This window comes from Lynx rufus, unplaced genomic scaffold, assembly GCF_022079265.1.
Source record: "Lynx rufus isolate CCGP_SWC_20201006 ecotype Redwood Valley unplaced genomic scaffold, mLynRuf1.p SCAF_8, whole genome shotgun sequence".
NCBI lineage: Eukaryota > Metazoa > Chordata > Mammalia > Carnivora > Felidae > Lynx > Lynx rufus.
Genome location: NW_025814896.1, coordinates 50,107,059 through 50,335,598, shown reverse-complemented (window position 1 = coordinate 50,335,598; position 228,540 = coordinate 50,107,059). Strand labels below are relative to the sequence as shown.

The following is a 228,540-nucleotide window of genomic DNA, read 5'->3' as shown; positions in this document are numbered from 1 at the left end:
CCCATCCTAAATAATGTAAATTGTTTAAAGCAATACATCATCTGAAATCTGCATCTCCCTCTACATCCGGAAAAATTAATACATATCATTATAGATACCATTTTTTAAAAACTTGTATGACTAAGACAAAAAAGGGAAAGCAGATATATAATATTAGGAATGACCATATGTACAGAAAAGTAAAACATTTCAATATACTTCAAAATACAGGTTAAAATTGATTTGGAAAAATACAATTAACTAAAATTTACTCAAGAAGAAGTCAACACTTTGACCAAAAATTAAAGAAAATTTAAAAATTTATCAAAGGTCAACATTTCTCCCCCAAAGATTCATACCCAAATTGTTCTGTAAGTATTAAAGCTATTTTTAAGGTTACAATTCTGTTTTTAAAAGACAAAGGAGGGGCGCCTGTGTGGCACAGTCGGTTAAGCGTCCGACTTCAGCCAGGTCACGATCTCGTGGTCCGTGAGTTTGAGCCCTGCGTCAGGCTCTGTCTGGGCTGATGGCTCGGAGCCTGGAGCCTGTTTCCGATTCTGTGTCTCCCTCTCTCTCTGCCCCTCCCCCGTTCATGCTCTGTCTCTCTCTGTCCCAAAAATAAATAAAAACGTTGGAAAAAAAAAAAAAAAAAGACAAAGGAATGAGCATCAACTCATTTGAGACACCAGAACACTAACACCAAATCTGGCTGTGGTGGCCACCCTGTACTCCTGTCTTTGTGGGGTTCACAGTGCCTTCACTCATCTGGGCTGACTGGTGGGCTGTGATGGAAGTGGGACTCGTTCAGTACCAAGCCTAGCCTCTCAGAAAAATAGCAGCACCCACTTCCAATGTCTTAACTATGCATGCAGAACCCAAGTAAGATCTGTAGAATGCCCCAGCTGAGCCCCATCAACCCACAGAATCATGAGAGCTAATAAAATGTTGTGGCATAAAGACACCATATGTTGAGTGGCTTGTTTCATAGGGACAGATAATTAACACCACTGACAACGCACATATAGACACATGCACACGTACACATTCCCCTCGTCCAAAGCACTGTAAACCAACATTACTCACAGTTGGGAAATTCCCCAACAAATGAAGAGCAAATGAAATCTCTCAGTTAGCTGATAACCTGAGTAGTGAACACACCATGGCCAAGAAGAATGTAGCCCAGGGAATGCAAAGTAGTTCAACAAAAAAAATTCTACATTTCATTTTTTTAAGTAATCTATGTGCCCAATGTGGGGCTTGAACTCATGCCTCCAAGGTCAATAATCACATACTCTACCAACTGAGCCACCTAGTGCCGGAACAAAATTCTATTTATGTAATTCATAACACAAGAAACCATATGATCATTACTCAAGTTCCAAAACCATACTTAGAAAAATCATATATTAATTACCATTGTTTTATTTTTTAAATTTATTTTTACTTTTTAATTTACATCCAAGTTAGTTAGCATATAGTGCAGTAATTTCAGGAGAAGAATCCAGTGATTCATCCCCTAAGTATAACATCCAGTGCTCATCCCACAAGTGTCTTCCTCAATGCCCATTGTGCATTTATCCATCCCCCCACCCACAACCCCTCCAGCAATCCTCTGTTCTCTGTATTTAAGAATCTCTTATGTTTTGTCCCCCTCCCTGTTTTTATATTATTTTTGCTTCCCTTCCCTTATGTTCATCTGTTTTGTATCTTAAATTCCACATATGAGTAAGGTCATTTGATATTTGTCTTTCTCTGACTAATTTCACTTAGCATAATACCCTCTAGTTCCATCCACATTGTTGCAAAGGGCAAGATTTCATTCTTTTTCATTGCCGAGTAATACTCCATTGTGTGTGTGTGTGTGTATATATATACTCCATATATATACATACATATATATATACTCCATATATATACATACATATATATATATGTGTGTGTGTGTATGTATATATATATATATATATATACATACACATACACACACACCACATCTTTATCCATTTATCCATCGATGGGCATTTGGGTTCTTTCTATACTTTGACTATTGTCAATAGCACCGCAATAAACATTGGAGTGCATGTGTCCCTTAAACAGCACACAGTGCAGTTATGGGTTGTAGGCTGGTTCTGTTTTTAATTTTTTGAGGAACCTCCATGCTGTTTTCCAGAGTAGCTGCACCAGTTTGCATTCCCAACAGGAGTTTAAAGAGATCTTCTCTCTCCACATCCTCGCCAACATCTGTTGTTGCCTGAGTTGTTAATTTTAACCATTCTGACTGGTTTGAGGTGGTATCTCATTGTGGTTTTGATTTGAATTTCCCTGATGATGATGTTGAGCATTTTTTCATGTGTCTGTTGACCATCTGGATGTCTTCTTTGGAGAAGTGTCTATTCATGTCTTCTGCCCATTTCTTCACTGGATTATTTGTTTTTGGGGTGTTGAGTTTGGTAAGTCTTTATAGATTCTGGATACTAACCTTTTATCTGATATGTTGCAAATATCTTCTCCCATTCCATCGGTTGTCTTTTAGTTTTGCTGATTGTTTCCTTTGCTGTGCAGAAACTTTTATTTTGATGAAGTCCCAAAAATTCATTTTTGCTTTTGTTCCCTTGCCTCTGGAGACTTGTTGAGTAAGAAGTTGCTGCGGCCAAGGTCAAAGAGGTTTTTTGTCTGCTTTCTCCTCGAGGATTTTGATGGCTTCCTGTTTACATTTAGGTCTTTCATCCATTTTGAGGTTATTTTTGTGTATGATGTAAGAAAGTGGTCCATGTTCATTCTTCTACATTTTGCTGTCCAGTTTTTGCAAGACTATTTTCTGTCTGAAGAGACGGTCTTTATTCCATTGGATATTCTTTCCTCCTTTGTCAAAGATTAGTTTGCCATATGTTTGTGGGTCAATTTCTGGGTTCTCTATTCTGTTCCATTGATCTGAGTGTCTGTTTTTGTGCCGATACCATACTGTCTTAATGATTACAGCTTTGTAATACATCTTGAAGTCTGGGATAGTGATGCCTCCAGCTTTGGTTTTCTTTTTCAGGATTGCTTTGGCTATTTGGGGTCTTTTCTAATATACAAAGTTTAGGATTGTTTGTTCTAGCTCTATGAGAAATGCTGGTGTTATTTTGATAGGGATTGAATTAAATAGGTAGATTGCTTTGGGTAGTATCAACATTTTAACAATATTTGTTCTTCCAATCCAGGAACATGGACTATTTTCCCCTTTTTTGGTGGGTGTCTTCTTCAATTCCGTAAGCTTTCTATAGTTTTCAGTGTATAGTTTTTCACCTCTTTGGTTAGATTTATTCCTAGGTATTTTATGGTTTTTGGTGCAGTTGTAAATGGGATCAATTCCTTGAATTCTCTTTCTGTTGCTTCATTATTATGTATAGTAATGCAACCGGTTTCTGTGCATTGATTTTATATCCTGCGACTTTGCTGAATTCATGGATCAGTTCTAGCAGTTTTTTGGTAGAATCTTTTGGGTTTTTCATATAGAGTATCATGTCGTCTGCAAAGAGTGAAAGTTTGACTTCTCCTTTCCAATTTCGATGCCTCTTATTCCTTTGTGTTCTCTGATTGCTGAAGCTAAGACTTCCAATTCTATGTTGAAAAACAGTGGTGAGAGTGGACATTTCTGTCGTCTTCCTGACCTTAGGGGGAAAGCTCTCAGTTTTTCCCTGTTGAAGATGATATAAGCAGTATATGGCTTTTATGAATTTGAGGTATTATCCTTCTATCCCTACTTTCTTGAGGGTTTTTATCTAGAAAGGATGCTGTATTTTGTCTAATGCTTTCTCTGCATCTATTAAGAGGATCACGTGGTTTTTGTCCTTTTATTGTGATGTATCACATTGATTGATTTGCAGATATTGAACCAGCCTTGCATCCCAGGTATAAATCCCACTTGATTGTGATGAATATTTCTTTTAATCTATTGTTGGATCTGGTTGGCTAGTATCTTATTGAGAATATTTTGCATCCATGTTCATCAGGGAAATTGTCCTGTAGAACTCCTTTTTAGTGGGGTCTTTGTCTGGTTTTAGAATCAAGGTAATGCTGGCCTCGTAGAATGAGTTTGGAAGTTTTCCTTCCATTTCTATTTTTATGAACAGCTTAAAAAAAATAGGTGTTAACTCTTCTTTAAATGTTTGGTAGAATTCCCCTGGAAAGCCATCTGGCCCTGGACTCTTTTTTATTGGGAAATTTTTGATTACTAATTCCATTTTTTTACTGGTTATGGGCCTGTTCAAATTTTCTATTTCTTCCTGTTTCATTTTTGGTAGTTTATATATTTCTAGGAATTTGTCCATTTCTTCCAGATTGCCCAATTTGTTGGCATATAGTTGCTCATAATATTCTCTTATTATTGTTTTTATTTCTGCTGTGTTGGTTGTGATCTCTCCTCTTTCATTCTTGATTTTGTTAATTCTTTCAAAGCACCAGCTCCTGGCTTCATTGATCTGTTCTACTGTTTTTTGGGTTGTTTTTATTTTCGTTTTTGATAGCATTGATTTCTGCTCTAATCTTTATTATTTCCCGTCTTCTTCTCACTTTAGGTTTTATTTGCTGTTCTGTCAATGTCTGTAAGGTGTAAGGTTAGATTGTGTATATGAGACCTTTCTTCCTTATTTAGGAAGGCCTAGATTGCTATATATTTCCCTCTTATGACCACCTTTGCTGAATTCCAGAGGTTTTGGGCTGTGGTGTTATTTTCATTGGCTTCCATATACTTTTTAACTTCTTCTTTAACTTCTTGGTTAACCATTCATTCTTGAGTAGGATGTTCGTTAGTCTCCAAGTATTTGTTGTCTTTCCACATTTTTTCTTGTGGTTGATTTCGAGTTTCATAGCGTTGTAGTCTGAAAATATGCACTGTGTGATCTCGATCTTTTTATACTTACTTAGGGCTGATTTGTGTCCCAGTATATGGTCTATTCTGGAGAACGTTCCATGTGCACTGGAGAAAAATGTATATTCTGCTGCTTTAGGATGAAATGTTCTGAATATATCTGTTAAGTCCATCTGGTCCAGTGTGTCATTCAAAGCCATCGTTTCCTTGTTGATTTTTTGCTTAGGTGATCTGTCCAGTGCTGTAGGTGGGGTATTGAAGTTCCCCACCATTATGGTATTATTATCAATGAGTTTCTTTGTGATTAATCGATTTATATATTTGGGTGCTTCCACGTTGAAGGCATAAATGTTTACAATTGTTAGATCTTCTTGGTGGATAGACTGCTTAATTATGACATAGTGCCCTTCTTCATCTCTTGTTAGAGTCTTTTAAAATCTAGATTGTCTGATATAAGTATGGCTACTCTGGCTTTCTTTTGGAAAGAAAGCATGATAGATGGTTCTCCATCCCCTTTCTTTACAATCTGAAAGTTGTCTTTAGGTCTAAAGTGGGTCTCTTGTAAACAGCATATAGATGGATCTTGTTTTCTTATCCATTCTGTTACCCTATATCTTTTGATTGGAGTGTTTAGTCCATTGACAGAATGAGTACTGGAAGATATGAACCTATTGCCATTCTGTTGCCTATAGAGCTAGAGTTTCTGATGGTGTTCTCTGGTCCTTTCTAGTCTTTGTTGCTTTTGATCTTTTTGTTTTGTTTTATCTTTTCTCCCCAAATTTCTTGCAGGGCTGGTTTAGTGGTTATGAACTAAAGGAAGTTTTTATCTGGGAAACTCCTTATCACTCCTTTTGTTTTGAATGACAGTCTTGCTGAATAAAGAATCTTTGCGTATTTTTCTGATTCAGCACATTGAATATATCCTGCCACTTTCTAGCAAGTTTCTGTGAATAGGTCTGCTGTGAACCTGTCTTCCCTTATAGGTTAAGGACTTTTTTTCCCTTGCTGCTTTCATGATTCTTTCCTTGTCTGTGTGTTTTGTGAATTTGACTATGATATGCCTTGGTGATGGTCAGTTTTTGCGGAATCTACTGGGTCTTCTCTGTGTTTCCTGGATTTTTATTTCTGCATCTTTCCCCAGGTTAGGAAATTTTTCTGCTATGATTTGCTCACACAAACCTTCTACCCCTTTTCCTCTCTCTTCATCTTCTGGGACTCCTATGATTTGGATGTTATTCCTTTTTAATGAGTCACTGAGTTCTCTAATTCTTATATCATGCTCTTTTGCCTTAGTTTCCCTCTTTTTTTTTCTGCTTCATTATTTATTGTCCATAAGTTTGTCTTTTATATGGCTGATTTGGTGCTCTGGTTCATCCATCCTTGCCTCTGTGGCATCCATTAATGATTGTGTCTCAGTTGTTGCATTTTTAATTTCATCCTGACTAGATTTTACTTCTTTTGTCTCTGCAGAAAGGGATTCTATGGTTTTTTCAGCCACATCTAATATTCTTGTTATTTTAAATTCTGGTTCAGACATCTTGTTTATATCTGTGTTAAGTTCCTGGCTGTCATTTCCTCCTGATCTTTCTTTTGGAGTGAATTCCTTTTTTTTTTTTTTTTTTTTTTGCCATTTTGCAGGAAGGAAAAGAATTAATAAAATAAATAATTAAATTTAAAAAATTAAAAACACAAAAAATCAAATAAAGGAAGCTAGATCCTAGGTGTGTTTTTGTCTGGTTTTTGAAAGAGGCTTGATAGGCTAGACAAGAAAGAATAAGAAAAGGAAAAGTTAAAAAAGAAAAAGTTTTAAAATATTTTTAAAATTTCTACAATAAAATGGAATAAGATGGAATGAAGAAAGTAAAATAGACTAAAAAATTTTACAAAAAATAATAAAAAAATATAGTAGAAAAAATTAAAAATCTTTTTTTATAAAAACAGAAAATAAAAATAATTTTTTCCTCTTTCTGTGTCCAAGAATAAGAAAAGAAAAAAAATGAATAGATGAACCATCGAACAGAATGAAAGACTTTCCCCTAGAAGTCAAACTGTGAAGCACTTTATAAGTCTGTACACTAAGCAAGAAGAGAGACGTGTGGTCATTCTCTAGGGCTTGATTGATGCAGTTTGATGGGATTTTGTGTAATGGCACTGTTCTCCTGTAGGTGGTGCTGCTTAGCTTACTGTGGTGGATCAGTGTGGCCTGCGTATGCATGTATGCCATGTGCGGGAGAGGTGAAAATGGCATCATCCAGCCTCCCAGTCTCTAGCATCAGAACTCTGTGCTCTCGCCAATTGGCAATTAAGCACCCCTTCTTTGTCTTCAGCTTCTTTCTACTCCCTCCTTCTACACTGTCGGTGACCAAGCCATCAGCCTGCCAAATGTCACTTCCCTCCTGTTAGGGTCAGGCGTAAGGCAGGGTAAAGATAGGAGTCAGAGGCTAAAAAATTTTAGCAAAGGCTTTATTTGGGAACTAAGGTCTTGGGTGAGGTTCCGTGACTCAGGGAGAGAGAGAGAGAGAGAGGTCAGGGAAGTTGCACCCAGGTGTGGTGGGGTGGGGTTTTTAAGCTGCAGCAGTTCCGGGTTTAGGTCCAGGTGGGCCTTTTTCGTGTCAGGTCGTGCTGTGTCTCGGTGATTGGTTGACCTTCAATTCATTCTGGCACGCTACTAGGGGCTTTTCATTGGTTTGCACTGGCAAGATGGCCGTCCCCTCTACTGTGGTTCCAAGGACATCCTAACACCTCCCGAATTTCATCTCACGTGGGGCTGTGTTTCCAAACCCCTTACTTCTGAGCACCCTGCAGCTTGAACCCACTCTGACCCCCTGGGGGAGGGCCTCGAGCAATGGCCAGATGCTGGCCTGTTCTCTGAGCATGCTCATGCAACCGCGCCTCTGCAGAGGCCCTGAGACTGCGGCCAGGTGCCAGCCAGCCCCAGAGAATTTTTGTGTAATTGTGTAGCAGCAGTTTAGGGACTATGGTAAATCACAACACACATCTGGCACCAGGCTTCATGGCACCCTAGCGTTGTGGTAGGGTCCCCTCCCTAAGGAGAGGGGAGAAAAAGGAGAGAAAACTTCAAGGTAACCTGGCTATGTGCCTCCGTGACATCCCTCTTGACTTTGTAAACGGAGACTAATCAGACTGCATGTTTATCTGTGTTACCATATATGGGAGACAAATAAATAGAAAATGTGTAAAAAACTATGCCATGTGAGGTTCAGTGCTCAGTTCTTTGGGTACAAAACCAACTGAGCGGTGCTGGCACGAATAAAGTTGCTTCCTGGAAATCAAAAAGCCTCAGTGTCACGACTCTGTGGGAGAATCCTGCTACGGCATCTTAGTTTCAACACCAGCAAACATGGCTGTAATCTGGGGTCCGCTGGGCCCTTTGCTTGTGGGGAGGCCACACAGCCTCTACCAAATGTCCTCTCTGCAGGGGAACTACTTCCCCTCCGTGTGGCCCTAGGACCCTTCAGACCTCACTGCTCCTGGAGATTTGCCCTTCCCATCAGAGCACCGCCAGGTATCCAGGTATCGAGCTGCAGAGCTCTGTATAAACCCTCTCCTTTCTCCTTTTCCTTTTCTTCAGTTCCTTGCAGGTGTTCCCACTCTTTCTCCTAGTCGCCAGCTGCTTTTGCGGGGAGTGCTTTTCCTGTACTCTTCCCTGTCTCTGCCCTCGGCAAAAACAGCTCCCCACCCTCCGTGGCTTCTCTCTCCCCCAGTTCATCTGTGCCGTGTACTTGCCGAGTTCTGTGGCTCAAGTTATGCAGATTGTTGCATTAGTCCTCAGATCAATTTCTCTAGGTGTGCAAAATGGTTTGGTGCTGATCTAGCTGCATTTCAGGGATGAAAGACGCAGAGAATTTCCATGCTGCTCTGCCATCTTCCCCACTGTTTTTTTATTTAAAACAATTTTTTAATGTTTTTTTATTTTTAAGAGAGAGAGCATGAGTGGGGGAGGAGCAAAGAGAGAGAGAGAGAGAGAGACAGGATCCGAAGCAGGCTCCAGGCTCCAAGCTGTCAGCACAGAGCCCAATGTGGGGCTCGAACTCACAAACCATGAGATCATGACCTGAGCTGAAATTGGCACTCAACCGACTGAGCCACCCAGGCGCCCCAACCATTGTTTTATTTTTAATTACAACATTGAATTTATTTTGAGACTTCAAGTTGCACTGAGAGAGGCCACAGGTTTTGGTATTTTTCCTCAAGTATGGAATAGAAAAGTTGAGAAAGAAGACTGGCATCCAACCAAGTCAGGAAAAAGATAAGCTGCCACTTGTTGCTAGCAGTGGTCATTTTTCTGGAAGTTCTGGACAATATCAATATGAAAAAATGAGTTTATATAAATACTAGGATGTGGCCAAGTCATCATAATTTGCAGCTTTTTACATGTTTCAGCTGCAGCCAGTTAGGAAATATAATAAAGACTCCACTCACATTAGGACTAAATTGACAATAACTAGGAAACCATTTAGAAAGAAATGGGATTGGACTTTGTGTGAGATGAGTTAGCAGTGAGCACATTGGTGGCAGTGTCTGCTAGGGAAGGGGGAACAGACTTTCATTTCCTACATTGTTTAACTTATTTTCCCTAGCTGCATGTATATTACCTGCATAAGAAAATACATGTTTATGGGAATGCAAGCTGGTGCAGCCACTCTGGAAAACAGTACAGAGGTTCCTCAAAAAACTAAAAATAGAACTACCCTATGACCCAGCAATTGCACTACTAGGTATTTATCCAAGGGATATAGGTGTGCTGTTTCCAAGCAACACATGCACCCCCATGTTTATAGCAGCACTATGAACAATAGCCAAAGTATGGAAAGAGCCCAAATGTCCATAGATGGATGAATGGATAAAGAAGATGTGGCATATATATATATATACAATGGAGTATTACTCGGCGATCAAAAAGAATGAAATCTTACCATTTGCAACTATGTGGATGGAACTGGAGGGTATTATGCTAAGTGAAATTAGTCAGAGAAAGACAAATATCATATGACTTCACTCATATGAGGACTTTAAGAGAAAACAGATGAACATAAGGGAAGGGAAACAAAACTAATATAAAAACAGGGAGGGGGACAAAACAGAAGAGTCTCATGAATATGGAGAACAGAGGGTTACTGGAGGGGGTGTGGGAGGGGGAAATGGGCTAAATGGGTAAGGGTACTAAGGAATATACTGAAATCATTGGTGCACTATATGCTAACTAATTTGGATGTAAATTTAAAAAAAAGATTTAATTATTTAAAAAAAAAACATGTTTAAAAATCTAACCACAATTCTAAATAGAAAGGTAGTCAATATAAATCAATAAAGCCCCCAAATTCCAAATTTCCAACTAGTATACATTCATTTCAAGTAAATAATATACTTATTATTTTATTTGGGAAATTAAATACAAAAATACATCATATAGTTTAAGTTCGGGAATACTGCTGGGCTGGCAACACAGCAATGTGCTCCACAGACATGCATCCTCACAGCAGACCCGTGTGGACTGCAGGGCTCACCTGGCTGTATGCTTCCATGTGCTCTGGGAGTAGAATACAAGGGAGTGGCTACAGACCCACAGTTAAAATGGCAACATCATCCACCCCACTCACTAGGGAATTTTTCCTTATTGTTTATCCATAGAGATTTAGGTGAAAATCTGATCCGGCTACAAAAATTATGGGTTGAAATTCTTTTGATAATGAAAATAATCTGCAAAGGACAGCCTATGGACCTAAGTAGGTCTACTATGAAAATATACAAGTTCACATCCCAAGTAAAGTCTTTCTATAACTAGGTTTCTTGAATATAATTTTGGACAGAAACATTTCCCATGTAAAAATGAAACTGCACATACAGCATATGCCAGGTGCTGGGGTTATCTGGACTTTCAAATTTGAATGCCTCTTTCAGATTACTGGGCTGCTCGTGCAGGGGCCGGGTGGAGAAAGGCCACAGACTACCAGATAGGAGCACTCTGTGCCTCTCCAGCCACTACTGTTCACATTTCATCAAAAAACAGAAGGTGCCCTCCGCTTCATGTGACTTTTTAGTCAGTGTGAATCTGGGTATGGGGGAACTTGCACAAAGTTCCTCTTCTAGCCCCAGTTTCTATTTCCCTCTTCCAAGTGGTGATACTGGTAGCCACCTCACAAATTCACAAGCAGACAAGAGCCAGACCAGGCATTGCTATTGGAAATGGGCAAAATCCACTGTGTCCTTCCTTTCTGCCTTCCCAAATAGCCAGATGATACATATTATTGTCATTAAACATTACATATACTGAGAATTTTGATAGACCATCAGCTCCACCTGCCCAGGTTGATTTGGAAACACATATCCCAGAAATCCAGCTTGGGGCCTACACAATGCACATCACCACAAACAACATAAGATGCAGAGACCTACTTTCTCCCTATACAGCAAGAGATTATTTAAAAGAAATTCAGGAGCACCAGGGTGGCTCGGTTAAGTGTCTGCAGCTCAGGTCATGATCTCGCAGTCCATGAGTTTGAGCCCCACATCAAGCTCTGTTGTCAGCTCAGAGCCTGGAGCCTGCTTCAGATTCTGTGTCTCCCTCTCTCTGCCCCTCCCCTGCTCACACCCTCTCTCTCTCTCAAAAATAAACATTAAAAAAAATAGAAATTAAAATGGCGGTGGGGTGGCTGGGGGCAGGGCAGGGGCAAGTGTGACTTTTCGGCCTCCTTGTCCTCCAGGGGCCCCCTGGACTTCATGCAGGTACCAGCACCATAAAGATGTAGACTTCAGAGCAGGTCTTTGACTACCCATGGGAAACTGTTAAAACAGCTGCAGTGCAGAAATAACCCAAAACCTATGAACCCAAGCATGGTTGCAACTGATGTACTGGACAGACAGATCCCCCTGGAAAGCTGCACAGCCGTAGACTTCTCAGTACAGAGGGGACTGCCTTCCATTGTGAAATCTCTTATTGGTGCAGCAAGAACTAAAACATGTGCAGAGGAGATCCTGGGAAGATGGCGGTGTAGGAGGATTCTGGGCTCACCGCGCGTCCTGCTGATCACTTAGATTCCACCTACACCTGCCTAAATAACCCAGAAAACCGCCAGAAGACTAGCAGAATGGAGTCTCCGGAGCCAAGTGCAGACGAGAGGCCCAGGAAAGAGGGTAGGAGGAGCGGCGAGGCGGTGCGCGCTCCACGGACTGGTGGGAGGGAGCCGGGGGGGGGGGGGGGGGGAGGGGCGGCCCGCCTGCCAAGCAGAGCCCCCGAGTCTGGCTTGCAAAAGCGGAGGGGCCGGAGTGTGTTCTGACAGCAAGTGGGACTTGACATCTGGAAGGTTATAAGCTAACAGCTCTGCTAGGAGAACGGGAGGGCTGGAGGACAACGGGAAGGAGAGTTGAGCCCCGGATGACAGAGCTCAGCTTGGCGGGGAACAAAGGCGCTTGCCAGCTCCATCTCCCTCGACCATCCCCCGGCCAAAATCCCAAAGGGAACCAGTTCCTGCCAGGGAACTTGCTTGCACCGCACAAACACCAAACGCTGTGCTTCTACAGATCCATCCCTCCGGCAGGTCTGACTCCCTCCCGGTGCTGCAGGGCCCCTCCCGAAGCGGATCTCCGAAGGAAAAGCGAGCTGAACCTGCCCCTCCCGCCCCTGTGCACCTTGCCGATCCACCCCAGCTAATATGCCAGATCCCCAGCACCACAAGCCTGGCAGTGTGCAAGTAGCCCAGATGGGCCACGCCACCCCACAGTGAATCCCACCCCTAGGAGAGGGGAAGAGAAGGCACACACCAGTCTGTGGCCCCAGTGGTGGGCTGGGGGCAGACATCAGGTCTGACTGCGGTCCTGCCCACCAATGCACGTTATTCAAGACAGCACAGGGGAAGTGCCCCGCAGCCCCGCACCACTCCAGGGACTATCCAAAATGACGAAACGAAAGAATTCCCCTCAGAAAAACGTCCAGGAAATAACAACAGCTAATGAACTGATCAAAAATGATTTAAACAATATAACAGAAAGTGAATTAGGATAATAGTCATAAAATTAATCGCTGGGCTTGAAAACAGTATAAAGGACAGCAGAGAATCTCTTGCTACAGAGATCAAGGGACTAAGGAACAGCCAGGAGGAGCTAAAAAATGCTATCAATGAGCTGCAAAATAAAATGGAGACAACTACGGCTCGGACTGAAGAGGCAGGGGAGAGAATAGGTGAACTGGAAGATACAATTATGGAAAAAGAAGAAGCTGAGAAAAAGAGATAAAAAAGAATCCAGGAGTATGAGGGGAAAATTAGAGAACTAAGTGATGCACTAAAGAGAAATAATATACGCATAATTGGTATTCCAGAGGAGGAAGAGAGAGGGAAAGGTGCTGAAGGTGTACTTGAAGAAATAATAGCTGAGAACTTCCCTGAACGGGGGAAGGAAAAAGGCATTGAAATCCAAGAGGCACAGAGAACTCCCTTCAGACGTAACTTGAATCGATCTTCTGCACGACATATCATAGTGGAACTGACAAAATACAAGGATAAAGAGAGAATTCTGAAAGCAGCTAAACGTGCTCTAACATATAAAGGGAGACCTATAAGACTCGTGACTGATCTCTCTTCTGAAACTTGGCAGGCCAGAAAGGAAAGGCAGGAGATCTTCAATATGATGAACAGAAAAAATATGCAGCCAAGAATCCTTTCTCCAGCAAGTCTGTCAGAATAGAAGGAGAGATAAAGGTCTTCCCAAACAAACACTGAAGGAATTCATCACCACTAAACCAGCCCTACAAGAGATCCTAAGGGGGATCCTGTGAGACAAAGTACCAGAGACATCGCTACAAGCATGAAACCTACAGATATCACAATGACTCTAAACCCATATCTTTCTATAATAACACCGAATGTAAATGGACTAAATGCGCCAACCAAAAGACATAGGGTATCAGAATGGATAAAAAAAACAAGACCCATCTATTTGCTGTCTACAAGAGACTCATTTTAGACCTGAGGACACCTTCAGATTGAGAGTGAGGGGATGGAGAACTATTTATCATGCCACTGGAAGTCAAAAGAAACCTGGAGTAGCCCTACTTACATCAGACAAACTAGACTTTAAATTAAAGGCTGTAACAAGAGATGAAGAAGGGCATTATATAATAATCACAGGATCTATCCATCAGGAAGAGCTAACAATTATAAATGTCTATGCGCCGAATACAGGAGCCCCCAAATATATAAAACAATTACTCACAAACATAAGCAACCTTATTGATAAGAATGTGGTAATTGCAGGGGACTTTAACACTCCACTTACAGAAATGGATAGATCATCTAGACACACAGTCAATAAAGAAACAAGGGCCCTGAATGATACATTGGGCCACATGGACTTGACAGATATATTTAGAACTCTGCATCCCAAAGCAACAGAATATACTTTCTTCTCGAGTGCACATGGAACATTCTCCAAGATAGATCACATACTGGGTCACAAAACCACCCTTCATAAGTATACAAGAATTGAGATCACACCATGCATACTTTCAGACCACAATGCTATGAAGCTTGAAATCAACCACAGGAAAAGTCTGGAAAACCTCCAAAAGCATGGAGGTTAAAGAACACCCTACTAACGAATGAATGGGTCAACCAGGCAATTAGAGAAGAAATTAAAAAATATATGGAAACAAATGAAAAGGAAAATACAACAATCCAAACGCTTTGGGATGCAGCGAAGGCAGTCCTGAGAGGAAAATCCAGGCCTATCTCAAGAAACAAGAAAAATCCCAAATACAAAATCTAACAGCACACCTAAAGGAAATAGAAGCAGAACAGCAAAGACAGCCTAAACCCAGCAGAAGAAGAGAAATAATAAAGATCAGAGCAGAAATAAGCAATATAGAATCTAAAAAACTGTAGAGCAGATCAATGAAACCAAGAGTTGGTTTTTTGAAAAAATAAACAAAATTGAGAAACCTCTTGCCAGGATTCTCAAAAAGAAAAGGGAGATGACCCAAATAGATAAAATCATGAATGAAAATGGAATTATTACAACCAATCCCTCAGAGATACAAACAATTATCAGGGAATACTATGAAAAATTATATGCCAACAGACTGGACAACCTGGAAGAAATGGACAAATTCCTGAACACCCACACGCTTCCAAAACTCAATCAGGAGGAAATAGAAACCTTGAACAGACCCATAACCAGCGAAGAAATTGAATCAGTCATCAAAAATCTCCCAACAAATAAGAGTCCAGGACCAGATGGCTTCCCAGGGGAGTTCTACCAGATGTTTAAAGCAGAAATAATACCTATCCTTCTCAAGCTATTCCAAAAAATAGAAAGGGAAGGAAAACTTCCTGACTCGTTCTATGAAGCAAGTATTACTTACTTCCTAAACCAGACAGAGACCCAGTAAAAAAGAGAACTACAGGCCAATATCCCTGATGAATATGGATGCAAAATTCTCAATCAGATACTAGCAAATCGAATTCAACAGCATATAAAAAGAATTATTCACCATGATCAAGTGGGATTCATTCCTGGGCTGCAGGGCTGGTTCAACATTCGCAAATCAATCAACGTAATACATCACATTAATAAAAGAAGAGATAAGAGCCATGTGATCCTGTCAATCGATGCAGAAAAGGCCTTTGACAAAATTCAGCAACCTTTCTTAATAAAAACCCTTGAGAAAGTCAGGATAGAAGGAACATACTTAAAGATCATAAAAGCCATTTATGAGAAGCCCACAACTAACATCATCCTCAGTGGGGAAAAACTGAGAGCTTTTCCCCTGAGATCAGGAACACGACAGGGATGTCCACTCTCACCGCTGTTGTTTAACATAGTGTTGGAAGTTCTAGCATCAGCAATCAGACAACAAAAGGAAATCAAAGGCATCAAAATTGGCAAAGATGAAGTTAAGCTTTCACTTTTTGCAGATGACATGATATTATACATGGAAAACCCGATAGATTCCACCAAAAGTCTGCTAGAACTGATACATGAATTTAGCAAAGTTGCAGGATACAAAATCAATGTACAGAAATCAGTTGCCTTCTTATACACTAATAATGAAGCAACAGAAAGACTAATAAAGAAACTGATCCCATTCACAATTGCACCAAGAAGCATAATATACCTAGGAATAAATCTAACCAAAGATGTAAAAGATCCGTATGCTGAAAACTATAGAAAGCTTATGAAGGAAATTGAAGAAGATATAAAGAAATGGAAAAACATTCCGTGCTCATGGACTGGAAGAATATTGTCAAAATGTCAATACTACCCAAAGCTATCTACACATTCAATGCAGTCCCAATCAAAATTGCACCAGCATTCTTCTCGAAACTAGAACAAGCAATCCTAAATTCATATGGAACCACAAAAGGCCCCGAATAGCCAAAGTAATTTTGAAGAAGAAGACCAAAGCAGGAGGCATCACAATCCCAGACTTTAGCCTCTACTACAAAGCTGTCATCATCAAGACAGCATGGTATTGGCACAAAAACAGACACATAGACCAATGGAATAGAATAGAAACCCCAGAATTAGACCCACACAAGTATGGCCAACTAATCTTTGACAAAGCAGGAAAGAATATCCAATGGAAAAAAGATAGTCTCTTTAACAAATGGTGCTGGGAGAACTGGACAGCAACATGCAGAAGATTGAAACTAGACCACTTTCTCACACCATTCACAAAAATAAACTCAAAATGGATAAAGGACCTGAATGTGAGACAGGAAACCATCAAAATCCTAGAGGAGAAAGCAGGAAAAGACCTCTGTGACCTCAGCCGTAGCAATTTCTTACTTGACACATACCCAAAGGCAAGGGAATTAAAAGCAAAGATGAACTACTGCGACCTATGAAGATAAAAAGCTTCTGCACAGCAAAGGAAACAATCAACAAAACTAAAAGGCAACCCACAGAATGGGAAAAGATTTTTGCAAATGACATATTGGACAAAGGGCTAGTATCCAAAATCTATAAAGAGCTCACCAAACTCCACACCCGAAAAACAAATAACCCAGTGAAGAAATGGGCAGAAAACATGAATAGACACTTCTCTAAAGAAGACATCCAGATGGCCAACAGGCACATGAAAAGATGCTCAACGTCGCTCCTCATCAGGGAAATACAAATCAAAACCACACTCAGATATCACCTCACACCAGTCAGAGTGGCCAAAATGAAAAAATCAGGAGACTATAAATGCTGGAGAGGAGGTGGAGAAATGGGACCCCTCTTGCACTGTTGGTGGGAATGCAAATTGGTGCAGCCAATTTGGAATGCAAATTGGTGCAGCCACTCTGGAAAACAGTGTGGAGGTTCCTCAGAAAATTAAAAATAGACCTACCCTATGACCCAGCAATAGCACTGCTAGGAATTTACCCAGGGATACAGGAGTACTGATGCATAGGGGCTCTTCTACCCCAATGTTTATAGCAGCACTCTCAACAATAGCCAAATTATGGAAAGAGCCTAAATGTCCATCAACTGATGAATGGATAAAGACATTGTGGTTTATATACACAGTGGAATACTACGTGGCAATGAGAAAGAATGAAATCTGGCCCTTTGTAGCAACATGGATGGAACTGGAGAGTGTTCTGCTAAGTGAAATAAGCCATACAGAGAAAGACAGATACCATATGGTTTCACTCTTATGTGGATCCTGAGAAACTTAACAGAAACCCATGGGGGAGGGGAAGGAAAAAAAAAAAAAAAGAGGTTAGAGTGGAAGAGAGCCAAAGCATAAGAGACTCTTAAAAACTGAGAACAAACTGAGGGTTGATGGGGGGTGGGAGGGAGGGGAGGGTGGGTGATGGGTATTGAGGAGGGCACCTGTTGGGATGAGCACTGGGTGTTGTATGGAAACCAATTTGACAATAAACTTCATATACTGGAATAAAAATAACATGCGCAAGAACATGCGCAAGAACATTCTGTAGTGGATCCTACAGAGAAAACAAAGGGATTTTAATCTATTAATGTTTTATTTACAAATATGGCTTCAGTAGGTGAGCCTTCTATACAAACCACATCCTCAGGACCCAGATAAAACTGTTTTGACTGAAGAAGCCACAGTCACCATGAAAGGAATCAGTCTCAGCAGTTACCTTGAACGACTGATGACAAGTGTGGGATCTTCAAATGCTAATAAGGGCCAAGAAGCAATGGAATGGGAATACATAAATTCAATGCTGAGATTGAAGAATTGGCAGGTTTGGCGAGAGGGAGAATAGGGACACCAATGGTGGCAGCATTTGTAGGGAAATGACAAGGAAAGTTGGTATGTGACACCTGCTCACCCAGGTCTCTGCAAGCTGGTATATATTTGTTATTTAAAAAATAAAACTATATTTTAGGCAGAGTTTTTTTAAATAAGTTGAAGAAAAGTTATATGAATTTTGATCAAAACAAAGAGGTGCAGGGTTTCTAAACCAAAGGGATCATCTGAAAGTAGTATTGTTTGAAATGACCATCTAATTTTGAGGATTCCAGTATTCATGTAAAAATTTAACACATTTTGAAAAGGACTTAAAAATCATATTGGCATTATTAAATCTCCTTTAGAATTTGCAAGCTTTTCATGCACTGGAACTCTGGCTTTAGACCAACCCCAGAACAAAGCAGAGCCACCTAAATACATATAATTACCCGACTGTGGTAAATACACGTCATGTGCTTGCATGAGGAAATGCTCTTGATTATTTTCATTTCATTCATTCACTCATCCATTCATTCATTCATAATGTTCATTTATTTTTGAGAGAGAGAGAGAGAGAGAGAGAGAGAACATGAGCAGAGAATGGGGAGAGAGATTGGGAGACAGTATCCAAAGCAGGCTCTACACTGACAGCAGAGAGCTCAATGTGGGGCTCAAACTCACGAACATGAGACCATAAGGTCATGAGATCATGACCTGAGCCGAAGTCAGACACTTATTTTTTTTAAGTTTTATTTTTATTTAAATAATCTCTTCACCCAACATGGGGCTCAAACTCATGACACCTGAAATCAAGAGTTGCATGCTCTTCCAACTGAGCTAGTCAGGTGCTCCTGAAGGAATGCTCTTTAAAAGGAGAAGTTGGGGCGCCTGGGTGGCTCAGTCGGTTAAGTGTCCGACTTCAGCTCACGTCATGATCTCACAGTCTGTGAGTTTGAGCCCCGTGTCGGGCTCTGTGCTGACAGCTCAGAGCCTGGAGCCTGCTGTGGATTCTGTGTCTCCCTCTCTCTCTGCCCCTCCCCTGCTCATTCTCTGTCTCAAAAATAAATAAAAAACATAAAAAAATAAATAAAAAATAAAAAAAATAAAAGGAGAAGTTGCATAGTTTTAAAAGACATATTAATTTGTATAAAATAACTTGCTCTGCTATAGACCACCATTAAAAACCACAGTGTTTTCTTTTGGTACTTAAATGACATTTTTGGAGTAAAAATTATCACTAGAGTAATACATGACTCCAACAACAACAAAAAAGGATTTTATTGTATTAAAGAGAATACTGTATTAATTTGCCAAAGTTTTGTAACTTAGGAAAGGTATTACTACCTTCCTTGGATTTGTACTTTATGTTTTATGACTTAGTATACTATACTGTGGGCAACATCAGAGATGTTCATTAATGAAAATAATCATTACTATTGGGGGAAAAACTAAGAAATTCAAATACTTTCATTACTTTTGCATTACATTTCATTTTCATTACTTTCATTAAAAAATTGTTAAAAAACACACTTTAATAACTACAGGAATGTTAGGATTATAGATACAGCTTATTACAAAGAGGAAGAAGAATCCGGTACAAAAGGATACTCCTCAACCAGATATTCCTGTTTATCTTCAAGAATGTCTGTAACTTTTAAAACCAAACAGGGGAAGGTGGAGAAGGACATGTAGAACTTTCCGTGGCTTGGCTCTTCCTCACACCATGGGGAAAAGCCTGGCAGCACCTCAGCCCAACGTCAGGACAGCACATGCTCCAGAATGCCCTGTCTGACCAGCTGCTCACACTTCCACCTAGGTAAGAAGTGCTGAGAGGAATCGGGGTGTGGGGGCGGGGGGGGGGAGAGGAGAGAAAAGAAACGATTGGAAAAGAACTTAAAATTACATTCTGCATCATTAAAAAGCAGCAATTTGATTACATATTTTTCAAACAGCTAAGTAGTTAAAAGTTAAACAAGTATATTTGCTACTTTCATCAACTGAAAATTGATGCCACTTAGAACCACACTGAATTCTGATTTTTATAAACAAATTCATAGTTTGCTTAAGTTCAATTTAACTGAAGAATTCTGCATTCCAGTATGAATTTTGCTTAGTGTTTGCATTTTGGGATTTATGCACAGAAAATCCAGGGGTGAGATTCTGTGGCAGTGGATTACAAATGTGACAGTTCATTAATAAGACCAGGGAAAGGAGCATCTTCCCCATTAAGCTTTCTCTAGTATTGAGTCAGAACATTTATTCTTCTAGTAACAATAGTGGCAACTTTCCTCCTATATTGTACAAGGATTAAAAGTATCTGTAACCGGGGCGCCTGGGTGGCGCAGTCGGTTGGGCGTCCGACTTCAGCCAGGTCACGATCTCGCGGTCCGTGAGTTCGAGCCCCGCGTCGGGCTCTGGGCTGATGGCTCAGAGCCTGGAGCCTGTTTCCGAGTCTGTGTCTCCCTCTCTCTCTGACCCTCCCCCGTTCATGCTCTGTCTCTCTCTGTCCCAAAAATAAATAAACGTTGAAAAAAAAAATTTTTTTAATAAAAAAAAAAAAAATAAAAGTATCTGTAACCTACAACATGGGTGCTGTTCACACACTGCTTGTGACACTGGTATCCAGCTAATGCTTGCCCTCTGTGTCCTCCTAAGAAACCACTCTCCTTCTGAGGCAGAAAGGAGCCTTCCTGTCTGACTCCCTCAAAGCACAGAGACTTAAAACGAAATGTTTACTGAAGTCTGGGCTGAGGAGGTGCAAGAAGCAAGGCAGGAAAACTTTCCAAGCTCCAAAGCTTTGGCAGGTGACCAAAGAAACCTCAAAGAAAAGACAGACATACTTGGGTAAAAACTACAAATGCTACGTCAGAAAAGTATGAGCAAATACTCTTAGAAAGTAACTGCAAGGGCACCTGGGTGTCTGACTCTGGATTTCAGCTCAGGTCATGATCTCACAGTTTACGGGATCAAGCCCCACTCTGAACTGACAGCATGAGCCTGCTTGGGATCCTCTCTCTCTGCCCCTCCACTGCTCACAAGCATGTATGTGTGCCCTCTCTCTCAAAATAAAGAAATAAAAAAGTAACTGCAGCAGGAGAAACTGTCAAAATTATTCCAGGATGCGCAATGTAGCTCAGTGGCCCTGTGCACCTCACCAGTTCACAGGCCCATTCATTATGAGGCCTGTGACTAAACAAATCCCTCCTGACCAGCCAGGAAGACTCATGGGCTAAAGACACACTGCTGTCTAAACTGTTAAATGAGGTTTTAAAATGCCTTGAGAACATAAAATGTAAAAAAAGGGGGGGAAAAATTGAGTTGTTTGTTTAAGTTATTCTAATGCCTACTTAAAAGGGGGAGGAGGTTCTGATTTCTGAACAAACAGAAAATGCTTGCCATATACACAAGTATAAAGAAATGTATGCTGGGGCGCCTGAATGGCTCAGTCAGTTGAGTGTCTGACTTGATTCCGACTCAGGTCATGATCTCAGGGTGGTGAGATCTAGCCCAGAGTTGGGCTCTGTGCTGAGTGTGGAGCCTGTTTAATATTCTCTCATTCTCCCTCTCCTCCTTTCCCGAGTGCACTCTCTGTCCAAAAAAAAAAAAAAAAAAAAAAAGTATGGCAAAAAAATGTTTCCCCTATTAATAAATGATCTACACCAGGTTCTACAGAAAACTGTAGAAAACTGGTTTTAGATGTGGTCAGACATTTTAAAAATCCCTTTAATATCAATTATACTAGATAAATAATAGTAGGTAAAAAAACATATACAACTGTTTTCCATTTTTATGCCTGAGGGTAGGGCAATACTGAGAGACAAGTCAAAACCATCTCAATGGAAAGGCTTCTGCATGGTCCACACAGAGAGTGACAATTGTTTAGTGGGGAGCAGGAAGAGGGATTCAGCTGGTTTCCAACTGCCCGAGGCCCACCTGGGCACTCCAGTGAAAAATCACCGTCTCAGCACACTAGGTGGGGAGATCAGCCACAGAGCTTGAGAAAGAAATTCAAACACAGGACGGTGCTGGAGATGCAGTTTTCTCCTGTCTTGCTTTATGAGGATAGCTTTGCTCTTGTGAATCAGAGCTTCCTGCTGGGTCCTACAGAAGGACAGATTTTTATGAGAGCATTTCTTTAGCATCTGCTTTCTATTCATTATTATCCTACTTCGAAGAGGATACTTGGGAAGGAAATTTTTGCCTTACCAACCAAAGATTTTAGGGTCCCCTGAAAATGTGTCTTTAAAATGTTAAAACTTTGGGGCGCCTGGGTGGCTCAGTCGGTTGAAAGTCCAACTTCGGCTCAGGTCATGATCTCACAAATCATGAGTTCGAGCCGCACATCGGGCTCTGTGCTGACAGCTCAGAGCCTGGAGCCTGCTTTGGATTCTGTGTCTCACTCTCTCTGCCCCTCCCCTGCTCATGCTCTGTCTCTCTCTCTCTCTCTCTCTCTCTCTCAAAAATAATTAAACATTAAAAAAATTTTTTTTATTTTTTAGGAAATAAAAGATCCAAGAGTACTATTAAATAATTCACCCTAAGGGAACCACATAACCTCAGCATTACTTTGCTCCAGGGCATAAACAAGACATCAATGACTTAAGGGCTTTAGATACTAATTGGCTGAAAACAAAATGGGAAGGAAAGAAAGAGTGGTTTTTATTAGGTCATTTTTTGTCCTACACTAATGTGACTACAAACAATTAAGACAGGATAAAAATAAATCTAGCTAATGTGAATGTATATGAAGCAAAAATTCATCTAATGTGAACTTGATGATTTCTAAGAAAACAATATATTGAGATTCACAATTTCAGTCTTTCTCTATTAAACTATTAGGTTTATATGTTAAATACTTAGAAATTTTTGATCCGTATACTCTTTGCTTGTTAAAGAACTAGGATTTAAAGGGTGATGTACAAGATGAAAGTGAGTGCTTACCACCTTTTTAATAAATTCAAAGAAAGTAGCTAAATCCAACAATTTAACAGGCCCTTAACTAGAACAAGCCCGCTTACCCAGAATAAGGCCCATTGTGATAATTTCCCAGGAATATGCTTAGTGTTATACACGCGATAATATAATAAATTAACTTTTTCTTAGTAATATGCAACATTTGCTTCAAGTCTTTATATTCAGAAAACGGCCAAAACAGGGTATCTTATACTAAGCATAATGCTTATGATACAAATGATCATCACAAGGTAACATTTATTTTGCTACTGATTCTAACATTTCCATCACTGAACACTCTTATAAGATTTAAAGTATCTCAAGATGAGAAGTACCTGGCTATTTTTTTTTAATAGGACTGAAGTACCATCATCAACTTCAAATTCTCCATAGTCTTTTAGACACCGCACCTGAAAAGAAAAACTGATGTTTTATCGAAATTATTTTTAACATGTAGTAACCATAAAGTCACTTTCTGTTTGTTTCTTCTCTGTGTACATGGGCCTAGCATTCCATACTGTGGTCCTCTAGAGATGCCAAATGTCCTGTTTGAATGGGGAGGAAGAAGAATGGCAGATCTCCAAATGCATGTGTATGTCTGTGCTGCCACCAAGAAAACCCAGGGAGCTGCAGAGGGAAGACAACATCATGTATTGTGTTCCCTCTGCAAATCCTGAAAAATCAAAGTATGTATCTACAAAGAAAAGAAAATGTTTTAGATGGACTCCAACTTGCCTCTTATAGGTTCTTCCAAAAATATAACAATATCTGAGAATAGGACATAGGTAAGTCTCCAAAATGTTTTAAAGAGATTCTTCCAATCTCCTTCAATATGCAGATTCTTTCCCAGGAATAGGTAGAAGTACACCATGAAAGAACAGATGCAGAATCACATCCTAAGTATCAGGAGAGACTCTTGGTCAGAAGGTGGGAGGGTAAAGAAGCCTTTTGAAAACCATGTGTGCAACTGCCAAGATCACCAACTGACTCCAATTCTCAGTGTTGCAACAGGACACCAGGACCAGTTTTCCTCTCCCATGAGCACTCAGGACTGGAGTTTGTGCTCCTGAGTTCTCACATTGCTATGAATGAAGCCAACCCTAGCAGCAAGTTCCAGTCTTCTACTTTTCCAGCATAATTTCATGCCCTGATTCCTCTGGAATCTTACCATGACTCCCAAAGGTATTTTACTTAGTTCAAGAAATACTATTTAAGAAAAATCCCTACCACCACTACCACCTTTTTGCTTCTTTAGACTTTTATTATGGAAAATCTCGAACATATTCAAAAGTAAAAATACTAATACAATGAAACTCCATCAACTGGCATCAACAATTATCAAGATGTGGCCAAACTTATTCCCTCACCTACTTCTGGATTATTTTGAAGCAAATCCTGGATACCATTTCATCTATAAATATTTTAGTATCTATTTCTACAAAATAAGATTGTTTTTATTTGTGTATTTATAATTTGTTAGAGGTTTATTAATTTTATCTTGTTCACAAAGAATTAGCTTTTGGTTTCACTGCAAAATTTTTCACTTTTTATTTTAATTCCAGTTAGTTAACATACAGTGTTGTATTAGTTTCAGGTATAAGATTCTTTTTAAAAAGCATAATCTCAATACTGTTATCACATCTTATTAATTTTTTAAGAAAATGTTTATTTATTTTGAGAGAATGAAAAGCTCAGACACACATGTGCATGCATGCAAGTGGGGGAGGGGCAGAGAGAGAGGGAGAGAGAGAATTCTAAGCAGGATCCACCCCACAAAGAGTGAGATCATGACCTCAGCCAAGATCAAAGAGTCAGATGGTTAACGAACTGATCCACCTAGGTGCTCATTAATAATTTTCATCTCATGAACTACCCAGTTAGTACCCAAATTTCCCCATTTGTCTCATGAATTTTTTTAAAGCTGCCATGTTCAAATCAGAATCCAACAAAAGCTACACATTACATGTTTCTAACAAGTCTCCATATCTTTTAATCTATAGTTACTCCCCTTTTCCTTCCTTCCCTTGGCAATTTATTTGTTAAAGTAACTGGGTAGTTTGTTTAGTAGTTTCCCAAAAGCTAGATTTTGTTGTGGATCTTTGTGGGGTCACTTAACATGTTCCTCTATCCCTGAATTTCCTCTAAACTGGAAGTTAGGTCTAGAGGCTGGATCAGATCAGGTTTGATTTTTCTGGCAAATGATGTTATTAAGCTCTTCTTCTAAGACCTCATGAAGCACAAAACATCTGGTTGTTCCTTTCTGGATGTTAGGATTGATCAGCAGGTGTAGGTATTACCTGTATTCATCCATATTCATCATTATCATCTCTACTAACTTCCACCTACCAGTTTTAGAAGCTATTTGCCTCCACACATTAAGGCTACAAAATGGCATTAATGTAGTTCTTTTATTTCTGCTGCATTTATTAGCCAGAATTCTTCCATGAAGAAGAAATTCCCCAGGGCACCTGGCTGACTCAGTCAGTAGAGCATGCAACTCTTGATCTTGGGGTTGTAAGTTTGAGCTCCATGTTAGGTGCAGAGATTATTTTTTTAATTTTTTCAATTTATAAATGTTTATTTTTGAGAGAGAGACAGCATGAGCAGGGGAGGGGCAGAGAGAGAGGGAAACACAGAATCCGAAGCAGACTCCAGGCTCTGAGCTGTAAGCTCAGAGACCAACGCGGGGCTCGAACTCACAAACCATGAGATCATGATCTGAGCTGAAGTTGGACACTTAACCAACTGAGCCACCCAGGCACTCCGGGTGTAGAGATTACTTAAAAAATAAACAGAAAGAAAGAAAGGAAAGAAAGGAAAGAAAGGAAGGAAAGGAAGGAAAGGAAAGAAAGAAAAAGAAAGCAAGCAAGGAAGGAAGAAAGAAAAAGAAAAGAAAAGGAAAAGAAAAAAAAAAGAAAGAAAAGGAAGAAAAGAATTTCCCTTGTAAACAATTTGGCTATTTGGCTACCTTGAGACAGAACTCAGGGTACAGTAAAGGCTGATAGAGATGGTTGATCCCATTCTTTTATTTAGCACTTTTCTTTTTTTCTTTTTTAATATTTACTTATTTTTGAAAGAAAGAAACAGAGAACGAGGGGCAGAGAGAGAGGGAGACACAGAATCTGAAGCAGGCTCCAGGCTCCGAGTTGTCAGCATAGAGCCCGATGTGGGGCTCAAACCCACAAACAGAGAGATCATGACTTTAGCCAAAGTCAGATGCTTAACCAACTGAGCCACCCAGATGCCCCTATTTACCACTTTTCAAAATGACTTGCACCCCTCATATTCTCTAAGGGGAACCAAAAAGATTTTATTTTTTTTAACTGTTGTTATTGTTATTTGATACCATTATGCATTCATGCTTCTCACATAACTGATGTGATGCAATTCACTGAAGTTAATCATTTTGAGGCTCAGATTATTCCTTCTTTGTCCAATGAGAGATCCTTCAAATCAGCTCCCATGGTTTTAGCACTCCCCTTGCAGTCCTTGATACACTCTGCTTTCTACAAAGACAAGGAATTCCATATGCAGCTTGTGCTTTTACTTAAGACCCTGGAATCAGCCTTTCCCACCTTCCTCCCCCTTGCCCCCACCACCATTAAATCTGGTTTCCTTTATGGCATTTGGACTCCAGAATTTGGATGTTCACGGCACTGGGTTGGTTGTTGTCCTTAGGTCTTTCCAGTGAACTAAGAAACATTTTTTTAAAAAGAGACATAATTCCCTATGAGTCCATGCTGATATTTTGAACTGCAGTTTGGGAATACAAAATTTTCACTTAATTTTTTCATTTTAATATTTGAATCTATTTTTTCTTATTTTGAAAATCTTCTCTTTGACCTCAGCTGCAGCAATTTCTTGCTTGACACGTCACCGAAGTCAAGGGTAATAAAGCAAAATGAACTACTGGGATCACATCAAGATAAAAAGCTTCTGAACTGCAAAGGAAACAATCAACAAAACTAAAAGACAATCAACAGAATGGGAGAAGGTATTTGCAAATGACATATTGGATAAAGGGTTATTATCCAAAATCTATAAACAACTTAACCAAACTCAACACGTGAAAAACAAATGATCCAGTGAAGAAATGGGCAGAAGACATGAATAGACACTTTTCCAAAGAAGATATCCAGATGGCTAACAGACACATGAAAAGATGCTCAACATCACCCATTATCAGGGAAATACAAATCAAAACCACAGAGATACCACCTCACACCGGTCAGAGTGGCTAAAATTAACAACTCAGGAAACAACAGATGCTGGTGAGGATGTGGAGAAACGGGAACCCTCTTGCACTGTTGGTGGGAATGCAAACTGGTGCAGCCACTCTGGAAAACAGTCTGGAGGTTCCTCAAAAAATTTAAAATAGAACTACACCATGACCCAGCAATAGCACTACTAGGAATTTATCCAAAGGATACAGGAGTGCTGATCCATAGGGGCACATGTACCCCAATGTTTACAGCAGTGCTGTCAACAATAGTCAAATTATGGAAAGAGCCCAAATATCTATCAATTGATGAATGGATAAAGAAGATGTGGTTTATATATATAATGGACTACTACTTGACAATGAGAAAGAATGAAATCCTGCCATCTGCAACAATGTGAATGGAACTAGAGGGTACTATGCTAAGTGAAATAAGTCAGTCAGAGAAAGACGGATACCATATGTTTTCACTCACATGTGGAACTTGAGAAACTTACCAGAAGACTATGGGAGCAGGGAAGGGGGAAAAATAGTTTCAGAGAGGGAGGCAAACCATAAGAGATTCTTAAATACAGAGAACAAACTGAGAGTTGAGGGAGGGGGTGGGGGAGAGGGGAAAATGGGTGATGGGCATTGAGGAGGCCATGAGTTGGGACGAGCACTGGGTGTTGTATGTAAGTGATGAATAATGGGAATCTACCCCCAAAACCAAGAGCATACTACGTACACTGTATGTTAGTTAACTTGACAATAAATTACATTAAACATCAAATCAAATCAAATCAAATCAAATCAGAAAAGAAAAGAAAAAAGGAAAAAGAAAATCTTGGCTACTGGTGACATTACTTTTTTGCTTGATTTGTCAATATATAAAATGTTTCAAAAGAACAGTAATGACATTACTAACAATATGATTACTATACTAAAAACAGTTTAAAATTTCTTTGCAATTCTTTTCATTTTTTAAAAAAAATTTAAAAAATTTTTATTTTAGAGAGAGAGAGAGAGAGAACGAGCAGGGGAGGGGCAGAGAGAGGAGACACAGGATTCAAAGCAGATTCTAGGCTCTGAGCTGTCAGCACAGAGCCTGATGTGGGGCTCGAACCCACGAACCACGAGATCATGACCTGAGCTGAAGTTGGACACTTAACCGACTGAGCCACCCAGGCACCCCCATTTTTTAAATAATGTTAAAAAAATTTTTTTTTAAATGTTCTTTTCATCTTTTTTTAAGTTATTTATTTTTGAGAGAGAAAATGCACATGCACTCACATGTGCCATGCAGCAAAGGGGCAGAGAGAGAGGGAGACAGAGAATCAGAAGCAGGCTCTGTGCTATCAGTACAGAACCCAATGCAGAGCTCAAACTTGTGTACTGTGAGATCATGACCTGAGCCAAAGTCCAAAACTTAACTGACTGAGCCACCCAGGCACCCCTGTAATTCTTTTCATCCTCAGAACACATCCATTGGGGGCGTGGGTGCCTAGGTGACTGAGTCAATTGGTTAAGCGTTTGACTCTTGATTCTGGCTCAGGTCATGATCTCATGGTTTATGAGATAGAGCCCTGCATCGGGTTCTGTGCTGGCAACATGGAGCCTGCTTAAGACTCTCTCTCAAAATAAATAAATAAGCTTAAAAAAAAAAAAAACTAAAACAATTCCTCTTTGACTAATCTACCAACTTGAAACACAGGTTCATTTGTTTTGTTCTGCTTTCAAAATCTGTAGGTTGGTTTTCTACTTTCATTTTTTAATATGTAAAATATATACATGTTTCCAAAGTTAACACTGTGAAAACAGGTATGTTCAGAAAATTTTCAAAAAAAGAAAAGAAAAGAAAAGACAATTTCCACTATTCTATCCTATTCCCGCCATCCCCCTACAGGTAACATTTTTGGTTTGGATGTATGTTTCCTTTCTGTTTCAAGTTAAGTTAATAAACATTCATACATACCCCTCATTTTAGATAAAAGTCAGCACAATTTATTCATTAAAGAAAAACCCATTTTAAAAGGTATTCTTACTTCTATATATAGGCTTTTCGGAGGTTTCATATCTTGTGTGATGTCCAAACCTCCATCTCCTCCCAGTGACCTCATATAAGTAGCAAGGGACTTTTTATAATGATTAAACCACTCCATCTGCAAACACAGAGATGATCATTTGACAAAATTAGAAGAAAGAAACTTGCAAAAACTGTATACTCATCCTTTTATAAATAGCACATTTCCCCACATGGATCATTACTGACCATTCATTCATTTAAACTACAAGTATTGCTTGCTGTGAACCAGGCCCTGTTCTGGGTATTTAGGATGGATCATTTACCAAGTGAACAAAAATCTCCATTCTCACAGAATTTATATGCCAGCATACTTAAACACAGACCAGAAGCAGAACCATGAAAAATATACCATTTCAGAATTATGATCTCTCCAAATTGTATTGATGGTTTTTCTGAAAACCATAAAACCCTGCTGACAAAAACACCCAAGTATTTATCACTGATGAGTGGATAAGGTATGTATATCTGTACAATGGATTATTATTTAGCCACACATCAGAATAGAGTTCTGATAATGTCAGTAACATAGATAATCTTAAAAACATGCTAACTGAAAGGCACAAAAGGCCACATATTACATAATTCCACCTATATGAAAAACCCATAGTAGGCAAATCTATAAAGAGAGAAAGTAGATTAGTAATCTCCAGGGGCTGGGAAGAGAGGAGAAAACATGAAATAACTGATAATGGATACACAGTTTCTTTTGGGGGTGATGAAAATGTCTTGGAATAAGGTGTTGGTAGTAGATGCACAACTCTGAATATACCAAAAAACACTGAATTGTATACTTTAAAAGAGTAAATTTTATGCATGTAAATTTTGCCTTAGTAAATCTGTTAATTTTTTTCATTGTTGAAACATATTACAGACCTAAATATATGGAGGGATTACCACATTCACAATTCAGTATTATAATATCAACTCATCTATGTATTCAATTCAATCTCAATCAAAATCTCATTTAAGGGGGATTCTGGGAAGATGGCGGCGTAGGAGGACGCTGGGCTCACCGCGCGTCCTGCTGATCACTTAGATTCCACCTACACCTGCCTAAATAACCCAGAAAACCGCCAGAGGATTAGCAGAACAGAGTCACCAGACCCAAGTGCAGACGAGAGGCCCACGGAAGAGGGTAGGAAGGGCGGCGAGGCGGTGCGCGCTCCACGGACTGGCGGGAGGGAGCCGGGCGGAGGGGCGGCTCGCCAGCCAAGCAGAGCCCCCGAGTCCGGCTTGCAAAAGCGGAGGGGCCTGACGGACTGTGTTCCGACAGCAAGCGCGACTTAGCGTCTGGGAGGTCATAAGTTAACAGCTCTGCCCGGAAAGCGGGAAGGCTGGAGGACAAAGGGAGGGTGAGCTGCGGAGCCCCCGGACGACAGAGCTCAGTTTGGCGGGGAACAAAGGCGCTCGCCAGCGCCATCTCCCCCGCCCATCCCCCAGCCCAAATCCCAAAGGGAACCGGTTCCGGCCAGGGAAATTGCTCGCTCCGCGCAAACACCCAACTCTGTGCTTCTGCGGAGCCAAACCTCCGGCAGCGGATCTGACTCCCTCCGGCTGCCACAGGGCCCCTCCTGAAGTGGATCACCTAAGGAGAAGCGAGCTAAGCCTGCCCCCCCTGCCGCCGTGCACCTTGCCTACCCACCCCAGCTAATACGCCAGATCCCCAGCACCACAAGCCTGGCAGTGTGCAAGTAACCCAGACAGGCCACGCCACCCCACAGTGAATCCCGCCCCTAGGAGAGGGGAAGAGAAGGCACACACCAGTCTGACTGTGGCCCCAGCGGTGGGCTGGGGGCAGACATCAGGTCGGACTGCGGCCCCACCCACCAACTCCAGTTATACACCACAGCACAGGGGAAGTGCCCTGCAGGCCCTCACCACACCAGGGACTATCCAAAATGACCAAGCGGAAGAATTCCCCTCAGAAGAATCTCCAGGAAATAACAACAGCTAATGAGCTGATCAAAAAGGATTTAAATAATATAACAGAAAGTGAATTTAGAATAATAGTCATAAAATTAATCGCTGGGCTGGAAAACAGCATACAGGACAGCAGAGAATCTCTTGCTACAGAGATCAAGGGACTAAGGAACAGTCACGAGGAGCTGAAAAACGCTTTAAATGAAATGCAAAACAAAATGCAAACCACCACGACTCGGATAGAAGAGGCAGAGGAGAGAATAGGTGAACTAGAAGATAAAGTTATGGAAAAAGAGGAAGCTGAGAAAAAGAGAGATAAAAAAATCCAGGAGTATGAGGGGAAAATTAGAGAACTAAGTGATACACTAAAAAGAAATAATATACGCATAATTGGTATCCCAGAGGAGGAAGAGAGAGGGAAAGGTGCTGAAGGGGTACTTGAAGAAATAATAGCTGAGAACTTCCCTGAACTGGGGAAGGAAAAAGGCATTGAAATCCAAGAGGCACAGAGAACTCCCTTCAGACGTAACTTGAATCGATCTTCTGCACGACATATCATAGTGAAACTGGCAAAATACAAGGATAAAGAGAAAATTCTGAAAGCAGCAAGGGGTAAACGTGCCCTCACATATAAAGGGAGACCTATAAGACTCGTGACTGATCTCTCTTTTGAAACTTGGCAGGCCAGAAAGAATTGGCACGAGATTTTCAGGGTGCTAGACAGTAAAAATATGCAGCCGAGAATCCTTTATCCAGCAAGTCTGTCATTTAGAATAGAAGGAGATGGGGCGCCTGGGTGGCGCAGTCGGTTAAGCGTCCGACTTCAGCCAGGTCACGATCTCGCGGTCCGTGAGTTCGAGCCCCGCGTTGGGCTCTGGGCTGATGGCTCAGAGCCTGGAGCCTGTTTCCGATTCTGTGTCTCCCTCTCTCTCTGCTCCTCCCCCGTTCATGCTCTGTCTCTCTCTGTCCCAAAAATAAATAAACGTTGAAAAAAAAAAATTTTAGACTAGAAGGAGAGATAAAGATCTTCCCAAACAAACAAAAACTGAAGGAATTTGTCACCACTAAACCAGCCCTACAAGAGATCCTAAGGGGGACCCTGTGAGACAAAGTACCAGAGACATCACTACAAGCATAAAACATACAGACATCACAATGATTCTAAACCCGTATCTTTCTATAATAACACTGAATGTAAATGGATTAAATGCGCCAACCAAAAGACATAGGGTATCAGAATGGATAAAAAAACAAGACCCATCTATTTGCTGTCTACAAGAGACTCATTTTAGACCTGAGGACACCTTTAGATTCAGAGTGAGGGGATGGAGAACTATTTATCATGCTACTGGAAGCCAGAAGAAAGCTGGAGTAGCCATACTTATATCAGACAAACTAGACTTTAAATTAAAGGCTGTAACAAGAGATGAAGAAGGACATTATATAATAGTTACAGGGTCTATCCATCAGGAAGAGCTAACAATTATAAATGTCTATGCGCCGAATACCGGAGCCCCCAAATATATAAAACAATTACTCATAAACAGAAGCAACCTTATTGATAACAATGTGGTAATTGCTGGGGACTTTAACACCCCACTTACAGAAATGGATAGATCATCTAGACACACGGTCAATAAAGAAACAAGGGCCCTGAATGAGACACTGGATCAGATGGACTTGACAGATATATTTAGAACTCTGCATCCCAAAGCAACAGAATATACTTTCTTCTCGAGTGCACATGGAACATTCTCCAAGATAGATCATATACTGGGTCACAAAACAGCCCTTCATAAGTTTACAAGAATTGAAATCATACCATGCATACTTTCAGACCACAATGCTATGAAGCTTGAAATCAACCACAGGAAAAAGTCTGGAAAACCTCCAAAAGCATGGAGGTTAAAGAACACCCTACTAACGAACGAATGGGTCAACCAGGCAATTAGAGAAGAAATCAAAAAATATATGGAAACAAACGAAAATGAAAATACAACAATCCAAACGCTTTGGGACGCAGCGAAGGCAGTCCTGAGAGGAAAATACATTGCAATCCAGGCCTATCTCAAGAAACAAGAAAAATCCCAAATACAAAATCTAACAGCACACCTAAAGGAAATAGAAGCAGAACAGCAAAGGCAGCCTAAACCCAGCAGAAGAAGAGAAATAATAAAGATCAGAGCAGAAATAAACAATATAGAATCTAAAAAAACTGTAGAGCAGATCAACGAAACCAAGAGTTGGTTTTTTGAAAAAATAAACAAAATTGACAAACCGCTAGCCAGGCTTCTCAAAAAGAAAAGGGAGATGACCCAAATAGATAAAATCATGAATGAAAATGGAATTATTACAACCAATCCCTCAGAGATACAAACAATTATCAGGGAATACTATGAAAAATTATATGCCAACAAATTGGACAACCTGGAAGAAATGGACAAATTCCTGAACACCCACACTCTTCCAAAACTCAATCAGGAGGAAATAGAAAGCTTGAACAGACCCATAACCAGCGAAGAAATTGAATCGGTTATCAAAAATCTCCCAACAAATAAGAGTCCAGGACCAGATGGCTTCCCAGGGGAGTTCTACCAGACGTTTAAAGCAGAGATAATACCTATCCTTCTCAAGCTATTCCAAGAAATAGAAAGGGAAGGAAAACTTCCAGACTCGTTCTATGAAGCCAGTATTACTTTGATTCCTAAACCAGACAGAGACCCAGTAAAAAAAGAGAACTACAGGCCAATATCCCTGATGAATATGGATGCAAAAATTCTCAATAAGATACTAGCAAATCGAATTCAACAGCATATAAAAAGAATTATTCACCATGATCAAGTGGGATTCATTCCTGGGATGCAGGGCTGGTTCAACATTCGCAAATCAATCAACGTGATACATCACATTAACAAAAAAAAAGAGAAGAACCATATGATCCTGTCAATCGATGCAGAAAAGGCCTTTGACAAAATCCAGCACCCTTTCTTAATAAAAACCCTTGAGAAAGTCGGGATAGAAGGAACATACTTAAAGATCATAAAAGGCATTTATGAAAAGCCCACAGCTAACATCATCCTCAACGGGGAAAAACTGAGAGCTTTTTCCCTGAGATCAGGAACACGACAGGGATGCCCACTCTCACCGTTGTTGTTTAACATAGTGCTGGAAGTGCTAGCATCAGCAATCAGACAACAAAAGGAAATCAAAGGCATCCAAATTGGCAAAGATGAAGTCAAGCTTTCGCTTTTTGCAGATGACATGATATTATACATGGAAAATCCGATAGACTCCACCAAAAGTCTGCTAGAACTGATACATGAATTCAGCAAAGTTGCAGGATACAAAATCAATGTACAGAAATCAGTTGCATTCTTATACACTAACAATGAAGCAACAGAAAGACAAATAAAGAAACTGATCCCATTCACAATTGCACCAAGAAGCATAAAATACCTAGGAATAAATCTAACCAAAGATGTAAAGGATCTGTATACTGAAAACTATAGAAAGCTTATGAAGGTAATTGAAGAAGATTTAAAGAAATGGAAAGACATTCCCTGCTCATGGATTGGAAAAATAAATATTGTCAAAATGTCAATACTACCCAAAGCTATCTACACATTCAATGCAATCCCAATCAAAATTGCACCAGCATTCTTCTCGAAACTAGAACAAGCAATTCTAAAATTCATATGGAACCACAAAAGGCCCCGAATAGCCAAAGGAATTTTGAAGAAGAAGACCAAAGCAGGAGGCATCACAATCCCAGACTTTAGCCTCTACTACAAAGCTGTCATCATCAAGACAGCATGGTATTGGCACAAAAACAGACACACAGACCAATGGAATAGAATAGAAACCCCAGAACTAGACCCACAAACGTATGGCCAACTCATCTTTGACAAAGCAGGAAAGAACATCCAATGGAAAAAAGACAGCCTCTTTAACAAATGGTGCTGGGAGAACTGGACAGCAACATGCAGAAGGTTGAAACTAGACCACTTTCTCACACCATTTACAAAAATAAACTCAAAATGGATAAAGGACCTAAATGTGAGCCAGGAAACCATCAAAACCTTAGAGGAGAAAGCAGGAAAAGACCTCTCTGACCTCAGCCGTAGCAATCTCTTACTCGACACATCCCCAAAGGCAAGGGAATTAAAAGCAAAAGTGAATTACTGGGACCTTATGAAGATAAAAAGCTTCTGCACAGCAAAGGAAACAACCAACAAAACTAAAAGGCAACCAACGGAATGGGAAAAGATATTTGCAAATGACCTATCGGACAAAGGGCTAGTATCTAAAATCTATAAAGAGCTCACCAAACTCCACACCCGAAAAACAAATAACCCAGTGAAGAAATGGGCAGAAAACATGAATAGACACTTCTCTAAAGAAGACATCCAGATGGCCAACAGACACATGAAAAGATGTTCAGCGTCGCTCCTCATCAGGAAAATACAAATCAAAACCACACTCAGATATCACCTCACGCCAGTCAGAGTGGCCAAAATGAACAAATCAGGAGACTATAGATGCTGGAGAGGATGTTGAGAAACGGGAACCCTCTTGCCCTGTTGGTGGGAATGCAAATTGGTGCAGCCGCTCTGGAAAGCAGTGTGGAGGTTCCTCAGAAAATTAAAAATAGACCTACCCTATGACCCAGCAATAGCACTGCTAGGAATTTACCCAAGGGATACAGGAGTACTGATGCATAGGGGCACTTGTACCCCAATGTTCATAGCAGCACTCTCAACAATAGCCAAATTATGGAAAGAGCCTAAATGTCCATCAACTGATGAATGGATAAAGAAATTGTGGTATATATACACAATGGAATACTACGTGGCAATGAGAAAAAATGAAATATGGCCTTTTGTAGCAACGTGGATGGAACTGGAGAGTGTGATGCTAAGTGAAATAAGCCATACAGAGAAAGACAGATACCATATGGTTTCACTCTTATGTGGATCCTGACAAACTTAACAGAAGTCCATGGGGGAGGGGAAGGAGAAAAAAACATTAGAGAGGGAGAGCGCCAAAGCATAAGAGACTGTAAAAAACTGAGAACAAACTGAGGGTTGATGGGGGGTGGGAGGGAGGGGAGGGTGGGTGATGGGTATTGAGGAGGGGATGAGCACTGGGTGTTGTATGGAAACCAATTTGTCAATAAATTTCATATAAAAAAAAAAATCTCATTTAAAAAAAAAAATAGAACCTGACAAATTGAGTCTAAAATTTACATGGAAATTCAAAGGGCCCAAAACAGTTGAGACAATTGAAAAAGAAGAACAAGATGGGTATGCTTGCTGAAGACTTATAAAGGTACAATACAGAACTGGCATAAGGACAAATAAATTAAAAGAACACAAGGGAAAGTCTCCTATCCTAAATCCCCAGATATACTGATACTCAATTCATGAAAAAAAGTGGTACCATGCACAGAGCAATGGGGAAAGGAGATCCTCCTTTCCAATTAAATGGTGCTGAATCATCTCAATATCCATATCCAAAATGCAAGCTGACTTTTAACATTATATACAAAAACCAATGCCACTACTGCAGATGTCCTTGTGAAAGGTAAAACAACATAGCTCTTAAGAAACTACACAGAAAAACACCTTCATAACCCTCATTAGAAAGTGTGTGTGTATGTATGTGTGTACACATGCGTGCAACCTCAGGTTCAATAATGCACCTGAATGACTCACAAAGCTCTAGAAAGCACTACACTTACAATCACAATTTTACCATAGCGAGAGGGATAATTATCAGAACCAGCCAAAGGAAGACACACAGAGTGAGGTCTGGGAGGGTACTAGAGGGGCCAAGGGCAGGTCACCCCAAAATGGGCCACTTTGGCATGAAGACTATTTTGAGTTAAAAAGTAGATTCAGGGGTGCCTGGGTGGCTCAGTAGGTTAAGCGTCCAGACTTCAGCTCAGGTCATGATCTCACAGTTCGTGAGTTTAAGCCCGGTGTCGAGCTCTGTACTGACAGCTCAGAGCCTGGAGCCTGTTTCAGGTTTGGTTTCCCTTTCTCTTTGCTCCTCCCCTGTTCATGCTACGTCTCTCTCTCAAAAATAAACATTAAAATTTTTTTTCAAAAAAATAAATAAATAAACCAGTATATTCAGGAAAAGCTCTTTACCTCCCCTACAACTGCCTTAAAAATATTTAGATAGAGGACCTGCTCTAGGAAGAGAGCTACCACCATAGACAACTATATTATGCTATGAACAAGGTATGGTAGACAAGGAAGAACCTAGCAAGGACAGTTTGATGCAAGTCCTCTCTTTGTTTCATTGTTTCTGTGGGCCCAACAAAGATCTGTTTACCAAATATCTGCTCTTTTTCATTCTTCCTAAGGATTACTTACATTCTTTCCCTTTGAAGTCCTAAACCCCTAACTCTTAGGGTGCCTGGTTGGCTCAGCCAGTAGAGCATGTGTCTGTTGATCTGAGTCTTGAGTTCAAGACCCACGCTGGGTATAGACCTTACTTTAAGAAAAAACAAAAACAAAACATGTATACCTCATTTTGCCTCACTATCTTTGGAATTTCCATGTCTGTGTGGATTCCCAGTATGTATGAAGTTAAATTTGATTTTTCTCCTGTGTTAAATTCGACTCTTAGTCTGGCTAGGACCTTGAAAAGAACAGGACATTCTTATTCCCTGACAGTAAGCAAACATGAAGCTCTAGGGTCCTCTCCCTATAGAATCATGACACATCATACTCTTGGCACAATGATGTGTAACAGTACACACAAAGCACTATCGACCAGGGAGGCTCACACAAGCTTTGGTGTCCAGAATTTTTACTGGGGTTTCATCACACACGCACCATTGCTTGAATCACTATCCATGTGACTGAGCGCCATCTCTAACTCCCCTCTCCTCTCTGGAAGTTAGACTGACATTAAGAGATTCAAAGTCTCAAACCAAAGAAGATAGCAGGAACCCCTGAATTTATAGCCATTTAGTCACAAGGGAGGGTGGCCCTGGGAACACCCAAAACCTGTGGCAGGTGTCTGCAGAGGGCAGTCTTAGCCTGTCAAGTTCAGTCTAACTCTACATAGTTAGTGTCAGAAGCTACTGCAAACCTGCTACAGGTAAGTACTACCATCCTCATTTTGTAAATGAGGGAATTCAGGCATAGAGAGAACTCAAGTAACTTGCCCAAGATTAGATAGTGACAAGGACAATGTCTGAACCTAGGTTTACTTGACTCTAGTCCTGTGTCCTTAAATACTGGGCTAGTTTTGTGCCTTAGTGACTGGACAAATGAAGAGTACTCATGTTGACTAGGAAAGGGCATGCGCACATGCACACATACACACTCATCTAAATAATAATGCCAGTTTTTAATCCTACTGATGCATCACTAATAAGTAATATAATGGGACCCTTTACTTTGTCAATAACAGAGGTTTCCACATAGCATTTAGAATTACTCCTAAATTCTTATCACAGTATATACCAAATAAATACAAGCCAAAAATTGCTGAAAACAGATGTTAAACACAAAGAGAAATACTGTAAATACTTTCACAGGACAATGCCAGAACCAGCATTTTCCAGATCAGAAACGTGAACAACAGTGCTAACTTACTTCTTCAGCAGACATGTGAAACCGTAAAGCATTTGGCAAGACGCTGCCATACTCCCACCTGAGTGCTCTGATCCGAAGCAGTCGATCATACCTAGGACAAGAAGAAGGTATGAGACCACATAACTATAAGAAGACACCTTTGGGACAACAGGGATACACAAATATGGACAGGACAGGTGTGGTGAAGGCTTCTTCATTTCTCAATGTTTGAGAACAGTACAGTGGTCATGTGAAAAAAGATCCAAAAAGGACCTTATTTCTTAGAGATGCATACTAAAATATTCAGTAGTAAAAGGCCATGATGTTCTAGATTAATTTAGCACAGACAAATAAAACAAGATGAAGCAAATATGGCAAAATGTTAAAAATTGTTAAACTTAGATGATGGCTCCCTGGAGGTGGGGGAGGTTCATAATATTTTTCATAATATTCTAGTTTTATGAAAACTGCATTTTTCATGATTAAAAAAATAATAATGGAAAAAAGATAAGTATTTAGAATGCTTGCCCAGGAAAAACAAATGTAAGAATTTCCGTTATCCATTCAAAATGGTTAATTAGGAAACCACGTGCAAAATCCTCCATTGTTTCCTGCCACTCCAAGCAAAAACTGAGAAGCTTACAGGTATGCTACAGTACAGCGTCGATTTCTTAACAAGGAACAGTGTCGGAATTTGATGGTTGGTATCAAATCACTTTGTCCACCTGATTTCACTTCATTCCTGGGAAGAACATTTAAAGAAAAGAACATTAAAAAAGAAAAAGAAGAAGAAAAGAATGAATATGTATATTTTAGCTAAGTAAAATTTTCAAAGCCAACTGACAAAGGACTTCCATGTTTGTTTTTGCCCATTTACATAATCAGCAGTTAATGTAACCAAATAGTACCTGCCACCACATCAGAGCTTTTATTATGTTAAAAGATAAAAAAGCCAAAAGCTAACTAATTTACTTAAGATCACGCTATCAGCATTTCATTTAACCATTTGGTATTTTGCATTTTTGCATACTGATTAATCTCAATTGTTTTCAAAAGACATAGTGTTAACTCACCTTTTGGAATTCCTTTATCATGCTAGTATAAGAGACAAACCTAACATCATGGTTTAAGATTATGGTCTTTTATCATGTTTTTATTTTAAAAGGAACTACTCTTCCAAATCCTTGGAATAAAGTGAGCTAAAACGGAGTCAAAATGGTCCTTCTTCACTCATCCCACAAATATTTATTGATCTTCAACTACATGCATGTCCTATACTGCAGTGTTCTTCACACAGAGAGGGAAAAACTTTGGTTTTACCCTATAAAATGTACATCTCCTTAGATATTAGCCAAGTATCACATTTAAAAACCAGATTAATTAATGGGCACAGAGTTTCAGTATTACAGGATGAAGGGTTATGAGGATGGATGGTGCAGATAGCTGTGTAACATTATGCACATATTTAATACTACGGAACTATGCACTAAAATGATTAAGATGACAAATTTATGTTATTTGTATTTTACCGTAAAAAAATAGGAAAAAAAACAAAAATAAAAACAAAACAAGAGGGAAGTATATAATAAACTAAGAGGGAAGTATGTAGCAATCCAGACCTTCCTAAAGAAGGAAAAAAATGCCTCATACACAACCTAACCTCACACCTAAAGGAGATGGAAAAAGAACAACAAATAAAACCCAAAACTAGCAGAAGAGAAATAATAAAGATTAGAGCAGAAATCAATGATATCAAAATAAAAAAGCCAGTAGAACAGATCAATGAAACCAGCAGCTGGTTCTTTGAAAGAATTAACAAAATTGATAAACCCATAGCTAGATTTATTAAAAAGAAAAAGGATTCAAGTAAATCATGAATGAAAGAAGAGAGATGACAACCAACACTGCAGAAATACAATCATTAATAAGAGAATATTATGAACAATTATATGCCAACGAATTGGGCAATCTGGAAAAAACGGGTAAATTCCTAGAAACATATAAACTACCAAAACTGAAAACAGGAAGAAATAGAAAATTTGAACAGACCCATACCCAGTAAAGAAACTGAATCCAACAAACAAGAGTCCAGGGCCGGATGGCTTTCCAGGGGAATTCTACCAAACATTTAATGAAGAGTTAACACCTATTCTCTTGAAACTGTTCCAAAAAATAGAAATGGAAGGAAAACTTCCAAATTCATTCTATGAAGCCAGCATTACACTGATTCCAAAACCAGACAAAGACTCCATTAAAAAGGAGAACTACTGACCAATTTCCCTGATGAACATGGATGCAAAAATTCTCAACAAGATACTAGCAAACTGAATCCAACAATACATTAAAATAATTATTCACCACAATCAAGTGGGGTTTATTCCTGGGGTGCAGGACTGGTTCAAGATCCCCAAAATAATCAACATGGTACAGTACATTAATAAAAGAAAGGATAAGAACCACATGATTCTCTCAATAGGTACAGAAAAAGCATTTCACAAAATACAGCATCGTTCCTTGATAGAAAACCCTCACAAAACCCTCTGTAGGGACAAAGGGATCATGCCTCAAGTTCATAACGGCCATATACAAAAGACCCACAGCTAACATCATTCTCAACGGGGAAAAACAGAGCTTTCCTCCTAAGGTCAGGAACATGACAGGGATGTACACTCTCACCACTGTTGTTCAACAAAGTGTTGGAAGGCCTAGCCTCAGCAATCAGACAACACAAAGAAGAAGTCAAACTTTCAGTCTTCACAGATGACATGATACTGTACGTGGAAAACCTGAAAGACTCCACCAAAAAACTGCTAGAACTGATACACGAATTCAGCAAAGTCTTAGGATATAAAATTAACGTACGAAAATCAGTTGCATTTCTATACACCAATAATGAAGCAGCAGAAAGAGAAATCAAGGAATCAATCTCATTTACAATTGCCCCCAAAACCATAAAATACCTAGGAATAAACCTAACCAAAGAGGTAAAAGATCTGTACACTGAAAATTATAGACAGCTTATGAAAGAAACTGAAGAAGACATAAAGAAATGGAAAAACATTCCATGCTCATGGTTTGGAAGAACAAATATTGTTAAAATGTCAATACTACCCAAAGCAATTTGCATATTCAATGCAATCTCTATCAAAACAACACCAGCATTCTTCACAGAGCTAGTACAAACAATCCTAAAATTTGTATGGAACCAGAAGAGACTTCAAATAGCCAAAGTAATGTTGAAAAAGAAAACCAAAGCTGGACGTTTCACAATTCCGGACGTCAAGCTGTATTACAAAGGTGTAATCATCAAGACAGCATGGCACTGGCACAAAAACAGACACTCGGATCAATGGAATAGAATAGAGAACCCAGAGATGGACCCACAAATGTATGGCTAACTAATCTTCAACAAAGCAGGAAAGACTATCCAGTGGAAAAAAGACAGTCTCTTCAGCAAATGGTGTTGGGAAAACTGGACAGTGACATGCACACAAATGAAGTGGACCACTTTCTTACATCATACACAACAATAAACTCAAAATGATGAAAGATCTAAATGTAAGATAGGAAACCATCAAAATCCTAGAGGAAAAAACAGGCAACAATCTCTTTGACCTTGGGAGCAGGAACTTCTTACTAGACATGTCTCTGGAGACAAGGGAAACAAAAGCAAAAATGACCTATCGGGACCTCATCAAGATGAAAATCTTCTGCACAGCAAAGTAAATAATTAACAAAACTAAAAGGTAACTGACAGAATGGGAGAAGATATTTGCAAATGACATATCAGATAAACGGTTAGTACCCAAAATGTATAAAGAACATATCAAACTAGGGGCGCCTGGGTGGCTCAGTCAGTGAAGCATCTGACTCTCAGTTTCAGCTCAGGTCATGATCTTATGTTTTGTGAGTCGAGCCCTGCATCGGGCTCCAAGCTGACAGTGAGGAGCCTGCTTGGGATTCTCTCTCTCCCTCTCTCTGCCCCTCCCTTGCTCACTCTGTCTCTCTCAAAATGAATAAACATAAAAAAAATTTTTTTTTAATTAAAGAAAAAAATAAAGAACATATCAAATTCAACACCCAAAAAACAAATAACCCAGTGAAGAAATGGGCAGAAGACACAAATAGACACTTTTCCAAAGAAGACATCCAGATGGCAAACAGACACCTGAAAAGATGCTCAGCATCATTCATCATCAGGGAAATGAAAATCAAAACCACAATGAGGTGCCACCTCACACCTGTCAGAATGGCTAAAATGAACAATCAGGAAACAACAGATGCTGGTGAGGATGCAGAGAAATAGGAACACTTTTGCACTGCTGGTGGGAATGCAAACAGGTACAGCCATTCTGGATAACAGCAGGGAGGTTCCTTAAAAAAATTAAAAATAGAACTACCCTACAACCCCACAATTGCACAATTGTATTTAAAAGGGAACATCAACAAGGTTTATAGCAGCACTATCTACAATAGCCAAATTATGGAAAGAACCCAAATGTCTACTGACTGATGAATGTATAAAGAAGACATGGTGTATATATACACAATGGAATATTTCTCAGCAATCAAAAGGAATGAAGTCTTGCCACTTGCAACATTGTGGATGGAACTGGAGTGTATTATGCTAAGTGAAAAAAGTCAGTCAGAGAAAGATAAAAATCATATGATTTCACTCAAATGTGGAATTTTTTTTTTTTAATTTTTTTTTTCAACGTTTATTTATTTTTGGGACAGAGAGAGACAGAGCATGAACGGGGGAGGGTCAGAGAGAGAGGGAGACACAGAATCGGAAACAGGCTCCAGGCTCTGAGCCATCAGCCCAGAGTCTGACGCGGGGCTCGAACTCCCGGACCGCGAGATCGTGACCTGTCTGAAGTCGGACGCTTAACCGACTGCGCCACCCAGGCGCCCCTCAAATGTGGAATTTAAGAAACAAAACAGATGAAAATACAGGAAGGGAAGGAAAACTAAGATAAAAAGAGAGAGGGAGGCAAACCATAAGAGACTCTTAAATACAGAGAACAAACTGAGGGTTGCTGAAGGGGTGCTGGGTGGGGAATGGGCTAAATGGGTGAAGGGCATTAAGGAGGGCACTTGTTGGGATGACCACTGGGTTTTATATGCAAGTGATGAACCACTAAATTCTACTCCTGAAACCATTAAAAAATAATAAAAAACAAAAACCTAATTAAAAAATAAAATAAAATATCAATCTCATCAAAACTTACACATCAGACTGGTTTTGTTCATACAAAGCTTTCATCTCTTCCAGAACTTGCCTGAGTCCATCCTCCTAGAACATATAAAATGGCGTTAATACACATCCATTAATTCCTCTACCAAGTCTATAGCAATATTTCATCTACCCTATGTTTATCTTTGATTTATACTAAATATTATCAAAAAGCAGTAATCCTTCATACCTCTAGGATTGGCTCTAACAAATGTCAGTGAGGATGAGGAGAAATTGGAACCCTCAAGCACTGCAGATAGGAATGTAAAGTGGTAGAGCCCTATGGAAAACAATATGATTGTTCCTCAAAAAGTTATTTATTTATTTTTTTGTGAGAGACAGGGTGCAAGAGCAAGGGACAGAAAGAGGGAGAGAGACAGAGAATCCTCCAAGGGTCAAAGACACAGAGAGACGTGGGGCTCACCCAGTGAGGGGCTCATGTTCATTCAAAGCAGGGCTTGAGCTCACCTGATGCTGGGCTTGAACTCATGAACTGTGAGATCATGACCTGAGCAGAAGTCAGATGCTTAACTGAGTCACCCAGGCACCCTCCTCAAAACATTTAACATATAATTACCATATTATCCAACAAGTATTCAAGAGAACTGAAAACGTATGTTCATTCAAAACCTTGTACATAAATGTTCAGAACAGCACTTCTTTTTTTTTTTTTTTTTTTTTTTTGGAGAGAGCATGCACATGCACAAGCAGGGAAGGGGCAGAGGGAGAGGGAGAGAGAGAATCTTAAGCAGTCTCCACGCTCAGCACGGAGCCTGACACAGAGCTTGATCTCACAACTGTGAGATCATGACCTGAGTCAAAATTAAGAGTCAGATGCTTAACTGACTGAGCCACCCAGGTGCCCCCAGAGCAGCATTATTTATGGCAGCTACAAAATGGAAACACCCGAATATCCATTAACTTGATGATATGCCAAATATGGTATATTCACTCAATGGAATGTTATTTGGCCATCAAAAGGAATGACAGGGAATCCAGACCAAAAAAACCAGTGGTTGACTAAAGCTGCTACAAAAGCTACAGGTAGTAGGTGGTAGGTAGCTACAAAAGGGAAAAGGGAACCCTGAGGATGACAGAAATTTTGACTGTAGCACTGGTTACATGGATATATATACTAGTAAAAGTAAAAAATGTGCTAAATTTGTACTTTGTTGTATACAAATTACACTTTGATAAAACTAATGACAAAAAAACAACAGTCTTACAAAGCAATAAGGTATGATAAAAGTATGTAAATAACTTTTTAAAAAATTTTTTATTTGATGTTTATTTTTGAAGGAGAGAGGCAGAGCATGAGTGGGGGAAGTGCAGAGAGAGAGGGAAACAATCTGAAGCAGGCTGCAGGCTCTGAGCTGTCAGCACAGAGCCCGACGTGGGGCTCGAACCCACAAACTGTGAGATCGTGACCTGAGCTGAAGTTGGATGCTTAACCGACTGAGCCACCCAGGCGCCCCTAAATAACTTTTTATTTATAAAAATATTTAATATAAATAATATAGAAATATTTACAGAATATTCCTTTTATCAGCAAATAATATTTTCAGGAATACCTGAAAACTCCTGTATAATCAATAGATCTGCAGGTATACAGAAGACAAGTGTGAAATAATTTTGTGAAAATACACACATGCTTTCAGATTTAGATTTTTTAATCTTATAGTGAAAACTGCACTATTTTGTGTTCCCACCTCAGGCTGGAAGTCCAAGATAATTTGCCTAAAAACTCACTTAAATTATTACCCGTTCTGCATATAGAAAGTGGACAATCATTTCAATTTGCTGAACACAGTACCTAACACTGAGAGACAATGAACAAGGAAGAGTCCTTGCTCTAAACTGAGTGACTATCATCTTCCTGGAAGGAATGATTCTTGAAGGGTCGAGTGGGGTCATGGGTCTATGGCCTGCAAATCACTCAGGTGGATTGGACTGTCCCTGCTTGGCTGTATCAAAGACTGACCAGCTTCCAGGCTGCTGAGTCACCTGGCTAGCAGGTGAGTTTGTCAGTGGAAGGTGCACATGGAACAAAAACTGCAAAAGGTGCTCTGCCAAACTAAGACCTAGAAAAAGGAGGGATCTGGGATGCCTGGGTGGCTCAGTCGGTTAAGCATCCAACTTCAGCTCAGGTCATGATCTCAGAGTTCGTGAGTTTGAGCCCCAAATCAGGTTCTCTGCTGTCAGCACAGAGCCTGCTTTGGAGCTTCTGTCTCCCTCTCTCACTGCCCCTCCCCTGCTCATATTATCTTTCTTTCTTTCTTTCTTTTTCTTTCTTTCTTTCTTTCTTTCTTTCTTTCTTTCTTTCTTTCTCTCTCTCTCTCTCTCTCTCTCTCTCTCTCTCTCTCTCTCTCAAAAATAAATAAAAAAAATAAGAAAAAGGAAGGATCTTACAACTTCTAAGTTCCACCCCTGGGCCCTCCAAAAGTGGTCAAGCAACACTTAACTTAAAATTTGAGTGAAACAGAGCTGGACTAAGGGTTTGGTTGGCTAGCTCCTGTTGGACAAGTCTCTGCCTCTTTGGGTTTGTTTCCTCTTACGGTAGATGACCTTCAAAATGCCTGGTTGTCCAACTGCAGTCATATTTAAAAGTCTGAACCCCTCGGCATTCCAGCATCTCTGCTGAACCTCCCACCATTGTCTCCTAACTTTTTAAATGAGTTTAAACAGTCCTGAAAGAACAACAAACTGAAATCTAGGAAATCTGTGTTCAAGGTGAGGCTCTGCATTCAATATGCTCCAAGTTCAGACAAATCCCTTAACTTGATCTATAATTTCTCTTGGCTCAGTCTCATCTGCAAAATGACCCAACTGTCCAACCACGTGCTCTTTAATGTTCAAAACAAAACTCGCCTTTCCCCAAACACTCTTCCTCCTGAAATCTGATACAGTCCCTGAGAGAGAATTTCCCTGAGACTCCCTCTCATTCATTACCCACCCCCATCCTAACAGTTACAAGTCCTGTTTGCCTTGTCTCTGAAACTCAGACACTGATTTCCAGGCCCAGCAACCAAACACAGTCTGGATCATACACAGCTCTCACCTGGTCTATTATAACCACCCATAACCATCTCATTGACTCTGTTCTTTCTTGTCTCCAACTCATTCCCCCATAGTGCTGCCATCATTATCCTCAAAACATAAAAAACTGCCCTATCACTCTCCTGTCTAAAATCCTTTACCAGTTTCCAAATGCCTTGTGCATGACCACTGAACTCTCTTAGGCCTAGAACCCACCTTCCTAGCCTCTGCACACACCCTGTCAGTCACCCCTACCTATGTGACCATGTCTCTGCACTGCTGTATCCTTTGGCTGCCATGCCTATCTTCCTTCTCAGAGTGGTCCCCTCATCCTTCCATGTGTGGCTCAAATGCCTGCTCCTCTACCCCAGACCACACCAACATTGATTGCTCCTTATGCTCCTCTCTGGTGTCATCACACTGCATTCTGTTACTCCTTTTTGTGCCCCTCTCCCAGCAGAACATGCCCTGGCTCCAAATAGCGGCTGCTCTATGAGAAGGGAAGCAGTCAAGTATAAAATTTAGAGTGCAGGTCTTGAGCCAGACTGTTAGGGTTTAAATCCTAGCTTTACTTCTTATTAGCTATGGGCAAAAAAATGCCCCTAAGCGTCTGTGTATATGGCTGGAAAAAATGGTTTAAATCTCAGAGTTCTTACGAGAACAAGATTAACGTAGGCCACGTGCTTATCACCCTGTTGTCGGTAGTAACAAAAATATGAATGATTGTTATAGTAGCAGCGGTAGAAAGAAAATAAATAGCAAACATTGACTTCACTGCTGTGTGTCAGGCATTGTTCAGAGAACTTGACATATACCAACTTGCAGAGCCCTCACTACGGGAAGAGTTGACTACTATTATTACCAACTTTCCCGTTTTTGTAGAGGAAACTGGCAGCACAGACGGCATGAGTAACTGCCCCAGTCACATGATGGAGTCAGAATCCCAGTCTGGCTCTACAGGACTAGCTTCTGCCAGAGTGCTCAACAAATGCTAGATTGTTATCAGGAAACCGAGAAACGCTTGATCAAACACAGGAACAAGAAATAAAGCCATACATGAAAAAACACTGAAGGACATACACTCATGAGGAAATTCACCAAATCGCTGGGGGACATAAACATGAATGCACTCTTTTTCCTGCTATATTTTGTCTTTCCGTGTTCCAAAATTTTTGTTCCCGACTCGAGCTGAGAAAGCACACCCTCAGGTGATATGCAGGTTAGAATCTCTGGGAGCCAGATCCTCTTACAGTCCTCCCACGAGCCCCAGGCCCGCCCCAAGGCCGCCCCCAGCGCTTCCGAGACCCCGCCCCTTCAGCACGACCTGCCCGGTGAAACTCCGTCCTCCCTTACGTTGAAGGCTGGCAGCTGCCCTTCTGGCGCGCGGTGCAGCTCGCGGACCAGCTCCATGGCCTTTTCGCAGAACATGTCGGACGCGCCCCGGCCCTGCAGCTTCCTAAACCGACCGCTCTCACGCCAAACAGTCGCTGGGTTCACGGCCCCCTCTCTAAGGTACTATGGTTCGCAGTCCCACAGCCGCAGATACTCGCCTCCGCCTCCGCTTTGGCGCCAAACACACCCAGCCAATAATAACACGCTCCTGGGCCTCGCGGCTTATGGCGGCTGTGAAGGGACATTTGCCTCTACTGCGCAGCCGCACAACAGATGGGGAAGCGGTGCCTCCTTCTCTAGGGAAACCCCCGCAGCTGGGGGAGCGTAGTGGCCCTGGGTTCCAGCCTGTAGGCTGAGCAGAGACTTTCGAGTTCCCAAGCGCCACTCGCGAGATGTGCACATCTTTGTTCTTCCTTTTTCCATTTGATTCATTTTTGTTTAGGTTCAAAAGGGGTTGCACTTTGAGGTTGAGAAAAAACTCAGAAACTTGTGCATTAATGTTCAGACGCAGCATTTTAGTTTTGCAGTGTGCTTTTTTTGTTCGATAGAAGAGGAAAAGCAAGTTTTATTGGGTATCTCCTGTGTGGTATGGGCTGTGACATATTTCATTTAATTCTCACGATTAACCTGAGGTGGCTTTTAAGACTCTTGGTACTGATTAGAAAACAAGTTAGATAACCTTTTTTTTTTTTTTTTTTTAAAGTAAGCTCCACACCCAAGGTGGGGCTTGAGTTTATGACCCCGAGATCAAGAGTCACATGCTCTACCCACTGAGCCCGCCAGGAGACCCAAGATAGATAACTTGCTCAAGGTCACACAACGTCTAATGTGACAGAGTTTGTATTTAAGCTTTTGACTCTACAGTACCACTTTTGATTTTAAAGCAGTCCTCTAAAAACATTTGTAAAATAGCTGTATTCATGAAATCTACAAAAAGGGAAAATACTAGACTAACATGAATTCAGACAGCCATAATCTTACCTACATGATTATGGACATTTTCATAACTATAGAATCAAAAATGGAAATTACTGCTATAGAAACAATTTGTTTTGTTTGGCTACTTTTTAAAAAGGCAATATTACTTGGATTCATGCTAGTTAACCCTAGAAACTTTGTTCCTCTTTTGCAAATATAGATACAGTAGATATGTGATCTGAACAATGAGCATGGGAATGGCCTACAAAGTCTTTGAATCTTTGAGTGACATTTCCTTTTCAGCTCTACTGTAAGGAATAATTTAGCTAATTTTTTTTTTTAATTAAATACACAGAACTATAGTGGATTGTGCTACAGGATTCTATTCCAAAAGTCGCCAGCATCCACAACCTTCCTTTGTCACAAACCTTTTTTTTAAATATGTTTTATTTTTATTTATTTTTATTTTTGAAACAGAGAGAGAGCATGAGCAGGGGAGGGGCAGAGAGAGAGGGGGGCACAGAATCTGAAGCAGCACAGAGCCCAATGTGGGGCTCGAACCCACAGACTGTGAGATCATGACCTGAGCTGAAGTCGTTTGCTCAACTGACTGAGCCACCCAGGCACCCCTAAACCTTTTTTTTTTTTTTAAACAAATGGTGTTTATTAAATAGCATTTTTTTTTTCAGTTGATTTGTTTTGGGAGAGAGAGAGAGTGAGCATGAGCAGGGGAGGGGCAGAGAGAGAGGAAAAGAGAGAGAATCCTAAACAGGCACCACACATTGGTGTGGAACCTGATGTGGGGCTCAAACTCACAAACTCTGAGATCATGACCTGAGCTGAAACCAAGAGTAGGATGCCCAACCAACTGAGCCACCACCCAGGTGCCCCTGACATAAACCCTTTTATTTCAGATCCTTACTTCCTTACCTGTACAGTAGGGACAATAGTATACACTTCTGAGGGGTTGCAGTAATTCATTACTCCTTCAGCAAATGTTTACGAAGTACCTACTACATACTGGGTATTGTTCTAGACATTGGACATAAAACAGTGAATACAGTCCTTGCGCTCACAGTCTATGTTCCAGTATGGGAAAATAGCAATTCACAGATACAGTTATACGGATAATAAATATATTTGTGAGAAGTGCAAAGAAGAATAAACCAGGGAAGGTAGAGTGATGATGAGGGCCTGAAGGTTCTGAGATAGTGTTCAAAGGCGGCACAGACCTGCAGCAGAGAGGGAATAAGCTGTGTGGAGATGGGGCCATAGGATGGGCAGAGAATTATGGGCAGCAGAAATGCAAGTGCAAAGGCCACAACGAGGAGGGTGGGTGGCTCACACACATGCCACCCACACCCCTCCTTGGGGCCTGTGCATCAGCAAGGAGTCAGTGACACTGGAGTAAAGTAAGGGAGGGAGACACTGGTGATTGAGATCAGAGTGAGGGCTGGAGGCCATGTCAGGTAGGACCCCAAAGGCCCTTTCATAAGCTTTCTGTTTTATTTTCAGTGAGATGGGGAACCATATAGGTATTTTGAGCAAACAAGTGACCTAGGTCTTTAAAAAGACCTTTCTGACAGCTGACTTAAGTAGACAAGTGGGTAAAGGTGGAGGCAGAGGACCACTTATGGTGAGAAGTGGTTGGATCCTGGATAGACTTTACTTTTTTAAGTTTATTTATTTATTTTGAGAGAGAGAGAAAGAAAGAGTGAGTAGGGGAGGGGCAGAGATAGAGGGAGAGAATCCCAAGCAGGCTCCACACGCTGTCAGTGCAGAGCCTGACTTGGGGCTTGATCTCACAAACTGTGCTATCATGACCTGAGCTGACATCAAAGGTGGCTGACTGACCACTTGGGGTGCCTGGGTGGCTCAGTCTGGCTCTTGGTTTCAGCTCAGGTCATGATCTCACCATTTCATGAGTTCAAGCCCCACATCGGGCTCCAAACTGACAACACAGAGCCTGCTTGGGATTTTCTATCTCCCTCTCTCTCTCTCCTCCTCCTCCACTTGTGCTGTCTCTGTCTCTCTCAAAATAAACAAATAAACTTAAAAAAAAAAAAAAAAGTAGCTAACTGAGCTGACCAGGTGGCCTGGATCCTGGATGGATTTTGAAAGGAGAGCTGATAAGGCTTTGTGATAGACACCATGGCATAGGAAGGGAGAATTAGGGTGATCTCAGAGTTTTGGCCTAAGGAAATGCAAGTATAAGGTTGCCATTCCTGAGGTAAGGAAGGTTACACAAAGAGTTGGGGGCTGGAAGAGTTGGGAACTCAGCTTTGAACATAATAACTTTAGATGCTAATAGTATATCAGAGTGGACAAGTAGACCATTAGAGGGGCCTGGGGTTTAAGGAAGAGGTGTGGACTAGAGATACAAATGTGGGTGTCACCAGTGTAGTCTTTAAAGACTTTTAGATACTACTCAGAAAGCCAATGTGGTATATTGGGGAGCAAGAATTTCCTGTCCCCTTCTAGGTCCTTCTAGCTGTACTAAGAATCAAATTGATATGAGACAGATTAACAGGAGAATATTTAGTTTCCTATATACAGGAAATCCACATTGACACGGAAACCTGAAAGACACACAAAATAAGGTATATTTATTATCCTGAACTAAAGAGAAGCAGCCAGGGGTCTGGGAGTTAGAACGGAACGAATACAAGTCACAGGGCAATAAGAAGAGCAGATGTTTGGTAATTTAGATGTCTGCTTTGCCATATAGATGGGTCATTCAGATAAAGTTTATCTCTGGTAATAACCATTATTCTGGGAAAGACTCCCAATTTAGATTCTTCTATTTAGTTAAGGGAGGGCCAAAACATTTAAATCCATAGGTCTTGATTGCCTTTAGTTCAAAATAATCTTCAAGCCAAAGTGGCCCATTTGGGGGAAGCCTGCCTTTGGCCCCTAGAGGACCAAGAGTTGAGGACTATATGAGCAAGTCCTAAATGCCAGCAAGACTCAATACCCCTCACATTTCTCTCTTCTCAACAGCCCTACCTTCCTTGCTTTTTTGTTTTTCTATTAAAAAGGATTTTGTGAGTGATGGGGTCAAATTTTTTTTTAACTTCAGTTTCTAGATTCCCAGTCTCCGGTATGTGCTAGTTTAACACTTCAAAGAATTCATCATTTAAGTTCTAGGAGAGTATTTGGAGATATCCACACAAATATGAATGCTGGTTGTGATATATTTTGCAATACAATGAAATTCTATTGTAATTTAGAAGTACCATTACAAAGCTAATATAAGAAGCTACTCAATTCCTTTTTTTAAATGTCTTTTTTTTTTTTATTTCTAAGCAAGAGAGCACATGTGGGGGAGGGGCAGGAAGAGAGAGAATGACAGAGGATCGAAAGCAAGCTCTGTGCTGATACTAGTGGGCCTGAAGTGGGGTTCAAACTCAGGAACTGTGAGCTCATCGGATCATGGCCTGAGCTGAAGTCAGATGCTCAATCAGCTGAGCCACCCAGCCACCCCAAGAGCTACTGAATTTCTTTTTTTTTTAAATTTTTTTTTCAACGTTTTTTATTTATTTTTGGGACAGAGAGAGACAGAGCATGAACGGGGGAGGGGCAGAGAGAGAGGGAGACACAGAATCGGAAACAGGCTCCAGGCTCCGAGCCATCAGCCCAGAGCCCGACGCGGGGCTCGAACTCACGGACCGCGAGATCGTGACCTGGCTGATGTCGGACGCTTAACCGACTGCGCCACCCAGGCGCCCCTGAATTTCTAAAGGCATTTCTAATTGATCTTAAATGATCAGTTGCCAATAGTTTTCTACTGACACAAATGTTGAAATTACACAAGTTCACTTTGTAATAAATAAGCAAATCTCACGGCGCCTGGGTGGCTCAGTTGGTTAGCCAACCAACCTGGGCTCAGTTCATGATCTCATGGTTCATGGGTTGGAGCCCGCATTGGGCTCTGTGCTGACAGCTCAGAGCCTGGACCATGCTTCAGATTCTCTGTCTCCCTCTCTCTCTCTCTGCCTCTCCCTGCTCATGCTCTGTCTTTCTCTGTCTCAAAAATAAACATTAAAAACAAAAAGAAAAAGAAAGTAAGCAAATCTCTAGGTGGTAGATCGTTTGTAAGAAATAATGCCATATTAAAGAATGCCAAAAGTGTAAAACCAAATTTGTGAAACTACTCTTTTCTTTGTAAGATGAGTTGAATTAGTTCTTAACTTGGGTTCCAGAAGTGTAAATTTATCTTTGAAACTTATTTCTTCCATCAGCTACTTTTTTTGTTTTAAAGTTTTTATTTTTAAGTAATCTCTACACCCAATTTGGGGCTTGAACCAACAACCCCAAGATGGAGAGTCTTATGCTCCACCGACTGAGCAACCCAGGTGCCTCTCCATCCACTATTTCTAACTGCTTTACAAAAATCTAAAATCAAATACAGGTTTTTAAGAAGTTGTTTAAGTAGATCAGTTTTCCTATGTTCAGCCCAAATCTTAACAGTTAAATTATCTATACACTTGTGTTAAAAAAAAAAAGTACCTGAAAGTATATTTTTAAAAGTCTTGTGGGAAAAGTTATAAATCATGAAAATGGTGATTTGTTACCTTTTGCTTTTGGTTCTTATAAAACCGTTATAAGAACATTTCTGATGGGTTCATTCAGATTGGGTTTCCAGCATTAGAGGAAAATCACAAAGCCTGGGGCGGGAGGGGAAGGAGCCAGCTTTCCGCTGCGGCTCTGGATCACTGGGTGCTCCGATTCAGTCCCGCGTTGTCTCACGTTCGGGTCATCGATCTGGGGCAGGACCCGGTGCGTTTGCACACGGCGCCGAGCACGAGGCAAAACCGGCCCTCCCACTCTCCGGGACCGAACCCAGACCCCACCACAACAAAATCGACCGCTTGGCCCTGCCGAGACCATGACGCCCCGCACGGCTTCGCCTGCCCTTCTCCAAGATGGCTGCAGGTCCGCGCCGGGAACACTGGGCCCACTACCCGAGGAACTAGGGACGGGGCGGAGTGGGGGGCGGGGTCGGCAGGAGCCCGGCGTTGATTGGCTGGCGCCGCCGACCTGGTCCCAGGCGCCGGGCCGTACAGTCGGGCGCCGCGGCCTGGGGCTGGGATGCTAGTGGCTGTGGGCTCCCTGCTGCAGCGGCTCCTGTGAGCGGCGGCGACTGAGGCGCAGGCGGGCAGTGAGGCCAGTGGACGCCGTCGGCGGCCGGCCGTGTCGGCCGCGGGATGAGGAAGCGGACCGAGCCCGTCGCCTTGGAGCATGAGCGCTGCGCCGCCTCGGGCTCGTCCTCTTCTGGCTCGGCCGCCGCGGCGCTGGACGCCGACTGCCGCCTGAAGCAGAACCTGCGCCTGGCGGGCAAGGCGCCGGCGGAGCCGCGCTGCGCCGCAGACGCGGGCATGAAGCGGGCCCTGGGCAGGTGAGGCGCAGCACAGGGGCGGAGTCCCGGTACCTGGCCGGCACGTAGCCCCTAATGCCCCCGCCCCTCCATAAGTTTCTTGTCTGTGGGAACGCTCCACACCTACCCCCCCCCCCCTCCGGTGTCCTCTTCCGATCCTCCTCTATCCCTTTCCCTCGCCTAGCCGCCCGCAAGTGCGGCCCTCGGGCATCCTTTCCTCAGGTACCTGCCTGCGGGAGCGCCCCCGACTACCCTCTTTACCCCCCTGGTGTCCTCTTCTCGCGCTCCGCGGAGCTCAGTCCCGCGTCCGTACCCTTCCCAGGTGAGCTAGTGGGACACCGTCAGCTACGGGCTGGAGCACCGTCTCTCCCAGGGACTGGGGGCTGCGGGCAGCCACGACCCCTTGTGGGAGAGTAGCGGAGGGGTCGGAAGCGTCCCTGGTGAGGCCCCTGGACGCTCGGCACGTACGAGGTGGGACGCTGAAGGGAAGGCTCCAGACCCAGAGAGCGGTGGGATCCTTCCCCATGGATTTCCTGCAGTGAACTCAAAACCGAGGGCCCCTCTTGCTGGACTGGTGTATGTAGAAGCTACCGTTCCCCGGTTTCTCACTTTGGTATTTTCTCGGGTAACTAGTTGTCAGAAGTGGCATTCTCTACTCAGCTGCTGGACGACCTTTGGGGGAAGGTTAAATGGTCTGCTGTGTCTGAGGGCCGGGAAGGATACACCGCATCCTCAGCTGTTGGAAGGAAACCTGTCTTGGGTTGTGCAGATGGCTCGTGGTGCTTGAAATTTGTCTACGCGAGTTGTCTCCTTGGGAATCTCCGTAGAGTCCGGAAGTCTTTTGGTTATTTGCATTCTCCCTCTGAGTAGGAGATGAATGCATCCAGGTAAAGCTGATTTCAAAATTAAGATAGTGTATTTCACAGGGAAAAGTCTCTCCCCATATGCTGGCTTCTTAATTATCTGGCTGTTCATAGAACGTATCATTGATGGCAGTTTTGACAGCTGGATGTTTCATGGTTTCGAACAAGTTAGTATGTAATGTTTAAGGTGTTGTAGAGTAATTTCTTTTGGGGTCAGCTGGAATGCCCTTAAATGGCATTGGCCACTTCAGTGTCAAATATTTATCCAAATAGTCCCTAAAAATAATCAATTTTGTTGCTTAAAAATCCTGAAATTGAAAATATGAATATTTGGATAAATAAAAATATAAATATTTGGATGAATAGAAATATTTAATCTAAAAGGACACCTCGGCATTTCAACTTTATTGCTTAAAAGGTCATGAAATTAAACTATAGTCTCCTCTAAGTTAGTAGTACAAATTTTTGCCAGAAGGGCAGGGACTGGCAGTATTTTTGTTTTTGTGTAAAATTATCTAGTAACTGGTCAATATCTTTTGTGAAACTAATTTATTTTTTGTGGAAAGGTTTATCTGCATTAAAAACTCCTGAATAGCTTTAATGTACTTTTGTTAACAGGTTTAGCATAATGCCTAGATAAGTAGGGGAATTCTTCCTTTGAAAAAATCAAATTGTTATGCCCAATAATGTTTGGGGAAATAATGCTGGCCTTGCACCTTCCTTGAAAGATGTACTGTATTCAAAGGATATGATTATTTTTATTTTTGTATTTGCTTGGAATGCTCTCCTGGACATTCTGCTTTGTTTTCTCTTTCACCAAAGTCTCTACTCAACTGCCATGTCCTCAGAGAGGCCCTCCCAGACCAGCCCATCCAAAACAGACTTCATGCCACTCCCAACACCCTTATTTTGTTTACTTTTTTCATCACACTTATCCCTGTCTTGACCTTGTAATTGCCTTTATACTTAAGTTGCTTTATTGGTTGTCTCCTCCCATATAAGAATAGAAGCCTTATGAGAGCAGGGGCATTGGGCATTGTTTCCTCCACCTTTCTGTCTCCAGTGCATGGCCATAGTAGGTGGCTGAAAATACTTGTTGAATTAGAATCTGTAAATTCCTAAGAAGTGGAATTGCTGGGCCAAGGAGTGTGTGTCTATAACTTTGAAAGGTGAGGCCAAAGTGCCCTCCAGTGTATTGATGAGTACTTCCTCCAGCAGTGTCAGTTGTCTGCCCTTCCCCTTAATAATGAATGTTACCAGATATTTTGATCTTTTTCTATTTGGCTGATGAAAATGACATCTGATTTGTAGCTTTAATTAGCATTTCTTAATTGTTAGGTAGCAATTTTTGTGTGTTTTCATAAGCCTATTGTATACTTTTGGGTATACAATATCTGCATATTTTGCCACACTAGTTATTTTCATTATCTGCATTTTGTTGGGGTTTTTTGTGCACATTTTCAAATATACAGAAGTAGGGAAGACAATACAAAGAACCTCCATGTATCCATGACTTCTTAAACAGTTTGCCATGTTTTGCCAATCTTGAATTGTCTCTTTTCCCTCCATTTTTTGGGGGGGGTGGGGTGGGGAACTAGAATATTTTTAAAAATGATTTCATCCATAAATACTTTACAATATAGCTTGAACAAATAAGGACTTTTTGAAATATGCATACCCAAAATGCTATATTTATCAAAATCAACAATTTATTGCCTGTTACTAATTTAATCTGATACCCAGTCTACATATGCATATCCCTAGTTACTTCAGAAACAGCTTTTTAAATTTGGTTTGTTTCAAAATCCTGTACATTTTGGGGCACCTGGGTGGCTCAGTCAGTTAAGCATCCAACTTCAGCTCAGGTCATGATCTCATGGTTTGTGAGTTCTAGACCCGTGTCAGGCTCTGTCCTGACAGCTCAGAGCCTGGAGCCTGCTTCAAATTCTGTGTCTCCCTCTCTTTCTGCCCCTCCCCTACTTGCGCGCTCTCTCTCTCTCTCTCTCTCTCTCAAAAATAAATAAACATTAAAAAATTAAAATCCTGTACATTTATTATGTTTATTCCTAGTTACTTGATCTTTTTCTTTATTGAGAATATTGAAATTTTTGTTATTGATCCTTTCTTACATATTACATATTTTTATTATTGTACTTATTAATTTTGTAAGCAGCAACTTATGTAATCATATTGTTTCTAGTAGATTTTGCAGTTCTCTTGGATTTTCCAGGTATAATATCATATCAGTTACAAATAAGAATTTTGTCCCTTGGTTTGTACTTTTTATGTCCCTTACATCTCTTTCTTTGATTGCATTGTATTTCCAGAACAAGATTAAACACTAGGACTGATACTGGGTATCCTTGTCTTGTTCCTTACTTTACTGAGACTGCTTTGTGTTTTTGCCACACTAGTTATTTACTAAGCGTGTGTTGCTGCTGTTTGGTTTTTTAATCAAAAATGGTTGTTGAATTTTATCAAATGCCATTTTAGCATCTGTGAAATTATGTAGATATTCTCTCTTGACCTGTTAATATGAATTAGAGTAACAGATTTTGTATTATTGAATCATTATATTATTGAATCATCAGTGAAAATTCTGTTAATGTGTAGCTAGGGCCTCTTAATGTTTTACTTAGCAATTTTAAATCATCATTCATTATTTGAGAGACTAGTCTGTAATATTTTATTTTAGAGAGGGAGAGAGAGAGCATATGAGCCAGGGAGAGGCACAGAGGGAGAGAGAGAGAGAGAGAGAGAGAGGGAAAGAGTGTATCTTAAGCAGCCTCAATGTTCAGCTCAGAGCCCCACATGGGGCTTGATCCCATGACCTTGGGATCATGACCTGAGCCAAAATCAAGAGTCGGAAACCCAACCAACTGAACCACCCAGGTGTCCCTGTAATTTATTATTTTTTTTTTCAACGTTTATTTATTTTTGGGACAGAGAGAGACAGAGCATGAACGGGGGAGGGGCAGAGAGAGAGGGAGACACAGAATCGGAAACAGGCTCCAGGCTCTGAGCCATCAGCCCAGAGCCCGACGCGGGGCTCGAACTCACGGACCGCGAGATCGTGACCTGGCTGAAGTCGGACGCTTAACCGACTGCGCCACCCAGGCGCCCCTGTAATTTATTTTTTAATGCAATCTTTATCAAGTTGTTTTAGTGCTTTATATAGCTTTATTAAAACCTTTCTCTTTCTTAGGGCACCTGGGTGGCTTAGTCAGTTAAGCGTCCGACTTTGGCTCAGGTCTTGATTTTGTGATCTGTGAGTTCAAACCCTGTGTTGGGCTCTGTGCTGACAGCTCAGAGCCTGAAGCCTGCTTTGAATTCTGTGTCTCCCTTTCTCTGTCTCTGTCTCTCTCTGCCCCTCCCCCGTTCTCACTCTCTCATAAATAAGCATTAAAAAAAAAAATCTTTCTCTGCTTCAGCCAGTTTAAATACTTTTGAAATGATTTGTTTCTTTAAATTTTTGTGGAATTCCCCTGTAAAACTAAACCTGGTGCTTTTTTAGATTTGCTATTTCTTTCTGGGTTTAGTTTTGGTGATTATACATTGATAGAAAATCATCTGTTTTATCCAGTTTTTTCCTCTGTATCTGGGGCTGTTACCCCTGTCTTGTTCCCTAATTTGTTTGCTTTTTTCCTTTTTTTCCCCTTGATTAAAAGTAGGTAATAGTATATCTAATACACAGACATGCATTGAAGTAGAAATTTTTTTTTTCCTAAAGAAAATATATATGTTTTTAGTTAGTTCTGGGAGAATAGGATGCTGCTGAGGGTTCTGGAGAAGTAGAGAAAACATCTTCTGTCTGAAAGTGGTTACTGCACCCTCTCCTGTTGCCACTGCCCCTGGCAGGAATGTGGCCCTAGGTTGGCCAGATCATCCAGTCTCTCCAGAAGAGTAGCTGGGTGTGTGTGTGTATACACCCATGTGTGTGTACGTGTGTGTACACTCAGACTTTGTAAACATTGGCAACTAATTCAGGTAAAAACAACTTTGGAGTAAAATAATTTTGAGAGAGAGCATGCAGGTGAACAAGGGAGGGGCAGAGAGAGAGGAAGAGAGAGAATCCCAAGCAGGTTCCACACACTGTCAGCACAGAGCCTGACGTGGGGCTTGATCTCACAAATGGTGAGATCATGACCTGAGCCAAAATCAAGAGTCACTTAACTGACTGAGCCACCTAGGTGCCCTGGACGGGTTGTATTTAAAGGTAAATGCTTATCTAACATACACATTGACATGCACTCCCTGGGAGGAGGGACTAGATATTAGTTTTATACAATATCTGGTAATTTTTAGAAAATGAGGAATTTTTAGGTCTTCCCTGTTCTTTTCAGTAACCTAGGTCTTCTTGGGACTATGCCTTGAAGGCGTAAGTACTCTAATTTGTACCCTGGGAAGGTGGTAATGAGATGTATGGGTCTGTGTGTTTTAGTGAACTTGTCTTTATTCTTCTACTCCCAGCTCATAGGTGGATCTGCCAGTGACTGAGATCAGTGGGCTGCACAGGAGGTTTCATAGCCTGTGATCCTTGCATGTAAATACAGGGGAACTGAGGCATCACCCATGGTTTCTCCTTGACCCAAAGGAAGGAACTTCATCTAGCTGCTAATGGCTTCACTATAATCCAGGAAGGCCGTGGCTGAGGTTAAGGATGGTCTCCTTTAACATCAGTCTTCCTGAACTCACCCTAGAAGCTTCACTTTGTCCTTTCTTTATATACTAAGAAGGTGAGAATGTATTCTGGGGTAGTTTTTGTAGTTAAAGTCTGCTTTTTTCCATCCTCCTTCTCCTTCCACTCCCCCAGAATACAGTCTATGCCTGGACAATGATAAGCAAGGAGGCAGGCTTTGTTTATGGCACCTCACCTGGAGCCCCCAGCTGGGTCCATCTCTTCCCAGTTGTTTTACCTTATCAAGGCCACACTCCAGTCCTGGACCCAGGACCCTGGGACCTGGTGCTTCTCTCATATCTCCTTTGGTGAGATTTCATGCCCTATATCTCTCCTTGCTTTTCAGTTCCTTTTTAGCCAATGTTTACTCTCCCTTCTCAAGGGAGAGTGTCTTGTATAGTAACTACGCAGACACTGTTCATATATGGAAGATATTTTTGAGTAGATTAAAAGGTCTTAAAGACATTATCATGGAGGTGGCCTTGGAAAGAGGCATAAAAGATGGGTCATCTTGTCAGGGTTATGCTGACGGCAGTGGAGACAGGCTGCCTTTCCAGGCTCGTGATCCTCCTCCTCCTCCCACATGGGCACTTTTCTTTCCAAAATGAAGACTACAGGAAAAATTTTTACTGTAATATGATCTTGAAAACTGACAGATTAAGTCCGCGCTCTTCTCCCAGAGATGATGCCACAGAACTTGGATGTTGGTGGTTTCGTGCTTTGCCAGAGGGCTCTTTCAGCACTGGTAGTGGGTAAATCATTTGTTTTGTCCTAAACAGAAGGCTAGGATGGGGAGGATCAGTTAGGGCAGTGGATGCCGACACAGGTAAAAATGGTAGCAGGAAGCTTTGACTGAGATGACCATTTAGCCGAAAGACCCATTATTTGGGTTTGGTCCTCATTATAGCATCATTTGATGTTTTAGAGGAAAGCTTGCATGGATAACAGACCCGAGTGAGTGTCTTCAGGTTCTGTGACTTGGGGAGAGTTGCTCAACTTTCTGAGTTTGTTTCTTCCTCTGTGATGTGGGGATAGAAATTTCTTCCCTATAGGATTGGGGTGAAGTTTGGGTGTATGAAAGAGCTGGGTGCGAGATGAGTGCTCAATCAGTGGCACCTTCTACTTTGGTTGTCCAATGGTTATTACTAATACTAGTAGTTGGGCGTACTGAGAAAGCTCTGTTAACTTAGAGGAAAGGAATTGATCCTTTCTCTTCTCTGCCCACAAATGATTACAATATGTCTTCTCAACCAGTCATCGTGCCTATACTTTTTAAAAAAAAATTTTTTTTTAATGTTTATTCATTTTTGAGAGAGACAGAGACAGAATGCGAGTGGGTTAGGGGCAGAGAGAGAGAGAGACACAGAATCTAAAGCAGGCTCCAGGCTCTGAGCTGTCAGCACAGAGCCCGATGCGGGGCTTGAACCCACGAACCGAGATCATGACCTGAGCCGAAGTCAGACACTCAACCGACTGAGCCACCCAGGCACCCCCATCGTGCCTATACTTATCATCGTGATCAGTAATCATATCTGTGGGTATTAGAACATTTATAACAGTACTCTTTGGCTATTAAACACTTTTTTCACCAGTTCACTTTGCAGAGTTTGAGTACCTTTTAGGTACAATAACTCTTCTAAGTCCTGAGGCTGCAGCAGTGGATATGGGTCACATCTTGTGGACTTTATATTCCCATGGGGGAGGTAGATAACAAACGAGTAAGGGCATGCTGCATCAGGTGCTTGGGGCGCTGAGGAGAAAAGTAGGCTGGTAAGGAGCGCCTGTGGTGCGTGCATGGTTTAGGTGGCAGGAGGCCTTTCCAATAGGGGACGATCGAATGGAAGCCACTGGTTTCTTTAGAGTGGAGAAATGCCTTGATGTGATGTATGTCATTACCATGTCATACTGACTGCTGTGACAAGGACAGACTGGAGGGCCAGAGGGAGCAGGAGGACCAGTTAGGAGTCATCCAGGCAACAGATGATGGGGACTTGGGCTGGCAGTAGCTGTGGAGGGGAGTAGTGCTGCATTCTGGGTCTGTTTTGAAGGAGATGTCAAAAGATTTGTGGGTGGATTAGCATGAGAGAGTGAGGATGTTCAGAAGTGCTTCACCAGTTTTTTCTTGAGCAGCCAGAGGCAAGGAGCTGCCATGTGCTGAGATGGGGCAGCTACGGGAAGAGCAAATGCTTTGGGGGGTGATGAGTTTGGTTTGGGGCATATTGCGGTGTCTCTTCTTGCAGATGCAGTAGGTTGGAGGAGCTGGAGTTTGGGGCAGTTAGGCTGACTTCTGACCATTAGCCTGCAGAAGGTATTTAGAGTCATGACAGAGGTTGGGTTCCAGGTCCTGGGTGATTAGGGGTTGGGGAGGAGAGGAGACCTGGAAGGAGCAAGGGAATGGATTGGGAGGAGGGCTAGGAGGAAGGGGTCAAGGGAGCTGTGTGAGGAAGCCTATTGCAGAGAAAGCATGATCTGCTGTTGGATTTGGTGATGTAGAGATGAGTGGTTGACAAGGATGAGTAATTGGAATGGTGGGGTAAGAGTCTGACAGTGGCTCAAGGGAGAGGTGGAGGGAAGAAATGCAGAAAGCTTTTTAAAGGAGTTGTACAATAAAAGGGAACAAAGATGAGGGGGATAGCTGGGGTGGGAGGAGACTCCTCACCAGTGCTGTTAGAGCTCGTTGCTGTGCTTAGTGGGATGGTCCAGTAGGTATAGACTGGCCATGTGGATGCTGGTGGTATGGTGTCTCTGGGATCCAGCACCCCAAGGCTAAGTGGAGGGTCCCCAGACAGGAAGGCAGGTCAAGGGTGCTGCAAAGGTACAGGGAGGTGGTTAGATTTGCAGGGGTAGTGTTGGAAGTTGTCTTCTGCATGCTTCTGCTTTCTCTGTGAAATAAGAGCAAGGTTGTCCATTGAGGGGAGATGGGGTAGAAGCACTGAAGAAGGTCTTTCTTTTCACTTCTCCACCAGGACAGTCCTATTCTTTATTCTCAATCTAATCAGACTGTTCTGGCATATTTGCTAAACATTAATGTGAACAATCATGCTACCTAGCAGGGACTCTTCTTTCTGATATGCAGTGTTTCAAAAATGGCTCCCATGAGAAGTCATTTTAGCTGTGAGCTGCATGTCAGAAAAGCCACACATGTTTCTGTACAGTCGAGTGCTACCTGGCTCCAGGGGGCATGAGTGGGAGGGCACTGCCTCCACAAAGGTCCTGCACACATCCTGGTTACAGCTGGGTTTGAGGTGGAGGTGGGAAAAGGAGCAACATGAAGTGAGGTCAAGATAGAGTAATTATGTGGGACTCAGGCAGAATCCTTACCTCTCAGGTTTTGCCAGTACACAAATAACTGTTTCTAAATAGAATTTATCTTGAGATGGTATTTGTGGACTTGAGTAGTATTAATATCTATATTCTATCACCAGGTATGGAAGTGTCCTAAAAAGTAAAAAGAGCAGGGTAGATGGGTGTCAACGTGAGAAGTTTCAGAAGAGTAAGACTTTTCATTTTGCAAAGATGAAGGCAGAGGAGTGTCACTGAAGGAATATAAGCAGATCTCAGGAATGCTAGACTTTGGGGTCTGTTCTTGAATCTTGAAAGAAGTTGCCCTGAGCTTTAGGATGAGAAAAGAAAGTTCAAATTGTTTTCAGTTCTTATCAAACTTGTGGAATCTCCTTGCGAGTTTTAGATATATTGACTGAACTATTCACAGTGGGAGGAGAAGAATGTTCAGGGTTGAAGCAGGTCATTTTGATGCAGTAGTAGTTGCAGTGGTTTAGGTCCCTGAGAGGCATATGGCTTTTAACTGTTATCTTCTTCTAGCATATGTACAACAGAGACTTCCCACCCTTTCATCTTTCATCCTTGACTTGTGCCATTCCTGTTCCTGTTGCTTCTACCTGAAAATGGCCATGTCACTGGTGGGTGCCCGTAGGTTATTTTATTCACACAGTTACACAGTTATCATGCTTCAATTATTGGTCAGATGCATGCTAGGCACTGAGAACATAAAGATGGAAGGAAACAGTACCTTTTCTCAGGGAGTTCATTGTCAGTTTTTACTCGTGACAGCCATCAGCTCTTACACTCAAATATTTTAATGATGTCTTCAGTAAAGACAAAATGCAGGCATGTCTGGAGATGCCTGATCTCACTTTTGTCCTTTGTTGTTCTGATGTTTTTTTGTGCCAATTTATCTTCAGAGAATCTCATCTTTTAGGCTCTCGTTTCATTGACAGGATGTAATGCATCTTGTCAATGCATTCCTGGCTTACCAAGGTTTCTGTAGATATAAGAAAAGAAATTCTCACAGTTTGGGGACACACCACACTTCGACAAGGCACATCATGGCAGAAACTATGGGATGGAAAATAAAAAGACTGGACATTTGATATTTGGCTTAGGGTTCCAGCAGGAAGGGACTGTTAGACCGGTGTCAGCCAGCTAGGAGCCTGCCAGTACTTCCCCAGGGCCTCAAGAGAGAGCACGAGGGAGATTGTGCAGGGACCAAGGCAGGGATCTCCAGGTGTGAGGTTACCACAGGGGATAGTGATCACCATGGTGAAAGGCAACCCCCAAGGAACCCACTCTCTCTCCCCCTTTGTTCCTTCCATTTAAACTTTTATCTCATTACAAAAGTAATAAATATTTCTTTTCTTTTTTAAAGATTTTATTTATTTATTTTGTGAGAGAGAGAGAGCACATGTAAGCAGGGAGATGGGCAGAGAGAGGGAGAGAGAGAATCCCAAGCAGGCTCCATGCTGTCAGCACTGAGCCCAATGAAGGATTCGATCCCACCAACCATAAGATGATGACCTGAACCAAAATAAAGAGTTGGACACTTAACCAGCTGAGCCACCCAGGAGTCCCCAAAATAGTAAAGCTTTCTTTTTTAAATTTTTTTTTTCCAACGTTTTTATTTATTTTTGGGACAGAGAGAGACAGAGCATGAACGGGGGAGGGGCAGAGAGAGAGGGAGACACAGAATCGGAAACAGGCTCCAGGCTCCGAGCCGTCAGCCCAGAGCCTGACGCGGGGCTCGAACTCACGGACCACGAGATCGTGACCTGGCTGAAGTCGGACGCTTAACCGACTGTGCCACCCAGGCGCCCCAGTAAAGCTTTCTTAATAAAAATTTAAAACAGAGAAAATGAGAAAATAGAATTTCCTTGGATAATTACTGTTAACAATGTGGCATATATTGAGAATATTGCTTGAATGTTTGTTCTTTTGTTCATCTCACAAATACTTGTTGAGACCTACTGTGTGCTAGAGGATGTGGTTAAAATGTTCCACAAGAACCAGGCAGGTCCCAGCCTTTATGGAGCTTACATTCTTGTGAAGGAGAAAGATAACCAAAAAAGGTAGTGCTTAACTGTACAGTAAAATTTCAAGGGGTGCAAAGTAGTATAAAGAAAAAAAAATAAGGCAGTGTTAAACACAAGACAAGTTGCCCAAAATGGAGTCACTTATGCTAAGCCCTCTATCACCAAACCAAGACCAAACTTGATTACAGCTTCAGCTCCCCCAGAAACGGAATCTTAAGCCACTCTATCAGGAATCACCTGATCAGCACTAGCAAGGTAATCTGCCTGACAGATCCCTGCTATCCCCTAAAGGAAAGTGACCAGGCAGAAACCAACCTGCTTTTTTGCCCAGTGTAACCTTCTTCTTGCTCACTTCTGCCTGTAAAAGCCTTTCATTGTGCACGGCTCCTCTACACTTCTTTCCATCTGCTGGATTAAATGCTGCCTGACTCATGAATCATTGTATAAAGCCAATAAGATCTTTAAAATTCACTCAGTTGATTTTTTTTTTTTTAACAGTAGGTAATGCAGTTGTGTGTAAAGCACTTGAAAACAAGCTGTACTATAGTGTAAAACATTTTTGTCTCTGGCAGGAGAATAAGGCCTTTTCACAGCAGGACAACTCTGCCAACATCCTCATGATTTTTTGTTTTCTTCTCTGGGAACAAAGAGACATTTATGGATTGCACTTGTGTATTTTATTAAGGCCTTAAAGTTTTCAAACCTGTTGAGTGAAATTACCCCCAATACTGACTGCGTTCAAATAAGATTTTGAAGATTATTCTTCAGGTTTCCACTTGTGAACTGAGGAGAATTTAATCCAACTATTAGTCTTGGGGAATGAATTTTGGCTTTACTTTTTTGTTCATTCTGAGAGATATAAAGAGATAATACATATGTTATATATGTTCTATATTACACGTATATTTTATATACAGTTGACCCTTTAACAATGTGGGAGTTAGGGGTATGCACCCCCATGCAGTCAAAAATCTGTGTATAACTTTTGACTTCCCCAAAACTTAACTACTAATAGACTACTGTTTACCAGAAGCCTGACCTATAGACAATTAACACATATTATGTATATTATATACTCTTTGTATGTTGTATACTCTATTCTTATATAAAGTAAGCTAGAGAAAAAATGTTATTAAGAAAAACATAAGAGAAAAGGTAGCTGGGGTGGCTATATTAATATCAGTATATTTCAGAGCAAAGAATATTTTCAGAGATAAAGCAGATCATTTCTTAATGACAAAAGGATCAATTAATCAAGAAGACAACTTTAGGGGTGTCTGGATGCTTAGTCGGTTAAATGTCTAACTTGATTTCAGCTTAGGTCAGGATCTCATGGTTCGTGAGTTTGAGCCCTGCATGGGGCTCTGTGTTGATGTCGTGGAGCCTGCTTGGGATTCTCTCTCTCTGCCCCTTCCTCCCCACCCCAAAATAAATAAGCTTTTTTTAAAAAAAGGGCATGACAACTTTGAATGTTTGTATATGTAATTGACAGAGCTTCAAAATGTGTAAAGCGGAAAGAGAACTCAGGAAAATAGACACATTCATTATTATAGTCAGAGATAGAAGTAGAAGGCAGAAAGTCAGCAAGAGTGAAGTAAATTTGAACAACACTGTCAACTTAACCTGATTGTCTAACAATGGCAGATGTGTGTTCTCCTTAAGAGAAGATCCATAGATCATATTCTAGGCTATAAAACAAGTCCCAATAGCTTTAAAAGAATTTAAATCATGCAAAGTCTGTTTTTTTACCATAAGAAATTAACATTAGAAATCAGTTAAAAAAAAAAAGATGTCTGGAAACATTTGAGAGCTGAAGAACACACTTTTTTTTTTAATGTTTATTTTTGAGAGAGAGACAGAGTATAAGCAGGGGAGGCGCAGAGAGAGGGAGACACAGAATCCAAAGCAGGTTCCAGGCTCCAAGCTGTCAGCAGAGCCCAACGTGGGGCTGGAGCTCACAGACCACAAGATCATGATCTGAGCCGAAGTCAGATGCTTAACCAACTGAGCCACCCAGGTGTCCCTGAATAACACACTTTTGAATAAACCAGAAGTCAAAGACGAAATTAAAAAGTGGTCCAAACTGAATGAAAATAAAGACATGTGTATGCTTCTAAAGCATCTTGGGAGAATTTATGACACTAAAGGCCTATAGGAAGGAAGAAATGTCTTCAATGACTTCAGTTTCCATATTCAGAAACTGAAAAACAAAATGTACAAATTAAACCCAAAGTAGAAAAGAAAAAAATGCATATAATAAAAATCAAAGCAGAAAGCAAAGAAATAGAAAACAAAAATATTAATCTTAATAGTAGGTTTAATCTGTAATAGGCAAAAACTGGAAACAATCCAAATGTCTATCAGCAGGTATGTGTGAAAATGAGTTGTGTAGTCCTACAGTGGAATATTAGGAATCAAAAGAAATGGGGTGCTTGGGTGGCTTAATTGGCTGAGTGTCTGGCTCTTAATTTTTTGGCTTAGGTCATGATGATCCCAGAGTCATGGGATCAAGCCCCACATCGGGCTCTGTGCTGAGCCTGGAGCCTGCTTAAGATTTTCTGTCTCTCTGTCTCTCTCTGCCCCTCTCCCCTGCTTGCACTCTCTCTCTTTCTCTTAAAAAAATTTTTTTTAACTAAAAAAAAAAAAAAAAGAATGAACTTGGAGCACAGAGGGTATTTAGGGCTGTGAAATGACTGCATTACACTACAATGGTAGATACACATCATTATACATTTGTCCAGATTCTTAGAATGTACAACACCAAGAGTGAACCCTAAAGTGAATGGATTCTGGATGATGTGTTAATATTGCTTCATCAGTTGTAACAAATGTACCTCTCTCTGTGCTGGGTGTTGATGTAGGGTAAGCTGTGTATGTGTGGCGGGCAGAGGTATATGGTAAATCTCTGTACCTTCTCAGTTTTGCTGTCAACCTAAAACTGCTCTAAAAAATAAGTTTTTTTTAAAGGGAGATACAGGCAACAGTGAATGAACAAATTAATCTCAAAATAATTATGCCAAGTGAAAGAAGCCAGACAATAGAAATTCTATATATATGAAACTATTCTGTAGTTGCAGACAGCAGATCTGTGATTGGGGTGTGAAGTGGGGACCAGAGACGAGCAGGAGGGAAAAATTAAAAGGGGCAAGATGAACTTGAGGTGATGGGTATGTTCACTATCATGATTGTGGTGGTGGTTTCAAAAGTGTTTACATGTGTTAAAACTGATATAATTATATCCTTTAAATATGTGCAGTTCATGTCAATTGTATCTCAGAGCTGTTCCAAAAACAAAACAGATGTTATAGAGCTTTTACGTGAGCATTTTGAAAAAAAAATTTTTTCCCTCAGCTTTCATTCTTACCTGTGTTCTTGCCACCACCCAGAACTTCTGTGGGCTTTGCTGCCACCATGGTGTCTTTGGGATTCAGAGCATAGTCAGGTGATCTGAAACCCCAAGGAGAAAACCCAGGGAAGCTGAGGATCAAATTTTTATTCTAAAATTTTTCTGGGTATCTTCTCAGTGAGGATTTGGTTGAATAGGAAGACTGGGTCGCACTTAGAGGCCAAGGACCTGAGCTCCATCCCCAGCTGAGGCCTTACTTTGAGCAAGCTATTTACTAGCTATGAGCTTAGTTTCCAGATCTCTATACTGGGAATATTATCTGTCTTGCCTACTTCACTAAGCTGTACTGACATTGCAACAAGATCCTATCAGTGTTATACAAGAATAAAGTGGCATAATGCTTTTCTTTCTCTGCCTACTCACCCTGTCTACTTTTTCTGTTAATTTAAAAGAAGTTCACAGGAGACACCTACTTTACACTTTAATTTGTTTTCCCAGTGTTCATGCTTTGAGATGTTAAACTACCTATATTGCTAATACATGTTCAGTCCTTGTATTTTTGCTTTGCAATGCCACAGGTTTCAGAACTTTCTTGGATAACTTTTTTACTATGAAAATAGGTTTGGAAAGCAGGTAGTTTCTTGTTCTAGTTAGTAAAGAGTGCTTAGTTCTTATAAACAGTTCTAGAGCTAGAAAACAATGCTTCCTGAGTGAACAGCTAAATGAAAAGGGAGCTATGCTAATTTCCCAAATGAGACAGGCTTTTGGAAATATTTTTTATTGTGGAAAATATATGTAACACAATTCACCATTTTAACCTTTTGTGAGCGTGCAATTCTGTGGCATTAAACAAATTCACAAGTTGTGTAGTCATCACTAGAACCTTTACATCTTCACGAACCTAAACTCTGTACCCATTATTAAACACTAACTCCCCAGTCCCTGATGACAGCTGTCAAACCTTCTCTGAATTTGACTACTCTACGTTCCTCATAGAAATGAAATCCTAGAATATTTGTCCTTTTGTGTCTGGCTTATTTCACTTAGCATAATGTCTTCAAGGTTCATCCATGCTGTGACATATGTCACGATTTCCTTTTTAAGGCTCAGTAATACTCCATTGTATGTACGTACCCATTTTCTTTATCCATTCATTGAGATGGTTTTATTTTTATTAGAGATGAGGGAAAAAATATATATATAACTTTCTATGCTTGCACTGTTGATAAGGTAGAAAAGCAGTGTATTAAAATATCAAAAAAGAAAGGAAGAAAAGCAGTGTACTGATTTTTGTCAGTATATACTTTCATACCATTTGTGCATTAGCTCTTATGCCATCAAAAATCCAGGACCTGGGGCACCTGACTGGCTCAGTTGGTAGAGGTATGACTCCTTTTTTTTTTTTTTTTTTTAATGTTTATTTATTTTTGAGAGAGAGAGCAGGAGGGGCAGAGAGAGAGGCAGACACAGAATTCGAAGCAGGCTCCAGCCTCTGAGCTGTCAGGACACAGCCCGATGCAGGGCTTGAACCCACCAACTGAGAGACCATGACATGAGCCGAGGTCTGACGCTTAACCGACAGAGCTACCCAGGCACCCCTGGAGCATGTGACTCTTGATCTCAGGCTCAGGAGTTCGAGTTTCATGTTGGGCATAGAGATTATTTAAAAACAAAATCTTAAAAAAGAAAGAAAGAAAAAGGAAGGAAGGAAGGAAGGAAGAAAGGAAGGAAGGAAGGAAAGAAAAGAAAGAGAAAGAAAAAGAAAGAAAGAAACAAAAGAGAAAGAAAGAAAGAAAGAAAGAAAGAAAGAAAGAAAGAAAGAAAGAAAAAAAAAATAAATCCAGGACATATGCTGTCCTGACCTGGGCCAGGAAGAACAAAATCCCATATAAGATGCTAAGAAGTTGTCATTATACTGGCCTCATTTGGGAGATGAGGCCAGAAGGTTTTATAACCGCTACTACTTCCATAAATGAAAAAGAGGATACAGCAATAAGGGCCCTGAAATGGGATCCAGGGATTTCTGGGACCAGTTTTGTCCTGAAGCCAGGTCCTTCTTAGGTACGAAAATAGACAAGAAACAGGACCATAGCTGCTAAGAGGAAGGCAGGGAAGATGGGAGAAGCTAGCCCATGCCATCTGCTGCCATCTGAGGAGCAGGAGTCCCAAATACTGACTTGGGGTCCAAGGCATTTTTGGACTAAATTTTTGCTATGTAGAAGGGAAATGAAACAATAAGTACAGTGTAGAGAATATCTCATAAAGGTAAATTTATATAGTGTTTGAATTCTGAGATAGTGTCCTTTCTATCTTTTTTGGTGTTAAAATGTTCTCATCAGATTAGCTAGTTTTTGAAATCCTTACTTGGTAAAGTTAAGAACTTGACAACACTATGTCAAGTCTTCATTTTGCAGAAAATTTCACTAGCTCATGACCTACAAAAATCTAGGAACCAGTACTTTTTGGTGGGGGGCGGGTGGGAAATGGGGAGAGAGAAGGGTTGGCTGGGAGGAACCATTTCTGGAGATGAATTGAGTCTGCTGTTGACTCCAGGTCGTAACTGTGCTTATGAAGGCTGGTCATAGTGAGATCTCATGCGTGGCTGCCATTTAGGTGCAGTGGGCAAGTACCAGTCTACCTGCTTAAATGCCAGTGTTGACCCAGGGAGCCTTTGTTGTAGGAGCCGAGGCTACCGCCTGGTCTTGGTCCCCAGCCCCTCGACAGTTGGAAGGCTGTGTTTGTGGAACTTTTAAAGCAGCAGTCTTCCTAATTGAGCCCACATCTCTTGTGTCCCAGACTCCCCTGTCTTTCAAAAACAGTGTCTGGTGAGTTGGTGTTTACTGGTGATGAGTGCAAGGAAGGTGAAGGAGAGTGTAGAGGCAGAAAAATCACAAAGAAGTGAAGACAAGGAAAGGGGAAGAGTCAATAAAAGTAGGCACAGGAAGAATTAGTAAAAATAACATTCAGTACTTTGTACCATATACCATTCTCTTGAGTACTTTACAAGTATTAACTTAGGAAATGTTCACAACTTCTTTATGAGGTAGGCGCTGTTAACCCAGCTGAGGAAACTGAAGCACACATAGTCTGTAGCTTGCCCATGGTCACATAGCCATGGCAGGTGGAGCTGGGCCCAGGGCCTGTGCTCTAACCACTGTGCCTCCTGACTGTGTTGGGGCCGTCTTTCATACACATACTGAATATTAGAAAAGGGAACTATCATGGGTTGAAAATACTGGGCAGGTGTCATGGAAGGGAAATGGTGCTTTAACCAGGATGTTGCTTTCCTTCTCTGACCACTTTAGTGACCAAGGTGCAGTGCTAAGGGGTGGGCTTCACTTGGGTTGATGGCCTCCTTTGGGACCTTCTCGGTAGCTTAGCACCTCCCACCTAGTCAGTTTTGGTGTGGCTGGTAGCATCTGGGTACCTGCTGCAGATGCTGTGGGGAAACCAAAGCTCCAAGGAAAGCATTGCATGAAGCTAACTGTGTCAGTGCCTTCTGGCTCTCTGTTGAATGATTTTGAATCATGGGGATCTTTAAGTCATAAACATGAGGGACCACGAACATTAAAGGGTGAATCTGTCCAGGGTACCTGTAGCCAATTTAAGTAGCAATTTCTGTGTTATCAATGTATACTGTTTTAATAAAATAAAGAATCTGGAGGCTCAGGCTTCTTGGATAGGAAAATTAAAAGTGTTGGGGGAGGGCAGGTTCACTTAAATCTAAAAATAGTCCTGTGTTAAAAAGTTTACTTTTTAAAAGGCAAATTAATAAGCAAATTTTAAAGACAAAATTTTCCTTTGTGAAGTTGTAAAGTGGTTTACTTTATTTTGTAAGTGCTGTGCATGCACACGTAGCTATTTCACCCTGTGGGCACATATCTACTGCTCCCTGAGTTTCCAGTTTGGGATCTTGCCCATTTGAAGTGACCTATGGTCTGAAGGGAGTGATGTGTGACTCTTCAGGGTAGAAGCATTTTACAGCAGGTTTGGGGTTCTCCATGCCCTCTTTCCTAAAGCCATTTGTGGAGATGGTGACATTACAGAGTGATGGAGCCTCCTGAAAAGTTCCTGAGTGACAAGGATCGGTGGAAGCCCCTGCTAACCTGTGCTGGACACATAGCCAAAGCAAGAAATATACTGTATCTGTGTGCTGCTGGGTTTGGTGGTGGTTTGTTATTGCAACACAGCGTAGTCTGCTCTTGCTAATATAATTGTTATTATATAAAAGAAATATATGTACAATTTTTAAAAATACCAAATATCTGCAGTGAGTTCTCTGTGCCCTACCTCTTCTTCCCTGACATGAACAGTTCCTCATAAGATGATAAGCCCTCCCATCCCTACCATGTCACTGTCTAGATACCCATTCTTTGTTCTTAACAACTGTATGTCATCCCAGTGTACAGGTGCCCCTTCCACTATTATGGAGATAGAAAAGCAGTATACTGGGGCGCCTGGGTGGCGCAGTCGGTTAAGCGTCCGACTTCAGCCAGGTCACGATCTCGCGGTCCGGGAGTTCGAGCCCCGCGTCAGGCTCTGGGCTGATGGCTTGGAGCCTGGAGCCTGTTTCCGATTCTGTGTCTCCCTCTCTCTCTGCCCCTCCCCCGTTCATGCTCTGTCTCTCTCTGTCCCAAAAATAAATAAAAAAAAGTTGAAAAAAAAAAAAATTAAAAAAAAAAAAAAAAAAAAAGAAAAGCAGTATACTGTGAACCGTAGCTTTCATACATACAAAACAGCAATTGGTTGTGAAATACAATGGAAGAGAAGACAAAAAAAAAAAAATCATCAACCAAAAAATAATCCTGTAAGGATGCTTAGAAAAAAATATGCAAAATCTGTAAGAGGAAGACTTTTAAAAATTCCCAAAGCTCACAAAAGTAGGCTTGAACAAATGTAAGGACATATGTGTTCTTGAATAGGAAAGCCTAATCTCCCTAAGTTAGATTATTCATTTAACAAGATTTCAAATTAAAATACCAGCCTGTTTCTCTTGGGTTCTACACAAGCTGATTCTGAAGTTCAATGTAAGAGTGCCAGCAGCCCTCTGGAGAAGGGAGCTTGGTGTGTAGAGACTGGTCCATGCTGCAGTGCTCTGTTTTAGCAGTGTGGCAGTAACTTTGAGTAGCAAGCCAATGAGACAGGACAGAAATTCCAGAAATAGTCTCAAATACACTTGGGAATTTAGGGTAAAGGTGGGATCATACATGAATGGAGTCAAGATTGGTTTAGATTTTTAATAAAGGTTTGGGAGACAAGTGGTAGCCATTTGGGATAAAATAAATCTGGATCCACATCTTAGACCATATATCAGAACCAAGGTTCAAAAGGATTAAATGTAAAAATGAAACCAAGAAGTACTAGAAGAAAAAATGAGTGAAATTCTTACAGTCTTGAGGAGGTCTCTCTAACTAGAACCCAAAGTTGAAATTCCATTGAAAGGTTTTACTTATTTATATTTTTAAAAAGATATTTTAAGTAATCTCTGCATGATATACCTAATGACAAAAGACAAGGAATTTATTTGCAACTAATACAGATGAGCTAATTTCCCTAATAGACAAAGAGTTTCAATGAATTGAAAAACATCAAAACCTATGGGAAAAAGTGCAAAGGGCATATTATAATTCATAGAGAAAAAAATTCCCATACCCTTCAGTATGTGAAAGGGTGCTCAACCACACTCATTCATAATTAGGAAAATCAAATTAAAACTACACCAAGATGCAGGGGCGCCTGGGTGGCTCAGTCAGTTAAGCATCCAACTTTGGCTCAGGTCATGATCTCAGAGCTCTTGAGTTCAAGCCCTGCATCAGGCTCCATGCTGACAGCTCAGAGCCTGGAGCCTGCTTCAGATTCTGTGTTTCCCTCTCTCTCTGCCTTCCCCCCCCTTGCACTCTTTCTGTCTCTCAAAAATAAATAAACATTAAAAAAAAATCCCACACCAAAATGTCATTTCTCACCTATCAGAGTGGCAAACATACATCTTCATCAACCACTTTGTTAGTGAGGCTTTGAGGAAGGCAAGGGATTTGTGAGAGTAGTCTCTTACAGATGCATTTACTCTTTGCTCTAAACATTTCCATCCTAGGACCATCCTTTGTGCACTTGCACATAAGAAATGATATGTGCACAGAATGGTTCATAGTGGCATTGGTAGCTGGAAACCACCTGAATGTTTATCAGTAGGAGACTGGGTTAATAACCTGTGCTGTATCAACCTTTTGCAACACTGTGGAGTTGCACAAAAGCTATAAGTTGATATGGAGAAATTGCCTGGATATGTTGTTGAGAGAGAAAAATCAAGGAAAAAAATAGTTTGCAATGTGTAGTATGCCACCTTTTGTATGAAAAAAGCGGAGGGGAGGGCGGAATGAGAACATTTGCATAAGGAAATACTGAAAGGATGAATAAGTAGCTAATAGGAATTACTGTCTAGGCACATGGTCGGGGCAGGATGTATGGACACAAGTTGTCAGTGAAACTTTATATTGTTTTATTTTTTTAATGACTTAAACATATGACCTCCAAAAGGATTATTGGTGAGCTGAAAGTAAAAATGAGCACGCAGAATATAATCTTGTATTAGTTAGGATGGCATTAGCTACTTTACCAAATCAGTAGGACAGCCAGATGCCCATCGCTTGACTCACCTTACACTGGTGAGTTCTGCTCATGTAGCCTCATCTCCTCCCCAGGTGGGCTGGGAATATAGTCCCAACTGGGTAGCCACCTCCCACCATCAACTCTACCCTACGGGAGGGTTAGTGCAAATTTTTGGTGCTCTGCCAGCTATCTACATCAAAGACCCTAACTTTATAAGATATAGTAAATATGGAATTGAGCTTGTACAGACATTAGTACATTGATAGTGGCTTGTTTAGGATTATGTGATATGAAGTGATTTTTATTCTCTTCAATACCTTTTGGGCAATTTGCAAATTTTCTACATTTATCTGTTATCAGGAAGGGCATAAAGCTATGAAAAAGTAATTTCTATTGAATATTGCAAGTATATTCCCTTTCCCTTTCACAGAACGTGTTGCCGAGAGGACATCTGTGTAGTCTTCCTGACATACTGGGAGGATTGAGTCCATGCAGTCAGCCCTTTGGAGTGGGATTGTTCAGTCAGAGAGCAGGTCCCACTGTCATCAGGGAAGTGTTTGCTCACTTACCACTTTGATATAGTCCACATTCTTATTCTTTGCAAATAACATAGGCGAAGGTGGAATTTCATTGTTTAATTTGCATCTCTACATATCATCTTAATGCTACTTGTTTTGATAACAGGAAATACCTCATAATAGCTCTGCAGCCCTTTACATCTGAAGATGTAGATAAATTTATCTGAAGATAAATTTCCAGAATAGTGCCTCATTGTAAGTTTTTGTTGTTTCAAATAAAAAAGGAAGGAGAATGATTTTTGGAGCATTTTCTGTGGAGTCTCACGATGGCCTTGACTGGGTGGCATGGTCCTAGGGCATTCGGTCTGCTCTTGTTACCTGGCCTGTGAGGTTCAGCAGCAGGAGGCTTGCCCACCAGAGCATAGAGGTTCTCAAGTGGAAGGAAATGCTTGTGTTGTTTCTTCTAAAGCTGCTCTTTATACCTTCATATTCCAGTTGTTTTATTGACAAGTTCGCCATCTACTGTACTTAAAATTAAATCTTGATCAAAGACAGCAATCTCATCAACCAGCATTATAATGAAAAGTAAAATGTTAATCAGTGTTTTATTTACTGCCTGGCATACAGATGTTTGATAAGTATTTGGTAAATGAGTGGAAATTCAATTGAAGAAAAAGACTTTTCATCTGCTGTCACCTCTACTCTAAAATATTATTGTGACCGTTGTAGATATTGTGGGAAGATAAAAAGTTAAATGATAAACTTGTAAGGAAGAGCTAAAATTATCATTGCCTGCTTGCAGATAATAACTACCCATCTGGAAAACTCCAATAAAAATCAACTACAAACTTCTCAGAAGTAATGGACCTCAGCAAGATTTTCAAATGCAAAATACATACATACATACATACATACATACACACACATACATACACATACACCAATTAATAGCTTTTTTATATGTTAGTAACTATGGGAAAATGTAACTATATTATAGTAGCAACAAAAAATATACAGTATCTAAGGATAAGCATAAGAAGTATGCAAAATGTTTATCAAAATTATTCAACTTTAATGAAAGCTTAACATAATACTTGTTTAAGTTAGCAATATGTATTTTGTTTTTAGATGAGAAGCTACAATATTGAACAGATGTTTCTTTCCCAGATAGATTTAATATAGTTCTCCCCAGATTAGTCTGCCTCAGTTGACCTTTAGGGAAGGATACAAGGCCATGGCAGGATACAAGGCCATGAGTGAGTCTTGGGAACATAGGGCTTCCATGGTTGCAAACAGCAAGCTGTGGTGTAGATTTGGCAGAAGGACAGTTAGAGGTGTGAGGCTGCCCTACATTTTTTGCTCCTGAGCACACAATGGCCCATCTTCAGCTTCTCTCTGGGAGCTGAGCAAGAAGGCTGGGGACTCTCAATGTGCTTTTCTAAACTTTCACGTATTTCTTCCCTTTTTAGAATACCTGGCCCTCTGCAGTCCAGAAACCTGTGTACTTTTTGCAGAGAATGAACCTTTAGCCTTTTGGTGGGATAAGATAGTAGCCCCACTCTGATTAGTGAAGTGGCAGTCATAGAGGGGTTTTTCAAATTGTCCTTCTGATTGGGGTCCCAGCCTGAGGCCCTTCCACACATACCTAGAGCCATTGGCTCACATGTCTTATGTCCCTGAGTTCTGCCTTTGGACATTCCTGGAGGTGTCTGCAGAATTCCCAGGTGTCCTGCTTTCCAGCTTCTAAAATGATGTCTCTCCTCTCATTCTTTGCCCCTAGGGTTTTATGCTTTTTACAAACTGTATTGTCATTTTATTGGGGGTTTGGGAGGGAACAGTTAAATCTGCCATCTTTAGCCATTTAATATGTGTTCGAGGTGGCATTTTAGATGGAGAGAAATTATCGGGTGACTATTTAGGATATAAACTCAGAACCCTACCTCTCACCATGTGCCAAAGATACATCCCACATGGATTAAATGTGGAAGATCAAGAACTTGGTTTTGGACATGCTAATTTAAGTGGTCTGTGAGACTTGCAAACAGAGATACTGAAGAGACCACTCAGTCCTTCAGGCTCCATGTTGTTGGTCTTACCTGAGGGTCCTCTGGCAGGGCAAGGAATATTGGTCAGGGCAGACCAGGTCATGCAGCAGAACCCTTGGCTCTCTTGTGTGTTTCTCACTCCCACTGGGAGTCTAGTATAGGCTCTGCTCACTGAGGTCACTCAGGGAGCCAGGCTGGTAGGGCCTTCCTCCCCTCCTCCATTTTGCCGGTGGCTGCTATTTCTAAAGTGTCTTCTGCTCATGTTTCTTTAGCCAAACTGAGTCACTTGACTGCCTCTAACTTTAAAGGGGGTGGGGACATGCCATCCTACCCTGGATGCAGTAGGCGGAGAACTGGAGATAACTGGTGAGCAGCACTGGTGGCTGCCAGTAATTCTGCAGAAGAACTCAGGGGCCCTGCTGTCTTTAGTAAATAATAGTGGAGAAGCACCAGACATGCATAGCAGAGAAGACCTTCCCTTGGCTTAGGGCATGCCCCAGGGCACTCAGGCAGAATATCTCAAGGAAGGTCCTTTGACTCAGTAAAAGGTTCAAATATCCTCAGGCCCACGGGCTGCAGGAGAAGCCAGGAGGCTCCGACTGCAGGCTGTCGGGGCTGGATGGAGACCACCCCTGAGGAGGCTGCGAGACCTATGCCTGGTTGTCGCCTAGTTTCCCTTCTGATGCTGCACATAGCATTGCTAGAGTCATTTCTGGGCCATCAAACTACTGCTTTTAAGGACGGGTGTAGTTGAAGAGTAATTGTAATTTAAGATACCAGAACAAGAAATTAGAACTCAGGTGAGTGGTTTGACCAAGGAAGGGGACCCTGTTGGTGAGGGCTGGACAACTCTCTCCCAGCCCCCACAGAGGCCCTCCCCATTCAGCTTAACCATGCCTGTTCCATCCATGAGACATTTCACGTTCTTCATTTGCTCTGCACACGACCTTATAGGTAGATTCCATTACAGTTAAGGAAACTGAGGCTCCAAGTCCGTTTGCCCAGGGGTCCGGGCTGTGAGGAATGATAGACCAGCTCAGCCCTGCTTTGGTGCAGTGCCCACCTCAGAGGGAAACACACCCTAGGGCTCCCAACTGCCTGCGGGGGCTGTTTTGCTTAATTAGGGCCCCCCCCCCGGGTCTTTGCTCAGTCCATTCCCTCCCCTGGTAGAGGAATCAGGGCAGGTTGTAAGATGAAAAGCCAGTCGCTATCGAATGGGAAGTCAGAGGGGAAGCAGCCACCACTCCTGTACCACCCAACTCAGCAGGGCCTGCCCGATTCTCATGCTGTTTCCTGTAGTTGCGGCCCTTCTGTGGAGTGTATGTCCTTCATCTGTGGTGCATCTGAGGGATGCTCATGGAATGGCCTATGTAGGTGGAGTTGGTCCCCTGGTTGGTGCATAAAGGCTTCTGGTCCTGATGGTGGGGAGGTGAGCAGGTCTGGGACAGCAGGGCCTGGCTGAGATCGTGTCCCCAGAAAAGTGAGGGAGACCATATTCCTCACAGTTTTAAACCCTTGGGTGTCAAAGCAGTGCATGGTAAAACCACTGTCTGGAAGCACACAGGCATGACTTGAATAGACAGCCTTTCAAGCACTGGGCATTAATTGATACGTGGCATCTTGAAGGGAGTGTGAGGGTGTGTGCAAGCCTCCCCGTGGAGGGCCTGTGGGACGTGCCAACCTCAGCAGTTTCGGGGCCAGGAGCAGAGAGGAACCAGCAGGAGGAGTTACTGTGGGGACCTGACCTTGGGGGTCATTTTCCCTTTCCGTTTTGCAGATGCTGTTTGACTGAAAGGTTCTGTATAACACCCTTAAGTTATACTTTCCGTTTTCAGCTCTCAAGAGCAGGAACTGCCTTTACATAAACACTTTCATTCACCCAAGATTTCCTCAATAAAGATCATCTGTGGGGCTCGCTCAGTTCCTCGATTTGGCTCTGTTCTCTGAGGAGGGGGACTCTCTTTATCCACAGTCAGTGCTTCATATTATTACCCTTGTTTCACAGCTCAAAGTGGGAAAAAAGAACACCACCTCCTTAAAGCATAAATGACAGTTTTATTTGGTGGCATGCAATCAGAGATCTTTTTAAAAATAATGTCTTTTGGGGCACTTGGGTGGCTCAGTTGGTTGAGCGTCCAACTCTTGATTTTGACTCAGGTCATGATCTCACAGTTCATGAGTTTGAGCCCCATGTCAGTTCTGCGCTGAGGGTGCAGAGCCTGCTTGGGATCCTCTCTCTTCCTCTCTCTCTGTCCCTCCCCCACTTGCATGCTGTCTCTCTCTCTCTCTCTCTCTATGTCTCTCTCAAAGATAAATAAATAAACTTAAAAAAATAATAATGCCTTCTGAATTTGCTCAAGGAAAATGTTTTGCTTTTTTAGCAGGAAATGGTAAAAATAAAAATGAAAGCATTTTAACTTCATCTAACAGGTAGCTTTCTTAGCTTGGGTTCAGAAATAGCATTTCTCCTTAAGCATGATGAACTCTGCCTTGTTTATTTTTCTGTATTGTCCTTTAAATTGGGGACAGGGATCTGTGTTTTAACATCTTCATTATTTAAAATCTTCCAGTTTACTTGTGAGAGGTGATAGCAGAGAATAAAAGTGAACCTCTGCTAGTCCTGACAAAGCATAAACCAGGCTCACTTCCTAACACCAGTTCAGAATATCCAGCTGTAGCTGCAGAGAGGATGTGATAACATTTATTTAGTGGGGGGGGGGGGGGGGGGAAGGCTTTTGGGAATGACTGTATCATTATTTTTCCTGTCTGCTGTTCCAAGTACAAAGTCTCAGACAGTTCAAACCTCTTAGAAAAAAATGTCTCCTTTGTTCAAAGCAGTTTAATTGTGTTTGCCTATCTCTTTAGAAGGCCCAGAAGGAGAAGAAAAGGATAGGAAAGAGAAAGCAAAGTCAGATAAGAAAAGGGACAGGCATGTGATTGGGGCAGGTTTCTAATTCTCAGCTGCTGGAGAGTATGAACATTGTCAGCCTAAAAAAGCGAAAAGGATGGGTAAAAGGCATGCAGACCAGACAAGTTCTTAACAACCTTAATGATTTTTTTTTCTGACAATACAGTCGTGTCTTGCATAGGATTTTGTGGACTTAATACTTTGGCTCACAGGACTTCTGTGGTATTGCCATGTTCCCCTGGCTGCTTGGGATCCTGTGTATCTGTGTGAATGGTGTGACCCAGCAGTGCCCTTATCTTGGACATCAGGAAAGTCAGGCTGTGTTCAGTTCTGCATAGACAATGTGTCTGGTACACAAGCCACAGTTTTTCATCTGTAATGTGTGACTTTTATATATGGCATTTCAGCCCAGAAGGCATGAGGCTTGGCAGTTAATGCTGAAAGGCAGAATGCTTAAAAATTCTGAGCTGTAAAATGTGAATAAACTTCACTGGAAGAACACATTCTGGTGCCAGAGCTGAGGTCAGTTGGGAGGTCCTGCTGCTGTGTACAGTGTGAGTCAGTAGGTGCAATGCAGCCTCCTTCCTGCTTCAGGCTCTCCCCACACCCTCCTGCCTGCTCCTCTCCTTCTGAGACCTGTGCCTTCCACAGCTGTGAATTGGCACCACAGATAGGAACGTTCTTTTGGGCCAAGTTCTGGTTGTTGGGTTTTGCTTACTGCCAAGTGCTATGTCCTACTTCATTAAACTTATTTGATTTATTGGAGCCAGAAACTCCTATCCTTTTTGTTTATCTGCCTATGGTTTAAGTCTTGAAATAAGAACGTTCAGGTTCTATCATTAGAGATTAAAGGATTCATTTTGCCACTCCAGGATGACTTCTCTTGTCCCTCAATTCTCCATCCCTCCCAGGTTTATATAGAGACTGGGGAAAAGGAGTCAGGTGTCCTCAGCACCCTTACTGGACTCCTCCTAATGCTGGGGAAAGAGAAAATTGGAGGTTCGGATGGTGGCACATTAACGATTACCACAGTCATTCTTTGATAGAGTACTTTGATAGAGTACTGATTGAGCACAAACCATGGTCACCAGTTTGACTCCACAGAGGTAGATGGAGAGACCCTGCAGGTGAAGTGGATTGTGAATCCTGAGGTCTGCAGGGATCACTGGCTGGGCAGGCTGGCCGTGGTCTCTAGACCCAGGCCAAATTTGATTTCTCTACCCCTCTGGCACCTGTTTGTTTCCTCAACCTTCATGAGATCACAGTTATTCTCCAGCAGGAGATCTGGGTCTGGTTTCCAGGAACAGAAATGAATGTCCCCAGTTCTGCTCAGAAGTGAACCCAACAGCCACCCTGCCTGCAGAGAGGATGAATGGGATGCTTTGGGTTTTTTCCCCCTGACTCTATTTGCACATTTCTGAATGTGCATGAAGTTATCATATTCTCAAGCATGTGTTGTGAGGTGGTTATCTTTTTTTTTTTAATCGTAGTTGACACAGTGTTACATTAGTTTCAGATGTACTTGTGATTGCACACAACTTCTATAGGTTATGCTCTGCTCACCAGAAGTTACCATATAACACCATTACAATACTATATTCCTTGTGCCCTTTTATTCCCATGATTTACTCATTCCAGAACTGGAAACCTGTACCTCCCACTTCCACCCCCTGCCAGCTATGTTTGTTCTCCATATTTAGGAGTCTGTTTCTGCTTTTGTTTGTTCATTTGTTTGTTTTTTAGATTCCACATGCACATGAAGGCATATGATATGTCTTTCCTTGTCTGACTTATTTCACTTAGCATGATACTGAGAGGGTTATTTTTTACAATTAGAGAGTAAGGTTGCATATTCTGCTTATAAATATGCCTTATGTAAATTTCTACTTTGAGTTCCTTATCATTTACAGGTAGTTCTTCAAAATTTGGGAGTTAAATTTTATGTATTTAGGTATTGATTGATTGATTGAACTTTTGTTTTGAGAGAGAGAGAGAGAGAGAGAGAGAGAGAGAGAGTGTGAGTGATTGGGGGAGGGGCAGAGAGAGAGGGAGAGAGAATCTCAAGCAGGCTCCGTGCTGTCAGTGCAGAGCCTGATGTGGGGCTCAAACTCTCGAGACCATGAGATCATGACCTGAGCTGAAACTAAGAGTTAGACACGTAACCAACTGAGCCACCCAGGTGCCCCAGGAGTTAAGTTTAAAAGTGTATTAACCATGGCATCTGCTTGCCAGAAAGAAAATGAGCCTTGCTTTCAGCTCTGCAATTTGGGGAAAACATTAAAAACATGTGATATTTCTGAATTATTTTGATTATTGTATTTGTATTACTTGGTGAGAGATTTGTTTTTTTTTTTTTTTTGTGGTTATGGCACATGTTTCAATGTTTATTTCTAGTTAAAAAAACACTTAAAATTATATAAGTATGAATTATTAATAAGAGTATATTGGTGGTTATTGGTTTATTTATACAGTTGGTATATTATTATTGTTTTTATTTTTTTAAATGTTTTATTTATCTTTTATTTTTTTTTAATATATGAAATTTATTGTCAAATTGGTTTCCATACAACACCCAGTGCTCATCCCAAAAGGTGCCCTCCTCAATACCCATCACCCACCCTCCCCTCCCTCCCACCCCCCTATCAACCCTCAGTTTGTTCTCAGTTTTTAAGAGTCTCTTATGCTTTGGCTCTCTCCCACTCTAACCTCTTTTTTTTTTTTCCTTCCCCTCCCCCATGGGTTTCTGTTAAGTTTCTCAGGATCCACATAAGAGTGAAACCATATGGTATCTGTCTTTCTCTGTATGGCTTATTTCACTTAGCATCACACTCTCCAGTTCCATCCACGTTGCTACAAAAGGCCATATTTCATTTTTTCTCATTGCCACGTAGTATTCCATTGTGTATATAAACCACAATTTCTTTTTTTTTTCTATTTTATTTTATTTATTTTTTTTATATATATATGAAATTTATTGACAAATTGGTTTCCATACAACACCCAGTGCTCATCCCAAAAGGTGCCCTCCTCAATACCCATCACCCACCCTCCCCTCCCTCCCACCCCCCATCAACCCTCAGTTCTCAGTTTTTTTTTTTTAATTTTTTTTCAACGTTTGTTTATTTTTTGGGGGGACAGAGAGAGACAAAGCATGAACAAGGGAGGGGCAGAGAGAGAGGGAGACACAGAATCGGAAACAGGCTCCAGGCTCTGAGCCATCAGCCCAGAGCCTGATGCGGGGCTCGAACTCACGGACTGCGAGATCGTGACCTGGCTGAAGTCGGACGCTTAACCGACTGCGCCACCCAGGCGCCCCTGTTCTCAGTTTTTAAGAGTCTCTTATGCTTTGGCTCTCTCCCACTCTAACCTCTTTTTTTTTTTTTTTCCTTCCCCTCTCCCATGGGTTCCTGTTAAGTTTCTCAGGATCCACATAAGAGTGAAACCATATGGTATCTGTCTTTCTCTGTATGGCTTATTTCACTTAGCATCACACTCTCCAGTTCCATCCACGTTGCTACAAAAGGCCATATTTCATTTTTTCTCATTGCCACGTAGTATTCCATTGTGTATATAAACCACAATTTCTTTATCCATTCATCAGTTGATGGACATTTAGGCTCTTTCCATAATTTGGCTATTGTTGAGAGTGCTGCTATGAACATTGGGGTACAAGTGCCCCTATGCATCAGTACTCCTGTATCCCTTGGATAAATTCCTAGCAGTGCTATTGCTGGGTCATAGGGTAGGTCTATTTTTAATTTTCTGAGGAACCTCCACACTGCTTTCCAGAGCGGCTGCACCAATTTGCATTCCCACCAACAGTGCAAGAGGGTTCCCGTTTCTCCACATCCTCTCCAGCATCTATAGTCTCCTGATTTGTTCATTTTGGCCACTCTGACTGGCGTGAGGTGATACCTGAGTGTGGTTTTGATTTGTATTTCCCTGATAAGGAGCGACGCTGAACATCTTTTCATGTGCCTGTTGGCCATCTGGATGTCTTCTTTTTTTTTTTTTTTTTTTTTTAATTTTTTTTTTTCAACGTTTATTTATTTTTGGGACAGAGAGAGACAGAGCATGAACGGGGGAGGGGCAGAGAGAGAGGGAGACACAGAATCGGAAACAGGCTCCAGGCTTTGAGCCATCAGCCCAGAGCCCGACGCGGGGCTCGAACTCACGGACCGCGAGATCGTGACCTGGCTGAAGTCGGACGCCCAACCGACTGCGCCACCCAGGCGCCCCTGGATGTCTTCTTTAGAGAAGTGTCTATTCATATTTTCTGCCCATTTCTTCACTGGGTTATTTGTTTTTCGAGTGTGGAGTTTGGTGAGCTCTTTATAGATTTTGGATACTAGCCCTTTGTCCAATATGTCATTTGCAAATATCTTTTCCCATTCCATTGGTTGCCTTTTAGTTTTGTTGGTTGTTTCCTTTGCTGTGCAGAAGCTTTTTATCTTCATAAGGTCCCAGTAATTCACTTTTGCTTTTAATTCCCTTGCCTTTGGGGATGTGTCGAGTAAGAGATTGCTACGGCTGAGGTCACAGAGGTCTTTTCCTGCTTTCTCCTCTAGGGTTTTGATGGTTTCCGGTCTCACATTCAGGTCCTTTATCCATTTTGAGTTTATTTTTGTGAATGGTGTGAGAAAGTGGTCTAGTTTCAACCTTCTGCATGTTGCTGTCCAGTTCTCCCAGCACCATTTGTTAAAGAGACTGTCTTTTTTCCATTGGATGTTCTTTCCTGGTTTGTCAAAGATGAGTTGGCCATACGTTTGTGGGTCTAGTTCTGGGGTTTCTATTCTATTCCATTGGTCTATGTGTCTGTTTTTGTGCCAGTGTTTTGTTTTGTTTTTGAGAGAGAGAGAATGTGTGTGTGAGCAGGAGAAGGGAACAAGGTGGAGAGAGAGAGAATCTTAAGCAGGTTCCATGCTCAGTGTGGAGCCCTACACTGGGCTCTATCTTACCACCTTGAGATCATGACCTGGGCTGAAATCAAGAGTCAGAGGCTTAACCAACGGAGCCGTCCAGGTGCCCCTGATTTACTTTTTAAACCAGCTCATTTTATCTATAAAATCTTTCGATTTGTTTTGTATATTTGGATAATAGAAAACCACAGTGTCATAGAGCTGCTAATTTAAAATTAACAATTTTGGAGGTTTCAATTAAAATTAATTTTAATATTGAGAAGCCTTTTTCATATATATGTACAATTAATAAATACCTTTTTGAGAAAACTATATTCTGAGCTTGAGAGATACAGGTAGACTTTTTTTTCCAGAGTTTAAAGCAACTGTCTGTAATAGATTAAGATTACATACTTTTTTTTTTTTTTTAATTTACATCCTAGTTAGCAGATAGTGCAACAATGATTTCAGGAGTAGATTCCTTAATGTCCCTTACCCATTTAGCCCATCCCCCCTTCCACAACCCCTACAGTAACCCTATGTTTGTTCTCCATATTTAAGAGTCTCTTACGTTTTGTCCCCCTCGTTGTTTTTATATTATTTTTGCTTCCCTTCTTTTATGTTCATCTGTTTTGATACAGGTAGCCTCTTAATCATCAGTCCCTTCATTTAGCCTACCTATTTAATAAACAAATATGGTTATTTACTGTATTCGATATTGTCAGTAGTTTTTAAAAAGAAAGTAGAAGTCGTAGTATACAGCCTAATGGCCAGATCACATTCGAGACTGATAAAAGTAGAATTTCTGAGGCAGGCACTGGTATTTTTTTAGATTAAGTTTGTTTTAAGATTTTATTTTTAAATGATCTCTAAAACCCAATGTGGGGCTCGAACTTACAACCTTGAGATCAAAAGTTGCATGCTCTATTGACTGAGCCAGCCAGGTGCCCCTTAAATGAAGTTTTTAATTTTAATTCCAGTATACTTAACATACTCTGTTATATTAGTTTTCAAGTGTACAATATAGTGATTCAAAAGTTCTATACATTACTCAGTGCTCATCATGACAAGTGTAATGTTTAATCCCCATCACCTATTTCACCCATCCCCCCACCCACATCCCCTCTGGTAACCATCAATTTGTTCTCTATAGTTAAGAGTCTGTTTCTTGGTTTGCCTTTATCTCTCTCGTTTTCTTCCTTTGCTGTTTTATTTCTTAAATTCCACATATGCGTGAAATCATATGGTATTTGTCTTTCTCTGACTTATCTCACTTAGTATTATAATCTTTAGCTCCATTCATCTCGTTGCAAATGGAAAGATTTCATTCTTTTTTAAAAAAATGTTTATTTATGGCACAAAAGCAGACACTCAGATCAATGGAACAGAATAGAGAATGAACCCAGAAATGGACCCACAAATGTATGGCCAACTAATCTTTGACAAAACAAGAAAGAATATCTAATGGAATAAAGACAGTTTCTTCAGCAAATGGTGCTGGGAAAACTGGACAGCAACATGCAGAAAAATTAACCTGGACCACTTTCTTACATCATACACAAAAATAAACTCAAGATAATGAAAGACCTAAATGTAAGACAGGAAGCCATCAAAACCCTAGAGGAGAAAGCAGGCAAAAACTCTTTGACCTCGGCTGCAGCAACTTCTTATTCAACATGTCTCCAGAGGCAAGGGAAACAAAAGCAAAAATGAACTATTGGGACCTCATCAAAATGAAAAGCTTCTGCACAGTGAAGGAAACAATCAGCAAAACTAAAAGGCAACCAACGGAATAGGAGAAGATATTTGCAAATGACATATCAGATAAAGGGTTAGTATCCAAAATCTATAAAGAACTTATCAAACTCAACACCCCAAAAAGAAATAATCCAGTGAAGAAATGGGCAAAAGACATGAATAGACACTGTTCTAAAGAAGACATCCAGATGGCCAACCGACACATAAAAAAATGCTCAACATCACTCATCATCAGGAAAATACAAATCAAAACCACAATGAGATACCACCTCACACCTGTCAGAATGGCTAACATGAACAACTCAGGCAACAACAGATGTTGACGAGGATGCAGAGAAAGAGGATCTCTTTTGCACTGCTGAGGGGAATGCAAGCTGGTGCAGCCACTCTAGAATACCGTATGGAGGTTCCTCAAAATTAAAAATAGAACTACCCTACAACCCAGCAATTGCACTTGGATAGGTGTCTATCCAAGGGATACAGGTATACTGTTTCAAAGGGGCACATTCACCCCAATGTTTATAGCCGCGCTATCGACAATAGCCAAAGTATGGAAAGAGCCCAGATATCCATTGACGGATGAAGATGTGGTATATATACATACACACACACACACAATGGAGTATTACTTGGCAATCAAAAAGAATGAAATCTTGCCATTTGCAACTACATGGATGGAACTAGAGGGTATTATGCTAAGTGAAATTAGGCAGTCAGAGAAAGACAAATATCACATGACTTCACTCATATGAGGACTTTATGCCACAGAACAGATGAACACAAGGGAAGGGAAGCAAAAATAATATAGAAACAGGGAGGGGGCAAAACATAAGAGACTCATAAATATAGAGAACAAACAGGGTTACTGGAGGGGTTGTGGGAGGGCGGATGGGATAAATGGGTAAGGGGCGTTAAGGAATCTACTCTTGAAATCATTGTTGCACTATATGCTAACTAACTTGGATGTAAATTAAAAAAATTTTTTTTATTTACAGTAGAACTATTAAAACTAAGATACAAACCTGTTAGCCTTAAGAGTGTTCCTCACACATGATTAAATTTTAAAGTTTAAAAAAAGTATTTTAGGGCCTTTTAACTCCATTAAGTTTCATCTGTAATGTGCTTTTTTTACTTGTTGACGATGAGCAACAAGATTGTATGTTTAATATAACAACATAATGAAAGCTTTGGGGCATGTCTTAAGATTAAAAATGTTAAAGGTCAGTGTATTGTAAGGAAAATAGAATCATAAAGGAATCATCTACTTCAAAAAAATGTTTATTTATTTTGAGAGAGAGGAGAGAGAGAGAGAGAGATAGGCAGAGAGATAGGGAGAGAGAGAGAATCCCAAGCAGGCTCTGTGCTGTCAGTGCAGAGCTCAATGTGGGGCTCAATCTCACAAACCATGAGATCATGACCTGAACTGAAATCAAGAGTCTGATGTTTAACCAGCTGAGCCACCCAAGTGCCCCTCATTCTTTTTTATGGCTGAATATTCCATTGTGTATAATACTACATCTTTATCCATTCATCTGCTGTTGGACATTTGGGCTGCTTTCATAATTTGGCTATTGTAAATAGTGCTGCGGTAAACATGGGTATGCATATATCTCTTTGAATTGTTTCTGTATTTTGGGGGGATAAATACCCCATAGTGTGATTGCTGGATCATAAGGTAGTTCTATTTTAACTTATTGAGGAAGCTTCATACTGTTTTCTACAGTGGTTACACCAGTTTTCATTTCCACTAACAGTGCAAGAGGATTCCTTTTTCTCCACATCTTCACCAATACTTGTTATTTCTTGTGGTATTGATTTTAGCCATTCTGACAGGTGTAAGGTGATAGCTCATTGTGGTTTTGATTTGCATTTCCCTGATGATGAGTGTTGCTGAGCATTTTTTCATGTGTCAGTTGGCCATCTGGATGTCTTCTTTAGAACAGTGTCTATTCATGTCTTTTGCCCATTTCTTCACTGGGTTATTTGTTTTTGGGGTGTTGAGTTGTATCAGCTCTTTATACATTTTGAATACTAATCCTTTATTGGATATGTCATTTGCAAATATCTTCTCTTACTCACTGGGTTGCCTTTTAGTTTTCTTGATTGTTTCCTTCACTGTGCAGGAACTTTTTATTTGATGTAGTCCCAATAGTTTATTTTGCTTATATTTCTTGCCTCAGGAGACATACGCAGAAAAATGTTGCTAAATGTTGAGGGTTTTTACCATCAATGGATGTTGTACTTTGTCAGATGCTTTTTCTGCATCTATTAATATGATCATATGGTTTTTATCCTTTCTCACATTGATGTGATGTATCATGTTGATTGATTTGTGAATATTGAATCACCTGTGTCCCTGGGAGTAAAACTCACTTGGTTGTGGTGAAAGATTTTTAATATATTGCTGGATTTGATTTACTAGTATTTTGTTGAGGAGTTTTGCATCTATGTTCATCAAAGATATTGGTCTGCAGTTCCCTTTTTTTATGGTGTCTTTATCTAGTCTTGTTATCAGGGTAATGTTGGCCTTATAGAATGAATTTGGAAGTTTTCCTTTCTCTTCTATTTTTTGGAATAGTTTGAGAGGAATAGATATTAACTCTTCTTTAAATGTTTGGTAGAAGTCCCTTGTGAAGCCATTTGGTCCTCGACTTTCATTCGTTGGGAGTTTTTTGATTACTGACTCAATTTTATTTTAATTGGTCTGTATGATAATTGGTCTGTTCAGTTTTCTCTTTTTTCCTGCTTCAGTTTTCATAGGTATATGTTTCTAGGAATTTATCCATTTCTTCTCGGCAGTCCAATTTGTTGACATATAATTTTTCATAATCTCCTATAATTGTATTTTTGTGGTGTTGGTTGTTATTTCTCCTCTTTCCTCTTTCACTTGTGATTTTGTTTGAGCTCTATCTCTCTCTCTCTTTATTGAGTCTGGCTAATTTTATCCATCTTGTTGATGTTTTCAAAGAACCAGCTCCTGGTTTCATTGATCTATCTGTTCTTTGGGTTTTCTTTAATTTTTACATCATTTATTTCTGCTCTAATTTTTATTATTCCCTTCCTTCTGCTGGTTTTGGGTTTTGTTTGTTTTTTCTTTTTCTAGCTCCTCTAGGTATAAGTTTAGGTTGTTTATTTGAGATTTTTCTTGCTTATTGAGGTAGACATGTATTGCTTTAACTTCTGACTTGGAACCGCTTTTGCTGCATCTCAAAGGTTTGGGATCATTGTGTTTTCATTTTCATTTGCTTCCATGTAATTTTTTATTTCTTCTGTGATTTCTTGGTTTACCCATTCATTGTTGAGTAGCATGTCATTTACCCTCCATGTATTTGTGGTCTTTCCAGATTTTTTTCTTCTGGTTGATTTCTATTTTCATAGTGTTTTGGTCAGAAAATATGCGTGGTAGGAGTTCGATCTTTTTTAATTTGTTGAGACTTGTTTTGTGAACTAATATGTGGTCTATTCTAGAGAATGTTCCATGTACACTTGAAAAGAATGTGTATTCTGCTGTTTTAGGATGGAACATTTTGAATATGTTTGTTAAATCTATCTGGTTTGGTGTGTCATCCAAAGCCACTGTTTCCTTGTTGGTTTTCTGTTTGGATGATCTGTCCATTGATGTAAGTTGGGTGTTCAAGTCCCCTACTATTATTGTATTATTCTTGATTAGTTCCTTTGTGTTTGTTAGAACTGTTTTATGTATTTGGGTGCTTCATGTGGGGTACACAAATATTAACAATTGTTATATTTTCTTGTCGGATTGTCCCCTTTATTACTATATAGTGTCTTCTTTGTCTCTTGTTACAGTCTTCGTTTTACCTCTATTTTGTCCAAAGTAAGTATTGTTACCATGGCTTTCTTTTGACATCCATTTGTATGATAGGTGTTTCTTCATCACCTCACTTTCAATTTCCAGGTGTCTTTCATTCTGAAATGAGCCTCTTTTAGGCAGCATATAGATGTGTCTTTTTATTTTTTATCCAATTTGTCACACTCTGCCTTTTTTAATGTTTATTTATTTTTGAGAGAGAGGGTGCACAAGCAGGGGAGGGGCACAGAGAGAAAGAGAGAGAGTCTTAAGCAGGCTCTGCACTATGAGTGCAGAGCCTGACACGGGGCTTGAATCCAGGAACAGTGAGATCATGACCTGAGCTGAAGTCAAGAGTCAGAGGCTTAACTAACTGAACCACCCAGGTGTTCCCCTCTGTCTTTTGATTGGAGCATTTAGCCATTTACATTCAAAGCAATTAATGATAGATTTGTATTTATTGCCATTTTGTTACTTGCTTTGTTAAGCACTGGCATTTTGTAAACTTCCCAGAAGATTCTAATACACAGGCAAGTGACTATTACCAGAGTAACTTTCAGTGCAGTTGCTTGGTTGGAAGCACAAACTATGAAATAGAAAAAAATGTGGAACTCTATGTGCAGCAGGAGCCAAGAGAAGTTGCTGGTGGTTCTGATCGTTTTTCTGTTTAATGATCAGGGGCAGTAATCCTTTGATCCAGGGTTCACGGCACACAAACTAGGCATGGCATTGATTAGGCAAACATGAAAGACAAGGGTCTGTGCTGGAAGGAGTTCATCATGTCAGAGAAGAAGAAAACTTTTCTCTCTCAGCTTAGATCTGAATGGTCAGGCCTTGAGTTAACTGACAATAGACAGATTAGCTGGAGAGAAGTTTATTATGCAGATGGGGGTACTCTGTAGAAAGAAGCTTTCTTGAACAGCTAGAGGGAGGAAGTTTATATACTAGTTTAATAAAGGAAGGAGAACAGTTAGGATTAACCTCTATAGGATGGAAGGTTCTGATGAGCCTTGTTTCCACAATTTTTTCAGCATGTCCTGGTGCCCATGGTCAATCATCTCCCTGACTAGATACCTCTCTGGAGGGACAATTTGTGGCAACCGAGTCTTGTAAACCTCTGCTCCAGTCAGCAAGGGAAGGTTCAGATAATATTCCTTTCTGCATCAACTGTAGCTCAGATGTTATCACTTTGAGGTTACCTTTACGCCATTTCTGATGGGTTATCAGGCCCCACATTTCCCCCATTGCAACTTCCCAAACAGTTTGCCAAACAAGGGGCTGGTTGGTTGCTGCAGAGAAAAGACTCAGCATGGAGCTTATCTATCTGCAAAGGAAAGAAGAACATAGAACCAGGAAATGAACAGAAAACAGAGATTACTGCCTGGCACAGATTATAATCCAGTGTCCTAGCCCAGAGGGCAGTCAGTTGAGAGGATTTTTAAACATTGAGTTTGAAGCAGTTTTTAGGGAGTGGAGCAAGGGTGGCAGTGGCAACATTGGATTTCCTGGTTTGCAGTGAATGTCTTTGGTGATGCTGTGTCCTGTTATGATGAGGAGACCTTTGGAGCTAACATCAAGTTGACCGGCTTTAACTTGCAAGACTTCTGATCCTTGGGGGAAGGGGAAACAACAAAACAATCTGGAGTCCCAATATGGGTCTGGGTAGCCAGGTCATAGTTTTCAGTCACCCCACATCAGGAAGGTGGGCAAAAAATCAGAAGTGTTGTATTGGAGGGTTGTAACCAGATATTGAAGGAAACCAGGGTGGTGCCTAGCTGGCTGGGTGGTAGAGCATGTGACTCTTGAGTTGTAAGTTCAAGCCCCATGGTGGGTGGAAAGATTACTTAAAAATAAAATCTTTGAAGGAAACCGGAAGAACTTAGAATTTGGTAAGGACTGACAAAATGTGCAAGGTGACATGATCCAGTCCAGTTTATGGGTAGATAATAAAACCTCAAGATAACTAGCAGAACCAGAACCTGATAACCCACATGGTTTTCTGTTGAAACGTAAAATTTCTTGATACAGTCACCTCCTTCTTTGATCAAGGATAAAATCAAAGTAAGATGATTTTTCTTTACAGAGTGATTTGGTTCTCATTAGATTTGACTTGGTTATTTACAAAAGTGCAGCAGGAATGCCAATTGAATAACTAGGCCTTTTTAAGTTTGTTTTGCTGGAACTTTTTATAAGGAATCTCAGATTAAATTTATAAAAACCACTCAAAGCTAGGAGGCCAAGCCAGAAACTGCAGTACCTGTAAATTTGGATGAATTCCTCTCATCTTGAAGTCCCCAAATATCGTATGGTTCTTGGGACTGGCAGACAGTGACCTGTAAGTAAGGCTGGGAACTTAAGTGAGGTACTAGAACTGTTTTTCCAAGAGAGCTTTGTAAGCATTGGCTCCAAAAGGTAGGCCTTAGTTCCTTTAAGCTGTCTGGTTATATGTGATTGTATGCATCATTCCAGTCAAACTTAAGTGTAACTGATTGCAAACACTTGCAGAGATCAGTGTAAAACAACTATCTGTGGATGACAAAAGACTTAAAATGAGCACGGTTAAAGATCTGATGAAAGCTCATTATATTAAAAAAAAACAATTGGCAAGGAAATTTGGTTATTTCTATAACAGCACTTTAAATCTTAACCAGAGTTATGACTGGTTATACGGGGCATATACATTACTTTATGCCAGCTATACATTATACCAGGACATATCATGGATAGCGAGGGTATTGACCCATTTCTAGGAGTTATATACAATTTCTGAAATACTTATATGAGTAATATTTGCTCATATAAATATAACCTAGGGAAGGTTAAACATTTCTTCTTATTTGACAATGCTTCTATGCAACTCAACATATCACACCTATTTTTTTTTAAAGATTTTGTGGGCTGTCTGCTGTCAGTGCCAGGCCTGCTTCAGACTCTCTGTGACCCCCTCTCTCTGCCCCTCCTCTACTCACACTCTTTCTCAAAAAAAAAAAAAAAAAAAAAAAAAAAAAAAGTAATCTCTGTACCCAACATAGGGCTTGAATTTACAACCCCAAGATCAAGAGTCACATGCTCTACTGACTAAACCAGCCAGGTTCCCCAAAACTAATTATTTTTAACATCTCTCTTTTTACAGGATAAAGAACAAATCTTTGTGATTTTCCAGGGACTCGCTGGGAAATCCCAAAGTCAGTTTGAGATTAAGATTTTATTTAGGATTTGATTTGGGGAAGGCAGACTTATCACAAACGGTCAAACATGTCAAAAGGTTTGAACACTTAGCCAAGTAGGATCATAAAAGTCACTATGAAGTAATATTTAGCTACTTGCTTAAGCAAAGTGACAATAAAAATTCAAAAGTAGCTGTAAGAGATAATATATGATAATATGATTGTAACAGCTTAAGTGTTTCAAAAGAATACTTGGTTATTTGTAGTAGTCAAAGATGTGATAAAGATTAAAATAAAGCACAGGAGGGGCACCTGGATGGCTCAGTTGTTAAGCGTCCACCTTCAGCTCAGGTCATGATCTCACAGTTCATGGGTTCAAGCCCCACATCAGGCTCTGTGCTGACAGTGCAGAGCCTTGGAGACTGCTTCAAATTCTGTCTCCCTCTTTCTGCCCATTCCCTGCTCACACTCTGCCTCTGTCTCTGTCTCTCTCTCATAAACTAACAAACAAACAAACATTAAAATAAAGCACAGGAGAGGTGTTTGGGTAGCTCAGTTGGTTAAGCATCTGACTCTTGATTTTTGGCTCAGGTCATGATCCCAGGGTCGTGGGATGGAGCCCTGCATCAAGCTCTGCACTGAGCATGGAGCCTGCTTGAGATTTTCTTTCTCTATCTCTCTGTCTTTCTCCCTGTCTCCCTCCTTCCCTTCGCCTCCACCCCTCTCTCCTGCTTGTGCTGTCTAAAATAATAAGAAGACACAGGAAAGTATTCTGATAAGACATAGAGTCTTTGTTTTCTAGGCAGATTATTTAAAATGTAAAGAAAAACCTTTCACAGTCAAGGCCACACTTACATCCTAAGAAAATTTTAACAGTAAGAAAACTAAACTCTAGTTTTGCATTCAGGTATTGTTAATACTAAAGCTCATTTTATTTCTCATTTTTTTTAAACCTTATAAATAAATTCATCCAGTCTTAGCCAGCTTTGGCCATGCAACATAAAATTCCTTTTTGACAAAATTACAACTCTCTGTATCCATTCAGGTTTTATCCTGCTCTCCCGTTTTCTTATTTGGGAAAAATAAGTTGTTTTACTTTAATGTAAAATTTACTCTCTTTTTCTGTTAACAAAAATACATTCTATGTTCCTTGTATCCTTTTTATGCAAAGTTGCTTTTCACCCTTATTATTTCTAATAGTTTCATTTATATATAATGGTCATAATTTTTAGCCATTAGTGATCTTATAGAGAAAATGAAGATGTAGTTGATTGTGAATTGTCTGTCAAATACCAGGATTTTGTAGCAGATTGGCAAATTTTATGAATACACCATTTCACAGTTTTTATAGGTATATGCTTCCTCACAGTACAGTTTTTTAGTGTGACCAAAAGGACATGTTTATTAATATACTTAAATATTTTTAGCTTTTCCTTACTGTATAAAAATAAACAGGCAAAAGTATAAAAACTTAAATTTATGCTTAAAGATTGTTCCTGTATTTTATCTTATTTAGGAATAATTTAGATATTTAATGAATATTTATTACTTAACTTATCATAACTTTAAAGTTGCAACATACCAAAAAGATTTTCAAAACTATTTTTAGGCAGACATATTATAAAACATAATAATTATTAGAAAAAATCTACCCAGACATAATATGTTTATTTCACTTATATCATCAACCGAACACACATGTTCTTAACAATTTTGCTTGGATTGTTCATGAAGATTTCATAAGACATTAAGCAAAGCTAGGCATCATCAAGTTATTTCCCTGGTAACTATCTATAACACATGCATGTTAGGCAGGTACGAAAAAAATTACAAAAGCAGAAATCCTAAGAAAGTTAAATACATGTTTTTTTGTTTTATTGCTGCACTTGATATACATGAAGTGATAGATATCAAAAAATTAATTTTTACTGCAAATTTACTTATGATTTCTTCTTAGGTTGAATTTATAATTGGTATGATCTTAAACATCTAGTAGATAGATTATTTGACAAATAAACCCAAGTGGAATAACAGTGTATGTTCATATTATACTTAATGCTGATAACTCAGAAGACATACCTGTTTTTATTAAACTGACAGTATCAAACTAATCTTTACACATAAACTTGAAAAACATTGGGTTAGTTCCTATATTTCTGGGAGTTTTAGGAATATTTAAACTTATATCAGTGCTTATTTCTCTTACGTCAATTAGAATAGAGCTCTTTTAAGGGATTTTATAACTTAATTTGGTATACCATCTGGAGATGGGAAAATATCACATATACATAACATGTGTACATACATACATACATACATACATACATAAAATACCAACAGATGCAAAGAGAGATCTTACTGCTTTTATTCTAAAATTCTAGCCATGAGTCAGGCATAAATACAGTAATACAAAACTCACTAGCTTATGTAAGAGTTTGTTCTCAGCCCCACTTCATGGCTTTATATTAATTGTGTTTTGGGAGATGGAACAAGGGGACCTACTTAATATGAGGGCTAATGCTCTTTATAATATTTGTGGAGGAGGCTTTTAAGATTATCATCTCCTTTGATGTATAATGTTGGCTATAGATGGAAGTTTGGGTGAGGGGCTTTTTGGAAAAATCTGAGCAGCAGTCCAGGTGTTTCCAAAGCGCAACCAAGGGGGTAAAATAGTCAATCTGTTTCTAATCCTCTTTAGCCTCGGGTGGTTGCTTTTGCTGGTCTCTGAGTCTCTTGAGAGCCCTCAATGGAGGCAGGTCCTAGTGACTATAGGGAAGTGAGAGGCCAGAGTGGGAAGGGAGAGGCATGGGTGTGGATGGAGGGATAGAGGAAGCAGAAGGAGAAGCCAGGTGGGAAAGGCAGTTTCATGTACAGTCCAGTGTGGAATCCCTTTTGAGGAGACAGCTTGGGATTTATAGCCAATGAGTAGAGTTAAGTGGATCAATGGATGGAAAATTACTAAGAGGACATGTCAAGTATGAAGGGATTCTTACTAAATTGGTCTAATTGTTGCTAATAGCAGGACCAGGACTGAGATATCAAAGGTTGGGGATGAGAGGCTTGATCAGATATCAGGGTGGAGGAGATGACTTCTCAGGATCCTTGCTAAAGGCAGACCAAGATCAAGGCTGAGTGGGGAAGAGGGCTCACCTCTTGGTAAACACTGAGAAATAGTGAATGTCTAATGATGGCGTAAAATTATTTTGCAAGTCAAGTGGTGTTAAATTCTTGGCTGTCAACAAAAATTAAAAAGGGCTTAATTGAGCTACCAGTTCATCAAAAATATATTTTTTTCACTCTAAGATTTTTGGCATATAACCCTGAAGGAATGAAAAGAAGTGGTGGCCATAATACTAAACTTCCATTCCCATTTACTGAGAAGAAGTCCCTGGCACTTACAATTTTAAAAAGCAAAAATAGAAAGAGAATTAATGCTAACCTCTGCCTTTATTCTGTCAGTAAGTAATAATATATCTAGATGCACGATGCACTTGGAAAAGTACTGCAATCCATCTCAATTTTAGGTGCATTTGTCAAAATATATTTGTCACCTTGACTAATATGTGTGTTAATAATTGTAATGATGACTCTATCCAGAACAAAACAGTTTCAATGTAGAGTCTCATTGCTAGAAATATTTAAGTTTTTTTTTAATTTCTGTTTATACACATATTTTTGCTCAAGGGGGATATGATAAGAATATCAACAAATAGTTCAAAGCATAAAATATGCTTATTAGGATAATATTCTGGGAAGCAAAATGGGAATATAAATTCAAGTAAAAAAGGAAACCACAGGTTTCTGACCTAGTAATTAGCATATTCATGTATTTTCAGAGGGGATGATAATAGGTATTAAGTCAATATGGTATTTTGGTTCTGTTGCATACATTTAAGAGAGGTATATTTTAAATCATCAATATTTACTATGTACCAAAACTTATATCCTATTTAAACTTAACTTTTAGGGGCACCTGGGTGGCTCAATCAGGTAAGCATCTGACTTCGGCTCAGGTCATGATCTTACTGCTGTGGGTTTAAGCCCTGCATTGGGCTCTGTGCTGATAGCTTGCGGCTCAGAACCTGGAGCCTGCTTCAGATTCTGTCTCTGGCTCTCTACCCTCCCCTGCTCATGCGCTCTCTCCCTCTCTCTCTCTCTCTCTCTCTCAAATATAAATTAAAAAAAATTAAAATTAAAAAAAATAAACTTAACTTTAAACTTACAATTATTTATTTATTTATTTAGTAAGTAAGTAAGTAATCTATCTCTATGCCCAACATGGGGCTCCAACTCACAACTGCAAATGAGGAGTTGCACACTCTTTGAGCAAGCCAGGCACCCTGTTAAACTTATAACAAATTTTATTTTATTATTTAAACAAGTTTTTTTTAATGTTTGTTTTTGAGAGAGAGAGACAGAGCGCGAGGAGGGGAGGGGCAGAGAGAGAGAGGGAGACACAGAATCTGAAGCAGGGCCCATGCTCTGAGCTGTCCGCACAGAGCCAGATGTGGGGCTCCAACCCACAAACTGTGAGATCATGCCCTGAGCTGAAGTCGGATGCTTAACTGACTGAGCCACCCAGGTGCCCCTATTTTTTTTTTAATGTTTATTTATTTTTGAGAGAGACAGAGCATGAGCAGGGGAGGGGCAGAGAGACTGGGAGACACAGAATCCAAAGCAGACTCCAGGTCCGAGCTGTCAGCACAGAGCCCGATGTGGGGCTCGAACCCACAGCTGTAAGATCATGACTCCAGCTGAAGTCAGACGCTCAACCGACTGAGCCACCCATGCGCCCCAACTTATAACAAGCTTTAGATGTCAACTTTAAAATGTGCAAAGAGGGATGCCTGGCTGGCTCTGTCAGTAGAGCCTGTGACTCTTGATCTCTTGGGTTGTGAGTTCAAGCCTCACCCACTGGTTGTAGAGATTACTTAAAAATAAGAAGTCTTTATAAAAGGGGCACCTGAGTGGCTCAGTGGGTTAAGTGTCTGACTCTGGATTTCAGCTCAGGTCATGATATCATAGTCGTGAGATCAAGCCCTGCATCAGGCTCTGCTCTAAGAGCATGGAGCCTGCTTGGAATTCTTTCCCTTTCTCTCTGCCCCTCCCCTGCTTGCATTCTTTCTCTCAAATACATAAACATTTAAAAAAATAAAAATAAAATGTGCAAAGAAGTACAGTTTTAGAATTCTTATGAGGGTCAGACAGCAAAAAGAGTGGGAGACAACTGGTCTAGATATTGTCTGAAACATGTAAAGAAAGACAGAAGTCAGGTCCTCAAGTTCTCGCATGCTTGCTCTTCATGCCAGGAGTGGAAACACGTCCAACTGCCTGCGCCTAGGCTGCATGCTGCCTCTTTGCAGGGGTGTGGGCACAGCAGGTCTAGGAGCCCTGTTATATAGTGCTGTGGTGGGACTGATCACCACCAGAAATGGTATAAAGTTTACTTCAGAGCGTAAAACATCTGTCTCCTCCTGATTGGAGAGGAGACTGCTTCCTGTCTTTCCATTTACCTGCTTGGTCCCTGGTGGCATCTGAGCCTGCATCAATGATCTAAGACTTTCTCCTCCCACACCCAGGGATAGCTGTACTCCTTGCTTTCTCTCTAGTCCCTCCCTCTTTCTGCCCTGGCCCAGGTTGACATCATGAGAATATTGAGTTGTTTTTCACATTGCAGGTGTTAGCCCATGAGTGCATACTAAAATGAATTCAGTGAATTTCAATCAAAGTGGATTTTTGACACTATTAAATAAGGTTTTCAGCTGTGTCAGTGCAGAAACCAATGTTTTATTTATTTGTTTGTTTATTTATTTATATTTTTTAAAATTTATATCCAAATTAGTTACCATACAGTGAAACAATGATTTCAGGAGTAGATTCCTTAGTGCCTCTTACCCATTTAGCCCAGCACCCCCTCCCACAACCCCTCCAATAACCATCTGTTCTCCATCTTTATGAGTCTCTTATGTTTTGTCCGCCTCCCTGTTCTTATATTATTTTTGTTTCCCTTCCCTTATGTTCATCTGTTTTGTCTCTTAAAGTCCTCATATGAGTGAAGTCATATGATACTTGTCTTTCTCTGACTGACTCATTTCACTTAGCATAATACCTTCCATCCATGTAGTTGCAAATGGCAAGATTTCATTCTTTTTGATTGCCGAGTAATACTCCATTGTATGTATATATACCACATCTTCTTTATCCTTTCATCCATCTATGGACATTTGGGCTCTTTCCATACTTTAGCTATTGTTGATAGTGCTGCTATAAACATTGGGGTGCATGTGTCCCTTCAAAACAGCACACCTCTATCCCTTGGATAAATACCAAGTAGTGCAATTGCTGGGTCTAGGGTAGTTCTATTTTTAGTTTTTTGAGGAACCTCCATACTGTTTTCCAGAGTGGCTGCACCAGCTTGCATTCCCAATTGTTTTATATATTTAAATTGCATTCCTTATATTAAGGGTCATAAGTTTCATGAGAACAGACACCTTATAATCAGCAGATTAAGGAAATCACAACGGAGGGGCACCTGGGTGGCTCAGTCAGTTGAGCATCAGACTTAGGCTCAGGTCATGATCTCGCGGTCTGTGAGTTTGAGCCCCACGTGGGGCTCTGTGCTGACAACTCAGAGCCTGGAGCCTGCTTCCGATTGTGTCTCCCTCTCTCTCTGCCCCTCCCCCACTCAGGCTCTGTCTCTCTCTGTCTCAGAAATAAATACTTTTTTAAAATTAAAAAGAAAAAAAGAAATCACAAGGGAGGTTAGAAACAACTTAGAGATGAACGAAAATGAAGACGTAACATACCAAAACTTAAAATGTAGCTTAAGCACTACTTAGAAATTTATAGCTGTAAATAGGAAAATTTTAAAAAGATCTCAAATCAGTAAGCTAACCTGCCTTAAAACACTGGAAAAAGAACAACACTGGACTAAATCTAAAGCAAGCAGAAGGAAATAAGAGTAGAGCAAAAATTAATGAAATAAAAATTAGGAAAACAATGGAGAAAATTGGTGAAACCAAATGTTGATTTTTTGAACAGAGAAACAAAACTAATAAACCTTTAGCTAGACTGACCAAGAAAAAAAGAGAAGATGCAAATAACTGAAATCAGAAATGAAAGTTGGGATGTTACTACTGACCTTTTAGAAATAAAAAGGATAATAAGGGAATACTTTAAACAATTGTATGTTACTAAAATAGATAGTGTAGATGAAATAGACAAATTCCTAGAAACACAAATTACTGAAATTGAATTAAGAAGAAATAGGAACTCTGAACAGACCTATACAAGTAAGGAGATTGAAGTAATAATAATATTAATAATAAAAAAAAATTACCCACAAAGAAAAACCTAGGCCTGGATGGCTTCACTGGTAAATTATAGCAAACATTTAAAGAATTAATACCAATTCTTCATGAATTTTTCCCAAAAAATAGAAGATGAGGAAACACTTCACAGTCTATTCTATATGGTTAATATTACCTTAATACCAAAACCAGGCAAATATGTCACAAGAAAAAAAAAAGCTACACAATATCTCTTATTAATATAGATGCAGAAATCTTCAATGGAATACTAGCAGATATGAAAAAGGTACTGTACACCATGAACAAGCAAGATTTATCCCAAGACTGCAAGACTGGTTTAACATTCAAAAATCAATTAATAAAATATACCATATTAATAGGATAAAGGACAAAAACCACATGATCATCTTAATAGACACAGAAAAACGACTTGAAAAAATCCAACACCCTTACATGATAAAAACACTCAAACAAGAAATAGAAGGGAACTTCCTTAGCTTGATACAGGACATCTACACAACCGCATGGCTAACATCATACATAACAAAGACTGAATGCTTTCCCCCTAATGACTGAAATAAGACAAGGAGGATGTCTACTCTTACCACTTCTATTCATCATTGTAGTGGGAGGTTCCAACCAGGGCAATTAGGCAAGAAATTAAAGGTATCCAGATTGGAAAAAAAGAAGTACACATGTCTCTGTTTGCATATGACACAGTCTTATATAGAGAAAATCATAAGGAATCTACTAAAACCTATTAGAGCTCGTAAGTTCAGCTAGGTAATTGGATACAAGATCAGTACACATTTGACCCTTGAACAATGCAGGTTGGAACTGTGTGGGTCCACTTATACATGGATTTTTTACAGTATATTTCTGTTTTTCTCTTACAACCTTTTTTTTTTTTTTTAAATTTTTTTTTTCAACGTTTTTATTTATTTTTGGGACAGAGAGAGACAGAGCATGAACGGGGGAGGGGCAGAGAGAGAGGGAGACACAGAATCGGAAACAGGCTCCAGGCTCCGAGCCATCAGCCCAGAGCCCGACGCGGGGCTCGAACTCCCGGACCGCGAGATCATGACCTGGCTGAAGTCGGACGCTTAACCGACTGCGCCACCCAGGCGCCCCATTCTTTTTTTTTTTTTTTTTAACGTTTATTTATTTTTGAGACAGAGAGAGACAGAGCATGAACGGGGGAGGGTCAGAGAGAGGGAGACACAGAATCCGAAACAGGCTCCAGGCTCTGAGCTGTCAGCACAGAGCCTGACACGGGGCTCGAACTCACAGACCGCGAGATCATGACCTGAGCCGAAGTCGGCCGCTCAACCGACTGAGCCACCAAGGCGCCCCTCTTACAACCTTCTTAATAACATTGTCTTTTCTCTGGCTCACTTATTGTAAGAATACAGTATATAATGCATACAGTACACAAAATTTGTGTTAATTGACTGTTAATATTATAGGTAAGGCTTTTGATCAACTGTAGGCTGTTAGTAGTTAAATTTTTAGGGGCTCGAAAGTTATAATCAGGTTTTTGACTGTGCAGGGGGTTGGTGCTACTAACCCTCGTGTTGTTCAAGGGTTAACTGCACAAAATCAGTAGTATTTCTATACATTCACAATGAACAATCTAAAAGTGAAATTAAGAAAACAGTTCTATTTACAATAACATCACAGAGAGAAAAGATATCTTGAAATCTTAACTTTTTATAAAAGAACATATAATTTCATCATTATACCAAATTTTACCTCATACTCCTGACTATAATGTTCCATAGTTTTCTGATTTCCTGGGAAGATGATTATTGGAGAATTAAAAACATTTTTTTTTCTAATTATGGTATGGATCTTTTCCAGTGCATATTTTAATTTGTAAATTCTGGTATGTAGGAAAGCTATTGGAATCTATTTGGCAAGTGACCACTTTCTCATTCATTAACTTTTTATAGTTTTTCAGTTGAGTCTTCTAGATTTTGTGTGAAGATAACTATTTTTTCTCTTCCAGTGTTTATAGTGATTTCATTCCTTTTTATGGCTGAATAATATTCCACTGCATGTGTGTTTCACATTTTGTTTATCCATTCATCTGTCAATGGACACTTGGGTTGCTTCCACCTTTTGGCTGTTGTAAACAATGTAGCTGTAAACATTGGTCTACAGGAATCTTGTTTGAGTCCCTGTTTTCAATTCTTCTGGGTACCTATGCTCAAGAGTGGAATTGCTGGATCATATGATAATTCTGTGTTTAGCATTTTTTTTTTCCATAGCGGCTATACTATTTTACATTCCTCCCTAATTTGCTTTTATACTACTAGAATTTTTGTATCTCTATTAGTATTTTGAAATTCATTGGTAATTTTCTTTATAGTACTATATTGATTCCATTTGTCGATTATAATAAAACCAGCTTTGATTTTGAACATTCTCTCTGGTTTCCCAGGTTCTGCCACTAATGGTATGATATGATAATTATCTGTTTCTTAAAAGTTAGGGGGAAATGCCTGTCAGTCTTTCTGGGCTCATTATGTCCTTCAGGGACATAATTCTTTGATAGCTTTATCCAGTTCCTCCTGTGGTTATAGGTTTTATTTGTTTTTTTTTCCTCACAATTTGAGTGGATTGTCACTATTTATGTTTTCTTACAAAATAGTCTGTATCATTGCATCATAAAAATTTTATTAGCTTTCAGAGCACCTGGGTGGCTCAGTTGGTTAAGTGTCCGAGTCTTGATTTCAGCTCAGGTCATGATCTCACAGTTGTGAAATCATGAAATCGAGCCCCATGTGGGGCTCCATGCTGAGTGTGGAGCCTGCTTAAGATCTCTCTCCCTCTTCCTCTGCCCCTCTCCCGCTCACATGCTCACTCTCTCTTTCTCTCTCTCTCTCTCAAAAAAAAAAAAAAAAAAAAAAAACAAAACCAAAATCTATTAGCTTAGCAAATACTGTCTATTAAAAGAAATTTTCTCATCTGCGGTTATCTCACTTTTCTGATCCCTAATTTTGTATATTCTCTTTCAAGACCAAAACTTACTGTTTTTTTTCTTGCTTTTTCTTGAAGAAATAGCTCATGGATTTGTTAATCAATTTTGTATTTCTTATGTTTGAACTTTTTTTACACATGGAAACATTTTTTATCTTGCCAGTTATACAAGTGTAATAGACTTTTTTTTTTCTCTGTATGCCTTTTGAAAAGATTTTCAGACTTGCTGACAAGATTTATTCCTGACCATAGCACTGATTCAAATAAAATCTAGAGGAATTACATTATGAGGACTTATACTCTCAGGTAGTAAAAGAATGTATAGTTATTAAATACAGGCATACTTTGGAGATACTACAGGTTTAGTTCTAGACCACCAATAAAACAAATATCAGAATAAAGCTAATTGGAGCCTGGGTGGCTCAGTCGGTTAAGTGTCCAATTTTGGCTCAGGTCATTCCCTGCGTCAGGCTTTGTGCTGACAGCTCAGAGCCTAGAGCCTGCTTCGGATTCTGTGTCTCCCTCTTCTCTCTGCCCTTCCCTGTTCTCACTCTGTTTCTCTCTCAAAAAAATAAATATTAAAAAAATGTAATAAAAAAAAGAATAAAGCTAATCAAGTGAATTTTTTTGTTTCCCAGTGTATGTAAAAGTTAAAGTTGTATAAAAGTTATGTTTACACTGTTTTCTATTAAGTGGATAATAGTATTATGTCTAAAAATATATGTAACTTAATTAAAAATATTGTATTGCTAAAAATTGCTAACCATCATCTGAGCTTCCAGCAAGTCCTAATCACTGATCACAGATCACCATAACAAATATAATAATAATGAAAAGGTCTGAAATAATTGTGAGGCTTACCAAAATGTGACACAGAGACATGAAGGGAGCAGATGCTGTTGGAAAAATGTAACCAATAAATGTGCTCAATGCAGGGTTGCCACAAATTTGTAAAAACTCCTATCTGTTCACAGTAAAGTGAAGCACAATAAAGCAAGGTGTGCCTGTATTCATATTAAGAAATAGCTGCAGAAAGCTAGAAACTCATGGTGCATGGGTGACTCAGTCAATTAAACGTCTGACTATTGATTTCTGCTGAAGTCATGGTTCCAGGCTGTGGGACCAAGCCCCACATCAGGCTCTGTGCTGAACGTGGAGCCTGCTTGGGATTCACGCTCTCTATCCCTCTCCCCCTCTCTCTGGCTCACATGCCCTCTATCTCTCTCTCTCTTTCTCAAATTAAAAAGAGAAAGAAAAGAAAAGAAAAGAAAAGAAAGGAAAGGAAAGGAAAGGAAAGAAAGAAAGAAAGAAAGAAAGAAAAGAAAGAAGAAATCTAGAAACTCATGTCTTCTACAAGAAAAAGCTGCCAGGATGAGAAGGAATGAAGTATGCCTCAAAGACCCATCCAGGAGCATTCACAGGCAGATAGAGAACCATTGCAGTCTGGGAGAGAGGAGTACCTTGATGAAAGCCATACAGGCTCTATTTCTAGATTATAAAAACTTTGTCGTTTAGTTATGAGACTCTTGCAGAACTTATTTACAAGTCAATAATTTTCTGATTAAAATAATGGTATAAATTTTCTAAAACAAGAGCTATGGAGTTTTCAAAATGAAATAGTTTTGTTCTGTGAATTTCTTAGTGTGCTGTTTGCTTTTGGTTCCATCTAAAGTTACTAATCACTAATTGCCACTCCTGCAACTGTCCTCATTTCCGATCCTTGGTTTCAGGTTTCCTGAGGAGTCTTGAAACACTTGATAGCTACAAGAAACATTTTTGTTGTTGTTCATTTTTGAAAAAACAACAACTGTATTGTTAAATTTTATTTTATTGTCATAAAAACACTTAACATATCTATTCTTTTAAGATGTGAAGTGTACAATGTGGTATTGTTAGCTACATGTAAGGATGATGTTGTATAGTGATGTTGTGTAATAGATCTCTTGAACTTAATCATCTTGCATGATTGAGACTTCATGCATTTTTTTAAGTTTATTAATTTATTTTGAGAGAGAGAGAAAGAGTAGGGGAGGGGCAGAGAGAAAGGGAGAGAGAGAGAGAATCCCAAGGAGGCTCTATGCTGTTAGCGCAGAACCCAACATGGGGCTCAACCTCACCAACTGTGAGATCATGAACTGAGCTGAAATCAAGAGTCAGACGCCTAACTGACTGAGCCACCCAGGTGCCCCAAGACTTGATACATTTGATTAATATCTCCAATTTCCCTCTCCTTGCAGCCTCTGACAACCACCATTCTATTCTGATTCTATGAGTTTGACTATCTTAAACTTTGTTTTTAGAGTAGCTTCAGGTTCCCAGCAAAATTGAACAGGAAGTACAGACACTTGCAGTATACCTCTGCCCCACACATGCAACCTCCCCAACTACTGACATCCCACACCACAATAATACATTTATTACAGTCAATGAGCCTATAGTCACATATCATCATCACTCAAAGTCTATAGTTTACATTAGGGTTCAACTTGTACATTTGGAGGTTGTAACAAATGTGTAATGACATATCCCTACCATTTGTAGTGTCAGGTAGAATAGTTTCACTGCCCTAAAAATCCTCTGTGCTCTGCCTGTTCATCCTTCCATCCCTGCTAACCTCTGGCAACCACTAATTTTTTTACTGTCTCCATAGTTTTGCCTTTTCTAAGGTGTAATATAGCTGTGATCATACAGTATGTAGTCCTTTCAGATTGGATTCTTTCACTCAGTAACATTAAGTTCTACTGAGTAATACTAAGTTTCCTCTATGTCCTTTCATGGTTAGGTGGCTCATTTCATTTTAGGCTAAGTAACATCCCATTGTTTGGTTGTACCACAGTTTGTGTATGCATTTACCTACTGGAGGACATGTTCATTGTTTCCAGCTTTGAACAATTATGAATAAAGCTACTATAAATATTTGTGAACAGGTTTTTGTGTGGACTTAGATTTTCTACTCATTTGGCTGAATATCAAGGAGTGCGATTGCCAGATGGCATGGTAAGAGTATATTTAGTTTTCTAAGAAAGCGCCAAACTGTCTCCCAATGAGGCTGAACCCTTTTGTGTTCCTGCCAGCATTGAGAGTTCCCATTGTTTCATGTCCTCACCAGCATTTGGCATCGTACATATTTTGGGTTTTGGCCATTGTAATATGTGTATAGTGGTATCTCATTGTTTTAATGTACAATTCCCCAGTAACATATTATGTTCAGCCTTTTTTCACATACTTCTCATCTGTATACCTTCTTTGATGAGGTTCAGGTCTCTTGCCCTTTTTCAAACTGGGTTATTTTCTCATTGTTGAGAAATGTTAAGAGTCCTTTGTAGCAATCCCTATCAAAATAACACCAGCATTCTTCACAGAGCTAGAGCAAAAACAGTCCTAACATTTGTATAGAACCAGAAAAGACCCCGAATAGCCAAAGCAATCTTGAAAAAGAAAACCAAAGCAGGAGGCATCACAATCCCAGACTTCAAGCTGTATTACAAAGCTGTAATCATCAAGACAGTATGGCACTGGCACAAGAAAAGACACTCAGATCAATGGAACAGAATAGAGAACGAACCCAGAAATGGACCCAAAATATATGGCCAACTAATCTTTGACAAAGCAGGAAAGAATATCCAATGGAATAAAGACAGTCTCTTCAGCAAATGGTGCTGGGAAAACTAGACAGCGACATGCAGAAAAATGAACCTGGACCACTTTCTTACACCATACATAAAAATAAACTCAAAATGGATGAAAGACCTCAATGTAAGACAGGAAGCCATCAAAATCCTCGAGGAGAAAGCAGGAAAAAACCTCTTTGACTTTGGCTGCAGCAACTTCTTATTCAACATGTCTCCAGAGGCAAGGGAAACAAAAGCAAAAATGAACTATTGGGACCTCATCAAAATGAAAAGCTTCTGCACAGTGAAGGAAACAATCAGCAAAACTAAAAGGCAACCAACGGAATAGGAGAAGATATTTGCAAATGACATATCAGATAAAGGGTTAGTATCCAAAATCTATAAAGAACTTATCAAACTCAACACCCCAAAAAGAAATAATCCAGTGAAGAAATGGGCAAAAGACATGAATAGACACTGTTCTAAAGAAGACATCCAGATGGCCAACCGACACATGAAAAAATGCTCAACATCACTCATCATCAGGAAAATACAAATCAAAACCACGAGATACCACCTCACACCTGTCAGAATGGCTAACATTAACTACTCAGGCAACAATAGATGTTGATGAGGATGCAGAGAAAGAGGATCTCTTTTGCACTGATGAGGGGAATGCAAGTTGGTGCAACCACTCTAGAATACCATATGGAGGTTCCTCAAAAAAATAAAAATAGAACTACCCTACAACCCAGCAATTGCACTAGTAGGTGTCTATCCAAGGGATGCAGGTATGCTGTTTCAAAGGGGCACATTCACCCCAATGTTTATAGCCACACTATCGACAATAGCCAAAGTATGGAAAGAGCCCAGATATCCATCGATGGATGAATGGATGAAGATGTGGTGTATATACATATACATACAATGGAGTATTACTCGGCAATCAAAAAGAATGAAATCTTGCCATTTGCAACTATGTGGATGGAACTAGAGGGTATTATGCTAAGCAAAATTAGAGAAAGACAAATATGATATGACTTCATTCATATGAGGGATTTAAGATACAAAGCAGATGAACATAAGGGAAGGGAAGCAAAAGTAATATAGAAACAGGGAGGGGGAAAAAACATAAGAAACTCTAAAATATAGAGAACAGAGGGTTGCTGGAGGGGTGCTGGGAGGGGGGATGGGATAAATGGGTAAGGGGTGTTAAGGAATCTACTCCTGAAATCATTGTTGCATTATATGCTAACTGACTTGGATATAAATTAAAAAATAAATTAATTAAGAAAATCCTTTGTGTATTTTAGACTGTAGTCTTTTATCAGATGTGTCTTTTGCAAATATTTTCTCCCAGTCTGTAGCTTCTCTTGTCATTCTCTTAATACTGTCATAGGCAGAGCAGAAGTTTTTAATTTGACTAAAGTGTAACTTATCAGTTATTTCTTTAGTGGATTGTACCTTTGAGGTGGTATCTAAGAAGTCTTCACCACCACCACCACCACCCCCCCGAGGTCACTTATGGTTTCTTCTGCCATCTTGTAGGAATTTGATAGCTTCACATTGTACATGTAGCTCTATGAGCCATTATGAGTTCATTTTTCTGAAGGGTGTAAGTCTATGTCTAGATTCCTTTTGTATCATGTGGATATCCACTTATTATAGCACCATCTGTAGACCAGACTCTTTATTTCCCATTGTATTACTTTCAAAGATCAGTTAACTGTATTTATGTGGCTCTATTTCTGGGCTCACTGCTGTGTGTTCTATTGGTCACCAGGACCACGCTGGAACCAGCTGAACATCAGCCTGTAGCCTCCCCATTTCCCCTTGGGCTCCTGGCTTCCTTGCCCAGACCTCTTGGCCTTTCTGTGGCCTTTTTCCATCCCGCGCTCCCTCTCAGGTACAGGTCTTGGCTCCCTCTCACGTCCTTACCAACCAGTCCAGCCAAGTCTTGCTTCAGGATCTACCCTTCTAAGGAGGCAGCAGAAAGGTGTAAATTGCACAAATTGTTCTTTTCTAGAATAATTTGTTAAAAAGTCCCCTGTCAGAAACATCTATCTTTAGTTGGGAGAAAATCCCAGATTCCACATTGGGTACTCTGGGCCTCTTACCTCTGGTTTGGGCTGCTTCTCCAGAAGGAGAGGCCAGGATGAAGGAATGGGGGATCCTCAGTAGTCCTGGAAGAACATGGGGAGGTCAGCATGGCCTGCCCCCACACACTATGCTAGGCTTCTTGTCCGGAGGCAAGTTACTCAAATCCTTGGGACTTGCTTTGTGCTCTGTGAAAATGGGGCTAATATTGGACAGATTGAGGTAACATGAAGTCCAGCAGATTGGTCAGATTTATTAATGATTACTTATATTTTACTTTCTGTCTTTTAGATTTTGTGACAGGTTACTTTCCTTTTTTTTAATTTTGAAATAATTATAGATTCATAGAAATTGTACTGAAATGTACAATGGTGTCCACTGTTCCCATCCACCAGCCTTCTTCAATTTGATGTAACATAACACAACCATAGTACAAAATCAGCCTAAGGAGATTGACACTGATGCAATCCAAGAGCTTATTCAGATTCCACCAGTTAAAAATACACGTGTGTGTGTAGGGGTGTGTATGTGTGTGTGTGTGTGTGTGTGTGTGTGTGTGTGTGTAATGCTGTCCAGTCTCATTACATGTGTAGCTTTGTGGAACCACTGTCACATCAAGGTACTCATCTGTACCCCCCCCCACCCAACCAGGCTCCTTTGTGCTACCCTTTATTGCCACTCTCACCCTCTCCCTCCCCTCCCTAAACCCAGGCAACCAGCAGTCTTGTCTCCATCTCTATCACTTTGTCATTTCAAGAACATTTTTATAAATGAACTTACAAAATGTCAACTTTTGGGATTGATTGACTTTTTAAGCTCAGTATAATTCCCAGGTTCATCCAAGTTGTTGCACAATCAATAGTTCATTCCTTTTTATGGCTATGTAGTATTCCATGGCCAGTATGGACAGTTTGTTTATCCATTCACTTCTTGAAAGACATCTGAGTTGGGGCTATTATGAATAGAGCTGCTATAGACATTCATGTACAAGTTCCTGCATGAAATTAAGTCTTAATTTCTTTGGAATAAATGCCCAAGAATGCAACTGATGGGGTATATCCTTTTTTTTTTTTTTTATTTGAGAGAGTGAGAGAGAGCATGAGTGGGGAAGAGAGGCAAGGGGTGGGGGGAATCCCAAGCAGGCTCCACGCTCAGTGCCGAGCTGGATGCATGGCTCAATCCCATGACCCTGGGATCACAACCTGAGCTGAAATCAAGAGTCAGACACTTAGCTGACTGAGCCACCCAGGCTCCCCTGATGGGCTATATCCTAAGTCTCTTCATTATATTTGTTTCTACAGCTCCTTTCTATTTCTTGACAAGTACTTCTGGTTATCTGTTTATGGTACTGATAATATGAGTAACCTCTAAAGACATGTATACTGAATCATTGTTCAAGCTATGGCAAAAATTTTTCCTCTTCATGAGGATGGGTGCAGCATAGAGAAAGGTGGACCTGTGTGATTACACCAGGTCACGTGCAGGTGCTAAATGAAGGTGATGCTTTCTTCAGCTGTGTGGGAAATGTTCATTCTTATCAGTAATCAAGGACAAGGAATGCTTCTAGCAAGGAGTAAGTACATTAATAGCAATACTACCAGCAATAAGTAAGGGTTGCAACTAAAGGAATTTCTGAGAAAATTAACAAAATTGTCACAAGAAGTAGGTAATAATTACTTAAGTAAAGAGATGAAGTAAATTATATCTTTTCCCCATTGTTTATATCATCCTTATTTCTTTTTGATAAATTCTTTTAACTTTATAAGGAACAGTTTCCATCTTATATAAACTATTCCAAAATATGAGGAAGATGAAAAGCCACCATGTATGAAGAAGAACCATCCTGAAATAGCACAGAAAATACAATGTTGATTTTACTAATGAATAGGAAGACTTTTTTAGGTGAACTGATATATCAAAATAGCAGTCTGCTAGTGTCCTGGGCAATATTATTGGGCTTCTTTCACTCAGTATAATTATTTTGAGATTCATCCATGTGGTTGCATGTTATCAATAGTTAGCTCCTTTTATTGTGTGTGTAGTGTTCCATTCTAAGAACAAACTATGGTTTGTTTATCCATTCACCCGTTGATAGACATTTGCATTATTTCAGTGGTTGTTTTGAGTAAAACTTCTGTGAATGTTTTTTTTATCAAGTCTTTGTGTGGGCATATGCTTTCCTTTCACTGAGGACATAAAATTACGAGCTACGTGAATACCTTACAGTTGAGCAGATTTATGCAGGCTCTGGAGGCTGAGTGAACAAATTGTGTGAGGGACATAGGAATCGCCAATGTGGCTGAAGCAGAGGACCCAAGCGTGAACTTTGCATCTGGTGTTTGATGGCTGTGCATTTGATTGCAGGCTATTTTCTTTGTTATGGGCTCTCCATTTTCTCTCAGAATGAAGTCCTGAATTCTTCTTGGCCTCTTTGGACCTCTCACATTGTGCCCAACCTTCCTTTTCAGGGTCCTTAACTATGCCCAATATGTTCTTTCCTTTAATGAGAATAAGAAGATGGTGATAACAGCTTAGCTATATTGTGGACCTGGGACTCAGGTATGCAGTCTACATGTATTATTGTGTAATCCTTCCAGGAGCCTCATGAAGGAGGTACCATTTTTATGCCTTTCGTGCAGGGAGGAAACCACAGCTCAGAGATGTTAAATAACTTGTCCAGGATTGCACAGCTATTAAGTGCTAGGTTGGATGTTGGACTAGATCATCTGACTTCAGAGCCAGCACCTTTAACCACAATGTTGTACACCCATCATCACTGAAAGGACAGATTGTGAATGGAATTTAAGACGCCATTTAAACTGTTCTTCCACATCATCTAGTTAATTCCTATATTCCTAACTTAAGTGTTTCCTCCCAGTGGCCCAGTGGCAGCCCAGACTGGGTTGGATCACCTTGCACCAGGTGCCTGTCTCAGATCTCTGTGTCTGTCCAGCTGAGCTGGGAGTGCAGCATGGATATAGATGCCCTCCTTTGCTGCCCTTAGTATCTACTGTCCAAAGAGTGCTAGGTACTCAGTAATAGCATTGATTAAACCAGTTGAATGAGTGAATGAATTTTATTATCAGATATGCATGTTTGTCATCAGCTTTATTGAGATATTATTTACACATACAGATGTGTAACCACAATCAAGATAAAATTATTTCAATCACTCTAAAAGTTCCCTGTGCCCCTTGCAATCTCCCTCTACCTTCCAGCTACCACTGTTCTGTTTTTCTGTCCCTATAGTTATGCCTCTTCTAGAATTGTTTTAAAGTTTATTTATTGAGAGGGAGAGAAAGTGAGTACTAGTGGGGGAGGGGGAGGGGCAGAGAAGAGGGAGAGAGAATCCCAAGCAGGCTTCACACTGCCAGTGCAGAGCCCAATGCAGGGCTCGAACCCATGAACCACAAGATTATGACCTGAGCCCAAATCAAGAGTCGGATGCTTATTGAGCCACTCAGGCACCCCTAGAATGTTTTTTTAAGCAATCTCTATACCCAGCATGGGGCTTGAACTCATGACCCCTACTAGATCAAGAGTCCCACACTGTTCTGACTGAGCCAGCTAGGTACCTCTCCCTTCTAGAATTTTAGACAAATGGAATTATACAGAATGTAGTCTTTTGTGTCTGTCTTATTTAACTTAGCAGAATGCTTTTGAGATGCATCTGTGTTACTGCATGTGTCAGCAGTTCCAGGTATATATTTAAAACCACCTTACATAGTTATTTTGGTAACAGTCCAGAGATAAACAGCCCCACTAAGGTTTGGCCTTGGTTTGTAAGAACAGCAGTTCCCAAGGGTGCTCCGCAAGATCCTTTAAGAATGTCCACAAAGCCAAAATGATTTTCATAATAACCCTAAGATGTTATTTGCATTTTTCACTCATTATCTGAGTTTTCCAGATGCTACATGATGTGTGGTATCATCTGTAGATTGGTTGCAGAAACAGATGGAATCCATCTGTCTTCTATTAAGTTGTCTGGCTTAAATTTGTAAAAATGTTAATGCTACTCTTCTCACTAAAAGTTTTTGTATTGGAAAATATAATATTTTATTAAAAATGTTAATTATATTAACATGTAATAGATTTCTTGTTAGATACATGAATAGATTTTCTTTTAATTTGAGATAGTATGCGTGGATGGGGTGGGGGCAGAGGGAGAGGAAAAGAGAGAATCCTGAGCAGGCTCCATGCCCAGCACGGAACCCGAAGTGGGGCTCGATCTTACAACTACAAGATCATGACCCAAGCTGAAATCAAGAGTTGGACATTTAACCTCCTGAGCCACCCAGGCACCCTCCTCATGAGATGACTTCTCATATGACAAATAGTAATAAATATAAGTCATGTAAACAGAAGCTCTTTGGGGGCTTCAGGTTTTTAGTTGTTGAGAAACCCTTACTCCAAGAAGTTTAGAATCTCTTGAAAAGGCATCGGGAACAGGATGAGGAAGTCTTGGAACTGAGTGGGCTTAGAAGAGGTCTGGAGACCTGGCTCATGGTGCCTGGAGAAGGGGTCTCCATCAGGTGGTGCCACATAGAACGTGGGCTGGAATGTAGGGACAGGCAGTGTTAGCCACAGTCTTGTTGTCAGCCTCCTGCTCCCTCCCTGGACCTGGTTGGGCAGGTTCTGTTGATGTTCTTGCTTCCTACGAGGAGCCGTTGGGCAGCCCACACCTGTGGCTGGCTTGCAGGACGGTGATCATGCGGCCTCGAGATGGCCACTCCTGAAATGAAGCTGCAGCTACGATTGGACTTCAGGTTTGGCACTTGCTAAGGATCTGATGTCTGTGCTGTATTCTGATCCCAGGGCAAGCATAGGAAATCATCAGGACCTTTCGTTGGTTTTCAGGAGAAAATACCCTAACCATCTCTCTGCAATAGAGTTCTAAGCTCAGATTGAAAGACTGTCTAAAATAATTATTATTTTTAAAAAAAATTTTTTTAATGTTTATTTATTTTTGAGACAGAGAGAGACAGAGCATGAATGGGGGAGGGTCAGAGAGAGGGAGACACAGAATCTGAAACAGGCTCCAGGCTCCGAGCTGTCAGCACAGAGCCCGACGCGGGGCTCGAACTCACAGACCACGAGATCACGACCTGAGCCGAAGTCGGCCGCTTAACCGACTGAGCCACCCAGGCATCCCTAAAATAATTATTTTAACAAAAGCAGGTGGGAGGCTAGTCTTCTTACTGGCAAAATTCTTGTGGGGAAAGCTACGTGTGGATTTTAGTTAGTGATTTTGATAAAGCTGTTAATAAACAGCAAAATTGCACCTGCTGTCTTTGACCTGTTAACTGCTCTTCTCTTACAGGAGAAAGGGCCTGTGGTTCCGACTGAGGAAAATTCTTCTCTGTGTTCTGGGGTTGTATGTTGCCATTCCATTTCTCATCAAACTATGTCCTGGAATACAGGCCAAACTGATTTTCTTGAATTTTGGTAAGTACCACGTGCCCACTTTGCCTTTAATTTTAGTAAGGGTTCATTTGCATGATGATTTATATATTTGCATATCTACCACCCAGATCGAGAAATAGAAACATTTCTATTACCCAGAAAGTTCCCTGTGCCCCTTCCCGGTCACAGGCTGCTATAGTGACTGAATTACTCTCCAGGGCTGGTATCTGTGTACACAGGTGACTTCTGCATGGGCAGAGGTCTTTCTTTAGCTGAAGTGGGTGAAAGTGTTAACAATGTGGAGAGTCTTCTGAAGCTGTTGTGTTGGAGATGCTTTGCCCCTTGTGCAGTCTAGGAGGTTAACTGTCCTTGGAAAAGATGACCACTTAAAGATGACCACCTTAAAAAAATAATTAGGACTTTTTCTGGAAAAAAAAAAAAACAAAAATTAGCCTGACATGCTTTGGTTTCTATGGAATTATATGCTGACTTTATGGGTGCTGTAGTCTCCTTGAGTTAACTTGGATCTTGCGTGGTTTTTATTCATGCTGTGTATTTACTTTTGTGCAAGTGGGAGGAGAAAGGACCAGAAGTATCAAGTTTAGGAAACAGAAGGCAGAGGGCTCCCAAGTACATAATTGCTGGGAATAATCCTCTCCAGGAGCATCATTTTACACCTACAAGGTGAGGCTAGGAAGGAAGAGGTTGGGTCTGTGGGTGTTAGAATTTGAGGATAGAACTTGGTGCTTGGTACACAGCAGGTGCTCTGTAAGTGATGGCCTTCAGCTCAGGTGTAGGTGGCACAAACCAGTCAAGGCAGGCTCTGTGCGTGCTTTTAGCTATGTTGGTTTGCAAAGAGTGGGTTTAAACCGTGTGTGTTTGGGAGGAGAGGCTGAGAAGCTGGGGCTGATGTCGTGGGAGGAGGCAGCAGGGTTGCTGGTAGAGTGGAGGGAGGAGGAAGCTCATGAAGATGAGGAGGAGGACAGGCAGGAGGCGTTGAGATGGCTCTTGTGTGACTGTGGCCTGAGACAAGTTCAGAGAGTGGGGTGGCACTGGGGGCAGGTGTGTCAGGACTCCAGAACTCTCTTCTATAGTAGCTCTGCAGGTGCCTGGGCATACGAGTTCAGAGTTGTTAAGCCTACAATGGATTTAATCGCAGAAACTTGGAAGTCACTGGCTAAAAGGGCATTTCTGCTCTAAAGAGGAACAGTAGGAGGAGGAAGAGAAATAGTAAGGTCAATGTTTAATACTTTGTAAATCTAAAGTAAGTTTTTTACTTGGTATCTTAAAATAAGTGTAAAATACTTGTATGCCAAGAGGCATTTGATTTTTCTAACAAACTTAGCTGAGTTTCTAGGAATTTATCTTGTCTAAGTTTTTGCCAGTGTGAGAAACACAAACGTAAAAAGAACTAACAACATAGTAAAATCAAGGGAGCTTTGATTTTTCTGACTTTAACTCTTAAATGTCCACAGTTGGTCCAGCACAGAAGAGAGTTTGAGTTTACATGTAAACATGAAGTTATAGGGCTGCATATTCCCTGATGGCAGATCTTAGGATTGAATGACTTTTCCAACTCTGTAAGCCTCTGGGTGCTTTGGGCAGGTGCCTTTGCCACATGGTGGGGTCCCAGCAAATAATTTGAATTGAATTGATTTTCTTTAAATCAGTTATTTGGGCTGCTTTAGACACAGCCCACAAATGTTGCTTGGTTGGTGGAGCAGAACTTTGGGGTTCTCGTAGGCCAGTCCTCTGCACCTCCACAAGGAGATGCTGGTCTCTTACCCTTTCCTTCCACATGTCTGCTGCATGGTAGTGAGGTCACCTCCTCTGTGGGATTGTGGGGGTCTCGAGTGTAGCCCTGCAGTGTTTTGGAAGTTTCACCCCACGGTGCTGGAGGGCTAGCGTGTTGGAGTAGCACCTCCATTTTTGTCTCCTCGAAATGTGAATCATGATCCTGTGGATTTCAATTTGGACACTAAAGGAAGTCTAACAGTCTTTTGGGCCTCAGAACCTGATTAAAGAATATATATATATATTTTAATTTTTATTTTAGAGAGAGAGTGAGCATGTGAGTGGGGAGAGGGGCAGAGGGAGAGAGAGTGAATCTTAAGCAGCCTCCATGATCCGCACAGAGCCTTGACACAGAGCTCCATCCCATGACCCTGAGATCATGACCTGAGCCGAAATTAGAGTTGGACACTCAACTGACTGAGCCACCCAGGCACCTCAAGAATATATTCTTAACTTCACGCCAAATCTATCTGAAATCAAATTCATAAATCAGATAAATAAGCTTTAGAAAAAGCTTAGCTCCTATGGTTTCAGGCATTATTCTACTTTGAATATATTTCATAAGCAAAAAATATATGATCATTCCAAAAACAAAATTAACTGCAAAGCCCTGAATGGTAGTAAAAGAAGAAAAAGAAAATCATTCTGAGAAAATTGTTAACTTTGTTGCTTATATATTTCCTGCTGGTCTCTTTTGTCTGAGTCTCTACACATAAATATAAATATATGTGCTTTTCATACTCAGGTTCAAAAGTATGATTCCATCTCAGTGATGTTGGGTGATACCCAGTATTTGTGGTCTTGAAGTCTAGATAACTTTTTTGTTGTTAAACTGAAGTATAGTTGGCATATAGTATTACATTAGTTTCAGGTGTATAACACAGAGCTTCAACAATTATATGCATTCTCGGGGCTCCTCACAATAAGTGTAGTTACCATCTGTCAGTATACTAATTTGCTACAATATTATAGACTGTATTCCCTGTGCTGTACTTTTTATCTTCATGATATATGTATTTAACTAGAAGTTTGTACCTCTTCATCCCCTTCCCCTATTTTGCCCGTCTTCCCACCCCCTTCCCCTCTGGCAACCACCAGTTTGTTCTCTGTATTTGTGGGTCTGGTTTCAGTTTTTTTGTTTGTTTGTTCTTTTGTTTTGTAGATTCCATTTGTTTTATAGATTCCACGTGTAAGTGAAATCATATGGTATCTCTCTTTCTCTGATTTATTTCACTTAGCATATACCATCTGTGTTGTCTCAAAATGGCAAGATCTCATCCTTTTTTATGGCTGTGTAATGAAATCTAGCTATCTTCTCTGCAGTTCTTTTCCCCTCAGATCTAGAACTATCTCTTGGTGAAAGGAATGTTTCAGTTCAGAGGCCTGCACAGAACTGCTCCTCTGCACATTATCTTGGGCCTTTTTTTGGAAATAGGTTAGATATATAAATTATATATTTGTTTTTAAAGCAGAAGGCCAGCCAACTTGCTTTAACATTCTCTGGGACAATAATTCTTAAGCTTCCTCTTTTTCCTTCCTCTTAGCAGTCCCTGTTAACCTTGATAGCTGTCTTTCTTTTAAATTGTTTTTATTTGAGTGTAGTTGACACACAATGTTACATTAGTTTCAGGTATACAGCATAGTGACTGGATAAGTTTAAAAATTAGGCTGTGCTTACCATGAGGATATCATAAACATGATTACAGTATTATTGACTATTCCTTATGCTGTGCCTTTCATCCCTGTGACTAACTTACTGCAGAACTGGAATCCTGTACCTCCCACTCCCCTTCTCCTATTTTGCCCATCGTCCCCCCCCCTCCCTGCTCCCCCACCAACACTTCTCTCTGGCAACCATCAGTTTGTTCTCTGTGTTTGTAGGTCTGATTCTGCTTTTTGCTTGTTTATTCATTTCTTTTTGTTTTTGTTTTAGATTCCACATATGAATGAAATCATATGGTATTTGTCTTTCTCTGATTATTTCACTTGGCATAATACACTGTAGATCTATCCATGTTGTCACAATGGGAAACTATGGCCCTTTTTTTTTATGTCTGAGTAATAGTCAGGTGTGTGTGTATGTGTGTGTGTGTGCACGCACACACACGCTACATTGTCCTTATTCATTTGTCTATCCGTGGACACTTGAGCTGCTTCCATAATCTGGCAGTTGTAAATAATGCTGTAATAAACGTGGGGATGCATATATTTTTTTGAATTAATGGTTTTGTATTTTGGGGGTAAATATCCACACAGTATAATCATAGGATAGTTCTATTTTTAATTTTTTGGGGAACCTCCATACTATTTTCCTTTCTTACCCCTTTTCTTATTAGGGAAGCCCCTACAGCCCACATCATGTAGTTAAAATTTGATAAAACCCAGGGCCCTCTGGCCCTCCCCTTGTTAGCACCTTGTTAGCACTCTTCCAGTGCATCAGTGACTGGGATGAAAGGTAGCCCCAATATTTAAAATGTCAGGCAGTGAAAAATGTCCATTATGGCTAAGTAGCCATAGCCTCTCACCCTATCACATATTTTCCAGATGGTCTAAAGAAGGGATAATAGATGAGGTTTTCTGTTCATTTATGTACTCACTGGTTATTCACTGAGCACCATTTGTGCGGGATCATGAGCATTGGTAGGTGGTTGCTGGTAAGTGACGGTGTGGCCAGGGGGCAGATAATGCAAAATGGGAAGGAAGGGTTGAAGCAGCTGGTTGGGCCCTGCTGGCCTGGACACAGCGGCCTGTGTTTTGGGTTCCTGGGCTGTGCAGTTAAGCTGTATGTGAGGCCGAACTTACATACATAGCCATGAGGAGCTCAGTCATTGTTCCTGTCCCTGTCCCAGACTCCTCACTCCTGCCCCTGCCACGCACCTTGTGCACTGCCAATGGGCCCTGTGCTGTGTCCCTGACTCAACCCTATGGAAGAAGCAGGGTCTCTGAGGGTCATATGGCCAAGGGATGTGATCACACAGGAGGTCAAAGGGTCCTGGTACTCATTTGTTCCTGGACACCAGGAGTGAGGTGTGTTCTGGCCTGGGCAGATCCCACAACCCTCCTCCTTGCACCACTTGACCTGGCCCTTTGTGGAGTTTCTGCTCACTCAGACCAGTAGTTCCCAGTGGTTCCTCTGGCCACTTACTCTCTGGAGCTCTCTGACACCCCGGACTGACCAGGGACCTTCACTCCAGAGAGGTTTACAGGTGGCATTTGCTGGACTTGGTGCATTCACTGCCTCCTTTTTCATGGATATTTCTAAAACAGAAATAAAGGTGAACTGGAAGATAAGTTTTGGGGAATGAGGTCCTCCTGGAGTAGAATTTGGCTTCTCAGTTCCTAGATTTCTCAGGCCTGGAAGCTTTTGGGATTAGCTGCCAATCCTCATTAAACACTTTTCACAGGTAGGGGGTCCTCTCAGAGCACTGGGGAAGTTTGTAAGTGGCTTGGCCGCCTTCTCTTCCGACACAGAACCAGCCTGAGGCCTGAGAGCTGAGCCAGTGGAAGCCAAGTGCCCTCAGTCCTTGATGACACCCACTTTCTGCTTGGCATGGGAGGTGGAGGGTGGGTAATTCCAGCCTCAGGAGTGGAATTAAGACAGACTGGGTGTGGAATGGACAGTGGGCACCAGGTTCCGGTTTTCAGAGTTTTATTGAGGAAGTCATTTCACTTCACAGTTGTCAGATGATGAACTGGCCCAATAAGCTGCAGCCTTCAGTTTCCACAACATGGAACAAAGTCCCAGAATGGAGATTGCAGGAGTAGGTACCTGTGTCTGAAATAGCACAAGAAAGAGAGGTCCTTTCCAAGGGCCTTCTGGTAGGGAGGCTTCTCTGAGTCCCATTGCCAGAGTAAGATCTGAGCTCCAGAGCATGGCCACATTCATTCCTGGGGGCAGATGTAACAAATAACCACAAACTGGCTGGCTTAAAACAACAGAATTTTATTCTCTCCCAGTTCTAGAGCCTGGAAGCCTGAAATCAAGATGTTGCAGGCCCATGCTCCCTGAGACTCTGGGCACAGTCCTTCTGTGCCTCCTCCTAGCCTTTGGTGGTGGCTGGTAGTCCGTGGTATTCCTCGGCTTGTAGCTGCCTCTGTGGTCATGCGGCTGCCTCCTCCTGGTGTCTTTACACTGTCTTCCTCTGTCCTTGTCTGTGTCAGTGTCCCAATTTTCCTTTTTGATAAGGACACCACTTACACTGGATCAGGGTCCACCTCATGATCTCACTTTAGCTTAATTATCTCTGTAAAGACCCTATTTCCAAATAAAGTCGCATTCTGATGGGCTGGGGGTTGGGACTTCAGTGTATCTCTTTGGGGGGGCACTAATCAACCCCTAGAAAGGACATTAGGGCCAGTCTGTATCAGAGCCATTTCCCTTCTTCCTTCCCATCTGATTAGCCAAGAGTGTGGGCTGTGGAGTCAGGCTGCTTGGGTGCAAGTCTCAGTTCTGTGATATGTGAGCTGGTGACTTAACAAGAGCTGTAAAATGGAAGTGGTGGTATGCACATCACAGGAAGCACTACAGGAGGGTATGCGCAGTGCAAGGCTGGCATGGTGGGAACACCAGGAAGTGTGATGCTACCTCCTTTGATGGCCATTCTTCTTTTGAGAGAAAGGAATGATTAAAGTTGAAAAAATTTAGCCTGCTTCTTAGGGAAGAGATGGGTTAAGAAACTGGAGGTACAGGCAGCAGCCTTGGTGAGTGGATTTGTCTCCTTGCATGGTGTGAAATTCTCAGGGCATTTCTGGGGAAGGAGCTTGTGTGTACCCCCATGTCCTCCCGAGGGGGTATTTCATTTCTTCAGCAAATGTGTAGTGAGCTGCAGTGGGCATTTGAAGAAGTGAGAGCTAGATGTGCAGGTATGTGGCAGGAGAGCACTCAAGTTGTGAGGACAGCAAGTGCAAAGGCCCTGAGGTGGGAGATCAATGGTTGTGGCTCACAAATGGGATGATAACAGGAGATGAGCATGTTTGACTTTTGTACCATGTGGATATGTGCAGTTATGTGATGAAACTACTCTCTTCACCAAAGAAAACTGTACAGAGGTATGTGACTCCCTTATGCAAGGTGGGATTGGCTAATCAGTACCATCCTGCTCTTTGTTGCTACCCCTTTTGGGAGTTGCCATTTTATAAAGTAAGTTGCACCTTAAGGTTTTGGGTTTTTTTTAAGTGTTTCAATTTTTAACTAAATATATCTTTAAAAATTGTGTTCGCCACAAGAAGTAAAAGTACAACAGTATATAAAGGAAAAATTAAATATCCCCTATCTGCCCTGTGCATGTGCTCATGTGCACACACACACACTCTTCACTAACAGCCTGGCCTGTGTCTTCCTGTATTTCTTTACAAGTCACATGTGGGTGGTGGTGGTGTGATGTTGCTTGCTTGTCTTTACAATGGCAGTGTAGGACTGTGCAGTATACATGTCATCTCTCTCCTTCCCTGCTCTTCTACCTGTAGTTCGCGGACATTCCTCCAGGTCTTGACTGGTCTCCAGCTAAAGGCTCCCAGATTTTCCTTAGTGTGGGTGCCCCACAGAATCCTGTCCTCTTGGCAGGTGACCTATAAAATCTAGGGCTTCTGCTGTACAGTTCCACTCAGCGTCACTCAACTCTGGATGGACTCTGTGGATTCCCTGCGCCCATACCTTATCTTCCACTGGCCTGTCGGCATGAAGTGATGGATTTAGAAACTTTGGGACCCCACTTGACTGACTCATACCCACAATCACTTGGTCACCGAGTGCTGTGGCCCCAGCTCCAGAACACGCCATCTGCCTGTCACTTTTCCCACAGTCCCTTCCACCAGCACCCTGACTCCAGCCTTCAGTTGCGGCTTAGCCAGGCCTGGCTGGCCTCCCCATCTCCAGCCTCTCTCAGGGCCACAATGTCCCTGAGGCTCTTCGGGGATCTTGCGTTCCCTCACTTGTATCTTCTCACCTTGAACAACCATCAGAGGACCATCACTACTCAGACCTCATCCTTGCTGGAGGATGTGCAGGTGTGCTCGCAGTATTCCAGCACCCTCTCTCTCAGCTCTGCATCTGAGGCTGGAGGGCCCTGTGCACCTGGCATTCTTGCTTTGGAAAAGACTTTGCGCTTCTTAAGAGCTTTGCCTCTGCTGTATGTGTGTGCACGTGTGTGCGTGTGTGTCCATCTGCCCCCACTAATCCTGGTTTCCATCTCTTTGTCCCCCCACAGTGAGGGTTCCCTATTTCATTGACTTGAAAAAACCGCAGGATCAAGGTTTGAATCACACGTGTAATTACTACCTCCAGCCAGAGGAAGACGTGACCATTGGAGTCTGGTGAGTGCTGGGCAGTGTGGCCAATGTCGTCCAAGACGATTGTGCATCCATTTTTATCTTCACCCTCCTCTGTTTCCAAAGCAGAGATCTTGGCTAAATTTGATCCTAATGGATGGAACACGATGAGATGGCACCAAATTCTGTTCTGAGATTTTCAAATAGCGAAGGCTTTGTGAACCAGGCTGTTTGTTGCAGAGAACTTTATTTCCAGGGGGACAAAGGAGAGTATGAGTATGGAATCATGAGCACAGGTTCGAAATGCACCCTTTGTTCTCAGAGAAGGGAGCATCTAAACATTGGAGATAGCTGGATTTCTTTCATGTGCAGCACTCCCAGCAGTTGATAATGATGGTGTTTGCTATCTTCCTCATATTTACTTTTTTGAGCCACAAATTTAAATTGGATGTAAGCTCTGTGACTTCTCTGTGACTCCTTGGAATTTATTTTCATGTTTTTTTCGCTGTGGAAAAGTGGGTGTTTCTGAACAACTAAATTAAAATTGACCAATTTTCTGTGGTGTTTTCCTTTTTCTCTCAGAATCAGCTCAGCATCACTGCCCCTTTATGTGGCTGGGTTTCCCTTTCAGTAGCCATAATGTCTCTCTCTGCTGTCACAGAAAACTGCTGTGTATGTGAGATGCTTCTAAACAAAATGCTGTGGGTGGCTTCCCAGTGTGGGCTGTGGGGAAGTTCAGGCATTTCTAATGGTCCTGGGTAAAGAATATAAAATAGGAAGGGAGATTATTGTTCTAGGAGTTGATGCTGGCACTAGTCTTTTGTTATTGCTGGTTTAATTTAATCTTGCATTTGCTGACCAATGTGTATGCATGGGACACTTTGCTCTTCTGTCTTCAGTCAGAAGCTTGGCGTGTTTTGCTCAGAGCTCTTTGGTGAGGGAATTAGTCAGCCCTCCTGCTGGTTAGTGTGGTCTGTGCTTTGAGACACAGGGAGTTAGTGGGGACCTCTTCCTCAGGTAGGGCAGTTATATAGCAGGAGGGGTGTTTGTGGTGCTGATAGGCTGAAAGCTCTCACAGCAGTCACACAAGAAGGTTGTACTTAGTGACAACAATGGTGAGACCAAGGGTAGTGACAGCCAGGCTGTATGCTGCTGGGGCCCTGCTGCCTGCCCACGTCTGCACCCTGTGTTTTCATGAGGCCCTGTGTGGGCCCTCGGGTGGCAGTAGGCTTGTTCTCAGTTGCTTGTCTATGGGCATAAACTCTCTACCTGGCAGAGGGCAGGAGAGCCCTGGGAAAATAGGGTCCCTTCCCTCTGACTGTGACCTTCCCTGGCCTTTAGGAGCCTCCGGTTTGGAGTAGGCTGCTTCCCAGAAGTGAATCAGCTTCAAGCACCTTTATTTTTTGTATTTAATTTTGTTTTAGTTTGTTTATTTAGAGAGAGACAGACACAGCATGAGTGGAGGAGGGGCAGAGAGAGTGGGGGTAGAGAGAGAATCCCAAGCAGGCTCCATGCTGCCAGTGCAGAGTCCAATACAGGGCTCAAACTCATGGAACTGTGAGATCATGACCTGAGCCAAAACCAAGAGTCGGACACTTAACCAACTGAGCCATCCAGGTGTTCTCCAGCACCTTTAAAATGTGCCTTTCCATCCCATGGATTTGTAATTGCCAGAGAGTGATAATTATGGTCAGAATCACCCAAAATGCAAGCCTCTGGAACGAATGAAAGAAATGTTAGAAATTAAATACTAATACTTAAGAGCTAGAAAATTTAAAAAATGGCCATTTAATACTTTCAAACATTCTTGCTAATAAATGTATGTTTTACAGACCCTCCTCTGTGATTAACAGTATTTGTTGTGGACTGACTTCAGATTAACCGGAGCATCTCCCTGGAGGACAGTTCTGGCCAGAGAGACCGAGCCCACCTGCCTGGCCAGGTGTGGGATGAGTCAGGCTTATTGCCAGTTCATCCACACAGCATGTCAGCCTGCAGCATCTCCTCCTACAGAGATGGGTCTGCTCCCAGATGCCTTGTGAGCAGGCCCTTGAATGTGTTGTGCATTAGAAAGGGTGCTTTAAGGATGGCCAGGCTTCTAGTCCAGCTCATAAAGATCAGTGTTGCTGAATTAGCACCCATGATAGCATGAACTATCTTAAGTACGTTGTGAGTTAAATTGTGTACAGTTTAAAAATATAGGTATGTATGAACATTAAAAAAAATTTTTTTTAAGTATAGGTATGTATAAGAGAAAATGATGTTACTTGGCTAGTATTTATTAAGTGCTCATTCTGTGTAAGGCCCAGGTGAAGGCCTGGTGACTGAGCCAGAATAGATTGTACCTTACAGAACTCCAGTTCACACGCGAGAAACCCTACCTCATACTCGCCCCTGTCCCATGCAACTGCTACCAGAGGGAGCTTCTGTGGCCCAGAGGGGGCCCAGGTGCAAGTCAGGAAATCTGTCAGAAACCATCCCTGTAGCTTGAAGCTCTGTAGTTATTTCTCCTTGTGATGAGGGCAGTTTGTCTCTCCAGCCCTTCTGTCCTGTTCTCTGCTCAGTTGTGACTCTGTTCCTCCATCATTCTATCAACAATTGCCATCATTTGATTATGTCACTCTGCTCTGCTTCTGTTTCAGGCACACTGTCCCTGCCGTCTGGTGGAAGGACGCCCAAGGAAAGGACCAGATGTGGTATGAGGATGTCTTGGCTACCAGCCACCCTATCATCCTGTACCTGCACGGAAATGCAGGCACCAGGTGAGGAAGAGGAGCCCACGCAGTATGTCTTCTCTGATTGCTGACTCCTTTATGAGGTGGGAAGGTCCTGGCCCAGTTGGTTCTACTGATCCACTGCAGTGAGGGAGTGTGCAGACAGTGGGGCCATGGAGCATCCTGAGAACACAGGAAAAGGCAGTGTTTATGGAGTTTGGGGAAAAGGGGTCAAGGTGAAACTTTCATGAAGCAGTGTCCCTATAGGCTCAGAGCAAAGTGGGCTGTATGCATAATGGGCCCAGGTGCAGTTTCCTTGGGAACTCCTTTTTTTTTTTTAAGTTTATTTATTTATTTTGAGGGAGGGAGCACAAGCAGGGGAGGGGCAGAGAGAGAGAATCTCAAGCAGGCTCCACACCATCAGCACACAGCCTGACTTGGGGCTCGAGCCCATGAACCATGAAATCATGACCCAAGCCAAAACCAAGAATCAGATGCCTAATTAACTGAGCCACCCAGGCACCCTGGGAACTCCTGTGTTAAGCAGGTATGGGAAGCTGTGTCCAGAAACCCCTTATGTGAGCCTGGCACCTAGGTGGAGTGGAGGAAGCTGTGTCTCTGTCATAGTGACCCAGATTCTGGGCCAGAGTGGGTGTTTCCTTCTTCCTGATAGAATTTAAAGGGCAAAGTGAGGGCCTGTGATTTAGGAAATAAGTTTCTCTGAGTAAGGAACAGTGGTCCCTCAGAGGGGTCATTGTGACACTTTAGGACTGCAGCACCCCTGCGGAATGCTGTCTCCTGTTCATCAGCCACCCCTGTCATCCCACGGTGAGGGTCTGTCATCCCACTGTGAGGATCTGTTGTCCCAGGGGGTGCTCTGTCATCCCAGGGTGGGGGTCTGTCATCCCAGGGTAAGGATCTGTCATCCCAGTGTGAGGATCTGTCATGCCAGGGTGGAGTCTGTCATCCCAGGGTAAGGATCTGTCATCCCAGTGTGAGGATCTGTCATGCCAGGGTGGGGGTCTGTCATCCCAGGGTGGAGTCTGTCATCCTAGTGTGAGGGTCTGTCATCCCAGTGTGGGGTTGTGTCATCCCAGTGTGAGTGAGGATCTGTCGTCCCAGTGTGGGGGTCTGTCATCCCAGTGTGAGGATCTGTCATCCCTGTGTGGAAGTCTGTTGTCCTATATGAGGAGGGTCAGTCATCCCAGGGTAAGTATCTGTTGTCCAAGGGTGGGGATCTGTCTTCCCAGTATGAGAGTCTGTCATCCCACTGTGAGGGTCGCAGGCAGTCTGGCACTTTCTCACTGGCAGGCGTGCCCGTCTGCAGGCGAAGGCATACTTCCTTGCAAGGGGCAATGATTGCTGAGAGGTGGGGGTGACATCAAAGGAGGGGTGGCCAAAAGCAGAGGGAGGCCAGAGGCACCCCAGCTGGGTGTGCGCAGACAGGCTTGTCAGTGCTGTCACATCAGCTGTTGAGTGTGAGTTGTCTATCTCAGCTGTAAGTCAATGATGCCAGTGTGTCCTGCTGGGCCACTGCTGAGGCACTGTCTATACCAGGCAAAACCCTTTGCCCAGGTTTATCCCAGGTGCTTTTCAAGAGTGGCTTTAGTGATGTGTCCTTCAGATTAGCTGGGAGGGTCTGTCATCCCAGGGTGGGGGTCTGTTCCTTCTACCCATGTGGTTGACCTTACAGAAGAGTGTCTGGAAGAGCAGGGTGAGGAGGGAGGAGGTGCGTTTTCTGAACAAAGCAGTGCCTGAAAACCTCCAGGAGGGTCACTGTTGTTGCAGCTTCCTTAGGGTGTGTGAGAAAGAGCCAGCAGGAGCCGACAGGAGGGAGGGCCACAGCAGGGTCTGGGTGAGGGTCAGTGTGGCACCTTGGCTGGGGGGATGTCATTTTATAGGCAGAACCAACAAGGAGATCAATTCATGGGCCTTTCTGGAGGGGCAAGGAAAGCATGGTGGTGTTGGAGCAGAGGGGCTGCACAGTGGACACTGCAGGAAGTCCGGGAAGTGAAGCCTGCAAGGATGGTGTGTGAGCCTGGAGAGCAGAGTGTGTATCTGCAGAATCATGCATGCACTTGGCAGTTTACTTTCCTCTTTGTCTGGGACAAACTACAGTGGGTTTCTCTTCTGCTTTTCAAAGAGTAAGTGGTTACTAATAGCTCTGGTAGCATCTTTGTATAAATGAGGAAGTTCATAGTTTACTGGGAATAAGCTTCAGTTAAGCAATGCCAGTCGCATGGTAAAAAAGAGTAGCCTAAACTTCCGGTTTGAAGGAGCATTGAGACTTTGAAAGTGTTGCTGCCCCCATCCCTGTCTCCCCAGAGACTGCCTACATAGACCTGCTGGCCACCCCTTGGCCTAGCAGGATTGCAGTGGCCCTGGCTCCCTGGGGTCCAGTCCCTGGCTACTGCCTCACATTTTATCATGTGCTCAACCTCTTCTTTTTGTGCAAGGTAGGGAATTTGAACAATCTAGACAAAAGCCACCATGAATGCCTCCAAAGATAACTGAAAACATTTTACATTATTTCCTTCTGGTCCTGAAATTTATTCCCTTGTATTTCTGTGGCTTCATTGTATTGGTTTTCCTCCTTTGTCTCATCCTTGTCTCTCTCAGTGACAGTCCCTGCCCACACACACACACACACACACACGCACACATACACACCCAAAATGGCCAGAGTGCTCTTAGCTATAAAAAAGGAAAACCATTAAGAAGGCTAGACAGGGTGAGCCTGCCCATTGACACACTTTCCTTCCTGAGGCAGCCCCATCCCCACTTTGGTGTCTGTCCACAGTAACAGCTGACCAATAACTGGACAGAAAGTGTGAGAAGGGGTAGATAGTCCTCGGACAAAGAAGTGTAGACACACATAACAGTTCGGGTGCACAAAAGCCTGTTCAGCCTCAGTAATAAGTGTCCACTACACGCTAGTGTGTGAGTATGGGGCTAGGAGATGGGCCAGGGCCCCTCTGAAGATGGCTGGGCAGTAATAGTTAAGCTTATGATCACACACACCTTCTACCCAGCAGTTCTGTGTGTAGGAACATATTCCACACATGGATCACACGTCATGTTTGCAAAGGGATATCAGCACAGGCTGGACATGGCAGCAAAACTCAGGTTAACAGCAGATAGGAAAGAGCCAGAACAACTGCAAGATAAGGCAGAGGGGAACTGCAAATACTGCAAGTTGGCTGTGATTTACTGAGTGAAAAGTGAGAGACGGGGTGCCTGAGTGGCTTGGGTGGTTAAGTGTCCTGTTCTTGATTTTGGCTCAGGTCATGATCTTGTGGTCATGAGATTGAGCCCACGTTGGGCTATGCACTGAGCCTGGAGCCTGCTTGGGATTCTGTCTCTCTCTCTCTGACTCTCTCTCTCTCTCTCTCTCTCTCTCTCTCTTTCTTTCTCTCTTTCCCTCCCCGACTCATACTCTATGTTTAGAATAAATAAATAAGCATTTTTTTTTTTAAAAAGTGAGAGGCCGTGCTCGCTTCGGCAGCACATATACTAAAAAAGTGAGAGGCAGTAGAGTATGTGGCAGGTACCTATGGTAAAGAAGCACCTTCGTCTCTGCCTACGTGGTGGTCCCTGACACGGGGGACTTGAGGGAAGAGCTGGATCCTGGGCAGGAGTGAGGGGCTTACTGTGCATTCTTTTGTGTCTTCTGGATTTTGTATTGTACACATGTATTACCTAGTCAAAAATACAAGTATGGTAATAAATAAGAAATATCCCAAAAGTACTAAGGCTGTCCCTTGCTTGGCATGGTACTGTCAGAAATAAGCTTGGAGCCACTTAGGGTGCCCTGCAGAGGAGGTCACCTATCACCATTGACCCTCTTTGTATGTATTGAAGGAACAAGTCACTACAGACCCAGACACTCCAGTACTGACCCTGGGGCCTGCCTTTTTTAAAAGATGTGCTAACACCCATTCTTGTTTCCTTTTCCCTGATTCTTTAGAGGAGGTGACCACCGAGTGGAGCTTTACAAGGTAGGTGAGGATGGCACACAATTGTATGACAAACAGTGTGGTGACCACAGGCAGAGTGGGGTCCTCAGTATGATGACGGGTGGAGTGGGTCCACAGTGTGATGACAGATGGAGTGGGGTCCACAATGCGGATGATGAGCAGAGTGGGGTCCACAGTGTGATGACGGATGGAGTGGGGTCCTCAGTGTGATGATGGGCGGAGTGGGGTCCACAGTGTGACAATGGGCGGCATGGGGTCTGTAATGTGGATGATGGGCAGAGTGGGGTCCACAGTGTGATGAAGGGCGGAGTGGGGTCCACAAAGTGGATGATGGGTGGAGTGGGGTCCACGGTGTGATGACAGGCAGAGTAGGGGTCCACAGTGTGATGATGGGCAGAGTGGGGTCCATAGTGTGATGACGGGCAAAGTGGGGTCCACAGTGTGATGGACAGAGTGGGGTCCACTGTGTGACGATGGACAAGTGGGGTCCGCAGTGTGATGATGGGCAGAATGGGGTCCACAGTGTGGATGATGGGCAGAGTGGGGTCCTCAGTGTGATAATGGGAAGAATGGGGTCCACAATGTGGATGACGGGTGGAGTGGGGTCCACAGTGTGATGATGGGTGAAGTGGGGTCCACAGTGTGACGATGGGTGGAGTGGGGTCTGTAATGTGGATGATGGGTGGAGTGGGGTCCACAGTGTGATGATGGGCAGAGGGGGGTCCACAGTATGGATGACAGGCAGAGTGGGGTCCACAGTGTGATAATGGGAAGAATGGGGTCCACAATGTGGATGACGGGTGGAGTGGGGTCCACAGTGTGATGATGGGTGGAGTGGGGTCCACAGTGTGACGATGGGTGGAGTGGGGTCTGTAATGTGGATGACGGGTGGAGTGGGGTCCACAGTGTGGATGATGGGCAGAGTGGGGTTCACAGTGTGGATGACGGGCAGAGTGGGGTCCTCAATGTGATAATGGGAAGAATGGGGTCCACATTGTGGATGATGGGTGGAGTAGGGTCCACAGTGTGGATGATGGGCAGAGTGGGGTTCTCAGTGTGATAATGGGAAGAATGGGGTCCACATTGTGGATGATGGGTGGAGTAGGGTCCACAGTGTGATGACGGGCAAAGTGGGGTCCACAATGTGGATGATGGGCAGAGTGGGGTTCTCAGTGTGATGACGGGCAGTGGGGTACTCAGTGTAAAACAAGCAAAGCAAAATACAAAGTGTGTATGATGTGCAGAGTGGTGTCCATATGGTATAGGAAGGAGAGAACATCACCTAAATGTTTCCCACTGCTCTTCCCAGGAGACATGAACACAAGTGAGTCCCTCCAGTACTTGTGAGAGTTGATCTGCATTGGCCTTTCCAACACTGCCTTCACGGAAGCCATTACCATGGAGTGCTTCCCTATAATGCTGCCTCTAGGGAGAGCTTCCAAAAGCAGAATGAATGAACTTTGGGAATCAGATGCCAGATATTGACAATTATATTAAAGGCATTTGAAATTGTTAAATGCTGTGTTTCTCCTATAAAACAAGTACTACTGAGAGCAGAAGTGGAGCCACACTTCTGCCAAGTTGCAGGGTCAGGAGCTCTGCCACATGGAAATCTCACCTCTGCAGGAGGTGCACCAAGGAGGAGGCCCACAGCCGACCTGGGGGAGGTGACAGTGTGTCTCCTAGGCAGGCTTTTAGACCCTCACTTCTGCCTGCTTGTCTTCTTCAGAAGCTTGAGTCTCAGAGCCTGAAACGTATAGTTGACTCCAGAGTGCCAGGGCCTCACCGCGCCATCTCCCACGTCCTCTCCTCACATGGGTGGATGTCTGCATTGGCTAACCCAGCAAAGAGGGACAGATGCAGATGTGTGGGAATATCTGTATCATGTGGGCACTGCTCTGTCCCTCATACACCGAGGACAGGGGCTGCTATGGGCTCTTGGTGGGTTTGTTTCCTCGAGTGAATTGGATCAAGTCAGAGAGGGGGTGTGCTTGCAGAGCTGTGGTCCCCAGTTGAGGTTTGTATTCACAGAAAGACTTCCTACCTGGAGCAGGTGTGACCCTGGAGGTGCAGGCTAGGCAGGCAGCGTGGAGCTGGAAGGAAGTGCTGTAGGCCGCCCTGGGGCAGCCTAAGGAGAAAGGAGCACACCGCCTTGGGTGATTTGGGGGAAGTTTGTGCCTGGCAGCTTTCACTTGGCTCTGGGCACACTCCAGGAGGGCTCAGGCAAGGGCTGTGAATAGTTATCTAATGCAAGAGATCATACAGTCTGGAGGGATTTTGTTCTTATAACAGAAAAATTCAACAGAAACTTAAAGTCTGAGAAATGCTAGGTTGCAGTCAGAATCCCAGATGCAGTCTCTGCACCATAGAGGCCCTGCCCCTGGGTCTCTGGTCTCTGGGTGTCTGCCCTGTGAGCCCATGTGAATGTGGAGGTACTCTAGCAGTCTCACCTGTGGGAGAGCCATTCTTCCTATATTCCTGAGGCAGAGGGCACACCCGTGTCCTGTAGCAGCAGTTGACATCTGGGTTTTATAATGGGGAATGGGGCAGCATGGTACCAATCTTTATTAAGCTCCCATTGTGTGCAGGGCCCTAAGACTGAATTAGACTGGGTTTAGTCGGAGGCAAGTTGCCCTCGATCCAGGATGCATGGATTTGTTGCCCAGATATTTATTTTTCACTTTACAGGTGCTGAGTTCCCTTGGTTACCACGTGGTCACCTTTGACTACAGAGGTGAGTTCTTTTGCAAGTGTGTGTCTGGGCCCTCCCAGTGCTCACTTCAGGGTCTGCTGTGCAGGCATCACCCTGAGAGGCTTAAACAGTGCTAGCAGCTTGTGGTGCCCCAACCTGTGGTGATGACAAATGTGGAAAGGTGGTGGAGGGACCGTGTGTGTCCTTCACACAGATGCAGGGCATCCTTCCTGAAGTGGAGGCTCTGGTGCCTGGAACCCCAGCATATATCCTCTGTCAGCAGCATTTTCAATGTAGAAAATACTGTCTTTTTTCTTCTTTATTGGATTCAGAACCCCCCAAAGCTGGTCAGCAGACACACTTTATAGGCAGGAGAGCTTGTCTTGCTGAAGTTCTGAAAGCAGGAAAAAGAACTCTTAGGAGAAGGTAGATTCTTCTTCTTGCCCCTTAATATATTTTCTTTCTTGAATGAATCAGGGGGATTGCCCCTGAAGAGATTGAAAACCCACAGTTTGATGTGTGCACCTTAATGAGCCAGGAAAATACTTTGTGTTGACTGGGAGAAGTATAGGCCTCCTGTAGTCTCAACAGCAGAGGTCAGAAGTCAAAGGGCTGCTTGGCCAGCTTAGCCTGATCTTGTGGGGTTGGGCAGCGGTGTCGATACCCTCATGGCAAGGATATGGGGGTTGTGTTAGTTTCTTCTTGCTTCTGTAAAAAATTACCACAAACTTGATGTCTTGAAACAGCACAGAGTTATTATCTTGCAGTTCTGCAGGTCAAAAGTACAAAATCTTTAGCCACTGGGCTGAATACCAGGTGTTGGCAAGGCCGGTCCCTTTAGGAGGTTCTGGGAGAATCTGATTCCTTGCCTTTTCCAGTTTCTCAAAGCTGTCCTTGTTCTTTGACTCATGGCCTCTTGGGTCTGGTCACTCTGACCCTGTCTTTTGTCTTTCTCTCTCACTTGTTATATAGACCCTGGTGATTACTTTGTACCCATGTGGGTGAGCTGATAATTGCCCATCAGTTCACTGATCAGTGGCCTGAATTCTTTCTGCATCCTCAGTCCCCCTGCTTGCCCACATAATTTAACATATTCATAGGCTCCAGGGATGAGGACAGAGACTTCTGTGGGGGCTGTTATTCTGCCTAAAACAGGGATGATTCTTTCACAGAAGAATGTTCCATCATGATGAAAATTCTGGGCTGGGAAAAACTGCAGATAAAGGATCTGGAAAGTAGTTCACCCACTTATCCTTTTCTCCATGCTAAAAAGGGTTTTCTGTTCTTGCTGAGTGCTGGAGAACTGAGGGTGATGAGAAGGGGTGGCCTTCGTCCTTGTTCATCTCCCTGTGTTTCTACCAGGAAGTGAAATCCCTCATAGCACTTCTTCTTTCCAGTTCTCACTGAGTTTCTGCATTTCTAAGCCCACCCTCTGACTGTGTCTCCCTATCCTGGTCTCTGTCTGTGTCTCCACATTTCCCTGTCCTTGGGTCCCATCCTCCCATCCATGCCCTAAGCCTCTCAGTCTGGCATTATCTCCTGCATAGTCCTTTCCCTAATCTGGCATTTGGGATGCCCAGGGGAGGTGGCATGTACACACGAACTGTGGGTTTTGCTTATGCAGCAGAACTGGCTTTTTCTGAGCCTTGTGGTGCTTTCAGATCATTTGATGATGACTCACTGCTGAGTTGCTGGAAATGACAGTGGCACTTGCCCTTTCCAAGAGCCCAGGGGGAGGGCCCTGGGGGAAGATACAGTCTGGGGGCACAGATGGTTAGCTTTCTTCTGCTATGCTAAGAGCCCCTTCCCATTCTGGGTCAGAGTTGCCTTGAGCCTGGAATCCATCCCTCTCCCTCACGCCCTCGTCTGGCTTCCCACATCTGTCTTTAGCTAGGCTATAGGGCCAAACTGGGCCCAGGGACCCCCTGGGACGCTCTGTCCTACAGAGGCTCCTGGGTGGGCTGGGGTCTCACTGACCTTTCATCTTGGGCCAGCCACCAGCAAGCCCTGAGCATTGGGGAGGTTGCTGTCCTTTTTGCTCGCAGGAATCTGTGTCAGACTGCCCCCATCTACAATTGTTCATCTGGACTAGGATGAGAGTGTGTGGATGGCTGTTTGGGTTCAGGGGTTGTAACTGGGGTTGTGAGGAAGTGGGAGAAGTAGGAGCAGGCTTGTCCAGACACCCTGCACATGGGGCTATAGTTTGTGGTAGCAGAGACTTCCATTGCCCCAGACTGCCCTGGGCTGCCTGTTGAGAAAGAAAGGGATGAGCCTGCTCCTCAAGAGTTTCCACGAGCTGGGTTTAACTTCCTCCACTTGCTGCTCCTCTCCATCCAGGGTGGGGAGACTCAGTAGGAACGCCATCAGAGCGAGGCATGACGTATGACGCACTCCATGTTTTTGACTGGATCAAAGCAAGAAGTGGAGACAACCCTGTATATATTTGGGGTCATTCCCTAGGCACTGGGTGAGTTTGCAGCATGATAGAGCCTTGGGGGAACAGGTTTTCACAGGGCAACTTACTACCTGATCTCTCAAAGAGTGCCCTAGTGGCTTCTGGATCCGATGACACCCTTAGTCCCAGCAAGCCTTGTCCCTCATTCCCATGGTAGGGGTAGGGGATCAAGCACCACAGAAGACCATGAAGAGTTTGAGCTACTTTAACTCCTCAACCCAAGAAGTGACTTGAGACACACATGGGCAGTCGTGGGGTGGCCATCTCCCTCTGCAGGAAGGATGGGCACACTTGCCGTAAAAATATGCCTCAGGGAGAGGTCTTCAGAGCAGAACGGGACAGGGCTGGAGTCCTGGATGCACTTGAGCTCTGCATCTCCTGGCTTTGGAGGGCAGGTGCTGGCTGGCAAGCCTGAGTGCCAGGGCTTTGATGGCATTTTGATGGCATGCATTTAGCCTGTATTTGGCTTAGCAGAGAACTTTGGGGAGGCAGCAGTGGGTGCTTTCCTTCCTACATCTGCCAAGACGAGAAGCAGTTTAATATTCCATTTGGGGCCGCCTGAACTGCTTCTGCTGATGTAAGGTCCAGAGTGTTTCTAAAAGGAGCACTGTGCTCAAGGCCCAGAGTCCCAAGACCTTCAGCAGCTGTCCCTTTTCCAACAGCCTTTCCTTTGGGTGCAGTGGCTGTGGCCCCCTTGTCCCCTTGCTTCTCACCTCAGACAGTGTGCTGCAGTTGGGTGGGTTCTATGGGCTGGGAAGTGCCGGGGAGAGTGAACCATGTGCCTGCAGAGAGGAGCCTGGGCAGAGTGAGGAGCAGGCAGTCCTGCCGTGGCTGTCTGCATGGGACAGCAAGAGCCCTGGGGGCTCTCATCGCCATCCTTGTCAGAGGGTTTGGCTGATGTCAGGGGCAGCAGGGCCTACCACAGTCCTGGGGCATCTTTGTCCACACCCTCCCCCACCCCTGGAGCCCCACCAACCACTTCACAGATCCTACCTCTTCTCTGGCCACTTTCAAGACTAGAACAGTCTTGAAAACAATTTTTCCTTTAAACAGTCCTTTAAAACAATTTTTGTCATCATACAACTGAACTGTTTCTTCCTCCCTTCTCAGAGTGGCAACAAACCTGGTGCGGCGCCTGTGTGAGCGAGGTAGGGGCTTGTGTGTCAATGCGAGTCCTGGTTGTGTGGGCACAGCCTCCTCCTGGTCTTGGGGCCTGGGCAGGGCAGGCAGCGTGTTTGAGAGGTGGGTGCTGGGACGAGCGGCACAGCAATAGCGTTTGGTGTCTTCTCGGAGTCCTGTGGGCTGGGCGTTGAGGCTGGGGTCTGGGCAGACCCTCAGCTGAACCAGACCTGCCTTCCCCATGGATTCTCAAGTAGCTGGCAGAGTCTCCTCAGGGGTTGGGCTCCTGATACACAGTTCTAGGAGGTGTGGTTTGGGGAGCGAATCATGGTCATCCAAGTGTCCCCTGTGTGGGCCCCTTGCATGGGCATTTCCCGAGCACCAACGATGCAGGCTGGCTGGGCGGGCACCTGGGGTCCATGGTCCAGTCCCTCCCATAGTTCCCCCATGGGGGCTTCTTGCCCACCTCAGAGCTCCCTATTTGTTTTATTTATCTAGAGACGCCTCCCGATGCTCTTATATTGGAATCTCCATTCACTAATATCCGTGAAGAAGCTAAGAGCCATCCGTTCTCAGTGGCAAGTACAAATATTATTAAAAATTGGCCTAGTTTCATTATTAAAATAATTACTATAAAGGAAACTTTTATGTAAATAAGTATAAAGTGAAAATAATGATAAAATATGATTTAAATATTCTAATGAATATAGATTTTATTAAAAATTAATCCTTGTTTAGTTTGGGGCACTGGCCTGACTACAGAGCTGTCCGGGAATGTTAAAACTCTATGGCCAGGGAGAAGGATGGGTTTACAGCTGGGTCATCTAAGGGCAGCAGGACCCCGAAGGAGGCCTTGTTTCTGTGGCATGGTTTGCCTACCCGGCATCTTTGCCCCATGGGGTCCAGCCCGGGCTGGTAGCTGCTATCCTGGCTGCTTCCCCAGACATGGAGCTGGTGGGTGCACCTGCTCTCTGTCCACATGGATGGTGCTCAGCAAGCTGCCAGGCTCTCCCAGTCGTGTCTCCAGGTGATGCCCCAGGTAAACCCTACTGGGGATTCCAGAGTGAATCAGGCCCTCCTTACCTGTCAGGACCAAGGCCTTGGATCCTTTGGGGCTTCTCTGTGTCCTCTTCTGTCCCACTGCTTCTTGGCTTACCATGTGTTCTGGGGGGGGGTTGGAGGGGGTGGCTTACCACCTGACCTCATGCTGCTCTGTTGCAGACCAGAGGAGTCCTTTATATAGTCTTACTTCTTTGATGTTGCTTACGCCCAAGTTACATGAATCCCTGTTTTCCCAGGGATGGAGGCCCTGATGTCTGTGGGAAGTATGGTCTCTGAGCCAGTCCCAACTGCTGGTCTGAGGTGTGGGAGCCCATTTTGTGGGCAACCCCACTATGGCCAGTCCAGGGGCCCTTCTAGAAGGGAGTCTGTGGTCCAGGGACAAGGGTGGCAGGGCACCCCAGCACAGCTTTGGTGGGGCAACAGGTCAGCCAGCTCAGAAGCAGAGGAGACCCCTGGGCACTCAACACCCTTGACTTCTCCATGGCTGTTTTAATTGATGCTTCTGCACGTTGTTTCCATGTCGCCTTCAGATATATCGATACTTCCCTGGGTTTGACTGGTTTTTCCTCGACCCCATTACAAGCAGTGGAATTAAATTTGCTAATGATGAAAAGTGAGTACTGTGGTAGAAAACCTCATTTTTGAATTTAGAAAAGCACCCCCAGGACTAGTCACTTTAATTAAATAGGATGGAATTCTGAATACTGGGGGTTCTTCTCTAACCATTTGACCTTCATAAAGGGCAGGTCAGGCTGACAGCTGCAACTTAGAGAAAGGGGATTTGAAGACTATGGCTTTAAAGCAATAGAAAGACAACATGCCCACATAGTTGTTTTATTTGTGAATAGTCCGCCAAAACCAGAACTTCTGACAGGTTCTAAAGCAGTAATAGTAACTGTTACTCAAAAAATGACTGCCTCACCCGTTTGATTTATGTTTGGTTATAGAAAGATGTTACAAAGTTCATTATTAAAAATATTTCTAAGGGTAGGGTGCCTGGGTGGCTCAGTCGGTTAAGCGTCTGACTTCAGCTCATGTCATGATCTCATGGTTTGTGGGTTTGAGCCCCATGTCGGTCTCTGTTGCTGACAGCTCAGAGTCTGGAGCCTGCTTCAGATTCTGTATCTTCCTCTCTCTCTGCTCCTCCCCCACTCACACTCTGTTGGTCTTTCTCTCGCTCTCTCTCTCACTCTGTCTCCCTCTCTCTCAAAAATAAATAAAAAACATTAAAAAAAAAATGTTTCTGAGGGTACCTGGGTGGCTCAGTGAGTTAAACATTCTTGGTTTCGGCTCAGGTCATAACCTCACGGTTAGTGAGATCAAGCCCCAAGTGGGGCTCTGTGCTGATAGCATGGAGCCTTCTTGGGATTCTCTCTCTCTTCCTCTCTCTGCCCCTTCCCTGCTTGCACTCTCTCTGTCTCTCTCTCAAAATAGTGAATAAACTTAAAAAAAATAAGAAAGAATACTTGATTGGGGCGCCTGGGTGGCTCAGTCGGTTAAGCGGCCGACTTCGGCTCAGGTCATGATCTTGTGGTCCGTGAGTTCAAGCCCCGCGTCGGGCTCTGTGCTGACAGCTCGGAGCCTGGAGCCTGCTTCCGATTCTGTGTCTCCCTCTCTCTGACTCTCCCCCGTTCATGCTCTGTCTCTCTCTGTCTCAAAAATAAATAAACGTTAAAAAAAAAATTAAAAAGAGAAAGAATACTTGATTAAAAAAAATTTCTGTTAGGTCAACCAACAGTTAAAAATTCTAGTTAAGGATTCTTTCTTTGAACAATGTTCAGATTCTGTTGACGTTGTCTTTGTGATATCTTTATTTCATGGGTTTTAATCTCTTCAAAAAAAATTAAAAGGAAAGGATAAAAATTCTTATCTAAATGTTCAGTTAGCATTTAAAGTCTACACTTTGAAACAGAATGTGAAAAAATGGAATATTTTTCCCCTTAATTATGTGTTTTGGTTCTAAAAATAGAACAAACTAAAATTTGAGCAAACATAACCCCAAACCTGCTGGTTTGTAAATATTATTGTTTAGGAACTTAAAGAAGAGTTATCTGAATAAGCAAGATTGCTTCTAAAACCACAACAACAAGCACCACAGTGAGTGTTGGGTCCAGCTCCCAGCTGAGCATTAGGGGGCCAGCACTACTTCACCCACTGGAAGTCAGGAGCCCCCACTTGGGCAGCTTGGTTGCCAAATACTTGCTAAGGTGACAGCATAGGAACTAGGCCTTTCCCAGAGTGGGCAGAGGTTAGGACATACTACTTATTGGGGAAATTCTGCAAAGATGAGCCATTCCACTATCACAGTGTGACCCGCACACCAGAAATGTTCCTCCCTGGAAGCAGAACAGGGGGAGAGTGGGCATACGGGTGTGCCACTAGCAGAAGCGCAGACTTGCTGTCTGGGCTCGGCATTGGTGGGGCGTCAGGCCTCCTGGCCCAGGTCCTGCCAGGTGGCAGGCTTGCCCAGTGCTGCCCTCATGGAGCCCCCAGATCAGAATGCAACCACCAGGACCAGGTGGGTGCCATATCTACCAGCTCACCTGAGAGCTTAGTGAGGGGCCGCCAAGAGACTCCGGGGCCTATCCAGTCCCACAGCCCATCCATTATGTGGTTTATTGGAGGGTTTGAATTATGTGAACCTATTGAAAATGTTAATTTATTTGTAAACATTCAGGAGTACCTTAAATGTCCTTTTCAACAAAGACAAGTTAGAGGTTATGGACTTTTGTACCAACATATTGCTAGTAACATTCATTTGCAATAAATTTCCTGGACCACCTAAGTTATTTGGTATGTAAATACTGTTTTGTAAGTTGTTTAAGAAAGAGAGTGTGTGTGTTCATGTGCAAGTGGGGAGGTGGGGAGAGGATCTTAAGTAGGCTTCTGAGACCCTGAGATCATGACCTCAGCCAAAATCAAGAGTAGACACTCAACTGACCGAGCCACCCAGGTGTCCCTGTTTTGTAACTTTTTTTTTTTTTTTTTTAAATGTGTGACATTTTTTTTTTTTTAATTTTTTTTTTCAACGTTTATTTATTTTTGGGACAGAGAGAGACAGAGCATGAACAGGGGAGGGGCAGAGAGAGAGGGAGACACAGAATCGGAAACAGGCTCCAGGCTCTGAGCCATCCGCCCAGAGCCCGACGCGGGGCTCGAACTCACGGACCGCGAGATCGTGACCTGGCTGAAGTCGGACGCTTAACCGACTGCGCCACCCAGGCGCCCCGTGTTTTGTAACTTTTTTTTTTTTTTTCAACGTTTATTTATTTTTGCGACAGAGAGAGACAGAGCATGAACGGGGGAGGGGCAGAGAGAGAGGGAGACACAGAATCGGAAACAGGCTCCAGGCTCTGAGCCATCAGCCCAGAGCCCGACGCGGGGCTCGAACTCACGGACCGCGAGATCGTGACCTGAATGAAGTCGGACGCCTAACCGACTGCGCCACCCAGGCGCCCCCCGTGTTTTGTAACTTTTAAAGAATATGTCTAGTGGCAAAAATAATTATTTTCAATTTTCAGAAAATACACAGGGAGGGGCCAGATTTGGTGAGTGAATCCATCTCTAGACTTGACTGAATAGATGTTGGTAGAGATATATGAGAAATCAACTTAGTTCTCTAGTGAAAAGCCCAGCAGAATTGTAGCTGTTGAACCACAGGCAGGGCTAGAGACTCCCAGGGTCCTGGTCTAGTGCTTTCTCCTCCCACAGTGTGAAGCACATCTCCTGCTCCCTGCTCATCCTGCATGCTGAGGACGACCCAGTTGTGCCCTTCCAGCTTGGCAGAAAGGTGGGTGTCAGGTGCTACCCCCGGTGTGGGCAGGCATCTAGCAGGCTCCCATTTGGGCCAGCTGGGCCTAGGCAGACGTGGAGGGAGTCCTGCTGCTGGCAGGTGCCCCTTGTGAGGAAGAGAACAGCAGGGGAGGTCAGCAGGATTGGGGTGGAGGCCAACAGTTGATGCCTTATCAGCAAAGGTAAGTTTGAGGGTGTGAACGTCTTTACCAGCACATTTGGTGATGGCCAGAGGAGACCTGAGAAGTAAGCAGATGGCTCCCGGTCCCTGTGCAGAGGTCTTGGGGTGACAGGGACTTCACTACCTGGTATTCAGCAGGAGGACTCACTCGTTGTTGGCTGGAGGGAAAGAACTCTCAAGGAGGAGGATGTGGCCCCACCTTGGCTCCAACATGGGGGTCTCAGTCAGTAGACTTCATACAGACCTCTTGTCTGTTCTCTTGTTTTTGGGATTGGACTGATGACAGAAATGCCATGCTGTTGTGGGGCCTCCATGTTTGCTTTTGCTGAGTTTGCTTTGCTTTACACTAGATGTGTAAGTGAGAGTGCTATGGGAGAGAGCACCACCTGGCATGGTGATGGTGAGGGACAGGGGCAGCCTAGAGGGAGTGAGGCCCGGGTGCCAGCAAGTTCCAGCAGGGCCAGGTCCCCTCCCTTCAGAGAGTGCAGGCACACAGGACTGCCCAGCAGCAGATACCCAGACCCACAGAGCTGAGCAGTCTCCAGGGTGGGAGGGATTGTGAGCCAACCTGCTGACTGACCTTGACCCCGGCACACAGTGAAGTCTGAGGTGGATGCCCAGCATCCTCCACCAGTGGGACTTCTCCGGGCACTCTGGCCAGCATACCATTGCACAGCAGGCAGCTCTTCCCATAATGTGGGCTCAATCCGCCTTGCTGCCCCCTGAGGAAAGGCCATCTGGGAGATAGGCATGAGGACAGAGGGTCTCAAACGTCAGGCCGAGAGCCGAGGCTGGGCTGGGCTCCTGCTAGCACCCCTTTCCCCGGGCCAGGCCGTGCAGGCTGCAGCAGTGCTATTTGCTGGGAGCTTGGGTTGCTCTTTGGAGGCAGCAGCCACTCACTGGTCTCTATAGTGGGGAGACCACCAGGCAGGTTGCCCACAGGGCTGCCATCTGTGGGTGCTGACCCATCTCTTCCTCATCCCAGCTCTACAACATCGCTGCTCCATCTCGAAGCTTCCGAGACTTCAAAGTTCAGTTTATTCCCTTTCACTCAGACCTCGGCTACAGGCACAAGTATATCTACAAGAGCCCTGAGCTCCCGCGGATACTGAGGTGAGGAATTCTCCCCTCACCAGGAACTCGCCTGGGTGGTGACGGCTCAGGCCAGGCATGCAGCAGCCATAGCCTCTAAAGCTGCCTCAGTGGGGCCAGGAGTCACTGTGATTCAAGAGCCTTTCATTTCCATGGAGAGGGGTTGAGTGTTTATCACCCCTCCCTTCTGGACCATTCCCATGATCAGACAGGGCAGTGATTTCCCTGTGGTATGGGCTGTGCGGCCTGCATGGACACCATGCTCAGGGGAGCATCCAGCATGTAGACATGCACCCCAGCCACTGCAGGTCAGGCCTCAGTCCCTTCCCACATACCCATCAGGTCCTGCCCCTGTGCACACAGCACTTGGGAGACTCTGGGCTAGCTCTCAAAAGCTTATTTGTCCCCAGCTGCTTCTTGAAGGGAGGCTGTGCTCCTGGCTGCGTCATGATGGCCACTGTCCAGGGCCAGGACATGGGCTTTGGCCATGGGCAACCGTCTTGTGCCTGGGTGCAGAGCCCAAGCCTGAAGGGCAAGGCGGTGGCAAAGGGCAGTGTGGACTGGACACAGCCTGGCCCCACCCAGGAGCCCAGGCTTTTGTGCTGGGACCTATTCCATCACTCAGGCAGGTGCTGCCAAGCCTCCCTGCCTCCCACCTAAGGTGCAGGCAGCCTTCCACTTCCCGGCCCAGGTGCAAATTCACCTTCTTGGGGCAGCTGAGCATGGAAGTATTTGAATCAGCCATCTTGAATTTTATCCCATCACACTTCAGCTCTCTTGTGGCTGCCTTGGCAGGTCCAGAGGCAAAGCTGCATTTCTTTAGCAGTTTGCCATTTCCTGCATCATGGACCTGGGTTGCCGAGATGGGACTGTGAGCTGAGTGTGTGGGTTTGCTCTAGAGTTGTCATTTTCCCCAGCATAAAAGGAATATGATGCAGAAAATTTAGCTCAGAGTATAGCTCAGAGTTTAGAACAAAGAATAGTAGCCTGTTACCAGGTCTTCATCCTACAGGGTTGGGATTTGACCAAGCCAATGCCATTGGTGACCTGTTTGTTTAACTCGGGCTTTCTGAGTAGGGGTGGTCCTCCAGGCTCCTTCTCAGGTGGGCCCTTTGAGGATCATAGGGGGCAGGACCTCTGGTGTGGGCTCAGGGTTTGGCTGATGGTTGTCCTCACCTGGTCTAGGGAATTCCTGGGGAAGTCAGAACCTGGGCGCCAGCACTGAGTCTTGCTGCCTAAAGGAGCATGAAGACCTCTGCCCTCCTCTCCTTCGCTCTGGCAGCCTGGCACTCTGGAGCCCAGGGGGTGCCAGCATCTTCGATGCCCCTGGAGAGCGGACTCGGATGCCAGCTGGGGCAGGCAGAGGAGGCCCCGGCAGACCTGAGGCACCTGCCCCAGATGGCTGGGAGCACGGATCCTTGTGGAAAACACAGATTGCAGGCATGTGATCCCCTCTCCCTCTTGTTGCCACTTAACCTGAGCTCTTGTTGGGAAGAGAGTGAAAGAGCAGGCCAGCCTCCAGCTGGTTGATCCCACACTTCCTGAGCTGGGCATGGGGAGCCAAGTGCAGGAAGCATGGGGTATTGGGACCACGCTGAGCTTTCCAGCACCATTGGTGAGATTATGGGGAGATGGATTCATCTGTCCCTTCCTGGCACACACAGAATGGACTCTAATGGTTTGACTGGCCCCTCCCACCTGGAACACCCTGCTTGCCTACATAGGCCATCCCTCCCTCTTTGGGCGGGCCCCACCTCTCAGAGCGGGGGAGGTGCCCATGACCTGCACTTCCTCTGCTTTCTGCCCACCTGTCTGCCTAACCTGGCCTTAGACTGAGCATTTATTTAAGAATAAAATCGTGGTGGTGGTCTGTTTGTTGTGTTCTCAGTGATGTTTCCAGCTGGCCCCAGGCTATGCTGAGAGCCAGCCACATGGGAGGAGGTGCAGCTCTATAAGGCTAGGGACCCTGGGCATTCCTTTTCTCCCTTCTTCCAGATGTGGATAGAGGTCAACTCAAGGAGTGGTGTTGTCTCAGGGAAAGGTGTATTCATGGGGTCACTGTTTCTCCAGATGAGTTAGATGGCATAAAATTTAGGCTCTCTTCAACCTCACACTTAGCAAGCTTGCTGGATGTTGGTATTGATCAGCAGGCTCTTGGGTTTCACCCACAGACCCCAAGCGAGCCCCTGGTAGGGGTCCATGAAAGAACTTGGGGTCCTGGAGTGCAGGGTTTCTAGTTCTGGCCCATGAGCACCACCTCAATTATTCACTGGGGGTGGCTCTTTTGGTATTCAGCTTTTTTGCCAAACCAGTCTCCCCTGCAGTTCTGCTGCCTCCACCTGGCACCCTCTAAAAATCCTGCTTTTCACCACTGGGTGCTGGTAAAGGGCCAGATTCTTACGTCTGGGCTCAGTAACCTGGGAATGAGAAGGTTCATGGCTTAAGAAGAAAGAAGGTTTCAAGCTGCCCCCACAGGGGACTGTCCTACCCCTGCTGTGCAAGTACAGAGGTGTGACCCAGACCAGAGGATGTAAACCCACCAGGGACCCGATTCTTCTGATGGTGGGACTTTCTCCTAGGTCCTAAGGCTCTGGGACTGTCTAGTCTTGGCAGCTGAAAAATTCCCTGGGGGGTATGGAGGGCCTTGTTCACCAGTCTACCTGTTCTTCAAGGTCATAGGCCATTGTTAACAGCTGTGGGCAGGCTAGGGGGCCCAGAGGTCAACACTCTTTATACCTCCTTAATGAAGCACCTTCAAGCTGCCTACAGTGATTCTCATGTTGGGGAAATCACACCGTTCTTAAATAGGTTGAAATGTGAACAGACTCCTAAAGTCAGTTTATGTCCGAATATTTATTTTCCTCTTATTGGACGGGTTCCCTGCTGACTCCTGGCATCTAATTTGGGTGTGAGCACTGCCTGCAAGACACCAACCCATCCCCAGGGTGCATGTTTTGCACCTATCAGAGCTGGGGCACATGGCCCCATCCCGTAGTGTCTTCCTGTGTAACTGCTCTGCATATTGCGCCCATTGGACCTGACAGCCCTTCCTCAGACATGGCACCCTCTACTGGCTCTATCACGGAGGCCCTGAGACAGAGCCACCTTTCCAGCCCACTTCCATCAGTGACACGATGTGACCTGCTGGCACGTGGTCTCAGACCCAGCCCACCTGGGTGAGCCAGTCTTCACCCTGTTTAACATTTTGTGTGTGTGAGCTGCCTCAGATCTTCATGGGGTGGGCTGGGGGATAGGATATGAAGTAAAATACAAGTGTTGGTATTTTGACAGGTGGACTGAAGAGGAGAAAGCACTAAAGACGCAGTAAGCACTGGAGGGGCAGTTGCTGGGCCATTGGGTCAGCTAATCAGGTCCAAACACCCCCACCTGCTGGCTTCTATTAACTAAACCTGTGATGGCCTAGGACAGATGTAACCACTGATGGTTACAAAACCAATCGTTGAAGAAAAAAAAAAAGATCAAGACATGCACAGCTGTAAATTTTTCAGTTAATACGCATGTCCTGGGGCACCTGGCTGGCTCCGTCGGTAGAGCATCCCACTCTTGATCCCAGGGCCGTTGAGTTGAAGCCCTACATTGGGCAAGGAGCCTACTTAAAAAATATGCAGGGGGTGCCTGGGTGTCTCAGGTTGAGTGGCTCTTGATTTCAGTTCAGGTCATGATCTCACGATTCCTGGGATCGACCCCAGAGTAGGGCTCTGCGCTGACAGAGTGGAGCCTACTTGGGATTCTCTCCCCCTCTCTGCCCCTCCCCTGCTCGTACTCTCTCTCAAAATAAACAAAAAAAACCTAAGCATGTCCCCAGACCCAAGACCACCCCAGCAGGGCCCATGGTGCCCCAGTGGCCTGCAGTTCTCAGGTTCTTTGTGTAACAACCCCAAGTTCATGTCTCTCCTGGACTTTGATTCAGCCTGCAGCTACACAATTTAGGGGGAAATGCTCTGGTTTTTTGGAGCATTCCACTTTCCAGGGCCAGGAGTGGGTGGCAGAAGACAGGTGCAAAAAGAACCAATGCAATTTGCACCCAAAATGCCAACACACAGATAACAGTTTATGAAGCAGATTTGATGATTCTTTTGTGAGCTGGCAGTTCAGCACACATACTCTTAAGTCCCACTCACAGCTGGGATAGGAGAATGTGGTCTGTCCTTAATGCCACAGTGATGGGCTGTTACAGCGGAGGGTCTGAGGCCCACACCACCCAACTCCCACCCTGCTCTCAGCGCAGAATAAAACAGTTCAGGTCAACCAAGCACAGGCAGGAAGGTTTAATCATTTTCTCACACAAGGCAGTAACAGCAAGTGGCACAGTGATGGGTCCACATGTGGCCTAAGAAATGGGGCAGCAGAGGGTGTCATGGATTCAACCACAGCCTCGGAATGTGGACCTCCCCACCAGACCTCTGCAGCTCTGGTGAAGTGTGCATGTGAGCAAATCCTCCATGGCCTGGTTCTGTGAGCAGTCAGGACCCAGGGTGAGGGCAGAGCCCTGTGCCACTGAGATCCAGCATGCAAGGAGGCAGAGCCTCGGAAGGGTGCTTCCCACCCGTGTCTCCAATAAGCCTGCAGTGAAGCGTGCCAGGCTGCTTCCTGGCTCTCTCCTCTGGGCAGCTGAGAGGGGCTCACCCACCCTTACGGCCACCAGCCTGCCATCCAGGCAGAGTGGAAAAGTGGGCTCCCTTCTGGGCCTGCTCAGTCCTTTTCCTAGACCACCTTAGTTGTACTGGTAGGGAGGGAGACAGGAGACTAGTCTCATGTGTAAGACAGGAGACACAGCCCCCAGGTCAGGGCAGGGGTACAAGGAGGGCATGGATCTGCAGCAGGGGCTGGGCTATCAGCCTTTCCAGCAAAGGCAATGACTCCATCCCAGGCCCCCAGGGCTGGGCCAACCCAGGACAGAATTTCAGAAGTACAATTTTTAGTTGCTAAAACGAGAAAAGGCTTCAGCTACTTTCATTTTCCTGTGAAGTTAATTTTTCTCTTGAAAAAGCAAAACCAAGCTAACTTTGCATCAGCCAGCCTTGTCCTAGCCCAAATCCCCGAAATGCCGGACCCAGGTGTCCTCATCCATGTGATCCTCACTCGTCCAGGGCCCCTTTATCTGATCAGTCTGGAAACTTGGGCCAGAGCACCTACATAGCAGTTGCAGACTTGGCTTGGAGTACTGGACCCTCCCAGCACAGCCAGGAGCACAGCTGGGCCAGGGAGGTCAGAAACCCACACCAGCTGGGTAGCCCATGTAGTGCAGAAACACATAGTTCCCCAGGCTTTGCCACAGCTACCTGCCCAGACCCCAGAATCCAAAAGCTCAAAACTAAAAACAAGCTCACTGCAAGGTGCATGCAAGGTCTCAGAGGAGCCCAGCAGGTGGCTCCACCTTCCCCACCTCCTTGGGACAGGTGGGCTAAAGCTGCGGGGCCAGCTGCCCTGGTCAGTGCTGTGAGCCCCAATTTCCTGCAGAAAACTGGGAACATCTCATTCTTTACACCTTTCCTTCCTTTCCCACCCCAAGCCACCACCACGATCCCCATGGCCCTCCAGAAACAGCACTGAAACAGCAAGGCCACTGCCAGGGCTCCTAATCCTTGGGGAGATTGGGGGGTGGGATCTGCAGGTCAGAGGGCTCCACGCCCCAGATGTCCCGGGCATACTCTGTGATGGTCCGGTCACTGGAGAACTTGCCTGAGCAGGCAATGTTCCTGATGACCTTCTTGGTCCACTCCCTGGGGTTCTGCAGAGGGAAGGAGAGGCTGAGTAATCCTAGGCACCACATAAGACAACCTGCACTTCCAGAACTTCAGGACTGTTCCCAGATGAGCTCTTAGCCCCTGGGAAGCTTGATGAACAAAGAGGAAATTGCAATCAACAGCTCACTCAAATGGGGGGACCCACCAACCAGAAAAACTACCAGATGATTAGATACAAGTGCAAGGAGTCTGAGAAGGTCCCGGACCTCAAAATGCACCACGTCCTCTGGGGCACGGCCCACCATGACAAAGAAATACCACCAGGTGAGTACTTGCCACTGGCTGGATCCAGGGAAAATGGCCAGGTGGTCTCCCATCCACAGCTTCCCCCAGAGCCTGGCAACCACCCCTAGACTGAGCCAGCACCAAGAGGAGTCTTCCCGAAAGGGCACACTCTGCTGAGGTCTGGGTCAGAGGAGCAAAGGATCCCCCCAGAGCCCTGCCTAGTCACTCAGTTTCCCATCTCCCCCCCCCATCTTTCATGGGTCCCAAAGGACAGACAGCTTTCCTAAGGGCAGGGGGTGGGGGCCAGAACAGCAACAAATCAGAAATACAAATCCCACAGGCCTTGTCCAAGAACCTGGGAAATAATCCATCCAACCCACAACTCTGCAGTCACACCATGGTAGCCAGAGTCCTCTCCCACTGCCTCCCCTCCCCACCCCCAGGAAAGGGGAGAGAAGAGGGCACCAAGGGACATCCTCGAGACCCCACATGGAGACACTCACTCCCCCAGGGACACTGGCCAGCACATGCTCCACACAGAAAACAGGACCTCCCTCGTCCACTTTTACCAAGGAGTAGGGAGCTGGCTGCAGTGGTCCTGCCCTAAAAAGGCTGCTCCTCACAGCTATGGGTCCCTCACTCTACTTAACATTGAAGCTCACACTTTTCCAAGGAAGCATTCCCATTCTCATTTTTAAACACAGGCTTTCTGTGTGCACATACAAGTCTTCCTGGCTCCACACCTGCTCCCTGCACCCTCCTGATCATAGCCACATGGGAGTGCAGACCACAGGCTGAGGCATCGCCCATTGCCTCTGCCGTCTGCAGGAAGGAAACTCCTGTCCTGCTCACTTGTGTTCTGCGGCAGCTGCTCAGAGGCTGCGTGGAAACGTGCCAGTGTGGACAGCAGCCTGGTCCCAGGGGCACTAGCCTTTTCCAGGGGCGAGCAGAGAGATGGCTGTCAGTCGGAGTGGAAGCAGCCCCATTCAGCCTGAGCCCATGATGCAGCTCAACGGTGAACTATGACCTCCCGGGACTGGACCTCATAGATGTCCCCTGCTGCTACCCTGCCAGGGCCACCCCCACCAGCTCTGGGGCCCGAGAACCATACCCTGTACAGCTGGTCCACCTGGGCCTGGCATGCCACATACGCTTCATAATCTGCAAACACCTTGAACCTGAAATGGGAGACAAGAGACTGGTCCACCGTGGCAGGTGGTCAGGAAACAGGTCCCAGCCATCCAGGTCCTCACACTTTAGGATGACAGAGCCCACCTGGCCACAGAGGTGGCTCTAATGAGCAATACTTTTGTCCTGGGGTACTATTCTATAAAATCCTTGTTTTAAGCCTATGTTTCTTTAAAGAAGTGGGTGTTTCCAATGCACCCTCTCCATGCATGTGGGGTAGAGCCGCACAGGCTGAGAGGCTTCCTGCGGACTCCATCTCCCAGGTGAGGGGGCACAGGATGACAGTGAGGCTCTACGCAGCCATCTGTTCCCAGGTCTAACTGGGCCAAAAATTGGTGGTCTAGAGAAAGGATGTTGTGGGTAAAAATGTAGGATTTATGAACACAGAAATGCATTTTTGTTTATGATGGAGTCACAGGGACAGTTCATGAAACTGCTAAATTTTTCCTTGATCACAGACTGAGCCAGGGCCCAGCTCCCAGCCCTGTATGTGTGGGGCTGCAATCTGATCTGACACCAGCTCACAGCACTCACGGGAAGAGCAATAGACAAAACCAATCCAAAGGCAACTGAGAGTAGAACAGAGGTCAATTCTCAGCATTTGCCAGATTCAAGGATTCTTACCAACAGGGTGGAGCAAAGAACTGTCAAAAGAGGGCAAGTGGCATTGCTGACCTGCTGTAAATTAGTGAGTCTGTAAATGTGGATGTTATAATCAGGGATAGTTGTGTTGTAAAAAACCATTAACTACATCGTACTTTATGTCACAAGTTAATTCCATTTTAACCACTCTGTGTCACCACCGACCAACATTTGCCTCAGCTGGGACTGCAGGACCATGACTGTGGAGGCACAGTGCCCCTCACCCACCATTTCCCAGAGGTTTCTGGTGTGTCCTGCCCAGACTCCTGTTCTCCCCGGGGAAGAGAGGACTCAGGAAATGCCTCCAGGCAGCCCCATCTGAAACCACCTTCTGCTTGTCATGCCGTTCCGGGGGTCAGCCAGTGCTGGGGGGCCTAGGGCCAGATCATGAACCAGCAATCCCTACCACCAGGGTCCCCCAGCATTCAAGCACCTCCAGAGACCACAGCAGGCCCTGGGTATAGCATGTCAAGGTTGGCGGCCCGAGGCTCTGCCCATGGGCTGGGGTAGGGAGCCAGCCTCACCTCAGTCCAGGGTCACTCCCAAAGTGCAGTCTTGAGCCCACCAGGAGGACCCATCTATCTGACCAGCCAGTGGGGAAGGACATAAGGACAAACCTGTCGTGGTTCAGCAGCATGTTGACAATGTCCCTGAAGCAGTCTGGATCCTTGGGAGAGAAGAAACCACTGCTGATCTGGTCCACGGCCTGCTTCAGCTCGGGCAGGCGGTCATAGTACTCTCTGGCATTGTACCTGTGGGGAGGTGGGGCCAAGCGTCAGCCTTCAGGGTGAGCTGCAGGGCTGTTTGTACTGGGCACCTTCCTGGTCCGAGACTGCCCCAGGCTCCAGGCCCAAGTGCTGCTGGGCCCTGCAGTGATGTGCTGGGTGTGCAGAATGAATCCCACCGGCTCCTTGCGATTGCTGGAAGACACACAATCACTGGCATGGCACTATCATACTCCTACAGGAGGCTGCTTGAGAACTGGCCTGCTGCATGCCATCTCCACCCCACCTTGCTGCACCCTGCCCTTAATGATGCCCCCTGCTTCCTGCCACCACCCTGCCCCCTGCCACTGGGACAATGAAGAAGGAAATGAAGCATAAACCAGACACAACCAGACCCAACAGTCCTTGGCCATCAGTAAGTTGGGGAGGGAAGCATGGAGCAGATATGCAGTCTCAGGACACGGGATGGAGCAGAAAGCCCAAATAAGGGGCAGGTAGGAAAGGGCACATGGGGCAGTGTACTCTCAAGCTGAGACATCTAACTCACCTTTAAGCTGTGACTTTTTAGGTGACATTTGGGTTTTCACCCGGCTGGTGCCTGAGGCCTCACCAACTCCCCTGAGGGCTTTTAGACAATTAGGCAATACTGTCTTGTCTTTTTAATTATTGCTCAGAATCAGGCTAGGGCCAGACTCAACAGTGTCCACAGTCATGATCAACAGTGTCCAAGGTCATGAAACATGAGGAAAGGCTGAGAAAATGTCACAGACCAGAGGAGACAGGAGACCTGCTATCTAAACACAGAGGGGTGCCCTGGAAGGGATCCTAGGACAGAAAAGGACATTCATGGGAAACGCTAAGTATGGACGTTAATAAATAACAATGCACCACTATTGGTTACCTAATTTTGATAACGTATGACTCTAATTAGGAAGATGTAAGCAACAGGAGAGATGGCAGAAGGGTCTATAGGACTCTGTGCTATCTTTGCAACTTGTCTGTAAACGTGAAACTATTCCAAGGGTTACTTTACAGAATCTGGCCAGAGAATCTCAGCAGCTCAGCCCCAAATCCCCACACTGGCTGAGTGCTCAGAGCTTTCCCTCCAGAGACCAGAACCTTCTACCCTTTTGAAAAGACTCACTCTGGACCCCAGGGACTGGGCCCATGGAGACAAGCACAGAGTAGCCAGCTCCCACCCAAGCCAGCCTCCCAGGACAGCTGGTGGGGTGCTCAGGCCAGGAGCAGGCTCAGCCAGCATGCCCACAGCCACCCCCACCTGCCAGGAGGGCATCTCCCCCAGCAAGCGCAGGCCTGGCTCCCAGAGCCCTCTTGGCACCCCCAACCCCCAGTGTTCCAAGCAGTGTCTGGGATGCTGCAGTGCCCCCGATGGCACAGGAAGGAATACACACCCTTTCCGGTCCAGGGCCTCGACGTCCTCTACACGCATGCCAAAGACGAAGAGGTTCTCAGCCCCAGCTTCCTCAGCCATTTCCACGTTGGCGCCATCCATCGTGCCAATGGTGAGAGCCCCATTGAGCATGAACTTCATGTTGCCCGTGCCCGAGGCCTCAGTGCCCGCAGTGGAGATCTGCTGTGACAGGTCTGCGGCGGGGATCACTGCAAGCAGGTGGGCAAGAAGGTGCATCACCATAGACCGCTCACAGCATGGCAGCAATGGGAACTGTGCAAGACACCACACGCCCACTGCTGGCGTTCCCAGAGCAGGTGCCATCTCCCACTCACTCCAGGATGGGCCTGAGCCCTGCAGCCCACCCTGCCCACCTATTAAGGGCTTCCCTTCCTGATCCAGGGTAGCCTGAGGTCAAGATGGTGACTCCTGAAGAGAAGACCCCAGGTAGCAAAGGACCTTTGTTCTAGAACCTTCCAGGGACCAGGCCCAACCATACTTTGGGGTCCCCTGGTTCTTGCTTTTGATGTCATCATTCTCTTTCATCCTGACAGCACTTCTGTCTCATGCCGTCAGCCCATAAGTCTCTTCAGAGCACTTCAAAAGGAAACTGGACTCTTAAAGAACCAGAGAACTAGGAAGGCAGGGGCAATTTCCTCGTGTTCACATGCACACGAGTCACTCTGTGCTGTTTGCAGACTGGGCCCAACCAGCCACAACGATGACCCAAATGCAGTGGCCCTGAGGTGTCTCCAAAGGGTGGGCTCCCTGTGCCTCCAAGACATGATGGATGGGAAAGCCTCATCTTCCCACCTTGCCTTGGCATCCCTGCCCCCACATTCTCAGCTTGTCCATGGAGCTGATGCTGCTTCCCCAGCCCAGTGGCTGGCACTCAGGGTCCGTGAAGAGTGAAGTCCAGCTCTTCTTCAAGGTCAAGCCCAGGAGCCAAGATAAAGAGATACAGGCATCTCTGGCCCCCATGCAGCTCCACACTGAAGGCAGAGGGACACGAGCAAATGTGACAGTGGACACATTGCTGTAGCAAGTTTAAGACCCCAGCTCTGAGGCCCTAGACCAGGTACCCCAAGACCAGTTCTGAAGATGCCCAGGAGCCAGCTGGTCCCATGTAACAGTGAGGAGGGGGAGTTCCACGTGCAAAGGGCAGTAAGATGTGCCAGAAGCTCAGTGAAGAACTAAGCACATTACTGACCCTGAACCGCATATGGTCTGTGACAGCAGAGGGACCAGAGAGACGGTTCAATGACCTGGCTGAGCTGTCAGGAGAGGGGAGCATGTCTGCCTGCACGTCGTTACTCAGCACAGCAGGCAGCAGCTGATCTGTGTGAGCTGCAGACGTGCCTACTACTCAGAGCCAGAATTCCAGGCTCAGGTTTCCCATCACCTGGTTGGGCAAATCACCTTCCTGCCAGGGTCTCCACAAGTGGCCAGTTTAGAAAGGCCTGTCCAGGTCAGGAAAGCCACGCTCCAAGGCACATTTGGCTGCAGGAACTTCTCCAGATGACAGCACACATCCTTGAAGGAGCAGCCCCAGCCTGAACTCTCACCAAAGGGCTGGGTTGTCAGGCCTCGGGCTGCTCTCGGAAAGGACCAAAGAGGCAGGTGCCGGCCCAGATCACAAGTAGGTAATGCCCTTGAGAGTATATAGGTGGTGACAGCAGACGCATCCTCTGGGGGTGGGAGAAGGGAGGGAGGAGGCTGCCCTGGAAGCACATCCTGCCAGCAAGAGCAAGCTCTAGGAGCAGGAAAGAAAACTGGGGGCAGAACAAGGAGAAGGAATGAGGTCACAGGAAGAAGTGAGAAAGTACAGAGACAAAGGTTGAGGGTAATTCTCCGCATGTGAAGGGCAGAGAACTTCTCTAAAGCCTTTTACTACTAGAACAAAGTCTCCCTCTGGCTGGGGCGCCTGGTGTCTGGGACCAGCAATGACCACCCATACTGTGCCCAGGCAGGGGCAGGCCTTCCTAACATGGGCCTACCTTTCTCAGCCAAGGACACTCGGTAGTTTTCCAGGAAGATCACTTTAAGCCTGTCGCCCACAACTGGATCGTGGTTGACGACATTGCCAATGGATGTGACCAGCTTGATGATCATCTTGGCCATGTGGTAACCAGGGGCCGCCTGGAGATGGGAGGGGAAATTCAGCATGAACACACCTATGTGCTGGGCAGCACAGGGTCCTCGGAGGGTCTGGCATCATTCCCTGTAACCGGGGCCCCATGCTAGATCACTGAGGTCACACCCAGTTGAGTGGCCCCCCCTCCGTGTCCTGCATGCAGTCTGGCAGACAGCTTCATGACAGAGGAACCTGCTCTCCGTGGGGTGTGATGTCTACCCGTGACCCAGCTCTACCAAGCGCCTCTCCTGACAGCTGCCCCAGCCTGTGCTGAAACCTGCCAGCCTCAAACCTGTTCTCCAATTCTAGCCAGCTCTTCAGAAATGAGGACGTGAGAGGAGCAGGACTTTTAGAACCACCAACTTACAGGAAACACAGGGAACTAAGGGGCGTACTGGACATGCCAGACAGATGTGCTCAGAAAAGCCAACCTGGGGAAGACACAAAGCCCAATCTCTGTAACAAATCAGTTGCAGAGAGAGAAGAGAGGTAGGCGTGGGGAAAAACCTACTGATGACAAGATTTAACAGACAGCAAGCAATTACACGTTAGGCCCTGCCAGGGTCCAGATTCAAACAAACTATTCCAGATATCTGCAACTTTACTATCTACGTGAGAAGATGGTATCATGTGGTGGTGTTCAAAAGGGTCTGTACTTATTGTGGTTTTGGAGGAAAACATCATCGGGAACACGTGTGAAATACTTAGAGGTAAAGCAATTCCAGGTCCAGAACTCATTTGGAATGATCCAGCGGAGTCTGGGATAGGTGTATGGATATTATTACTATTCTTCCTACTTTTGTCTATGCTGAAAAATTTTAATAATTAGCATTTAAAAAACTGTTTGAAAGCCTGTATCTCTAAGAAATGCACACTGGGATACTAACAAAGGAAATGGCAGGCACTCGGGGAGATGACCATGAGCTGCTGGCTGGGCAGACAGTGCCTGGCCCCGCCTGGTAGGCCCCCATAAAACAACTGTGCTCCACAGTGTCCTCATGTTCTCTGATGACAATGAGGCTCTTGGGGGAAAGTGGCAGAGGGTGGGGACACCAGCCCTAGAGCACAGAGTATGATGAGAAAACCCATCCATCAATGAGTAATGGCAACATACTGGGACTATGTGACTGAGTATCCAAAAGCATGTGTCACGGTGAATAAAAAATGAAATAAAGCTAGGCTGAGCTCACTCACCATGGGTATACATCTGGCTGATGAAGCAGCCAGCAATCTATGTCCACTCAGCACACGAGTACAGGGAAGTGAGTGGGCAGCATGCTGGGACCTGAGAGCTGGGCACAGGTGTGGAAGGGTGGTGGTTGTACAAGGAAAGGCATTGGATGGAGGGCCAACAAGTCCACTGAGGACTCCCCTTGGGGCTAGGACCCCCACTCTCATGTGCTGGGGTCCCATCCAGCTCCCTCTTAATGCTGAGCTGATGGACACTGAACCTACTCAGCCCACAAGCACACCTGGGGAAGCAGGGGCCTCTGGCATTCCGTGTGTATGCTGGCTCTGAGCCTTTGCAGTCTCCAGCCCACTGCGCAGCTGGCACTCAAGTCGGGACACAGTGGCACTGACAAAAAGCATGGTGGTTTGTGCATTCAGGCTAAATATCAAGCAAGATGCAAAGAGAACATCACCTCACCTTGCCCCCGATCATGACAGTCCTGGGCACAAAGGCCTTGGTTGGGTCCTTCTTTATTCCTGTAGGACAAACAAGAGATTCAGATAAGGCACTGAAGCCAGACATGCCCCTGCTTTGGGACACAGGGTGGTGACCAGAATCCTCAGAGATCAACTCCAAACCAGGGGACATGGCACAGCCACTGGGCCCCCATGTGCCTATTAAGAATTCCCACTTACAAAAGGGGGACAAGCCCCCTAGATTCTGCATTTATATCCTATGGTGAGGAAGGAGGCCAGAAACAGACTCTTCCAAAAGGCTCACAGGAAAAGATGGACCTCTGTTTCCAGAACAGCCCAAAGCAGGTGCCTGGCTTGAGTCCAATCAGTCACCAGCTGTCAAGACCTTTGCACATGATGGGTATATGACAAAGAGGGGACCTTGAGATCATGGTAATGGCACTGTCAGCCCTCAAGGGATGTCAGGTGAGACCCCAAGTTCCCCGCCCCCCTACCTTCACTGTGATAAGAGGTGAGAGGCTATCCCAAAGCTCTCCCACACAGGGGCAGCCAGAGGGTCAAGTTATAACGGTCAGCTCCCCTGCAGCCCCAGCAGACTGAGGGTGTTCTCACCAGGCCCCTGGCTTTCAGTACCAGTGTATATGGGAGGTATTGGAGGATGTCTTCACAGAGGGGTGAGGCAGCCCTACACTGCCTTCACCAGAGGCCAAGAACCAGCCAGAGCAGTGAGAATCGGGGCTGAACTAACTCCAGGTTCTGCCAAGAACATGGCTGTGCCTTAGTTCTGATATCCTCCTGTTTCCAGAAATCAGACAGAACAACAGAAAGAATAGGAAAAAATAAAACAGAAACTACACTTCCACCAAAACTCAGAAAGAGGAAAGAGACACAAAGTCCAGGCCACTGAACAAGTTCTGCCAGTTTACAGGGTGGGTGGGGAATAGGGCTTTGAGCACAGAGGTCTCAGGACCCAGCCTCCTCAGAGGAACCGTCAGCAGGGCTGGTGTCTGGGGCACAGGAAGGAGGACGGGGGCCAGGAGGGCAGACCTCACCAGCCCCTCTCCTCTAGGAAACCCAAGAGGAAGGTCTGGCATCCTGGAGCAGAGGCCCCCAGGGCAGAAATCAGGGGAGCCAGGGCAGGTGGCCTCCTGAACCAGCCTGGGCTTGGAGAAACAGGAGTCCACGGCTGCACAGAGAGGTGCCCGCAGCTGCCTTGGGGTGCCACAAAGCCCCTTTGGTAGCCCTGGGAGGTGCAGCTCAGGCAAATTTGAACAAACACAATACGTGGCTTTGCTACAGACAAGAAATGAAACCGACATCCCAGTGAGAATACCCAAATCTCCAACCTGTGATGGACGTCAGCTTGGAAGAGTCCACGGAGCTGAAACCAAGACCTCAGGGGGAGGACAGGACATGAAAGTGCACAAAATGAGAACTGGCAGGACACGGGAGTGACAAGAAGCCAAGAGAGAGGCAAGACACAGAAAGCACAGCACACACAAAGGATGGAAACAAGAAAAGCAGACAACATAGCAGAGAAGGAAAGACCTTTAGAAAAGTTCAGAGAGCAATGAAGAGACAAGAAGATGATAGGTGGAAGGAACCTAGCACGCACCTCGCTGGAATCCTGGAAGAAGAAAACCAGAATAGCTGCACCTAACAAATGTTTTAAATTCATTTCAAGAAAACTTCTTAGAAATAATACAAGACCACAGTAGATGCATTCAGAATGCCCTGAGCATCAGGGAAAACTGACCCACAACGCTCAGCACCAAGACACAGCCCAGTAAATTTAGCACAGGTACTCAGGACAGCACAACACACCAATGCCCCATCCTCCAGACAGTGCAGGACAGACCTGAAAGATGCTTAAGAAAAGAACGTAAGCCAGCAACGTCACCTGCAAACCATCCTCCATGTTCTAAACAAGCAATAATTCAGATCGTGGTCCACAGGAAAGGCTGTAGTGAACCAAAGGGAAATCAAAGCAGGAAGGCAGGGCAGGACGGCTGGTGGTGACAGAAATCAGGCTGGGGACTGGGATGGCACAGCAGAGCATCAAGGCTGTCTGCTGGACCAGGGAGAAACCGTGCGTGCACAGGCAAGGGAGATGGTGAGGTGGAAATGAGCACAGGCCCCCAGCTACCTGCCTGGTAGAATAGCTGCACTCATGGGACGCCACAGAAAGCAGGCCCAGAAGTGGCAGGTCCTGGGAAGTACACAAGACCGTGCAGAGACTAGGACTGCAGGGGGTGGGGGGTAGCTGGCGCATGGGAGGATGTTCTTGAAAGGAGCTTTGCATCTTGAAAAGAATATTTGTGGTTCCTTTGATTTTCAAAATGAATAGTCACAGCATTAAATTACAAAATTTTAAAATACAAGTTTTTCCTTAAGGCTTTGTTATATTTATAAATCTAAAAAATATTCATATTTACTTTTGGGGGTCTTTGATTCATGTTTGCTCTCATAATTGAATGCTGCCTGAACAATTTAAGGTATGTGTATAAATTTAACACATTCTATTTCATTGTTTTAAGTGCACTTTAAGTGTCTCTAATAAGTAAAATCTTTCCAAATAAGACAAGTCTAATGACAAACAACTAAATTTGAACTAAAAACTAAAGTAAACATATAGCCCAGCCTTTGAGTCCCATGACGCCATGGAGGACCCACTAGGACTGTGCAGGGCTGCAGCCAGGGCCCTGTGGCCCCCAGGGACACTCACGGTTGTACAGCGTGATGATGTGCAGGCAGTTCAGCAGCTGCCGCTTGTACTCATGGATCCTCTTCACGTGCACGTCAAACATGGAGGAGGGGTTGATTTTCACCTTGTATTCCTTCTCCAGGAATGCAGAGAACTTCAGCTTGTTTTCCTGGGGAGAAAGGACAAAGATGGTCGAACCCCACAAGTCCCCAAGGTCTGACTAGGCTCCAGCTTTCCACTCAGAGCCAAGGGGACATCTCTGTCCCTCCACAAGCCACGCAGAAAGGTGGGGACTCTTAGAGGCCACAGCTGAGGGTGGAGACATTTTGAGGAAGGGAGGATGGGGGAATGGGGTGCTGAAGGTGGGCACACTCCAAGAGTCGCAGAAATAAACAGAAAACTAGACCAAAAGGCAAACCTGCGAAAGGATAAGAAAAGCAGAATAAAAGGGAGTCATGAGTGTGGTATAAAGGACACAAATGGGGACAGTCAGGGGGGAGGAGACTCAGGATGAAGGACTATTTCAGGGCCCTAAGACCATGTGGCAGCCCAGCAGAGACACAGGCTCATGAGGGACTGAGTTCTCCATCAAGGCTGCCACCTGTCAGGTTTGGAGGGTTCAGTGGCCCCGGCCTGTCTGGCTGTGAGGCTGGCTGCCCCGGGGAGAGGCTCTCATGCAGCCAAGCAGCATACCCGTGCATAGACGCCAGGACCAGATAGACTTTTGGAGCACCTCCCAGGAATGAGCTCTTCCTGCAGAACTTGGGGCCACGGCATGCCCGGGCTGCTCTGGGTCTGCACCCATCTGCCTGCCTGCTCCATGACCTGAGCGCTGAGTGGGAGGGATGGACTTGGCGGTCACTGGGCCAGATACCTGGAACACGCAGGAATGCCGCCCCATGCTGGGCCTACCTGCTTGACCTTGGCCACGTCCCTGATGAGTGCCTCATCGTTGACCAATGGCAGCAGCTTCTTCAGTTGGCTCAAGTCAGTCAGGAAACCCTCCCCGATTTTCTGGAGAATCATAAAGGGACACATACTTGGGGTGCCTGTGTGGCTCAGTCAGTTAAGAGGCCACCTTCAGCTCGGGTCACGATCTTGCAGTTTGTGAGTTTGAGCCCGGCGTCGGGCTCTGTGCTGACAGCTCAGAGCCTGGAGCCTGCTTCTGATTCTGTGTCTCCCTCTTTCTGCCCCTCCCCTACTCACACTCTGTCTCTCTCAAAAATAAATAAAACATTAAAAAAATTTTTTTTTAATTAAAAAAAAGGGGGATACATGCCTTCTGCCTATTGTAGGACCTGTCCTCCTGAAGACTGTCCTCCATTTTGTCATCCCCACCTCTGCTTTCCTCCCTGGATCTGCTCTGGCTTGGCTCCAGGCCAGCTTTTCTCTCATAGCCCAGCTCTGGGGAAATACCCCCACACTGTGGCCTCAACCACCATGGGCAGCCCCACCCCAGCCTCCCTCTCAGTCCCTGGGCTTGCTCCTGACATTATGTCCCAATCTGGTCAAGCTCAAACATCCACAACAATCCCACGAGCTTCCCTTGTTCCCTTCACAGAAAGGCCCCAAACCTGGGGGCCAACCGTGGCCCAGCGGCTCTTCCTGGCCTGGGCCCTGTCTGCCATCCATCCCCAAGGCTCTGCACCTGCCAAGACTGTGAAATAATGGAGCACCTTCCAGTCACTTCCTGGCCCTGAACTCTCTGCACTACAGCAGCGTGGTCAGTCCAAATGTACCTCTCATCAAGTACCCCGCTAAGTCTCCCTGCTGCTAATGTAGGACCAAGAGGAAAACTCCTGGCCTGCAAATGCCCTGGCCACTTCCGAGGCCTGTCCTCCCTCTGCCCGCCTCGCCAGGCACTGAGCCTCGCTGGCCTTCCAGCTCCTGGGTGGGCCACGTCCCTCCACCACAGGGCCTTGGAACAGAGATTCACTGCTCCCAACTCCCTCCTTTTAGCCCTTTGGATCTGTCTTGCTCTCCCTTTTCCAGGGATGCCTTCCCTGACACACGCAGCCCAGGCAGGCAATGTCCCCACCACAGACTCTCAGCGGGCACCACCCTACATCCACCTACTGCATTCTCAAGGCTAGCTGTCACCTGGTGTGCACAAGCACATGAACAATCAGTAACCACTGCATCTCTGCCTCCCAAAACCTCTTCAGTGGGCCTGTGGCTGCTGCTCAACCAGGTGATCCCACCCCAGCCCCTCTTGAAGCCCAGGACCTCACTTCTGAACTCCTGCACAGGCCTCTGGGGCCACTGACTGACTGCCCAGCCCAGCCTAGCACTCCCACATCTGGGTGGCAGCAGGACCCCACCTGGGGTCCCTGGCCAGGAGCCACCACTGGTCAACACACTGGTGATGGGCCTGAGGGCCTTGGGCAACAGATGGGGTGCTAACGGTGCTCACAGCTCTCTGGGGACTCAAAGGCAGCTGGTCTCACCTCCACAATGGTGTCGGCTAGCCCCGGATTACACAGGAGCAGCCACCTTCGGGGTGTGATGCCATTTGTCTTATTCTGGAACTTCTCTGGCTCGAGCTCATAAAAATCCTTAAAGCTAAAACACAGGAAACAGACAAATGTCACAACAAACAAGGTGAGCAAGAGAACATTCAGAAATCCCACTGGAAGATCACTAAGCTCAGTTTTTTTGTTGTTTTCTAAGGAGCACAGAGCAGTCCGCCTTGCTGCCCTCTTTTGAGAACAGTAAGCATGGAGCACATGCTTTTCAAAGCACTGCACATTTAGTCACATAGCAATAAGCACACAGGTAATGGAACCTGGCCATCTTCCACAGTGAATGTGACATTGAAGAGGGTACGGGCTATCATAGAGCTTGAGAACCAGGGTTTAATTTCCTCATCTGTAAAATGGGGACGCACCTCTCTGAGAGGCTTGCTGTGAGGATCTAAAGACTATAACACATGAAGCGCTTGGGCTGGTACCAGGAACACAGAAGCCTCCACACAGACAGACCTGGTCTTGGGTCTACCTGGTGCTCACAGAGGTACTCTACATACATCTGGGTCAAGGATGGCAGGAAGGAGTTTCAAAATCATGTCCCACCAAAAGAGGGAGGGAAAACACTGGGAGATCTGACTTAAGAATTCTTCCTTCCTCTTGCTGACAAGCCCTGACTCCTCCTGCCCTAACCTGGGACACTCTTGAGCAGGCACTCCTGGCACCTGGCCAGCAGCAGATGGCTCCAAGACAGAGCATCTGTCTGGACAGACAGAGGACACAGAAAAGAGGAGGTGGCACTGGTGATAACTCAAAGGCTCAACGCCCTAACACTGCCCACGGTGTCCTCAGCCACTGAATAACATGCCCTGGGCAGTTCAGACAGTACCTGTGAGGGCAGGAGAGCAAGTGTGGAGCCTGGGCAACATGCCCCAGCCACTGTGTGTATGGCTGCCAACAGTGCCCAGAGGTGAGTCTAGGGTCAAGAAGAAGGTACACCCAGGTCAGCGCAAATGCTGGCTCCACTCACACTGACTGCTTCACGATCTCTGAGTGAATCCTCGCCACGCCGTTGACAGCGTGGGACCCGATCACACACAGGTGGGCCATGTTAATCCTCTTGCAGTCCCCTTCCTCGATCACAGACATCCTCCGCAGGCGGTCCACATCCCCAGGGAACAGGGAAGCCACGTGCTGTAGCCAAGTCAGAGAGCAGGAGGTGAGCAAGTGGTGAACAGGAAGCCCAGGGGCCCCCATGGGATGTTCTGCCTCCTCCAAGAAAATCCCAAGGTTGCTGCACCCCAGACATGCATTCAAACTCCCTGGATGCACCTCTGAGAGCCCCAGGCGTAGCAGGAAGCTCCTCCACACTGCTGTAGCCCAGGGAAAGGCCTGACTGGCCAGAGGACTCGACAGAGCTATTCTGTGGGAGGTGACAGGAGGACCGTGGTGCTAAGATGTGCCATGTGACTTAGAAGGAAAAGACGAGAGTGCTGCCCTGCTGGCCTAGGCAAGGTCTGACCAATTGGAAACGGCTACTTTTTCACCAAAAGGTTAAACAACTGAACAAGCACACCTGGATTCTAAATTCCCCTTTCCCTGTAGCACTCTTCTCTCCATGGGTAACAGAGGAAAGACAAATGCTGCTTTATTTCCAAATCATCCAAATGCTGCTATGGTGTCTCAGGACCAAGGCCTCTGGCATTCCAGGAACAGACTCTTACATTTGAGCCCCACATGGGAATGAGAACATTTCAAAAAGACCTAAATCCATGACTCCCACATACACAGCAGGGGTCTAGGTCTGGGGAAGAGATTTACCCAGCAACGGCCCCTGGACCCCAAAGCCCTCTGCTGGACAGAGGGCTATTCCATGCAAGAAGATACATGTCGCAGGCCAGACAATTCCACATAGAGGACAGGAGGAACCTCCACCTCTTCCAGGTGCAGGTGCAGCCCACCACCCCCATCCCCAATCACGACAGGAGGGGTGGTCATCTCGGGGGCAGCATCCCTAAAGCTCCCACCCATACACACCCCCACCCTGCTCACATCAAGGTGCCTCTGGTTGATGGCGTAGATGATCTCCAGGTGCCGTGGCAGGAGCTTCTCAAACATGGACACAGGCCAGCGCTCCAAGGCCTCAGGTAACACAGTGTGGTTGGTGTATGCACATGTCTTCTTTGTGATTTCCCAGGCCTAGAACATTCCAGAACATTCCAAATTGTTTTGTTTAGAAACAATCCGCTTTTCTTTTTTTAAATTTTTTTTTTTTCCAACGTTTATTTATTTTTGGGACAGAGAGAGACAGAGCATGAACGGGGGAGGGGCAGAGAGAGAGGGAGACACAGAATCGGAAACAGGCTCCAGGCTCTGAGCCATCAGCCCAGAGCCCGACGCGGGGCTCGAACTCACGGACCGCGAGATCGTGACCTGGCTGAAGTTGGACGCTTAACCGACTGCGCCACCCAGGCGCCCCGACAATCCGCTTTTCTACCAGATGCTCAGGGAAAAGTCCATCAAAGGTAGATGCTCGGATCCCACTTGAAAGGGGCCCAGGTGGCTACATATCTCTGCCCTCTGGGGCTATCTAGAACCTTCTGAAAACGTACAAGTGAGCCCCATGCCCTTCGCCTTCCCAACGTGACCACGAACATTCTACTTCCTAACATAGTACACACACATAAATGAGTGACGCTTACCTCATCACCTGGCATCACTCATTTTTCTTCTGTGAACCAGTTTTTGTTTGTGAACAAAACAGAGCACCAAACAATTTTCTACTTTGTTTCCACCAAACTGATCTCACACCCAGTTGGAAACACTGGGAAACTGTGTGGCCTCCCTCCACTGGCCAGGGGCAGATGGGACCATGGGGGCACTGCCCAGCCCCGCCCAGGAGTGCACCCCAAACCAGAGGGGGCTCTGGGTTCTACAAAATGACATGAAAATTGTTCTAAAGTCTTATAGTTGATTTAAACTAGATCAAGAAAATCTTGCTTTACAAGCATCCAGGACCAAATAAGTTGAGTCAGAAGAACTTATAAAAAATTTAAACAATGTGTTTCTTTACACTTAATACTTCTGCGGTTCTTGCCACAATTCTAAGATGAGAAAATGTACGTGAAAAGCTCTAAGACGTGTCAGAATTTTTTCCCAGTCTTCCAGAAAACTGCTCTTCTGTGCCTTTGTGCCACTGCTCCACCTATGGTGTCTTAGTCCCTTGGGAGAAACCCCAGACCTGCTCTTGGAACATCCGCCTCCTCATGGCCCTGCTTCTCAAGGACAATGTCCCTCTGTACTCCCCAGGCCACAGGGGATAGGCCTTCCTCAACATCCTAGGGCCAGCTCATACTCACCACTGTTGTTGGGACAGGCTGGAAGGTGAGGGGACACTGTCACCCCTATGTGCCCAGGTCTGCAGGGAACACTATCACCTTATATACCCAGTTGTGACAGGGACAGTGTCACTCCACATGCCCATCAGTATGGGAACACAGTCACCCCATGTGCCCAGCCCTGTGCCCTTGTCTTCAGTGCTTACCTTGTCCCAGTCTACTTTCTCCACATCCACCAGTATCCGCATGAGCTCAGGGATGGCAAGGGCTGGGTGGGTGTCATTCAGCTGGATGGCAACCTGCAGTTTACACAGGGTGATCCCCCTCAATCCCCTTGCCTGCATCTGCCTGGGTGCCACAGTGGTCAGTGTGTGCAGAATCAGGGTCCACAGCCGCCCACCCCTGGGGAGCCTGATCCATAGGGCTGACAGCAGGGAGCTGAAATCACGGCACAGATGCTGAACCTAGCCTGAAAACCAGCCAAGGAGCAGGGAGGACAACAGGGCAAGAGGGGCCACAGGGAGGGGTTGGGAAGACCCCATGGGCTGGCTCTGCAGTAGGACCCTTAGCACCCCACCGAGGCTCTTCTGCTCTCCACAGCTCCCCCTGACCCAGAATGTTCCTCTCACCGAGGATATGTTGGCTTTGTTTAAAATCACTAAACCCAGCCCATCAAATGCATCACACTTTGCCACAGGAACCTTTTACAGTATCCCTTGCTGTTCCTAAGGACACCTAGTGTGGTTCTGGTCAGAGAGGAGGGGGCCTGGCCCCTGATGACAAGGAAATGAGGGGGGCTGCTCTCCTCTCCTCACCCACGCCCAGCCTTGAGATAGAAATCAAGCCTGGGAATGTCCTGTCCTTCTGCACAAGACCCATCAACACCCACCTTGTCTGAGAATGTCTCAAAACAGGTTCTCACTGGGTCCCGGCAGCCAAACTTGGAGGACTTAAAGCGGCGAATGATGTCCTGGAGGGTAGCAGCCACCACAAAGTACTCCTGCTTCAGGCGCAGTTCCTTCCCCTCGAAGAACTGTGGACACAGGACAGTGCTGGCACCAACAACAGCCACCAGGGCCACCACAGATCCTCAGGGACCCCCCCACCCCCACCCCAGGGCTCAAGAAGGGCACGAGGCTGGGAGGCCCTGCTCCAGGGACCATAGAGACCCATGTGTGCATGAGAGGATGAGAGCCCTTGAGTGTCAGCATGGTGCTGACACCTCCATCACCACCATCCCAGGGCCCAAGGTCAGGTAACCTGCAGCTCAGGGGCACAAGCAGAAGGTCTAGATGGCCTGACCTGTGTGTGATCTTCAGATAGGGAAGCAGCCAGCAAATGGTCACGGTGCCCTGTGTGAGGACACCAGGCATGCAGGTCTCGTTCCTTAACAGCCAGAGCCACTCAGAAGCACAAGCTCCAAAGTGTCAGTGTCCTAAAAATGCCTTGTACCTAAAGCTTTAGAATCTGCTTAAAATCTTGGCAGGGGAAGGGGGAATGGGGTATGTTTGGTTGTGAGCCTTTCAACACCAATTCCCTTTGCTACTAATGTGCACCTGTTACTCTGATAAAACAAAGAACACACAACCCACTAACAAAGGCAAATTCTAAGGGCTCTTGTCTGGCAACAACAAAGCCACCAGACACTAAACTCAGTAGCAATCACTGGGGACTGTGATTGTTACTTCATCTAGTGGGTGGTGGCACATAATTAAAGCTTTTCGAACCATGACTGGCGTATGTCTCAAGGCATCACTGAAAAGCAGGGACTGCTATTCCCATTTGAGAAATAGCTCATCAAACTCCTGGGGAAGTGGCATCACATGCCAGAAGAGCAGAAACTGACTGGACGTGAGGTCTGACAAGTTCCCACATCCCCCACACGTTGCTCTGCATACGGTCTTGCAGAGAGTCAGCACAGAGCCAGCCTCAGGGGCAGCCGGGTACACAGCAGTATAGACATGTGAGGCAAGGCCAAGAACCTCCTGCTGTATCCTCTTAGGGAGAGAGCAAAGGGGAGATGCTAACAGGCACACTTGGACTTGTGGGGCTTTGTCAAGCATGCTGTGGTGCCCTCACTCTGAGGAGCCACACAGGGCTGCTGGTAGCTACTTACGTGGTCTCACCTGATGAATGGGAGGCCAGCAAATAGGTCCTTCTAGACAGCCCCAGCCCCTAGCACACTTTCCTAGCAGAAGAGAAGCAACCACATGAGATACTCACATTATCATTTGGATACAGGACTCTGGAGATGTTCTCGGCCAGGTTCCTGTCCAGGACCGCCTCGATGTAGCCTCCCACATTAACTAGGGGCAGAAACAGTGAGGTCAGAACCCACATCCCTTCCCTTGACTCCTCATGTGCCCTTTCCCTGAAGGTCCTCCCTCACTTCCCTGAACTGTGTGAGGGACATTCCTGCACAGAAGGTGCCCCCAGAGCCATGGTTTCACTCTGCCCCAGGCCCAACCTGTATCCCCCACACATCCTGCAGAGCCCTAGGCCCCTTGGTCTTTCCTGAGGGCACAGGGTTCCACGAGCAGTGGCTTTGCTGGTGGGCTCTCCCTGGGAAGCCCTGGTGCTCTGAGGATCCTGCCCTCTGCCCTCCACATTGAGAGTCCTGTGCTTTGCACAGCAGTGATAGTGCAGACAAGACAAGAGCTTCACGGGGCAAGTTTGGGAGAAGCCATCCAATAGAAATAAGAGGGGCAGAACGCACAGTCATGGAGCTTGAAGTCATTGGGTGCCTTGGCGGACCACAGCCTCATGGTGTTGACGGTGTTGTTCCTGTAGCCCGGCACAGGGGTGTCGTACGGCATGGCCAGCACCACCTGGCCGAGAGATGGTCAGATCCAGTCAGCTAGCAACACAGTCCCCAGTCCCAGGCCTTCTCACCCCAGCAGCAGCATTCTGCTCCCCGTTGGTGGCCAACCTGCTTGCCCTCTGGCTTTTCTCCTTGTGCCCCAAATCCCTGCAACCTGCCCTGCAAGCCTGCAGGCCTCCCCAACTAAGACCACCTGTGATGGCTCTGCAGTAAGGCCCTGACCACACTCCTGAGGTCATTCTGTCTTCTCTAGCTTCTCCTCCTTCCACACTGGCATTGATTTAAGAATTCTTCCCACTCAGATCTTCAAGGTGCCACTGTGTCAACCTCACTCACACTCTGTTAGCAGTCATGACTCCAGTGTCCTTGTCCTCTCTCTGCCCTCCTTCCTCTTCTCACTCGACCCACTTGTGTAGTTTCACGACCCAAACTAACTTCTCCACAGAGGACTTCTATTTCTGATTTCCATTTTCCAATGCCTGCAAAAGGCTCCTCCTGTTGGGAGACTTGACCTCTAACCCTCAGAGAAACCAAACCAGCCCACACTCCACTCACAACAGAAAATGCAGGGCCTGTTCTCTACCCACAGAACCTTCCACGCTCCTCCCACCCACGATTCCAGTCTGTCCACAAGTATCTGCTTTACTCTTGTCAAGCACAGGAAAACACACACCAGCCTCAAGGTCACTTCCAACCCTCAGATCCTCTGATGAGGTTTCTCACATTCAGGTACGCTCACGGGGGCTCATACCAGTTCAACTATGTGGCTTTACGAGATGAAAGCGGCTCTGACAGCCAAAAGGACTGTGTTGATAGCATCACTAGAGCCTTAGAATCACTTTTCCTTTCCCCTCTACCCTCACCCCTGCTCCCTGCTCCCCTGCCCCCCAAGGCCCTATCCAAGCCAGTGACAAGCCCTACAAAGCATCCCTAACAGCCCAGGGCTGACAGAAATGCCCCAATGGTCTCTATGTCTCCCTACATACATGACATGCTCATCTTCTACAAGCACATGCAATCAGATAACTGATCTTATTTTCTCCTCTTTTGAATTAAATACAACTTATTATGGCATTTTAGGCCTCCATAACATGGCTCCAGCCAACCCTAGCCCATGCACTCCTTAAAACTTATGCTGCAGAAAATCTGGATGACTCACTTTTGCATGCTTGGGACTTCTCCAGTCTCCTGGGCTCATTGCCCCACATCTAGATGGCTGAGCCTTGCTCATTACAGCTACCCCCTCACAAAAGCTCTCCTGCTACCTCTCTCAGTCCCTTGGCTGAAACCACTCAGATGTGCACTGTCCACCATCCCAGAGCCTGGACTGGACTCTCCATGTTCTTGCCCTGGTTCCCTCATCAGTGCCTGTGCCCTGTGCTGGGACATCCATCCAGACCACCACATGCCCAGGACTCTGATAGCTCAGTAATGGTGGGCGGCACCCAGGAGACACTACTGAGGCCTGTGGTGTGTGGTGACTGTGGTGAATGCGTGCATCAAGCACCTGCTGTCTAGAGATGCTGGGGACTATCCATGTCCCTCCAGGGATTAACACCCTGCCCCTGTCACAACACTGTCCTGCTAGCCATTCAATGACTGCTGGTCTGAACCCCAACACAAGCCCCTATTAAACTGCAAAGACAGTGGCTTCACACTGAGTGTTTTCCACTGTCTGGGCAGCCCTAACAATGTGTAAGAATTGAGTGTATGAGAACAAAACCTCCCAGGCAGTCACCTTGGGTCAGGTCCTCTGGGGAAACAGCACACCTCCCACTCCCAAAGGGAATGAGGAGTGATGACAAAATGTGGCAGCCACCTCACTCAGCCCCATACTTCCCTGGGGATGCCCAGGGTGGATACCTGAGTGTCCAGCCACCTGACACCCTCAGGGGTGTGCTCCACTCTCCCGTAGAAGTGCACAGGAAGCATGTATTCGGGCCGGGCTTTCTCCCAGGGGTTGCCATAGCGCAGCCAGTCATCTGCCTCCTCCACCTGGAAAGGGGCCGGTGGTAAGGTCAGCTCTCTCGGGTGGCAGTGGGGAGACAGTCATGGGCGCAGGGCCACCCCTTTCCACTGCCCACAATGACCATGCTGTTGAGATACCGACGCCATCCAGCACTGAAATAAACTATAGCCTATTTACAAGGCAAAGATGTCCAGTTCCAGTCAAGGCCTCGTGTTTAAAAATTAACATGTCATCCTATTAAAGAAACAAACTCAGATAAAATTCAGAAGAATGCATTAAAGTAAAAAGACATTAAGAACAACCTGAATTCAGCAATAAAAAAGGATAAAGTTCTGCTGCATACTACAACATGGAAAGACGCTGAGTCAAAGAGGCCCATGTAGTGTATGGCTCCATTCATAGGAAATGTCTAGAACAGCCAAATGCATAGAGAAACCAGATAGATTAATGGTTGTCAGGTGCTAGTGTGTGACGGCAAATCCATGCTGGATTTCTTTCTGGGGTGATGAAAACGTTCTGGAAATAGATAGTGGTGATGGCTGCCCAACTTTGTAAATATATTAAAAAAACACTTGATAACTAAATAAAGCTGTTATAGTAAAAAAAAAAAAAAAAAGAAGAAGAATCACTAGAAGTCCACCACTTTGAAAATGACACCACAAATTCACAGGTGCCAGGGGCCAGGCTGCCTTTGTAGCACGAATGCCTGGACATACACAACTAGAATACATTGCTTTTGTGCTAGGCCTTCCTTGAAGCAGCTAATTTTCCAAAAACTGCACTTAGTGGTATCCAAAATCAGTAAATACACAAAAAAGAATCCCACCAGTAAAACTAAAAGTAGCCCCACAGAGTCTAATAATCCTTGAGTAGAAGCATTCGGAATAAACTAATTTGGCAGGCAATGTATAAAGAATTATAAATATAAATTAAATAAGTGAGTCTTTCTTCTTCAAATTTAACAAATAACCCCAGGTATAGGCATAACTCAGAGATATTGCAGAGTTGGCTCCAGACTGCCACAATAAAGCCAATTTAGCAAAAGAGAGTAAATGAATTTTTTGGTTTCCCAGTGCATATGAAAGTTTTGTTTATGCTATACTGTAGTCTATTAAGTGTGCAACAGCATTATGTCTTAAAAAACAATGTGCCCAGGGGCACCTTGGTGGTTCAGTCAAGTTGAGCATCTGACTCTTGATCTCGGCTCAGGTCATGATCTCACAGTTGTGAGATCAAGCCCCATGTGGGGGCTCTGTGCTGGGCATGCAGCCTGCTTGGGATTCTCTCTCTCCCTCTCCCACTCATTTGTACATGCTCTCTCCCCCCAAATTTTAATTAATTAATTATTAAAAAAACAATGTACATACCTAATTTAAAAATATTGCTAAAAAATGCTAACCATCATCTGAGCTTTCAACAAGTTTTAATCACTGATCACAGATCACCAGAACAATATAATAAAGTCTGCAACATTGTGAGACTTACCAAAATGACAAAGTGAGCAAATACTGTTGAAAATATGGGGCCAACAAACTTGCTTGATGCAGAGTTGCCACACCTTTCAATTTGTAAAATATGCATTATGTGTGAAGCGCAATAAACCCAAGTGCAACAGAATAAGGTGTGCCTGTATGTTACTTTGAGGGTTTTCAAAAATTTTTATTCGTTTGTCTTTTTTTTTTTTTTTAAGTAAGCCCTGTACCCAATGTGGGGCTTGAGCTCATGATCCCAAGATCAAAGAGTCGCACACTCTACCAAATGAGCCAGCCAGGCGCTCTGGGTTTTTTTCTTAATGGTTCCTACACAGAAGTAAAAGAAGAATATTTGGTTGCAGTTTTAGGGAGGTGACACGGCTGATGTTATTGCCTGAATATGTGTCTCTCCATAGTACTTCTGGCTGGGCTTTTCTGTCTGGTGCAGGTAGCTATTCATCATGGGACCAGGCCTGCCTTTTGATCTGGTGCCATGTCTGTACATTAGTGAAATTCTCCAACACCAAAGCCTGGTCATCTCCTGTAACGTAATTCCATGAGTTGTTTGCAGAAGCAGCATCTCCTCAAGTACAAGAGGCAGGAGGGTGTCCTCTCCAGACCCCTCTCCCTGCCCCACGGCCAACAACACTGCTGTCTGACCACTGCCCACATTTAATTATGCTACAGCTAAACTCCATTAAAAACTGACTGGCTCTCATGAAAACAGGGTGAGAGGAGGGTGAGTTTATGATTCACCTATCATCCCACAACTGTCTTTAAATTGTTTTTGCAAGATGGCAATAATATACAGAAATAGAACACCAGAAGAAAGAAATGTCTGTGGTCAAACAAAAAAACAACACAAAAAACCTTTCTGCCTTTAACCATAACACCAAGTAGGTAAGGAGGGGCCTCAGAGTTTCTGTCTTATGAAAGCACATTGCATGGACTGTAAGGAGCTGGAATGGGTTAAAGGACACAGGGGTACAAGGGATGGGGTGCCTCTGACAGACGCACACATAAGGAACTGTGCATGAAACTACCTGTAATGTACCAGGAGGAAGAGTGGAGTTCTCTTTAAGGCTGGAGAGAGTACTTCTACAAATTAAGCAATAGATACAAATCTGTTTTAAGTTTTCTTTTACTGTTAGCCATACTTTGCCAACTTTTTATTATGAGTGCTTTCAAACATAAAGAAGTGTTAAAAGAATTGGCAGTGAACACCCACGCACCTTCCACTTAGGTTCTGTAATTGTTAACATGTTGCTATACTTGATTTATCACATATCCTCCATCCATCGACCCATTAATTTCTTGATGCATTTCAAAGTCAGTTGCAGACATCTGTACACTTCTCCACGAACACTTCAGCATGCACCTCATTAAGTACAGTTCACCCTGTGTTTATTTTTTAGGTTAATATATAGACAGCAAAATGTGTAAACCTTAAGGATACTCTTGAGGAGTTCTGTCAATTGCACGTACCTGTGACCCAGCCTCATCAAGATACAGGAGCTTTCCATCACCCCAGGCATCCATCTGTTTATATTCTATACTATTCTCCTGTTACAAACCTTTAATCCCAACCACAGCCCTGCTTTGTCTGTCATTTTTAGCAGCCAAATTATATTACATAAACTATTTTCTAATCAAGTGGAATAGCCATACCTTCGATTTTAAAGTCTTTTTTTTTAAGTTTATTTATTTATTTTGAGAGAGAGAGAGAGAGAGACAGCATGCACATGAATGCATGAGCAGGGGAGGGGCAGAGAGAGGGAGAGAGAGAATCCCAAGCAGGCTCTGAGCTGTCGGCACAGAGCCCCACTTGGGGCTTGAACTCACAAACTGTGAGATCATGACCTGAGCCAAAACCAAGAGCTGGATGCTTAACAAACTGAGCCACCCAGGTGCCCCCATTTTAAAGTTTTGAATGAGGGGAAATGACCCTCTTGCCCAGTGTAGGACATTGAGGTTGCACTGTGAGGTTATATTCTTTCCACCAATGTGTTCTTGGCCACCTCACTTAGCTATGGTTTGATATTTCAGCATCTAAGCCCACTCTTCCTCAAGGCACTTTGCTTTGCAGAGGCTGGCACAGGACACAGTCCCCTCAGTGGTGTCGGAGAGTGAAGGCAGAAGGTGGGAACAAAACCTACAATAACTCTTCTTCTAACTACTCCATGTCAATTGTCCCACTGAGGGTAAACCAGAGAGGGCCACCTCTGTTCCATGCTGAGGTACAACAGGGAACCAGCAGGCAGCACCTGGCAACACCTATAAGGCCAGTTAGGCCCTGGGTCCCACCCAGCAGGCTTCCCAGGCTCATACAGAAGCTGTGTGTGATGAGCTCACACAGAAGATGGGCCTCTGGCAGCCCACATAGAGCTCTAAGGGAAGCACGAAGCTCACAGGATACCCCCGACCTATCCCACCTCTGCCTTGCCCAGGACAGGCAGACAATCTCTCCAGGAAGGAATTTAGCATATAAAAAACTGAACTGAAAGTACCTGTTTGTTTTCTTCTGCACATGAGAGGTGGAAACAAGTGAAAGAACCGAGTTTCACCCACCTGCCAGCCGTTGACAATCTTCTGGTTAAAAATCCCAAACTCATAGCGGATTCCATAGCCATATGCTGCCAGGCCCAACGTGGCCATTGAGTCAAGGAAGCAGGCTGAAAATTCCAAACACAAAGAACTTCTTGGAATCAAAGATAATTAGCAGTTTTGAGGCCCACTGGAAGCAAGGCCCAGACACCCATGTTAAGTAGGTACTGGGACACTGGCCTCTGGATGCCAGACAGCGATTCAGTGGTAACCTGTCAGCTTCAGATTTCATGAAAGTAAAACTGAGCCCTCCCTCAATCCCTTCACCTTGAGAGCCATGGTCTGGGCCAAGAGGGTGTTAGTGTGGGGGCTGTGGGGAGATGGGAAGGGCAGAAATGAAGAACCCCAGAGAGTCTCATCTAACTTGGCACACCTTTCAACACAAAGTCCCCTCACTGCTACCTTTGTCTTAGAGAGCTCATACAGGCTGAAGGCCTCCCCACCCCTGCACCTTCTACTTGTCCATGCTGTTTGGACAGTGGGGTAACACCACGAACTAGCTCTACACGCTAGTGAAGGAGGCACGGGGATGGGGCTGGGAATGGACATTCTACCATAAAAGAACTCAAACACCCAAGGCCCCCGGAACGTGGCTGGAGCAGCACATCAACCTAATAAGCCTTTGTTCCAATGAAAATGTCTTGAAAAAGACCAGTGTTTTAAATAAAGATCCAGAAGGCAGTCTTATTAAACTTCTGGATTAAAAAGGAAAAAGAGTCCATAAGAAACATCAGTAAATAAAATACTTGCTCAATTCACCAAGTATGCCCAGACCCCTGTTACTAGACCCTGTGCTGAGGGTTAGGAATAAGAGGATCCACAAATGTAAGATCTGGAATCTTGTTCTGAAGAAAGCATTCTCTCAGGAGGGCCACAGGACACATCAAGTTACAGCAGGCTGGGGGCTACCCACATCTGCACAGGTAAGAGGAGTCCATGGAAACAGGGCCCCAGAGGAGGTCACACCAGTCCATGGGCAAGGCCAGTGGCACCACACAAGTGGCAGGAAAGGTGACTAGGAAGGCAATAGGAACCAGACTATGGAAGGCCTGCAGATGCCCTGAACCCCTGAAGGGAGCAGATTGTGTTACAGCAGGGATGGGACTGTCCTGCCTGACAGTCACCAGCCTTAGGGGAGGAGGGGAGTTTAGGCAGCTACCTGAGCTGTGAAGGAGACCGAAGGGTCTGGAGCCTCCTGGAGCTTGGAGAAACAGGTGCTGTTTTTACTGACTGGGAAGATGGCTATAATCAACAGAATGCTATCGAGGGTAAAGGGAGCCTCAGGGGACTGATGACCCAGGAGCTCCCTCAGGGCTACGCGCTGCCCTCTGGCTGGGATGCCATGAGCGGGTCTGTGTGGAAAGTAAGCTACAGCTTATTGTCTGGGATGATTTCACTGCCATAAACTAAGACAGAGCCCTGCATCTGAGAGCAGTAGGTGACACACAAACTTTTCACATCAACAGGTGGAGGTGGGGCAGGCCTTGCAAACTGTTTCCTTATATAAATCCACGTACTGTTTTGTTTGGGAGAAATATATGCTGCATTTATAATTTCTAAAGAATTTAACTTAACATTTGAAAACAAAGGCACATGCACAAGCTCAGATAAACTTTAGGGTGTTTGATCCCTTTAGAAAATGACAACTCCCCAGAGGGGCAGTAATGCAAAGTGGTAGGGGCCTGAGCCCACCCTCCCATATCCCCCACACACAAGGGCAGCACAAAACTTATTTCTGTTCCAGAAACATTGTGCCCAAAAGCCTTGAAGCACACAGCAAAATCAAATCTCACTGTGACAGCTATTTCCACTTCTAAGTTCTGGGTTTTTTTTTTAAGTTTACTTACTTTTTTTTTTAGTAATCTCTACACCCAATGTGGGACTCAAACTCACAACCCTGAGATTAAGAGTGGCTTATTCTTCTGACTTAGACAGTCAGGTGCCCCTCCACTTCCAAGTTCTTCATTCAGCTCCCTCTGCCCTAAAAAAGCTACCAAAAAAACCCCCCAAAAACAAAAACAAAACAAAACAAAACAAACACCTCAAACAGGAAAAACAAGGCTGGATATACTGTCAAACAGAATGGCCCAAGGGAGCAATATCCTGAAAGGAATGACTCTGCTATTTCCAGGCAATCTGTTTACTACAGTAAAGCAGGAATAGCATACCTACATTCATAAATCATGTGTGTGTGTATGTGTGTACATGTGTATGTGAATGTATGCGTGTGCACACATGCATATATGTATGTGTATATGTGTGCACATATGTGTCTATCCATCTTTCTCCCAATTACTGGCTGCGGAAAGTGGTCAGTATACTGGAAACCCCCTCCCAGGGCCAGCTACCCAAAAACCAGCAAGCCTGGTTTTCATGATAATTAGGAAGTATCCCTTGTATAAAGGAAAAACATAGATATTTAGGAGAGATGGCGGCGTAGGAGGACGCTGGGCTCACCGCGCGTCCTGCTGATCACTTAGATTCCACCTACACCTGCCTAAATAACCCAGAAAACCGCCAGAGGATTAGCAGAACAGAGTCACCGGACCCAAGTGCAGACGAGAGGCCCACGGAAGAGGGTAGGAAGGGCGGCGAGGCGGTGCGCGCTCCACGGACTGGCGGGAGGGAGCCGGGGCGGAGGGGCGGCTCGCCGGCCAAGCAGAGCCCCCGAGTCCGGCTTGCAAAAGCGGAGGGGCCTGACGGACTGTGTTCCGACAGCAAGCGCGACTTAGCGTCTGGGAGGTCATAAGTTAACAGCTCTGCTCAGAAAGCGGGAAGGCTGGAGGACAAAGGGAGGGTGAGCTGCGGAGCCCCCGGACGACAGAGCTCAGTTTGGCGGGGAACAAAGGCGCTCTCCAGCGCCATCTCCCCCGCCCATCCCCCAGCCAAAATCCCAAAGGGAACCGGCTCCGGCCAGGGAAATTGCTCGCTCCGCGCGAACACCCAACTCTGTGCTTCTGCGGAGCCAAACCTCCGGCAGCGATCTGACTCCCTCCGGCTGCACAGGGCCCCTCCTGAAGTGGATCACCTAAGGAGAAGCGAGCTAAGCCTGCCCCCCCTGCCGCCGTGCACCTTGCCTTCCCACCCCAGCTAATACGCCAGATCCCCAGCATCACAAGCCTGGCAGTGTGCAAGTAGCCCAGACAGGCCACGCCACCCCACAGTGAATCCCGCCCCTAGGAGAGGGGAAGAGAAGGCACACACCAGTCTGACTGTGGCCCCAGCGGTGGGCTGGAGGCAGACATCAGGTCGGACTGCGGCCCCGCCCACCAACTCCAGTTATACACCACAGCACAGGGGAAGTGCCCTGCAGGCCCTCACCACACCAGGGACTATCCAAAATGACCAAGCGGAAGAATTCCCCCCAGAAGAATCTCCAGGAAATAACAACAGCTAATGAACTGATCAAAAAGGATTTAAATAATATAACAGAAAGTGAATTTAGAATAATAGTCATAAAATTAATCGCTGGGCTGGAAAACAGCATACAGGACAGCAGAGAATCTCTTGCTACAGACATCAGGGGACTAATGAACAGGCACGAGGAGCTGAAAAACGCTTTAAAGGAAATGGAAAACAAAATGCAAACCGCCACAGCTCGGATGGAAGAGGCAGAGGAGAGAATAGGTGAACTAGAAGATAAAGTTATGGAAAAAGAGGAAGCTGAGAAAAAGAGAGATAAAAAAATCCAGGAGTATGAGGGGAAAATTAGAGAACTAAGTGATACACTAAAAAGAAATAATTTACGCATAATTGGTATCCCAGAGGAGGAAGAGAGAGGGAAAGGTGCTGAAGGGGTACTTGAAGAAATCATAGCTGAGAACTTCCCTGAACTGGGGAAGGAAAAAGGCATTGAAATCCAAGAGGCACAGAGAACTCCCTTCAGACGTAACTTGAATCGATCTTCTGCACGACATATCATAGTGAAACTGGCAAAATACAAGGATAAAGAGAAAATTCTGAAAGCAGCAAGGGGTAAACGTGCCCTCACATATAAAGGGAGACCTATAAGACTCGTGACTGATCTCTCTTTTGAAACCTGGCAGGCCAGAAAGAATTGGCACGAGATTTTCAGGGTGCTAGACAGCAAAAATATGCAGCCGAGAATCCTTTATCCAGCAAGTCTGTCATTTAGAATAGAAGGAGAGATAAAGGTCTTCCCAAACAAACAAAAACTGAAGGAATTTGTCACCACTAAACCAGCCCTACAAGAGATCCTAAGGGGGACCCTGTGAGACAAAGTACCAGAGACATCACTACAAGCATAAAACATACAGACATCACAATGACTCTAAACCCGTATCTTTCTATAATAACACTGAATGTAAATGGATTAAATGCGCCAACCAAAAGACATAGGGTATCAGAATGGATAAAAAAACAAGATCCATCTATTTGCTGTCTACAAGAGACTCATTTTAGACCTGAGGACACCTTTAGATTGAGAGTGAGGGGATGGAGAACTATTTATCATGCTACTGGAAGCCAGAAGAAAGCTGGAGTAGCCATACTTATATCAGACACACTAGACTTTAAATTAAAGGCTGTAACAAGAGATGAAGAAGGACATTATATAATAGTTACAGGGTCTATCCATCAGGAAGAGCTAACAATTATAAATGTCTATGCGCCGAATACCGGAGCCCCCAAATATATAAAACAATTACTCATAAACATAAGCAACCTTATTGATAAGAATGTGGTAATTGCTGGGGACTTTAACACCCCACTTACAGAAATGGATAGATCATCTAGACACACGGTCAATAAAGAAACAAGGGCCCTGAATGAGACACTGGATCAGATGGACTTGACAGATATATTTAGAACTCTGCATCCCAAAGCAACAGAATATACTTTCTTCTCGAGTGCACATGGAACATTCTCCAAGATAGATCATATACTGGGTCACAAATCAGCCCTTCATAAGTTTACAAGAATTGAAATTATACCATGCATACTTTCAGACCACAATGCTATGAAGCTTGAAGTCAACCACAGGAAAAAGTCTGGAAAACCTCCAAAAGCATGGAGGTTAAAGAACACCCTACTCACGAATGAGTGGGTCAACCAGGCAATTAGAGAAGAAATCAAAAAATATATGGAAACAAACGAAAATGAAAATACAACAATCCAAACGCTTTGGGACGCAGCGAAGGCAGTCCTGAGAGGAAAATACATCGCAATCCAGGCCTATCTCAAGAAACAAGAAAAATCCCAAATACAAAATCTAACAGCACACCTAAAGGAAATAGAAGCAGAACAGCAAAGGCAGCCTAAACCCAGCAGAAGAAGAGAAATAATAAAGATCAGAGCAGAAATAAACAATATAGAATCTAAAAAAACTGTAGAGCAGATCAACGAAACCAAGAGTTGGTTTTTTGAAAAAATAAACAAAATTGACAAACCTCTAGCCAGGCTTCTCAAAAAGAAAAGGGAGATGACCCAAATAGATAAAATCATGAATGAAAATGGAATTATTACAACCAATCCCTCAGAGATACAAACAATTATCAGGGAATACTATGAAAAATTATATGCCAACAAATTGGACAACCTGGAAGAAATGGACAAATTCCTGAACACCCACACTCTTCCAAAACTCAATCAGGAGGAAATAGAAAGCTTGAACAGACCCATAACCAGCGAAGAAATTGAATCGGTTATCAAAAATCTCCCAACAAATAAGAGTCCAGGACCAGATGGCTTCCCAGGGGAGTTCTACCAGACGTTTAAAGCAGAGATAATACCTATCCTTCTCAAGCTATTCCAAGAAATAGAAAGGGAAGGAAAACTTCCAGACTCATTCTATGAAGCCAGTATTACTTTGATTCCTAAACCAGACAGAGACCCAGTAAAAAAAGAGAACTACAGGCCAATATCCCTGATGAATATGGATGCAAAAATTCTCAATAAGATACTAGCAAATCGAATTCAACAGCATATAAAAAGAATTATTCACCATGATCAAGTGGGATTCATTCCTGGGATGCAGGGCTGGTTCAACATTCGCAAATCAATCAACGTGATACATCACATTAACAAAAAAAAAGAGAAGAACCATATGATCCTGTCAATCGATGCAGAAAAGGCCTTTGATAAAATCCAGCACCCTTTCTTAATAAAAACCCTTGAGAAAGTCGGGATAGAAGGAACATACTTAAAGATCATAAAAGCCATTTATGAAAAGCCCACAGCTAACATCATCCTCAACGGGGAAAAACTGAGAGCTTTTTCCCTGAGATCAGGAACACGACAGGGATGCCCACTCTCACCGTTGTTATTTAACATAGTGCTGGAAGTTCTAGCATCAGCAATCAGACAACAAAAGGAAATCAAAGGCATCAAAATTGGCAAAGATGAAGTCAAGCTTTCGCTTTTTGCAGATGACATGATATTATACATGGAAAATCCGATAGACTCCACCAAAAGTCTGCTAGAACTGATACATGAATTCAGCAAAGTTGCAGGATACAAAATCAATGTACAGAAATCAGTTGCATTCTTATACACTAACAATGAAGCAACAGAAAGACAAATAAAGAAACTGATCCCATTCACAATTGCACCAAAAAGCATAAAATACCTAGGAATAAATCTAACCAAAGATGTAAAGGATCTGTATGCTGAAAACTATAGAAAGCTTATGAAGGTAATTGAAGAAGATTTAAAGAAATGGAAAGACATTCCCTGCTCATGGATTGGAAAAATAAATATTGTCAAAATGTCAATACTACCCAAAGCTATCTACACATTCAATGCAATCCCAATCAAAATTCCACCAGCATTCTTCTCGAAACTAGAACAAGCAATCCTAAAATTCATATGGAACCACAAAAGGCCCCGAATAGCCAAAGGAATTTTGAAGAAGAAGACCAAAGCAGGAGGCATCACAATCCCAGACTTCAGCCTCTACTACAAAGCTGTCATCATCAAGACAGCATGGTATTGGCACAAAAACAGACACACAGACCAATGGAATAGAATAGAAACCCCAGAACTAGACCCACAAACATATGGCCAACTCATCTTTGACAAAGCAGGAAAGAACATCCAATGGAAAAAAGACAGCCTCTTTAACAAATGGTGCTGGGAGAACTGGACAGCAACATGCAGAAGGTTGAAACTAGACCACTTTCTCACACCATTTACAAAAATAAACTCAAAATGGATAAAGGACCTAAATGTGAGACAGGAAACCATCAGAACCTTAGAGGAGAAAGCAGGAAAAGACCTCTCTGACCTCAGCCGTAGCAATCTCTTACTCGACACATCCCCAAAGGCAAGGGAATTAAAAGCAAAAGTGAATTACTGGGACCTTATGAAGATAAAAAGCTTCTGCACAGCAAAGGAAACAACCAACAAAACTAAAAGACAACCAACGGAATGGGAAAAGATATTTGCAAATGACATATCGGACAAAGGGCTAGTATCTAAAATCTATAAAGAGCTCACCAAACTCCACACCCGAAAAACAAATAACCCAGTGAAGAAATGGGCAGAAAACATGAATAGACACTTCTCTAAAGAAGACATCCAGATGGCCAGTAGGCACATGAAAAGATGTTCAGCGTCGCTCCTTATCAGGGAAATACAAATCAAAACCACACTCAGATATCACCTCACGCCAGTCAGAGTGGCCAAAATGAACAAATCAGGAGACTATAGATGCTGGCGAGGATGTGGAGAAACGGGAACCCTCTTGCACTGTTGGTGGGAATGCAAATTGGTGCAGCCGCTCTGGAAAACAGTGTGGAGGTTCCTCAGAAAATTAAAAATAGACCTACCCTATGACCCAGCAATAGCACTGCTAGGAATCTACCCAAGGGATACAGGAGTACTGATGCATAGGGGCACTTGTACCCCAATGTTCATAGCAGCACTCTCAACAATAGCCAAATTATGGAAAGAGCCTAAATGTCCATCAACTGATGAATGGATAAAGAAATTGTGGTTTATATACACAATGGAATACTACGTGGCAATGAGAAAAAATGAAATATGGCCTTTTGTAGCAACGTGGATGGAACTGGAGAGTGTGATGCTAAGTGAAATAAGCCATACAGAGAAAGACAGATACCATATGGTTTCACTCTTATGTGGATCCTGAGAAACTCAACAGGAACCCATGGGGGAGGGGAAGGGAGAAAAAAAAAAAAAAAGACGTTAGAGTGGGAGAGAGCCAAAGCATAAGAGACTGTTAAAAACTGAGAACAAACTGAGGGTTGATGGGGGGTGGGAGGGAGGGGCGGGTGGGTGATGGGTAGTGAGGAGGGCACCTTTTGGGATGAGCACTGGGTGTTGTATGGAAACCAATTTGTCAATAAACTTCATAAAAAAAAAAAAAAAAAAAAAAAAAAAAAAAAAAAAAAATAAAGGAAAAACATAATATTTTGCATTTTTTTTGATGTGGATGAAACACACTCTCCCATCCACTCAGAGGGGCCAATCTACACTGACAGACTGCTGTTCAGAGCACGGCTGACCTCTGCCTCGCCATGTGAGCAGTGGCCAGGGCATGACACTAGGAGAGACTGTGCACCAGCCAGGTGCCGGGTTTACCTGCCAGCCTCCCCAGGCCTCCATTCCCAAGGCCGGCATCCTCTTCTATTTCCTCCAGTTCTTCCAAGTCCAGCCCCAGCTGTGAATAAAAACAAGGGCAACGTTTTAGTATTACTTAGTGTCTATCTTCCTCACACAACAGGAGGAAAGATATTAAATCTTGTGAGTTTCTATCAATCAAAGGTTAAAAAAGTCTGCTTTTAGACTTGAAAATCCAATGTTAAAATCTGGTATTTATGAAAATGAAAGTTTCCAGGTATCTCAAAAGCTGCCAAACTACTTGAGAATTAATAATCAGGGGAGCCTGGGTAGTTCAGTTGGTTAAGCGTCCCATTCTTGGTTTCGGCTCAGGTCATGATCTCACAGTTCATGAGTTCAAGCCCTGTGTCTGGCTCCGAGCTGACAGCATGGAGACTGCTTGGGATTTTCTCTCTCTCCCTTGCTCTCTGACCCTCCCCCACCTCTCAAATTAAATAAACTTAAAAAAAAGAAAGAATAAATAATCCAAATGAGACATGGTTTAACATCCAAAGATATTGCCAGGTTATTAACCTACGTATAGTGAACAGATTATAACATGTAGCCTAACACCAAAATTAGTGGTTTCAATAATTCTTTAATTGCATATGGTTTAATGATATTTATGTAACTTATTTATTTATTTACTAATTATTTAACTGCTTAGATTTATTATTCGCCTCTTGGATGTGGCCTCTTCTCTAGCTGTGGAGAATCTGTTCTGCCAGTCTTCAGGTCGTTTTCTGGGTTATTTATGCTGATGTGGTTATTAGGTAGGTGTGTCTGTGGGATGACATGAGCCTAGGCTCCTCCTACTCTGCCATCTTCTTCGGATGTTCTATGTGACATCTTTTTAAATCAACACCTAAAACTACCTTTCCTGTGGCATCCCAACTACATTTGTGCAATCTTGTGAAATATGTATACAATGTTAAAAATCAGAAAGTAACAAAGTCACAACTTCTTCACCTGACTTGAAACCTTTCTAGAATGCATACCTGAAGGTTCTGCCTATCAGTTATGATAGATGGATAATTGTTCCATTAATCTGGCTTTAGTATGTTAAACTTCACAAATGGCTCTCATTAATTATCTTGATGAGTGGTTTTTAAACTTTTTGGTTTCAGGAAGACCCCCAAGAGCTATTCTTTATTGAAATTATATCTATCAATATTTATCAAGTTAAAAATTTAAAACAGATCAATGTTTTTTAAGCCTATATGAATTCATTTTTGTTTTAATTTTTTTTTCAACGTTTATTTGTTTTTGGGACAGAGAGAGACAGAGCATGAACGGGGGAGGGGCAGAGAGAGAGGAAGACACAGAATCAGAAACAGGCTCCAGGCTCTGAGCCATCAGCCCAGAGCCCGACGCGGGGCTCGAACTCACGGACCGCGAGATGGTGACCTGGCTGAAGCCGGACGCTTAACCGACTGCGCCACCCAGGCGCCCCTATATGAATTCATTTTAAAATAATAAACCCATTAACATTAACATAAACAACATAGTTTAATCAAATATACAGTTTTAAAATGAAAACAATTTACTGAGAAGAATAGCAGTGTTTTACATTTCTACAAATATCTTTAATAACTGTCTCTCTTAGCATTCAATCTGTTGAGGTATCACATGGATATCTCTGGAAAGCTTCACCATATACCTGTGACAGAGTAAGAATAAACAGTTCTGATCTAGCAGACCCACTGAAAGGTCTTGGGGCCTCTGGGGTCTTCGGACTATACTTTAGGATCTGATAAATTACAAAGGGTAGAAGCAAAGTTGTAAGGACATAAAAACATCAAAGTCATAAAGAAACAGTTTAGTGTCTATTAAGTAAATTGAACAGCATTAACACAAACTGTGATCTGATTCAGAGTAAGATTTCAAAATATTGACTTAATTCCCACAGCAATTTCAAGGAGTGTGTTCCACCAAAGATATTTTGGATATGCAGGGGAGGCAGAATTTACCCAATAATATACACTGGCTCCAAATTAAGCAACACATTTAACTGCATTTTCCAGATTTATCTGACTGTGAAACCTCTTATTCACAAAACACCTACTAAAGTCAGAGACCAGCATACCACATAAAGGCAGGCTATGTGGGAGGAAAGATGTTTTGTTCTTTTATGTTTTTACCCTTGAATGTTGTAGGTACATCTCAGCCTAGTAAGGCAAATTTTGCCATGAGTTTGAAAGTATTCAAAAGAGGCACAAATAGTAGCTAATTGACAGAAAGTAAAATCTTGCTCAAGTGGGTTTCAGAACCGAAGACAGAAAAAGCATGATAAAGCATCTTTAACCTTTTTAATTGAGATATAATTCACATACCATATAAAATTCACCATTTGAAGAGAATAATTCAATGGTTTTAAGCATATTTACAAAGTTATGCAACCACCACTAATTCCAGAACTTCACCATTCCAAAAACAAACCCGATATTCACTGGCAATCACTCCCAGTTTCCCTATTCCAGACCTTGGAATACCACTTTTCTACTTTCTGTCTCTATAGATTTGCCTATTCTGGTCATTTCATTTAAATGGAAACAAACCACATATGGCCTTTTGTATCTGGCTTCTTTCAATTAGAATAATGTTTTCAGGGTTGATCCATGTTGGAGCATGTATCAGTACTGTTTATCACTGAATACCTTTCCACTGGATGACTACGCCACATTTTGTGTATGCATTTATCACATAAATGGATATTTAGGCTGGTTCCACTGGTTATTATGAATAATGCTGCTATGAACATTCAAGTACAATTTTATGGGTAGACATATGTTTTCATTTTTCTTGGAAATAAACCTGGGAGTGAAATTGCTAGGTTACATGGTAAATTCTATGCTTAACTTTTTGAGTAACTTCCAAACTATTTTCCAAAGTGATTCTACCTTTTTACTTTCTCCCAGCAGTATATGAAGGTTCCAATTTCTCCATGTCTTAGCCAACACTTGTTCTCTGTCTTTACAAGCATAGCCACTCTAGTGGGTGCAAAGTGGTATCTCATGGTTTTTATTTACTTTTCCTGATGACTACTGATGCTGATTATCTTTTCACATGCTTTTTGACCATTTGTATACCTTCTTTGGGAAAACGTCTGTTCAAGTCCTTTGCCTATTTTTAAATTGGGTTATCTGTCTCTTTGTTATTGAGTTGTAAGAGTTGTTAATACATTCTGAATACTAGACCCTGATCAGATTTATGATTTACAAATATTTTCTCCCATTTTGCCTTTTCACTTTCTTCATAATGTCCTTTGATGACACAAGTTTTAACTCTCGTCCAATTTATCTATTTTTCTTTTTATTGGTTGTGCTTTTGATGTCATTTTTAAGAATCTATTGCTAAATCATGAAGATTTGCCTATATACTTCTAAGGATGTTAGGGTTTTAGCTCTTACATTTAGGTCTTTGATCCATTTTGACTTAATTTTTATATGGAGTATCAGGTAGGGATCCAGCTTCATTCATTTGCATGTGGACATCCAACTATTCTAGCAGTATTTATCAAAAATAATATTTTTTCTCTATTGAGTTATTTTGGTACACTTTTTTTTAAAAAAAAAAAAAGCAATTTGATTATATAGGCCACCAAAAGCACAGGTGACAAAAACAAAAACAAAACAAAACAAAAAAAACTGGACTTCATGAAAGTTAAAACTTTTCTGAATCAAAGGACACTGTAAACAAAGTGAAAAGACAACCTGAGAAAAAATATTAGCAATGCTAATCACATATCTGACAGGGGATTAATATCCAGAATAGAGAATTCCCAAAACTCAACAATAACAATAAAAACAAACAACTCAATTCAGAATTGGGCAAAGGATTTAAACAGACATTTCTCCAGAGAAGATATTTAGATGGCCAGCCAATAAGCACATGAAAAGATGCTCAACATCACTCATCATTAGGGAAATAATGGGTTTTTTTCTTTTTCTTTAAATTTTAGTTAGTTAACATACAGTACAATATTGGTTTCAGGAGTACAATTCAGTGATTCATCACTTACATACAACACAGTAGGGAAATAACGTTAATTAAAACCATAAGAGATACTATCTCCCATATATTAGAATGGCTACTATCAAAAAAAAAAAAAAGGAAAATAACAAGTGTTCAAGTGTTGGTGAGGATGTGGAAGAACTGGAACTCTTGTGCACTGCTGGTGGGAAAGTAAAATGGTTTCACCACTGTGGAAAACAGTATGATGGTCCCTCAAAAAGTTAAACATAGAATTATCATATGATCCAGAAATTCCACTTCTAGGTATATACCAAAAAGAATTGAAAGTAGGGTCTTGAAGAGATATTTGTACATTCATGTTCATAAAAGTATTATTCACAGTAGCTAAAAGGCAAAGCAATCCAAGTGTCTATAGACCAATGAATGAACAAAATGTAGTACATACATACAATGGAATATTATTTGTAGATCCTTAAAAAGGAGATTCTGACATATGCTCCAACATGGATGAATCTTGAAGATATTAAGCCAGTCATAAAAAGACAAATATTGTATGATTTCACTTATATGAAGTACCTAGAATATCAAATCCATAGAAACAGAAAGTAGAATGGTAGTTGTCAGCAGCTTGAAGGAGAGAATGGGGAGTTAGTGTTTAATGGATATAGAGGTTCAGTTTTGTAAGATGGAAAGAGTTCTAGAGATGGATGGTGGTGATCATGGCACAGTATGAATGCAATTTATATTATGTGTATTTTACCACAATTTCAAAATAATTGGGGGAAAATCAGTTGGCTATAAATGTGAGGGTTTATTTCTGGACTCTCAATTCTATTCCATTGTTCTATATGTCTATCCTTACGCCAGTACCACACTGTCTTGATCACTGTAGCTTCATAGTGAGTTTTGAAATTTGGAAGTGTGAATCCTTCACACTTTGTTCTTCTTTCAAAAAAAAAAAAGTTTATTTATTTATTTTGAGAAATAGAGCATGTGTGGGAGGGGCACAGAGAGAGGGAAAGAGAGAATCCCAAGCAGGCTCCACACTGTTCTTTTTCAAGCTTGTTTTAATGATTTCTGGTCTGGGGGCACCTGGATGGCTCTGTCGGTTAAGTGTCTGACTCTTGATTTTGGCTCAGAGATCTCGCAGTCATGAGATCAAGCCCTGCTTTGGGCTCTGTGCTGAGTGTGAGCCTGCTTGGGATTCTCTTTCTGCCCCTCCCCTACTCACCTGCTCTCTATAAATGCATACATACATTCATACATACATACATACATACATACATACATACATACATACACACTGATTCCTGGTCTGTGCATTTCCATCTGGATTTTAGGATCAGTTTGTCAATCTCTGCAAAGAAGACAACTGGAACTTTAGTGGGGGATTGCAATAAGTCTGTAGATCAATTTGGGGAGTATTGCCATCTTAAGATTCCAAGTCATGGATGGACATGAAATGTCTTTTCATTTTTAGGTCTCCTTTTATTTCTTTCAACAATGTTTTATAATTTTTAGAACATAACTCTGCATCTCTTTTGGAAATTAATTCCTAAGTATTTCATTATTTTTGATGTTATTTTAAGTGGAATAATTTTCTTAATTTCATTTTCAGATCATTCATTGCAGTTACATAAAAATTCGGTTGATTTCTGCATATTGATCTTATATCTATAAATTTGCTGAACTCATTCAGTTGTACTAATATATTTTTGTTTCATCTGCTCAAAGAGATACCTTTCCTTCTTCCTTTCCAATCTAGATGGCTCTTATTTTGTTTTCTTTTCTAAATACCCCAGCTAGACCTGTCAGTATTATGTTGAGTAGAACTGGTGAGAGTAAAATCCTTGGCACAAAGCAGCAGGTTAAACACCAGCTGGGAACACCATCAGTCCAATAGAGACTGCAGGACACTCTATAGGACATACCATTTCAACAAATAAACTGGAAGGCAGAAGAATAAAAAAAGAGAAGCCTATAGATTAATAGAGACTTAAGAGACATATCAAACAAATGCAGCTAAGTTTCTGAATATACTGCTTAAAAAATTATAAGGCATTATGCTAAGTGAAATAAGTCATACAGAGAAAGACAGATACCATATGTTTTCACTCTTATGTGGATCCTGAGAAACTTAACAGAAGACCATGGCGAGGTGAGAAGGGGAAAAAAAAAATTAGAGAGGGAGGGAGGCAAACCATAAGAGACTCTTAAAAACTGAGAATAAACTGAGGGTTGATGGGGGGATAGGACGGAGGGGAAAGTGGGTGATGGGCACTGAGGAGGGCACCTGTTGGGTTGAGCACTGGGTGTTATATGGAAACCAATTTGACAATAAATTTCATATTAAAAAAATTATCAAAAAAATTATAAGGCAGTCAACAAGTTTGTCAACTGTCTGAAAATGATGGTCAATATCTTAGGGGTCATACCGGTATGACCCTATCTTTACAGACACCTGTTGAAATGGCAATAAGTGAAATATGCTGTTTGATATTAGCTTAAATAATCTGGGAGTAGCAAGGGATGTGAGGGAAATGAGAAGTCATGAGTAGGTCTTGATGACAGGTGGAATCCAGTGATGGGTATGTGGAAGGAGTTCTTCATAGCAGTCACTCAATATTTGTACATATTTTAGATTTTCTATGATAAAAAAAATATTTAAATGTGCCCTTGATGGCAATCAGGAGGGAGCTGCTTCTGTTGAAGTTCTAGTTTTTAGTGTAATCTGCTCCCTGGAACTAATTTCCAGCCCTGTATGATACACTGGTGGTGTGTTTCACTTTTCGTATTATATTATAAATGGGGGAGGGGCCTGGGGGAGGAGGCCCACCCAAGCCTCGCATCATCATCTGATTCCCACTCAAAGCATGTGGCACCCCACTTTATGAATAGAAGGGCCCAACAACCATGTACCTAGAGACAGTAAAGCTCTGATCATCATGAAATCCTTTCAAATACAAGATTAATTAAAACTTAGAAATACCACTTCTAAGAAAAAGATGTACATCAACTGATGAATGGATAAAGAAATTGTGGTATATATACACAATGGAATACTATGTGGCAATGAGAAAAAATGAAATATGGCCTTTTGTAGCAACGTGGATGGAACTGGAGAGTGTAATGCTAAGTGAAATAAGCCATACAGAGAAAGACAGATACCATATGGTTTCACTCTTATGTGGATCCTGAGAAACTTAACAGGAACCCATGGGGGAGGGGAAGGGAAAAAAAAAAAAAAGAGGTTAGAGTGGGAGAGAGCCAAAGCATAAGAGACTGTTAAAAATTGAGAACAAACTGAGGGTTGATGGGGGGTGGGAGGGAGGGGAGGGTGGGTGATGGGTATTGAGGAGGGCACCTTTTGGGATGAGCACTGGGTGTTGTATGGAAACCAATTTGTCAATAAATTTCATATATATAAAAAAAAAAAGAAAAAGATGTACAACATTTAAAAAGATATATGCTACCCTTCATTTTCTAACTCCCTATAATTAACATGTTATTTGTGTAATTAATTATAGAGATGGCATAATTATGGCACAAACATTTCCTCAAATCTTTACTATCTGTAAGAATATATATAAAGAGAATGTTTTGAAAACTAAAACACTTCCTATAACAATAAATTCCACTGAAGACCTAGACTTTACATGTTTTGTGGTCCTTACATACGCATTCTGATGTTCATATTCAGTAAACAGAATTCAAATGACAAATTTGAAGGATTACCTCTTTTTTAGATAATTTTTTTCATTCTAATTCCAGTATAATTAACATACGGTGTAATAGTTTCAGGTGTACAATATAGTCATTCAACAATTCCATATATCACCTGGTGCTCATCACATCAACTGCACTCCTTAATCCCCATCAACCTATTTCACCCATCTCCCGACCCACCTCCCCTCTGGAAACCAGTTTGTTCTCTACAGGTAAGACTCTGTTTCTTGGCTTCTCTCTCTCTTTTCCCTTTGCTTGTTTCTTAAATTCCACATATGAGTGAAATCATATGGTATTTGTATTTCTCTGACTGACTTATTTTATCAAGCATCAATAATCTCTAGCTCCACCCATGTTGTTGCAAATGGCAAGATTATTTTTTATGGCTGAATAATATTCCATTGTATATATACAATTTCACTCTTCTTTATCCATTCATCTATTGATGGACACTTAGGCTGCTTCCATAATTTGGTTATTATAAATAATGTTGCTATACACATAGGGGTACATATATCCCTTTGAATTAGTGGTTTTGTATTTTTGGGGTAAATACCCAGTAGTGTGATTGCTGGATCACAGCATAGTTCTATTTTTAATTTTTTGAGGAAGTTCTACACTGTTTTCAAGAGAGGCTGCACCAGTTTGCATTCCCACCAAATGCATTCTATAGATGGGAGAGCCTTATAGTTTTGTTGATTGCTTCCTTCACTGTGCAGAAGCTTTTTTATTTTGATGTAGTCCCAATAGTTTATTTTTGCTTTTATTTCCCTTGCCTCAGGAGACCTATCTAGAAAAATGTTGCTACGACCAATATTAGAAACTTTACTGCCTAGAACTCTCTTCTAGGATTTTTGTGGTTTCAGGCCACACATCTAGGTCTTTAATCTATTTTGAATTTATTTTTGTGTATGGTGTAAGAAAGTGGTCCATTTCATTCTTTTGTATATAGCAGACCAATTTTCCCAACACCATTTGTTAAGAGACTGTCTTTTTCTCATTTGATATTCTTTCCTGCTTTGTCAAAGATTAATCAACCATATAGTTGTGCATTCATTTATGGGTTTTCTATTCTGTTCCATTAATCTATGTTTCTATTTTTGTGCCAGTACCATACTGTTTTGATCACTACAGCTTTGTAACATGGCTTGAAGTCCAGAATTGTGATGCCTCCAGCTTTGCTTTTCTTTTTCAAAGTTGCTTTGGCAATTCGGGGTCTTTAGTAGTTCATATAAATTTTAGGATTGTTTGTTCTAGCTCTGTGAAAAATGTTGTCAGTATTTTGATAGGGTTTGCATTAAATGTGTAAATTGCTTTGGGTAGTATAAACATTTTAACAATATCTGTTCTTCCAATCCATGAACACAGAATGCCTTTCCATTTCTTTGTGTCATCTTCAATTTCTTTCATAAAAAAAGTGTTTTCTAGTTTTCAGAGTACAAGTCTTTCACCTATTTGGTTAGATTTATTCCTAGGTATCTTATTATTTTGGGAGCAATTGTAAATGGGATTGTTTTCTTAATTTCTCTTTCTGCTGTTTCATTATTAGTGCATAGAAATGCAACAGATTTCTGTACACTGATTTTGTGTCTTGTGATTTTCCTGGGGTGCCTGGGCAGCTCAGTCGATTGAGCATCCAACTTTGGCTCAGGTCATGATCTCATAGTTTGTGGGTTCGAACCCCACGTCGGATTCTGTGCTGACAGCTCAGAGCCTGGAGCCTGCTTTGGATTCTGTGTCTCATTCTCTCTCCGCCCCTCCCCAACTTGTGCTCTGTCTCTGTCTCTCAAAAATTAATAAAAATGTAAAAAAAATATTAAAAAAAGTGTTTTATAGTTTTCAGAGTACAAGTCTTTCACCTCTTTGGTTAGATTTATTCCTAGGTATCTTATTATTTTGGGGGCAATTGTAAATGGGATTGTTTTTCTAATTTCTCTTTCTGCTGTTTCATTATTAGTGCATAGAAATGCAACAGATTTCTGTACACTTGATTTTGTGTCTTGTGATTTTCCTGAATTCATTTATCAGGTCTATTAGTTTTTTGGTGGAGTCTTTAAGGTTTTCTATATAGAGTATCATGTCATCTGCAAATAGTAAAAGTTTTACTTCTTCCTTACCAATCTGGATGCCTTTTATTTCGTTTTGCTAACAGCTGTGACTAGGACTTCCATTACCATGTTGAATAAAAGTGATGACAGTGGACATCCTTGTCTTGTTCCTGGTCTTGGGGGTGGCAGGGAGGAAGCTTTCAGTTTTTCCCCATTGAAGATGACGTTCACTGTGGATTTTCATATATGGCCTTTATTATGTTGAAGTATGTTCCCTCTAACCTTACTTTGCTGAGGGTTTTTATCATGATCAGATGTTGTGCTTGGTTTTTTTTTAACGGTTTTTATTTTTGGGAGACAGAGACAGTGCGAGCGGGGGAGGGGCAGACAGAGTGAGGGAGACACAGCATTGTTCAGGGCTCATTGTGGGGCTCAAACTCACGAGCCATGAGATCATGACCTGAGCCTAAGTCAGGCTCTTAATCGACTGAGCCACCCAGGCACCCTTGTACTTTGTTTTTATCATGATCATATGTTGTTCTTTGAAAAATGCTTTTTCTGCATCTACTGAAAGGATATGGTTTTTAATGCTTTCTCTACTGATGTGATATCTCATGTTGACTGATTTGTGAGTTTTGAACTACACTTGTGTCCTGGGAATACCACTTGACCGTGGTGAATGATTTTATTTTAATGTAGTATTGGACTCTGCTAGTATTTTTTTGATGATTTTTGCATCTGTGTTCATCAGGGATACTGGCCTATAGTTCTCTTTGTATGTGGTGTGTTTATCTAGTTTGGGTATCAGGGTAATGCTGGCCTCATAGAGTAAATATGGAAGTTTCCCTTCCTCTCTATTTTTTGGAAAAGTTTGAGAAGAATAGGTATTAACTCTTCTTTAAATGTTAGGTAGAATTTGCCTGTGAAGGTATATGGTCCTGAGCTTTTGTTTGTTGGGAGTTTTTTGATTACTGATTTAATTTCTTTGCTGGTAATCGATCTATTCAAAATTTCTATTTCTTCCTGCTTTAGTTTTGGTGGATTATATGTTTGTAGGAATTTATCCATTTCTTCTAGGTTGTCCAGTTTGTGGGCATATAGTGTTTCATAATATTCTCTTACAATTGTTTGTATATCTGTGGCATTGGTTGTTATTTCTCCTCTTTCATTTGAAATTTTATTTATTTGAATCCTTTCTCTTATTTTTTGATGAGTCTGGCTAGATGTTTATCTATTTTGTTGATCTTTTCAAAGAATGAGCTGCTGGTTTCATTTATCTGTTCTGGTTTTTTAGTTTCTATATAATTTATTTCTGCTCTAATCTTTATTATTTCCTTCCTTGTGCCGGTTTTGGGTTTTGTTTGTTCTTCTTTTTCTAGCTGTTTTAGGTGCAAGGTTAGGTTTTTTTTGTTTTGTTTTGTTTTGGTTTTGTTTTTGATTTTTCTTGCTTCTTGAGGTAGGCCTATATTGTTATAAACCTCCTCTTAGAACCACTTTTGCTATATCCCAAAGGTTTTAGACATTGTGTTTTAATTTTCATGTACTTTTATTTCCATGTACTTTTGGATTTCTTATTTGATTTCTTTGTTAACCCACTCATTGTTCAGCAGCATGTTATCTACCCTCAAAGTATTTGTGGTTTCCAGATTTTTTTTCTTATGATTTCTAGTTTCATAGTGTGGTATCAACACTACAAAAAGATGCATGGTATGACTTCATTCCTTTTGAATTTGTTGAGACTTGTTTTGTGGCTTAATATGTGGATCTATTCTGGAGAATATTCTATGTGCACCTGAAAAGAATGTGCATTCTGCTGTTTTAATATGGAATATTCTAAATATATCTGTTAAATCCACCTGGTCCTATGTGTCATTGAAAGCCATGGTTTCCTTATTGAATTTCTGTTTGGATGATGTATCCATCAATGTAACAGGGGTATTAAAGTCCTCCACTATTAGTGTATTATTACCAAACAGTTCCTTTGTGTTTATTATAACAATTTTATGTATTTGGGTTCCTCCATGTTGGGTACGTAAATATTTAAATTATATATTCTTATTGGATTGCCCCCTTTATTATTATATAGTGCCCTTCTTGGTCTCGTCACATTCTTTGTTTTGAAATCTATTTTGTCTGAAATAAATATTGCTTCTCCAGCTTCTTCTGACATCTATTTGCATGATAAATGTTTCTCCATCCCTCACTTTCAATCTGTAGGTGTGTTTAGGTTTAAAATGAGTCTCTTATAGGCAGCATATAGACTGGTCTTTTTTTTGTTTGTTTGTTTTTAAATCCATTCTGACACCCTATGTCTTTTGATTGGAACATTTAGTCCATTTACATTCAAAATCATTACTGATAGATATGTATTTATTGCCATGTTATTACTTATTTTCTGGTTGTTTCTGAAGTTTTTCTCTGACCCTTCTCTTTCTTTCATGGCTTGCTGGTTTTCTTTAGTGATATATTTGGATTTCTTGCTCTTTATTCTTTGCATATTTGTTAGTGGTTTTTGATTTGTGGTTACCATTAGGTTTATATATACCATCTTCTGCATGTAGCAGTCTATATTAAGTTGATGGTTGTTTAAGTGTCAACCAATTGTTTACTCCTCTCTTCCCTGTGTTTTAGGTATGGATTGCTTTTGTTGAGTCTGTTGGGGGTACTCTGGGCTTCCTGGATCTGGACATTGTTTCCTTCCCCAGATTAGGGAAGTTTTCAGCCATTACTTCCTCAACTAAATTTGCTGCCCCCTTGTCTATCTCTTCTGGGATCCCTATAATGTTATTGTTTGATGGAGTCATTTGTCCTAAGTCATTAATTCCTTCCTCTGCGTTTTCCAGCCTGCTGTTCATTCCATCAAGTGTGTTTCTCATTTCTCCTATCGAACGCTTTATGTTTCTTATGTTATTCCTTACCTCAGTGTTGATCATCTCACCAATGCCTTCCATTCTTTTCTGAAGTCCAACAAGTATCTGGACTTTAAATTCTCTATCAGGTATGTTATTTATGTCTCTCTTGCTTAGATCTCCAGCTGTGGCCTTATCTTGTTCTTTCATTTGGGATAAATTTCTCTGTCTTCTCATTTTAAGTCTCTATGCCTATTTCTGTATGTTGGGAAAGTCAGCTACATCTCCTATTCTTGAGAGTAATGGCTTTATGAAAAAGAGGTCCTGTAGTGTCCTGCAGTGTAGTGTCCCCTATTCCCCAAAACCTGATGCTTCAGGGAGTGTCTCCAATGTGTGCTGTGTGTGCTCAACTATTGTGTTCTGGCTGCTTTATCCTTGAGGCCAATCATCTGCAGAGGCCGTCTTTGTCTGTTGCGGGCAATGTTTAATCCCTGGCCTGAATGTGGCAACTTTTGACTAGGTGTGCTCTGGTCAGCTTGTGAAATGAGACCTGTCTCCACCACTGCTGAAACCAAGGCCTCTCAAAACTCTCACAATGGGAGACATGGTGTAAGTAGGGGTTTGAGCCAGTCTTCTGGGGGGAAGGGACCTGCCACCCCGGGACTGAGGCAAGCATGACTGGGAGGGGCAGTTCCACCAGGGTGCTGGGGGCATGACTTTGTGAAAGCAAGTTACTTAGGGAGTGATGACACTATGCTGGTTCCCGCAAGTGGCCCTGTGCGTATACTGATGGGTAGGGGAGAGAAGCGGTGCCTGCCAGTCCCTTTGTTCTCAGAGGGGTCTCTGTAAATGCTGCCTTTCTAGAACACACTCCAAAATGAGCAAACACCCTTCCCACTGTGTGTTCCAGGTTCTCTCCAGATTGTTGTGTCCACACAGTATATCTAAAGGTATTTGTCTGCCTTTTCTCCAAGAGCAATCCAATGCCTCTGGGTTCTATCCCAGCCAAGCCTGTTGAACTTTAAAATTCCAGCCTTTAAGGGGTGCCTGGATGGCTCAGTTAGTTAAGCATCCTATTCTTGGTTTGGCTCAAGTCATGATCTCACAGTTCATGAGTTCAAGCTCTGTGTCAGGCTCTATGTCGGGCCCTACACTGACAGTGCAGAGCCTGCTTGGGATTATCTCTCTCCCTCTTCTTTGCTCCACCACTCAAGAAAATCAATTAAAAAAACAAAACAAACAAACAAACAAAAGCCCTCCAGCCTTTAAGCCCCACTGGTCACAAGAAGTCATGAAACTGAAACTCTCTCACTTTCCAAGTCAACTGCTATGGAGATTTATCTATCCCATGCACTCCCCTGTGTGCTAGTCTATCTCTTGCCCTTCTCTGCAACAGTGGCTCCCTCCCCCACCACAGTGGGCACGATCTGATCAATTTCTTTCCCAAACTATGTCGTCTCCGTACTTCCTACCTTCTTCGATGTGGCCTCTTCTCTCCCTTTAGTTGTGGAGTTTGTTGTGTCATTCTTCAGGTCGATTTCTGGAGTACTTAGGGTGGTTTGATAGTTATCTAGTTGTGTTTGTGGGACGAGGCAAGCCTAGGGTCCTCCTACTCCAACATCATCTTCCCTTCCAGTCTCTTCTTAGATAATTTTGAACATACAATTTCCATTTTGGGGAGTCCAATCTTTTTCCAAATTTTTATTGTACCATGCCTGAGACCCATGTGAGGTCCCCACCATGCTGCTACCAACAGGGCCCCCAGAGTGTCTCCCACTCTAAACTGAACCAAAGCAAAGGCAGTGGAAGGTGCTGGGGGAGGGAAGACTCTGGTGAAGACCCTGCTATGTACGTGCAGAAGGGCAGAAGTGCTACATATTCACACCCTAGAAATTGTACACTGAGTGTCCAGTATAGGAGGAAGATGGGTGTCCAGGGAGGTGGGTAGAGAGCAGAAAACAGGATGGATTCCAGCTCTGCTCTAAAACCACAAATGAACTGTGTACGGAGTTAGCCTCCAAGTGAATAAGTGTTAATTAAGACCCCTTAAGCAAAGACAGTTTTTATTCCGACTGGGGAGAAGGGGCAATTTTATACCTAGAGAGTAAGATGAGCACAAAAAGTTGCCTGGGGTGGGAGAGGGGCCCAGAGGTGGGTTACTAGTTCAGTAAGGCAAGAATGAAATGGATAATACCAAGCACTTCTGCCCTGGGGTAAATCTGCCCCTGGGGCGGGTGTGAGGAGTACAATGGCTCCTAGAAGCCTTGAAACCTTAGCACCACAATGAAAAGCCATGCTTGCACTCCCATGTATTAGTTTCCCATCCAATCATTACTTTTTCCCCTTGAGAAAGAGTGTCACCCACCAACCTATTCTCCCCCATGTAGGACAGACTATGCCTATGCCGTAAGTCACTACCAGCCCCAGACGGCAGCAAATCTCAACATCAATGCTCACCTCTGTGGGGCCTGGATTAAAACTCAGTGTGCTGCAAGAGGCTACCCACCAGCCCAGCCCCAAAGCACTGTACCTGATAAATGGCTTCATCACAAGCATTCTGAAGGCCCAGGTTCACCATTGTGTTCTGCAGTGTGCGGCCCATGTAGAATTCCAGGGAAAGATAATAGATGCGCTGAGGAGACAAAAGAAAGAATCTTAGATTTCTTTTCCATCCTGACACATGAGGAAGATTAGGGTGATGGGCAGACTCATAAGGGCACCTACTTAGGGGTCTCATTTAGGCTACCCACAATCCCCCCTAAATGGGCTCACTCCCTTTGCCGAGTCTTGGCCAAACTCAGCTTTCCAAAGGCAGCACGCCTGGGACCCTTCTATAGCAAAACTCTGCTCATTGCCCTTCTGGATATAAGCTGGCCTCCCTAGATGGGAGGAGGCAGGGCAGGGCAGTGGTAGGGAACAAGGCTCCCAGAATGGATAGAGCTCTGAACTTAGCTTGGCCTCTTCCCCACCATGAGCCCTTGAGCAAGTGACCTCTTCAAATCTCTAACACAGGATGAAACAACTTGGGGGTGGGGGGGCGCGCGGTGGGGGGGAATATTTTCAAGTATTAACAGCTTTTAACACCCATGTTAAGTACTCGGTAAACACCACACAGTCAACACAACTGGATGGATGGATGGATGGATGGATGGATGGACGGACACAAGTCAGGAAAGTTTCTACTGCCTATTGGCTGGCTCTGGGGGATTGGAATATGCGACTTTCTATGTAAACAAAGAGGATGACCACCCACACTCACTGGGAGCTGAGTTGGGTTCTAAGCCCTTCCCATGCATGGTACCATTTACTCCTCACAAACCACCCAGTGGGGCCACTGGGTGGCAGTGGCAGAGCCACAATCTGGCCCTCAGAGTCTTGCTTTTATACAGGACTCCATGCTGCTTCCTGCCATCAAAAGTAAGGTCTGGAAAAATAAATGGGGAAGAAGGGAGAAATATTCCTCACAGATAAATTCCAATGAATGCATGCAGATGGAACGAGCGAAACAGAAAATCAGCATGAGAACAGCACAGTGTAATTGCTGCAGACAATAGCCACAGCTGAACTCTGAAGCCAGCTGGCACAGCTTTACTATCTGCACAGCCTCTAATATCTCCCCCAAAGTATATACTCATTACCATGTGGTTTTAACAAATGTCAAAAAATTCTCTGATATTCTTCACTCCAGCAGGTGGTGCTCAATCCCCTCCCCCTTGAGGGTGAGTTGGCTGAGGTGAGTCTGGGAGGGAACCTGTAACTTCACAGGGGAAGAACCTGCTGACACCACCTTCCCCTGGTGACAAGGTTAACATCACCAGTGATGGGTTGTGATGATGCGCTGTGATGAGAAGGGGGCTCCATGGCTTGAGGTATTCTTTCTAAGCTCGATAACCCACACTAATTTGGAGAAAACCTTGTATGGGCACCAACTAAAGGTTGTTTTATGAACTCCCTGGCCAGTATTCATCAGATTGTCCAACGTTGTGAAAGATGAGGAAAGACCAACCACCATCGCCAATGGGAGGAGATTAAGGAGACATAATAACTAGAGGGCCCTGGATTTGGTCCAGGGACAGACAATATTAGAGGAAAAACTGGTCAAAAATGTGAAGAAAGTGCTGAGCCAGTGCTAGCTTACTTTGATAACTGTGTTGTGGTCATGCAAGATGCTAATATTAGGGGAAACTGAGGGAGGGCTACATGGTACTCCACACTATGTTTGTGGCCCCCTGAAAATCTAATGTTGCTCCTAAAGGAAAAGTTAAAAAAACAAAACTAAGCCTTGAAAAAGGGTGTGTTGTGAGTGTGTACACATGCATAATGATGAGAATGTGTGTCTTGGATTCAGATGTGAGTCCATGGAGAAGTACTGACTGTACTATGGTTTTATCTTTCTTGCAGGTTAAAATGTTCAAAATACAATTAAAAAAAATCAATTTCCCTATTGTTGCAGAATGCAGAGAGAGAATTCACTTTCCACAGACTGCAGAGAGGGCTTGTCAGGGCTTTACTGGAATGCCCACATGGGGTGACCTGCCTGAGTGGCTTTGAAACCCACGTTCCATGCAGTGACTCTCTTAAAGTGTCTTTTTTATACTACGTTTAGATTTCTGACCAGCAGCTGACTAGAAACCTTTTGAAAAAACTCTGTGGCCATGGGCCATCCACTTGCTGTTTCAGCAGTGTTGCTCTCTGGGCTTTTATAGCTGCATTTATACCATTACTTCACATTTTACTCCTCAGAACCATGAAACAGCCATAGAGGGTGAGCCAGGAAGAAAGGGGTTCCACATTTGCAAAATATACAGGCAAAGGAACCAGATAATGGAGAGACATCCCATGTCAGTGGATTGCAAGGCTTAACAGTGTTAAGATGGCAAAACTTCCAAAATGGATCAACATATTCAACACAATCCCTGTCAGAATTCCAGCTGCTTCCTTGCAGACTGACAAACTAATTCATTAGGTGGATTAGGTGGATCCATCAGACAGAAATGTGAGGGATCTGGACGAGTCAAAACAATCTTGAAAAAGAAGGACAAAGTTGGAGGACTCACACTTCCTAATCTCAAACCTTATTACAAAACTATAGTCAGCAAGACTGTGTGGTACTGGCAGAAGTATGGACACACAGAGCAATGAAATATAGGGTCCAAAAATCAACCCTCAAATTTATGGTCAACTGGTATTCAACAATCATGCCCAGATCATTTAGTCAGAAGAACAATCTCTTTAACAAATGGTGCTGGGACAACTGGATATCCACATGCAAAAGAATAAAGCTGGACCTCTACCTCACACCACATACAAACATTAATTCAAAGAACATCAAAGATCTAAATGCAAGAGTCAAAACCATACAACTTTAAGAAGAAAACAGAAGTAAATCTTCATGACCTTGGATTAGGCAATGGTTTCTTTTGTATGACATCAAAAGCACAAGTAAGAAAAAAACATAAATTAGACTTCATTGAAGTTAAAAACTTTTGATAACATGAAGAAAATTAAAAGATAACCCATAGAATGGGAGAGAATATTTGCTAATCATATAATTGATGAGAGAAGCTGTATGTAGAACACACGTACAACTTAATAATAAAAAGACAAGTTGGGCGGGGGGGGGGAGGGGCGCCTGGGTGGCTCAGTCAGTTAAGCTTCCAACTTCAGCTCAGGTCACAATCTTATGGTTTGTGAGTTGGAGCCCCACATTGGGCTCTGTGCTGACAGCTCAGAGCCTGGAGCCTGCTTTGGATTCTGTGTCCCCTCTCTCTCTGCTCCTCCCCCATTTGCACTCTTTCTCTCTCAAAAATAGATAAACATTAAAAAAAAAAAAAGACAAAGTGGTTGGGCAAAGGATCTGAACAGACATTTTGGTAAAGAAAATGCACAGTGCCAACAGGCACATGAAAAGATGCCCAACATTACCCTTATCAGGGAAATGCAAATCAAAACCACAATGAAATATCAATTCACATCCACTATAGGATGGCTATAATCAAAAAGTTATCAGATGAAAACAAATGTTAGAAAAAATTTGAAAAAAATCAGAGTCTTCATACATGGGGTATGAAGGGTGGGCTGTAAAATGGAGCAGTGGCTTTGGAAATCAGTCTGGTAGGTCCTCAAAAAGTTAAAAGGGATTAGCATGTGGTCCAGCAGTTCTCCTCCAAGGCATGTATCCAGAAGAAACAAAACCTATGTCTATGCAAAAACTTGTATGTCAGAGGACAGAAACTACTCAAATGCTCATCAATTGGTGAATGAATAAATAAAATGTGGTATATTCATATCATGGAATATTATTCAGCCATAAAAAGGAATCAAGTACCAATACATGCTACAACAAACAAGAACCTACAAAGCATTACACTAGATGAAAGGAGCCAGTCACAAAGGACCATACATTGTATCATTCCATTTATAAAATATAGGCAAACTTAAAGAAACAGAGAGTAGATTTATGGTTCCCTAATAAGTAGGGAGGGGTATAGGAAGTTTACAGTGGGTGACAGCTAAAAGCTGTGGGGTTTCTTTCTGGAGTAATGAAAATGTTCTAAAATTGACTGTGGTGACCATGGCCCAACTCTGTGACTATACCAAAGCCAATGAATTGTGCACTTTTAATGGGTGAATTGCATACTATTTGAATTTTATCTTAAAGCTGTTACCAAAAAATATAAAATAGTAAAAATAATGCACAAAATTTTATAAATGTTGTACATTAAGTAGAATACTTGCAGTTGTAAAGATGGTGGAACAAAAATGCCTCTGCCCACTTCTCCCAAAAACTCACTGATGGAAAGTCAGGACAGGTAGAACTAAATTGGAAAACTGACCCTTGTACATCTTCACCACCAAGCTGCAGGGTGGGGACAGGGTGATTGTTCACTGCTGGTCTCTGCTTTTCTGAAGTCGAGGAAAGGATAAAGTACTTTACACTCATATGCACTCATGCACACACACACACATGCACACCTACAGATGCACATACTTGTGTGCACAGCCATACATGTGTGCGCTTACATGCACTCACACACATGCACTCACACCTGTACATAATTCATTAATTTGCACATGTACACTCACATGCACACGCTCACATGTGTGTACACACACAGACACATGCACACACTCATAAATCTGGGACCCAAGGAAGAGCTGCTCACTCCAGGCTGCACACACCAGGCCCTTGCCCCATTATCCAGCTGCAAACAGCTGGTTCAGAAAGAATTCCTTCTACTCAAGGAGATGGAACTCAGGATCTACATCCTGAAATCTAAAACAGGAAAAAAAGAACAGGAAACAAAAGGGGTAAAGAACACTAGCATTTACCATGGAGCAAATACAATTTGTTAATACAGACTAATCTGAGACATCAAGAAACACCAATAAAGTACCAAAAGAACCGCACCAGGCACAGGAAAGTAAAATAAAAAAGAGATAAAACTACTACAGAAATGGAGGCACCACTGAATGCAAAACAAAGGGAAAGATGGAAATAAAAACCTGGCTGGAAAAGCGGACAAAATGGGGGAAAAGCATGAAAAGGATTGGAGAGGAAAATATCCATATGGAAGACAAAGAATAGCTAACATCAGCAAAATTAGCGTCCCTGAGAAAAGAAACTGAATAAAACATTAAAAACATTTTTGGGGTGACTGAGTGGCTCAGTCATTTAAGCATCAGACTTCAGGTCTGGTCATGATCTCACAGTTTGTGAGTTGGAGCCCCCCATCTTGGGAGACTGCTTGGAGGACTCTCTCTCTCTCTCTCTCTCTCAAAATAAATAAATAAACTTCAAAAAATAAAAACATTTTTTTCAGTATATAACTGAAGAAAACTTTCTATACATAAATCTATGCATACATACATACAAAGAACATACATACATACTAATAAAATCCATGGCAAGTTCAGTCTTTGACAGACTTTTCTTTTTCAATCATTTGAATGTATGGCTTCTCAGTTACTGCCCAGATTCCAATGCCCTTGAAATCACAAACCTGGCAGCGCAGTGAGTGAATCTACAGCCACTCTGAGTACAGCTGCTGTCACTACTGCTCATGGCCCATTGCTTCTTCCCGGACGCTATTTACTCTGCACTTGAACTGAGTTATTGTCATATGGGGTTTCCATAGCACTATGCTGCCCCTCCCTCCACACAGGGCTTAGTAACCACTGAGAACACACTGAGCCCAACAAAATCCAGCTGTATGAGAAGAGTGTGAGTGAAGGTTCCAAGCACAATCATGCCCTTTTCCTATGTACACAAGAAGGCTCACTTCTCCCCCACATACCTACTTCTGGGGTTCTCCCTGGAGAGGTTTTATGACAAGTTGGAAACTCAGGAATATGATCAAAATGTTTTCATGTTGCCTTTAACTGGAACTATGTATTTTTAAAGCTGTAGTTTGATCTCTGCTAAAGTTTCTAATTTTTAACTAGCACTATGAAAAGAGCTTGACTATCTTTGTTTGTGTAAGGCATAAAATGTTGGACCTTGTCTTAAGATCTTTCAGTCTTGGGGCACCTGGGTGGCTCAGCTGTTAAGCATCTGACTTCGACTCAGGTCACAATCTCACAGTTCATGAATTTGAGTCCTGCATTGGGTGAGGGCAAACCTCGCTTTGGGCTCAACACTCTCCATTCCTCTCTCTCTCTCTCTCTCTGCCCCTCATGGTAATCTCTCTCTCTCTCTCCCTCTCTCTCTGCCCCTCATGGTAATCTCTCTCTCTCTCTCCCTCTCTGCCCCTCCCTCACTCACACACACACTCTCTCTCTCTCTCTCTCTCTCTCTCATAAATAAATAAATAAATAAATAAATAAATAAATAAGTTACAAAATGATATTTAAAAAAAAAAAAGATCTTCCAGTCTTTAATTTTCCTTCCAAGTTGAGCACAGATGTCAAGGGCTCAGCAGCTTATTTAATTCTGCTAATAGTTCCAGGCAGCCTCCCAATGCACCTCTGCATATGAGCAGCATCAGGGCTCCCTTGGACAGCACCCACCCAAAGACTGGCCATGGTCAGCTCTAGGTTAGGCACTGCTGCACACCCACCCAGCCAGAGCCCTGCACTCTGGCCTGTGTCTGTTGTTGCTGTGTGATTTGTTCCAAGAATTTTTATAGTTTCCTCAAATGTGTTGAATTTGTTTTCCTCAGTTTCCTTAAGATGGTTTAGAGTAAAACTAAACTGAAGAAGGCTTGCCAGAGGGGCTGCCCAAGGAAATGCACACACTTTTGAACCATGCACTCTGGGGTCCAATCCTGGTTCCTGGCCTGGCCAGCAGGGTGGCCTGGATCCCTTCACCTCTCTGAGAAATACCATGTCTAGTTTAGGGTTTAACACAGGGCTAGCTGTGGACTCAGGCAATGTTGGTCCCCTTGCTGGGCCAGATTTTCAGGGAGAGTGATGGAACCTAATTAACAGGGTGGCAATTCTGGACTGAACCAACTGAGGGCACAGGATTGGTGCAAGAAAAAGCACAGGGGGCTCACCAGCAAAGGGCCAGCTCCTCAGTGTCCCCAAACTCTGCTGCTACTGCAGGCCCAAGGCCAACCCAGGCTTTGCCCAGTCTCTTTCCATCCCTCTCACCCCACCCCTGGCCTCTCCCACCACCATCTGTGCAACTGTGGACAGGGTCTCCCAAATCAAGGAACTCTGGCCAAAGAACCTGACACTCCCCTCCTTCAGCATGAGAGCAACAAGGACCCCTTAAACCCTCTACAGCAGTTCTGGGGGCCTGTGGCCTGGGGTGTGAACTGGGCTGCTGACCTTTCTTGTATGGTCCCTTCTTGCAATATGACTGTTAACACATGTTAAGAGGCTTAGAGGCAGCCTTAAATTTTTTTAATTGGGTTTACTACATGCAAAGTCTACACCAAAAGCATCACAGAAAAGCACAAAAGAAACTCCTTCCTCAAAATGAAGAGATGAAAAGATGACCAACGCAAATACACAACATAGTAGTCTTCTCCTAACACATCTTAGGAGTTAAGGAACTTGAATTGCGGAGCTGGAGCTTAAAAGCAACAGGTAGAGCCTCAGTTTGCTCTTTATACAATGGAGATTCATGAACAGAACTGGACTTTCAGAGACCTCCAATTTCTCTTCCCTCTCCAAAAAGGCTATTTAGAGTCTTTGTTTAACAGAAAGTGCTGAACACTCTGCAGGAAAAGGAAAGAAAGAACTCCAGCACTCAGGGCAACAAAACACAGACTGATGCAACTGTTTTCATCAAGAGAAGAACCTGGTCCTACAGGTGGATCTGGCCAGTGACGTGTCATCCTGTGCCCAGGAAAAGGCAGCAACACTCCCCCTGTCTATCAGATTCTGTGTTATGTCTTAACGTGCCAGCCATCTCGCTGTGACTGAGCAGGCACAGTGGCGCCCACAGACTACCAGCTCCCTGCCAGACAGAGCTGGCCTGGACAGGACACAGGAACAGAGACCACTGGCCCAACATAAGGCCAGTTCTGGTGAGCTCCCCAGCCTCGCCAAAGGCACCAGGGCAGCCCTGCCCTTGCCAGCCTAGTGAGGGGACTGCTAGGGGGCATCAGCCTTCTCACCTGCTAGACAGCTGAGGCTCCTCCTTTTCTTCACTGGCCATCCTGCTTCACACCCATTCTGCTGTGTCTGAGGGGCTTTTTGGAGGGTCGCACCGACAACAGCTTTATGAAACCACTAATATGTTTGCCATAAGGATGCTGAACACTTTCTACCACATCTCTTATACTCCCAACCTATGGAGCCACACTCAAGCATGTTCTTTTATTTTTTTATTTTTTTATTTTTTAAACGTTTTTTATTTATTTTTGGGACAGAGCGAGACAGAGCATGAACGGGGGAGGGGCAGAGAGAGAGGGAGACACAGAATCGGAAACAGGCTCCAGGCTCTGGGCCATCAGCCCAGAGCCCGACGTGGGGCTCGAACCCACGGACCGTGAGATCGTGACCTGGCTGAAGTCGGACGCTTAACCGACTGCGCCACCCAGGCGCCCCCAAGCATGTTCTTTTAGAATTAAGTGACAGGGAAATTTGGCTTCTGGTGAGTAACTGGCAGAAATCCCGTGGATCACGGATTTCCTTTTTTACTTTAGGTACTGGTACCTAGGACTAGAACACAGGCCTGTTTGCTCAATTTGGAAAATGTAAAATATAATAAAATAATAGAGTTTGAGAACTTATAGGGATCACAGAGATCACTCAGCTCTTCAGGGAACAAATTTATTTTGCACTCCATGATATAACTTTTTTTATAATCCTCTGCCTCCTGCCTTCCATGTTGTTAAGCTCTACAAAATGTCTCCTCACTCCCATCCCGGAACCAATCACAGAAGTCTCATCACTGCCAGAGAAGCCAGAGCCTAATCAATTTATGTTAAGTGACCTGGACTGTGTCAAAGTATATTTATAACTAGTGTGGTACTAGTAAGCATTTTCACCCTGAGCTTCTTTCACCTTTCATTTTAAATGATGTTTCATGGCCAAGAAGACACTCAGCTAGAACTGAAATCACATATAATTCCTAATCCCAGAGATCCTGTCAAAGGAGTTAACCGAACTCTTCTGTGGTCTGATTACCTTGCTAACTTTGTGTTCATGCCTCTTCCCTTTACCATGTCCTAAGAACACCATTCTGTATAAGGTAGAAGACAAGCCAGCTATTGTCTGTTGATTACTTGTTTCATGTCTCAGAATGTGCAGGTTTCTAAATGGCTTAAAGCTCTGGTCTGTTTAATGAAAAATTAGGTATAATCCGAAAAGACAAAGTTCTCTCAGTTTTCTTATTTGTATTTCTTATTAGTCGGGCAACTGGCAGAGCTATATGAGATCTGCAGGTGACAGCACCATGTCAATGTGCATGTCCTGGATTTAATTGTTCACAGTGTTTGTCTAAGAGAGTCTCCCTGATTTTTGGAAGTACACACTCAAATTTTTAAGGGTAAAGGAGCATCAAGGCTGCAATTTACTTTCAAACGGTTCAGAGAAAAATGTACTAATATGTATAGAAAGGGACAAATGTGTTAAAATGTTTAATGCTTAGGGAATCTGCATGAAGAATGGGAATTTATTGTATTATTCCTGCAATATTTAAAAGTCTGAAGTCATATAAAATACAATTTTGTAAAAACTCATTTAAAAAGGGCTGGGGGGCACCTGGAGGTTGAGTCAGTTAAGCATACGACTTCAGCTCAGGTCATGATCTCACAGTTCATGAGTTCAAGTCCTGCATCAGGCTCTGCACTGATAGCTTGAAGCCTGGAGGTTGTGCTTCAGATTCTGTGTCAGCCTCTCTCTCTGCCCCTCACCCACTCACACTTTATCTCTCTCTCAAAAATAGATAAACATTGGGAGAAAAAAAAAAGGCTAGGATTCAAATGCGAGGTTATGATTATTTCATAAAAATACAAAGGGTCCCTGCAGCCTCCATGGCACCTGGGTATTAGAGATCTCCAGAGAAACAGAATCAACAGGATATGTATATACAGATTTATTTTAAGGAACTGGCTCACACAGTTGTGGAGGTCTGAGACTAAAATCTCATGATTTTCAGGCTGGCAAGCTGGAGATACAAGGAAGAGTTGCATTTGGAGTCCCAAAGCAGTCTGTTGGCATGATCCCTTCCCGATGAGGAGGGATGATGTGGGGGGTGGGGTAATCAGTCTTTGTTCTATTAAGGTCTTAACTGACTGGAGGCCCACCCACATTGTGGAGGGTGATCTGCTTCACTCAAAGTCCACTAATTTAAATGTTAATCTCGTCTAAAAAACACCTTCACAGAAACCTCTAGAATAGTATTTGATCAAATATCTGGGCACTGTGGCCCAGCCAAGTTGATGCAGTAAATAAACCATCACAGCCCTTGAGAGGCCAAACTGTCTACTATGAAAAATCATGGCTCACACTCTGAGAGGCTCCTTAATCTCATAAAATGGTGGTTTAACCTTACCTTCCACTTGTGGAGCTGTCAGGTTAATCAGCAACACAAAACATCTGTCCCTTGTCAAGCTTCTAGCCAGGGAAAATAATTGAGCTATCTGGTGTCAGGAAAGCTTGCCCATGGGATACAAGGTCAATGTCACAAGACAAGTGGAAACATATCAAAACTCGGTGTGTTAAAAAGACTCCGGTGGCTGGTCTCACCACTAATTAAAACAAAATCTTGTAAGTCGCGGCTGTGGGCAGACAAGGCTGCAAAAACACTGCTCTAGATCTTCTTCCTTTAACTCCAGGGTCCAGCCAAACAGTAAGATTAATTGTATTCATTATGATTATCTTACTTGAAATATTTAAGACTGCAGTTTGGGCCCCATGGTGGTAGTGGTGCACTATTATTTTCCTTAATCTACTATTGTGGCTATGCCATGAGTTTACGGGAAAGAGCCATAGTAAACAGACTATCCCATCCATTATAGGGATGCAGTAGGCCAGCTGTCCACATTGTGTATTATCCACTTTAAAGTCCCACAGAAGATATCTCACACCTGCCCATTCTAGAAGTTATCACAGAGATCCCATGACTCCCATAAGTAGACATGAACTGCCATTTGCTCTGGTTGCCAGAACTTATGTCTGCACTTTGTGTCCTGACATCGTCCTTGAATGCAACCTGTTTCCCTACTCTTATTCCCTGGCTCCAACTTTCTCTTTGAGGTCTTCAATTAATCTGAACCTTCTGTGTCATGCCTTGCTTAGGCATTCTTCAATTCTTTTTGGATAGAGATGGAATGTCAGCATAAAATGGAAACATTTTATAAGCAAACACAAAGCCACAACTTTTTAGAATGGCAAGGAACCTCAGAAATGAACTACCTCCCTCCACCCCTGTCATTTTTAAGATGAAAATACTGAGGCCAAGAAAGGTTAAGAAATCCAGCCAAGTCCAAGGTCTTATAAACTGCATAGTAAAGCTAGGACTAAAAGGAGCTTGGACTCATATAAGCCATTCCTCACCATCCATCTCTTCTTTTTTTTTTTTTTTTTTTTTTTTTTTCCCTTTCCATCCATCTCTTTTCTATTCCTGGATTCAGAGTGGAGTTCCAGCTCTGGAGTTTTATCCCAGACTCCTCACCTTGCCATCACTTCAGAGAATCCTTGAACCATCTTTAGAACTAAGTGCTACCTCCTGCCAAACACCAACCTCTCAACTTTAGGTTTTTTTGTTTTTGTTTTTGTTTTTTTTACTTGATTTGCCAGGCCAGTTGCCTGAAAAATCTTTCCCTGAGCATTTGCGTTTCATTTGTTTCTGCTATTACCAAAAACAGAAAGCCAAAAAGGGTTCTGAAACAAGAGGTACAGCATGATACTATTTTTGTAATAAAAACAGCGTTTCTACCAAGGTAGAAAAAAAGATGTAGAACACAAATGTTTATAGCATTTATCATGTTTTTACTAGGTGTTGCGATTACAGTTAATTTTTTCCTTCTGGCTTTTCTGTTTTCCAATTTTTCTTCCAATAATCATACGAACTTCCATAATTGTTTGAAAGACAAAAAGTCAAGTAAAAGCACGCTAATGTATTAAATATAGATCATCTGGCTCCCCCAGTCAGAATGCAGTGGGACAAATCCCTGAGGTCATCCCCAAGCTGGGGTGAAGCTCTGCAGGATTTTTATTGGGAGCCTACCTCCTGTCAGGCTCGGACCCTTGTGGGGCTTATTTCTGGTCCATTACAAGCAAAATAACACTTCTGCAGAAAAAGGAGAGAAGCTTATTTTTCAACATGAATTAGCCAGACTGAAACACTTAAATTCCAATTTTCCATTTTAAAATGGCCTTCCTACCCAGAACAGGCAAACAACTTTCCACTTACAGGCTGTGTGGTTTGTAAAGAAATTTTCTCTAGACAGAAAATTTTCCGCCTGTAGCCACCACAGCAGGCAATCAAAACTCAGACCTTTCAATGATGATCAGGAAACCAGTTTTGTTAGAGGTATTAATTCTGTTCAGGAAAGGTCATTTCCATAATCCCTGAGCCCATCACTGTTCTTTTCAGGATCTAATTATACATCAACACTCTAAGAGGAATCCCAAGGTGTTGAGGTGTGTTCTGGTCCAGAGAAATGTCCTTGAATGTGCATGCAAAGCTGTACCCTTGTCGTCCACTTACACTGACAACAACACCGATGTTGCAAATCAGAGCTCTGCCATCAGCAGGGAATTCTGGGGGAGGCACAGCCTCTTGGCCAGTTTCCCTGGCAAAGACATCCTAAGCCCTTGTTCTAAAAACCTGTTTTAGCCACTTGGTGCCACTTCTATGTTGTCTTGCATACTAAATGTGAAGAAGCCTCGCTGGTATTCTAACAACTCTGTCCTTGTTACCATCTCTGTTTTAGAAAAAAGAGTGCTCCACAGTAAGTATGGAAAAGCAATGATCTCACTCTTAACAACTATTAAACATTTTTTAATGCCTCATGAAAATACTCTAAAATAATATCAACAAAGCAACTATACAGTGCCTATATGGATACTGCAAAACAAATCTTTGCAAACTGGCTTCAGGCCTGCAAGTGTATCCTTTCTTCAGGAGTCATTCTACCTTAGTACAGTAGAAAGGACAAAATTCTCTGTGGTCAAGAGCAAGTAAAAACACCCAAACAAACTGGCAGCAGGTGGATGGCCAAGACTATGACAGGCCTATCCAACTACCAATGATACTTACTAACTTGGAAAGCTGTTGAAAAAGTTACAAATGTCAATGAATGAAACAAAAATCACAAAGTTGTATACGCAATATACTTTTTAAAATGTGTACCTATATTTAAGAATAGAAAATGATCTGAAAGGACATACACCTTCATTTTAATATGGTTGAGAGTAATGGAGTCACATCAGTGACTTTTTTTGTGTGTATTTAGTATTTTTCTGCCATAAACATAAATTTCTGCAAAATATTAAAAGTAACAACCTCCGTGATTACTTAGTCTCCATGATCTTTAACCCAACAATGTTCTTCAAGAGAGGTGTGGAAACCCCAAAGACAGAGACTTCTTTGAGGGCTTCTTCTGAGCTCCTGACCCCTGCTTTAGCAGGCATCCTCAATGATTTTCTTCCGATCAATGCCTAGCCAAAAAAAAGCCCACAATCCCCTGCAGATGACTGAGCTTACCCCCTTCCAACACAAAACCGCCCAGGCCCGGTTCCAGTCTCCTTTTCTCTCACACTCTGCTGCAAAAAAAATCCCCAAAAGGTGGGGGGCGGAGTCAGGGGAGGAGGAAGCACCGACTCTGCAGCCATCACAGAAGCACACGGCTAGAAACAGGCTGGAAAATTCCGCCAGGACTCCAGGGCTCAGGAGACGGCGGGGAACAGGAGACCCCTGCAAGACCGAGCTCCTTGCGCAAAAGGACTGTGGACTGGGGCCTAAACAGAGGAAGAGGAGGCTAGGCGCCCCGGGGCCCCGAGTGTAGACAATACCCTACACTGTCTGCCGTAGAGGACAGCCCGGATCCGCTTTGCGCCCGGGGTGGTAGGGTGGTAAGTACTGGGCCAGGTCTGTGTAAAGCTGGCTGACCGCCCCAGGGGAAGGCGGTGGGGGAGACGTGACCCCAGCCAAAGCTATTCTCACCGGCGTGGACCACCGATGGGCTGCGGGTGCACACAGAGGGTGGCCGTGCTCAATTTAAAGACACTCCGCCAACACAGGCCCTACGTGCGTCTTTCTGGGAGAGGTGCATCGCTCTGCTGTCTCTTCCCAGGGGCCCGTGTCTCGAGAGGCCCAGCACAAGGGCTGCCCTTTTCCGGGGTGGGGCAGCAGGCACGGCAGGACGAGCGCAGTGACCCTGGGCAGGCGACCCCGGCCTCCCTCGGGCCGCCTCACCTTGGGGTCGCGCTCGTAGTAGTGCTGCTGCGTGCGGATCCAGCGGCCCACCAGGTGGTCGCGCACCGTGTGAGCCAGCGCGAAGAAGTAGTCGCGGGGCGTGGCCACATTGCGGTCCTTGACCAGAGTGAAGTGCAGGTGCCGATTGAAGCTCTTCCGCACCTCGGCCACGTCTCCCAGCCCCGCAATGCCGCGCACACTGATTTGCTTCCGCTTCTCGCTGTCAGTCAGCGGCTTCGCCATCGTGCGGTCAGAGGAGGAGGAAGACGAGAGGCAGAGCAGGGAAGACAACGCCAACACCGAGGATGCTGCGGCGGCTCTGGCGCCCGTCACTGCGGCGCCGTAGGGCTGGCACGGGCCGCGCCTGCGCGCTGCGTCGGGGCGGGAACTCCTGAGAGGAGGGGCGGGGCCGCAGGGGGAAGGGCCGGTCTTCGGGGGCGGGGCCTCCGAGAGACGGGGGGCGGTCTCCGGGGACGGGGCCTCCAGAGAGGTAAGGCAGGGCAGCGGGCAAAGGCTTTAAGTCCTTGGACGTTGGCAGGGGCGTGCCTTTTTGTAGGTGTGGAAGATGAAGTGACCTGCCCAGGCCAACCAATAGCGGGGGTCTGTCCCCAAGATAGCCAAGCCCAGTCTGGGGGGACGCGAGTGAAGGAGCAGGAGGACTCGGGAGTCGGAACCTCTGTCCTGCTTGCCTCTCTCTGCCCCTCAGGGTCATGAGGGGGACTCTGGCATCGCAGCTTTGCAGATTTCTGGGGCCGGCGTCCCTCGCCCAGTCAGAGTTACCGGCTACCCCAGCCCGGAGTTCCCTGGGTGTTGGGGTGCGGCCAAGGCTTGGTAAACGGGAAGGAAAACCGGGTACATGCTAGAAATGCAGTCGCCAACGCCTGGTGGGCTCAGTCTCCCGAACCGGGGGCGAAGTGGCTCTGAAAACACCAGCTAAGAATGTAAAACTTTGTTTATACTGAGAAAGTGCCAGCCTTCCTGCGACCCTCCGACTGAGATGACAGGCTGATTGATGAACAGGAGACAGCACTCCCCAGGGGCACTGCAGCCCTGAAGGGTTACAATGATCCCTCTGAGGGACCACCGCTGCTTACTCAGAGAAATTTTATTCCCTAAATCACAGGCCCTCACTCTGCCCTTTAAATACCGTCAGGAAGAAGGAAACACCCCACTCTAGCCGAGGATCCGGGTCATTGTGACAGAGACGCCGCCTCCTCCACTCCACCTAGGTGTGTGCCTCACTTAAGGGGTTCCTGGACACAGCTACCCACACCTGCTTAACACGGGAGTTCCCAAAGAAATTGTCCCTGGGCCCACCTTGCACGCAGCCCTGCATTGCTCTGAGCCTGTGGGAACACTGCTTCATTAGAGTTTCACCTTGACCCCTTTCCCCTAAACCCCATAAACTCTGCCTTTTCCTGTGTTCTTGAAATTGCCCCACGGTCTTACCGCCTGCAGTTACTTCATTGCAATGGGTCAGTAAACCTGATTTTGAGCCACTTGCAGGTTTGCACTTGGTGGTCTTAGACTGATGAGCAATAAAGATTCTCCATGTACATGGAGGTCAAGTTTGCCTGCAGGAGAGGTCATGAAAGTCTAGGTGCAGGAACTTTCTAGTGTGATGCTTCCAAAGTTATCTTCTTACCTGGATTCTCCTCTAGCTGCATACTCCTCGGGGGACAATAAATGTGGAATGCCCTGTCTGCCCCACCTATGCACACACTCACCTGTTCCAGGTGGCCACCAATATCACTGGAATGGATAAATAAACCCCATGGTCATCTCAGCCATTTTCAGATAAGTAATTTTTAAATTATTTAATGTTTATTTATTTTTGAGAGAGAGAGAAAGGAGAGAGAGAGAGAGAGTGAGAGAGGGGCAGAGAGAGACTGAGACACAGAATCCAAAGCAGGCTCCAGGCTCTGAGCTATAAGCACAGAGCCTGACACGGGGCTCTAACTCACCAGCAGTGAGATCATGACCTGAGCCTAAGTTGGAGGCTTAACCGACTGAGCTGCCCAGGGGCCCTGAGATAAGGAATTTTTATATAGTTATAAGTGCTGTGAAGAAAAGCACATTAAGTAGCCAGTGACAGGAGATGATATCGGAGTTGAAACTAAAAAAATATTAATGAGTAATGAATCTGGGGGAGGAGCAAATACAAAGGTCCTGAAGTAGGTACCCACTTGGACAGTTCACAAAATAGCAAGTCCAGTGTAGGTAGGGCAAAGAGAGCAGCTGAGGGGGTATGAGAATGTGCCACCCCCCAAAATGCCTCTTTGGTCTACAGATTATCTTGAGCCAAAGGCCACAGAGTAACAACAGAAGCAGGAAAAGCTCTTAAAACAGGGCACACTTTTTTCTTTTGTAAAGGAAATTCACATTTAAAAACATACTTCCAGGGGCGCCTGGGTGGCGCAGTCGGTTAAGCGTCCGACTTCAGCCAGGTCACGATCTCGCAGTCCGTGAGTTCGAGCCCCGTGTCGGGCTCTGGGCTGATGGCTCAGAGCCTGGAGCCTGTTTCCGATTCTGTGTCTCCCTCTCTCTCTGCCCCTCCCCCGTTCATGCTCTGTCTCTCTCTGTCCCCAAAATAAATAAACGTTGAAAAAAAAAATTTAAAAAAATAAAATAAAATAAAATAAAAACATACTTCCATTTGTAGAGAGCTTTCCTCTCCTGACAGGTCTGACTATAGAACCTTACTAAACAACTTTGGTTACCATGCTTCTGGTTACCTTCCCAAAACTTGCCTCCCTGGCTAGAAGCCTCAAACCCTTTCCTTGTTTTAGCCTAGGACGATATATAAATTCAAGTTCTAACCACCCCTTTGAGTCACTCATCTGTGGTACTTCTGAGAGTATGTGCTGCACATCCTAATAAACTTATGTGGGTTTTTTTTTTTCTCTTGTTAATCTGTCTTTGGCCAGCCAAATTTACAGGGGCCCACATGGAGAACTTGAGATGGGTAGAGGAAAATATTTTTTCCTTGCCAACACAACCAATGAGTAGATTCAGATTAGAGGTGGGGAGCTAGGTCAAGGTGCCCGGTCAGCATTGATGAGGAATTTGGATTTTCGAACAAAACTGTAGAGCTTCCGAACAGACAAAAAAAGTGGGCTCAGCTTTGCTCCTTCAACGAAAAGGACTGTTTTTCTGGCAGCCTGGTCTTAGCTGTGACCAGACCAGTGTACTTGCTCTTCTAATGGGAGAAGATCATGAGGCCAGTCAGCCCACGTTGTTATAGTCTGTCCAGTGCTCTATTTTGGGGAGACCTCTTTAAATATTCATTTACTAAGAAGTGATGGATATTGATCCAGGTTCAGTTATTTTTTGTAATGAGCTATTTTGTATGTTGGAGATAAATTACCTTTTAAGTGCTTTCAAGCAGGTATTTAAGACTGTCTATAGCTAGTTCCCTGCCTTGGAAACAGAGACAAAAGATGTCCTTGTGTGTGGAATGAAATGTTGTAGGAGTTAGAAGAAATTGGGTGTGGAAAACACACAAACAGACATTTTGGTCTACTTAAACTTCTTGAGTGTCTCAACCAATAAATGTTGGTTAAGTCAGTGTCTTGGAAGCTCCGCCAGCCCTTGTTGAGACTCCTCAAGCCAAGGATAGAGACTGCTGGGGACCGCAGAAACACCACTGGCCAATCTGTGATGGTCAATAAAATATTTGCAAATTAACAAAGGCCTGGCATTTCAGGAAATGGGAGGCAAACAATAAATGCATTATTTGTGAGAGGTCAGTAATAGTAAACCTCAGTACAATTAAGACCACCAGCTAGAATGGTATTGTGGAATTGGGGCTCTTCCTTCACTGGGGTATGTAACAGATACTCACAGTGACATTAACGTATTGGAACACATTGTTTTTAAAAAAATCTATGAGACCGGAGTGATATGAAAAGGAAATAAAATGGGGGTGAGGAGAAAGAAAGGAAGCTCTTCTCTGCAGAATACCAAATAAATGTAGGAGTGGATGCTAGGACTATCAGACAAAGGCTGTAAGGGGACAGGATATTCACACAGTCTCAAAGTATCACCCACGGATTACCTTAATAGTTACAAAAAAGAGAAGGCACTTTACAGTGGAGAAAGCTTCATGAAGTGATCCAACCTGGCATCACCAATAAGGGGACAAAATGATACTATGTGCTTTCTGATTCAATGCACTGAGAAAGACACAATATCACTTATAGAATATAACATAGTATACTATGGATGTCATGGTAATATAGTAAAGACACCTACCCAACTAATAGAGGCGCAGATAACAGCTAAGGCAGTTTCCCAGACTTGCTGACCAGAACTCCCTTTAAGCACATTCCCAAAGCCCCAAATCCATGATTCCAACTGTATAACTTCTAAGCCAATTTTTTGTGTGTGTGCAAATGTGGGGATCTCTGCCCCAGGCAGCCTTTCTAACCCAGCAACCAAGGCGCTGTCCTAGTAGGAATGACATTAATGCACTGTGGAGTCCCCCAGTGTGTGCCAGAAGTGCTGGGCTTTCAGGTGTGTTCAAGCAGGACACTATCTCATGCTCAGCTTGGCTTGGAGTCCGCTACTTCTTTTTAAAAATTTTTTTTAACATATATGTGTTATGTTAGTATCAGGTGTACAATATAGTGATTCAACAATTCTATACATTACTCAGTGCTCTTCATGATGTGTAGTCTTCATCCCCTTCACCTATTTCACTCATCCCCCCATCCAGTTCCCTTCTGGGCAAGCACCAGTTTGTTTTCTGTATTTAAGAGTTTTTCTGTATTGTTTTTTTGTTGTTTCTTAAGTCCACATATGAGTGAAATCATATGGTAGTTGTCTTTCTCTGTATTTCACTTAGCACTAGACTTTCTAGATCCATCCATGTTGTTGTAAAATGGCAAAATTTCATTATTTTTATGGCTAATATCCCATTGTGTATATATACACCACTTCTTTATCCATTCATCTATCAATGAACACTTGGGTTGCTTCCATAATTTGGCCATCATAAATAATGCTACAATAAACATAGGGCTGCATACACGTTTTCAAATTACTGTTTTAGTATATTCCTTGGGGAAAACCCAGTAGATCATATGGTGGTTCTAATTTTAACTTTTTGAGGAACCTCCATACTGTCTTCTACAGTGGCTGCACCAGTTTGCATTCCCACCAACAGTACATGAAGGTTCCTTTTTCTCCACATCCTCGCCAATACTCGTTGTTTCTTGTGTTGTTGATTTCAGCCATTCTGACAGGTGTAAGGTGATATCTTATTGTAGTTTTTATTTGTATTTCCCTGATGATGAGTGATGTTGAGCATCTTTTCATGTGTCTGTTGGCCATCTGGATGTCTTATTTGGAGAAATGTCTGTTCATGTCTTCTGCCCATTTTTTAATTGGATTATTTGTTTTTGGGTGTTGCTACTAACCCTTTATCAGATATGTCATTTGCAAATAGCTTCTCCTACTCAGTAGGTTGTCTTTTAGTTTTGATTGTTTCCTTCTTTGTGCAGAAGCTTTTTATTTTAATGTAGGCCCAAAAGTTTCTAATTGCTTTTGTTTCCCTTGTCTCAGAACATATTTAGAAAAAATGTTGCTACAGCTGATGACCTTACTGCCTGTGCTCTCTTCTAGGACTTTTATGGTGTGAGGTCTCACATTTAGGGCTTTAATCCATTTTGAATTTACTTTGGTGTCTGGTGTAAGAGAGTGGCCCAGTTTCATTCTTTTGCATGTAGCTGTCCAGTTTTAAGGTCTGTTACTTAAGTGATTATGAGATGGGCTCTAAAGCCAGCAAGAGTCAGCTTGGGATGTTCCCCTTACTCTGGGGCCCTCCTCCTGGAAGGGAGGGTGACAGACAGACAGGGGTTGGTGAGGGACAGAGTGGTGAACACGTTAAAGAGAGGAAGCTGGTCACACTCCAGGGCCATTGCCCTGCCATCCTCCAAGCCAGAAACATTACCCCACTTTGAGGGGGTTGAATCAGACAAGCCTTTACAGTTTTTGTAATTGAGTACTGGATGGACTTTCTGGTGTACTGGAATGAGCTGGGGCACCATGGTTTCAGCCATGGGGCCAGGCAAACCATCAGCCTGGAGAGCTCAGAGGGCCAGGCATGAGGAAAGCAAGTCTCAAGTACACACCTGCACCCACCAACTCCTGCTTATTCAGGGTCAGACCCCCATGAGGAAATCAGCACTTAGAGGATCAGGGTCCTCAGTATTACTCCTGTCACTTATCAAAGACCTCCTGACATTGCATGGAGTAGAAGGTTCCAGTCCATAGGCAGGCCTGGTTGTTGCATTACCTGTCTCCAGGGAATATGTTAAGCTCACAGTGAGAAAGTCTGTCTCTGCACAGCCTCAATTAATGTAAAATGAGGGATAACTGTGAAAGTCACCCTGAAAAACAAGAGGTCCTGTGAATGCATGTGCTGCCCTTGGAGTGGGGTAGGCTGAGGAGGAGCCAGACTCAAGGCGGGGCTGAGCTAGGCCAGCTCCCCTCAGGCTGCAAGAGGAGGGGGCCTGATCCCCTGCACCTACTCCACCACTGGGTGAACTTCCTAAAGTCTCCAGCACTCCTAACACCTGCTGTGCACAACTCAGGCCACTGGCTGGTGTGCTCCAAACCCAACAGAAAACAAAAAGATGGTGGGTGGGGAATGGAAAAGGGGGCTGGAAGGAGACTGGGAGCCAACCAAAGAGGAATTTCAGGATGCTTTCTGTGGGATAAACTGTATAAAAATCCCATAAGAGGGTAGGGTAAAGGGCTCCATTATTCTTTAGGGCTCCTTGAGTCAGATCTCCACATCGTCATGTGGGGGCACACCTCTTAGAGGACTGTCTCACTTGGGTAACAGTTATGGCAGGCCCCTCAGGTGGTGCTTCCTAGAAGGTACACAAGAATCATCTGGGGGGTCATGTCAGAAGGCAGGTTCTGATACAGCAGGTCTGGGGTGTGGCTGCAGTCTACATTTCAAACAGGCCCCCAGGTTCTGGGAACGCACCCTAAGAGGCAAGGCCTTAAGGCATAAGCACTGCTCAGAGTTTTTAATGATGGAAATTACTGGAAAGGGGGTTTTGAAGAAACAATTTCCCACTCCCTGCTGCTGTCCTGAGCAGGGAGGAGAGAAGGGCAGTTCCTCAAGGCAGCCAGGCTGGATGTAAGTGTCCCTCCAGTACATCCAACTATCTCTTCTGACTTGGAGTTTCCAGGCTGTGCTGTGACTCTGAGTGAGCATACCTATGGGCTGTTAGGGACAACCAGTACCTTTTGGGGGACCAGGTATGCCACACCATAAATACATCAAATTATTTGTTTCTTAACTGGCATCTCCTAAGACTTGCTATATGGCAATTTACTGCCGTCTTCTTACCCCCGGATGAATGATTTAGCTGAGTTTCTTGACGTGCAGAGCTGAGGATGAGGTCCTAGACTTGTGGTCCGAACTCCTGCTGGCATCTCTTCTCTTCTCCAGGCCATGAGACTGTCTCACTACCCCTCTGCTCTTGTTCCTCCTTCCCAAACCCAGAGTCACCTGGTTCCTATGGGCAGACCCTGGGCTTGGGGACCCCTTACTCACTGTTACCAGCAACCTCAGGTCTACACCCACTAACATCACTGCTGGTGTTCTTCAGGGCCATGTTGGGGCCCTGGCTTCAGTCTTGCTCCCACTGACCTTGATCTCATCTCATTGGCCTCTGTAGTTTCTACATCAACAAGTGCACTGGCAGGTTGGTACTTTGAAAAACTGGTAGTATTCTTTTATTATTATTATTATTATTAAGTTTATTTATTTAAGTAATCTCTATACCCAACATAGAGCTCAAACTCATGACCCTGAGATCAAGAGTCGCATGCTCTTCAGACTGAGCCAGCCAAGTGTCCTAGTAGTATTAAATAAACTCTGAACCAGAACTGAACCTGCTCTGAACCAGCTATTCTAGTCCAAAAGAGATACCCAACAGAAATGAATGCTTATGCTGACCAAAAGACATGCACAAAAATGTTCAAAACAGCCCTATTCAAAACAGTCCAGACTGGAAACCATGCAAATATCCATTAACTCTGGGGTAAATACTTTGTGGCATATTCCCACAGCTGAACAGTCTGCAGCCCAGCCCTTGAGAATGATCAGCCATACCCAGTAATCGGCATTAGAGCTCATCCTGTATGATTCTGTTTACATGATATTCTAGGACAGGCAGACCTCTAGAACATCAGCCCTAAGAATGGTAGTTGAATTTTAGGGGTGGATACAACTGGGGACGATATGAGTCTGTGGGATCTGACAAAGCTATTGCAGTGTGGTGGGAACAAGTGTAAAAGTTCATTGTGTGCTCACTAGAAGCCAGCCCCATGTGGGGAATATCTGTGGGTGTGGTGAACACCACAGACTTGGGGGCAGGGCCCGGGTTTACACTGTGCTGCCCATGACCTTACACCATCTTCTTCCCAAGCTTTTCCTGTTTCCTTGTCCTCCCTGCGTAGCCAGTAGGGCTCCAGATCCTTTTTTAGGCCAGGAGCTTCCTGCCTGCTTCCAGATCAGGCAGCAATGCCACACAGGTCTGGTGGGCACATTCTCCCCTAAGCTCCCAAGGACTGTCTCAGGAACTGGTCCTCCAAGAGCAAGTCTGAGGCCTCCAGCTGTGTTGTTCCTTGTGGTTCTAGACTCCTTTTACCCATCCTCAGCTGCTCTTTTGGGTTCTCTTGCTAGGATTCCTGCTGTAGTTTCCTAATGGGCTTTCCTGCCTCCCAAATGCTCCCCAGAACAGTCCTACACAGGCTGCAGAATTGGACCCTTCCTCAGGGGAGGGCTGAGCCCAGAACTGCTCCTATAAACCCCAACCCCAACTGAGCAACCTTCCTAGGCCAGTGTCAGCAAGTCCCTGGCAGGTCTTCTGGCGAGCATGGGGCTAGCCCAAAGTAGGACCTGATAGGCAGGCAAGGTGATAGGAGGCACTGGACTACAGGGGGTCAGCTTTCTGACACGTCTGATTCCAAAGGGGCCAGGCAGAAGCAGGAGTGTCAGAACTGAGGTGAGGGTGGGGAGGATCCCCAGAATTGTGGAGCTTGGGGCTGACTTTGTTGTTGAGAGGGTCTGTGAAGGACACACAGCCAGGCTTTACAGGCCTTCCCATTCTGGTTCTCGCTCTGCTGCCCCTTTCAGCCTTTCCCTCAGTGGACGGCATCCTAGCCCCTCACCCTCAGGGTCCCTGACTGGAGGAGTGGGATACTGCCCCTCTATCCCATGGGCACCAGGCCCTCAGTGAGTCTCCTGCCTGGCTTAGGGCTGCCTCTGAGCTGACTGCCTCTGCTTACCTAGAGCAGGATTAGCAAACAGCAGTCCTCAGCCATTGTATGGCCCTCAAGCTAAGATTACCTTTTACATTTTTAAGTGATCAAACAAATCAAAAGAATAATAATGCATGATACATGAAAACTATATGCAATTCAAATTTCAGCATCCATAAATCAAGTTTGATTGGAATGCAATTGTAGTCATTCATTTACATTTTGTCTAAGGCTGCTTTCACACTTCCACAGCAGAGCTGAGCAAATGGGACAGAGACCATATGTTCTGCAGAGACTGAAGTATTCACTATCTGCTTCTAACCAAGAGTGTGCTGCCCCTGACCTGGAGTGTGTCCCTAGCATTGCCTTATACTTGTGGATCCCAGTGGATCCATGTTCAGTGTGGCAGCCAAAGTGGACCGGAGGGGGTGGGGTGGGTGGGAGATGTGGCTGGCCTAGGTAGGATTCTTGAAGCCTCTTTAAAATTCATTACATCACATCAAGGAAATGCATGTTAAAACCACAGTGAGGTAGGACATTGGGTGGCTCAGTAAGTTAAGCATCTGACTTCACCGCAGGTCATAATCTCATTGTTCCTGAGTTCAAACCCTGCATCTGGCTCTCTGCTGTCAATGCAGAGCCTGCTTCGGATCCTCTGTCTCCCTCTCTCTCTGCCCCCCCACCCTCCTGCTCACTCTCTCAAAAATAAATAGTATTTAAAAAAACAAACAAAAAAAACCCACAGAGGGTACCAGAACTCACCAGCTAGAATGGCTAATATTAAAATGACTGACAGACAGTACCAAGTGTGGATGAGGATGTGGAACACTGCTAGTGGGAGTGTAAATGGTAATTCACATTGGAAAACAATTTGGCAGGTTCTTATAGTTAAACATACACTTACCATATGAATCAACCATTCCACTTTTAGTTCATATCTTGAAGATATTGTAGGTTTGGTTTCAGACCACAATAAGTGAATACTGCAATAAAGCAAGTCAAATGAATTGTTTGGTTTCCCAATGCATATAAAAGTTATGCTTAGACTGTACTGTAGTCTATTAAGTGTGCAATAGCATGATGTCTAAGAAAATGCATGTACCTCAATTAAAAATGCTAACCATCATCTGAGCTGTCAGTGAGTCAATTGATCACTGATCAGAGATCAGAACAAATTTAACAATAATTTTTTTTGAGTTATTGTGAGAATTACCAAAATGTGACATAGAGATACAATGTGAACAAATGCTATTGGAAAAATGGTACCAGTGGACTTGCTCAGTGCAGGGTTGTCACACACCTTCAGTTTGTTAAACACACACGCACAATGCATTGTCTGTGAGGTACAATAAAGCAAAGCACAATAAAATGAGGTATGCTTGTATTCATCCAAGAGAAGTAAAAACATATGTCCACAAAATAACTTGTGCAAGACTGTTCACAGAAGCCTTATTAAACCCCATATTGGAAACAGACCAGGTGGCAATCAACAAGAAAAGGAGGATACAAAGTGTTGTATATTGAAATAATGGACTACTACTCAACAACAAAAAGAAATAAACTACTGATCTGCATGTTGATATGGGTGAATCTCACAAACATGTTGAGCTGAAAGCCAGACCCAAAAGAGCACATACTGTATGATTCCATTTAGATGAAGTTCCAGAACTGGCAAAAGTTATGTGTTGTGATGGAAATCCAAACAGTGGTTGCCAGGTGCCAAGGGTGGGGGGATTGTCTAGGGACTTTCTGTGGTGAAAGAATAAGGGTATGGGCCACATGGCTGTTTTTGCCAAAATTGTTTGAACTGTATACTTAAGATCTGTACATTCTACTATATATACCTCAACAAAAATATTCTTTAAAAAATTCACTAGGTCAGAAGTAAAAGCTTAGAAGATCTTAAATACCAAACACAGCTTCCATCATGCAGGCAGCCTTTTGCAAGTCTAGACCTCAAGGAAGCAGCACCAAATTCCTTCTGAAATTCACTTTGTGTAAAGGAATTCCAGCTGAAGCTTTGAGTCAACTGTGAAGACTCCATCTAAGAGGGAAGTGAAGAAGTCTTTCAGAAAGCCTATTTGCTTTGTTGACAGTTTAACCTTGCTGTTTGGCTTGGGTGGAGTCCTGGCCAGGCACTCCCATTGAGTAAACAAGAGGATTGTTGGCTCCACAAGGAAATTTGGAGGATGGGAAGGGAAGGTCAGTATCCCTATTCTCAGGGTGTTTCAGTTCTGCTTTCTTTCAGGTAGCCTTTTATTACTCAGTAGGCAGTTAAGAGACCCTCCCCAGAAACTCAGAACTTGCAGGACCCAGGGGTTCACCAGATATCTGGGAGCAGACCTGACCCCTCCCTAGGAAGGGGATTTTCTCTTAGCCCAAAGGTCTAAGGGGCCACCATGACAATACAGGAAAAAGTCTAAGGGTTGCCTTTCCATTTTGTTGAGGATTCCGTTTGCTATGCAACAGCTTTTTAGTTTGATATAGCCCCGCTTGTTTATTTTGCTTTTGTTGCCTTTGCTTCTGGAATCAGATCCAAAAATCATCACCAAGGCCCATGCCAAGGAGCTGACCACCTAGTTTTCTTGTCTCAGGTCTTCTGTTCTTTAACCCACTTTGGGTTAATTTTTGTGTATGGTGTGAGATAATGGTCCAGTTTCTTTCTTCTGCGTGTGGCTGTCCAATTTTCTCAGCACCACTTATTGAAGAGACTGTCCTTTCTCCACTGTATATTTTTGTTTCTTTTGTCATAGATCAATTGACCATACAATTGTGGGTTTATTTCTGGGCTCTCTATTCTGCTCCATTGATCTATGTGTCATTTTTTATGCCAATACCAAACTATTTTGATCACTACTGCTTTGTAATACAGTTTGAAATAAGGGCTTTGTTCTCTAGCTTTGTTTTTCTTTCCCAAGATTGCTTTGGTCGTTTGGGTTCTTGTGTGTTTCTGTACAAATTTTAGGAGTGTTTGTTCTATTTACTTTTTTCTTTTAAAATTTCTTTTGTTTATTCAGTTTTTTGAGAGACAGAGACAGAGTGTGAGTGGGGGAGGGGCAGAGAGAGAAAGAGACACACAATCTGAAGCAGGCTCCAGGCTCTGAGCTGTCAGCACAGAGCCCGACATGGGGCTCGAACCCGCTAACTGTGAGATCATACCCTGAGTTGAAATCAGACGTTAACCGACTGAGCCACCCAGGCGCCCGTGTTTTTTCTATTTCTGTGAGGAATTTTGATAGGCCTTGCATTGAATCTGTACATTGATTTGGGTAGTATGGAGATTTTAACAGTATTGATTCTTCTAACCCATAAATATGGAGTATCTTCCCATTTGTGTTTTCATTTTCTCCCTTCAATGTCTTATAACTTACAGTGTACTCGTCTTTCAAAACCTTCTGCACAGCAAAGGAAATCATCAACAAAACAAAAAGGCGACCTACTAAATGGGAGAAATTATTTGCAAATCATATCTGATAAGGGGTTAATATCCAAAATATATAAAGAAACCATACAACCCCATAGCAAAAAAGACAAATAATCCAATTAAAAAATGATAGAGGATCTGAATCAACATTTTCCCAAAGACATACAGATGGCCAACAGACACATGAAGATCCTCACCAGTCACCATCAGAAAAATGCAAATCAAAACCACAATGAGACATCACCTCAAATCTGTCAGAATGACAGATTATTGATATTGTCTTATTATCAAAAAGACAAGAAATAATGAGTGTAGGAGAGAGCATGGAGAAAGGGAACCATTTTGCACTGTTGGTGGGAATGTAAACTGGTGCAGCCACTGTGGAAAACAGTATGGAGGCTCCTCAAAAAGTTAAAAACAGAACTACCAGATGATCCAGCAATTCCACTTCTGGGTATTTATCTGAAGAAAACAGAGACATTAACTCAAAAAGATATATATACCCCATGCTCCTGGCAGCATTATTTACAATAGGCAAGATCTGGCAACAACCTGTGTCCATCAGTGGATGAATGGATAAAGAAGATGTGGTGTGTACATCTGTCTGTGCATATTATCTATAATGGAATATTATTGGTCCATAAAAAAATGGACTCTTGCCATTGTGACAACATGGATGGACTTTGAGGGTATTATCCTAAGTAAGTCGGACAAAGACAAGTACCATATGATCTGACTTATAGGTAGAATCTAAAAAACAGAACCAAAAAAGCCTGGGCTCATAGATACAGAGAACAGATAGGTGGTTGCCAGAGGCAGGGGGTAGGGGGTGGGCAAAATGGGCAAGGATGGTCAAGAAATTATAAAATAAATCATGGGAATGTGATGTATAGCACACTGTCTACAGTTAATAATACTGCATTGTCCTCATTGCAAAAAAATTGTTTATCTATGTATGATGACAGATCATAACTAGACTTACCATGGTGATCATTTTGCAATGTTTACAAATTTTGCTTGCCATACTATGGTGCTGCCTATTCTGGACATTTTACGTAAGCAGAATCATGCAATATGTGATCTCTGTATCTAGCTTCTTTCACTTATTAGCCTAATGTTTTCCATGTTCATTCATGTCGCAACATGTGTTCGTACCTCATTTTTACTGCCAAATAATATTCCAATGTATAGAGTCCTAGAAATCTCTTCATCCCCGGAAAGCTGAAAACCTTGGTTTACATTCCCACTTCTCCTTGTTGCTTTAGGATGAGCACTGTAGGCCTCTGAGTGTTGGCATTTTTACTTGCAAAACCATCTGATCCCTAGCAGACCTCCAGATGGATCTGGGGAACCACACAGCTGTTTTGAGCACCTAACACCTTGGAAGCTGTTTGGAGCCATCCCACTGCTGTGTTCCATGCCTTAAAATGAGGCTCTGGAGCTCTGCTGACCTTTAGAGGCTTCTCAAGACAAGATGCCATATAGGGGGATGTCTGCTCTGTGCTATGTAAATCCTGAGGCAGACACAAAGATTTACAGAGCTGCACTTAAGCTCTTAAGCGGAAACCTTTATCCACCAATCAATAACACAGAAAAGTGGGAATCAGGCTGTCAAAATGATAAAGAGGCAGTTAGGCCTGGAGCTAGTTTTAATTTTTTTGACTGTTTAACTACTTTTCTAAATATCACAAAACACATTATTACAGTGATAACGGATTCCTTAGTGGAGAGAGCTGCTTTTGATAAATAGCTTCATGCAAGGCCGAATGTAAGGAGGAAAAATTAATCTTCTACCACCTCTAACTTTGGAGGCAATGTGGCACACTAATTTGGGGTTTGGAAGCCTCTGGATCTGGGTCTGGGTGGGGCCCTTCACTCTTTACTTGCTGACCTTGAGTCCTTAGGGCCCCTTGACCAGTCGGTGCTCCATGCGCTGCCATGACAGCGCAATCACTGGCTATTCCAAAAAGCAGTTGGCTCCATGCCTGACCTAAACACTCCACAACACAGGCCATTGTTATTTCAACTCAAAACTGAGGGACATTATGTGTAAGTATGCTTACCTGCTCATAACTTTCAAGACAATTTTCAAGGCGCATTCAAGGATCTTGAGAGTAAAGAGGCCTTGGAAGTGCCTGATATGACCTCTTATCTGGACAGGGATCCCTTCTTGAGTACCTTTGAGTGCTGGCAAGGGTGGGGATGTATATGACAGAGAGCCTATCTTCTTTTAGGACATCTTTCCTTGTTAGAAACCTGAAAATGGTCTGTAACTTGTGCCCATGTGTCTAAGCTCTGGCCTCTGTAGCAACAGAAGCAAGTCCAGGATCTCACAATCCTTACAATATTGAAGATGCTGTCAGATTCCCATCAGCCGTAAAGCCTCTTTCCAGGACTGTGATTTTGTGATTCGTAATAGGAAACACAGATTTGGCCTTCATCCCTGCTCTTGGCCCCACAGCTCCTAAACCCTAGGGGGACTTCCTAAGTCATAAAAGCAATGGGAGCATCTTTTGTTATAACATTTGGTCTTTGGTCCCAGGTCCCATAAGCTCATTCAACCACCCCTGAGTCTATGTTAATGAGGTGATTTCTGGAAAGCCCCTAGGTGACCACGGGAAGGGGGACAGTTGCCAAGGAGAAACAGCCATGCAATCAAAAGGATGGATCTTTCAGCCTCCCCCACCCTGACCTCTGGAGGAGAGAGAGGCTGGAGGTTGACCTAATCACTAATGGTCAATTATTTAATCAATCCTACATAATAAAACCTCCATAAAAAATCCCAAGTAGGGGTTTAGAGATCCTGAGATCAAGAGTTGCTTGCTTTAATTAAACTTCGGGTTTAATTAACATGTGGAGGCGCTAGGAGGGTGGTATGCCCAGAGAGGACACGGAAGCTCTGGACCCTTCCCCTATGTCCTGCCCCACATGTCTCTTCCATCTATTCTTTGCAATAAATCAACAAGAGTAAGTCAACTGTTTTTCCTGAATTCTGTGAGCCTCTTTGGTAAATTATCAAATCTGAGGAGAGGGTCATGAAAACCACTGACTTAGAGCCAGTTATTCAGAAGCACAGGTGACAACCTGGATTTGTGACTGGTACCTGAAGCAGGGGTGGGGGTAGTCTTGTAAGACGGAGCCCTTCACCTGTGTGGTCTGCACTAACTCCAGGTAGATAGTGTCAGAACTGAGTTGTAGGCCACCTAGTTGGTGTGGGAGTATTGCTGACACATCTAGCATCAGAGAAAAGTACCGAGAGTAGAAGGCTGAGTGGAGAGCAGAGAAGAGTTTTCCTCCACAATGATGAACTGCCCCAGGGACTTCAATCATTCCTCACACTTCATGCTCTCCAAACAAGTCATTAAAACAACCTTACCAGAAACTGCACACACAGTGTGGCTTTCCTGGGAGACTCTTCCTGACACTGCTATGATTCTGCACACTTCTGGGATTGCTCATTACCTTATTGCCAGCCTTGATTTTATCCCAAATTGGTATTACC

At 43.5% G+C, this 228,540-nt stretch overlaps 3 protein-coding genes and 1 pseudogene across 3 annotated transcripts; 2 read left to right on the top strand and 2 right to left on the bottom strand.

Annotated features, from left to right (window-relative positions):
* Positions 1–10,002: 10,002 nt before the first annotated feature.
* On the top strand, positions 10,003–18,107 carry LOC124503888 (PRELI domain containing protein 3B-like; annotated as a pseudogene).
* A 1,185-nt stretch (positions 18,108–19,292) lies between these two features.
* GINS1 (GINS complex subunit 1) lies at positions 19,293–49,122 on the bottom strand. Its single transcript, XM_047068604.1, has 7 exons — positions 48,413–49,122; positions 44,019–44,083; positions 39,431–39,529; positions 38,809–38,899; positions 29,235–29,351; positions 23,327–23,401; positions 19,293–19,864 (listed from the first exon to the last, which is right to left on the bottom strand). Exons 1-7 carry the CDS (start codon positions 48,485–48,487, stop codon positions 19,796–19,798), a joined length of 591 nt encoding a protein of 196 aa, XP_046924560.1. The 5' UTR covers positions 48,488–49,122; the 3' UTR covers positions 19,293–19,795.
* Positions 49,123–54,443: 5,321 nt separating this feature from the next.
* Positions 54,444–145,080, top strand: ABHD12 (abhydrolase domain containing 12, lysophospholipase). Its single transcript, XM_047068599.1, has 13 exons — positions 54,444–54,767; positions 115,989–116,113; positions 124,072–124,177; positions 126,775–126,894; positions 130,814–130,844; positions 133,512–133,557; positions 135,853–135,982; positions 137,081–137,118; positions 137,588–137,667; positions 138,682–138,764; positions 141,863–141,941; positions 143,110–143,237; positions 144,402–145,080. The coding sequence occupies exons 1-13, from the start codon at positions 54,577–54,579 to the stop codon at positions 144,439–144,441; spliced, it is 1,197 nt and encodes a 398-aa protein (XP_046924555.1). The 5' UTR covers positions 54,444–54,576; the 3' UTR covers positions 144,442–145,080.
* A 2,410-nt stretch (positions 145,081–147,490) lies between these two features.
* Positions 147,491–212,667, bottom strand: PYGB (glycogen phosphorylase B). Its single transcript, XM_047067878.1, has 20 exons — positions 212,330–212,667; positions 198,038–198,139; positions 182,892–182,970; positions 174,294–174,397; positions 170,148–170,279; positions 168,180–168,291; positions 167,687–167,769; positions 166,353–166,496; positions 165,670–165,762; positions 164,178–164,324; positions 163,156–163,319; positions 162,108–162,222; positions 160,573–160,674; positions 159,682–159,829; positions 156,958–157,016; positions 155,173–155,314; positions 153,177–153,384; positions 151,657–151,791; positions 150,321–150,387; positions 147,491–148,968 (listed from the first exon to the last, which is right to left on the bottom strand). Exons 1-20 carry the CDS (start codon positions 212,570–212,572, stop codon positions 148,816–148,818), a joined length of 2,532 nt encoding a protein of 843 aa, XP_046923834.1. The 5' UTR covers positions 212,573–212,667; the 3' UTR covers positions 147,491–148,815.
* Positions 212,668–228,540: the final 15,873 nt, after the last annotated feature.

What these genes read in the sequence shown, in the direction of transcription:
- GINS1 (XM_047068604.1), bottom strand. Translation starts at nt 48,487, where the DNA reads ATGTTCTGCGAAAAGGCCATGGAGCTGGTCCGCGAGCTGCACCGCGCG. An exon ending in TTCACATGTCTGCTGAAGAA is followed by an intron (nt 29,352 to 38,808) that starts GTAAGTTAGCAC and finishes CTGTGTTTGCAG; the next exon opens with ATGGAGTGGTTTAATCATTA. An exon ending in TATTAAAAAAAAATAGCCAG is followed by an intron (nt 19,865 to 23,326) that starts GTACTTCTCATC and finishes GATTCCTCTCAG; the next exon opens with CACTTCTTACCTAGGTGGAA.
- ABHD12 (XM_047068599.1), top strand. Translation starts at nt 54,577, where the DNA reads ATGAGGAAGCGGACCGAGCCCGTCGCCTTGGAGCATGAGCGCTGCGCC. An exon ending in CACGGAAATGCAGGCACCAG is followed by an intron (nt 126,895 to 130,813) that starts GTGAGGAAGAGG and finishes CTGATTCTTTAG; the next exon opens with AGGAGGTGACCACCGAGTGG. An exon ending in GGTCACCTTTGACTACAGAG is followed by an intron (nt 133,558 to 135,852) that starts GTGAGTTCTTTT and finishes CTCTCCATCCAG; the next exon opens with GGTGGGGAGACTCAGTAGGA.
- PYGB (XM_047067878.1), bottom strand. Translation starts at nt 212,572, where the DNA reads ATGGCGAAGCCGCTGACTGACAGCGAGAAGCGGAAGCAAATCAGTGTG. An exon ending in TGACTTCAAGCTCCATGACT is followed by an intron (nt 167,770 to 168,179) that starts GTGCGTTCTGCC and finishes TTCTGCCCCTAG; the next exon opens with TTAATGTGGGAGGCTACATC. An exon ending in ATGCTGCTGAACCACGACAG is followed by an intron (nt 150,388 to 151,656) that starts GTTTGTCCTTAT and finishes CTCCCATTTCAG; the next exon opens with GTTCAAGGTGTTTGCAGATT.